This window comes from Hippoglossus stenolepis, chromosome 9 (genome assembly GCF_022539355.2).
Source record: "Hippoglossus stenolepis isolate QCI-W04-F060 chromosome 9, HSTE1.2, whole genome shotgun sequence".
Taxonomy (NCBI): Eukaryota; Metazoa; Chordata; class Actinopteri; order Pleuronectiformes; family Pleuronectidae; genus Hippoglossus; species Hippoglossus stenolepis.
This window is the reverse complement of record NC_061491.1, coordinates 17854498-18102080: the sequence shown is the minus strand read 5'-3', so window position 1 is coordinate 18102080 and position 247583 is coordinate 17854498. Positions and strand designations below refer to the sequence as shown.

Here is a 247583-nt window from a genome sequence, read left to right as displayed (position 1 = left end):
GGAAATTCTGCCCGCCCTGATTTAGTTTGAAAACTCCAGAGCTGGGTTATGGTACGGACGGGGAAAAACTGAGATGTTTGGAAACAATCATGCATTCACCCACATACGCTTTCTGATTGGCTCTTATCAGTCACTTATCAGGGCAAAGTGGTGTTAACACTTACTGACAGTAACAATCAGAGTCCTTGTAGTCGGACTGAAGAGAAATCTCTTTTCCTACTTTTCACCATGTTGTTCCTCGTTTGTATTATTTTCTAGAGTTGCCTTTACTATTCGTGTAGCTCCACTTTCTCATCCTGAGATATTTGTTTACTTTTAGTTTTTTCATGTTTCCGTCTGTCGTATGTTAAAATCATCAACCCCCCAGAAGTTTAGCATGATAACATTTTGCAGGTATTTAGTCATGGATTAAAATGCATATTGATTTTTGACCTCATGATCCAACTAGATTTTGCCAAAGGCCACATCCAGTAACTGTTATACATTTGACTCAGAACCACAAACGTCAACTTGGTAATGTCCCAGCAAATAAACAATCCTCTGGGAACCATGAATGTTTGCACCACTTTGTGCCGATCCATCTTGTAAATGTTTCACTCAATCTCAGACCTGATGGTGGCACTAGAGGAAAAGCTGTGGATAACCAGAGTCATTATGGATTCATGCATCTGCCTCACATTTGCGGCGATCCATCAAAGAGCTGCTGGAGACATTTTAGTGGAGGACCAAAGTTGTGGACCCGCCGACACTGACGTCCCCGGAGTCTGGCTTAAAACATTGAATTAACCAAAGCCTTCCTCCCAGGTTGTTTAAACTTCATAAGAAAGCCTCCCCCACTCCCAACTCTCCCTGTGGCTGTTACTGTAAATACAAACGTGCTGTCAGTTAACTGCTCTGGTTAAAAAAAGGGCTGAAAATTTGGACTGTGGTTTTCCATTCAAAAACCACAAAGCTGCTGAAGTCTCTCCTTTTTCTCTTTTCTCCCCCTCGCGTCTCTCCTTCCCCGTCCATCTCTCATTCCTCCACATTAAAGACACGCTGCTAATTCAGAAAAGGCTCGTCTTCTGCTTTCAAGTCCCGCAGCTCGGCGTCCTGTTTGAGCGACAGGACGGCCAGGAGTGTGTTAAGGCGAGTGTGTGTGGGACTGGGAAGAATCTCTTATCCGTCAGATTTTGTGTGTCACCTTTGACCTACTTATATTTATCGTCCTGTCAGTTTGACTCCTCTCACCTCCGTTCTCACTGCTGTTGTCATGTGACCTTATCCAGGCTATAATTGCCCCACATGCACTGACCTTGTTAAAGTGTCCTCGGTTTTATAATGGCTTTCAGCGCCGGGCCGTGGCGGGTCTAAAGCCAATAGTGGCATTAGCACTAGTCTGTATCTACACCTGAGATCCCAATAGATACAGGGCTAGCCATTACACACTGCTGCTAATCTGTTCTAATAGATTTAGCATTGATCTGTGAGGCTGTAAAGTGTTTAGCAAGGTTCACGGAAGGTCAAAGAAGAGAGCCGCTCCGGTGACTAGGTGGTTAACTGAGCCCATAGTGTTACTTCTCAACATGACCTCATCCTATACGTACGCTCTGCGGCCACCAGTGGCCTAATGTGCTTAAATAAGATCAGACTGAAAAATTCCACAATGTCTGGAGTGTTTGCTCATTTCCTGTTTTATCCGCTGTCTTGTTCTCTTTTATTGTGTTGCTCTCGTAAATGTATACATACATTACATTTCCTTTCCTGCTGTCAACCAAAGTTTGTGTGGATAAAGTTGGACTAAACTTGTCTGATGTCTTGTTGTTTTCCTCTTCAGCCGTTTTTCAGTTGTGAACTTCGTAAAATGTCCAGACAATTGGGTCTGGACTTTCTCCGGACTTTGCCTTTTACTCGTGAACACCGCTGCAGGGGATTGTCTGACAACAACAGGAAACAGTGCATTCAGCTGAGGAGTGGCACCTGGGTCGAGCATGGAGGAGACAGAATGTACAAATTCCACTGTGGAAATCGCAGGTTTTCGTTATCAGCACATCGACACTGGCGTTGGCCCGCTTCGCCAAAAGCTCTCGAATCCCGTTCTCTTTCCCCGTCGACATCTTCATAGCGTCTTCTACGTGTATTGCACATCTTTTAGTTCTTTTGAGTTTTGCGCCTCTTGCTTGTTACGAACATTTTCAAAACAACCATAACAGACACAGACATAATCCTGCTCTGTTCTCACACGGGCACACCAGGACGTTCTCCAGGGTTTTACCAGAGGGCTGACAGGAAAGGTTCTGTTAAATGTTAAGAGCAATTGACTCAGGCATTTGCGTGCTCACATACAGCCCCTCCGGAGTTCAGTCTGTATCTGGAGTTCAGTGCATGTCTGAAAGCAGCTACTGTATAAAATACGTTTTGTTGGCCGGATCCTTTATTATTTACAGCTCATGAATGTGATATAATCTGTTTTCAGACATGGAATATAAAGTAACGACCAATTGTATAAATATTCATCAAGGCTTTTTGTCAGATGTGGCCAGAGTAACATGAACAGAGCCAACATGTATCCATCCGTATGTGGAAGCAGGTAAACAAGAGGAAACTGTATCATTCTGTTCAGTCAGCGAGACTTAAAGATTTTCAGACAAGAGGCTGACATGTGAAGTTACCAACACATTGACATAACAAGGTGCATGAGAGGGGGCTGAAATATGAGTGGAAAGAAAAGCTGCCTCTTGACGTGACAGAAGAAAAACAAAAACTACAACTCATTACAAGAGAAGTGGTACAGGGACAGGACACCCATGTGGTTCCTTCAGCAGAGGTTCAGCCATGTTCCAGACATCCTCCTGAAAGAGGGGATGTGGGTGAAAACGCAAATGTCTGAGTCAGCTGCTCCGAACATTCTCCAGCGTTTTTTCCTACCGACCTGTAAACTGTCTGTAGAATGCTCGTGTGAGTCCACATGAGAATACAGCTGGATAATTGACAGCGTGTGAGCAGGCGTGTTGATTCGAGATTCGAGAGCTTTTGGTGATAAAAGCCGATGGCTAGTGTGAATGTGCTTTAAACAAAAACATGTGATTTCTGTTGAGAAGGTGTCTGACCCGGAAAACCTCCTGTTGCATTCTTCATATGTGAAAGAAAAACTCCAGAAAATGTTTTCCGGAGTTCATGTTTTAGATATTAGTATGTGCAGTATGTGTGTGTGTTTGTGTGTGTGTGTGTGTGTGTGTGTGTGTGTGTGTGTGTGTGTGTGTGTGTGTGTGTGTGTGTGTGTGTGTGTGTGTGTGTGTGTGTGTGTGTGTGTGTGGAGCGATCTGGTATTATAAGCCTCTTTTACATCAGTGTTGAATAACTCGGTTACAGTAAATCTTCTTAGTCCCCTCTCATCGACTGCCTTCATCTGTCTTTATCACTCTGCCTCCTCCTCTATCCTCACACACTTCATCCCTCCTTCATCCCTCTCCTCTTTTTTGCACTGCATCACCCCATCCTTGTCTCTCCCAGAGGCATTCCCCTTTTCCTCACGCTATCTTCACCTCACCCCATACCCAAAATATATACAAAGACTCGTGGACTTGCACACGCTCACCTCGTAATTACTCTAATACCCAAACCACCAGAAAAATAGGATCTTTTGCGGTTCAAAGAAAATTAGGGGGAAGAAAAACCATCTTGTTGGTTCTCGGAGAAAAGACGGAGAGAAGAGGGGTTAAAATTAGGACAAAGAATTCACTTTAATTTCTCAACAGTGGAAATGGATTTTGTTTGGGACGAAAGGGTTGTGGTTTTTCACCGGAATGAATCCAGGAAAACAAATTCTTTATTATTAAGCAAAAGATTTGGTTTTCCAGTTGACTTGGATGAAGTAAAACATTCTCCTTATGCTCCAGCTGATGGTTTTGTGTAAACCATTACCAGCAGATTTTGATCTACAGGTAATGGAAACTATAAAGTATATTGTTATGGAAATGTTTTAAGTCTTCAGGGGAACTTACTTCCTAAACCATTTCCTTCATAATAATATTGTTGTAGTATGTGCAGATAAAAATCTAACTCCAACATCCCTAATGTAACCTGTTGAGGTTCCAAGTCTTGTGGGAGGACCAGAAGTGGATGCCTCTGTCATGAGGCCTCAGACCCTCTTTGTTCTCCTTGCACCTGATTGGCTTTTGACGCAAAGGTCCTTGAAGCGCACATGTTCAAAACCGCTGCTGCCACAACTGAGAGGCATGGTTTTTTTAAATATGCAAGATGTCTATTAGAGGCTCATACTCGATATGTGCACGTGTATCTAGATGTGTGTTTGTGTGTGTGTGTGTGTAGGGGGGGGAGCGGAGTGCACACACCAAAGCCTCTTCTATCTTTATCTGCTCTCTCAATGTGTGTAAGAGCTCAGTTGTGGTTTAACGGTATTAGTGCTTACTTAAGGGGTCGCAAGAGTCTTAGTGTCTAAGCCTGTCTCTTGGATTAGCACGACAGCCGAGGAGCGACTGTGCACGCACATACACACACATACGCATGGACACGCACACGGCTACACACATGCACTCTTCTATTTGCATTTCTTTGTATGCAGTAATCATTGTCATACAAACGGTGTGCAAATTATTGAAACAAGCTGACTTTAACGTCAATATATCTCATAGAAATGTGTGAGTGCTGGTTATAAAACTGCACACACCCCTTAGACACACACACACACTCTCACTTCTATTTGCATTCCCATGACCATAACGAGCCTTTGATTATCACTCGTGGTGGGTATTTCCCTCAAGCCCATTTGCATGGCTGTTAAACAAACTGGGTGTTGGTGTATCAAGAGAGGCATCTTTGTTCCTTTTTTTAGAGCCGTCAATGAACAGCTCCCATTCGCACACAAGTGTCTGATAGTTCTTGGTAAGAAAACGTCTGATGACCATGAATCCACTCCTGGCACCTCCAAGTGGGCAGCCTTGCATTAACATTACACACATATAATGAAATGTGCGCACGGACAGGGTTATGCAGGCATACACACACAAAAAGGCACACACGCACAACAAAGAGAATGCATTTAAACAGGCAATATTGTCTCATATTCTGAGACTGCAGAAGTGGATCAACTCTATCTTTCGCTCTACACTCGACATAAAAGACCTCGTGTTTTTCGTGGCTGGCCGAGTTGGCAGCTACAATTCTGCTTTCTGTTTTATCCTTGTTAAAGTGAGGAGGAAAACGAGAGAAGAGAGCTTCAAAAAGAATAGACAGATCAAACACGCAGATCAAAAAGGCAGATCAAAATACCCCAGCGGTATAAAAGTTTGACTCTCTGTTTTAGACTTTGAACATTCCTAGCTGCTGTGAAACCATGAGATGCTATATGGAATGAAATGAAGTGAACATTGATGTGTACGATGCTACAAAGCAGTCAGAGGACGTTTCCAGACAGAAGGAGAGCCCTGACTTTTGATCTCACATGTTCTCAAGATCTTACACAACGTAGGGCACTTTGGTGAAGGACGCTCTCCTAAACTCTCAAACACCAATGAATGATAATGATAATGAACAGTTCCTGTGTGATCATCAGTCTTATTTCTGAGCTTCACAGGAACTCGTTTCAACTGGAAATCTGCTGCACAGATACCCATGCCCACTTCTGCACTAATAGAGCATATGAGCTGAAGAGTACGACAAAGTACTTCTGATTTATAATGATACAGACAGATGTAAGTACGTGTAAAGCAGTAAACAGGGTCATCTCCTGTACTATTTCCCTCCAGCTTTAACTATACAATATGCATAAATATATTATATAAGGTGCCTCGGACCACGGTCCAGACCAACGGACCAAAATGTAGTCCGAAATGTAATTAGAACCATATATGGTCAAGACCTCTGGGTGTGAAGTGTTTGTGCAAATTAGTTTGTTCATTCCATCTATTACTTATCCTGAAGGTCCTGGAGCAAATCCCAACTGACATGGAGGGAGACTGGGATACACCCTGGACAGGTTGCCAAAAGCAAACAACAATTACACATTCACGCCTACAGGCAATTTAGAGTCTCCTGTTCACCTGAGCTGCATTTCTTTGGAGGGAGTACTTGCAGAAAACCCACTGGGAGAAAATTAAAACTCCAGACAGAAAGGCAATGAGCCGTCTTGCATCTGCTAAAAACGACTTACTGCCTCGTGATTGGAAGTCATGCAGTAATTTTGAGTTCATACTACATGACTGACTGGCGACAGGGGGTCACATCTTTCACCAACCCTCAACTCGTGTGTCTGTACTCCACCTTCACTCCGTCCTTTGCTCTGACTGGCTGTAGTTGTCCCTGATTCGTTCAGATAGGAATCTAGATGGACGAGGTGATGTGTTGGTGAACCTCTTGAATCTTTAAAGAGTTCACACTAAGTGATCTGCAACTGCTGTGGAAAATCGGGCAAAAGGAGTGTGAACCAGGCATTAGTGTCACCTGCATACAGACAAAAAAATAGCAATTAAGTGCTACATTTGATCATTTTGGCCAATATTTGTGTTTAGCAGTTTTGATGCTGACTGACGCTAATGCTGTGGGGATTCTCCCTCACCTGACGCTGCAGCTGAGGGTCACACAGTGGTCTCTCTTTCATCTGCTGACAGGACTGGGGCGTCTCCCTCATCTGTAAGCTATTCTTCATGTCTATTACTGTCTTTACAGCCGGATCGGTCTGATTTATCCTTGTCGACCTACTGTTGCCTTTTAAATCCTCCTGACTGGTTGTGTGTGGCTACACCTTAGAAAAAATGTTATGTAAAAAAAGTGGGTAATGTTTTATAACAGCCTGCATTATTATCTATGACATAGGCTGTATTTATGATCGCACATAAAATCATATATTGGAGAAATAACTTCACCACAATTAACTTTGTATTTTACCATCAGTGTCAGTAGGTGTCTAAAGCTTCTTTCAGACATGCATTGAACTGCGGATAATCTCTGGACATTCTCATGGAAGGGCTGTATGTGAGAACGCAGATGTCCGAGTGAGAGGCTCTGGACTTTTGTGGAGTGTCTCTGGCCAGTCCCCTAGTAAAAACTGTGGAGCATGTCCAAATGAGCCCATGCTGAATTTGTATGTCCTGTCTCTGCATGCTGCACCACCTCTAACCGGAACGTCCTGGAGATTTGTGTGTTGTTGAGGACACAACTGACAGAGGAATTTCCTGCTGCGTTGTTCGGATATTCTCCGGAGGTCATGTCTGATAATGGGGAAGTAACCTCAACACAATTAACATCTTAACTTGCCATTACTGTCAGTAGGAGTCTAAACTAGACTCTGGTAATCATCTCAATTGTGGCCTCTGACAGACTTCATCTCTCACTGCTGACAGGATTTACTGTACCAAATATACTGCGGCAGCGGCAGGGCCCATTTGGACTGCGGGGGCGGCAGGAGTATATCTACTTTACAGCTTTCTTAAGCCCCCAGATGTTTAAGGCCACGTCTGGTCATGACCAAACTTGACAAACTTTGAGCTCATATTCCCCTCAATACACCAGCTTTGACCTGTTCACATCCCGGCTCTTTTCAGGAGACAACGCTGCGTAAACCTCCTGAGCTTCACCATGCAGTGTGTACTGCTGCAGGAGTGTCTACATATTTTAGGCCATTTTAAACTTGTCACAACAGACTCAAAGAGAATGAAATATTTATCCAAATGCTTTTCACGAAAGACGGGAACAAGATGAATATTTACACTCAGATCCAAAACAAGTATTTCTCAGATGAAGGCTGCGGAGCCTGAGGAGACTCTGTTGCATTAAGTTTTAATTCCTTTAAACCCAACACATGCTTAGTCTCTTCCTCGTGCTTTCTTACTTCAGGATTATGATCACATTCTCTCTTTCAATCTGCCAATGCATCTCAGGTTACATCCAGACTAAAACCTTTTAGTTTTTTTAAATGACCACTTTTTTTTAGTTTATGCCTGGTGTCCTCCCTTCAAAATGGAGACTGTTGGAAACTCTAGGCCCTATTTTAACTTGACAACTCCAGGGTTGTGTTTTAGTTTTGGAAAGACACAAACAGAAACACACATTGGGTCTCATCAGTAATGATGTATTCTACCCTGATTTGTCACGTTCCCATCACAAGAACCTTTTCCATAATTAACTAAACGCGTCGGCCTCAATTACCAGTGGCGAATGCAACGTGGATAATGAATTACAAGCGTTGCTAACACTTTACTTTTAGTAACAGTTCCACCTTGTCGCTGACCAATGCAAGGAAATCCTATACGGTTTCTCATTCGTGGTATTTTCTGCCACTAAGCAGTTGTAGCATGTTGCTGAAATATATATTTTGCAGCAGTGGTTCTGAACAGACTTTAAAGCAAATCCTGTCCCATGTGCAGGATTCTGGTGACTGATGGACCAACTGATGAAGAGTTACATCGCATTTCATCGTCACACGCACACCTGACATAACATGGCCCCACCAACAGAACCCCTTGCATTGTTTTGATCTGATGAGGGAAGATGTCGTAGTTTGGTTAAGGTCAGTAAACAAACGCACCTCTCATCATTTAATTCATTCACTCAACCTTTTATTTACACTTAGACCGCTCCGACTGAAGAACAAGACACCTCTTTTACAAGTTTGGGGAAAGACGAATTAAAATAGACCTATTACAAATCATATTCTAAAGATAAATCCCTGATTCATGGTTTTTGTTCCTGCAGCACAATTTTGTCTCCATTACAAATTTGTCCATTTCACTGTCATTGTGGCGTGCATTCAGACAGATTGTCACGGTAATGGTAACCTCAGGGCCTCCTCCTTTGCTCAGAATCGAGCGCAGAATGTGACCACGTGTGGTCTGTGCTAATCGCTGTATAATGGCTGCAGAGTTACATGAGTTCTTTGTTAGAAAACATTTTTCTGTGTTTAAAGTGATTTGTAATGTTTTCTCCACTGTGATGTATACCATAAGCCACGCTCTTCCCACACAATGCTTAGAACTATGTGTGTGTGTGTGTGTGTGTGTGTGTGTGAGTGTGTGTGTGTGTGTGTGTGTGTGTGTGTGTGTGTGTGTGTGTGTGTGTGTGTGTGTGTGTGTTTGTGTCTTGATTAGCCAGCCTTTTTCCCGACCATCTGCTGTAGATCATGGCTCTGACTGCCACTACACATGTTAGGACACACGGAGTAACCGCCAAACCCTCTTTAAAAAAACAACCACATGATCCACACAGTCTTTATTCTCCCCTGACAGTATCTAGTCCTGGTTCAGCTGGTTGTCTTTGTGATCAGAAACACAGACAGACAACATGGTGGCTCTGAGCCAAGGTACACAAGAGACACACACACACACACACACACACACACACACATACATTCACACACACATTCACACGCACACACAATATGCGTTTGCAACTGGCTCATCACTTGTGTTACAAGTCACCCCTGCTGTTCCTATTTGACTTACACTAAAACAGGAAAGCCATAAAATAAAACAAAGGGACAGGGCAGAAGAGAAAAGATCAGTCAATGCACGACATTATAAAGCCGGATAAAACAGAGGAGGAAGAGCAGGTCCGTCCGACCGACAGACTGAAACCCATCTGGACTTGATCTTCTCTGCAGCACCACAGCTCTGCTCCACATGCTGCCTTTGATTCGACTCCACTCACAGCTGGACTTGATAAAACTGGAGGTTTTGTGGTACGTGGGTTCACGTGTGTGTCTATGTGCACGCATGCTTGTCTGTTAGTGTGCGTTTATATGTGTTTGCAAGTTTTTATGTGTGCGTTTTTGCCTCACACTGTGTCACTTCCACATCGTCTAGCTGCAGCCCCCTACACCTACCCACACACACACAAACACATGGCAGCACATGTTTTCACTTTAGGTTTTAATTTCCCTCCTTCTCCCCTTTTCCTTTTCGTCTGTTTAAACAGCCGGCAAGCCGCCCGTAAAAGCCCTGATCTGTTTACATGATAGGCTGCCTGGTGCTAGGCTGTTTAATGCACGGTCATAAATTATACACAAACTCTGCAAACTGGGAATGAACACCATACTGCAGCTTCCACAAACGCCAAAAAACTGTTTCTCATAGCTTCGAACTAAAGAATAATTGGATTCTTGGCTCCTTATTCACCAAAGAAGAGGAAAACTCTTACAATAACAGTGAATAAACATTTCTTATATGTTATGTAGTTATAAATTAGCCAAATATAATTGATTATTTCCTTTTATTGCACTGTAATTAAAAATGAACTCCCTTTACTTCATAGAAATCAAGCTTTTGTCGGAACACACTTCATGGGGCTAGCTTTTTAACTTTAGCATACAAACCTAGAGATCATGAAAACTGAAAAGGTGTGTGATTTGTACATAATCTTGACCTATATCAGGTTAACACAGGACCTAAAAGACGAGAAAATATATCCCTGACATTCAGCAGAGCCAGTTGCTACCTGTTTACATCTAATACTGACCATCTTTTCCAGGTTTGACAATTTACCTGTAAACATTTTTGTAGGAAATCTGTTCACAGATGTTATTTCCATCATGTGTGATTGCTCAGTTTTGGGCGGCGATCACAACAACGCCCTCTGAAGGCCTGAAACCAGAGACTGTGGGGATGAGGTTATGTGCAGAACAACGCAGAGCATGGGAGACTCAGTGGAAATGTGACAGCTGCAATTTACTGTGGGGAGGAGAGGGTTCATACCTGTAGGCTGAGAAGGAAAATAGAACAATGTTGCGGTTGGACCCGAGTCACTGAACTGGAAATTCATGAATAGTTTCATGAGGGGAACAGTTTGTTGAACCTCTACTATAAAAATGGCCGCACGTGATACAGTATGTGACAATTCTCAAAGTGGAGTAGAGAGAAGTCGGCTGTTATGCACATGAGCTCAGTGAACGTTGGTACCAAACACACCCTGGGCGAAATTTGAATGACGTGATCTGATAAGCCTCAAGTGACAAAAAAGGCCACGTTAACTTTATTGTCACAGTACTGTCATATTCAAATAACTGATAAAGATCATTGCTCACAAGGGAAGGAAGACATGATCCCCTGCAGCCACATTAATTCACTTGACACCAGCCGAAGGAAATATGGATTTCCCTGTTTATTATTTTTGATATATTACGAAGGTTCCATTCCAATTTGTTAAAAGCTTATATGGAAAAAGTGGAGCTCAAACATACGAGTGAACAGCACATTTTTGCCTCACAAATTGTAGGTTACATCTGAGGTTCAGAAAATGAAAAAAGTCAAAATCGTACATGTCCATGTAAAGACGGACAACATCAGCTTCCAAAAAGTGAAGCTAAATTATCTTGATTGCCCTCTGGTGGCTGGCTGTACTAAAGGTTATACATCCCGCCGCTTTGTCCACAGATGGGACCTGGACCCAACTAACAGGCCAAAGTACACGTTTCTGTCATTTTGGGTAATAGTTATCACACTGATGCATATCCAAATGCAAATTTTTCCACTAAGCTTGATTTTAAGTTCTTTTTTGATGCTGTAAAAACTTCATGATTGACAGCTGAGACTGACAGACGTATAGTCTGGGTTGTCAATAGAGTGGCGAATGACGTCAAAAGCACAAGATGGCAGAACCTGTATTTTTGATATTTTAGCTTCATTTTCATACAAAGGGAGGAGGTTGAGACGCTTCGTCCATCTCTCTTTGCGCCTTTGTCCTCTGCATGGTTTTAGTCCTTAGTTGAAAGGGGATGTTGCCAAATAGTGACATGTGACATGAGCTCCTTCACGTGTAGGTAACAAATCCAGACCTACATCTGTCTGAGGACCGCGCACACAAAGGAAACCGACCAGTGGCCCAAACTCCCTCAACCAAAGTAGAGAGAGAGTGTCAGACAGGCGGGGCTGATGGTATTCAAATGATGTCCTTGTTTGTCCATTAAAAATAGAAGAGTCATAACAAAACAAAAAAGGCTCCATGGGACAGCTCGGCCTCACGCAAATCATCTGCTGTTGACACACACACCACCTCGTGACCATGAATACACTCTTTAACACCCCTCTCCTGACACACATACGCACACAGAGAGAGAGAGAGTAACTAAAGTATCCAAATGCGCATATATAGACATTCAAATAGCATGCAGCCTCACAAAACACACGTGTTTGCATATGAGCTCACACACAAAGACACACACACACACACCACACCAACGTTCTTCTTGTGGTAAGTGGGATGAGAGCGGGATCACTCCATTTGTTGTCCCACACAAAGCTGCTTGTTAAATCATTATCTGGGAGAGCCTCTTCTCCCCTCTCCAGGCGAGCTGACCTGGTCACAGCTAAAATACCCACTCCTCACCCCCCAAACTCTTTTGTAAACAAAAGCTGGACCATTTGTTTTAGCCACTAAAATCAGAATGAAATGGGACATTTGCAAACCAAATGAGGCTTATACGGCAGGTTCTTGTAGCCCGTCCAGAGCAGAGGCTAATTGTGTGCTTCTCCACTCTGAACAAATGACTGGGAGAGAGAAGGGGGAGACAGAGGGAGAGACTTCTGGGGTGAACGAGGCTATCTGATCACTAAAGCAGAACACTATCACTGCTCAGAACAGAAACACGAGATATATAACGTTTGCTTCTCTATTATCAGATTTGAGAGTTGTGTATGACACACAGCGTGGAAACACACACCTGAAGACCTCCTGGAATACTTTTATTAAGTAGGCCTATATATACATATATATATATATATATATATATATATACATGTGTATATATATGTGTGTGTGTGTGTAAGCCACTAATGGTTATGTTGAAGACTTAATCCTATAATCTTCATCATGTGGTCCGTGGCTGATTGTGGTATGAATGACAATCATATCAACAAAGGCTGATTTCCACAATAAAATGGACACCTTTTCAAAGTTTGTGAATATTACACACTACTCATGGACTTTTCCATCCATTTATTATTTACTCTGCTCATCCTTGTGGGTCACGCTGGGAGCTGCAGCCAATCACAGCTGACATGGACAGGTTGCCAGCGGATCACACAGCCAACATATAGAGACAAACAACCATTCACTTCTACGGTCAATTTAGAGTTTCCAGTTAACCTAAGCCCAATCTGCATGTGTATGGACTGTGGGAGGAAGCCAGAATACCCGGAGAAAAACTCCACTCACAAAGAACAGGGATTCGAACTGGGAAGGTGACGGTGACAGTGCGAACCACAGCACCACCGTGCCTCCCTTCATGGACTTGTCATAGCTGTTACACAGTTTTGCAGTGTCTTATTCGTGTAAAGCTTACCTTGGTGTTTTTGTTGCAAGGATTTTTGGTGTTTCATTCCCAGGCTGGTAGCCATTTTTAAAAAGTGACGTGTGATTGTTCCAACTAATATTGTAGCTTTGTGTCATATAGATCTTTGTTTTAAAGAACATATTTTGAGGTGAGAAGACTGGTGTGTGCCAAGGTGAAGAAAAGATGGTGGGTGCAGTTCAATTATGGGAAATATAACAAACTGAGCAACTTTGAGATGGTGCAAAGCAAAGGCTTCTCTGTGTGGGCGAGGAGGAGATAGATAGTTTTTCACTTTCTTGTTGTGCAGTCCCACAGTGTTGTTATATTTAGAGGAACTTAAAGAATTGTATTAGACTAGTTTAAGGCCTTATGTTCTGTATGTATTTATTTATATTTCCACACAGAGGACTTTGTCTGAACTCAAGTTACAAGTGACTTCATTCTACTACTGTATGTGAAATAGTGTTTATACATTCAGGTGCTGGAGTATCTGCGTAGAACATAGAGATGAATCAGCTGGAAGCAAAGCAAAAAGATGCACAGTCATGATTTATTTTGCATAATGTCAATCAAATTAAAATTATAGACAATGAAGACCCATAATTAAGTGGATACATGCACTAAATGTCACTCATAGGCCACCATCGGCCTTGTTTTTCCACATCTGAAATTGTAAAAATAAATGTGAGAAGTAACTTGTGCCTATGAGCCTCACCACTTCTCAAAAGTTCAGGTCGTGGAAAGTCTCAAACTGTGGGTTCTTCTTTGAGTGGAAATCTACTATATATACTAAAAATATATATATTCACACATGAATATAATAAATATTGCGACTTGCTTATACTACAGGACAATCTGATTGGGTGACAGAGGGGGAAGGTCAAGACAAGTGTTAACAAACACACAGAGAAAGACAAAATGGGATCACATACACACACACACACACACACACACACACACACACACGGTGGTTTCATGTGCATGCCACTGTGACTAACATTACCACCCACTGAATAGCACCTGTGTCCTTGTGTGTGTGTGTGTGTGTGTGTTGTGGTGTTGTGTGTGTGTGTGTGTGTGTGTGTGTGTGTGTGTGTGTGTGTGTGTGTGTGTGTGTGAGAGACCTTGGAAAGAGGTCATGGCTGGTCACAGTCAGAAGTCTCTCATATGGACGGGATCAGCCGCTGCAGAGGTCAGAGGTCGCAGGGTCAGGGGTCGAGCTTTCTATGCAACTCGCAGGTCAGCGTGGAACTGAGGGGCTTTCTATGTGAAGTGAGCGGCGCTTAGACGGGATAAGTGGAGCACAGAGAGGCCTGATTTACGACCCGGTTTCAAGCACCTCGCCAATCATGGCATGGTCACTTTATCACATCTGTTGCTGGTCGGTTACTTGGTATCGCATCAGGTAATTCGCTGCTTAGATTTGTTTGATCTAACCAAAAAATACATGACTGAAAAATCAGGACGACTTAATTGTCATTATTCTGACGATTAATAAGACTTGAGTCGTGCAGTTGTAAAGAATTGAAAGTAGAATAATAAATGCAAACGCCTTTATATCTTATAACAAATAACATGATTCATAATTCATATGATTTAAAGGTGTTTGGCCTTAATTTTAGAGGAGGTTGGGGGCTTCCCTACAGACCTGATGCCCACGCCCCCATGAAAAAAAACATACAGTCTCTCCCTGCTTTGGCTGAGTTAGGGTGAAATATGGAAATTAGAGTCAAATGTATTTCCATCCGTAGTAGTCAGATCCTTATTGTCACATGGGGACAGAATTGATCTAATCAGTTATACAAAACTGCATCAGTTTGAATGCACTAGCTTGTCTCACTATTTCAAGCTCCATTTTGTTCAGATCTGAATGACAATAAATGTTTACTTTTCACTTTGGCCAGAATAAACACACTGATATTAAGCTCTCAACTGAATCTCAACTGAGAGTGTCCATTAAAAGTAGCTTGATTGTTGATTTAAAGAGATATTAATGAAGTATTTGTAAATAAGCAATGTCAATAAAAACAAGTAGTTTGCTAGTATGAACCAGGAACTTGCATAATATGAGCATTAATATATGGGCCTGTGTTTATTATAGTATATTGTACTGCCACCTGGTTAATGATGGACTACACTCAGAGATGAACTGAATTATAGCCTTATGCTACCTCTGGTTATTTGTGTGTTCAGTCTGTCTTTCTTTAACCATAGTGTAATCATCCATAACGTTTTGTATTATCTATGTATTTGGCTGTGATGTAATCAGAAAGTCACTTTATTTCTTATATCTAAAGATGTGTTAGAAGAGACCAGCTTGAACCACGTTTCAGTCTAAAGTCGCTGCTTCTCCAAACCTTTTTCTGTTCATTTTGTCTTCTTCTGTTTGTATTTGTGCACAAAATGAGCATATTGATCTTTTTCTTTCACTTCTCTGCAGCCAACAGCTCGTCTTCTTTTTTTCTACGTGCACTGATGCCCTGGTTGGCGATTCCTTATTTTCAACTGTTTCTATCGGCTTTTATGTGTTGGGATAATAGAGAGATCCGGATTGAGCAGTTCCCTTTTCTTTGTTTGGAGACAGCATTCAAACTATAAACACTAAAAGAAGTTGACGTGACATAAATATATCTATAGTGAAAACATTGCTGATTAATTTCTCACCCTTTTCGACTGAATGTATAGGAACAACTGCTCAAACATGTGGCGGGCGTAGCGTATGACATACACCGTATATAGTGAACAACAAACGAGCAAATTAGTTTTCTTTTTTTTTTGTGGTCTTTTAGGAGAAGTGGAGCACAAAGTGAGTTCAGGTTCTGCTAAATACATGAGCACACTGTATATTATTACATGGAGAGGAGAGGGAGAGAGAGATTTGACTTGATTTGCACTGACACTTGTGAGGAGGGTTCACAGCAGCTACTAAAGGAAGACAGTGTGTCCCTGTGTGTGCGTGTGTTTCTGTGTGTGTGTGTGTGTGTGTCCCTTTGTGTGCGTATGTTTCTCTGTGTGTTTGTGTTTCTGTGTGTGCGTGTGTATTTCTCTCTGCATATGTGTGTCCGCGTGCGTCGGTGCTCAGTGCGCGTGTTCGTGTTCCTCTTTGTGTGCGCGTGTATTTCTGTGTGTGTTCCTCTGTGGGTGTGTGTTTGTGTGTGTGTGTGTGTGCGTGTGTGTGTGTGTGTGTGTCCTCCACCCCAGCCGAACCCACGTTACTTTGACTGACAGCTGAGACTCGCCTCCACCCCCTTCCCTCACCCCGCCCCGCGCGCCTCCTGAGTGGCAGGCTCCCTCAGCCGCGCGCCGATTGGCCAGAACCCGCGTAGCTCAAGCGGGTCAACGGACTGCGGGGGGCGTGGCTCTGAGTGCCCATTGGTCCGCTCGACGCTCCGCATCCTGTCCCCCCACGTGGAGCCGCGGCTCCGATAGGCCGGCCGGCCGCTCTGTGGGCGGGCCCCGCAGCCCCGGTTGGCAGGGGAGCGTGAAACCGCGTGAGAAAGTTTCCATTGAGGAGGAAGACGCCGATCGGCCGCTGCTGCTTGTTGTTGTTGTTGTGATCAAACTCCGGCTTTTATCCCGCTTCTCTCCCGCCTGACGCCTCGCGGACGCCGCTTCGCCTCCACGCACCGGGGACGTGAAGCCGCGTAGTGTTGTTGTTGACGCTTCCGCCCGCCAGCGAGTCAAGTGGGAACTCTCCACTTCGCCGTTAACCCCGCGTGGATGTTGCTGATGCTCCGGCGGAGAGGCGGCCAGTCTACGGCTGTGTGCTGACGGCCCGGCGGCGTGAACTCCCCCATCACCACCACCACCACCCGCCTCGTTTCTTTCTACTTCGGAATACACCGACTCGAAGCCCCGGGGGTGGCTGCGGGCTTCTCTCCTCACCTGGCCCGTGTCGCTGAAGCGGGGGGGGGAGACGCTCGTTGGACGCGGCTGAGCTTCTTTTAGCTGCCTCCGGCTAATGAGCCGTTTCCAGTGTTTTTCCGGCTGATTTGCGGCCGGTGGAGCGGAGGACGGACCGGGAGCGAGGAGCGCGGATTCACATTAAACGCTCCGGAGCCGGAGGAGGGGGAGCTCGCTTTTATTTGAAATCAACTACACTTGCTCCCAACTACGGCGGATGGATCCTTGTCCGTGATCGGGAGTTACCCCCACCCCCTCTCCCCCACACACACACACACACACACACACATCCCCCGGACCCTGTTTGATTCCCCCAGCAGCGTGGTGGTGCTAAGAAGGAAGCGGTTGTATCCTCCCGGAGATAACGATGTTTCCCCAGGGGCGGCACCCGGTAAGGCTCTTCCTGCTCCAGCAGTAGTTACCTGTCTGTCCGCAGCCCGGGAGATAACACTGGCTCTTTTGTCTTTCACCCCGGCTCCCTGTTGTTTTAGTTCGAACAGCCTCCAGGCTTTTAAAGTACACGTTCACACCGAGCGCCCTCTTCTTCTGGGTAGTTGGTCTCTTGCACCTGCACAGATCAGCAGAGTGAGATTAATGCTATTGTTTGTTTTAACAGCTTCCCATAATTCAAATATGACATTTACATGCCAGGCTGAAGAGGATGAAATGCATGTTGCAGGCCACATAATGAGGCACTGTGATGTTAATAATCTCTCCTGTGTTTGTGTGTGTGTGTGTGTCAGACGCCCCACCAGGCTCCAGGCCAGCCCTTCAAGTTCACCATCCCAGAGTCACTGGACCGCATCAAGGAGGAGTTCCAGTTTCTTCAGGCACAGTACCACAGGTGGATAAAACAAACACACATTCACATGGCAGGGCTCCTGTGTTTATGGGGCGCCACTGTGGCCAGTTTTTCCTCATTGTCATCTGCCCTCTAACACCAAACCTCACCCTAACCACAGCCATCCCCTAAACATAATGAACAAAACCCCAACTCTGTCCTCATGCTAACCCATAAACCTGGATTAGGTTCATATACACACCAAAGTGTGCACACATGCGTCAGTGTTAGTGCTCTGCGCTGCGGTAGGTCTAAGTCTCAGTGATGGGTGGGAGCCAGAGGGTGGCGTGTGGGCTCAGGCTTTCATAAATCACTCCTTATTTCCCCCCTGTGTGTGTGTGTGTGCGCGCATGTGTGGTTGTGTGTTGGGAAAAGAGACTTGAATGTGTGTGCGCGGTTGTTGTTTTTTCCTCTGCTCTGTGTGTATGTGTTTTTACTCATTTGTGTTTTCAGGCAGGGTGGACCACAACAGGTGTAAGCTGCCGACCGACAAGCAATTTCTAATTCACATCTTGATTCACACGTGCAGACAGCAGGGTTAAACCCAACATCGTACAGTCAACATGTTTGTCATATATAAACTGGATGAGTAGTCTTCTGCGCTTAACTTTTAATCTCTCGAAGAGACGCTCTGTGTGCCAAACTGTTTCGGTTAGTGTTTGCCATTGTTGTTGCTTTAATCAGTCAGTGAAAACCAAGAGGGATCAGAGGAGAAGACCCGTCTGCCATAACATTTGTGATGTAAATCCGCAATTGAGGTGTTGGTTCGGGTTGTACTAGACTATATTTGCTTTACATGAGAGGTTTCTCTTAAAGTTAATGGCGAATCATGTTTTTCAGTCTCAAGCTGGAGTGTGAGAAGCTGGCTAGTGAGAAGACGGAGATGCAGAGACATTATGTCATGGTGAGAAACCCTACATTCAATTAATTTGCACCACAACATAACTCACAGCACCGCAGCTTGCCCTGAATTGTCCGTGAGGAAAACACAGCGTGCTCAAAGGCTCCATAGGCCTGGAGAATGTCAATCTTCTCAAACTTCTTCAAATGCTGCATTACCTGGGTGAAAGAGGGAGGGGAAAAAACAAACCGCACAACAAGCCGACAGTAACGCCTGCTCTCTGTGCAGCTTCATTACTCAGACAGGCTAATGAAGATGATTAAAGTGTGAGATTAGACTTTGTTTCAACTGTGCGTCGGTGGGAGGCTTGTGCACGATTAGTCAACTAAACAATTAAATGATGTTACAGACACCAGGAGAAATAGTTCACATGGCAAGTACAACACCGGTTAACGGTTGTGTTTAGGATATGACAGATTTGCGCAGCGCTAGCCAGGGATGTCAGAGGTTCTGCGTTTATCAAATTGTCAAAAGAGATTGACAATTTAAATTTAATTTGTCACATAATGAGCCACAGGAGATATAATAACACAATGATTAGATGCACGTAATCAAAAGAAAAGTTGTGGTGCCTACTTTAGCGAGTGTCAAGCTATTTTCACTGGAACAAAGTGAGGTCCAGGAAGATTAGTGTGTCTTTAGAAGAGAATGTCGTGCAGACACATGCATCTTCTTTACCTCAATGGTGATACAGGTGTAAAACCTTTTGATTTGGATGCTGTGTCCATTCAAAGTAGTTTGATTCGATTACTGGTTTTGCCAGTAAAACACCCTCGTTTATAAGATCACACATATTCTCGTTGTTGTTTTTATTTCAAAATCCTTTAATGATCTAACCCTCTTACTCCCCTCTGCCCTCTTAGTACTATGAGATGTCCTATGGCCTCAACATCGAAATGCACAAACAGGTATGTTTGCCTCTCGTCCACTCTCTGCATCTTCCTGTTTGTCTTTCCTCCTCTCTCTTTCCATCTCTCTCTCTCATGGCAAGGTTTTTGATGTATTTGGTGTGTGCGCGTGTTGATTTGTTCTTGTGTGTGCACAAATGCACCTGTGTGTGTGTGTGTGTGTGTGTGTGTGTGTGTGTGTGTGTGTGTGTGTGTGTGTGTGTGTGTGTGTGTGTGTGTGTGTGTGTGTGTGTGTGTGTGTGTGTGTGTGTGTGTGTGTGTGTGTGTGTGTGATCGATGGGGCTCTGTCTCCGTTTCTCCAGTTAGGGCCGGCCGGCTGAGCCCAGAGGCAGGATGAATGGCTCTGTAGATTGATTGGTGCTGTCTAGGAGAGCGACCTGCTTTATTACATTAGAGGGGCAGGGCTGGGGAGGGCAGAGGAATCGATCACGGTGAAGCAGGCGGAGGAGAAGCCATGGAGCTTCCCCCTTTCAGAGGCAAAACGCAACAACGCACACTTAAGCCGGCCAGACGCACAAGTGTGGAAACACAAAACACAGGGCGATAAGGACACTTTGTTGTAATTCCAACACACACACACGCACACGCGAGCGCAAAGCAAAGAATCAGAAGAAATGAAGAAATGTTTGCCAAAGCTTAAGGACATGGGAACATTTCACACATACAGTACACATAGTAATGTACACACAGAGTCAAACATGCTTCTGCATAAGCACATGTTTAAAGGCAAATATACTCACATGTTTAAGTACTGTATGTATGGATAAGGAGGAAAAACTCGCACACACTCCAATGCACACACACGCATTCCCCACAGGAGTGGTGCAGGGCTCAGAGCGTTTACCAGTAATTACCACAGCTATCGACCAGTCAGACCAGAGGAAATTGGAGGTGGATTGGCCCGGCCGCTTCACTGAAGAGCGGGGATGAGCCTCCGACTCTTTCACACTCCCTTCCCTACGGTTTTTTTCTAGTCCTCTCCTTCTCCACTTGTTATTTTTCCCCCTTTTATACCCCAAGTTCTCACCCTTTCTTTCCGCCTTTCTCACTCTCCATTTACAATCATGGGATCTCTTCTTTCTTGAGCTACACCCCCCACTCCCTTGTGTCTTTTTTCTCTTCTTGGCTCTTCTTTCATTTTATGTCCGTGCCGAGCTACTGTTCTTTCATTATGAGGGAGCTGCATCTTTTTCCCATTGTCCACACACACACACACACAAACACTTATGCACTAAAGCTCCAGGGGAGGTCATTAGCTTGGGGCTGCAGTTGTCAGAGCAACAAGCTTCTGTGTGCGGGGGGTACAGGGGATACAGACTAACAACCTACCTCCTGCTGCTGGAAGTATGGCTGTGTGTGTGTGCTTGTAGTGTGACAGTAATACTCCAATTATATGTGGAATGGGAAGCCTGTTTTCTGTTAGCACTTTGTGTCGGCATACATGCATCCTCTCTCTGTATCCTCAACTTTTGTTTACCTGCTCTGAATTATATATCAACTAGATTGTGTTTGATAGAAATTGTCCAACGTTGCTCTCAGAACTGAGATACAGTTTGCTTTTATCTTTATTTTACCTCCTCCAAGTGTCCTTGTCCACTATCTGTAAAAGTGCCTCTCTTGGGGACTGCAGCCTCATTTGTTTGATCCTTGTTAGTTTTGTCAGTCAGCTTAGTAAGATTAGCTCAGCTGACCTGATAGTAGTAAGTCAGACTATTCTCAGACGGCCTAATCAGTTAGCCTTTATACAAGGCTAATTGTAGGCTTACAAATCAGGCTTCTGAGAATGGAAGTGCTGGTATAGTCTGCCTGAAATAGACCTGTATTTTGAGCTTTCTAGGCATGGTTTAAGTTGCGCGTCCTGTTCTAAGATTGAGTTACAGTTTGCAGAAGTCAGCACCTTGTGAACTGGTCAGGCTGCAGGTTTTTATAGGGCTGAAAATGAGGTGATGTATTGTACAAAGGGTGAAGTAACGGGTACATCAGGAGCACATGTGTGGAAATAGTACTGGCTGAAAATACTGGCATTACATATCACATAAACACTGCACAGAAGTCAAAGCGGTTAAATAAAACATCAGAGAAATGGTAAAGCACTGTAAAACAGATGTACACTGGTCTATAGATAGTGCTTTACATTATGCAGCTGTTATAGTCCCAGTGTATCCACATGTGTAAATAAGTATGATCAAATCTTTATTTGACACGTTGTATTGCATGTCTTGTAGAGTCTCACACTCACACACACACACACACACACACACACACACAAACCGCTCTGAAGGCTTATAACCCTTTGATTCCATATTCTCTTTGATTCTTGTAGAGTCAATTATTTATAGTGTTTAGTTTGTTCAGCGTGAAGCTATCCCATCTTTACTTACATCTGTTTGTTACTTCTATCTTTACTCACATTTACATAGCATATTTACTTAACCACCTTTTTTTAATTCTTCTGAGTTGTGTCATGTGAATAATTTGTGTCCTTCCATGTATTTTCTTTTTTTAGTCTCAGTTATTTTATAAGTGAAGCAGTTACTTATTTAGTTCAGGGCTCCTTTTGAGTCGACTAGTACTTAATTTAACTTATCCAGGTATCCAAGTACATAATTGGCTGAGCTGTAGCAGGGTCAGTTGATTGAGTGCGTGTGCCATTCTATGGTTGTGAGGACCAATTTAGGATCCAATCCATCGTCCATCCAGGGACGTCTTGGTCCTCACAACTTTATAGCTGGAGGATTAAGACTTGATTTTTATGTTAGGGTTATAATTAAGTTTAGTTGGCTTTCGGGATGACAATGTCGCTTCCTTTGGTCCAGACTGAAACAGCATAGTAACTACTGGACGGACTGAAGTCAAATTTGGTCTGACATTCATGGTCTCCAGAGGACCTGTCCCCCTGACCTTTCCTTCAATGAGGTTGACATTTGTAGTTTTTGGTGGCATATCTTGACAATTATTGTATGGATTGTTATGAAATATGGGGCAGACACACATTGATCCCTGGACTTCTCATCTGGCGTCGTCATCAAATACCCACATTCCCATCATAGACTTCAGTGTTAAGTAGCAAAAGTTTAAGGTCTGCTAATATTTAGCTCAAAGCACAACTGTGCTGTAGCAAAGTATGTCTTGTGCAATGACGAAAAAGTACTTTATCTTATTATTGTAAAACGGGACGAATTGTATGCAGTTATTTCTGCAGCAGGTGATGTAATAATTTGGTCAGTTAAATCCCCACAGAGTGTTGCTTTGTGTTGAGACACAGCACATGTCTTAATGGCTCTGTGACTGTGTTTTGACCTTGTTTACTTAGTTAAAACGTTTCCATAAGCCCAAGTGTCATCAGTTTTCATCCCATAATAATGTAAGTCATCTTTTTCTAGTTTTTCACTTAAGAACAGTATATATGTCTTTGACGATTCTGGGTGTATCTATTTATGGGTAATGTGTGCATCTGATGAGCCATTACTACGTTTCATGGCTCCTCCAGTTCCCTCTTCACCCTGGCCCCCTTTGTATCAATTTGATTGGATGCTATGTAATATGAGGTCCCTTATCTGATTTAATGCCACTGTGGGGGTATCTGGTTTCAGCCAATTGTAGCCACCTCCGGGGGTTTGGGGGGCAGGCGGATGTGTTGGCATGGATACTGGGTGAGACTAAATGAAGTTAGTAGCTGATGAGATTATGCTGAAGTGCTGATGGGAAGAGGGACAAGAGCCCAGAGAGAGCAAAAAGAAATACAACAGGCAATAGAGAAACTTGAGCTCACACCGATGATGAGAAAGGAAAATCTTGTCGTACCGTGTGTGTCTGTTAGTGATGCTGAAAGAGGTACACACCGCTGTGTAAAGAGAAGTGGATGTGTGTCGTTATATCGTACACTGGTAGGTTTGTGTGTTTGCTGTGGAGATAGCAGTTTCGTGTGTGTGTGTGTGTGTGTGTGTGTGTGTGTGTGTGTGTGTGTGTGTGTGTGTGTGTGTGTGTGTGTGTGTGTGTGTGTGTGTGTGTGTGTGTGTGTGTGTGTGTGTGTGTGTCTGTCTGCTTGTATGACTTTATTGGTGTTACTGCACAGCTGTCTTTTCTAAATGAATGTAATTATGTTATTAAAAATTAAGTCGCTTTCTGTCTCTGTGTGTCTGTTCCTTCACCAGACTGAGATTGCCAAGAGACTAAACACCATCTGTGCACAAGTCATTCCCTTCCTCTCACAGGAGGTAAGTACGTGTGACTTTGAGCTACAGACTGTTCTCCATGCAAACACACTCGCTGCTAGCTTCACTGATAATAAGGCCTCTTACTCTTCGTACTTTTCATTCATGTTTTTTGTTTGTGTGTGTGTGTCTTTGTTTTGCAGCATCAGCAGCAGGTCGTCCAGGCTGTAGAGCGAGCAAAACAGGTGACTATGGCAGAGCTCAATGCTGTCATCGGGGTACGTGGACTGCCAGGTCTTCCACCTACAGTGTGTATACCTCTATTTCATCTTCACTTATATTGACTGTCTCTGTATGTCTTTTTATTTGGTATGAAATATATTTCCTTCATTTATGACATAAAAGAGGCAGTCAACGGGCTTGGGTCGCACAAAGGTTTCACTTAGGTTTCTGTCACGTTGCCTGGGTTATCTATTTGATTTTTTTTTGCTGTACATGCCAGTAATTAAGAAAAGGGTCGGGCCTGAGTCAGGTTCGGACATATAAAACAGAATGTCGGGTTCTGATTGTTTATTTTCCTCTCTGGCTTGGTCGTGTTTGTTCAGATAATTGTGGCCCAACTATTGTCTGTGTGCAGCCATGATAGTCTGTACATCTAGTTTTATTGGAATTTATTTGAATTAGAAATTGAGTTTTGTTAACGGCAGTTCAGATGATGCTAATTCCACTTCCCTTTTAGATTTATGAAGGGACGCATAACAATCAGCCAGCTAATGGTGACTTGTAATCCTTTACCCCTGTTTGTATCATTTATAATTGTGTGTGGACTCCAGGTTGCTAGCATAGATAACATACCTGGGGCAACAACAGATGAGCTACAAGCTAGGCAATTGAAAAATTTTAATTTCTCTGCCTGCATGTAAAACGCTGTTACCAGGTATTTCAACAGATTTCTCATTTCCTCCCTTGCAGACATAAGAGGTACTTGTGGCAATGAGCATTGTCAACATCGACTCTAGTGAAGTGTGTATGTGCTGCAGAGTGTGAAACAGTTTCATCCACTCCTCGCAGACTGTAGTATCTCCTCTTCTAACGTTTAAGTAGCAATAATATAGAGGGAATTTATTATCCTAAAAGCTCCAACATTGGAGTGAATTGATTCAATGGTCTTGAACTATTTAACTCAGGGGGCCATTTAAGACCGGGTATCAAAAACCATCCCAAGTAATGGAGACATAAGAAGTAAGTCAAAGTAATTTTTCAAGCAAATATTCAGATTTCACTTGATAACGTCAGAATCATTCCTAAAACTTTGCAGTAGTACAAATAAGTTTAAACTGAGGCATATCATTTGAAATATAGTGCCCTTTATGGACCAACGGTCTTGAAATCAAAATGTTTTTTGATTGATTGATTGATTGATTGATTGATTGATTGATAGAAATGATCCGTGTCACGGTGACTGAGCAGAGAACAAAGCAGAGGATTCAGCGAGAGGAGTGTGATGAGAGGTGTTTATTGAAAAGAAGTCGTCAGCGTGCGATGAAGGATGGGGCGTGACCAGTTATTCAGACTTGAGCTGACAAGTGATTGGCACCGTAAGAGTGAAAAGAAGTTCGAAAAACAAAAGCACTTGAGCTTTTGGTGGTGACATTTTGGATGTTGGAGGGTGGTTGAGAATACTTGGCTTTAAAGTTGCCATAGAGGAGGCTGGGGGGTAGAGTTTAAGAGAAATGTGATGCTTTCGGGGGGGGGGTCGTTCTTCTGAGCCTAAGCCTTGCAAAGAGCGGCACTGGAGGATAGTGTGGTTAGATTTGAGGAGGGCTTGTTAGTTGGTGTAGACTTAAGGGGACTTCGTGTGGGATGGGGGCGGATTTGGCAGTTGCTGTTTGAGTCTTAATTGCAGGATTTCAGTGTTTGTAAAGGGGGGGTCATGGCGTTGCCCTTACACTACCCTCTTCCCCTCTCCTCCCGTCTCCCACGCCAGCCTGTCATTCACCACGTTTGTGAGTTAAATGAGTGTAATGAAGCATGTTGCCCTTACCACCACACACACACACACACACACACACACACACACACACACACACACACACACACACACACACACACACACACACACACACAGCCCCCCCCCCCCCATCTCACACTAACATCCCATGACAAACCAGACTCTCCTTGCCTCCACCAATGCTTCCCCTCCATTTACTCCCATCAGGGGTCCTGTTTGTGTTTCCGTTTGGGTGTGTGTGTGCCTGCGTCTGTGTGTAGCAGAGCATTCATTTGTGTTTTTCCCAAAAAACAACAGTCAGGTTTAGGATGGTTGAGTGAGGGTGCATGTCTTCCTTGTTTATCCAGACTATGTGTGCGTGTTTGTGTGATCAAGTGTGACATGTGGGTGTGTTTATGTTTGATTGTTTGGCAGACAAGCCATTTCGGGAAATTGTGTGTGTGTGTGTGCGTGCGCAGGCAGTCATGGGGGCTGACGCCAAAAGACTATTTTGTTGTGTTGCTTTCATTCATTGGGGCAGGACTCAGAGCGAAGGATGGATAGAGAGGAAAAGAGAAGGCGGGGGCTGAGAAGAGGGGGAGTGGGTTAGTCAATTAGGTGAGATAAAAGTCGGTTTGACCTTCAGCACTCCTTCCACCCCCGCCGAGTCGCCTCCTGTGCCCCTCCTTCTCCTCTCCTCTCCCTCCTTCCTCCTCCCCTCCCCACGGCGAATCAGTGAGCTTGGATTCCCGCGGCTACTGTCTGAGGAGGCAATAATGATGTTTTGGAACACAAAGGCATTTCACGCTCAGACGAGCGCCTGATTTGGTGTGAAAGAGAGAGCAGGGCTGCCAGCCAAACTCTCTCTCCCTCTCCCTCCCTCACCCTCTTCTCTCCTTCTCTCCTCCCCTTCTCTCCTTAAACCGCCTCACTCTCTCACAAGACCTGACAGTGCAGGCAGCAGCTGGGGCTCTCGGCTCTCTCCCCCCACTCCTCTGTCATTCCTTCTTTTCTTCTCCCACCACATCCTCGGAGCTCTGGGCTGTGATCCCAGCTGTCAGTATTGTTCAGTGTTTGACCTCAGAGGGAGGAGGGTGTGTGTGAGGCAGCGTGTAGGGGGGAGAGGATGTGTTCACTGCCTTGTAGACTGCAGCAGCTTGTTGAGGTGGTGTAAACTCAGACACTGAAGAAACGGTCCCATCTGTTGAAGACTTCAATGGGGCCAGAAGTCTCTTTTGATTGGGTTACAGAGTGCTATTGATTTGTTTTTTACCTATTGATCACTCGGGTCCATTCTCTGCCACTTGGGTTTTGGGAGTCAGGTGTCATTGCTTTGCACATTTCAGGCGGCTGGAGGGTTGGAAACTGCGGTGAACAGCACAGATTTAATGACCGTGATGCTCATGCATTAGTGCAATGTCTACGGAGAGACAGAAGGTCAACTCTTCCTCAGGTGACCGAGGATGTTGATGTAGGGCGTGATCAGCCTTTGTCAGCAACAACAGTCTATTGACAATCACATAGAGAGGGGTGTTATAGTGCATAAACCCCCCTCTCCATTACTAATATGAATACGCATTTGAGAGCTGAGTGGTGCAAAAACCACAGACACTGGTCTATAGAGATGTGGAAAAGCTGATATGGTTAGACAAGCAATTCTTCACCATATTGTGGACAAGTGTCTCGTTCTGAGTGATCACCTTAATCCTGTAATGAAACATTTCTATCCTAATGGGAGGGGTCTCATCCAGCATGACAATACCCTATCCATAGGGCACATGGGATTTCTTAAAGCTTGGCTTGGCAATTCCGTAGAATTACGCACGGTTAAATACGTGCCTCATAAACTCTAAAGCGAATCAACAAACACAAAGTAAACGTCAGTACTGTTCAGGTCCCAATAACTTCTGATTAGTGTCGGCATTTATTGTTAAAGTGTAAAGTGAGCGCAGGTCGGTGGGAGAGCGGAGGGAGGAGACTCTGACTCGATTATGTTCTGTCTCTGCATCGATGCATCGAAAAGCGATTCATTTCACCACCCAACTAACCAACCCCACTACATTAAGTAGTTTGATGACAATGATGAATTAGGTTGGCTGCACATTTCTATTCGTGTTCCAAAGCTAACCTGTTTGTGAATATAAACTGGTCCTTACTGGTCAGCCTGTAAAAGTGCTGTGCCCCGTTTCAGTGAGAATTTACCCATTTATGTTGTGTTTGCTGTACATTTCCAGCTTTAGACTAAAAGCTCCTGAAAAAGGCTGAGCTGTGTATAACAGCATCCCTCAATGTCATTGAATCCTTATTCTTAACTAACCACCTCTTTCTGTTCTTCTTCTCTCTTTGTCAAAGCAGCAGCATCTATCCCATAACCATGGTGGCGCCCCTGTGCCCATGACCCCTCACCCTGCCGGCCTCCACCCCTCTCAGCTGGGTGGCTCGGCTGGCCTCCTGGCTCTGTCAGGGGCACTTGGTGGTCTTCCTCCTCATCTGGCTGGAAAAGACAGTGATAAAAAGCCTCACCTGGCCGGACCAGATTCACACCCCGGAGGACCCGAGCACCTGAGAGGTGAACACACACACACACACACCCGTTTGAATAGATTATCATGTCATTCAACTTGCACTGTGTATCGCTGAGAAATGCCTAATTTTATTCAGTAATGGTAACCAAAATGGTTGGATTTGTTCACTCTCTAAAGTTAGTTTTTTTTGTTATAAATATGATTAAATACACAAGACTACACATTGCTAATTTATTCTCCTTCCCTTCTTTCTCTTTTTTGTCTTCTTCTCTGCTGAACACCAAACCCTGTGACCTCAACCACATGTATGTGTTTCCAACGGCATTAGAGAGAGAGCCTGGAACTGTAAGTACTCCCTGTTTCTGTGGCAATGTTTACTGTTCTCACAAACTGCTCAGTTTACGTGCTCATATTCTCAATAGAGATCATTTGGTTTGGGGGTATTTAATTTTGTTCTTAGATGTACTCTGCTGCAGTTTACTTAAGCTCACCAGTGAGATTAGTCCGTCTCACCTCCGTTGATGGACATCTGCAGGATCATTAAGCTCCCTTCCAATTCCATGGAAAAACAAATTTAAACTACCTTTAATCCATTAAGACCTTGGGTGCCCCTGAAAAGCATTATAAAACCTGAACGATATCTGAAAGCAACCTGCTGAAACTTCTGAAAAACTTCAGAAAAACTTGACATTCTCCCAAACCTGAAGTGGATAGAAACATGAAATAAAAACTATTTGAGAACTTATAAATTTGGCTTGAAATGTAAATCATTACCATTGCCATGCAAACAGATATGACTGGAAATAAATACATTTTCATTTCATTTCAAAATTTTTGATAAATTGAGTTTTTCTAAAGATATTTATAAAGGCAATGAGTTGAAAATGGAAATATCTGAATGTGTTTCATCTGGTCCCAATGGATTTTGATGTTATCATTTGGATTTGTGCTTATGAAATTATCTACCCATGATTATGATAAAAAAAAACACCCCTTAAATCCCCACTATGAAGCTATAAAATAGACAAAGTCCTCTTGGGCCAAACATGAAGTATTTTCTTTAGCATTATGTGTAAAATACAGTTTCTAGAAGGGCACATCTGTCCATATCTCATAATTTCAGGTATATACTTTTGCAGAGGGAGACTCATTTAAAAAAAAAAAAAAATTCAAATATTCAAATTCTTTGCTGCTACAGTGACATGATTTCCCCCCAGATCAATGAAGTTCATGTCACCGTGTTTTATTTTAATCAGCAGTTTTCTTCCACTGTTTCACACTCAAATAGCTTTCATGGTTAAATGTGCATTTTTCAGTGTCAGTGTGTGTGCATGTGTGTGTTTGTGTGCTTAGGGATCTCTCGGGGAGAGCTTTGGCCTGCCTGTTTAGTCCTGCCCCAGATCTGCTCTGAACTGTTAGGTTTCCTTTCTTCTCCAAATGAGCTTTTTAGCGTGGTCACACACATGCACACTCGCACACACATGCGCACGTACACATGCACACATATATTCACATACACAGACATGCACACGCACGCTCCCCCTGCCCGGCCTGCATTGTTGTGCCTATTTAACACCTCAGTGAGCAGATTACCCCCCTCTCCACCCTCTTCCCACCGCCCCTGATCCCGCGCTTAAAGACTCTCATTGTGTTTAATATCGGCACCACTGAGAGGGGAGGGCTTGGGAAAGGGGTGGGGGGTGAGGGAGCAGCAGTCATATGACACTGAGCTTGTGTGTGTGTGTTTGAGAGAAAGACTATGCAGGGGAGGCATGGAGGGGGGAAATTGCTTATGTTTTGCGGGTCAGTGCTCCTGTGCTCAGCTCACTAAAACCTTTCAGTAAAAGAGGAGGTGGGAGGGAGGGTGAGAGGGAGGAAGAGTGGAGGGCGTGAAGGAAGGGGGCCATTGGCAGAATACAGATTTTCACCCCCCCTCCACACTCCTCTCTTTCCCTCTCTCATCTCTCGTTGCCCTTTCTTCTCCTCCACACTCTCACACCCTCCCCTCATCCTCTGTCCTCTAATCTCATCCCCTCCCTTACCCCATTTTTTCTCACCCTCCTCCCAAGCTCCTCCTCTCGTAGCTATTCCTCCTTCATTTACCCTTTCCCCCCTCAAAGCCCACTCCCGTGGTAGATGGTGTGCACGCGCATGTGTGTTTGTGTATGTTGTATGCACATTTCATTGACAGGCTGAGACTATAATGGACTCAACATGAAGCTTTAATCCATTAACAATAGGATCCGTTGGTCAGGAGGCCAGGGGGCAGCTCTCTCTCTCTCTCTGTGTGTGTGTGTGTGTGTGTGTGTGTGTGTGTGTGTGTGTGTGTGTGTGTGTGTGTGTGTGTGTGTGTGTGTGTGTGTGTGTGTGTGTGTGTGTGTGTGTGTGTGTGTGTGTGTGTGTGTGTGTGTGTAGTCTTGGGACACAGAGGGACACATGAGTGTTATGCAAGTAATATACACACACAGTCTGATACACACTTGGTCGTACACACAGGCTTTCACAGTCAATTACACATTGTACACACACACGCACGCACGCACCCACACACACACACGCACACACACACAGCCAGCGCAGCTTGTCAGAGCCAAGAGAGGGAGCACTGATAGATTTTGAGTGCCACTTAATGTAATCATCAACTTCAGAGGTGTTGGTTTGTGTGTGGCTGTGACTGGCTCTGGTCAAGTGAGAAGAGAGGTTGCTGTTTGAGTGTTAGCGCTACTTAATTCATGAGTCTGTGAACTATTAACCTGTTTGCAAGTAAGAGTCTGTTTTTCTAACCTGCTCTGAACATAGCTGAATAGCTTGTGTAATTAGTGGTAGGTGGATTAGACAGTCTAGTGAGCTCATGGAGAATAAACACAAACAACAACAAACCTGAACTGGAAATGGCAAAATTGTCTCATCTCTGCAAATCCCCTTTTCTCTGTCTTTTCCTCTTTGTCCTTCAAACTCCCTCTCCCTCTTTATTCTATTTTCTTTCTACCCTACCTATCTTTCTTCTGTAATCTCTCTTCCTGCTCTCCTGTTCCACTGTGTTCTCTCCTTCTACTCCTCATTGCTGCTTTCATCTGCAGAGTAACTCGCTGCTGCCAGAAAGTCTCCGGAACTCAGATAAGCGACGCAACGGACCAGATTTTTCAAACGACACCAAGAAACGCAAGGTGGAAGACAAGGACTCCAGCCACTATGTAAGAAACTGTTCTGCTGTGAGGAAGCATGCATATTTAGTGTTTGTATCTAAAGCTGCTTTCAGACAGTTCCTCTGTATTTTCTCTGGAGGTGCATGTGTGAACACAAATGTCAGAGTGAGACGCTCCGCAGTTACTGGCCTCCTAGTTTAAAGCCCATGGAAATCCAGGAGAAGTTGATGTGTGAACACAGCAGGGGATCCTCCACTGGATGGGATGGGGTTGATGACGCTTCTAACACGGGACAGACGCAAAAAAAAAAAATCTCCCGGCGAACATCTGTGCCGTGCACGTAGAAGAGTTTGTCATAATAAGAGCGGAGAACGGAGTCGAGGGGCTGTAAACATGATCACGTGATCTCCACAGCAGAGTTAATACGTCACTTCCTGCCTCTGTCTGCCGCACCCGGCTGCTCCACCTCTCGCCTGAATAATGCTGAGGATTTGATGCTGTTGTGAACGCATCAGTGCAAATACCCCCCCGCTGTGTTGTGCATGTGTGAAAGGCAAACTGCTGGTAAACTCCGTGGCCAAATTTCATGTCTGAAATTAGCTATAGTTACACGTGGAATGTTGAGAGTGATGTTTCACTTGGTACTTATACTTGACAATGAACGCATTCAGGTAATTAGGACAAGGACATTTGTGTAAATGTATTATTATATATATTACAAAGTACAGTATAGTAGTAAAATGTATTATTAACTGATAGAAGTAAAGGGAAGGGTGAGAATATTAAATAATGAACTAACCGATGGTCTTACTGTCTTTGCAGGATAGCGATGGTGACAAAAGTGATGATAACTTAGTGGTGGATGTTTCAAATGAGGTCAGTATGTTGTAATGTTTCTATTGTTTGTTAATGGTTGTGATGAGTGTGATGCATGAATTAAATTTACAGACGTTTGTGGAAAATGTGACACTTTAGTCTGGTATTCCACTGACTCCTTGTCCCTCCACCAGGATCCAGCCTCCCCCCGTGTCACTCCTCTCCCCTCACCCAGAGAGAACGGCGTGGATAAAGCACGTCTTCTCAAGAAGGACCCCTGTAGTCCGGCCTCTACTGCTTCATCAGCAAGCTCCTCCTCCCTCAAGTCCAAAGAGATGGCAATGGTAGGGATGAATAAGATTTAAAAACATTAAGTTGTTTCGAGTCGGATAAACATTCAACCTCATTTTTGTATTACCAGTGGACACAAATGTATGAAAATGTAAGACGTGTGATTTACTTTGGCTTTTATCACTATTCTGTTGCAGTGGAGGCAGTATTGTGTTGTGCTCCTTGTACAGATATATTGGTATCTACATATACGATTTCTGATATACGCCCATTTGAAAACGTTTTAATTTCAGTAAAAGGTAGATAGATGGCGTGATTTTAGAAGAGGTGAAAATACATAAAGAGATTAATCTCAAAAAGCGAATATGCTTTGTACCAAATTTGGCTACGAACTCATTTCATTCAGTCTACAAATAGAGTAAGAGCCAACAACCACCGTATATTCATAATAAAAATGAATACTGGCCGATATCAATATCATATTATTTAATCTCTAAAATTTGTTTTGGCATTGACCTCAAATATCCAGTATAGGTCAGTCTTTAATCCCTAGTTAGATATTTCTTGCGTATGTCTGAAGTCTCTCTCTCTCTCTATCTTTGGCAGCGAGATAAAGCAGGCACACCTGGGCTAAAGTCGAGCACACCCACGCCCAGAGGTGACTCCACTCCTGGTCCGAGCACCACACCTGGAATCAGGCCCAGTCTGTCCAAACCCCCCTCCATGGAGATACCACATCCACCTAGTAAGTCCCGTAAAAACGTTTGTAATTGAATGATACGATTGGTTGTGTTATATTAATATGCTTAAGTTTGCCAGAGGGCCTTAAGTTCTGTTTTCTAAACTGCCTCCAGGAAAATGTAACCTCAATCATAGTTTCAATCAGAGATCTTTTTGCTTGTATCCTTAAAAACTTAAGGGATGTTGAAGTTGATGCTGTTTTGGTTATAATTAGTTTTATGTATTAATCTTTCCTTGCCTCTGCTCCTCAGCTGCAGGTTTGCGGACGCCCCTCGCTGTACCAGGTCCATACCCGGGTGCTTTTGGTATGTTGCCCCATGCAGCAGGGATGAATGGGGAGCTGGCAGGGGCTGCGGCCTATGCTGCCGGGCTGCACAACATGTCACCTCAGATGAGCGCTGCCGCCGCGGCCGCTGTGGCAGCGTATGGCCGTTCACCCATGGTGAGTAGAAAAGGCTTATTTATTTTTAGGTGAAGGGACATTTTATATCATAATATCAAATCAAGCCAAGCAGTTAACTATATTTTTCTCTTTTATTGATATAAAAGATGAGTGATATACAATGCATAAAAAAAGTTTCAAGCACACTTTTTAAGTTTTTCTGTTTATCATATTGAATCACAGAAGAGGTCATATGGGAATTTTTGACCCTGATAGGTAAAAATATTGAAGTGAAACTAATAAATCCAAATTCAATTCGATACAGCACAACAGTTTTCATTACCGAAGTTCTCACCACACTTATTACAATATGAAGTACATTCTCCTTTCAGAGGAATTCTAGACTTTACTCTGTGTAGATAAGATCCATCCGATTCTTCAGTTTTTATCCGGCTCTTTTTTGGTGAAAGTTCTCAGACTCTGTGAAGTTTCATGATAAATGTGAGTGAAACAGAACAGAGTGAATTTTCAAGTCACACCTTCAACTTGTTGCCTTCATATGAGTTTTTATTTCAACTGGGACTTCCTCTCTGCCATTCTCCCTGAAGCGCCCGGGCAACAGTTGTATGCACAGTGCTCACAACTCAGCCACGAAACCCCTATAACCTGCTCCAGGCAGATTTTCAGCCAAACTATCCTCTTTCCATTTTCATGACCCTGCTTGGATTTAACACACGTGATCTCCATCCAACATTGCTGCCACAGGGAATTCTTATAAAGTAAATTATGTTTAATCAGACGTCATATTTGACTTATTTAACATTTATTTTACCTTTTTGTTTTATTTGTTGAGCAGTGGAAAAAAAAAATCATAAGTACATCCACTCTAATATAATAGTTTAAAAAAAATAAAACATTCAGAGGTGAATGAGCACTATATTCATATTGTAAAGTGTGGAAATTGTCAATAGTTATTGCTGTATTTCTTGTGTTTGTTTGTTTGTTTGTGTGTGTGTGCGTGTGTGTGTGTGTGAAGAGAGATAGCATTTATCTAGTGTGTAAGCTGTTGGTGTTGCATTGAGTCACCTCATCACTCTTGTCTGTATTTGTATAGTGTTCATTACACTGTTTAAATAGGTTTAGTAGACTCACTGCTGTGTCTGGGCAACACTTAATAGAAACTCAGGTTGTGTACTCAGCAACTGTGTGTGTGTGTGTGTGTGTGTGTGTGTGTGTGTGTGTGTGTGTGTGTGTGTGTGTGTGTGTGTGTGTGTGTGTGTGTGTGTGTGTGTGTGTGTGTGTGTGTGTGTGTGTGTGTGTGTGTGAGCACCACCTCTGTGTGTTTGCTGACTCTTATACTTGTCATCCAGACTGTGAGTGTGTCTGTGCTCATGAGTGTCTGTTTGCTTTGTGCTCACGAGTGTTTCTGCTCTGTTCCACAGGTTAGTATTGACCTGTGTGTGTTTTTTGTCGATGCCCATGGGCATGTGTTTGCACTGCGATCACAACATGTCTGTGTTCTCTCCTCCAGGTTGGGTTTGATCCTCATTCTCACATGAGAGGAATCCCTCCCAGTCTGACCGGAATCCCTGGCGGCAAACCGTGAGTGTGTTTGAGGACCTATTTCCCACATCGTCCTGTGGAACAACTATTTTCCACCTTTGTTTACTTTTTCTCTCGTCATGGCCAACCAACTCTCCTCCTTTTCTACCATCAGTGCCTACTCTTTTCACGTGGCGGCCGATGGACAGATGCAGCCAGTGCCGTTCCCCCCGGATGCTTTGGTCGGCCCGGGCATCCCTCGCCACGCCCGTCAAATCAACACACTGAACCACGGGGAGGTGGTGTGCGCTGTCACCATCAGTAATCCCACAAGACACGTTTACACAGGAGGGAAGGGTTGCGTCAAGGTCTGGGACATTAGTCACCCAGGGAACAAGAGCCCTGTGTCACAGCTCGACTGTCTGGTAAGTGGGCTGGTGAATTTCAATAACTTGTATATTGAAAAATGTTTATCAGGGCATGTGCCAAAGTTTGGGTATTCAGTACATAGTAATCGCCTCCTTTGACTGCCTGCATTTCCGTTAGTAGTTCCTGTTGGATTTTGAGTTTTCTACAGATCATTAGAATTCAGCTTCTTTTCAGTTTCAGTTTTCTAAACCACTTACACAACCAGAAAACAGAATATTTCCAGCTCAATTCCTAACATATGAGTAAGGGGTGCCCAAACTCACCGTGTTAATATTTTTAGTTAGTAATTTGCCAAAAGGTTTGCAGTGTGGTGGTATCTGTATGTGTCTTAAGATTTTAATTCTATTCCATTTAATTCAAAGAGAGAAGAGACTAGACAGATATTTGTGACCTTATAATAATTTTTTTTATGCATTTAGAAAAATGCTATATTTACAAATCTTTTTTTGTGTGCTTACCACATCAGAACCGAGACAACTACATTCGCTCCTGTCGCCTCCTCCCCGATGGGCGAACGCTGATAGTGGGTGGTGAGGCCAGCACTTTGTCCATCTGGGATCTGGCCACACCCACTCCCAGGATCAAGGCAGAGTTAACGTCATCAGCACCGGCGTGCTACGCTCTGGCCATCAGCCCGGACTCGAAGGTCTGCTTCTCCTGCTGCAGTGATGGCAACATCGCAGTCTGGGATTTACACAATCAGACACTTGTTAGGTAAGAGAGACCTCGTGTGTACAATTTGATTGTAGACAGAAAGAATGTTGGAAGAAGATTAAATATAATTAACTATTTGGTGAAGATAAATTTGAAACATTTAGAATTATCCTCCAACCACATGTTAAGCTCAATATTGAACTACGTGATTTATTCAACTCAGCTTAGGCTTGTTTGACCTTTTATGATTACGTATCATAGTTGTATCATAAAGAAGCAGAATATTGAGCCAAAGAGACGCTGCTGATGAGAAATACTGTACGCTCTTCACATTTGATTGTCTGTGATGCATACCAAGTGCCCAGGCAACCTGATTCCCAGTGTCTTTGTGTAAACATTTCTCTCTTTATTTAACCGTGAATGTATCCGTGTATCCTGCAGGCAGTTCCAGGGCCACACAGATGGAGCCAGCTGTATTGACATCTCCAATGATGGCACCAAGCTGTGGACCGGAGGCCTCGATAACACGGTTCGCTCCTGGGATCTGAGAGAGGGGCGGCAGCTGCAGCAGCACGACTTCACATCACAGGTGCACACTCGTACTGGCAAAGAGTGTTTCTTCAACGAAGCCTTAGGGCTAAAAGTAGAATTCCCCCTTGAGCTTGAGTTAATTTTTGTATTTTCCTCGCTCTCCTGCCCAGATCTTCTCTCTTGGCTACTGTCCGACGGGAGAGTGGCTCGCTGTGGGAATGGAGAGCAGCAACGTCGAGGTCCTTCATGTCACCAAACCTGACAAATACCAGCTTCATCTACACGAGAGCTGTGTGCTGTCTCTGCAGTTTGCCTACTGTGGTAAGAAACTGCCTCCATCTCACTTCTTCTCATTTTGTGGTCCATCATAAAACCTTTCTCTTTAGAATTGGTTCTTTAATGTGTTGTGAAAGTTCTATGATGTAACTGTATCTCTGTGGTTTTTTGTTATTTTAACTTTTATCAGAAAGGTCCGTAGAGCCAAGGCTACAAAGGTGTTTTTCGCTGTTTAACCATTTCTCTTTGATTATGTCATTGTCAATCTTTTAACCAGAAATTGCTTTTTCTGTTTGTTTGTGTTTTTCTAACAGGTAAATGGTTTGTGAGCACAGGGAAGGATAACTTACTGAATGCATGGAGAACACCCTATGGAGCCAGCATATTCCAGGTTGGAACAACAGATCACAACTTTCAGAATATATCGATTAATGTGGATGTAGGGGAACAATATGTTGATGTAATCGCACATACGTTAATTTACGTGTCACTGTTTACGTTCACCCCCCAATTATGGCGCTCTGACCATTGCTGATCCCAAAGAATAGGGTTTGTCGTTACAGTGCATTTTCCAAGTTGTAAGCAGTTTATTTATGTGTATAAAGAAGAGTTCTGAAACTAAAAGCTATAGATTTCAATTTATGTTACACTTTCAGTCTGTGTAACCAACCTTTAGCAGCCAAATACACAATCCATTGAAGTCAAACACATGCTGCACTATCTACAATATTAAATTCTGCAGTTTTAATATTAGATTTTGGGTTTTTTTGTCTCAGGAAGAACAAAACAGGAAATAATTGGAGGATATGTAATCTACTCTCAGCCTTAGATAATATATAAAGTTGCCGTCTCTGATGTTTCTTATTCAGCTTCAAAAAGCCACCTTTCCACCAGCGCTGCACTTCATCAATGCACTGATTTGGTGGAAACTGTCATTGTTACATAATTTTCTTCCAAAACAGCATCTTTAATTTAACTTACAGTTTTCAAGACACATTAAAGTTGCAAAGTTCAACATGCCTGCTGTTGGATCATGCAGTGAAATATTGCTTCAGTGTGGTAACACATCCTGCCTCATGTGGTGCATCAGCATGTCTGTGACATGATGATCTAATGTGACAGCCACTGTATCTTATTACCCATCACTGATTTAGAATGAGAGCAGCAGACATAATTCTATTTTCTAAAAACCTGGTTTTCTCTGTGTTTCTCTGCAGTCTAAAGAATCCTCCTCGGTGCTGAGCTGTGACATATCTGTGGACGACAAGTACATTGTCACTGGTTCAGGGGACAAGAAGGCCACTGTTTACGAGGTCATCTACTAAAAATGTGAAAGGAAATCGAGGACATCTGCTCTTTTCCCACACACACTGATTTGTTTCTAGAAATGTTCACATGGAGCCAGAAATCGAAAACAACGGTGATGATCACGTTCCGTTTTTTTCTGTTACATCTGCCGAAGACACACGGAAAGGAGAGAACACGCACACGTGGGTTGTGCCAGTAAACATGACTCCAAATCAGCTGGGAGCTTTTCACTGGAGAAGCTGGATGTTAATGGAAAGAGAGGAACTGTCTGGATGTTCTTGCCTCTGCTGCTTTTTGCTGTGGACTGCACTGGGATCAGATACAGGGACCAAGAGATGAGTGGACTGAAGTGCATCGGTTGGACTGGGACCAGCTCTTCTGGAAAATACTGTACTGGACATCAGATACTAAGACACTTGATTCAGTGTGACGACCGGGGCGGAGACCCCGGAAGAAAAACTCTAGCGGGTTGAATATGTGAACAAACGGCAGAAAGACGGAGCAGGATGTGGACATAACCTTTGAGAGACAAGAGAGGAGAAGCAACAGCAGAATAACATTTTATAGACGGAGAATGCAGAACATGTTTTTGTCTGTTCTCGACAGATATCGCTCACAGCCTGTTTGTCTCTCAGCTTTGACTCTTTGCCCTTAAAAACGTCAGCTCGCTGTTCTGAAACGCCTACACTGTCTGAAAAGTACCTTTTTTTTTTTTTCAGTCTTAACACTAAGTCCAAACCTCACTAACTGCACTGTAACTGTAACTGTCCACCCACACACTCGGTACACACTGTACTTAGGAAATACCCCGACAGAACCTAAACATACGGAAGGCCTTGTTGACTTGTCCATCATCATCATGCTACTTCATACATCAGGCACTGTACATCCTTCTCATGCAATCCAGGATAATTTAAGATCCTTTTTAACAGAGAATAAATATTTACCAAACCCCAAAAAGCTTCTAAAACAGGACAAAATACTGTAAATGTTGTTCTGAAAAAAAGCCAACTGGTTTTCCTCTTTATTTTCTCATCCTTTCTTTATGATTCTATTTAAAGAGCCAATTCGTGAAAATTTGAAGGAAAAAAGTTTCAGAAATTTGATTTATCCTCAAAAACTCAATTGTTTCTTCTGTTTCAACACATGGTTATAACTATTCTCTACTTGTGTTTTCACTCATCATTGGTGGTTAGTACTGTCGCCTCACAGCAAGAAAGATCCAGGTTTCATTCCCAGCTTGAGTTTGCATAATAGAAAAAGGAAACCGCAACATGAGCCTTCATATGTTTTAATGTCTTGGCCCCTCCTCCTTGTTGTTGAACAGCTCTTTCATCAACTAATCAATCAATATTTCAGAGACTCAGTATGGATTATTGGTCGGCTGGAGATTGTTACAGATTTACACATTGATTTTTTTTGTTGCAGTGTAAACATGCCCCTGCTGTTCATTTGAATGCAGTTTCATTTGTCTCTGGTCTCTTTTACAATAAGTTCACTGGTTGAGGTCATGATAAATAGGATGGTGATCTCAAATAGAAGATTTCTCCACTATATTTAAGATTTAAAAACAACCCTTTAGAAAATGTCTTACTGTTGTATATTCACCCTGACCCTGCCTTTGTCACTCTATGAAACACGTGATGTCTTACTGTGTGGAAGGTTAATCATGCTTTGTGAATCGGGACCAACTCAATGTGATTTCATCTCGTTTAGTGGAAATCTGATATGAAGAAGTAAAAACTCCTCTGCGATACATTCACTGAACAATTGGCATTTTGCCAAATACTGTCACTTGTTTGAACGCATTATTGAAACTGGCTAAATTGTATTAAAGAGTAAAAAGTTTTTTTTCTCTTTACAGAGAAGTTTGTGGGATTTGCAAACAGGATTAAATAATTTGTCAGGATCATTAAATCGAGGAGGGTTGCACAGGAGCAGTTGTATTTCAGCTTCAGGAAGGAACCAATCTCAGCCATTTTAATTTCATTATTTCATGATTTTTTTTTTTTCTATTTCTGTCTGTTGAATGTTTGTAAAAATGTATATATGTTTTTTTTTTTCTTACAGGACATGCTTTAGGAATAACAAACTTTTTTGTACGTCTTTTACATGGAGAAGAAACGTCTAATCAGGAGAAATACTAAACGGTCTTAATGCTAGCTAATCTATAATGATTGAAATGTCTAGACAATAAATGTTTTTTTTGTAACTGGAGTGGTTTTCCTGGACTTTCTGGTTGGAACAAGAACACATTAGGATCTAACTGACACAATTGTTTGGATCCATTACAGATAATTGTAATGGGAGCTCAAAGTTTTGAGAATCAGCATCATAAACGGATGATTTAGATTCCAGTTATGAAATAAAAGTTATGGGGGAAGTTAGTCAGTGAAACTTAACACCTCAGTGTCCAGGAGGATAGAGGTTGTCCTCATTTTGTTTGTTTGGATGTTTGAAATAAAATATGCTGATTACTTTGTAAAATCCAAATACATCACTATTCGTTTTTTTTTTAACTTACGTCTGTTATACATTATTGATACTTTCAATTAAAGCCAACAGAGAAAACACATATAGGCGACGTGGGGTCTACTATCTTCAACAGAGTTGAGTTATTCTGATGGATTCAAGAGAAATGAAACTTTGCATACGTGGTCATATCTTTATCAAGCAACATTAATTCTCAACTCAGTTTATTCTGAATATTTTCGCCATATTTATTTAAGTTTCCTACAAAGCCACAGTGGCACAGCCCTGAATCCTCTTTGCTTTTCTCTTAACAACCTTCATCACTTTCATGAGACTGAGTGTGGGGCATCGGTACAAACTTAGGAAAGTTAGACTAAAAGGTTCCAACATTATTTACTAAAGAGGTGGGGAACCTTTTTCATACCAAGGGAGATTTCACTTGTTCTACAAACTAAATGGTCAAACACATCCGGCACTAACCTTTGTAAAGCGATGGTTGGAACTGCTTTTCTTTTGAGAGGCGTCTCATGTCAGATGGTGGTGATGATGATGCTACTCAGCTAAAACAAAACACATCCTAATGACATGTGGCTCGAACAGACTGAAATTCTGAAAATCTAAAATCAGATTTGGGAGTAATTCCATGCACAATAATAAAAAGTTCATGTTCCTGTTTCATCGCAGGCCTGGGGATTTCTTGTGGCGCTCTACAGTGTTTTTTTCAACCTGCTCTGGGGAAGATTTTCGAGACAAAAGGAGAGATTTTTCTCTGGTGCTAGTTGCAACCAGAACACGTTCACACCTATTGACTGTCACGAGAGATCTGGTCACACTGTCTCCTCTTTCAAATCACTGTCAAAAACCCGCTTGTTTTAAATAGTTTCTCTGTGATATAAATGTATTTTTTATTTATATTTCAATTTTGCTCTTACTTTATTTTGTTACTCTTATTTTCTGTTCCCAGCTGACAGTACTTCCTTCCTCATTGAGCACTTGCAGGTCCAAACCACTGTGGTTCGGCCACAAGCGTCTGGCAAGATGGGTGCGAGAATCTAAAGGTGAGGGATGAAGAAGCTGAGCGGTCCACTCAACCAAGCGGGGGTGTTTCAGTCTGCAGCAAAGTGAAGGTACAGCTGTGTAGAGTTGGGTGGATTTTTTTTTTTTTTGCGGTATTGATATGGAGGTATAGATAGTAACAGAACAGAGCAGCTGTTCAAATCGTCTGTGTGTTAAATAACCAAGTCCAATCCCCTGCTTAATACTAACACCCACAACAAACACACTCGCTCTCCCTCTCCCCTGATGTAAACTGTAAATCTGATTAATTAGCCTACTGCGAATGTTCTCTGTCGATCCACGGGTCTCACACACACACACACACACACACACACACACACACACACACACACACACACACACACACACACACACACAGCGTTGTACTGTATGAGGTGATTATATGGCAATTACAGCAGCCACAGTGACAAAATGAAAGCTGATCCTTGGAGAAATTTATTTTTTACAAAATGTCACTCCAAGTTTTGCGTCTATCCAGAGATTTCTGAGCTCCGAATCACGGCGTTCTCCTCTGATCATCGCTGCTGCTGCTGTCTCTCTCTGATACACAGATGGATTATTCCCGCTAAATCTCCCAAATCCCTAATCCTATTTATCTCAATGCCACACAAAAAAGGTGCTCTCTTCCCACTGCTCAGCTTATGTACAGTATGGATGTTAGCCCACGTGCATTTCTACATTTGTGAGGACGTGAGGGACATTTCAGGTTGTTCTCACTTTAGACATTTTCAGTTTGAGGATTCAGATTTCCCTGTAGAGGCATAATATTCATCCATACAGATTATAGATCCAAACAAACACAAAAATAAAAATGAGTGTGTGATAAAGTGTATATTTATGGTATATTGTTATTTTTATATATTTAATAATAATTTGTTCCAAGTGTTCTTTCTCTGCCTGTGTCTGGGACAAACTAAATATTAAAGACTGGCATAAAAATAAGAAAAATATACACTGTAAAAATTGACTTAAAGCAAGGGTTTGTAATCCTGGAAAAGCAAGAAGGAGCCGACTACCCTCTGAAAATATACAACCGAAACATCCCACCCCCTCACATCGGCCCTCTCGTCGAAGCTAGTCCACCAAAACTCGTGAATACACACTTTTCTTGCTTTGTTCTGCAGTGGAAGTCGATTGGTCGTGTAACAGTACTGCCAGGGTCACAGATACAAGCTTTTATCTTTTCAGACAACTTTAACAGGATGTGAAGAGGATTTCAACATGTAAGATTACCGAACGGATTCTGCACATTCATATGAATGAGATCAGAATTTTTAACAAATAATCACAAAATAACTATTAAATGCACCTGTTATAAAGGATTACTGAGGAATATTAATTGCTTGCTTATTTACACATGAAGCAAACATGGAGGAACAGAATTTTTAATTTGGAGTGTATTCATTCTTTTCTTTTCTCTAGTTCAACAGCTCTCCAACTTTGTGAGCTTCGTGGTGTCATTTGTGTTTATTGGAGCCTTTTTTTGCTAAAATTAAAAATACCTCCCTGCAGTGGCAGAAAGAGAATTAAGACTGAACCAAAACAGTAATTTATGGGCTGTAAAATCAAACTAACCGATCCTGCTGAAACACGGCAGAGACATATCATCACTTTTATTAACTGGTTGATTTAAATGTGCAGCTGTATTTACCCCCTTATGTCAAATGGCAGTTCATCAGTCAGAATGAAAGTGTTTAAATTTTCTTCACTGAGTTTGTAGACATCAGTTAAATGGAGCAGAACAGTGGAAGGAAGACAAGCTACAATACCCTCCGATTAGATTGAATTCACAGAAATACGAGACGGGGATAACGAGAGTGCAGCTGCTCCCAGCGTGAATAAAACCAGCCCTTTAAAACCATTACATCCTATTACGCTGTCTTCAGTCCTCCTTCCTCCTCCTCTTTTCCTCTCTCCTCCTTCCTCTCATCCTCCTCCCTGTCTCATTTATGTTTCCCTCCTCCCTCTGTTCCACCTTCCTCCTAAGCCTTTGTCTACTAAGGTGTTTTTTTTTTTCCTTTTCTCTTTTTGTCCCTCCAAGGCCCGAACTCCCTCCTTCCCTCATCTCACTCTTTGTTTTTCACAAGTCAGTTATCTCTCATGTGGTAAACTTTCCTCTCCTCTCCTCTCCTCTATCTCCCCCGAGCTTATTTGCCTTTCTATTCTTTTTTCCACCCATTTTTTCCTCCTAGCCTCCCCAGGTAGTCCACCCTATTTTGCACCTGTGTGTGTGTGTGTGTGGGGTGGGGGTGGGGGGGGTGTGTGTGTGTGTGCTTGCTCTAATGAGCTTAGAGCTGTCTCCCTCCCAAGGTGAGGTGCCACGCTGGGGTGATCAGCACTGCTGGAGCCGCAGGTATCAACCACAAACACCTGCTTGGTTGAGCACCACACACCCGCATACTCACACACACACATACATGCATACACACACACACACACACACACACACACACACACACACACACACACACACACAGAAAGTAATTTCCTCTCATATGCACATGCACACTCACACATAGAAAATAATATCCTCTCCTCTCGTACACATATAAATGCAGAATAAATCTTTACTTTTCTCTCACACACAAACAGTTTACAAACACACACACACACACACACATTAAATACAGTATTCATCTTTCTCTCTCTCTCACTCGCTCACAAACACACACACACACACATACACAGAGCTGACTGCTGCACAAGGCCGATAGCACAACTGTGTCCTGTCAACATGCAGGATAATCAGCTGCTGGGGATTGTGGGTAAGCTGTAATAATCCCTCGCATGGAATATGGAAAGCATCAGAGAGTTATTCAATAGGACAGAGATAAAGGTGTGTGCACGTTTGTGTGTATGTGTGTGTATGTGCGCGCGTGTATGTGTGAGTGACTGAGGCTTTTCCATCTTTAATATGTATCTTCACCTGAAGCTGACTGTCAGTCTGAGTTATTGAAAACACACACACACACACACACACACACACACACACACACACACACACACACACACACACACACACACAGTCTCTGCCGGCAGCTACACATCAGCTCAGCCTCCTCCCAGAGAAGCTGCAGCTGCAGAAACGTTCGCTGCCAGAACAACTTAGTGTTAATTAAGAATTACATCCTGAACAAGCCTCATTTAGTCAGAAGAACACCAGAGAACACTGCGTCACATTTATCTGTCAGGAGGCAAAGACCTACAGCTCACATCTTCATCAAAGCAGCGTCACAGTGTCGCACTCAAATTAAGATTCATCCTAAAGGAAATCTGCCTGTTGTGCCCATTTAATCTGCAAATAACTGCAACGTGCAGAGTTTGTCCCATTTTGATTAAAGGTTTACTCAAGGAAAACAATATTTAACTCTTGGTGAAAGAGGTTTTTAATATAATGTCATTGTTCATAAAGCCTTTCCACAGGCTTGTCAGCAGAAGAAGCTTCTTTCTGCAGAGCTGCCTTTCTGAAAAATAATCCCATTCTCCCTCTGTGTATTATTCAGTTCATCGTGAATACAGTGAAGATGCAGGAGGATTCTTATGAAACTGCACTGGATGATTCATCATCTCATAATCACTTCCTGCTACCCTAACTCACATTTACTGTATGTAGTGCAGGCTATATATACTATACTATATACCATAATGAGATGTTCTCTAATTCAATACTTACTTTTAACAACTGATAAATACAAACTCTGATCCTGGTGGCTGGGACACGTTTGTGTGTGTGTGTGTGTGTGTGTGTGTGTGTGTGTGTGTGTGTGTGTGTGTGTGTGTGTGTGTGTGTGTGTGTGTGTGTGTGTGATTATATATGAACAGCTTTTTGAAGAAGTTCCCACAGGTCTTTTTCACAGGAGACATTTTCAAATGTCACAGTAAGAAAATCCCAGGTGTAAATAAGGAAATCCATGAAATGAAAGCCATCGATAATGTTATGAGGTGATGATGTTAATGCAGATATTTAGCAAAGAAACTTTGAGATTGAGATTTGTATTCCTTCCAATGTGCAGATTTTCTAAATATATGGTGTCTGTGTATTTCTGTGTACATGTAAAACAGAGAAACACAACATATCCGGCTATATACCAGTTTGGTTATGTTTGGTTTGCACTGTTAAGTTTGCACCACATCACTACCTTTCACAGGCATCTGTCTCACCTAATATTATTTGGACCACAGCTTTCTTCTCTAGTATTTGACAGATCTTTGATGTACACTTTAACGCCACCTACTGGGCCGGCATGCTTGTTTGAAAGTTTGTTTTGGTGTTGTTGTCCGGATGGAGATATGTGGAGTCTTTCCTATTGTGACAAGTCAAAATGTCTGCTGCCATGAAGATCTGTTGTAATCCACAGTAGATTTTAGAATCAAAGACAAAGGATCAAAGTCTAAACTGTAGCCTACACAGGTGGCCTGTACCGTTGCATGAGCCTTTACACTTGTGCTCTTGTGTGTCTGTATTGGTGCGGTTTGTCCCCTTCATAGGCCATGTGAACCACAAAGACCAAACCACTGTCTGGCCACTGAGAGACAAAGACACAAGACGTTACAAAGTGGACCAATCACGGTTGTTGCAGTTTGCGTAACATTTGTCGGGAGACGCATGTCGACAAGGAAAGATACTTGGCTTTGCTGCACCCTATCTTTTTATATATCTCTGTCACCTTCGTAAAAGGATTTTCATACACTTGCACTGTTTTTCTATTTTGCGTGTGTGTGTGCGCGGTGAAATCACATTTGTTTTCTTTCCATCTCGTGCATTAACTTCATCTACTGTAGCACACAAGCAACATGAATGTGATTTATGACTCGTGGTTTGTGAGCAGGGCGACAAAACAACCAGTTGTGGTGGAATTGATCAGAAAATTGACGAGCGGTTTTCAGACACACAGCTGCGGGACTGTTTCCCCTCAGGACTGAAATCAACTATTGATCGCCCAATTGATAGCTATAAACTAAGGTCTGCTGATCAGCAACATTGATTGTCTTTACCACGAATCATTCCAACTGTAACACGTGCACACACAAACTATCTCACTGTTAATCCCACATGCTGCATTTGTAGCCGACCTCAGATTGATGAAAAAAGAAAGGAATAAGAAACTTTCTCATCAGTCGTCAGGAGAGGAAGGAAATGAAAACTCCTTTGTCACCCTCTGGGCCTCGCTAATCCCCAGTGTTTATTCTTTTAGCCTTGGCTCTGAGGCTACACACACAGACACACACACACACTGAGAGAAACACAGAACAAAATTTCCATAATTATGCCGGAGGAAGCAGCTAACAGCGGATACAGATCCTAAACAGCGCGGGTCCTCCCCAGTGTCCGGATTTTCAAGGGTTTTAATCAGTTAAATATGTGCGTGGCTACGTGGCTAATCTGTTGGTTAATCTCACTAACACTTTTTATGGGATTGCTCGCTGCGGCAAGGATTAACGCACCACAGATCACAACCTGATTTCCATAATCCTCCTCTTCTGATAAAAAATCTGTTTGTCCCTCATCCTGTCCTTTTGTCAGACGGTGAAACATCAGCATTTATTTCATTTATTTTCGGGGTTTGCGTTACTGTAAAGACGTGAGTCTACGGAGGCAGATAAACACAATGTCTCATAGTCACATGGAAAAACACAAGTTGAAGATGAAGTGTATATAAATCTTTTTACCTAAATATTAAGCAATAATTTGTTTAAAGCAGTAGTTATCTTTGTTGAATACAATTACGGTAAAATAAGAAATTGTCCATTTTGTGCCCTTTAAACGCAGCGTTTTGAATGTATGTTCTGTATGTGCACATGTGGGTCTCTGCAACACATTTGCCAGTGTGATTTTTCTTTTTTTATCTCTTGCTGTCTCTCTCCACTAGCCTCCATTTTCTGCTCCGAGGGTCCGGAGAATCCCCTCATGGGGAGAGAAGCTATGATAAAGTAAGCAGAGGAGGAGTAGGGAGGGAGGGTGAGGGGATGGGGAGAAGGAGAAGAGAGGGGAGAGGATAAGGAGGGGAACTCTGGGGGATGAGGAGAGAGGAGGTGAGGACACTGGAGGCCGAGACAGAGTGAGAATCAGGCTGGGAGTTGAATATGATCAGGGGAGGAAAGACAAAAGAAGCAAATGGAGGGAGGAGGAGGACGAGAAGAGGAAGGAAGGAAGGAGAAGGGAGGAGTGCAGACGGCAGCGGTGGAAATGGGGGTTTAACTGTATTACACTCTGGCAGCTCCATCTCCATCACTTTGCGTGTGAGTGTGTAAGCTCATGTGTTTACTTGAAGACTGTGCATGTGTGTAAGGAAAATGTGTGTGTGTGTGTGTTACTATCACACCCGCGGGGCCTTTACTCTGTCAGTGCTCAGCGATAATCAGCCTCCATCTCGCTCCTGATCCATCTCCGCCTCTATCTCTCCCCTGCCACCATCACTCACTCACCCCCGCCCCCTGTTCGCACCTCCATTTTTCACTCTCGTCTCACTTCGCACACACACATGCACAGATAGTGTAGATTTATGCGTGTGTGTGTGTGTGTGAGTGTGAATTGATTCAGCCTCTGCCCTTTCTAAGCATTCTACAAGCTCCATTGGCCTCTCACTCTCTACTGAGCAGAATCTGTTTCACACTCCACTACTGACGTATACCTTATCACTCCATCTCTCTCTCCCTCGTTCTCACTCTCTCTTCCTCTCTCTTTCTCTGAGGCCTCACACGTCTCTCTCTCTCCTTGCCTTGCCCTCTCTCTGTTTTACTCTTTCAGTTTTGCCTTTATTCTCCCTGATTCGAACTCCTCTTTCTCTCCTCAGTATTGATTAATGCTCCGTTGGGTTGATTGAAAATCGTAAGAGTTTAGGGAATATTGATAACAGGGGGCTTAGCTGTGGGTTTTATGGCTTCCCCGGAGGGATCCTGGATTTTAAAAAGCCTAATTGTTCCACCGAACAGTTCAGTCCTGACTCATCCAGTTTATTGGCCAGATGAGGGGAAGCTGTGGTTTCCATTAAATGGTAATGCAAACATTTCATGTTTCGCTACTTTATATTACTGATTTCTTTTGAAGTATCAGACCACAATCTTTGACCAGCCTCAATCAAGTGCTGTGAATAAATAAACATGACCACTGTTCTGCGGGATGAGCAGATATTAGATGAAAAATGTGGATAATGGAGAGAAAACACGAGAAACATTTAACAAATCCAAAATGCGAAAGAAAACAAAAAATGTTTGGTCATTAACATTTTTTCCACTTGGTAGATAAGTCAATGAACAAGACAACTTTTTTTGAGTTATGCCACAATAAATTAAAAACCCCTCACTGAAAAAGAAAACTATTTACCAATTTAAAAAAATATATTTCAATTGGCAACACAAATTAATTAGGTTTTTCATATTAAACCTATCAATTGTATTAGTATGAGTTAATTAAGTAATTTCTGTGTTGCCAGTGAAAGTATTTTTCTGACTTGGCCCAATGATTTTTTTTTTTGCCTCTGTGAGGAAGTTGATGTTATGGTGATAATAATAAATGTGGTTAAGCTTAATTGACAAAGATATTGACTGCTGGTTGGAGATGGGGAATGAATGCAAGTCTCTCGAGTTTAAGGCCATTATTTTGTCGATCTATTTAACCACCCTGACCTCCTCCGACTTAACTACATCCATAATTTTCAAACTAAAACCATCTCAGTCCACATGAGGGTTTCGGCTCTGTATCACTTCTAATCCTCGTCCATACTAACACACCTGAAAACACATATCACGTGTAACCCTGTACACAAGAAGCATTTGGTTGTTGGTACACATGAGCCAGTTGTATCGTTGTAAAATGCACACTTTAACTTTACAACAACTGTTGCAATGTTTGTGATTGATTATCCGTGTTGCGTTCTTCACCGGTGGCCGAGGCTGATGCCGTCATCGTTTCCAAACATCTCCATTTGTCCCCGTCCGGACTAAAATGCTTCCATCGGAGTTTTCAAACTAAAACGGAGTCAGCAGCGTTTCCAAACTTCTCTGTTTCAGCAGCTGTAAAGTAGTGTGGACGCCTGGTGCATCTGTAGCAGAGTTGATGCGAAAACATGGCAGTGTGGATGTTGCCTTAGTGGCTCTGTAATAAACATCACTTGACTTCAAACTTTGCTCACGTCTGAAACACTACAGAAACCACAGGGATTCACCACTTCAATGTAAACATGTCGCTTGAAGCCATGTGTTGAAAACACTGATGCTGATACTTAACAGTAAACTGATGCTGATACTTAACAGTAAACTGTAGCTGCTTGTGCAAAGATTGTGTCTTTACATTTCATTGGTTAAGGAGGCATTTTAGGATTTCATGTCTACAAACATTCACGATAATTAGACTATTTGAGCTTTGGTTTTGTTCTGGTGCTGCTGTCAGGTTAGCACTGCCTCTGAATGAAGGTGGTTCGCGTGCATCTCTAATTTCCTCCGGCGAGGCCGCGAGATGTGCTGTGAATCACAGCTCGGCGAGGAGATAATTACTGTTTCCTCCTCACCTCTCTTCCTCTCTCCTCTCCACCTCCTCCTTCCTTCCCTCCCTCCCTCCACTCTTCCTTTTTTTTCTCCACTGCTCTTCCTCTCCAGCTGAGTGATTACCCCTCATTAAAAATCAGAATAAAACATTGTTAGCGCAGATCGTTAGGGCGCTCTCTCCCGCCTCCCTCTCACCCGCTACTCGTCGTTAGCACTCAGCGCGGGCACTAAACGAGCGGCCTTTGAGGAATGTTATTCTAATTCCAATTAGCTCTCCAGGCCTGGAGCCGAGCCAAGTCCCTGAGAAAAATACTAAAGCTACGGGCACGCGCGAACCAATGAGAGGCAAACAAGGCCATACACACACACACGCACGCACACACATACACACACACTTGCTTGAAACAAAACACACACATGCATAAATACACTGATGTGATGTGCACACTAATTTTCAAGAGACCACACTCACGCACAGACTCACACACTCAAGTGACACACACTGAATACTCTCAGAATAGCAGTGGCTAATGGCTTTGGCAGCACTCTCACAGGGACCTGAAGAGCAATTAGGCTCCAAACTACACATTGTAAATCCCCCCTGATTACCGTGTGTGTGTGTGTGTGTGTGTGTGTGTGTGTGTGTGTGTGTGTGTGTGTGTGTGTGTGTGTGTTAGCGTTGTTTATCTGCCACCAATTACCTTGCCCCTGCCACAACAGATGCACACTGGATAAATGGAATCTATAAACATATATGTGCACACACTCACTAACACACATACACACGCACGGAAACTGAGGCATTCAATGCATGCACTCAGGTAAATGTGCACAGTCATAAAGTAAGCAGGACACACAGACACACACACACTATCTCTCTCTCTCTCTCTCACACACACACACACACACGCACACGCACACACACACACACACACACACACACACACACACACACACACACACACACACACACACAGAGTAGCTGTCTTATCAGTTTATGTTGGTGTGACTGGAGGATTTAGTCACATGACCTGCAAGACAGAAGCAACCAGGCGCCAAAACTAATTTCCACCTTCAAAGACTCCCTTATCTCCTCAGACGCTGTGTGTATACATATGTGTGTGTGTGTGTGCAGATGTGTGTTTGCCTGCATTTGTGTGTATGAGAGTGTGTGTGTGGTTGATGATCTGATGTCCTCTGACAGAAAGACTCGCAGCAAATCATGTATCTCTGTCTCATCTGCATCAGCTACACACACACACACACACACACACACACACACAGATGTAGAGAGACAGACAGATAGATGGGTGGATCAAGACACACACACATACACACAGCAGTGCGTGGGGAGCCGGAGACACAGATAGGGCAAGTGAAGGATGTGAAGCGTGGCGAGAGATGGAGGGAGAGATGGATTGAAAGGGGGGGGGGGAGAGGCACAAAGAGAAGAGCCGCAATCTGATTCACTGTCATATTTCTCTCAAACGACAGATAAAGAGAATCTGACAAAGCCAAAGTTCAGGAGATGGAAAAAAGAAAAAAGAAGAAGAAGACAACAATCTGTATTCCAACAGCTCGCGTGTCACAGGGGCCTGCGAGGCGGCCGCGCTCGTCCAAACCTGTGAAGGGAAAAATATCAAAGGTGAGCGCGAGGAGAGGAACAGCACACCTGGAGGTACGAGGCTTTCCAGCGACAGCAGCAGCAGCAGCAGCAGCGGCCGCGTGTTGTATATTTCATGGTTGCTCTTTTGAAGTTGTCCCCGCATTTTCCAGCGGCTCTTCAAAGGTCAGACTGCAACCGTGTTTCATCATCCCGCCCCCGCCGCCCCCCCTCGTACACGCCACGACTTCCTCCATCTCCTCTCACTGATGTTTCACTCATGTCGTATTCTCTCTGTTTCTCTCTCTCCCTCTGTATCGAATCGAGTGGAAATCGGACTGAAATCAAACCCGACTGGGTTTAATGTGTTGGTGTGTGTTGCTCAAAAGAGAGAGAGAGAGAGAGAGAGAGAGAGAGGTGCAGGGCCTCGACCTACATGATGAGCAACAAATCAAACCAGAGATCAGAGGAGAGTGTAATGTGTGTGTGTGTGTGTGTGTACAGGCGAGAAGGAATCATATGTTGTTTGAAGTCAGACGCTTTCTACACAGCATGTAAATGCCCTTGTTCAGTTGTTCTCATGGTCTTGATTGTCTATTAGAAATAATTGACGTCAAAATCGCTGTAGAATGTAAAATAGCTGCAAATGAGCTCATTAATTATCAGGTGAGTCCGAGCAGTGACTCAATCATGAGATGTAATTGTCCTGCTAATGATACACACAAAGTCAGGAGGTGACTGTCTGTATACTGTATGTGTGTGTGTGTGTGTGTGTGCAGGATGTTCTGTGTGTGTGGGACCTGCTGTGTGTCCTTGTCTCTACGTGTGTGTGTGTGTGTGTCTGTGTGTGGGTCCAACCATGTGTTCATGTGTGTCCTTGTCTCTACGTGTGTGTGCGTGTGTGTGTGTGCTTGTGCTTGTGCGTGTGTGCAATTTGTTGTCCACATCATATCCATTAGCATCCCCCTGACCTGGAGCTGTTCCAACCAATCAGATTTTAGCGTGCTGTCAGCAGGTGTCGTCAGCTCGCCGTGAGATTTATCAAAGTGACAGAGCGCACCGCACAGCACAAGAGCAGCATTTATCCCCCCCCCCCATCCGCTCTCTGTTCTCTCGCTCTCTGCACCACACACACACACACAAACACACACTCACATTCACACGCACACACACTTAGGCACACACTGCTTGCCCACCCTGAACCCTAATCTTAATCTACTCTGTTTACATTTTATCTTAACAATGCATCACTTTTGTTACATTTACCCACGACGTCTCCACTACTCTGACGTTTTCAAGCCCTTAAACCAGAGACTTTGGGAAAACTGACGCCCCTGTTTTAGTTTGAAAAGTGCTGCAGTTCAGAAACTGTCATGCACACACACCCGTGTTCGATTCCACAGTATTTCTTCTCGGTCAGGACGTATCCTTCACCTTCATCCAACTCCTATCATGTGACCCTTTTCTTTAACAACATGGGTATTGCTTTACAAGAACTGCTGCCCCCAACCGACCTGCCCGCTCCTCCACACACCAGCTACCAGCGTGTGCTCACCGTGATCATCCCTCTTTATAACAGAATGTACCCTCCACCCTCACCCCTCTGTCTGTGTCTGCATCAGGGTCCAGATCTTACCAAACCTGAACAAAACTTATAAAAATAAAAGGGGCATCACTCTGCACAATGATTACTTTTAGTAGTTTAACTTTTAAGAGAGTATTCTTCTTCTATAATATCGTGAGTAAAGCATCTGAACACTTCCTCCACCACTGGCAGTTACTAGTTGGTACAATTTAGTCATAATTGATATAATAAAGTCAGTTAAAACAGGGACTGTAGTTGCCTCTCTAAAATCTTGGTTGATGTTTTTTTTTGACAGAATTGACAATAAAATGTAACTTGAAACTTCCTTTAACTGTGATTCTGAACATCTGCAGTGCAGACAAAACTTTTATGAGTGTATAATAAATGTGGCACTCAATCATATAAAAGCTCATAACTACAAGCTCAGCATATAGATGCACTGATGAAAAGATGATGTGACCGTGATCGTGACTTTTCTACTCAATGTAATACGTCACAATTCTTTAACTACGACCTCCGCCTGTATCTGTGGCGTGTGAACGGCCTCAAACAGCTTTTCTCTTTGCTCCATTGCTCACAAAACGTTCTGACATTGTTAGATTCCCCCCCTCAGGACAGTCCTCACACTGATAACACACATCCACACCACAGACCACGCCACCCATGACCTCTGACCTCTCACTGTGCCACGACCCCATCATGATGATGTACAGCAAGCTCATCATCTCCATGGTAACATGAACTAGTTGCACAAAGCATTGCCACAGGGGAGTGTGTGTGTGTGTGGGTCTGTTTTTGTGCATTTGTGTGTGGGATGAGGCTCAATAAGTGGAGGGGGAAGGGACTGGACACACACACACACACACACACACACACTCTAATAGGGATCTCCATCTGTCTATGTAAATCAATCCTGACCTTTGCTGAACTCTGGCTGTGCAGTTTGACAGTTAATCACTTGATAAGTGTGCTATGTGTGCCAGTGTGTGTGCGCGTGTGTGCGTGCGTGTAGTCATTCTGTGCGTGTGTGTATGTCTGTCTGCATGCATGGATGTGTGTGTGTGTGTAAGCTATTGTTTCTTGTTTGGTGTAATTGAGTACAGAAAAACAGCAGGCCACCAAACCACCAGACAAGATGGCAGTAGCACAGTGTGTGTGTATGTGTGTGTGTGTGTCTGTGTGTGAGAGACAGAGAGAGAGAGAGAATGTCTGTGTTATGTTTGCTTGTGAAATCATTATAAGAATACAACAAAATATGTTATGTAATGTAAATACTGTACTTGAGTTAAAGCTGTATTTACACATATGTTCATATCTACAACATACTGTATGCTTCTGTATCTATGTTGTTTGTGATCAACTCGATGGCAGCTGCTCCAAACCAAATGTAGGTTACGTTGCTGTGTGAACCACATGTCGATATCAGATGCTGTCGAGTGTGATGAGGCTCATCAATATGTCAATGCAGCTTCTAGACGAGATCTCTATATTGTTGTGTGGGCAGGGAGAGGTCATTATGTCAGTGGGTGCCTGCATCATGTGCAGACACACACACACACACACACACACACACACACACACACACACACACACACACACATAGGCACGTGTCAATGGACTGCCTGTGGATTTAATAGATAAATGTAAATGCACACAATCAGTTTTTTTAAACGCTGTGACATAGATAATCCACATAAAATCAAATTCTGAGCAGTTAGAGAGTTGTGTTTAAATTCCAGAGGGGATTGTCGCCTCAGAGAGGAATACTAATGTATGGTCTAAAGGTGATTCAGTTTACACACACACACACACACACATGCATAGGAGTTCTCAGGTTAACCTAATCAAACTAATCTGTCAGATTAACACACATTATAAAATGGTCACTAATCCCTGTCCGTCCTTCTACTGAGCAAACTGAGCCGTCGCTGAGATAAACACAGGAGCTGCAGCTCCTCTGACATCAGACTACAGCACATAAAGTCTATATATTATAACGATGTTTTGGTTGAGTAGTACATTGATCCTAAACATGAAGACAAATGTGGCTGTCTCCTAACATGGATTTATTTTGAAACTATTTGACTTCATCTGCAACATCGTACCAGCATTTCTCACGTATTTCTTTCTATAGAATCATGACATAAAAAAATAAAAAATAAAATGTACTGGTTACAATATTTTGGCAGATTCAAACCTGCAAACTTGTCCATCTATAATTTTATATCATTATCTCTCTCTGGATAAGTCCTCAAACATTTTGGCCAATTCAACATTAAATACTCTTTGTATGTTTTGTATGTGATATAGCCTCAACATGTGGTATAATGAACTAAACTAAGCTAAGCTTAACTTGTTGTTTTGCCATCTCCAGTTACTTTACAGCATTTTATTTAAAGTTGAGTTTAGGCAGGATTCAATTTAAACAATAGAACAATTAACATAAATGCTATTTAAATTCTAATAATGTGATACCCTTAATGTGTCAAAGTTAAATAACAGCATTAAATACTTTTTAAAATCCTACAGCACTACATATTACTACATATAACAGGCAAGGTACAACAAGCCAATCTTTTATTATAGGAGGCTGCTGCCCTCTTGCCTGCAGAAGTGGAACAGCAGTGTTGTTATAATGTGTAATAACATGAACGGGGAGACTGGAAAACTTATGTTTTCATTGTCCAGCAATGGTCTGTGTGCTTAAAGAGCTATATATCATCTCAGCCCTCCCCACAAGAGAAACCTAACGCGCACACACACACACACACACACACACACACACACACACACACACACACACACACACACACACACACACACACACACACACACACACACACAGCAGATAGCATGTGCCAGAAAACCAGACATTTCTGGCATATGATATTGCTGTGTGTGTTTGTCTGTGTGTGTGTGTGTGTGTGTGTTGTGTGTGTGTGTGTGTGTGTGTGTGTGTGTGTGTTTGTTTGGCCGGGCACTTGCGTGTGTCTGACATGGAGGTGGATTTATACAGACAGTCTGCCATCCCAGATGTCATCAGAGTGACCAGTGGTCCCATTGTCTGACCTCTGACCTTTCCAGATGGTGACACCCTACTCCTCCACACTCCCTCAATCATACACCCCTCCCACTGTGTGTGTGCGTGTGTGTGTGTGTGTGTGTGTGTGTGTGTGTGTGTGTGTGTGTGTGTGCGTGTGTGTGTGTGTGTTTACGGGTCTGTTTAAATTTTAAAAACTGACTGATGAGGTTTGAATTTTGTGCCACAAGGGTTAAATTAATTAGAACTTACACTTAAATTCTTATTTCAAAATGTTTGCAAATCTTTTCCTCTCCACTTTCAAATCAAAACATCTTACATTAATAGAACTCTGCAACAATTAAACTTATATTCAAGAATAAATTAAGCATCAAAAGTTGACTGTATCAGTTGCTTTATGTGATGCACAATGAATGTAATGCACTTTATAAAAACCCAAACCTAAAGCAGAGTCAAAGTCAAACCTATGAACAGCCTTGGAGAAGACAAAAAAATGCTAACCCTATATTATATTATTATTATATTATACCAAATACACATTTTATTTTTTAAATTAAACTTAAACCTGAACGGATTAAAATAACCTATAGTTCCAGAAAATACTACAAATTCAGCTTTACCAGCTTGAACATGTCTATGTTTTTGTCTGCGGAGCATCAACACAATGAAGAATTTCAATTTACAGGAAGGTTTATGCCCTTCTACCTTTCCTGAAACTGCAGATGTGAAACAGAGCAGAGAACTTGGTCTCTCTACTCTAATATATTCATTACTGTCATTAACCTCTCTGCTACACAGTTCCATTATCTAATTATCCCCCTGTTACCACACACACACACACACACACACACACACACACACACACAAATCTCAGCTGCTACCCACCCACTCCTCTACCCCGACCCCACCTCCACTACCCCACATGTTGTTTGACAAATGAGTGGTCTCGCCTCATCAAGCACATGACAATGTAAACAGATGGGAGGTGGAGACAAGGACTGTGCCAACTCTAAACACACACACACACACACACGCACACACACACACACACACACACACACACACACACACACACACACACACACACACACACACACACACACACACACACACACACACACACACACACACACAAACACACGTGTGTTGTCTCACCAACAGTGGACTGTCAGATTTAAGATTTTTATCAGAAAAGTTTTTTAATTGTTGTTATAAAATGTCACACACACACACACACACGTTTGTACTTCTATCTTAGTGAGGACACTCATTGGCATAATGCATTCCCTAGCCCCTTACCCTAACCCTAACCATCCAAACTAAATGCCTAAAACTAACCCTAACCGCGACCCTAACCCTAAACCTAATTCTAACACTAACCCTAAAACCAAGTCTCAACCCCCAAACAGTCCATTAAAGTGGGGTCAGAAAGTAAGGACCGGCCAAAATGTCCTCACTCCTTAGGTTGTAGCAGCATTGGACTAGTGGTAGAAAAGATGGACGTTCGAGACCACGGACTGACAAAAACATACCTGGATATGGACCAGACCTGGATCTGTCCAAGAAGACTCTCCCTACCCCACTGTCTAAGTGCCCCTGAGCAAGGGGCACTTAGACACCTTACTCCCCCAACATCTGCTCCCTGGGCGCCGTCCATGGCTGTCCACTGCTCTGTGTGTTCACTGTGTGTGTTGTATGCTGCTGTGTTCACATGGATAGGTCAAAAGCAGAGGATAAATTTCCCCCATTTGCATGTAGTGTGTCTGTGCATGTGTGTGGGACCAATAAAGGAATCTGGAATCTATTCCAATGGCTGAAACTGGTCCTCACAAAAATAGCTGTAGAAGAGCTAACACACACACACACACACACACACACACACACACACACACACACACACACACACACACACACACTGTGTAAAATCTCTACCATACGTTTCAGTTATTCAAACATCTTTGTTCAGAGCCTTTGTGAGGGAGACAGACAGACAGACAGACAGATCAACAGACAGAGCAAGCGAATCGATTCATTAGCTACTACAATAATATACCTGAATGTCTGGTGAACCATTTGTGGTTGATTTTCTTTGAGGATAATGTGTGTTTCATATTTTGAGAAGGATGAAGATGGAATAAAAAAAGATATCTTTAGTTCCGCTGGATAAACCTTTATTTGATTTTAAAAGAACAATCTGATTATCAAATCGAATTTAATTTGTATAACCAATATTCACAAATCACAAACTCTTGTGTCATAGAGTTTAACAATCTGTAATAACCCTGAAAGTGTTATCGCAGTGTAAAGCTAAATTAGTGGTGTCCTCACAGATTGAGCAAAGAGGACGTTACCTGATTTAACTTTACTATGTTTACTTTCAGAGTGTAATGTTCTGCTGAAAGTCTGTGATGACAGATTTTTACCTTAATAAGAAATTTAGATTCAGTAATAAATGTTGTCTGCTTGCCATTGGCCATAGGATTTCTAAATACAAGTATTTATTTGAGTTAGCTTCCCCTCCATCACAAATGTTTTCACCAAATTTATTTAAATGAATCTATTTATTAAGTTTTTAACGTTCTGTTCATCTGGGTGATATTAGTCTTGTGATGTTGTGGCATTCACACTACATTTATATTGAGAAACAAAGACACAAAGAAACCTTATTTTCAAAGGAATAACTGCACGGTTGAACTAATTATGACCTTTAGCAAAGACATTTAAAGAAGAAGTTTAGTTTGTGTGGAAATAAATAGCTAAGAGACATGTTCCCTTCCATGACTGTGAGCCATGTGGTTTCTAAAGGGTTCAGAAATCCTCACATGACCAATCACTGTGTGAAGGAGCTCGTCAGGGTTGAAAAGTTACGAATCATTTCACTTTTTCTTAAACTGACGTGCACACTACTACATATACTCTATGTATCTGCAATATATACACCCATCAATGTCACATAAATGTGTAACATCTCACAGATGACCACACTAATATTTTTCAGCTGCTTTACAGAGTAAGGACAACGAAATACAAATAAAATCTTTCCACCAAATCAAATCAAAATCTCAACTTCAGATTAACATCTTTTTTTTTTGCTTAAAAATGCAATAAATTAAGTTGAAAGAATAAAAATTGTGTGACAGTGGCGCCCTCGAATACGCCTGTCAGATAAAGAGAGGGATTTCAGATGGGGTTTGAGAATCCAACAAGCCTTTCATTGGTACGTATTGAAACCTCCGTTCCTACTGCCCCTCAGCAGCCTGATAATGTGGCATTATTTTTATTATCAAGGAAAAAGAACAAGACAGACTCTATTACATCAGTAGTGCCACTTTACTAAGCTCATGTGCACACATTTAAACAGAATGACAGACATCTAGTGGATCAGAGTCTGCCACCTTTCATTTACACTTACCTATTTAATTCTAACTCATACCAGATGATTAAATGATAAAATGACAGCAGTTATTTTTAGCATTCATGCAAATTGAGAATGACGTGCGATATGTTCAGGTTGAAAAATATAAAATCTGTAACACAGCATCATCCTCAGCAGGAGGTCAAATGAAAAGAAAGATAACACTGTGGGTAATATAATAAAAATGATTTGTCGGCACATTAGCATGAAGTCTCATACGATCACACACTGCATCTTATACAGTAAAGAACATTTATTTCCTTAAAGCAACACCATGTAACTTTTACTGAGCAACAGCGCCCTCTGCAGCCACACATGATGATGATGAAGTCACATTAAAAAAGGCCTGTTCGGGGATGTTTTTACCTGTCAGACATTTTTCTTTCTGCATAAAAGCTTTAAACATTGATACACGTTTCCATCTATATTAGACACTGTCATTTCTCAAGAATTTTGTAAATATTGACTTGACATATGACATCTATTGCACTTCTGTCCGTCCCGGGAGAGGGACCCCTCACATAACTCTCCCTGAGGTTGTTTTTTTGGTAGTTTTTCCGCACTCTGGTCGAGGGTTCAGGGCAGAGGACGTCACACCTTTTACAGTTTATCAAACCCTATGAGGCTAGTGGTGATTTGTGAATATGGGCTATAGAGATAAAACTTGATTTGAGTGAATTAAACTGAAATACAACTGAATGGTGGAAATTCCTCATTATCCCCAGATTCCTGAATCAGAGAAGCGGCTGCTGTAGCAAATACACAAAACTCTGTTTAGAATTCTTAGTATTTTAAGTTTTTTCTCTGAATACTGGACATAAACATAAACATGGTTCTTCTAAGTTCTCCAAGTCTTTTTAACTGATCTACAATTCGGCATTAGCTGTTACACACCTCACGCAGGAGATCGTACCTGCTCACCAAAGTGAGTGTCACCATTCTCCATGTTACAAATTTGTCAGTGTGACAGGTTTTAAAGATGCTATTTTAAAGTCAAAATAAAGTTGCATAGTGTTGCTTTAAGTTCCTTACACACTTCTCTGTCTCTCCATGTCGCCAGTCAATGCAGTTCACTTGCAGTAATATCTGGGAGGTGCAAACTACAAACATCAGTTTCATTTGAGGCAAACAACATTTTGTAGATGTCACTTTAAACCAGCACTTACACTGATGATGGAGGCAGATACACCCTGGACCAGTCACCAGGCCATCACAGGGCCAAACATCCATTTACATTCACATTCGATTTAGAGTCGCAAGTTCATCTAACCGACATGTCTTCACCCTGTAGGAGGGAAACCAGTGTCCCCACAGGAAAACCCTGGCAGCCACAGGAGGAACACTTATGACTTCACTTACACAGCCGTCTTTCTCTTCTCATGATCTGCAGGGATTATTTTCACAACGTGCCAGAACCAGGCAGAGCTGATTGTGCAAACCATATCACACAGGAGGGAAGAAATTGTGCTAATAAGTGTGATAGCATAATAAAAAACAAACATTACATGGTAAAATATGGAACAGTTAGGAATTCATGCTGTGGCTGAAACAAAACTCCTCTTACATAACCCTGAATAACAGACACAAACATCTAAAATGAATGTGAAGTTGTGGATATTCTGCTGTGATCCACTTTTCTCTCTTGATCCATTATAACATTAAGTAGTTGTGGTTACTGAGGGTGATGATTTGTTCCTGTTGCAGAGATCACGTCTCATTTCGGTTTTGTCAGGTTTCTGCATTTGTTTTCCTTCTCGAGTTCACATTAAGTCAGACTCGCAGGTCCAGAAATGAGGAGTCTGATCAGGTGCAACAGGAGAAGTTTGGTTTCTTCCGGGGAGCGTCCAAGCTGGGCAGCGACTGATAGTGACTCTTTCGATTTAAGGATGCCTGTTCTTTTACCTGCCTGTGGGGGGGGGGCAGAGAAAAAGAAAAAGTGAAATCAAAGTAAAAGTTCAATAAAACTAATCACTCATCAACCACCTGATCTTATTACAGCTACAGTAACAGGTTTCCGGTGGGAAGATGCTACAGTTGACAGGCCTCAAGCCACGGACAGATTATCATGACGACGCCACAGACCCCGACCCACTCACTCAAATAGTACACGTTCACTTCCTGTGCCTGAGGACAACCTAAAACCAAACATCAAACTTGAGATATCAGGTTCACAAGGCAATTTCTCTATTTGTGAGCCCAAAGCGACTGTGACCTTTGACCTTTGGCCACCAGACAAAAGGAGTCCAACTGAACATTTGAACCAAACCTGAATTCCCTCGAGGTGTTATTGAGATATCATGAATTGGGCGGATGGACAAACCAAACTGATTATTTCTTGGAAACATCCACTTCTGTGTTTGGTTCATACGTATCAGACGGAAACAGATGGTACATCTCACCTGGCCAGATGCAGCACGGCCTCCAGGATGTTGGAGCCATCTTTGGCGCTAGTTTCACAGAACAGAGTGTTGTATGTCTGGTGGGTAAAGACAGAAAATCAATAATCCATAATCAATCTGTTTATTTTACTGCTGATCCTAGTTAGTTACAGGTTATGACTTGGAAATGAAACGAAGATGACAGTGGATGTTTACCATGGCCAGTTTTTCTCCGTAGCTGGTGGGAACACAGTTAACTTCATATTCTCTGAGATCACACTTATTACCCACGAGCATGATGGGAATGTCCTCCATACTCACGTCCTGCTAAGCATCAGAAAAACAGAAAAACTAGTTAAACATAAAGAAATGAAAAAAAATATATATGTTGCTGGACGGTGAATTTATGAATGTATGTGCTGGGTAAGATCAAATAAAAAATGTAATATTAGTTAATTGTTTACATAGTGCTTTGTATCAGACAACACATAACAGATTTTCACAGGCTACAAAATACAACATGCAGGAATTTTTTAAACATGCCCACAATAAAACAGCAGAACACAATCTGTGCATGCTTCACACTCAACACTTACACATCTGCTGCATGTGAGAAGAGGGAAACAAGCAAGAACGTTGGTAACGTTGGTATTAAAATGAACGTGTGACAACATGTTAACATAAAGTATCTTAAAAATAAGACAAACGCTGCTGTTACAGAAGGTGGATAAATTCCACCTTCACTTGAATCTGCAGACGTCAAACACTGTGATAGTTAGTTTGTCAGTTGGTTTCCTCAGAGCACCTTTATTACCTCGATCATGTCCACCCACTCTCTCACATTCAGGAAGCTCTTTTCACAGGTGATGTCGTACAGCAGCAACACGCCGTCCGCCCGCCGGAAATAAGACTTTGCAATACTGCGAAACCTGAGGTGAGGGGAGACAACAGTTCAACATACAAATATATACACATATACACACACCGTTGATTTTTTAACTTGTGATGGCAGAATAATTTAAGTTTTTTGTGATAAGATAAATACAAAATTTGTTTCGTCTTACTTTTTAGTGCAGCCTGACCGATATTAGGGAATAAAACATTTCCGATATTGGCTGTTGTACAAATGAAACAATATTTCAATGATTCCTAGGATGTCGTTATCATATCTTAATGACAAAGATTAAGTAATTGAGGTTTTTATTTGAGTCTTTTAATATATTAAACAAATATATCAACAAATGTACTTACGTATAATAGTAATTAGATTAATTTGTTTAAAAAAAAAACACACACAGTTTAACCATAAATTATATCATCAATAATTATAAATAGATATCAAATACAACCAAATATAGCCTGTTGAACTTGAATTAAGAAAATATTTTTTGCTCATGTAAAATGTAAACGTAAATGCACAGCTTTTCTACAATGTTTATTCTGTAAAATCATTGATTTTATTTCGACAAACATCAACGCTGATAGCAATATGTCTGTGAAGGACGTCGGCTGATTTTGTCGACGAACCAGTAAATCGGTCAGGCTCTACCCATTTGGAAGCTTGCATATCTCCTAATAAGCTTTTGTACATATATAATAATACATATATATCAAGCAAAACAATATAACACACCTTTCCTGTCCTGCAGTGTCCCATAGTTGTAGTAAAACAGGCTCTCCATCTACAACAAGTGTCTTGATCTGAAAGTCCACCCCTGAACACACAAAAAGTCAAAATAAAACATATCACACTGCGAAACTAATACAACTAAGGAAACATCACATTTTACAAAGTCACACAATAGTCAAGGGCTTATTTAAACTATAACCTTCACAGGAATCTGACCATTAACTACTGGCTGGTTAACTATTAATCTGTCAGCTGCCACTTCCTCCAGGCTTTTATTCCTTGGAGAATATTATTTGCCTGAAATCGAAGAGGAGAGAACAAGACAATAAAGCCAGTCATGACTAAAAGAAAGTTTTGTTTCATCCGACTCACCCAGAGTTGCGCTGGAGTTAAGTTTGAATTCGTTCTTGCAGAGACGCAGCAGGAAGCTGGACTTTCCCACGGCAGCATCTCCGGCCAACACGATCCTGAAGGCTTTCTCTGAGGTCCTGTAGCCCTGGTCAACGCTGCCCGAGTCCTTCTGCAGAGGGGACAGAGCGATAACATGAATCTGCACAATTACTTTGGCTTTGACCACTTTACAATTTCTACTTGTCTTATTTGCATGTCTCTTTGTCATCAGCCACATTCGGCGATGTTGAGGGTCTTATGTCTCATTGCTTTTTATCTTCTCTTAGAAACCCTCCCTTCTTTCTTGTCTCTCTTACCTGAACACTGATGGCGGTGAGGGCTTTCCGTGTAGTCGGTGGCGGGGTATTAATCTCACCAACGGGTTCAGGCAGCTTCCAGTCCAACACTGAGCTGCTGTCCGACCCGATTGCTGATTCACCGTCTTGTGTGTCTGCAGGCTGGGATGGAGAAACAGAGGCAGACGTTAGCATTACACCGAAGAAAAGAAATTCTCCATTCTCCGGGAAACCAACGGAAATGTTGAAACCATGTTAAAGAACGTGCAAATTGTATGGGTTCTTCTTTTTGTCATGCCCCACCCTTCCACAAAATTTCATGGAAATTTGTTACGTTTTCTTTTTTTTCTTTTTCGCGCAATCCTGCTAATGACCAAAGAAACGCAGATGAAGAAATAACCGCCATCCACAGCTGTGTGTCTGTGTTTGACCTTCTTCTCGTCTCACCTCAGTGTCAGACGTTTCTCCCATCATGCTGTCATTGTTGTCGTCCTCCACCTTCTTCTCCTCTCTCTCCTCCTCCTCCTCCTCCTCCTCTTGACCCTTGACCTCCTGCTCAGAGTCGTAGCCTCCGTGCGAGCCTCTGAGCGTCGACAGGCCGCTGTCCATGTAGACCTCGGGCAGGCTGTCCTCCTCACACTCACTGCTGTCCCTGCGCTTCAGGCCTGGGTCGCACATGGCCAAGGCCAGCGTGTCACAGCTGGGCCGCCGCCCGTACAGAGGGAAGTCGTCCATACGCTGACCGAACCTGAGGAGGAGACCAGGAAAATAAATAAAAACCTCCATAGTCTAATTCTGCATCCTCTAGAACAAAATGGAGGTAAGAAAAGTAGAGCCTACAAACTATTACTATTATTACCCAGAGGAACCAGGACATTGTTTCTGCAATAGCGTTTTTATTTACATATTTATTTTTCTGGTAGTCCAAATAAATAAATACTAATACAAAACTCTAATATTACAGTTTAATACTTATTTTTATATTATACATTTTCACATTTTTGATTGCTGTATAAACAGACAGGTGTGTTCGGGAGAAAAAAGCCTTAAATTCCAAGCAAAGCATCTTGATTCAATACATTTTACACTGGACATGCAAATGGCTCAAACTTGATACACCCAGTCTGAAATAAACACCCTGAACAATGCAAACACGTATATCATCCTTAATCCCTAAACACTTACAGTTAAAATTCTGCTCTTGAAACAACTGAAATGGTATTTAAAAGATAAACCGTAACTGTGATCCAGACTCTGTCCAATAGAAACAAATTGATTGTTCAGAAAATATAAAAGTTCATCATTGTGTATCAATACACTACTTGCATACAATGAGTAGAAGATTGGCGCACTGACCTCTCCATTAATGCATATGGGGACGTGTAGCAGATGCTTTTACTTCTGCTTCTCTCCTTAATTTCTGCACCGTTAACAGACTGAAACACATGATATATATAGAATATAATGTTTCATTACTTTCTGAAACTGACACATATTCATACTGTGATTGTTTTCATGAATATTGTAACACTACATGCTTTTTTCATTTCAAACACATCTGCTGGTCCAATTAATTAGTTTTTTTGGGTTGAAATTGTGTAAATAGGTTTAAGCATCAAAGCAAAAAGTCAGTTTTTCTTATTGCAAAAAATAAATGGCGTCTATAAACCCAAAGTAGGAAATAACTTCAGCCTCTTTTAATTTGTAAACTAGACTATTTTTTTTTTATTAACTGTGCAGCTTTACCCTTGATGTCCTCTCCAGAGCTGTTCTCAGGCCATCGTTACTGTCATGGAGCTTCCTGTTGGCGTTTCTATACACACACACGCACACGCACACACACACACACACACACACACACACACACACACACACACACACACACACACACACACACACACACACAGCGAGAGAGAAAGACAGAGAATATTTATTTTACTTACTAAGTGTGTATGTGTGTGTGTGTGTGTGTGTGTGTGTGTCTGTGTATGTGTCTGTGTGTGTGTGTTTCTTCCTGACTTACTGCAGAATCTCGATCTGATTCTCCAGGATGTCACGCTCATCGGCAAAAGTTTTCATGAGCTCCTCGTCTCTGCATCATAAATAACAATTGTTAGAATTTATACATTTGAAATGGTAAATACAAATGAAAAAAATATACACAATATGCAACAGTTGTGTGTGTGTGTGTGTGTGTGTGTGTGTGATGAGGAGGCCTGAGCAGGGGGAGTGTAACTCTGCTGCGTCTGTTGCTAAGTAACGCTTCTGAAGAAGTTATTGTGTGTGTGAAGCCGCTCCAGGATATCCTGTTTCAGCTGTGACAAAGTGAACCCCCCCACACACACACACACACACACTCCCCCAGTGGAGACACTGAGGTCCTCACTTGTTTTTGTCCAAGTCTCTGACATCTGTCATCAGGGGTTGATAAGGGGCCAGATGGATAAACTTGATTACTCTAAAACAAATGTCGGCCTATTCCTGACTAGAAACAAGCTTGAAATGCAAGATGAGGCTTTAGGAGGTTTCCATGTGTGATGGAGAGCAGAGAGACAATATTATTCTCAACTTCAGAATTAACAAATGAGATTTAAAAAAGGTGGAGAAAACCGTCTCTACCACTTCCATGTCATCAGTAATTCCAGGTTTAGAATTTTTAAATATTTTCCTGAAGTATTAGTGTGTGCGTTTGTGTTTGCAAGAGAGAACGGGAGATGACGTCAAGTCTTGTGCAAAAAAACCATTTCCTTCTGGTGGCAAAACATCAAAAATATATCCCCTCATGTATGACCACGAGAGCTCTAGAAGAATCTGACAAATAGAATATGATGCTGATGTCGGTCAGAAAGGACTGCAACTTGCGACTAGAGATTCAAGATAAATCCAGTTGAATACCCCAAACGAGAAGGGCGCTCGAGAGCAAGTGCTCTAACACCATATTACAAATAATGAAATAAAAATCAATTCACTGTTCAGAGCTCATGCTTTGATCGGTTAACTCTGTCTTCAGCGTGTCCATGTCACTGTGTAGACAGGCCACTTTGGTCTGAGATCTCATCAGGTCCTGCTTTAAATGCTGGTTCTCCTGCAGACACAAAGACAAGAGGAGAGAGAGGTGGAAAGTGAGAAATATGACACGTGTGTGAAGCTACAAGCAGAGACGTGAGACAAAGATCCTTCTGGCACGTTAAACAAATGTTATGCAATGACAGACGCAGTCTCACCATTGTCAGCTCACTGATCTTCTTCTTCAAAGCTGGACTCTCGTCTTTCACAGTGATGGTCTTGTACTTATCTTCGATCTGATGGTTCACATATTATAGATTCTGGTCATAAAAAGCCTACAAACTAGGGATGGCCAATATTACAATATCAATAATTATCAAAATATTATATTTCACTTATAACAATATTACAAAGATTCAATATGTATTGATATATTGATTGTAGATGTATGTATTGTGTAAACACAGTGAGGAGTAGATATAACACATAATTGGTTGACCTCAGATATTTAAAATGTTTCTCTCATTTGTTTATAAACTGTCACTCGTATGGTTCTTCCTTTTGATTTGAAGAATAACAAGATCCTGTTTGGTTTTGTATTTTCAATTTAAACCAAAAAACGAAGTTATGTGATAAACTCAAAGCAGAAGTGCACTTTAAAAAAGTCAAAATAAAAGCAGAGTGGATAGAATCTATAAAAACCTCATGTTATGCAAACACAGGATCAATACTAAGCTTGAACACAAAGTGTTCAAATAATAATCAATTATAATTAATTTTATAATTCTTTCACTTTGGCTGCTGCCTCTTTAGCTTCGTGCACTAATGCAGATCACAGCTCGTGTTTTAATCTTTGGAAACAAGTGAGGGTTATTTGCTCAAGTTGATGTTTGTGTTTTCAAGAGGTCAAAAGATTACATTAGTTCACCTTCTCGTGAATGCAGTCAGTCAGTGTTAATGAGAAATGACTCAATGTTCCACTGTTTAGCGGTTTCATATATGTTCAGTACAAATAACTCTTCAGGGCCTGTTTGTGTTTAATTGAGTCGAAGGCGAGTGTCTCTTCTTTGTTGTGAGTCCACATGTCACTGGGACAGTTAAACAGCACACCATCAGTTTTCAAGACATTGATCTGACTGTAACTCTGTGTAGCAAAATGAACTGATCTCCAGAAGAGGCAGTTTTACAAAATAGATTGATAGGAAAATGAATACAAATATTTTAACATGTGAATATAACATTACTCCCACACATACAGGCTATTGCTAATGCTGATTCGTATAATATAAATATACAACACTGCTCAATATTTAAACATACAATGAATGGGTTGTAAATACGACTGCAGGAGTCTGTATAGACCGACTGAGTTGATGGTTTGTCACAGAGAGATATTTACCATCTGCATCCTCTGGATCTTACACTGCAGCTCACACACTTCAGTCTCGAAACTTCTCCGTAACTCGTTCAGTTCGCTCTCTCCTCGCTTCTTCTCCTACACAAACACACACAACCAGCACAAAAACATGGCTGCATTAAAATAACACGTTGTGATATTCTCTTATTAAAGTGTGCATACTGTGAATGTGTGTGTGTGTGTGTGTGTTTGTAAGTGTGCTTCTATTTTTGCGAGAACAAGTTTTAACTAATAGACAATCGTGATGTGTTCACTAATGTGTTTGATCTAAATTTTATGAATTGTTTTCTTCACCCTGGAATGGGCTCTTTATATTTAAATACTTTATATTTACAGCAGGAGCGGGTCCTCTCTACGGAGGCCGCCATGTTGTTTACAGTAGCCCAAACTGGACAAACTAAACACCTTTTGAGTTTTTATGACAACTGAAGGTTTCCACAGGTTCTCTTTCATGTTGAGAAGGAGAGGGTGAGGAGAGGGGCATTTAGCTGCAACATGCAACTTCACCACTAGATGTCACTGAATTCTAAACACTGAGCCTTTAAGACTTGGTGTTAATGCTATGGTTAGAATTCAGTTTATGTTCAGGGTAAGGGACTAGGGAATGCAATATGTTAACATGTGTCCTCACTAAGGACACATGTTAACATAATGACTCATTAATCTGTTCTTATTTTAGGGCAGATTTTGAAAAATGGACGAAGGCCGCTGGTTGATTGATAAGTGTATCAGCAACCGTCTGCGTCCAGTTTCCAAAAATAGATTCCTGTGATGTAGGTGTTGGAACGCGGCAACATGGCTGTGTGCACATTACAGTGTGAGAGAAACAGGTGAGTGCCCTCTAATCATGTGTACTTCTCTTACAAAGCAAACAGCAGCTCCTGAGTCAGTTGAGTACACTTACATAAGTTCAAGTTAAAAGCACAAAGATTTTCTCAGAAAGCAGTTCACAGATTACACTTTTCACACACACACACACACACACACACACACACACACACACACACACACACACACACACACACACACACACACACACACACACACACACACACACACTGCCCCACTCTTATCATGACAACGATGTGTTTACAGTACAGTCTTATTATTGGAGACCAGCACTTCTGTTTGTCTACTGTGTAATACACAGGATGGGATGTACAGATCTGCAGGTGTGTCCATGTGGATCAGTAATGTGATATTCATGCTTGTTTGACATGAGGGAAGAGCTGAATAAACACGCCCTGCTTATCTCTTGGCCTGCACATGCTCCACAGACAGAAACCCATCATATCCACTGACCTGCAATATTGAAACGAAATCACAGAGCCATGTTTATGCATGCGTTTGAATTTGAGAGGATGTGATGAGTCTGTCCCACCTGCTCCCGTGTTTTTCTCTCCGCAGCGTGAATGCGTTGGTCCATCTCCTCCTCCATCTCACTGAGCTGCATCGACGCCTGGTCCTGCGCTCTGCAAAACAACACGAGATAAACGTCAGTGTATACGCCAGCAGCCTGCATCCCTCCATCATCTAATATGTACAGGTACTGGGTTGTCCTCTTAATGGTCACAAGGCACTTGAAGCCGGTGTGGAGTCGCCAAATTTACCCAACCAGCAAGTTTTTGGACTGTAGGAGAAATTCTGAACCGAACAGCATTTATTTCTCATTCATCATGTAACTTCTCACCGCTTGATGGCGAGGGCCAGGTTCTCCATCTCAGAGTTTTGCTGTTTGATCTCTTTGGTGAAGTTCAGGATGACTGTCTCGAACTGAGGAATCATTCTGGGCTCCGTCAGGCTGATGTTCTGGTACAACGTCGCTGCCTGTTCATGTCTGAAATAAAAACAGGATTTCACATTGTCTGCTGTGATGAAATACTGACACGTCCACTCTCTCTTCAGCTTTGTCACTTGGTGGATGGAAGGTGACGGGTTGAGTTTTTTTTGTTTTCCTCAAAATTCAAATGCTTCTCCAGCAAATCACACACCATACTTTATTCACATGGCCAAACACTGTGTCTAGCAGGAGCCCAAAGTGTTTGGTGATGTGTCCTGGAGAAGAGATGTTGACTGGAATAAATCTCACTCTGACCTGTACCCTATGTGTGTGTAAACTTGTTTTTAATAACTCTTTGTGACCTTTTCCAGCATAAACACTACCTTGTGAGGACCAGTAGATCCCATGGCAACCAAAGCTCTGTCCTAATGAGGCTAAATATCCTTTCTGAGCTCCTGGTTAAGGTTAGTTGAGATGTGAAAACAACCAAATTTAAACTGACTGTATCCTAATGTCTGTGGTCTTTTGAGTTGTGATTATTTGAAGCTGAAACGATTAAAGTCTTGGAGTGTAATTATTGGAACCAGTCAAAAATAAGAGCATGCTCTCCATATACAGCGAGACTCTCAGCAGTCAAACCAGGAACGTTTCCTCTTATACTGCCTGAAGAACCAACAGGGGGTTCACCTTATAAATCATTAAAAAGACATGACACCACCATTCAGACAAGCACAAGTAAATCATTTTAAGAAACTATTCTAATTTCAAAAGTCCAGTTATAACACACAAGTGTGTTTGCTGTTGCCTCTGGACTCATTTTATATCTCAGTCAAATACATAAAAATGTAACTTGTATAGTTTCCATCAGTGACAGAACATGTAGATCCCATAAAGACGCGCCAGTGAGAAACTAAACCTCACTTAACCACACAGTTTAGTTTAGTATGCGTCTCTTTGATGTCATTACAGTGATAAAAGTGTTCTGCGTCACAGCTCAATCATATTAGTGTACAGTGAGTGAGTGTGTGTGTGTGTGTGTGTGTGTGTGTGTGTGTGTGTGTGTGCGTGAGTGTGTTTGCCTTCCAACAGGACGGACCGGCTGTAATACTGAGCATATAGACACTGCTGCCTCTCTGTCAATAACTCACGGCACCACACAGCTTGCTGCAGCGTCCTTCACTCTGACACATAAACTTGATGTAAACACAGGAAGTTGTGCTGAGGTGGTTGATGTCGTCTAACGCTGCTGAAAACACCCGTTTGCTGCCCAATAATCTCAAAACTTTAAGCAATTACATACTTTTGCTGGCACCAAATAAAGACTTATTTATATACACAGGTTTTCGGTTCTCTTTCTGACCCCAGTGCGACCATGTCTTGTTTGTCTGTGTTTGCTATTTACATTTGGTACACAACTCCCTGTCTTGTGTACAGTGTTATCACCAAACATTTTGACTATGCGGAATAAAAAATAAAATAAATGCTGTTTTCAAAGGAGCTCCCAAAATCATTATTTGTTGAACATTTAAAACAAATATGACATGACCAGTGCGAAGGAGTCCTGTTTTCAGTGAACACTTACACAGTAGTTTTAGTCACTGCTTCAGTCAGCTGACAGACTGAATATTGATCAACAAAATACACTCATTACTTCGGCCGTAATCATTATGAAGTTATGGGTTCGGACCCTAATCGATTGATTTGCTCATGATTCCTCCTTCTCGCTCACAAAATATTCTTTCATCCACTGAAAAACAGACACTGTGTCTTGTGTGCTATATTGTCCATGTTGTCGTCGCTCAGCTGACTGTTGTGGCAGTGACTCAGACTCTTAAGGAATAAGAGGGTGTATTTAGCAGACGGTACCACTGTGACCATCGATGTTCCGATGTCACAGCACAGCGGCGCGAGGAAGAGTCCCATGTCAGGCCCGGGGCCAAAAACATACACAAAAAGATGATATATGAAAACATTCACAAATAAATAACAATATAAAGACATATGCTTACACAGGTTGGCCAGAGACATAACATTTTACCAGTTGAAGTATTTTGACAATACTGCTAACTCGATATGGGAGTCTTCATGACGATACAAACATCTGCAGCTAAGAGCAAACATGATTTTCAGTCTTTCTCGAAAAGATGCTGAACATGTCTACGCCCAAGCAGATGTGCAAGAGCTTCGCCAAAATAAAGGAGTCAAACATTTTAATGAGAAACTAACTGACCAAACAATGCAGCTATTAAATCAGGACAATTCTTTAGTGCTTTCAATAAATTACACTTTCTGATATTTGCTTCTTCAGACACATTTTTGGTCAGATTGAGGTTCGATGTCTGGCTCTGTCCAAGGATCTCTACTTGACCACATGACAAGAGAAGTGAGCCTCCACTGAAAGGTTATGTCAGAAATGTAACTGTAAATAGAATAAAAATCAAAAATCTGATAAGAATGACTAATTTGAAAGGATGATGGATTAGATGAATTACAGACGCATGAGGCTCATTTAACAGACGCTAAGCTATTTATATGAGTTCCAGTGGATATTGATTCTGTCATACTGACAGTCAGTTGGTCTTTTCATGGCAGACAAACTCAAGCTCTTAACCGAGACATTGCAAAGTGATGATACTCAAAACTGTGAAAAGTAGGGCAGACCTAGTGTGTGTTAAAAACTAATATCATACTAATAAGCTGGGGTAGGCTTTGTTAAGTTGTAGAAAGTTGGAAAGAAGAAGGAAAGCTACTGTTTTAAATTAATTTCAATTTAGAAATAAACCCTGTTTTCCCTCTGAGGTTTGTTGTTGTCCATTTCTCATTGGTTTTCATTTTGCATGCACTTAACCTTTAAAACAGATATCACGAACATGGACCTGTTCCAGGAAAAAGTGTGTAATGTCCACTGGGGCCTTCCACCTGGTCAGAAGGTCCAGGTCCACATTCAGATAGAAACACTTTCCCTTGCATCTTGGTGAGTTCGCCAGTGACCAGTTATTTAAAGTATTGTGGTTCTTCAACCCTGCCTGGCAAACTCTGTGATCCCATGTGTGAGGCACATGTTCAAACTGCTCTGCTTTGGTGAGAGCCACCATCAAATCCCTTGGCGTGTACAGGTGGATGTATTCTTGTTTGTTTCCAGCTGGAGTCCACAAACAAAGACTTGGAGAGCGAGCTGCTCCTGTGTTGTAGCACTAAAGGTGTGGTACTCACTCTGTGTGAAAACCACTCTCCAAGCCTTTCTCCCTGTTTTCTCTGGTGTCATGAGAAACACGACAGAACCACTGCTGTGCTGCTCACTCAATGGCTGACCAGTGGAAAAGCTCCTCTTGATTAACGGTTTGTAAAATGATGTAAAATGTCCATGACACTTTCCCATAAAAGGCCTTTTTAAATCAACAACACAGTTTAGGGATATAGAAAATAGACTGAAGCAGAAACTCCTCTTGGTTTAAATGCTATAGTGATAGAACATTTTCTAACTAGTAATATAATTAATGAACAATCATTTAACATGTTTCAACTTGCTCCCCCTCACATATACTGAAGAGGAAGAGATACACCTGAGTCAACATGAGAAGGTATTTATCTTTGGGATATAATGATTCCTGTAGGGGGAAAAGGACTAAAGACAAACACATGAACAAGCCACAGTTCACTTTCTTTCTCTGACACCAAGGAACAGCATGTAGTGCTGGACGATACGGCCCAAAATTATATCACGATAAAAATGTTCATATCCCTCGATATCGATAAGTGTCGCGATAAATGTCTCATTATTTTTTTTTTTAAGTTTAAAGACTGACTTTCGCTCCTGGGTGAAGGTTTTTTAAACTTTTCTTTATGAGAACAACAAACACCCCAAACACTTTTTTAAATCTGAGGCAGATAAACTATCTGTTCTCCTCAATGTCTTCCATGTAAATATATAGCACTTTTGTTTTATTGCTATTGATGACAAATATATTTGGATAATTACTGATATTGTCTTATTGCCCAGCCATGGTGACTGTTACTCAAACATTGATATAAGCTCTGACCCTTTCCCACAGGTACCTGTTGGCTTTTTACTTTCTTTACGTGAAGCCTTATTTGTGAATTTCCCTGTGGAGATAACTGAAGTGTCACCATCATTGCTCCAACGCATTCAAATCACCCTGCACATTTCCATAATGCCTCTAACACCCACTGGCCCCAAGCTGCCCGCGGCCGTGCGCCCTCACCTGGGGATGAACTTGGCCTGCTCGCCCAGCCGCTCCTCGAAGTTCTCCCAGGCGTCGGACATGTCCCCTCCGTCCGACTCCATGTCTTCCCCGTAGCGGTCGTGGAAGCCGCTGATGAACTCCAGCAGGGTGACGGTGCCGTCGTTGTCCACGTCCAACTTGTCGAAGATGCGGTCGGCCTCGGCGGCGGACACCTGCAGCTCCGCACAGATGGTGAGAAACTCGTTCCTCTCGATGCGGCCCGAGTTGTCCACGTCGTAGGCGTTAAAGAGGGCGCGCAGCCGGTCACGCTCCTCCGCGCTCATACCATTGATGGAGGGCTGGCTGCGGGGAGGAGAAGGCGGTGCAATGGGTTAAGGTGACGAGGAAACCCAGAGGAGAAAGTGTGTTATTCTCCCGATCTGCCGGACTTAACCAAACACGTCGATACAGGTGCGTAAAAACATCTTTAGGTAAAAGTCAATCCGGTTCAAAATGTGAAAATGCTCAGGACATGTTCTGCTCCCGTTGAAGAAATAAGTTTCCAGTTTGTTTCAGCAGCGAAGAAACGAACAGCTGCTCTGTCTGACTCAGGTACAGCAGCTACCTGTGTGTGTGTGTGTGTGTGTGTGTGTGTGTGTGTGTGTGTGTGTGTGTGTGTGTGTGTGTGTGTGTGTGTGTGTGTGTGTGTGCCTCAGAATAATAGGTCTGGGCTTGAGGCCAAATGAAAGGGCTCTCATTGAAGTGAAAGGCTGACACCCTGTCATGGATTGACTGGACTTTATAAACCAGAGAACCACAGATCATCAACCTGTGTAATCCTACAACCTGTAATATACAGAAGGTTTTATACACACACACACCCACACATACACACACCCTGTACATGCACTATGTTTTGCACCTTTCAAACAAGTCAAGTGTAATTCAAAGTGCTTTGCAAGTGATTGGCAAAACACAAGATGTTAAAAATGACAGTTAAGATATAAAAAAACAATGCTAAGATTTTACTAAAACAAAATCGAATAAGATAAATAATAATGGGGCCATGAAAAACACATCTGTTGAGCAAGCGTTAAAATGTTAATAATGAATTTGGACAATTGACATAATAAATATACATTTTCCTTCAAAACAGTAAATACCAGTTTCCTCTGAGATTCTTCTTCCATGTTTTGAACAACATTCTCAGTGCTCATATGAAAGGGAACTTGTATTAATTTTCTTTTTTTCTAACAATGTTGTTTTGAGAACGAGAAAACCTTTTAATGTACATTTTCTGAATTCATAAATCAGAACCCTGCAGGCCAAACCATTCAATGTGATGTATCCTTTTTATGTATGTTTAAATTGGCGTGTATGACTATTGACAAACGTGTGCACACATACTGACACACAATGTTACATTTGCTCTTTGTTCTATGTGTAAATTGATACAGAGAAGTTGTTTTAACTCATTTACTGTCTAAAATGTTTAGTTTAGTTTGGTTTAGTTTAGTTTACAGGTGCCATGTACATGTATACATATATAAAACATCATGCAAAATATACACAGACACAGTCTCCATGTTTGAAAATGGTTCCAAATGTCAATAATCACATGACTGATTTGTCTTGAGCCATGTGAGTTAAGTGTTTTTAAAAATCCACAACATCACCTGCAGGCCAAAACAAGTGCAATATTTGACAATGTCTGTATGAAAATACAATATACTGAATATTCTGTTTGAACCTGCGATCCCTTCTCACCCTGAAGCATCAATTTACCTGGATTTACTGTCAAAGAATGAAAAATGCTGATGTTTTTAGTTTTGCAGGACTGTTTTTCAGCCTGACTCTCTGCTGACACTTCCATGGCATATGTTACCAAACTGGGTCACTTTTTTATTTGTAAATAATGTTTTCATCAGAAAATGAAATTGACATCACACTTACTGGATGGGACTTTCAAAGTGACACATTTCAGTTTAGGTTAAGGTCATGTTGACGCATTAAATGGTCAAAGAAACGTGGTGATTTATTTCAGGGATCTTCAGGGGTATCAGATAAAACACTTCCTTAATACACCTTTTTAGAGATATTGTGACCTAAAACTCATTTACTTTTCTTTTTTCTTTATTGAGCTCATGAATAGAAAAAAAACAACAACAAGGAAATCCTGAAGACAAACACTTTCAAAGTGATTCATCCCTTTTACCTTCACTTTCATTTACATGTTTATGACAGTTCTCTCACCTGGATATGATCTGCTCCTTGTTATTTGAAAATGAGTGTTTCTCCTCTTCTTCACTGTCCTCCTCCTCTTCCTCCTCCTGGTTTCGTTCTTTGAAGCCGCTGATGAACTCCTCCAAAGTCACTGTTCCGTCCTTGTCGACGTCCAGGCGGGTGAATATGTTTTCTGCCTCCTGGGACGGGACGTGAAGCTCCTTGCAAATGGTGAAGAATTCATCTTTCTCAATGCATCCTGAGTAATCCACATCGTAGGTGTGAAAGAGCGAAGTCAGACGAGTTTTTTCCTCTTCACTCATGCCTTTTGTTGATGAGGCCATATTGTTGCTTTTTAATATCAAGGAGCAGCTACAACAGATAGTTGATAGAAGTGTAATAAAAAATCTGACCAGGCCTTTTGAATTTTAACCGTAAAGACATTTACTTTAACGTTATATTTCTTTCATTTGAGGATCAGGTTTAAATCCAGTTGTTTGGTGGCAGCAGGTAAAACATTTTGCTCCGTGTCTACAAAAATCCCATCGTTGAAAAGAAAAAAGATTTGTCTCAACGCCTCTGCCACTTCACTTTTATATCCTCGCCTCCTCCTCTTATCTCACTCCTTTTTTGTGACTCTTGTACACTCCTGACAACAACAAAAACAAAAATCAGTTCCCTCAAACATGGTGTGGCAAACGCTGTTAATCCATGACTGGCTTCAAAGGGCAAATTCCCTCCGAGCAGAGAGATAACAGCCAGGCCGGGCTCTTCCCGAGTTACAAGCACCTAAAATAACTTTTTGTTTCTAAATAACAAAAATAAATCTAGAATATCATCACATAAGAAAAGATTTTATTCAATCATTTTTTCGTATTTGTGGATTCTCGAATTTGAGTCGAGGCAAATATAACAAGTTATTGAGCCTGATCAAAACTAGAAAAAGTGAAGTAGTAGAAAGGCTTTGAAAGAGTCAACACATCTGACATCTATCTACAAACACACAAAGTCAATCCCATGCAGACACATTCACACTGATTTGATTAATATCTGAACATAAGTAATAATCCTCCTTGAGAGGATTATCAGCACATCTCATGTATCCCCTGATACCACAAGAATAAATGCAAAATATGTCAAACTGATATATGCTCCTTTGTTTTTATTCTGCTGGATTTTTTCCAGTTTTTTCTAGTTAATTTTGCTCTTTGATATGTTTGTCCGTCCCGTTGTGTGCAGATGTTTGTGTGTGAGTCACGACAGAGGGTAAACTTTAACTATGGCGTTAACTTCTCTGATCTCTCTCTCACTGGGGAGATGTGCACAGCCGTAGAGATGTAGCAACCTCAGCCTAAAGAGAGAAAAACACAGAAACAACAAGTGGTGTAGTGTTGCTGCATGATATGTTGCTGTGCTTTGACGTCACTGGAATGAATCTTACTTGTATGTTGGGTTATAGTCATTTCTTGGTTTCATGCCGGTTAAAGTCCTCAGCATGTATCACTCGTACATTCCAAAGGTTTTTACAATATCATTATAGTGTAAGTATAAATGGGACACAGCCATTTATCTACTGGGCCTTGACAAACAGAATATCCAGACAGCTAAATTAATTTGTGAATGGCTTAAGACATTTTAGTAGCAACACTTTGTGTCTTTAATTACTTTTTTTTAGCACAATTAGCAAAAAGTGTAAAAGAGCAAATTGTAGATCTTAAATTGACCCTTCATAGACACTTTGTAGTCAGATCTCAGAGAAATGAATTCAGACAAGTACTGATGGAAATTATGTGCAGTTGTGTGTTCACCTCCTGCTGCGTCTGCAGAGCTTCAGGATCTTCTCTGAGGTGATGTGGCAGAAGCTGAGTTTGACAGTTTGGAGGTGTTTACTGCAGTAATTTGCCAACAGAGTAACCCTGTGTTACACACACACACACACACACACACACACCATTATCATTTTTATTGCTGATATCAGACGTTGCAACACACAGCTTAAATTGTAAAAATGGTTTTGGTCACCCTGGGACTTTTGCACACGGCAAGTCACACACAATCATGTACCCACATGAAACTATACCACAGCTCAGTGTGTCACTTTCCTACCCTCTGTTCCCTGCACCAGTGGAGCTGAGGTCCAGCTGCTGAAGCCGTCGACATCCCAGAGTCAGAGACTGAACTCCTGCATCGGTCACTGCCTTACAGCCACTCACATCCAGGGATCTGACACACGCACACGCACACACACACACACACACACACACACACACACACACACGCACGCACACACACGCACACACACACACACACACACACACCACACACACACACACGCACGCACGCACACACAGAAAGTTTAGGTGAGACAAAACTAGATTCATGTTAGTTTATGTCTTGTGGGAATGAAGGCAAACTATCTCAGTGTATTTACATTACTATTCCTGTGTGTGTGTGTGTGTGTGTGTGTATACCTAATGCATGGTGTATATTTGCTGATGTTGTGCAGTGTCAGGTCCGTGACTCCAGGACAAGAACTGAGGGTCAAACTCTCAAGTTCGACATAGTTTTGAAGCAAAGTGGCCACTGTGACATCAGTGACCTGTGACAGTTAAAAACAAACAAATGCAGCACATTGGTTTAAATTCACAGATAAAATATTCATGGCAAACAGCTTATTTTGTTAAATCTCACACTCACTGCCTGTAGACCAGTGAGATTAAGGGAAATGAGACATTTGAGCTGTGATGCCATCACTGTGAGACTGTGTGTGTTGACTTTAGGCACCTGTCCGACGTTAAGATGCTTTAGACCAGGACACATCTGGAACACAGAAAGGGAAAAACTACATGGAAAACATACTGAGACAAACTAGGATAGTGTACATTTATTGAGAACAGATACAGACATGATTTGAAAGCACTGCGCAAGGAATCAATCTAAATATGCTGATTACTTAAGTACTGTACCTCATATATTGTCTGTAGACAGGACGCAGTGAGGAACTGACAGCCAAACACCTCCAGCCTGCACAGACTAATGTGAAAACACAGTTACAAACAGATCTATGCCCGTTATTATTAAATCTGGGTGGATTTATCCACTAAAACCTGCAGCTAAGGATGAGATCTGGCTCTAATATTAAGAAAATTAAGTCAATCAATCATCAATCAAATTTTAGAGTAAGGAAAAACTACTAACAAAAAACCTTTTAACAGGGTAAAAAGATCGTAGAAACCTTAGAGAGAGCCACATGTGAGGGATCCCTCTCCCAGGACGGACAGAAGTCCTAGTTATTAACCATGTACTGTAAAATCTGGATTTTAAAGTTATGAAATATGAATCACATGTATCTCACCACCACTACGTATTAGATAGCACACAGATGTGGGTCACTTCAGACAATGATGCAGCACTTCTGGTCTTCTTGTGACAAAATGGATGTGAGCCTGAAGTTTCCCACTCATTAATAGCAAATATGGCCCAAATATCCCCAAACAAATGTGGGCCACCTTTAGGCAAGGTGTAATCTGGATGTGAACCTAAACTGGCCCAAGAGGTAAATGGTGAATATGGCCCAAATACCACAAAACAAATGCAGGCCTGGTTGACATGCGGTGTTGCTATGGCTTACTTTTGGCCCAGATCTGGCAAACAAGAGCGCACCGCTGGGTCAAAACATTTCCTTTTTGGGATGAAGGAACTTGTCGCATGGGTACACGTATAAAGGCATGCTCATTCATAAATGCAAACGCCCTGTCTGATCCATCTTGGTATCCACATAAGCCAACAGCATAGTTATACGAACAAAATGAATAGAGTATATGAATAAATGTAGACATGCTTATACACTTATATAAATACAGTGTGGCTGAAGGCGTTCTGACCTCTCTCTGTGTCTCATGACAAGTTTCTTGAGTGGGTCATCAGTGACATGGCAGCCGTTCAGGACAACTGATTTTAGTCTCAACCTACAGGAGGGATAAATGAAGCATTAACACTAATCACCATCATTTCACTTTATTTGTTCATGTATATTTGTCATGTGTGTGTATGTGATTATCTGTGTGTGTGTGTTTATATATGTATGTGTGTGTGTGTGTAACTGACCCTGCCCGGCCGTCACTCAGAGCTTTGACTCCCATATCTGTTGCTCCACTCCAGCTCATGTCCACACTAGTCACATGGTCACACAGCTGACCAATCTGAGGCAGTATCTGGTCACCATGGAGACCAGGACCAGTACAACTTGTGACCTTGACATCCTGTAATCAACAAACAGCAACATAGATTTAATGCAGCGTGATTCCAGCAGGTAATGGAGACGCAGAGTGCAGATCACATTCATGAAAAGATCCAATCAAGTCCTCTTTATCTCAGAAAGTGCATGAAAAGTGTATGACCAGGGGCCTCTAGGCATAGACATAAAGAGGGGACCTCTTATATACAAGTAATTCACCCAGACTGAATGAGACGTGTTTCTTTGTGGTCCTTTGCATCTCTATTTCTTAGTTGCCGTTTGTCGTCATTTTGCAATTTTACTGTACTTTTGTGTTGTTTTGTGTTGACTTGTGGCCAACTTTAGTTTGACGCTGGTTGTTTTGCATCTCCGTGAGTCTCTGTGGAATCGGTCTGTGTATTTTCATAGTTGTTTGATTGAATAATCCACAGAGAAATCACTTCAAACAGAGACACCCTGAAGGGCCTCTCACCTCACACTCCTTCAGTAATCCTTCCATAAAAGTTTCAAATATACTTATTGTTGACAATGTTATATCTTTTAGAGGATATGTGGCAAAGGATGTAACAGTGGTGACTCACTTCACTCCGGTAACATCACGTGTTGGGTGGACACTGACAGCAGGCAGACGGATTCAGGATGTGAGGTCAATAATTTTACAGTGTCAACAAGGAAGGATAATGTCTCATTGGCAGATGACAAGTAACTCATTTAAAAACAAAAATGTTTTCTCTTTCTATTAAATTGATTTTCTGCCTAACACACAGACAGCACGGTGGCTTATTGATTAGGATGATCTGATATTTCACCTTGACGTGTAAAATCATGGGATGTGAATAACAAGAATCCTTCACCAGACTTTCACCCCTGCTCATCTGACCCACCATGTCTGCTTTGAGTGTTTTTTCTTTTCTTACCTCCAGATGATTCTTACACAGAGTGAAAAACATCTGGAGCCCATAGGAGGTGACGGACGGGCTGCTGCAGCTGTACAGACTCAGGCTGCGAGGACGACGTTTGGCCCAAAACAGCAACCGCTGCTCGGTCAGTGTAGAGTTTTCAATCCTCAGATGTTTCCCTTCAGGAGCAGAGAGAGGAAGCAAAACGTATATATTTCATGTTCAGTGTATGAGCTTGTTTGAGTGATTCACGATGTTGCCTCTGAACTACAGCGTGTGTTTGAGGACATGTGATGGTGCAGATCTTGGTTATCTTACTGTATATTTGTCCAGGGAGTGGTACGGTATTTGCTTACGTCATAAGAACAAACCATGTGCTGTTACTTTGAAAAGGTCAGGTCATCCCACTGACCTTAGTCATTACCTCAAATTATTTACGTGAACCTTAAAAAGCCAAACTGCAAATTCCCCTCACACGTCTCGTCACGTATGTATTATTTAATATACACAAGACAAATTATCATGATTGTTATTTAAATTGCTACCAACTTGTCTAATGTTCTTTGTGGTCGGCTTTGTGTGACTTCTGTGCATGAAAACATCTGCAGTTGTTGTACCTTAAAAAATGCCACTTTATGGGGGTTTTGCATAATTTCTTTGTCTCTCATATACAGAAAGAAGAGGAAATAATACTAAAAAAAGAAAGTAATGTATCATCAGTCCATAAGAATTTGTGGAACAGAGAATTAATTGTAAGTATCGTCTTGTTCTTTTAATGATGTAGTTCTTGATTAAATTGATTTGAGGTGTGTCCATCTCCGATTTATAAAATCATTTGTATGAATAATATAACATCCTTATCAATGCATTTCACTCAAAACGTTGAAACATGTCTTATCCTGTCTTATGTTATTATTATCCTGATAGTAAGTTGTTTGTCCAATTGTCTCTATAATTATATAGTTTAAATCTGTCCATCCAAAACACTCTGGAGTTTGTGTGTGTTTATTGTCGCTCTGCGCTGCGTTAACATTGTTTTGAGAATGCTTGTTTTTTTTTGCAGTTGTTGTCGTCTGTCCGTAACCTTCGTGCTATAGCTTGAATGCTTTCAGAACATGCAGCCAAAGGAAGGCTGAGCATTTGTGAGTTTGGCAGAAATGTAGATTAACATGTTGTTGCATGTTCAGCCTAAACAAATCCCCTGGTTCAAGTGAGACGTGTGTGTCTCTGCAGGGAGCTGACTCACAGAGTGTGTGATCAGTAGCCAGTGTGAGCAGGCGACTGCAGACCTGCGTCACTCTGCACAGATCAGTGTGAGGCAGCAGAGACAGGACGGACAGCCACACCTCATCAGGCAGACGCAGCCAGCGGTCACACGCAGGGACAGCTGCCGGCTGACAGGTGTAACAGAAAACACAACTACGATGAAAAATGATTGTGACACAAAATCATCGGTTAAAGCTCCTTTTTCTCCACAAACTGCAAAAGCAGGAAAGCAGAGGCAGCAAATCGTTTAAAACATTGTCAGTTACAGATGTGACTTTTCTCGCTGTAGCCTCTTCCACAATGTATTTTCTACATCGTACGATTCAAGTAAATGTGATCACATTGTTTGTAGGTTTATAATAGAATAAAGAAATATTTCTTACAGTGTGTTTATAGTCAGTGTTGCTCCCGTGGGCAGCTGTGTCTGTAAAGGAAACAAAGAGTTATCTATTCATATTATTTAGGTTATCAAAATCAATTGTTCTTCATAGTTCACACTGCAATTACGCAGCTCAACAACAACAAAGGAGAAAACCAAAGTAAGGACACATCAACTTTTGGTTAATCTTAAAAAAATTGTACTCCTGTTACTATTTTACAACTCTAACAAACTCTTTTAAACTCATGACTGGCTGCTAAATTGATATCTGATAAGGTGTGAAATGAATTGACATTTAGCCAATCATATGACCTGTTGTTGACTTGTACTGTTTCTTTTTAGTTTTTTTACATTTCGTAATGTTTTCATGTCTGTGATTTTATTGTTCGACTTACCTGAGGCCGGGGATGTCGGTCTGGTGTCATCATTGTGACGTGTAGGTTCCAGGCCTGTGGGAGTATCCCTGTAAGGCGATGCGTGTTTCATGCCGTCCTCTGGTGTGTGTCTCTTTGTGTGCGTTTGTGCGTTTGGCCTTTTTGTGCGTTGGATTGCTGCTACTGACTGAGGTCTGGAGAAAGAGGATGAGGTTTATTGTGACACACCGGTATTTATCACAGAAATATTTAGTCGGGCATTAAAGGTCATTTTGAAGGAACCATGCTTTTATTTTGAAAAAAATAAATAATCTGTCAAAAATCAGTGTTTAAATTGTTTACTGGTATTAGCTTTTTTATGTATTTTTTTTAACAAATCTCCAAAACTCAAAAACACAAAATAGCTGAATGAATTCAGATTATAATTTCCAAAATTCTGGCAAATACAATTTATTTTTCTGCATAAAAATCCATAAATGTACTTTTATCATTCTTCAATTTTATTAAATTTCTTTAATCAAACCTTGGCAATTTCCCCCCATTTGTGAGTGAAGACAGGGACATGCTTGACTTCTCATTAAACCTCTGTGGACCTCGACCTCCAGTTGTCTTCTTTTGACCTTTGACATCACTTTGGTGACATTTCAGGCCTGGATGTAGTTCAGTCCTTTTTGGCTGTAAAACTGACGATAGACAGAGAGAGAAACAGACAAACACACATTGAATATATACATGAACATATTCAAATAATCAGAATGTGGATGAAATCATATCCATCATGAACTTGCTGTAGAGCAGTCGTTCCCAATCTTTTTACTTTATGATGCCTTGAACTAGAGAATGTCTTCTTGTAATCGTCACATGTTACATCATCCTTCTGTTTTATTTAAATTAATTTTACAGGATTAGGATCCAGTTTTTCATCCAAAAGATAAGTAAAAAGAAAAAGAAAAAATGATATAATTATAATAATAATAACACTTTGGTTTAATGATGGAGGGGTGGTGCAGATTGGGAACAACTACTCTGGACAATAGTTTACATTAGATTAGGGTTTGCCTTCATAAATGATTTTTACTACCTGAATTAGCAGGAGGTGCAGCTCTCTCCTCTCCTGTTGAGTCCTCTACGTGTGCGTTAACAGGCTTATCGATGGAGGTTTTGGCTCCTGCAGGCCTCTTCATGAAATCACCATGTTTGTTGCAGTAAACAGAGCTCGTCCGACCCAAACATCTGTTTTTCCTTAGAGTCAGATTGTCGCGGTGTTTGGTTTCCTCGTGTTTAGTAAGTGTCGCCCTCCTACATCTACCGCTTTTGGTCCTCTCCTTGTTTTTATAGAGGTCGTCTGTTTTTGTTGTTGCTTCACTAAAGTATTTTGCAACCTCAGGATTTGTGGTTGAGGAGTTGAGCTTAGAGCGAGATGGAGGTCGGGCTGGTGCTGCAGTTTCTTCACACGTCTTCTTCCCTCGTGCAGGTGAATCTGCGAAACATCCCGCTTCAATACTTGGTCTCAATCTGAGGCGATGCAGTCGGTCCACACAATGCTGGTACTGCTCATACACAGTTAAATCTGAGGGTGTTTTCAAGTGACAGGGAATCTCACTGTGGCTCATTTTATCATTTGCAAACTCTAGAAAAGCTAAATAGGTTCCTTGGTTTTTGTTTCCATCCATTTCCTCCAACCCAGCACCCCTTTTCTCCTCCTCCCCTTCCACCATCTCTTCAACCTGTTTCTTCACTTCCTTTTGATTGTCTGACATGTCTCCTTCCTGAGCTCCATTTATTTTATAACTTACATCTTCAGAGTCACATTTTGATGACACTGTTCTCTTTTTACAAATGACATTGCTCCGGCATGATGTGGATCCTTCGATCGAACAAGTTGCAGATGTAAGCGTCTGATTCTTGCTGCTGTCAGATACGTGTGTTTGGTGTCTTTGATTAGATATGTTCAGTCTGTTTGTTGTGCAGTAGCTTTGGCTGGGACTTTGTTTATTGATGCTGTGCTGTCGCTTCATACTTTTGATATTTTCAGTTTCTCTGTTCTCAGGCCAAGTTACGTCATCTCTCCTGGAGAAGGGAACGTCGGGCTCGTCTTGTAAAGGAGATTTAAATCCACAGAGAAATTTACATTTTTCCCGATTCTCATAACTTGTTGCTCCCCCGCCATCAAATACCTCAGTTTCCCTCTTCTCCTCATCCTTCTCAGTTGCCAAAATCAAACTGTCAGCTCTGCAGAGTTCTCGGTGAAGCTCTGATCCGCTGCTGAGGAACCTGTGAGCCCAGTCCAACACGTGCCGCAGCTTCTTCTGTTCACTGAGGAGAGAACAACAGAGGTTCGGCTCCTGGTTGATGTTCTGCCGACAGTTCCCAGCATCCTCCAGGTGTTCAGACCCAGCACGTGCTTCTCTTGTGGTCTGATGACTCTCCATAGTTGGATTTGCTGCTTGAAAAGTTGATTATGTATTATGTTTTTCAGGTTTATCCACAGGTATATCTCAGCGTCAGACACACAAACAACCATGTAGGCTTTACTTTCTTCTTTCTCCACCTTCCTGTTCTAACAAAAGAAGCAAAACCACTAATTAGACTTATAATCACGATGCCATTCTTCATCTCTACAGAGTCGGATTCAGTCTGTTTATGCCACAGAAGCAACAGACGCTGTTTAAGAAAATAAATATTCACTCTTACCCTGAAGATTCCCTGTCGTCTCTGTACATTAGCACAGAGTAAAAGAGAAGTCAAGTCCACTTGAGGTCTTCAGGCAAATACATCAACTCCTTAAGTAATATTTTCTCATTTATAAAAGAATAGACAGTCGACAGTGAAGGTTTGAACACATTTCCTATGTCCCTGAAATCTTTAGTCGCTCACACAAACATCACCATAGAGACAGAGATACAAAATGCAGTAACTCTTCTTCACCATGTGGGGGTGGCAAAGCTTTGAGAAGGTTTGGGGAAAATCTGAAATGTGAGCGGTTCATACTTGTTTTATTACTGAGTGAGAATTGAATAATTATCGCTGCCTCGTATGAAGGAGTTGAATTAGAATAAATTATAGAATTATTATACGAATGTGAACTATGTGAGCATTGTAAGTCTTCGAGTGTGTGAATTATTTTCATAACCTAAGGGACGAACACAAGATATTTTCATAGTTACAAAAACTTTATACATGTGCAAATTATATCCGTTCATAAAGTTTTCACAATATATGTCTACAGCAGCAAAACTTTATCACACAATCACAAACTTATTTCATATGATATGACATTGAATTATGATGCAAATTCATCATTTTGCTCGTTAAAATTATTAAACATTTCTTTGGAAATGTGTTACTTTTCCGATTGAAAGCAAAACTTTTGTTTTTGTAATTATATGTTGACACTGAAATGTTGTTATAATCTGATTTTGCTGCTTGGGTTCACATTGACATTGAGAACGTTTGGTTGGTTTATTATTGCATGAATGTCTGGTTGAATCTGTCTGGTGGTTTCAGGTGTGTTCAAGGCATGTTGGAGATTTTAAATCCTTGTAAAACTATAATTGTTGGATTTTATTCCTGCTGGCACCAAAAAAACTAAAATGCATTGTGCTATATGCCGAGAAAGAAGAAAAAGCTGCCTCCTCACTGCAGTGACATGTAGGAAAATCATAAAAAACAAAGTTATATTGAGTAATGTAAAATAATTTACCCATCAGGCGCCATATTTCAATATATATTCATTAGGGAGCTTTATTGAGGCAGTATTAACATATAAAACAATTCATGTTTTCTTTTATAACATACAAACATTCAAAATTTTCACTTCACAAAATTCATAAGGCTTGGTTGTCCCAGAAGAGAGAGGGTCATTACTTAGGGATTTTTTTTGTCCTTTTTCTGATTCTTTTAAAATTAAATGTCCCAGAGTTTGTTATTAAAAGAGACTGGGTGACAAAAACAAAACAAAACAAAACAAAAAAAACAATCAGACAAAACAATCAGTTTTCGACAAACAATCCAAAACAACAAAGTGACCGTGCAAGAGAATCTGCTACTGTACATGCCCACACAACACTGAAATTATATGATAAACAACAGTTTATTTTTCTCATATGCCATGTGATGTCTCATACATTTGCATATAGTTGACCTGAGTTCAAATATTTAAAATCTTAAATAAATTAAATAAAAGCAGTATTCGTGTGCTAGTTCCAACAGTTGGATTCCAGGTGTTGGTACAACAGTTATATTTTTCTTAATAATTAAAGGTAGATAATTAAATTTAAGGTTTGTAAATACTTGACTCATGTCAGGAACTTGTGATTTTGGATTAAGTAATACCTCGGGTGTGACATCAACTGATGTGTGATCTTGATGACGTTTTTTTTTTTTTAAATCACAGTTTTATGTGCGTACAGGCAATAAAAGTCGTACTGTCGGTCCGTCTATATGCTGTTTGTAAAACACAGGAAGTAGTTCAGTAGCTCAAAACGAGAGCTAAATCTCAAAGGGGGAAATTCCCTTTGAACTCATAAAGGCTACGACTGATAAATGAGCTACAAACTAATATAATGCTACAGTCTCATCGAGCCAGAGATCTGATTTATCAGGCCCATACTCTGTTTTTTTGCAATGAGTTGAGGTGTAGTTTCACTTTCCATTCACTCTGTTGGGTGTTTTTAAAACATCTTTTCAGTAATGGAACATCTAAACACTTCATTCATTTAATAGCATGCTCGGTTAGCAATGAGGTTAGCATTAGCCTTTAGCATCTGGCCTTCATAAGCGACAGACACAGCAAAAGCACAATGAAGCTAACTCATGAAAATTGCAAAAATAATGTTTTCCCAGCAGCCATCAAGAAGTCTTCCTTTTTATATTGAATTATTTAACTCAGACGGAGTTTGTTTTAAGCTAACAGATTTAGCCACTTGAAAAATATAGTTACTGATGCCCAAAGGACACAGCATTACGTATTTTGGTTTTTAAAGGCAGGGACAAAACCTGTCAGGTCCCTTCTACTTAATTTTGACTGAGATAAATTGTGCGTTCATGTGATGTCAAAATATTCAGAAATATTAGTTCCCAACTGGGAAATTTCCTGTGAACGCCACCTCAAGTTGATAATAAAGTGTAAATTTGGTGACAATTTTTCCACACGAGTTACTGAGTTGCCTATGTCATCACTTAGCAACCGATTCAAATTTTTTTCAGCTCTATACGCTTCTAAACTGAACTTGTTTGATGCTAAACTTTTGTCACTTGCAAACTGAATGTCCATTTCTCAAAATAACATCAATAACACCATACTTTTTTAGCCAAAACAGATGCTTCATATTCATGCCTGTCCCCTGATTCTGTGTCCTTGCTCTTATTATGCAAATTTTGTAAAGAGCTGTGAAGGCGTTGTTTAAAACACATGTTTTTTCTGACTTCAAAGCACAGGAACACATCACAAATCGGGGCCTTCTGAGGAGCATGTTCACGTATAGAACTGCCTTTCATGTCTCAAACTCGTCTTCCCTTCCTCCTGTTGCTAAAAACACAGAGAAACATGCGTTCCTCTAAGATGGTCGAGACAGCCAAGCCTAATACTAGATTGCTTTACACAGAGGAGTCACACAGAGGGAAGAAAGAAAGCAAGTCTTTACCCACACTGTTTTTTTTTCTGTTGCCACAACTATAAAGACAGTATTTACAGATGAGGGCATGCAATTTGCAATGAGAGGTCAGCAGAAGATCCAAGTGAGATTCCCAGGTTAGTTCGAGGAGGACGATGTACAGAACACATTTCATTTTTTATGAATCTACAATAAATTACTTGAGCATTTGGATGCTGACAGACAGAATGACGGTTCATGATGATATCCCCCTGTTGTCACAGGATGGTGGTGATCATTTTACAGAGCATCAGCCTCATCCACCAGTGAAGCTGCTTTTTTTTTGTTTTTATTATTTTTGTTAAATCTCAGAGTCTGTGGCGTTAAATGCAAACATCATAGTGGTTTGGCCCTTTGCTTGGTTCCAGCATCAGAACTCAGTGCATGTCCTGTAGTAAGAAAAATAAATGTCTTGTTCCAAATAAGCGTGTTTCCATCATTACTGCATATTTTTCCATATGCATAAAGCTGGTTGATGCATAAAGTCTACAGATTTACATGACAACACGGCCGATGATATGAGGCAGCGGCATTGGAGAGAATATAATGAGAGGGCTTTGATGGTTACGTGCATTGCGGCGGCCTCTGTAGCAGCCGACAAACAAAGAGTATGAAGTGATTTCTGAAAATAAACTTTAAAACATTGAACCAATTCTATATATGAGTCTGAATACTGTGGGAGAGCAATGACCCAACTGCAGTTGCTGGCTCTCAACAGTTCAGACTTACTTGGTGATGTTTTTATCAGACTGACATGGATGCATACATGCTGCAGTGAAATGAGGCTACAACACCGACGGTCTGCAGCCGTGTTAATGTCGGGCTTCAGACTTGGTATAATACAGTATTTGGATATTCATAACAGTGAGACGTGTATGCATGTTTATGTATAAACTATATGGTTTATGCTGTGATTAGATGCATTGTTTTTGTTTTTCTTTATATATTAGTTTTTTTTTTAAACATAAACTGCTAATGCCCTTTCCTGAGAAGTTGATCCACACCAAACTCTATTTTTATCAGACCCTTTTTTCTTCACTTCACAACAAATGTTTTCGTTTAATCTGAAAAGGATTTCTGATCACATTACCTCCTATGTTCTCTTCTCCACTCAGAGACGCTAAGCTGACACACACTGTCTGTTATGGCTGTGAGTTCCCAGGATGCAGGGGTCTGATGATGAGTCGAGTCATAAGGTTACTTTGCTTAGGTCTTGGTTTTGTATACTGTGAGCTCACCTTTGTGTACAGACTACACAAATCTATATACCATATGAAAATGACCCATTTCCACACAGATCACGAATCCCTATGATCAAGTCACAATTTACAGATAATTCCTCCTTTCTGCACCTTTTTTCAGTCAGTGGCGGGAAACATAATATCATCACGGTGCTCATTCATACATCTGTCCCATTAGACTAATGATTGGATAAATGGATTAGGGTTAGGGTTGGGGGTCAAAGGTCAAGGTCCTGGTGGCCTCACTAAACATGTTTTTGTGTCTCCTGAACACGATCTCTTAAGTTTGCCTTTGAGGAGTTGCCTTAAATTTTAACCAGTTGTCACTTGAGTCTGGTACAAACATAGATATTTTCATCTTGGGAACCTCAGTCATATCAGCAGTGAATGTCCATACACATAAACACAGCATTATACTGTATATACTTCCTCTATAAGCACCTTCCCTTCCTATAACTCCTGATAACTCTGCCTCGTTGGTCACTGACATTAAAAAGGAAAATACACTTTCTCTGTCGAAACATATAAACGGTTGCAGTTGTTTCAATGATAAACACAGGATAAAAAGCAGATCTTCTCCAGTGAGTTAAGTACCTGTAACTGTACCTGTTCAACATTTACTCCATCAGAAACATGGCTTGGATGACACCTCAAATGTCCCATCATGTGTCCTACCTCTTCAAACAAAGCTCCCAAAGACAACACATCATCAAACAAATGACCTCAAACTCAAAATTGTGGTTAAATTCATCATTCAGTGACTTTTTCTCAGAATGTAACTTTTTCCTCCCTTTGAATCTCTTCATACGTTTTATGTCAAACTCTATAAAACCACGTTGAAAGATGCACGATTAGCTTTAATTAATGAGCTAACATTTAGTTCAGAAGACATTTTCAACAAAACACACTTATTTTTTTTTCAATCATCACAAACGGACTGGATTTTCTCTCGTGCCACCCTCCTGTTCCCCCGAAATGACATCACGTAATCTGAAACAGTTGTAATCTGTGTTCGGTGTAAAAGATTTGTGCTATAGCCTCTGTAGGAAAAACCCAGGGTGCTACTGAGTCAACAAACATTGACCGTAGTCTGAAAAAATAGCTTAAATTTCTCAACACCCCCATAAACCTCAATAAATTAGCTTTTTTTTAGTCATCTTTTGTAAACTCTTAATTTCAAAATAAGCTCAAAGTAGATCCTCTGACTGAAAAATTCCTGAAAGATCTGGATCACATAAAAATGTACAAAACATTTAAAAACAACTTATTTAAGATTGGTATTAATCATCAATATTCTGCTTTGTTTTAAATATATATATTATATAATGTACCTCTGACGGTGGCTATGGTTGCATCCAGTGACAGATCAATAACCTCTCTTGCTCGCTCTCTGTTCCCACCCACTCCGTCATGACTGACAGGCTCTGTGACCAATCAGGCGCTCTGCTCTGAGGACCAGAACCAATCAGAACGGTTTGTGATATTTACCAAAAATGTCTCTTGCATCAATTTGTCAGCATCAGGAGTGAACAGACCATTCAATCTTCGAGTAAAACCCAAACCAACTGACTTTTCCTCTTGTTGTGACATTTTCTCTGTTCACGACCTCCCTCTTTTTAAAATTCATTCATCTCTCACTTCCACAAGTTCTTCCTTGAGCACTAACAGTATTTATTTATCTCATCACTGCCAAGTGTCCATCTTAACAAGTAATTGGATCCTGTGATTGAAATCTTATCTCTCTTTTCTGTAAGACAGTAATTAGCCTATGCTGCCAAAGAGGTGAAACACATCAATGTTTCCATGTAATCCAATCAGAAAGAATCCAATAGGGCTACTTCATTACTGTCAATGTTTCCATATGAGGCCCCTTTTCAAATAAAATATCAAACTATAATTTTGTGGAGTCGTCATCGGTGATGTATTCCACCTGCTCCTAAAATAAATTGGATGGTTGAAATCATTTCACACCATTGGCAGACTTGTGTTTCATGAGGCACCAGTTGTTAAGACTGAAAATAAGATTAAATTCAAAGTTAAGACAGACATTTGGGCGTGTTTGATTCCCCCACAGTGACTTCTCACTTTCCTTCTCATTCTGTTTCTCTTCCTCCTCAGTCTGACCACAGGTTCTCCATGGCCATGCTGATCTTACACAGGATCCAGCGCCGGAACGGGCAGTAATACTCGTAGTGAAACTGCTCGAACTCCGGCGTCTGGCGGATCTCGTGGAGGAACGACACGTCGATGTCAGACTCCAGCAGTAGCAGCAGTGTGGGCACAGTAACCAGCAGGACGCCCATTACCACGGCAACGAAGCGGGCCACGCTCAGCACACAGGCATTGACTCTCTCGTTGGACGAGAGCAGGCGCAGGCTGCTGGTCAGGACGCCTCCCATCCGACTCCTCGCAGCCAGCCGGGTGCGCTCGTAGGCCCGGTCTCGCTCCCTCTCGGCCTCCAGCTGGGCCTGGATGTCAGGGTCAGCATGCAGCTCCCTCAGCATCCTGGCGGGGCTCTGGACCGGGGAGGAGAAGAGCAGGTCGACGCTTCCCTGGCTGTCGTCTACAGGGGTGGGCAGCATGCTGGCACAGGGGCTGGAGAGGAAACATTTTCAAATAATTAATAAAGACATTATCATATTAATTATTTAGGAAGTAGGAATGAACAAGGCCCTGAAAGAATACGATTGTTGAGCGTTGTTATGAATAAACTATGTACCTGTAGACAAGCTCAGAGATGGTGAGGGGGCCACTGGACTCGTCGTCTTCCTGCACGTCATCTTCAGCTTTGGGCGTCTGAGGTCGGAGATTGGAGGTTTCCATGGAAACACGGGGAGGCTGCAGGTCATTGCTCAAAGCAGAGTTTCCTCCTTCGGTCCCTTGTTGCTCTGTGACTGTGGATACGGCTGAAGGTTTGAGAGGAGACAAGGGAACAGAGTCCTTCACAGCAGCAACACCTGGTGAGGGAGGAAGACGAGAGAAAGAAGGAGGAAAATATGTTTTACATGAGGCTGTAAACTGGCTTAAACACTTACACTGAATTAAAAGGTTTCCTGTGTATTTATAGATTTATAGATTGAATACACGGTATGACACGGTATGAAAAGTTATAAAGTAAATAATACTTCTGTCATGAAAAAAAAGGACAAGAGAGGTATATGCCAATAGCAATGTCCCAGTTTCATGTGTGATACATACATACACACTTGGAATCAATGTTGGTGGTTCACTACCTAATAATTTTACAGTACATAAGAAATTCCCATTTTATTTCTTTCCTATTAAACAATATGTAAAAGTTTGAATCAAAGATGATCAATTTAACTTTTTTCAGTGTGGAGAATTTAGTGATATCTAGTGGTGAAGTTGCATGTTGCAGATGATTAGAACCTTTGGAAACCTTCAGTTGTCATAAAAACTCAAAGGGTGTTTAGTTTGTCCAGTTATTTAAACATAAAAGTATCATTCTAGGGTAAAGAAAACCACAATTTGTACAATTTAGATGAAACACACTAGTGAAAACACAAGGAATATTTTATATTACATTTCTGCTGATAGATCCCTTTCAGCACAATCTTACACACCTTTAAATCATAAAAATTAACAAGTGTTCAGTAAAATGTTTTTTTCTCATGAAAAAATAGAAAATTAAAATTTTTCTACAACCTTCACAAAGCTGTCGCACATTATTAACACTCACTTGATTTTTTTAGTAATTTCTTGAATGTTGCCAGGACCAGTGAGGGACAACAGTGTCCATGTGCACAGTGCGAACATTTTGTATATGCATGTCAGTAATATATCCTCAATATGTTTTATAGAAAACTGTCACAATTGCTGTTGCAGTTTAGTTGTATAGAAACATTATTTCAAGAAGACAAGGATGAACAGCTATCAAGGACCACTTTCTGTTGTTTTATGCTGCAGTTGAACCAACACAGCCACATGATGGCGCTCTTCTACTTGTTAAGGACCCACAGATAACACTGGCATGAAGAATGAAACATGAATAATCTGTTTTTTCTGTGTAAACACTCAACCCTCACGCTGAGGTACAGACTTATGGATGTTTCTTAGACATCATTGACTCCTCAATGCGCACAAGGAATCTGAAAATGTGTGTGTGTGTGTAAATGGTTTAATGGTCTGTATTTATAAAGCACTTTTCTAGTCTTGATGACCACTCAAAGCACTTACCAGTACAGTTTATTGCCATTCACCCATTCACACACACATTCATACAGTGCATCTATGGGCAGCACTTTTTCTATGAGGGGCAATTCAGTATCTTGCCCAAGCACACGTCTGCATGCAGATGGGGAAGACTGGGATCGAACTGCCGTCCTTCTGGCTCTACTCCCACAGCCAGTGTTTTTGTGTGTGTGTGTGTGTGTGTGTGTGTGTGTGTGTGTGTGTGTGTGTGTGTGTGTGTGTGTGTGTGTGTGTGTGTGTGTGTGTGTGTGTGTGTGTGTGTGTGTGTGTGTGTGTGTGTGAAGGTTAAAAATAAAACCAGCTGTCTTCCTGCTATAGATTAAGTAGGAGCTGGGGCTAAATGTCCACTGACGTATGACTCAGCTTGTCGACACCTCTCTTATCTTGTGATCACACACACACACACACACACACACACACACACACACACACACACACACACACACACACACACACACACACACACACACACACACACACACACACACACACGGCAACACAGCAAGACAAAGACGTTGTTAATATTCAACATACGTATTCCTATGCATAGAGTGTAGACTCTATGCCAGGTGAAGATACCATAGGGTATATGCATAATAATAAATCTATTGCTATTGCCTTAACATGCATGAACTAAAATAGCCGTACTCTTTCGAACTAAATTGAAAATGACAACAACATTTACTGGCAACAAAACAACAAGTGTTTGACCTAATTTAAATATCAAAGAAAGTGACAAAGGTGTTTGACACAATCACAAAGCTCTTTGACTTATTTTAGCAATAGAGAAATCAAGGTCAAACAGACGAATCAGTTACCATGGCAACTGATTCAAACACAAGTTGAGAGAAATGAAAAAAGAACAAGTAGGGGAAAGTAAAAATGAAGAACCCAAGGAGCGAGCGGTGACAGCTACCATGGCAACAGAGTCAGCAAAAAGCCAAAGAAGTGAGTGGACTCCTGGAGAGAAAGAGGGAGGTATTAAAGTTGAGAAAGAAGGTGCAGGTGAAAAATGAGAGGAGCAAGATAAACAGAAGAGAAGAGGGTGAAAGGAGAATCTGGATTTAACAATCTTAAGTAAAATATTGCAGCAGACTTGGGCCGCAACTGTCTGAATTTATCATAATTTATCTTCTCACAGTTGCACAAAAGTGAACTTGAATAAAATACAGATTTATTAAAGGGGACATAGCATGCCCATTTTACCACAAGTTGATATGGTTCCTTGGGGTCTTAATGAAATGTCTGTAACATACTTTGGTCAAAATACCACAAGGATCATTTAAAACAGCACCCTTTTTACCCTGTCTAAAACAGCCCTCCACAGAGCGACCTGTTTTGAGTGCCTGTTCCTTTAAATGCTAATGAGCCAGCTCCCCCCTCCCCCCTCTCCCCCCATGATTTTAAACGATATAAATTACATATTTTATATGATATAAATTATCAAATATGCATCCCATACTTTGTATTCCCCTTGTTGTCCTGGAGTTTTAATTTTCCCAATCACATAATTAAATGTCCCCCTCTGCCCATCCACTACAAGCACACAAGCAGACAGACAGAGAGAGAAAGAGAGGGGTGGGGGGGGGGCTATGAAGACCATCATTTACCCCCGAACCCCGACATTCAACGGGTACAACAACAAGCGGAGAAAGCAGAATCGCGGGCTGACCTTATATAAGTCTATGGGGCTGACCAGCGCGGAGAAATGCTCGTCCCGTGTGAACAGCCAGGCGGCTGCGCGCTTGAAGCGGTGCTGCGCTGCCTCGCAGCTGCGCTTCGCGTCGGTGTACCCGGCGTAACTACTGTAACCGGCGTAACTACTGTAACCGGCGTAACTACTGTACCCGGCGTAACTACTGTAACCCGGCATACAGTAGAGCTGAACACTGCGGAAGTCTTCCACACAGCTGGCAGTGTGGAAGACCGCTGCGGCAGCGCAGCGCCGTTCTCCAGCGCGCAGCCGCCTGGCTGTTCACATGGGACAGCATTTCTCCGCGCTGGTCAGCCCCATAGACTGTATATATAAGGTCAGCCCGCGATTCTGCTTTCTCCGCTTGTTGTTGTACCCGTTGAATGTCGGGTTCAAGGTTGACTGGCGCTGAACACTGCGGAAGTCCTCCACACTGGGCTGTGTGGCGCTGACACAAATTCCAGCTCACGCACGGGAGAGCGAGCGGTCACTCCCGAGCAGCTGCTGCAGCCTCCCAGTCCCAACGATCCAGACAAATGCCACATGTGAGTGAATCGCGGGCTGACCAGCGGAGAAATGCTCGTCCCGTGTGAACAGCCCGGCTGCGTGCTTGGGAACGGCGCTGCGCTGCCTCGCTGCCTCCGGTGTAAACCCGGCGTAGCGAGTGTGGGGGACGGGAGCCTCGCAGACCATGTAGCCTCGCAGACTTCCAGTTCCTTGTTACGAAACAATACCCAGGAAGCGCAATCGAGTCGCTCAAGCATGACGTTTCTGACTTAGAGGAACTATAACAAAACGCGCGAGTGTTTTTTCCCCAGAGTTTTTGGGTTGGTAGACATGCCAGATACCCACATTAACCTGTAGAAGCACTAACAAAGTGGAATTTGCATGCTATGTCCCCTTTAAATGGAAATCATACAAATCAAGGGGGATTTCACCTGGATCTCAAGTCGCCCACAAAATGATGCGCCCCTGCTTGATTATGGCACACAGAATGAAAGATGATGATATGTATGGTGTGCAAGTGATCTGTGATAATTCAAAGATAATCCACCCTGAACTGACCTGCAATTTAAAAGCAAATGTATGAGGCGGATGAAAATGTTTTGATATATTCTATTTGCCCTTTTAATCAGAATGTGGTGGGAAAATAATCATAACTTGCACCATAGTTACTTTGCTCTTTTCCCATGTATATTCAACTGTCTGCTTTCTGTCCTGTCACTTCAGATACAAGCCTCTCCTTAGAGATGATTCACACTACAAAGCACAATCTCTGCATGGGCACAATTCACACACGCGCAGACGCACACTCATGCACACACAGAATCTGGGTTTTCCCCTGTTATGCAAGTGTTGACAGACCTATTTATCTTTGCCATGCTACCTCATCATGAACACCCAGACACCTACAAAGGATATTTATATTTGAACGACTGAGCAAGCGTGCGAGAATAGTCATCTTTTTATTCTTTTATTTTTAAACCCTGTCTTTTTGTTTCTTTTCAGCACCTTGTCTTATTTTGTTTCTAACCACTTTTCCTCCGCTGTATTGATAAGTGCCATAATATTAAATGACATTGTGTAATCCATGTTAAGGCGGATTTTGAATAACTAAGATGTCTCACTGTAACTGCAGACTTTAATCTCTTATGCAGACCTCTTACTACAATAGAAAACCCTCCTGAATGTGGCCTCCCTGCACAGTGTCAAGTGAGGGAACAGGATCAGCTGTGAAGCATCACTCTTAAACCTGATGAAGATTCAGTGTCAGACTCAAGGACACTTCAGCAGGGTGGCGACGAGGGGACTGTAAAACGAGGCCAGTCAGTGAAGAACCATCCTCTTGATGTCTACATATTTCCAAAAACTATAATTCAAATTCCAGTACTAGATGTGCAGTTACCAACTCTAAATCATCACTGATGTTAAATTAAAACTACAAGAGAATATGATGAATTACTTTAGTCTTAAATTTCCCTTTGTAAAATTGGCCCAAGGATTAATTGTAGTTTAAAATGTTTGTGTTCGATTATAAGCAAGATAAAGCAAAACTGATGGAAGGATGCTGAATGGGTCAGGGAAGAATCTCTTAAATTCTGGTGTGGATCCGGATCAATGGACACATCCAGGATATTTTATTTTGTAATAATTTTCTTTAACATTGCGACTTGCAAGATGGGATGTTTTTCTCAAGGAACAATTCATGGATCTAAATGGGAAACCATCAGGCATATTGAGGGAACTGATATCTATGAGTATATTCAGCTTGATTGAACTTAAGGGGACTGCTGGTCCTGGGTGGAGGTTTGTGCTCTACTCTGTACCACTCTAATTCTCTTCTTTGATGCTCCATTCAAACTCAAACGTCCCAGATCTACCAATAAAATACTTTGAAGACCTCACAATCCTTCAGTCTGTTGTTTCACTATAAATCTATTGGCCACCTCTCTCTTTAATACATCCAGGAATCATAGCATCTGTGAGAACTGTGTTATACTGTAGAGTACTGTACAGTGGTTAGTTATATTGGTGATATCTGTGGCCTACACACACACACACACACACACACACACACACACTGGAGAGGTCTCTGGACAGTCTCAGTGGATGTTTGACAGATTACACTTACAGCTTGCACCAGTCGGTTGCCATAACAGAACATCTACTGGGCTGAATGAGCTCACAATTTTAAACTGCATTTACTTTGAGAAATACATGTTCAATGCTGCATCACTCAAGGAAGTCCAGTGTTCATGTGTTATGTGTGTGAGCAACTAAAATAATCCTCTGTACCAATGTAGTTGAGCAAACTGCAGAAAAGATGCAGTATTTGTCCATAAATGACTTTATACTGTCTATCTTGATGTATTTCTGCCTTGCATCTTACTCTGTTCCAGTGTGTTTCTCTGACATCCCGTGCAGGTTCCGCTGATACGTCCCGTGTGCCCCACGAGTCGTACATAAACATCCCGTGCCGTGTGATTGGCTATACGAAGATGCAGGCTACGCCGCGTTGTTATCTTCACCTGGCACCTCAAGGCCTCTGCCACCACAATCGATGAGGCCTGCTCCTCTGCAGCCTCCCCTGGATGAAATACTTCAAGAGGCCCGGCCTGTTCCTCCTCCATCTCCTCACGCTCGAGTCCCTCAGAGGTCACATCCAGCCCGAGCCCCCCTACCCTGCCCTGGATCCCACAGCTACAATCGTCCCCTATGTTGGACTCCAAACTGCCCTGCATGAGGCCGCCTCCAGCATCACTTCTGTTTCTGTGCTCGAGAAGCTCCATCGTTCAGTCCGAGGAGAAAACTTGGACCAGCTGTCTGCGGCAAGACCCCCACACCCTGAATGACCGGGCTGCCAGCTGAGCTCTGAGGCTGGGAAGGGTATGAACACACGCACACACACACATGCACTCTGAGAGAGATGGTGAGAGATGGACACCAGACACACTCTCTCTCTCTCTCTCTCTCTCTGACGAACAGACATGGCGGGCCCTCAAATGAATGTCAGTGATTTAACAAAGAGTGGAGGGGCATTAGAGGAGGATCAGATCCAAAGCTGCAGTTTCTATATATAACCAGGTGGTCCTGGCTGCAGAGGGGCAGCTAATCTAACTCTGATTACAGAGGCACAGGCCCGGGACGGGATGGGGATCACTTGCTTTTCCTCCTCGCGACTCTGTCTTTATCTTCGTCTTCCATCCTATCGGACAAACTTATTTCTCTTTCATTCTATAAAGACAAAATTCTTCAATTCACATACAACAAAGTTAACTTGTGATCACAGAGAGACGAGTGTGGACTGTGATAGGACGGAATCACAAAATAAACGGCCCAAGTGTTTTTTTAGGTGATGGTAGGAATGTGGACGATGTCCAATGTGAGACCTGAACACAAGTTTGATCCCTGTGTGTGTGTGTGTGTGTGTGTGTGTGTGTGTGTGTGTGTGTGTGTGTGTGTGTGTGTGTGTGTGTGTGTGTGTGTGTGTGTGTGTGTGTGTGTGTGTGTGTGTGTGTGTGTGTGTGTGTGTAGGTTAGATAGGAAAGGGACAGGCTGTACAAACAGAACAAGGTCAGCATAAACCTTGGGTCAGCTTCCTGTTTCCCCTCTAATGGCTGAGATTAGTGCTCTGAATATAGACGGGGGATCCTCAACCATCTTGAGAACACTTTATCCCAAAGTCCTTGCACCACCCTTCCTGCATCAGTCAGTGTTTGACTTTATGCCGTTGTCTCGTCCGTCCCCCTCTACAGGCAAAAACACTCACTGGTACTAAAGGCCATATTAGACGGCGGGGTGTAAGTGATTCTATAGATGATAACAACATACATTTTTGAATAATCTTTCTTAAAAGCTTTCAAGGAGATGAACTCAACTGTACACACAAAACGTGATGGATGCATTTGTGTAAAAAAATTAAAAGAAGAGCTTCAGAAAGAAGTTTAAATCCTACATTTTATCATCTGGCAAATGAGAGGTGAATGTGCTTCTTAGACTTTTGGTATTTTCTAAAATAATAAACAACTAAAATATGATCTATTTAACTAAGTAGCGTACAACCTAGAGTTGCAGGAAATGCGATGACATTTTCAAATTGAATCTGGTGTCATTACTCAGCCTGGATCCTGTCCGTGGTGCATGAGGCCCTTCATAAGATGACTAGCTCCTGCCCCGCGCAAGCTAACTGAGACAGCCGATACACTCAGTGCTGCAGCTCTTTGACCCAGAGTCAAGACTGGATTTATTTTTCTTTAAATGGGATAAAGGGAGACAGAGAAAAGACGGAGAGAGCGAGACAGAGAGAGGGAAAGTGAAGGGGGTGGCCATAAATTCTGCCAGAAAAGGCGTGAGAAAAGAGGTCCATCAACAGTTTGAGGAGAGCGATGGCAAAACGGCATGACATGTGTGAAGGTCTGACTAGCACAGTCCGGGGTGGATGTGTGAGAATGGAGAGAGGTGAGGCATGAGGGTGAAGGATGGAGTGAAGGAGAGGGGAAGGGGTTAGGTAAGAGGAGAGGAAGGACTCCGTATAGGTGAAAGACAAAGGGACATGTCAAAATGGAAGGGAGAGAGGAGACGACAGTGGAGAACAGGCTTTTTAAAAGTGGAGATAAAGTTCATTTTACACAATAAGTAATAAATTATATCTATTATTAGTGACAGAGCCCTTTCCACCTGCCCCCAACTTAACCAGAGACTGCACGGATCTGTCTACCTTCAAAAATGAGTCAAAACCCACTTGTTCAGATTCGTATGATGATGATAAGGAGTATCTTATATTAACAGTTGTTTAAATTTCTCTATCTCTTTTTAAAAACACATGTAAAATATTATTATTATTATTATTATTATTATTATTATTATTATTATTATTATTATTATCATCAGCCAAAGTCTAGATGATGAACATTTTACTGAGTTGAAAGTTTTACAAGGTTTTACAAGCAGTGGCCACAGGCGACTCTCACTCAGTGATGTGTGGCTCAGGGGAGAATCTTAAAACACTACTCAGGTCTTGTAAAAGCACAGCGACTTTTCTTTATGCTTTGGGGTAAACATTGATTTTGAGATTAAATGATCCTATAAATATAATTTAACATCAGTCAAAAAGGTGGTAAAAGATCCCTCCTCCTCCTCTCTGTGTGGTTGATTTTCTGTCAGTAATTTTATAACTTCCTGACGGACATATCTTACTTTAGCTTTGAAAACTTTATTCACTGTATGTGTTTTTCCCCCCGCTATATTCTGATACTGATTCTTTTGGTGGATTAACACAAGTGAAAGCACAATTGTTAATAAGTACAGTTCATTATTCAAATAAACTTTTCTTGTCCTTTTACCACCTCTATTTAAAAATGCAGTTTCTTTTTGTAGCTCGACATCTCCTCTGTGATACGACCTTACATAAAGTCACCCACAATTCCTCCTGTTATTTTTTGCCGCACACACAATCCTCCCTTCTGTGTGTCCTTACATTTAGAGGCAGTGGCGAACAACCTTCCTGGCCTTTGTTCATTCTCCCAGCCCCACACTCCGCTTTCTCCTCTTTCATATTCTCTCCATTTATTTCCCCTCTCCTCTCTCCATTCACTGTCTTGGGTAACCTCACCGTCTGCTCTTCTCTTCCTGCTTTCTGCTGTTCAACAGGATTTATACTTCAATCAGATAATAGGTCACGGTGTCAGGCATAATAACGGCGGAGAAAAAGCAACAGAGAATTACAATAACATGCAAAAAATGTTCTGTGAGTATCTCATGTTCAACATATATCTGCTGTGGGAAGTTGGAGTCCTGAGGGAAAAAACCTTAAAATACCGACTATTCTGTGCTGCGTCACTGGGTTTCTCCTGGAACGTTGCAGCCAAGTCACCTCCAAGAGAAAATAAACATCTCTTCCTCTCTTTCTGTCCTCAGCTGATAGAACACTGACACACCATCAGCAACTACACTCATTATGCAATTCACCACAGCGGCCACATCCTGAACTCGGCTTCTGGTACTAATGCTTCATTTTGCAGCTTCAAAATATCAAAACTAACAATATTATGGAACAATATTCATAGGTAGTCAATACAATATTTGCTTAATTATATGTAAAATGTTGTGAATTGTTAAACTGCTACACTTAATTGATTATTCTTATCAGTTGCTGGGGTAACCTAAAGTTTAACAGTTTTGTGCTCATCTAAACTTATCTAAATCTAAAAAAAAATTAATTTTGTTCACTGACCAACATATGATTCAGTTATAAATGGAGGATAAATCAATGATAAATCAATGTTTACTTGGAGCTTTACTTTCACACACACACAAATATTTTAAACCAAATTACACGCATAGTTCTTTCCTGAAAACATTTAAGGAAGCTCTTCAAGAAATATTTAAATAACGTGACAATATAATATGATAACAAATAATAAAAGGCGTTATTGGTGTGCTTTATATGATGAAAATTAAAATATTTATCACATGAAAATAAAAGAAATATGACTGTATTGTGTGCTCTTGTGCAGTTGCACTGTTTAACATCCAAACTGTGTCATGCGAATGTAATTACATTACTTCATACAAATTTCCTGAGGGGATAATAGTCCCTTAGTGCAAAAAAAGTTAAATTAATTCTAAATGTTGTGATAAAAGATAAAGATAAATATGTGACAAAGCACTAAAATGACGCTAAAATTTGAAAAAAAGGAGGTGATGTGTGATTATACATTTACACACATTCATACACAAATTGAACACACAGAGTTAAATTGTAGTGGATGTTCTTGATTTTCACTTTTATGATGCAACCACCGACTGATGCAACCACTGAATGTTCACAAACGCAAATTCAACGGAAAACTAACAAACAAATGCTTGTGTGCGCACACATCTGCACACGAGGGCGTAAACAGAGACAGACTGCTCGGAGCCGGACAAACACAGTAACTCCTAATCGACTTTTCCTTAATGAAAACACAATCTGGGTCTGTGGCTCTGTTTCCCTGATGTCACACAGTTGATCTTCCTCTGTAACACACACTCATTATCAGACAAAGGCACACACGGACATGGTGGTATCCTGGGAGAGGATCATGGAAAGGGTATTTTTAGCATGCTGTGATTGGTGTCTCCAGGGAGACAAGACTGATGGAGGGATGGGAACATCAGCTGCTCAATTAACGCTCTCTGTCTGAGCGCCGTGCATGTGCTTCTTCCTACACAAGGGAGACCACATGAGACTTCCCAAAGGTCTGTAGCAGGGGGGTGTGGGTGTGTGTCGGCTTGTGTGTGTGTGTGTGTGTGTGTGTGTGTGTGTGTGTGTGTGTGTGTGTGTGTGTGTGTCTGTTTGTAGAGTAAGCAATATCTTACCATTGTCTGTGGCTGTCTCTTCGTATTCGTTAGGGGAGGGCAGTGCAGGTACCAGAGGTTCCATGTTCATGATGAGGTTTTTATGGCTCAATGAGTTAAAACTTCGACTCTGACCAAACTGGGCTCTGAAAACACAAACATCATTAACACTGACTCCAGTTGTTGCCAATTTCAACCTTTCATTGCAAACTCCAGCTCAATAAAGGGAAGATAATGTTTAAGCAACCCCGCAGCTCTGTGTGTGTGAGAGATTTGCATCTTACCTGCGGACCTCAGGCGGCTCTCTCTTAATCTTAGAACTAGCTTCAATCACCTCTTTGGCAACTCTTCCACTAAAAGGAAAGAATGAGAATTAATGTGTTTTGCAAGGTCACAGTGACCTTGACCCTTGACCAGCAAGTTCTAATTAGTTAATTTGTGAGTCCTATTAAGAATTTTTACCAAATTTGAAGAAACTCCCTCGAGATATTGTGTTCACAAGGTTAAAAAGAAGTGCTTTCTGAGGTTATGGCGACCTTGACCTTTGACCTTCGACCACCAAAATCTTTTGTATTTTTTTTGTATCTTGTCAGGTTTTACAAGATACAAAAAATACATTAACGAACATGAAGCAACTAACACAACAAACAACAAAGTCAATAAAAGAAACAATCGCCTCTTGTCTTAACTCTAACAGGCCTACTTTTGGTTCATGGGCTGTAGACAGGTTGAAAAGGTTTCTAACAGTGTGTATTTAAATGTGCTGGCATTCTTAACGATATTTTGAAATTTCATACAAAATTCCCATTTTATTTGTTTTTGTTCTATCTGTCTCAGCAATTATAAACTCTGAACGTCGGAGACAAGTGTGTCGAAGAGAATTTGGGCAACAGATAAGGGCAGTGGTTGCAGTCTGAAAAGAATAACATGGGATTTGGTATTGGTTTTGCTGTTGTTCATAATGAGAACGATCTGTTTCTACTGCGCGGGCGGGCTCCGGTCAGCGGCGCCATCAGTCTGATTGTTCAAGCAGCCGTGTTCTTGCTCATTAGCGTGTTGGCGGTGAGGTCGATGTTTGGGTCATAATTTAAGAGGGTGAAACGAAACCTCTGGGGGTCGTTGACTTTCTTAGACTTTATGGAAAGATGGACAACCTGTGTCCACTTCCTCCCATCGTCCAAAATCATCATCAATCATGACGTTTTACCCCATTTTTATAGCATCGATAACTAATTAAAAGCAAACTTATCGGAAACCAGAACACAACTCACTCAAATGACAGAAACCATCTTTTTCAAAAAAAATATATTTAACTATTTAACTACTGCAGCCAGCCACCAGGGGGTGATCAATATAATTAGGCTCCACTTTTTGGGAGTTGTATTCTCTATATACAGTCTATGGTTTATACTGTGTCTCCCTCTGCTGTCATTTGTTAAATTCCAGCCTAACTTTCTCTCATGCCATACCTCTTTTTATTTCTTTCTTTCTTTTCTAACTCTCTTCACATACATGTATTACTTTCTTTAAACTGTCAGATTTCTGACTCACCTGTATCTGAACCTACTTCCTTTGAAGAAAATGTTGCTGCTGGAAACTGTCTTTATCTGACTCGACTTTGCACACCTGTCAGAGAGAGGGAGGAAGAAACAAAAAGAAAAGAGTTTCACGATCACAAATAGCACAACACTTCTCAACTTCATCTTTCAGGTTATGCAGCAACAGTGACTTTCATTGGACAGAGTAGCTTCTTTGAAGACAGACGAGGAAGGTATTCAAATTGAAAAGTTTATGCTGTAGGTCAAACCTTCATATTTTATTCAGGATCATTTATGAGATATATAAGATATGGTGCCAGAAAACCAGGCCTTTTACAAATGAGTGTACACACACACACACACACACACACACACACACACACACACACACACACACACACACACACACACACACACACACAGCTTTGCTTAGTGTGTGTGAGAGAAACAACGAAGCAGTATGTTGTCCAAGCTCTGCTTGGCTTCCATTTACAAACTCTATTCACTCTAATTTGATTATAGGGCTCCGATGCTTGTCTGACATCCGAGACGACATTCACTCCTCCTCTGTCCGCCTCTCAGAGACACATGAGCTGCTGTCGTTAAGAGGTCGACATCCAGGGTTATACAGGCAGAGGCTGTTATCACAAGACTTTTATTACTTCATCAATATGTCTTCCTCTTGTAAGATCGTGTAAGATTTTTAACGTTCATATATTTCAAAGAGATGATCAAAGAGGAAATTGGTCCATTTCCATAGATGAAATACGATTCAGCAAAAGTAAAATCGAATGGACAAAACTTTCAAAACAAATCATACACAAATCATATTAAAAAATAAGAAATAGTGAACAGTGTCTATGAAACAATGGTTTGGGAAAAATATATAATATATAGAAAGGGTGAGGTGACCCTTTGTGGTGATGTATCTGTCTGGGGAAGGAACAGAATCAAGAGGAAATCATAAAGTAATCTCCAGATCATGTCAGCACGACTTCTCCCCATTAAATCTGACTTCATCTGACTCCACATCTTCTTCACACCTCATTCTCACTTCTGACCAGGGTGGATGTTTCCTTGCTCCATTATTTTCCTCCCTTTGTCACCTCACACAACTTCTCATCTGCTGTTTACAAGATGAAAAACCCACATTGAATGCCAGCTTTTAAGCCAATGTGAATGGGAAGTCCTTAAAATGCCCACAAAAAATGTAAATGTAAAGATCTACTACAAATGAGCAAACTCCATATTTTAATGAGAATCATGTGATATGATGGTCAGCTCCAAATCACCAATGATTATTTTCTCAGCTGTTTTCAAGACTTATTTTTAGGTGAAACATTGTGTTCACTGCAGAGATGTGATGCACATAATGTTCTTTGAGTCCTGAGGCCACATGCTCACAGTTATGGTCACCTTGAAAACTGGGCCGTACAGGTAGTGGTCTGATCCTTCACTGCATGCAGATAGTACAAGTTAAAATTTCAGCAATGATGGTTAGAAAAGGACGAATGTTTTAGGTCTTCTTCTTCTTGGAATTTGCATTTTGCAACTACACGAGCATTGTGATTGTGACTCTGAGACCTTACACCAAGAGCAATAAACTGAACTCACTAAACCATGACCGAGGAAAAGCAGTTCAGGGTCATTATCTTGGCTCCCAACCTTGTATTCCCCGTGGCTACAGACTAAAGTAGAGTTTTATCTCCATCCTCACACTCTCACCACCACCCCGAGCTTGCTTCCATTCCTGAAGCAGCAGCAGTGTCATAGTATCTGCAGATCAGAGCGATGGCCTCGCAGCAATCAGCTGCTTCCCAGTGAAGGACAACATCATGTTGTTTCAGTGCCACAGAGTGTCAGTGAAATGTGTTTAAAAGAGTAATAACGGATAAAGGAGGAACACGAAAGAGAGCAAACTAAACCTAACCCAGCGAAACACATTCAAAATAAATACATTTGAATAGATCAGTGCCATTTTATATAATATGTGACAATTTATTAAAATGTCTGAAAACAACAAGACCTATGTCACATATTTTGTTGACGTATTTCATCCAAATGTTTCCAACAATGTTCAAACCCAGATTTTATTCAAGGTAAAGAGACTTTTAATTCCGGTCACCATTTAATAGCATCATGTCCATTTTACCATTGGCTTTACGTGTAAGGATGGAAACACACACTGTTAGCCAGTTAGCCTGTTAGCCTGTTAGCCAGTTGTGTGTTTCTTTCTTCCGCTGTTTGTATTGGTCAATGATGGATCATGATTATCCATTGCAGTTTTTACTGAGCGTTCTACCACCACAGCTCTCCCAGGGAAGCGCAAATGCCCAATGGCAACCAAGCAACACAAGAACACAACTCCCATGATCCCACACTGCTTCACAGAGTCATCAAACTAGGTCTTTTGTTATTGTTTTGATTGAGAGACTGCTCGTGGCCAACGTTACATATTGTATGTTGAAATATTTATAATGTTTGGTAGAGGGGATATCTTGAGGTGGAATAATTGCGGACCAGCTCCCAGTTTCCCATGAATGTGTGCGTGCGTGTGTGTAAACTCACTTGTAAAAGGCCTGGTTCTCCGCCCCACACTTCCATAAGTGCTTACACGCTGCAGGGGTCGAGGTGTGAAATGTCAACACCAGTTTCTTCTGCACAGAAAAGGACAAAGACACAGAGAGAGGGAGAGACAGGAAATAAAGTTAGGGAGGGAAATGAGATTACCAAAAGACGTGTGCATGAGAACGAGAGCAGTGCGGAACATGATGAGAGGGAGCTGAGCAAAATGCTGACCCACAGACCCAAAGCCATAAGCTTAGAAAGATGTCCAGACAGATATAGTGAGCGTTCAGCAGTAAAATGGCCTGCGAGCAGTTCACAGGTCCGTATGGATTAGGAGGGGGAGGAGGGATATGTTCCTGTAAATGTCTAGTTTCCAGTCCTGTGAGTCTGGTAATATGATCCCAGATCGATGCTGTTCGGCAACGAGGAGGAGGAGGCGAGCGAGAGGAAGAGATCAGTAACACGGGAGCAAGATACTGTAAAACAACCCGACTACACCTTATTCGCCATTTTCAAAAGGACAGGGAATTTGAATTTTGAAGTTGTTAAGAAAACCTCACCATTCAGTTCACAGATGACCCGTTCCTAAACCCTCTCAGTCAGCTGTATTGCTCAGCCCCCTCAGTGTCATACATCACTCATATAAGTTGTGTGGGTTGTGGTTTACACACATGTGCTGCAGTGGCCATGTGTGTTTGGTCACAGGCATGTGAGAGTACCAGAAACTCTGTGTTCAAATATCATCAACAAATTGTCTCTCGTCCCACTTTGGCTGCACAAACAAAGACATGATTCTAATGATGGTGCTATGATGCTATACTCTAAAAATATATATCAACATGTACTATATTATTATTCAGGGGTAACGAGCATTTAAAGAAATACAAATTATGCATCTAAATTGGCAGCTATTCAGCAGCTGATCTTCAATCACCTGATATAAAAAAAACCATTATACTTTATATTCTAATTAAAGAAACAGAGCCTGGATAAAATGATAAAATAGATAAACTGCTGACTCATCAGTGTTGCAGTAACAGAGCCATTAAAAAGCTGCCATCAGCTCAAAGTGGGACAGTCAAGTTAATGTGTTCCAGAGGTTTGGGTGAAGAGTGAAATCATGCAAGTGACCTGTGACACGATGGAACAGACAACACAACAGTAAACGATTAAGAACCTATGATGCTCTGAGAAATCTTCCCAGAAATGATGTGAATCTCTTAAACAAGACATTTATACACATAACACAACACAAAGTAATGGAATCACTGCGGTTTTCTCATGGACAGAGACATAGATTATGCATCATAATCTCACATAATCTATAGTTCAATGATACAAGAGCTGTGGAGATGATTTTAATATGGTTGCTGGGAAGGGGTGGATGTAGGACTTCTCTAAATGGTATCTGTTTCTAGTTTGACCAATCAGGTTTGTGCAGGATTTGGTTGATGCAGGCAAACAGTCCGTATGAAGCAGAACACATTGACTGAAATGCATCAGTTATCAGCTTAAATTTATCAGTATTGATAAACTGTAAATAGAGATTGGCCAAAATGTAGTCTGGAATTAAAACACCTACAAAAAGTATTGTTGTTTGTTCGTGTCATAAAATAAAATAGTCAGGCTTCGAACTCAACGAGTCTTGGCCTGAATATCTGATGTCTCCATAGGAAGACCCAAGCTATTGGCTGTTGCCCCCCAGAGGCTGAATCGTAGTCACATTGAGGGACTACTGATGGGACAGGGGGACTTCATGGGGACGTCAGGGGTCAAACAGAGCTCAACTGGGGCAGTGCCTCTCTTGCCCGGCCTCTGGCCCATGCTGCAGGGAATAGCTAAACAGGAGTGCGATACCAATCATCATTTTAGAAAAAAGAACGTATTGTTTTTATGATTCAAAATAGCTGCAAAGACGAGCTAAATAGCTGCAAATGATTGGATGAACTGAGAAAAATGTTGAAGACAAATATTGTACAAAATGAAATGAAACAAAACAACACACAATAATGAAATGATGATGAAACGACAGTGACACATGAGAACGTTTCCTCCAGCTACACGGAGGAGGTGAGGTTAGGGCAGGACTGCAGGGAGAGGCTTCAAATTAAGGATTGAAGTATGACTGTTATTACTTGTGTTTTACTCACCAGTGATGACTATGTTTACACACAGAGAGAAGAGACAGAAACACAAAGATAAAACTGCATCTTCAGCCATTCATGAGTTGCCACACAGACAAACAGGCAGACGCACGGACAAGTTAAGCGGAGATGAGAGAGCTGCTTTAAGCTTCTGTAATGAAGAGAAGAGTCATGAGATCGATTGGCTGATCGGATGATTGGCTGATCAGATGATTGGCTGATCAGATGATTGATTGGCTGATTGGTAGATTAAAGAGCAAACTGGCAGAACTATTTTCAAGTATTTTTAGGTTTTACACACATATATGAGGCATGATACATCTTAATAGCTGCTCAGAATCTACCACAGTTCCAGACTGGATGACAAACATAGACATGAAACATGTGTCCCAAATACAAGACACCTGCTCTTAACACGTTTGTTTTCCTGTGTCCAGGAGAAATTTAAATTTAAAAACCTGTTAATAGACGTTAACACATGGTTCTAGTGGAGGAATCTCTTATTTGGGCCACAGCTGACACACAGTGTGAGTTATGAGGAGGTTAGTCGTAACACACCCACCATCCTGTTACAGTGAATCCTGCCTGTTAAGGAGATCTGAAACAGCGACACACATACACAGTGTGTGTGATGGCGGACCAGATTACAGGGACAAACAGTAACAGTTTCATAGCACGTTTTCCTGAGGATGAAACATCACACGCATTAAGAGAGGGGGGGAAAGAAAAGGAAGGATGTCACTAACACAAAACTGGATCCAAATGAAAACAGACTGTTTGATTCAAAGTCATGGTCTTTCAGATGAAGTCCACAGATGTTAAAGTTCAGGTTCTAACAGGTCAGTACGATGATGATGATGATGATGACGACATCAGTTCAAGAAAACACAATTCATCATTATGACGGTGGAAACTACACAACACATTGTGTTTGTTTGTTTATCCCTTCACATGCAGGAGGACACAACACTCACCTCTTTCTGGATCCCTATGACGTAAAAAGTTTTTCCTTCAAACTTCAGCTTGCTGACGTCCACCCTGCGAAGACCCAAAACTTCATTAATTAAGAAATATCCACAAAACCAGGGTTAAGAGTTGGATAAATGATAAACACGAATTTGAAAGCTACGATTAAAAGTGGTGGAGCGTGATTATTGTTCATGTGGCAAAGTCGAGTGTCCATCACAAACAGCACTTCGAAGAGGGAACATGACTATTTAAATGTTTACATCTGCACCTATTAACAGTGAGGTATCAGCACATTTACTAAAGCTCTGCACTCAAGTACAAATTTGGGTGCTTGTACTTTATTTACACTTTGCTTATTTTCCATTTTACTCGATTTATTCTTCCTATTATTTATTCTATAGATGTAAATTTTATTTTTTGCAATCCACTAGAATTATTTCATAGCTTTTGTTGAAAGCTTTTCATCAATTTATTTTATAAAACAAAATTCAGCGTGAAACAGATGCCACCTTGTCAAGCTGACAATGTAATGCCCACAGACATAAACACGTCAGTGAAACAATCTACTAACAACATTTATAACATTACAGTTCTCCAAAGGGGGTAACACTACATTACAAGTACTTCAATTTTACTTTGAGTAACTATTTGGTCCTGTGTACGTTTGCTTAAGAAAAATAGTGAGTTACCGGAAGTATTGTTACTTTATCTTTAGTAAAGGATTTAAATACTTTTACCACCACCACCATTACAAAATAGTGGCTAAAACATGTATGTTGAGATTTTTGATATATGTTGTATGAGTTTACTGAACTGATTTATTAATCATGCAAGAGAACACGTTTCTGCAATGACAAGTAAAGTCAAATATCATCACTTTAATTCCACCTCATACATACTATTCTAGTGCCAGTTGAAATAAAGTGATGATAATATGTAACTATTTGCTTTGATACAGGCAACACATTTAATTTCCGTGCTAATGTGTTTACATTTCAGACTTATGCAACATTTGTACCATTTGAGGAGGTGGATCCTCTTGTTTCCCTGGAACACCACAAACCCTGTGGCTGTGAACCCGAGAAACGCTGTAGACCCTGTAAAGTCCTAAAAACACACCCACACACACACACACACACACACACACACACACACACACACACACACACACAAACACAGCGTGAGAGGCAGCAAATGGTATTATGGGACACAGGTGGGGTTTAACAGCAGGGGAGCAAGTGGGCCGTCAACAATCTCCATGGTAATAGTCCCTACACAAAATCACCTGTTTGTTTCAAACTCCAAACCCATAATTTGCTGTAAATAGCATCAAGATCAAGGTGCAGAACAAACAGCACATGAGATTCAGTTTGACATAATGATAATAAATGAAACAACAACTCCAGAGTAAGAGAACAAACATCTGTAGATCTCCCTTCTTTTCTCTCTATCTCTCTGTAAATCCCTCGTCCTCATCGTCCCAGATCTGCATGTTCCTGATACTACAGCTCCAGCAAAAATATCCGTATTAAAAACAGCTCCACTGACGAGAGTGTAGCAGATAACAGGGATCCTCTTCAGCAGAGTGAATTTAAATATCGTTTTAATCTGCTTAGCTTGCTCAGATAAGTCTGTTCATGAGAGTCAGTGTCTATTTCACTCTGACTGAGGGAAACTATTAAATATTAGTTTCCCTTTTTTTTTGGGATTGAATCTGTTCCATCTGTCGAAATAGTGCAACAGAAAGTATAAAAAAGGACAAGTAAGGTGAAGTGTCCAATGAACGTCAGTACCAACAGTGGAGCTTAACTCTACAGATCTCCTGTGTTAACACTGTGAAGATGGAGTCAGTGACATTGACTTGTGTCGGCTATGGTTTTCTCTGACCAATCAATAATATTGATTCCTGAAAGTGATTTGTTTTCTGTGCTGATTGCTTTTGTTTACCAGGATAATGTTTGGCAGTTGTCAGTGCTAACTAGAGGATTCGGGTCATTGACCTTCCTGCATCATGCTCTTCTTACGTGACCTCTCAGTTTTGCAGAAAAGCTTCTGTCAGTAAAGTTGATCATGTTCATATTCGTAAGTTCAATATGCAAATGAAGAGCAAACAAGCAAAGGGTAAAGAGGACAGGTGACTTTATGTGTGTTGTTGTCAAACTCTGCACTGGAGCTAGAATTTTCCACACAACTGCACAAACAACGATGGTGAATATTTGCACATGTAAACAAATGGCTACAATTTAAAATACACTTTCAATCAATACAATTATATTTTGTTCACTATTGGCTCTCAGAGTACATTTTTTGAAAAATAGGTGTAGATTTGCTCATCCTGTACATTTCCATTATGATATTATTACAGTCACAGTAACTATAATAAACCGTAATACTACTAACTACAACCACAAGTTTTACTATCGCATGATGAGAGCTCCAGTTACTTTATCTAAATATAAATTACATTATAATATGATAAAGTTATACTGTACATACTGCATATACAGAGAGGAGGACAATTCACATTTGGGTGAGTTACTGAGATATGAAGAAAAATAATGTCCAAAATCAAGGAAGAGGTTTGCGGATCTGCTCTTTAATCGGAGAAACCATGTCAATACCAATAGTGGACAGTCCTGCCTAACGTTACCTTGCATGGGTGAGGGTCCACTCCATACGTCTCCAGGCTGTGAGCCCTTTGGAGCATGTTCAACTCTGCAAACGCAGCACACTGGCCCCTGAAACAAAGGAGAGGGAAACAAAGGTTCATTTATGAATGACCACATTGACACTGTTAGTGTACGTCTCTCTATGTGTGCTGCTGTGTAAACCCTCCAGTATGCTAATGATTTTATATTGATTTAATTGATCTGTTCTAGAGTTGGCATGACACAAAAACCACAGTTATAGTCTACTGATGATCTTTCATACAATAGCAGCACAAACTAAGGAAGAGCCGTGAAAGAGAAGTAGATCAATCAGATTCTGGAACCCAAACGAGAAGTTTTCACTTATATGAATATATATATATAACAATACGTATATAATATTTCCATGGATTGAGTCAGTTTTGTTGGGCTATATTTTTTTTGCCTACATTTGGAAAAATTAAGTAAGTAGAATTTGCTGGTATCAGTTTCTGTTTGCAATGTGCCAATAAAAGTACTGATCAAATAACAATGTGATGATTCTCAGGCGAGTTCTGAACTTTTTCCGCCTTAATATGGGGATTTTTGGATGATTACTTGCAGTGTACATCTGAAATAATGACATCTTCTGAAAGTCTCACTGAATCTAAAAATATGTGCACCATATCTGTGTGCCTACATTAATTGCCTCCATTGCAAATCTAAGACATCTCTACCACTGCTGCTGCTGCTGCTGCTGCTGCAATTGCTCATGTTGATAAGTGGGCCAAGCTAAATAACTATCTTCCATTTCCATTTGAAATCACAGAATGTCCCTGCACCTTCCCTAAAGTTTGAAAAACTCAAATTTATAGGCAAAGTTTTTGCTTGTTGAAATCACTCTTCAAAAAGTAACTCGCCAAAAAACTGTTTTCAGCCCTCAGTGAAAACGAAGCAGCCGAGTTGTGCAGAACACCCACCAATCAAATGAAACAAATGTCTGTTTGTGTTTCTGAGAAAGAAACATCAACAACTGTCCTCTAATGATTTCTCAGTGTCCATTTAAACCTGAATGCATGGCCTCCATGGTGGGGACACATGAAAATAAGATGTAGATAAAGTGAGAGACAAGCACAATGTGTCTGAGAGGGATATTGTTGTTGTTTACAGAAGATATTTATATTTAACTAATTAAAGTCATAACATTTGGCCAGGCGTGTGTTGATGCTTTCATTAGAGTAAGTGCTGCAGCTGAGTGATATACGCTGCTACTCCTATAGACGTATAAATACACATTTAAAGTGCAAACACATAATCGGCAAATATGCACAGAGAGGAAAAGGATAAATCCATTGAAATAACTTATTCACCGTGTAAATAAAATTCATACATCCGTTTGTATATCACCTGAGGGTCACTCTCTGCAGCTCAATGCTAATCTACACGGTGTTAATCCTGTCAGTGGGGCCCATCGGGGGGGCAGGCGGAGGGCACTTAGCATCGTCTTCCTCTGTGATGTGGGAAACGACGCATTCGTCTTTGATGTTTTATAATCGCTGTGAGTGTGACGGTCACAAACTTCACATCATCACTCATGAGCTGCAGCGATGGTGGAAATAACCACAAACAAACTAACGGGGTTCATGTGTTCTGCATACTATGAGATCCTATGACCTTGGATCTTAAATAAGTCAATTTTAACATGTTTTTATCATTTTTTAACTCAGCCTTTTTTTTTGTAGTGTATTTTTTAGTCAACAGCCAAGGTTCAGACGAGGCCCTGCAACGTGAATAAATAGATAAATCGATTTCGGGGATTATAACAGATAAATAGGGTTTATAGACGTGTACAGTGTCATGGTAGTTTTCACGTGACCTCAACGATATGCATGCTTCAGCTCATATTTTACTCTATCCATCATGCAAGGTTGATTTCCATCAGAATTCAAATTTCTCAATTTAAATCCCGTATTATAAGCGAGCCAAACCAGGCGTAAAATAAATAATTCATGCTCATTCATTTGCAAATTCATTTCAGTGTTTATTTACTTTCGGCTGAATCTAAAGTGAGACACCCTCTGCATTGCGATGGCGCACAAATCACACAATTTTGTCTCAGTGACAGAAAGCACTTTACTGAGTGCAGATTAGAAAATTGTCTCCGCAGCCTGTTTTTTAAAGCACAGATCACAGGAACGAGCATCCACGCCTGTCACAGATATCAAACAGTAAACTGATAACAAAGACGCCGCTCCAGGCAACACACAACCCCACCACACACACACTCACAGACACACACACACACAGACACACACACTTACCTGAGCTCATTCTTATGTATTTCCATAATCTTCCTCTCCAGTTTGAGGGATTGTTTAGGGAACAGTTTGAAGTCACTGATGTAATCTGACGGGTGCTCCTCCGGGTCGTAATCCCCAAGTTCAGCTGAAAGAAGAGGGTGAGACAATGTCAAACTATTTCTTTAACATATAAATTAATTTAGGCTTAAATAGATGGTTTTTCCACAGAATATACTCATAAGCAGCTGAACCAGATAACCCTAACAGATAAATATTTTCCTCTCCGAATCAAGTCCTAATTTCTCTCTTAAATCCGCTCTTAATTACTAATCATAATAGAGGTTAAATCAAAAACTTGCCTTGAGTTTAATTAAACATTAAAACTAATCCTCAATTAATTCTCCAGCTCCATAATCAACACCCTGACAAAATGGGACAGGGACCTGCCCTTGTTCAACAGAATTAGCCAATGTTACACCGCTGTCACACCCAGGGTCGAGATAACTCTCTGGGGATATGAACCAATCAGAGCGCAGTTCGGCGATATGTGTATCAGCCACACGGGCTCATTTATATGATCCAGCTCAGTTAATTCCTTGCTTAATCCATGTGAAAGCAGGTGGCTCAGCGCTGTGACTCAACATGAAACTGGCGCCGCCAATTGAACACAAATCCTTACACACACACATCTCGCTGTGTTATTAAATGTAGGATCATGTAGGAACTGGTCTGGTGACTTGTCAATGTCTCACCCTGTATGATGCAGGCTCCCAGATATGCAGCTTCAGCAAAAGGACAAAGGAGGCGCCCATGGTAGATGTCTCTCTTCAACTGGAGGTACAGGAGATACCTGGACACACACACACACCCACAAACACACATATAGTACCACTTATTTGCTGTAAAATGTCTGCAATGCTGTAATAGTTGAAGAAGCATTAGTGGTGGTGAAATATGTACAAAATGTTTTTGGGGATATATCTCATTTGTTTTCCTTACTGCATCAAAATATGCATTCAATATTTAATTTGTAACATTATCCATAATTACATAATGATAGATACAGTTAACTCAAATTATTAACGAGAAGTGTTGTGTCATCATCAGGATATTGTGACATTAAATATTTCCACAGTCCTCGATAGCATTATCATTCGTTGCTGAGTATTGCCATGGAAACAGCTACCGTATAACAGAGACTGGTACTGTAGTTACTATGGAAACCGACTCAACGAAGGCTAGTTTAGGCATGCTGCTGACATGCTAATTTGTCTCGCATTACCGAGGAGGCAAGAAACGACTACGGTGCTGAAATCGTAGACATGTGTTGCCATGGATACAGATGAGTTTCCAGATGAGACGGCGTCTGCGAGTCGACTGACTCATTAAAGTTGTTTTTGAACTTGAGTAAGGGAAGCAGCAAGGGGATGAGCATGAAAGACTGAACAGAGCAAAAAGCCTGCTGCAGCTGAAACAGTTTTATTGTGGTTGTAGTCGCATGTAGTTTTTTAAAATTGGCCTTTAAAAAGACAGGATGTAGCGAACCGTGTCAGTTGTGAAAGTTTGTCCCTTTCTATTTTCTTCTTTGTCATATGCTGAACCCCCTCCTCTCTTTCCTCTCACCTTGTGTTTCCTTTCCCGAACTTTTGCTTCGATTCTTAAAGGATGTTTTGCGCACGTCTTGTTTTATGCATCACTCTGCCCTTTGTATAACTTCACTGAGTTGTCTTGAGTTGTAAATACAGTATAGACCGAATCTGATCAAATTTAGTATCCATCCCTTTTCATCATACTTTCTCGCTCTTATCCTTTGTTGCACCCTCTCTCTTTCTGCTTCTCCCACTCTGTGCTTGTTCCCAGTCTCATGTATGAGGTTGTGCTGTAAACTGGGATCACTGCAGGTTACGTCCCTGCAGAACGTGTTTACAGCTGGGCTAAAGGTCACTATTGTCTACACCATACCATCCTCAGGAAGTTTTATACAACCTTAATGCCAGACAAACATGGACCTTGGATTTAGTTCAATGCTGACAAGTCTTGTTTTCTGCATTATCTGTGTGGTATAGTTAGAACATTAACTGTAAGCATGCACTGAGACAGTCTGTCTCCTTTATGAACGTCTGCTTCTTGACATACACAGTACAACAGTGCACTGACAGCATTGACACAGACTTGATGCTGAATCACCTATGGATGTAATTCCAATACTGTTATTTTTACCTCAGCCGAGGATGCTGTGTTTTCTATACATTGTTTCATTTGTTTCAGTACAATCACAGAAAAGCAACAGATGGATTTCCACAAAACTTTCCAGAACCATGAATGTTTTTTTTCCTTAACATTGCGAGATAATGTATTTTTCAACATTTTCACAATTTTCCTAAAGAATGAAGCATTGGTCCTGATGAAAAGAATCAGGAATATTAAAAGAACTGATATATAAAAGTGTGTGATATTTGGTGCTGAGTGCAATTCATTGCCTTTTTGACTATTGGAGAAATATCACTCCTTAATACTGAGAACTCTGACTACAGTTCCTTCTAAACTCTCCAAACTCAGCTCAAGAGGAATTTCTATGTCTCATCAGTAGAAGTCAGAAGTGTAATGGTGTTCCTTAAAGACTTTGAAATAAACCCTAATGAACAAAAGTGGACACGAGGGAGAAACATAACAATACAGTCATTTCAAAGTGTTGAAATGCAGGAGCAGGAGAATGAAACATTTAGAGATGCATGGCAGAAATTGAAGGAGGCCTCAGAAAAAGATGGAAACTGAGAAAACAGAGGAACAAAGAGCAAAGATTTACACTAATGACCTTGATGATCAAAACCTCCTTTAAGTAAAAAAATGTTTAAAGGACAGGAAGGTGTGGAGAGACGATCTGAGGGAGGAGAGGGAGCTGTGGTGACAGGGGAGGAAGATGGAGGACAGAGAGGTATACCAGCAGATGGGAGGGAGGAGATACTGCAGGGAGGAAATTAAGGAGAGACAGAGGGCGGAAAAGGATGGAAGAGAGAGAGGAAGAAAGAAGAGAAGTGAGTGATGGTGATCGATAGGGAGAAGAAGAGATGTTGAGACATGACAGCTCAGATGGGACAGAGAGGAGTCCTGCTGAGTGAGCATCTCTAATTATCACTGTGGTGTGTTTGTGTGTGTTTGTGTGTGTGTGTGTGTGTGTGTGTGTGTGTGTGTGTGTACGTGCATGAGTGTGAGCTCCCAGTTATTCCACAAGTTAGATGACGAATTTATTTAAAAATAAGTGTTTTAATGACATCTACCAAACAACAGTTGTTTTAATAAAGCAAACTGTTGAGAAGAGGTGTAAAGACAGTTAGCAGTTATTTAAAGTCGTACCGCTGACTACACATTATAACTTAACTATTGGATGGCTGAAAGCACATGTTGCCAAACTCACAGCACCGGCTGAGTTCAAACAGATTGAACTAGAACGGTGCTTGGAGAGCTCATACCTCCACCTATCTCACCATGCTAAAGAAAGTGAAAAAAACACAATCCTGGATCTGCACATTTATCCGGATCCACTTCTTCCTTGGGTCATGAAACCACATTTTGAGCAGTTTTTGCAGAATCCTGCCAACTATCAAACAAACAAATGGGGATGAATCTCCTTGGCAGAGGTGAAAACATCGTGTTCCTGGATGTGTTGGGAAGGAACCTGTCTAATGTTCTGCAGAGACTCACAAAGGCTCAAAGTTAAATGAGGTTTCTTACTGGCTGAAACACTTTCTGGCAACAAAAGTACTTGTTTAGGTTCTTGAAAGGTTTGGGTTAAAATAGAACCGTTCACAATGTTAAGCACATGCAAAGTCTTTGTGGCAGGAAGCCACGTGCCAGTCTGCCACCGTCACAGACAGCAGCAGCTGAGCATCACTGGAAGCTGGCAGCTGAGCTGAGACCACCACTCTGTATAACTTAAGTTACACAATACTTACACGTGGACAAAGTTGGTCTCATGTTATCCTATCTCCGTCAGATCACAGAGGAGCTCCACGGCTTTTAGTCCACAATTCTCTCATTATTAACAGATGCCTGAACATCTTTTCTTCTTTCATTATATAATTTTATAGTTTTAGTATCGATAATTATTATTTATCAATATTATTTATTTTATTTTATGTTGTTTTACTAAAATGTTAGTGTTGATTGTATATTTTTTGTTGTTGTCTTTTCTATTATTGATTTTTAACATTCTTTGTTTCATCAATCACCTGTAAAGACTCTCAATTGTATTTGACTTGCTTGAAAAGTGCTACATAAATAAAGTTAGATTGACTGATTGATCTGCTCATATCTCACCAAAACTACACAGCAGCAGGAGAGAATTCCTGAATTTCAGATATCATTTTTGACTTTCGCGTGCCACCCTAAGATTTTCACCGACCGCATGCGAACAAGAAGAGAGAGAGAGATTTGTTGTTCTTCTGCATCACGTCATAAACCATCAATTATCTGTGTTAGTTTATACCTGGTAAGCTCCTCCTTGATCTTCATGGGCTCGTGGGGATAAAACTTCATCCGGAAGCACATGGTGTACGGCTGCTGAGCTGCTGGAGACAAGAGAGACACAAGTATGAGAGGAAGAGTAGAAGGAGAGGACAGTGAGTAAAGTTTAGTAATTTGCAGAAGTGAAACATGTGGGAACGTCGAGATAAATGAGGAGGGGAACCAGAGGCAAAATAAATGGATTGAAGTTGGAGAGGAGAAAGAAAAAGAAGAGGAGAGATAAATGAATGTGAAGAGGAGAAGAAGGGGAGCAGAACCACGACGATTATATACAACTGAAGAGAAAATAGGGTGGACATGAAAAAAAAAAACACTTTAAGTCACTGAGACTGATTTGTCATTTGATAATTACAGTAATTAGTCATCACTCACACACACATACACACACACACGCACACACACACACACTTGAAATGGGCCCTGTGCCTTTCCCTTTGATCTTAGGCTTAAAGCATTTCATTGTGTGTGTGTGTGTGTGTGTGTGTGTGTGTGTGTGTGTGTGTGTGTGTGTGTGTGTGTGTGTGTGTGTGTGTGGGTGCATGTGTGTCTGTGTATGGGGGTGCAAGATGATTTGAACAGTAGCACAACACATACTTACACTATACATGCACGCATGCATACACAAAGCAAAAAAATAACACAGTTGTCTCTCTCTCTTTCTACACACACACACACACACACACACACACACACACACACACACACACACACACACACACACACACACACACGGTAACATGCAAACAGCAGTGAACACATGATGTAAATAATGTTCATATTTAAGTAGAGTGTATAAAGCTAAATGCTACAGGGGATATTTGATATAGGGGATATATGATTCTATAAACTTTCCTCCCAAGAAAATTTACAATGTTATATATTTTTTTCAAATACCTGTACAATCAATTTTTAACATCCATTTGTTAGAAAGGAAAATATCAAGACTGAAATGTTTTCATTCTACTTCTGGCGGCGTCAGAAGATTCTGTAATTCCCGGAGAGGCACTTTACACTATGTGTTGATCATATTCATACATGAAACGGACTAGATAGTTTTATAAATGTCTCCATAGACTTGTATTTGCAAATCTGTTTTAAGTCTCTTTTTATAACAAGTGGGGGTCTTTGGGGAAATCTACCAGAAACCCAATGGATTATTGAACATATATAATACTAAGTTTGTATTTACTGTACTCATGGCATGTATATGTGGGCTATTTTGAGTATAAACACAGGGATAGCATATTGTCAAAGGAGATGCTAAAAGTAGACGCAAAGTCATCTGATGGTGACAACGACTGTAAAGAGGACATTAAGGACCAACTGAGCCAAAGAGACAGAGAAGCAGGAAACAGGGACATGGAAGAAGAAGGAGGAAGGAAGAGTGAGTATCGTCTGACACAGGAGCAGAAATCTTTACAGGGTGCCCTCGCCACTCGGTCTTTAATAGCAGCAAACCTCTGCGGTATTATAGAGCGATGAAAAACAGCACTCGTCTACATAATACATGTTGAGCAATATGAAAGATGCAGTCCTCCCACCCGCTCCCAAAGAACTTCAGCTGCTGATTTGCTCCGGCTTAAGGGACCAAGATGCTTTTTCTGAAAACATTTTGGGAGAAAGTGAATTGGCACAATAGTATCCACACACACACACACGCGCACACACACACACACACACACACACACACACACACACACACACACACACACACACACACACACACACACACACACACACACACACACACGAATGTGACGTAAGCTGGGGCACACAAATCCAAAATAAAACACCAGCCACATCCTAATTTGAGATAAACCCTGCCACGGGGTGAAGCGATGTTTCAGTACGACTCCATTCCCCTCTCTCATCTCTTTTTCTTTCTTTCACTTTGTGTCAGTCTCTCTCATCTCAGACTGTCTCTCATGTCAACCCTCTTTTCTCCCCAAATCTGACGTTTCTTCTTCAGCCACATTATCTGTCAGCGCCTGCTCTCTGAATCCCCCTCCTCCTCCACGTCCTCATCATCATTCTTTTCTCTTCCATCTCCATCTCGGCCTCCCCGCCGCCCCGTCCTCTCGCATACATTCAGATCAAGCAGAATTCAGCGCTAATAGCTCCTTTATTAATTTACAACAGGGCAGAGAGATCAGGGCAGTCATTAGAAGGGTGAGTGAACTTCAGACAGAGGCATGAAGAGAGTGAGGGAGGAGAGGAGATGGGACAGAGGGGAAGATGATTGCAGACCGAGAAACATAACGGGAGGAAGGAAGAAAGGAAAAATGTGCTTACAAAATATTTAAAGTTCTAAGTAATACATTTTGCTCTTGGTTTTAGGCCCGTTTATATTTGCTGGTCACACCGAGTAATTTTGCAGCTTAGGATAGAAAAGTTTTATTTCTACAACTATTTAAAACCAACGACAGTAAAAAATAACTGTTAGAATGAAACCTTGCAGCAATCTTTCTTTTTGCGAAGAAAAATAGAAAATACTTTTAGTTCACCTTTGTCAAGGCTGAATTTTTTCTTTGCTTACGTGTGCAAAAAGTGCTATAAAGCAACATTAGATTTATCCTCCATTGTCCCCCAAGTCTCCAAGAAAAGAAATAAACATTTGCTTCCAGAACAAAGTGTAGCTCATAATTCAATGCAACAGGATTTTGTTTTGCCATCCGTCCATTCCATCCATCTCTCTGGAATGTCTGTACGTGCCTTGTATCTTGAGAACCGTTCATCTTATCGGCTCCACACTTCACACTCGGCATGTGTATTATTAAAGGCCTGAAGAAGTGCATTGTTGAATTTGTCGCGATTTGAACACGTGATACGTTCAACATTAATAAACTTTGAATAAGCAGGCGACCGGCGCTGTGTATCAGTGGCGCCTGGGACTCATCAGCGTAAGTGACGCTCATGACAACAGCGTGTTCAGCTCTTTGCGCAGCAGCTGTGGCTTCAGGGTTCTGTGGACTTATTAGGGCGGGTCACTTTTACAGTTTCAGAAAGAAAGCTCCAACCAGTGTTATCACAGAACCAAGCAAACAGGCAGGTTTAGAACGGGCACTGGAAACTACACTGAGACGAGATGCAAGATGACACCGGGTTCAGTTCCCAAAACCCAGCTGAAATAAAGAAGCAACACTGGAGAAGAGTACAAATTTAAAATTAAATTATAACATAAAGTCTGTATCCTGTCATTGTAGATGGCCATTAAAACTTCAGTACACATTATGTCACTGGTATAGGATCAAGGTCTGGAGTAAATTTCCCTCCAATGCTACCGTGAAACAGCACATCCAGTTAAAGCAGCCTGTTAACCTGTTTTGTTAATTTCATTTCTTTTTGGCAAACTTGTTCCTCACACAGTTTGTTGTGTTTTGTCACTGTGTCTGTCTTCATTGTGTCTCCGTTTGTCTCCCTGTCCGGCTCTATCACTGCTCATGGTAAATGGTAATGGAGTATGTGCCCTGTGGAAATAGTGAAATGGGTGAAACATGCAAAGGAGTAAATTTCCTATGTGTCCTTATCATGAAAACACAGAGACCCAATTTCACAACAACGTGAACACACACACACACGCATGCACACACAGACACTGATGCACAGAAAACAGAGAAAAACCAAGAGGAACAGAAAGGACACTTACACTTCATCTGCCTCACCACAGGCTTATTGGGCTCCAGCCAGTGCTAAGAGAGAGAGAGAGAGAGAGAGAGAGAGAGAGAGAGAGAGAGACATTTAGACCTAAGAGGAGTTCAGTTAGCATAAATACGGGACAATTTCAATAAGTTCCGATGAACTTGTGCATTTCCCTGATCAGAAATCTCTTTGTGTTTCTGATGAATAATTGAATGACACATTTAAACTCAGCCGTGTGCAGCAACAGCACATTACAGACGATAGTACAGTCACATCAGAAAATAGCATGTCTTCAAATGCATCATGGGATATACAAGTATTTCCCTTATCTCATTATACATACGTCAGGATTTGACTGTGGTGAGTGAGCTGGATGGTTTTTACATCTGCGCTCATAAAACATAAATATAACACTTCTGTTTTCTTTACTGCACATGTATTTGAATTTATTTTGTGTTCTAAAACCTCTTGCTGATATTTGCTCAGTTTATTCTCATTTTGCTCTTTAAACACAGCGACAGTCGAGGAGCATCTGGTTCCTCCTGCGTGTGGGATGTTTGAAATATGAAGAACGATCTTGTTGTTATTTGTCACTTGAACTTGTAAGAAAATGTACTCACTGCCTCCTGACTAATATCCAACATTACCGAAATGCTTTTGCAGAGGTACAACAGCCTGGAGGAATGTTAGAAAACACACAGAGCTGAGGGGGGAAGCTGCTCTCGCTGGTCTGGAAGATGGGAAACGCTTCTGCTCAATTTCATATTTCCTTTGACTGAAATATTTCATGAACCCCCAGTTCAAACAACACTTAATTATATTTCTCTTCCTTGAAGATAAAATAGGATTGGAGTAATCCAGTCCCAGGGTTGAAATAGTTATCACCTCCACCAAGGAGGTTATGTGTTGGTTTGTGTGTTTGTGAGCAAGATTACACAAAAATTGAACTGAATTTTAGAGGACTATTGGGCCTTGGTGGATGTGGGCTGAGTGCTACTGAGTGTCGTTCTATTTCAATTGTTTGATAAATGAAATGAAAAGAAAGTCATCTGTCAGCAGTTTGGTTAATTGTTAAATTGACTCTTTAATTAACAAAACAATTGCCGATTCCAGTCTCTAAAATACATGTATTTGTCTCTGTTTTGAATAATTTTAACTTTCTATGTTGGACCGAACTGAAAAAAAAAAGCTATATGGAGAGTGTGAGATCTTCTTTCACTTTCTGCCTAATATGGTATTCTTCAGATGACACATCAATACATAAAAATAGCTATAAAGTGACAGATCAATCGTGATGATAATAGAGCTTCACTGCCTTTGTGTGCTGCCTGTGTGTGATAGTTACCCTCTGTTTCTCGGGGTCCACATATCGAATTCCAAAGTAGTCTTTCTCGAGCAGGTTGTAATGGTTACACACATGGTCCAACAGGAACTGGCCTTTGGTGTCTCTCTGGAAAGAAATCAAACACATGGAGTACATCAATGCAGGAAGTTATTTCAGGTCATTTCAGTCAGGTACTTGCATCTCATACCATCAGCATCACAGAGAACAAGTCCCTCTTGGGTTATAGTTCTGTGTATCAGGGTAAAACAGAATGTTAAGAAATATAGTACATCAGCAACTTTCAGGTCTTTATGTAATGATATATATCAGCGCTGGTCATATTCTAGACTCAGCCTCCTCATGCCAGCAAATACAGTGTGTGTGCAGTTCGTGAAGCCAGTGCAGACACAGAGGGATCAATAATCACTTTGCCTTTATTGCCTGTTCCTCAGTCAATATCCACTCATCACACACAGATTCACACAAAGATCCTCGTTCACTTCACACAAAATAACACGTTAGCATGTCTGTAGGCCATGATTAAGATGTGTGCTTAATTTAATGAAACAAACACCTTCATACGTACACAACTTGTCAGTATTCATCAGATTTTCATTTCGTTAGGGACCGGCCAATATGGATTGGGGAGCTACCGGTATAAGAGTAAAAATAAATTGCAATGATTCCTAAGATGTTATTATCAAACCGTTATGACAAAGAAATGTAACTGAATCTCAATCACTAAATTAATCATTCAAACAAACTAAAATACACATGAAAACTAACACAATGGTCTTTAAAAGAAAATAAACAAAAATGCAGAAGTTTCCTGCATGGCTTGTTCTGGAAAAGAAAAACGTATTTCATTGGCGTATTTTGCAATTACAAACATAAACACCTATACCGATATATCTGTGAAAGGCTCATTATTGGCAAGCCAATAAATTAGTGTGTGTGTATGGGGGGGGGGCTCTATAACCTGCTGATGGAGGTGGATTCTGTGCTCAGTTGAGCAGGACTGATTGATTCAATAGGAAATCGTCCGTTTGCCCTTGTTGTGATTTACTCCCCACAGGGGACATACATAAATGCTATCTCATGCATGCACGCACACTCACACACACACACACGCAACGCACACGCACACGCACGCACACGCACACGCACGCGCACACGCACACACACACACACACACACACACACACACACACAAAATGTTGTTTTATCATGACTGGTTGACATACTATAAACTGCAGGAGACACCTGTGCTGATATTTCTATTGAATGTGAACAGTTTACACACATTCACTTCTTTCCTCTAACACCTCACTCTTCCCTGTAGAGTTGAAAATGGAAAGAGAATGAGATGGAGACGCTCCCAGCATCTCTGTTGTCTTCTCTTTTGTCAATTGGACTCAGTGTCAGCAGTGGTTGGTATGTTTTTTTTCCTCAGCAAGCAAGATAAGGACATTAGCTGTGTCCGCTAATTGTGTGTGCAGACATTAGCAGCTGATATGCACCAGTGAGTGAGCACTCCTGCCTGGATAAGCAGCTTGCTCAACTAAGGGAATCTCAGATGGACACTATGTTTATTTTCTTATTGATCTTCATGAAGGTTCAGTATTTACAGCAAAAGAGGGGATTTTAACATCTCAAGTGAAACAGAGCTCTGGAGAAAGATGAGGAAGATCTTTTCTCTCACATTCTGTCGCATCACATTGATTTCCCACCACGTCTTTTCAGTCCACTGCCTTTCACACACTGTTACTGCTCCGTTCATTCACAAATTCATCACATCTGGCCGGTCATCTTTCTGCCAGATATTCCTTGAAACAATTCGTCCCTGGATGCTGCTCATTGAAATCATGCCTTCACGCATATATAGCATTTATTTTGTCAAAAAAAAACATGCTTGCTTTAACTCAAAACCAAACACGCAAAAGAGAATTTGCAATAGCGCACAGAACAGTAACTGCAAGTGGAAAGACATTTTCATGAGCAAGCATTTCTGCTTCGGCGGATACTGTTCTGTGCACTGGCACAGTACAAGTGCCACTTCCAAGTATTCTGAGACTTAATAAACACCACACATGCCTTTCAAAGCTGCCATTGTGCAGCTCACACCTCCACCATCTTCAGGATGTTTGGAGAGATTCATCTGAGACTTTCCATCACCTGCCGTAGACACCACCAACAGCATCTGGACTTCCTGTTTAATGAAGATGCAACTGATACCACTCTCAATAAATGTTCTTTATTTCTGAACTCTTAAAGCTAATCAGTTTATGTTGAATAGAACAGAAAATTAAATTTTACAAAATGTGTTGCTTTGAGGCAGAGAAATCCTGCAATAATTATAGTATGTACCCTGAAGTATGAGTCACACAACCCCTTTATTTTATTGCTCATTAAAAACTCTGTAGTGACTGCAGTGTGATGCCGATTCTGAAATCAGCATCGTTAAATGACCCTGTTTAGTTGATCAAATCTCACAACACATCTCGTGTCCAGTTGTCTTATCATATCTTACACAAACATGAATTCCTGTGCAAACCCATTTAGCGAACACTGCAATCTCTCATCCAGGCAACCTTTGAAATAAATGTCTCGGTGACTCGCGTTCCGTTTCTCGGTAAACAATCTGTCATATGCAGAAATTGCTGTAAACCTTAGGTGTCGATAGAAGAGCCAAACAAAAGCAAGGCTATTTTCTGTAAATGTCACAGCCACGTTTCAAAAACAGCACAGTGAGGAGAAACAGTGGTGAACGTAGCAGCTGCTTTATGTGACACACCAACCAAAGCAGAGAAGACACAGTAACATACATTCACAACCGACACACTATTGTAAAGTAAATTCAGGTCAATGCAAGAAGAATTAAAAATAAAACATGTGCCATGTACAGAATACACAGGGGTTCACAGGCTGATCACACACTACACTGCCCACATTATCATATCAATATTTAAACAATCCTGGTTGTTCTTCCTCTTTGACTGTTCGACACAAAAAGGACTCCACTGTTACGGCAAGCTGTAATCGTAATGTTTTCAGCGTTTGGGTGTAAAATAATGTGATTACTTTTGGTAATGTATTACAATTTGAAATGTTGATGCTGCCATGATCGTCATAACGACAACAACCCATAAACGTACCATGCTAGCTGTCCTTGAAATGCTAAATGGAAGTTCACTAAAAAATAAACACAATACGATGACTGCACAGTTCAACAACCGGACTGGACCATAGACTGTAAACATGGACGACATGAACCCCCCCCTGAAAGTGAAGCCAAAGCATGCTGATCGCCACCTGGTATAGCTGGCTGCAAATGTGGGTAATAAATCCCACCTACTCAATGTTAGTGGGTGGGACATGGCCAAATACATTTTCTTTTGTCATTTTAGGTCGTTCTTAACACACTGATGATTGTCCAGGTTTTCCTCTCTATCCTATATGTTTGGTGTTGATTGGTTATTTAATTCTATAAAAACGGGGGAAAACATCATGATGAACTGTTCAGGCGTGTGTATCAGACCTCGCTACTGCGGCTCCATCCCCTGATCAACCTGCGCAGACTCTGGCTCCAAATGCAAAAGATGGCAGCGTTCGTATCTGTAATATTTTTGCTAAATTTCTGGATAGTGGGAGGAAGTGGAGACACTTTTAAAATATTGACTGAAGTGGAGACTGGGGGCAGCTTATATTCCAGTGCTGGATATAAATGTTGGTGTTCGGGCAAAGATGTTCTCATCTTGGGCCGACAGAGAACATTGAAAGTCTGTAGGTGACATACGTGGCTGTGTTGGACTTCAACTGTGAGCATATGGCTCTTTCTTGGTAGGCAGCACAGCCTACCACTGGGGACCTGGTACAAATCGAATAGATTAGGAAAAACCCTGTAAGTAATGTAGCTTTTAACTTTTGTTGCTGAGTAATAAGTAATATACTTATACTCTGTGTGTGTGTGTGTGTGTGTGTGTGTGTGTGTGTGTGTGTGTGTGTGTGTGTGTGTGTGTGTGTGTGTACGAGGTGGGTGGAAAATCAGTCTCTGTCTGTGGAAGCTGCACATCTCCATCAGCATGTGTGTCTGTCTACATGTCTTTAGGATTTTCCGCTGATCCATGACAACAGTGTTCCTAAGCTGATGGATCCGAGGAGTAAACAGACAGGAACATGTACAGAGGGAGGAGAAAAGTAGAAGAACACAGAAGGAAAACAGCCACGTTTCTGGCCGGATCATCAAACAACACCTTTCCTCTGTCTGGTTCTCAGGGCAGACGCTCGCCGGGAGGAGAGAGACGAGCTGATGCCAAGAGCGAAGAGAGAACAGACCAGACAGAGAGTGATCTAGGGCCAAACATGCCGAGAGGCTGAGAGAGGGAGAGTCGGCTGAGACAGAGCTAAAAAAAGAGAGAGATTGAATGAGAGACTGAGACCAGTGAGGAGGAGAGGAAGAGACAGAGTGAGTGAAGAAGAGAGATGTAAAGAGTCTATGTCATGTCCAACAAGGGCTGAATACATATTTCATATATCCAAAGGCTGAGCATTAAAAATTAACCCAGTCATCCTGTCTCTACATGATCTCACCTAATGACGGCAAAGTGCTCTTCTCTGTGCTCCGCTTCAACACACAGACACATGCACACACTTTAAATAGAGCCTCAGTGTGGAGTGTACTCAGTTTAGCAGGAGCAAAGTGCACTTTGACGTGTGTGTGTGTGCGTTTGCGTAAGTCTATACATGCTTGGCCATTTGTTCTCGATAAAGCAATCTCCTTAGAGCCGGCCGAGACCAGACGCAGAGTCGCAGACCAACCAAAGAAAAAAAGAAATAGAAAACCATGCTGAGCATGAAAAACACACATTACACAGAAATAACACAGTTAATTATTTATTTCTACTGAAGTCGTGGAAAAATGTCAAACTCAGTGAATTCAAGTAAAGTTTGCCCACATTTAACAGCTGGTGTGTTTGATTCGGCCCAAAACAACTAACTGAACCAACTGTGCAGACATTAGCTGTAAGCTAACTCACAGCACAGCAGCATAGCCCATGTAGTGACCCAGATCTGCCTCTAGAAATTACACATGTACATTTATACAACTAAAGAGCAACAGTGAAGACATTTAGAGGGGAAACAATGCTGAATATGACATAGTGATTAAATATTGTTAATTAACTTATTGAGCAAATTGTTTTATTTATTGTTCTAAGTTGTACTGATTATTTAATCAGTAAAACGATCATTGACAATGTATTTATTTTTTCACCAAAATATCAGATCTTTCCGTCGAGTTTTCATTCATCGTAACTTCAAACACCCGCTGCCTCTCAAACCCGCCTTCTGTTCCGTCTGAACACACTCCTACAAATTCCTATGCAAAATGCCACATCCTTGCTTGTTTTGCAAGAAAAATGCAGATGCATTATTATGTATTTAAAATGAGAAATTGTGTGAAATAATTCTGGAAAACAAGGTAAGAAAAACGAATTGATCCACTCAAAGTGCATTACAGTACAAGTCGCATTGATCCATTCATGCACACATTAACACAACACAGTAATATTGGGTTCAGTATCTCAACAACACTTTGGTGTCCTTTGGAGGTGCCAGGGATCAAACCACCAACCTTCTGTTTAGTGGATGACCCTCTCTACCTCCTGACCCATTATATACATTATGTAATTTCCAGCTAGCATTTTTGATTATGAAATGAATTTACAATTTTTGAAGCCAAATCATTTATCCACTGACACTTGAAGGTAATAACGTTTTTAGAGCTGTGTCCTTAAGAACACAACAACTCACAAACTACCTGATAATTAAATACTCATTGTTGTGCTTGTACGACTTGTTCTCACTCCTGACCCACAATCACCAACGTCTCATGACTTGACGCCCACTATGAGTCAAGCACTAGGACCCTGCGTGCCCTGGCCCACTTAAACACCGTTTGTTGTTTAATTAATATGCACGCCAGCTCAATTATGACTGGCTCCTATCGACTTTGATGTGATTCATTTCATGTGTAATTGGCTGAAACGTTGAGAGGAAAAGGAGTGTTAAATTCCTGTGAGCCCCCTGTGAAGAAGCCAACACACTTTCTGTTCATGCAGGGATGGAGAGAAAACAGGGAAGTATGGAGTCATAGGAGGGCCAAAAATATCCACATCTGTAAAAGAAGAGGACAATAAAATAATATGTATAAGCAATTCAATTGTTAATGTATTTGTTGTATTATTTCTGTATACATTGATTGATATACTTTTTTAAAAAATGTAGCTTAATACCAGCACACTCCAACCAATCAGCTGCTAGCCTTCCTGCAAAAGTAACAGGAAGTAAACGTGACATGTGTATGTGTAGAGTGAAGGTGGTAGCAGTTTCTAAAAGCAGCTTAAAGGTAAAGGTAAGCAGTGTGGTGCCTTTTTTTCTCCATGCCATGAAAGATTATATGGCTGAGTTAAATTGTGGACTACCTGCTTATTCATTCTTTTATTTATTCATATCATAACGCCACATGTATTGTCTTTTATTTTACATATGTCTCCATGTCATGCGACTCCATGAACTCCATAGTAAATAGAGTAGTTGGACTTAAGAGATTTATGATCAGCCCCTCTTTACCGCGACACAAACCAATTTAAAAGCCTGGAGGCTGCAGTTAAGACAAACGCTACATTCACAGCTTTTCTATGTTGCCACTGTTGCTGCTCTTTAGGGAAATGGAGATTTAAGATGCTTGTGGACTAACTTGCCAATTTATTTGCCAATTAGGAAGAGTGTGTTAGCAGACATAGCCGTCCTATTATCAACAGTGCCAATATTTCTAGAGCCAGTTTGTGTTTACCACCCGAAAGTTGAGCCCTCGAGCCAACAAACGGATTGATCCAGAGGCTTGACCAGGATGCGAGAGAGACAAATCAATGTGCTGGACATCGATTGGCTGGCTGTGGGAAAAGCAATGCATAGGATCAAAGAGGAGGAGGAGATCTAAGTGAAAAAGCTCTTTTCTGTCTTTTTCGTATAGGAATTTGTTCTTCTTTTTAAAACATATTAACCCTCTATCCAGTTTTCATTTTTCATTTTGCCTTAAGGAGCTTTATGTTTAGAAAAAACTGTGTGATTTAACCAGATGTATATTCTGGCTTGTTCCAGCTTTTTATTGACAATTTTGTTTACAGAAATACTCATACCCAAGAGTTATTCTATGGCAGAAAGTTATTTGCCAAATATAGAAAATACATTTTCAGTAATATTGTAAACATTTCAAAAGATTTTAGTCTGACATATTTGGTATGTTTGGAAGCTCAAACACATGACAGACTCACCGGTGGGTCGTTGTTTTAAAAGGCATGCAGGGAAAGCTCAAATTAAATATCTAAAAACTGATTATTAAAGTAAGCTAAAGACTTAAGATGCTAATGATTCTCAGAGGGTAAAAGGTTGGACGAGAGAAGCACATTTTGTCTATGAACTGAATTATGGATCATTTCTAATTTCAATCGACGAGAGAAACCTTTTCATTAAAAAAATGCTTGACCTCACCACCACCATCACCATCCCTCTTTTTAATATCCTCCCATCATCACGCCATCTATCGGCACATGTTTGATTATTAAATCCATGCTGTCTCTGTATTATATATGAAGACGAAGATTCAGCAGTGAAGAAACAAGGCGGGATGTCATATATCAGAATGAAACCCATCACAGCTCCAGTAAGTATTGATCTCATGCGTGTATTAGGTTCAACCTCTTTAACCACTGACCCACAACAATAATGGACCTTCACCTGGAGACTTTGCACATGGAAGGATTTTCCGTATCCTCAGTTTACCATAGCCAGAAAAAGAGAATAAGAAGACATTCTAAACACAATCCTTGTGTTTTCAATTGTTCTCAAATTCTAGAAACGAACTACTGGGTGGATTACCATGAAATTCTGTTTAGACATTCCTGCTCCGAAGAGGATAAATCTTAATAACTTTGGTGGTCTCCTGCCTTCTTCCTCAGCACCAACATGAGTTTCATATTTGTGGTTTTTATTCAAATTTGATGGATTAAATTTGCCATGGAACTGGGCAAGGACATCTAGTTCCCCTGAGGATGAATAATAGCTTTGATGATCCTTTGACTTTTCTTCTGGTGCCACCAGCTCAAATATGTGTGCGGTACTTTGGTTAAATATCTAAATACATGTAAAAATCCCATCAGCCTCAGGTGTACTACTAATTTTAATGATACTTATTAAATGTTAGCATACCAACATGCTAAACTAAGATGATGAACACGGTAAATGTTAGATTTGCTGAATATCAGCACGTTAGCATTGTCATGGTCAATAGGCTAGCATGTCGATGTTAGCATTTAACATCCTTATAAAGCTAATACACTTTTTATAAATAACATACTAATACATTTTATATTTTCAGTCTGTTTTGTTGTTCTTGTGCCTGTTAGTTATAGCTAACATATGCTATGCTAACAGGTGACTATACTTCTTTCCTTGTTTTAGTTTACATGGGATTAAATTCAAACAGATGATGTCCTTCTGGATTTAAGAAACACTGGTCCACTGTGACATAGTGTTTTACACGATTGTGTTATAAATACTCACTCCTAATCTTATCATTTGAATTATTAAGTGGATAATCCCTCCAATCCCTGTGAGCGACATTATAACTGTGACTGTGACCTTGTCCCAGTGTGGAAGGGGACACGTCAATTACCGTATCATCACCTTTACTGCTGCACACACGCTCACATGCACGCGGGCACATGCGCACAATGCACTAATCATCACACGTGGTGTAAAACATTTCCTATGCATCTATACGCACAGCTCATGTTCACGGCCGGGCACACAGCCTAATAAGCCCAGAGGTGGAGCCGTAAATCATCAATATATGGACCAGAACCACTTTCTATTATAAAGGATCGTCATCCCTCCCACTCTGTGTGGAGCTGGTCACTAACTCAGGATGATAGGAGAGTAAAAGTGAGATGATGGTGGCATGACGCTGCGGCTGCATTGCTGACGTTATGAGTGTGTGCTTGTGGAGGCTGCATTAAAGCAGCTGTCTTATCTGTGCACCGCAGGATGTTATAAAAATAAAATATGAGTGTGAGTCAGTGTGTGTGAATCGAGGCGAGTGTGTGTCTGGGTTTGTTTGTGTATTTGCATGTTTCTGGCACAAATCAGTGTTTCTCTGTCTGCATGGGTTTGCTTCTCTCTATTTCAGTAACAGTATAATGCCATAAGCAGTGGTAATGCGGCACGACTCATAATGATGTATTCACACAAACATCAGCTTCACATGGCATCACTAATCTACACCCTTCTCTTGATCTATCTATCTTCAAAATGCATATATACATAAATAAATATAAGAAGATCAACACAGATGTCATTGAACTGGTGTTTGAACTACACCAAAAATGTCTGGTTCCAATAGCTTTTCCAAAATCAGAAACGTTTGCTCGCCGCAAACACATTCATACATATGGTAATTTTACCTCCGCCAAGGCCCAACAGCCTCCACATTTAAACACACAAGATCTGGATTTCTATTTGGATCTGCAACAACTACACACATTCATAAATAGCAGTCCCCTGAACATGCCTGATTCATGAATAAATCTCTGAGAAATAAGCAAAAATGTTGGAATGCACTCCAAACATTTTTTGGAGTGCATTCCAACATTTTTGGAAATTGGTTCAGTAGTTTTTGCGTAATCCTGCAAAATAACAAACAAACGCTGATGAAAGCATCAACTCTTTGGCGGAGGTAACTTCAAGATTAACAAGCTTGTCATATTTGTGCTTTAAAATATTTTAGACGTGTGTTTGCAGTAGTTATCACCCAACCTGGTGGCCATGAGTGAGAAGTGTGTCCTTTAAATGGACAATCTGATGCTGAAGTGTCCTTGAGCAAGACAATGAATATCAATCAGGCCCACGTTTGACCTCTGAACCGTCTGAGAATTTCCCCAACTTATTCTCTCTTATCTGCTGTTAGCACTTATCTCCCTCCTGGTTTGCTCTTTCCTCTTCTCTCTACCTTGTCTTCACCTTTCTCAAAATCCACCTGCTCTGTTTGTCTCATTTCAAACGTTTCATGTTCAAATCTGCTTGATCAGTTTTCTTCTCCTCGGCCGCTCCGCTTCATTTACCCTCCTCTTTCCTCCCCACACCCTCTTGATTTTTTGCCACCATCCTCACAGCTCGTGCATTGCGACCCACCAAGTCATTTATTTCATCTGATCAACCATCTCTCTTTCTTTCTCCCCCTCCCTCACCCTTTTCTTTTGATGTTTCCGTCCCCTCCTCCTCTCTATCCTGCCACCTCAATGCCTCGGCCTCCTCACAGTTGCGAGCAAAAATCTAAAAAAGGGATTATTTCTTTAGTCATCTTCGGAGGAGCATCAAAGAGGCACCAAGTGGCATAAGAATAGAAAACTGACACTATTTATAACTTGTTACAAAGATTGCCAACCACACAAAGCAATAGCACTGCACACATGCACACAGCTAATACAGCCACAAAGTGAAAGAGCAGCTTCACCTCTGCTGCACAGTCACACCTCTCCTTGACCGAGTGTAAAGGCAGCTGCAGTGACAAACAACACCGGCGTCCACATGCATCTTTAAAGAGTCTGTATTGGAGATGTATTGATCCTGCACAAGAATAGAAACAGTGCAGTCAGCAGGATTCATTTCAAGCTTTCAAAAGTTCAGGTTGTTGCAAGTTATTTTGGTGCCGAGCAGAAATTCCACGTGTGGTTATTTAATGTCCGTAATTGTAGAACTTTGGCTCAGCGGCCACTTATAAATCTTTTAATGCAAGCTAACCACGGCTTCCCCTCCATCCAAACACACACATATACATGTGTACACACATATATACACACTCATGGAGCAGCGCATCGCTGACAGCTGACTGATGTCGGCCTCATGAAGAAAAGTGATCTCCCTTAATTATACATGATGTGTCACAGAGAAGGAGGAGGATGAGAGAGGGAGAGAGAGATAGAGGGGAGGGAGAAGATATAGATGAGAAGATGTAAAAATAGAGAGTGAGAAAAGGTGTAAATATGAAGCTGAAAGTGGAGCAGAGAATAAGTGGGGGTGAAAGAAAGAGCAGTAGAGCGGGGAATAGGGACGATAAGCGCTCGGAGGAGAGGAGAGAGGGAGAGAGGAGGAGGACGGAGGGGAGGATGAGAGGAGAAGAAGAGGAGGATAAGGGGGAGAGGGGCTGAAAGCAGAGGTGGTCACGATGTATTGATCTTGACACGTATGTCCTGCAGCAGGTCTGACTTAACATTACCAATGAACATGAGAGCAGCAGGCTGGATACACTCAGCCCCCGGCCCTGGACACACACAGGTACAAACAAACACACACACACACACACACACACACACACCCACACACACACACACACACACACACACACACACACACACACACACACACACACACACACACACACACACACACACACACACCACCTGTCTCATATTCTGCTGTGAAGTTATTCTTAGTACTAAACGTAAAAGTGATTACGCTCTACTTGAGGCAGCCTGTCTCTTTCTAGGACCTAAAATTATCTTCTCAAAAACAACATTATCCATTTCAATTTATAAAGAAAACACACCCAGCTCTCTCTCATACACACACATGTACATTCCCACAAACTCACTTTCTCCCAACTCCACTCTATTGATATGAAACCCAGTCAAATTAAATAATAAAGCATATTCTGGAAAAAAGATGTGCTGTGTTTACAGTCATTTTTATTTTAGTTTAAAGTAATGACGTTTTGTAAATGTTCTTTTTGAGCAAAAGCGTGGTGATAATGTTGTTTTTTATAGCTGATATCTCTGGTCAGCATATGACTGATTAATGAGCTGTATGTGAGGAAACAGCTTCAGATGTCAGGATAACACAAAATGATTGATGGATGAAGCATGATGTGCTGGAGTGTTTTAATTTAGTTTTTTTTTTATGTTTGCAACTCGCTGTGTGATTTTCACCATGTCAAAATGTGACCACAAAAACTTTCTCTCATGAAACAAACTCCCTGAAAGGAACTATTTTGAACTGCACTGCAAAGCAACTTTACCTTTCATTTATAATCTATTTTATTCTTAATGTCATATTATTATCCTGATGTCATTTGTGTCTTATGAAAAGATACAACTTTATTGTTTAAAGGTGCAGAACAAATAAACTTTCCTTGTTATTTTTTTGCAGTTGCCGTAACGTGAGTTATTATAGAATGACCATTCCCATCATTCCTAGCACAGTTTTGGAAGTAAAATTGCTTTCTTTATTGCTGTGGAAATATCCACAACTATCGTGTTTCTCAAAGAGATATTTTAAAGTCTTTATTCATTCAGGATAATCCATGCAGCACCAAACATCGTGCCCCAGAGGAACCTGGCTAATGCACCCATGTTTTATGCAAAGTCGAGAACTGACAGCTTAGAGTAAGGTTAAAGGAAATAAGGGCACTCGCAGACCCACTTAAAGCAACATCTTCAGTTGTTACTCATTGGCTCACAAATGCAATTCAAGAATGATGATTGTTTATGATGGCGTTCAGTCTTTGGCATCACCCTGACCTATATATTCTGAACAGAGCAGCAGAGCAGACACAACAGGAGACAGACACATAGCGACACTGAAGACAGAAAAACCGAGCAGATAAAGTGAGAGGTGGAACTTCTCTGTACAGCGGCGAGAGGAGGAGTGGTGTTGTCGAGCTGCACAAGTGTAGCATGAGGAGCACAGGATGTCATGAAATATGTAGGAGGGAGCAACTCAGCACCGGAACACAAAGCCATTAAAGAAAGCCCCTGGAAAATGCAGTCAGCTAGAAATATAACTGTCCATTTCCTTATCGCACTCAGATACACAGACACACAACTAAAAGCCCACACACCTTCATATTCACAAGCTTGCAATAGTGTGTCTCACTTAAATGTCCTCGGACGTGTGTACACAGAGTTGAACACACTTTCGTGCTCTCGGAGAGGCGAGCATGCAGGTAGACACGCCTGCGAGCACTGAAACACACAGAAACAGTAGCAACCTCTCCTCTCCCTTCCCCCCTTTACTTTCCTCGCTGTGCACTTAATGGTGTTTGGTAAATCATTGATTGGGCCCATGTAGGAGATCGGCGTGACAGTTAGTCCGACATGCACGAGGGTGATCGCTCTTTCAGGGTGGGACAACACGGCCGCGGCGGCTGACAACTTGTTTTGAAGGCGGCTCAGGAGGAGACGAGGTGCGGCCCGGAGCTGCGTTCACTCAGCGCTGCTTCGTAACTGTGTTCGACTCGCCGTGTCGTCGACAAGCTGGTGCTTTGGAGGATTTGGTGCATTGCTGGAGATGTAAAGGCATAAAATAATGACAAGTCTTACTGCATAGAACTGCACATTTGTATGCACCGTCCTTAATTAAACATGTGAGTGTGAGTTATGGGAACAGTCTTTGGCAGATTTACAGGATTTTACTTTTACATCTCTGGCAGCAGCTGCACCTTCGGGCTGGAGGGGCCCGGGATCCAGACATGATGCACACTGCAGGCCCACAGGATCTCATTTGTTTGTGCAAAGTAAAGAAACTCATGTTTCCCTTTGTTCCTTTGTTGAGGCAGCCGAAAACGGTTTCAATATCACATCTCAAATAAGTCAATAAAGCCAGGAGTCCTTCCGAATGGATTTGTTTCACGTCCGTTTTCATTACCTGTCTGGATGGACTTAGGTTTTAGGGTGGGGACTAAAGTTAACCCCAGCAGCAAAGATCCAACACTTCACGTCTACGGTTAATTTTGCCAGGATAATTATCAGAAAACCCCAGAGCAGAGCTGCAGTTCTGGGAAATGAAATCAAGAAAATGACATCAAAAGAAAGGGGTGAGGGAGGGGGAGAAAGAAAGAGAGATGGTTGAAAACAACTTCTCTTTCAGTAAGATTGGGCTGGATTATAAAACAGAGATGGAAAATGTCCGGAACATTGGGCCCTGACATTTTCAGGAAGTTTGCCTTTCACATGTGGAGAACGCAGCAGGAGTTTGTCCGAGTCAGACACGTTCACTCCAGTCGGGAGAGGGGTGGGGCCTGGGTGGAGCATGCAGGTAGCAGGACACGGTGTAGAACTGCAACTTGTTTGAGAATTTCAGCATCTGTCCTTATCGCCAGAAGCTCTGGAATCACTTCGACAACTTTTCCGTCGTCTTCTTCGTGTATGCCACCTCCTCCTCCAGTTGCCATTGTGTGTTAGAAATATCATCAACACTCTTGTTTGCTCACTGGGAAATTTTGCTGCTCTAATCGAAAATGTTCTCCCTCAGAGATTTTGCAGGAAAAGCTGCGGAAAATGTCCGAAGCAACTTTTAATGACAAGTCATAAAAAGAAATACAATACAATAAAAAAGTGCTGGAGCTAACTGAGTGATTTTGAATGAAAGAAAAGATCGACAAGGTATTATAAATCTCATATGACCCTTTTGTCTTCCCCCATTTATAAGAACTAGTATAATTTTGTTATGCTGATGTAAGAACACCAGACGTATTAACTAATGAGCACTATTTGTCAACAAATATAATTTATACTACAAAGACATTTTATTTCTTTAACTAACACTGTGTTTTACTAAATGCTCATTCATCATCTACTTATTCACCAGCCTCCACTTACAGACACAAACAGGAGTTATAGTTGTTGACAAGTTCATTAATAAACACGTATGTCTACGTTATAGTCTGATATAAGGCGTAAATAATTTATATATTCTGCGTATTAATACTAAAAGAGGATTTGAAGTGTGTTTGCAGTTTGCGTCTTGTCTTCATGTAAAACCTTGGTGTTTCCAAGTCGTCTGCTTTTAGAGAGTCTATCAGAACAGCCCGGTCTAAGCTGCAGCCACTTACCAGCTGAGTGCTACAGTACAGGGATGGGTCTATTGGCTTCAGTGCAGGGGAACTGGAATCAGAAGATTTAAGATGATGTGGTGGAAACAACACGTATCATCCCCTCTCCCTTCAGACACACACACACAGCTTCACATGATCAATAACCCGAGCAGAAGAGCTCTCTGCCCCTGTCACCAGCTCTGTTATCAGCCACCACACCCATGCAGCTCCATCACCGCCTCAAACTTCATCCTGAGTCAACTTCATCCGCCTGGTCTCAGCACTGATGCAGGGATTTCTGTTGCATATGATCCCCCCCACCCACCCTCCTCCTCTGCACAATACAGGCAGTGCATGTAGCCAAGCATGCGACCTCTCCCGTAAATCACAGCAGCATGGAAACTGCTGTCGTTGTGTGGAACAAAAGGCTGAATCGGTGTGTGAGGATGCAGGAATGGTGCAGCCTTTTACGTGGAGAATAGAATTCACCCGCATGGAAACGGATCCTCTGCGTCCACGTGATTGTTACTTGAAGTAATCACACAATGCACGAGCTGGGTGAGGGTCGTCTCACCTGGATGCTGCAGGAGATCTCGGAGTCGTCCAGGAGCCGGATCGTGCACAGGACCTCCTGGTCCAGGGAGCGGATGCTGGGGCTGCGGAACCGAAGCATTTTCATCCTTGTGTCGGTTCAGTTTCAGCTCCTCATGTCAGCGGGTCCACACGCACACGCACGGACGGACGGACGGGGGACTCGCGCATGCATGCACGCGCACACGCATGTATGTGCCTCTCAGTCGAGGTCTTGTCACCCTCTCTTGCGGCGCCCTTGGATGTGGATGGAGAGATGGATGGGCAGATAGGAGGATGGATGGATGCAACAGCGAGAGGAGGAGGAGCAGGAGGAGGAGGGAGAGCTCGCATCCGACTCCTGGCTGCACACTGATGGATCTACAGGAGGGAGGATGGCTTTTCCTCCCCTCTCTCACCCCTCCCTCTTCTCTCTCTATTATCCCTCTCTCACCCCCACTTAATTTTCTCTCCTTCCAAATTCCTACATAAACCTTCACATCGCAGTTGTATGATCCCACACGTGTCACCTGATCATCTGATGGCGAATGAAATTCACCCTCCCTGTAGAATTTGAAATATGTTTCAACTTTATGTTTTCATAGTTCGGAAAAATAAATGATTCACTTACTCATTTTATGGGACATTTGTTGATTAAGTGTTTTCCCCCCAGATTTTTCATTTTAAAGTCTCTTAATCAAATAGACTTAATTATCATTGATAAGATAAGTTTATATTTATGATTTATTTCTAATTTATACAGTGCCTTTCGTGCAAAGGTGCAAAGCAAAGTGTTTAACAATACAGTTCAAATTTCACAATAAAATAAAAAATATGAAATAAGATGGATTAAGAAAATGCTAAGATAAACGATTGGTGTTAAGATGCCTTGTAAAAGTGTTAATATATGAATTATGTGTTATCACATGGGTGGAAGAAAACATGACGTTGTATTCATCTGATTTAAGTCAACTTGTGCATTTTACATGTGACTTTATGTAAATATCTGTGGGGGGCTACCTATAGGATTGGGAAAAGTAGAAATCATCAAATCTATTTATATTTATTTTGTATTATTTATTTTATACTACGGTGATCAACCATGTTATTAATACACACAAACTGTTGTGGTTTAAAAATAAGATATTTTTTTATTTTAATCAGATTATTGGTTTACAGCACAATAATGATTAAATGTAATTTAGCTGCAGTGTAACGATCTGATCTGAATTTGTCATCGAACCAAACACAGCGCGGCCCCTTTAACCGTAGCTGACGTGCGTCCTACGTCATCACGCACATCAATAAAAACAACCCGCGGCCATGAGGAGTCATATGATTCTCAAGGTAGGAGACGAGTTTAGTTTGATTAAACCTGAATTAAATGAGCTGTTCTTCCGCCAGTCAGTGAATACAACAGATATAATGTCTGTGATCGTCTCATGAGTAATAACATGTAGTCAGTGGCGTCTATTCTACACCTGCTCAGGGTTTTCCTATGAACGACCCAATGCATTTCCTCAGTTCTTCTTCCTTAGTATCTGCAGCAGTAGCGGTGGAATGAATGTATGTATTCTGCGAGCGGACGCTTCCAGGATATTTTCCTTTCCAAGTTTAAGCTTCCGGTTGTGGACGTATTGCACCGTTATGTTAGGATAACGGTGCAGGTGTAAGTGTTCATGAGGCAAATACCAAAATACCACTGGGTTGAAATCCAAGTAAAAGTCCCAAAGCACAAAACAATACTATCAATATGTATTATCAAAAGTTCTCATGCAGATAATTCAACATTTCATATTATTTATTGTTTTAACTTATTTTTTGTATTATTGTTTAATGTTTCACTTGGTAAAGGTGGAGCTCGTTTAAATTTTAGGCTGCTTTATATAGGATCCTTGGGTAGCTTGTGAACTTTTACTGTAGAATTTGATCTGAATTTCAACCAAACACAACAGTGAAATCCTACTTTTATATGAATGCATGTGTATAGATAATACAATGATGTAATATGTGACATAATTCTCACTTGGGTCCATTTTCTTCAGTGACTTCTTTTGCTTTTAATCTTTTTTTAAAAGATGTATATTATATACATTTTTTTTACAATGTGGTAACATCACATGAGCACTGTTATTATTTCTGCATATACAGTATCTCTGTGATTCTGATGTTTCGATGTTGACATGTATAAGATTTGTTGATCATTCAGGCAAGTTTATGCCCAAAATTATTAAGGTATTTTTCTTTTTTCTTTATCCAGTTCAGGACAGAAGATCCACAGACAGGATGATCTACATCATAATGGGAGTCTCAGGCTGTGGAAAGTATGAATACATATGTTGATACATGAGGAGAAAGAAACGTAGAAGCTCTGGAGAAAGTAAATTGGATATTACTTAACTTTCTGTGACACAGGTGGTTATGAACTATTAATGTCACTTAACGTAACTGAACACACTTTCACAGTATCTGTTACAAGGTCACTTACATAGGGATGTAACTCAATGCCAAAAATACTAAAGTAGGGCTGCAACTAACTTAGTTTCATTATCTAAATTTCTTTTTCAATATATAAGTTATTTATTTAGTCAATAAAATGTCAGAAACATCATCATTTCCTCCTTAAATCGCTTGTTTTGTTTAATCAAACAACCAAAACCCAAGTATTTTCAAATTAATATCACATGAGAAATAAAAGAAGAAAATCACCACAAGTAAGAAGGTGAAACCATGTGTATTGTTAATGATGACTTACCAAATTAATTGAGTTGTAAAATGGTTGTATGTCTGCAACATTTCAGCTCTGGCTTAAAGCAGTAACGATGTCAGTTTTTGGTATTTATTCCCTTGGTGTATCATGCCTGTAAAATAACAAGCAGTATTTCTATTTGTCCATCCATATGTGTGTAATGATTTTGTTTTTGAAGCAGAACTTCATGAAACTTGCGTTTATCCTGGAGTGAAGTGGTGCCTTTTGATAATTCTTCTTGAAATTTAAATGGATTCTGTATTTCCATGGCAACAAGTTTGACTTGTCCAATTGGAGAAAAGACTGTACTCAAAACTTTTCACCAATAAGCAACAGAAAGACTCGCACACAGCGTTCTGTTTACAGGGAATATGGATATGAGGGGATTAACTTGTTATCTCTGGCACCGAATTACAGGATTACTCAACACTCTACACCTGCTCACTAAATAAATAAATGCTAAATAAACACCATATACTGGAGTGACCATAAGATCCTGTTGGAAGCTCTCAGGCTGTAGAGTAAGAAGATTATTTGCTTTAAACACGTCTTGTATCACTGAGGGAAATAGTGCTACCTTAGATAACTGTGACAGCCCTAATCTGATGATGATCAGTGGGTGCACAGGTTCAATTATTCCACTCTATCACTTATGTCTTGTTCTTTTCTTACGCAGAAGCAGCTTTGGGGCTCACCTTTCAGAAAAGGTAACTCTATACACACTCATACTCATACTCCTCCATTCACGCTCGTGCACACACATGACTTGATACTCCTCTGTGTGTGTTTCCTTCCATCAGCTGGGCTGGACACTGCATGAAGGGGATGATTTCCACCCACAGGAGAACGTTGAGAAGATGGCTCAGGGGGAGCCGCTCACAGACGAGGTCAGTAAAGGTGCGTGTGTGTGTGTGTGTCAGGAGTGCTGTGCTGCTCGTCTTCTGTCATGAGTTAATTATTCTGTCAAACCTGCAGAAAACTCAACAAGTAACTGGAGCAACAGATAAGCTCTTTTCAAACACGCACTGATGTCACAACAGAAGCGAAATTGAAAAACAAAGAATATTTAATATCTCAGGATCAAAAAGAGTCGCCATGCGTGTAGAAGACACAGTTGAAGCTGTTAAATTGGACAAGATACAAGAGCGTTTTGTCGGTAAGGGACGACATCATTGTCGATGTGCTGTAAACAAAAAAACAGTGATCTCCACAACGGAATTTATACGTCATGTCCTGCCTCCTGCATGGCTCCACCCAGGCGCCAACCCCTCGTCTGAATGTCCCAGAGATTTTCCTGTCATTGTGAACTCGTCTGACTTGAAGAATCTCCTGCTGCGTTCTTCATATGTGAAAGGCAATAATGTCCAGGCCCAATTTTCAGGACATTTTACAGAGCTCATGTCTGAAAACGTCTTTAATGGACACAGCCACGAGGGAAACACCGAATATCAGAGCTGACGATTCAAAATTGTATTCTTCACTTATTTTCATTTGTTTGATTATTTGTTTAATATTCATTCTTCCTCTGTCAACGCTGACTCTCACTATCAGCACACAGCTGCCCACACAACCAATGAAAACCTCCCACTCAGAAACCTGCTCCGATCAGCTGGGAGTAACCCCGGGACCCGCTCTGTCTGACGCTCTGGCGTATTCAAAGAAAACTTCAGCAGCTGAAGCAGAGAGGTAGAGTCAGGATCACTGTCAGCCTGTGTCTTTCATGCCAGGATCAGAGTTGGCAGGTTGATGCTGGCGTAAGTGAGCAGGACATGAGTTTGCTCAGATGTCAGGATGTAAGAGACCGTGATTCCTCTCATTCCACTTCAGCTCTTCCTGTTAAAGGCTGTGGGAAATTAATGGAGTCCAGCTCTGTTGTAACCGGATTAGGACTAATTCCGCTTCTGATAGCAGCGTAATCACAGATGTCTTTGTGCTGCAGACTGCTCGATCTCAGTTTGATTCCCTGATTAGCACTTTGAAAGTCTCTCTGATTTGAGTCCATTCAACAGGAAATATTGGAAACTAATAATAATAATAAAATAATCCAACCCACTAAGACCACGTCTTTCGGACTGCTCACTGCTACTATGCTTGTAGTTATTTTTTTGCATATTATAATGACTCAGAGGTGCAACACCTCCTTATAGATTTTGAGAACACAGGACATGAGAAGAGAGAGAGAGATGAGGAATGACGTGCAACTTTGATTCTCATACCGGAGATGGTGGAATACGCAGTTGGCACTTTAACCTCCTAGGGACACCTCTTTCAAAAATGTTGAGAATGGTTTTGACATCTGATGGTTAAAAAGCTCGTACTGGTTGCTTCCTGAACCTCCCACAATACAAGAGTGGTTAGATATAATAAATGTTTCCTTGGACAACGATAAATCTAACAAGAAAAAGAAACATCTATTAAAAAGTACACTATTCCAATGTGCTGTTTAATGCAACTCACTCCTGTCTAATATCTGAATATCTATAATATTTATGCTACAATCTTGTTGAACGCTGTTTACAATATTAATAAATCCATTCATGTTGTCTCTTCAGGACAGATTTCCTTGGCTCCTGCGACTACATGAAGTGATTCAAACGTAAGAATATGTGTTTATACATCCACTCACAGTATTTGCTGCATATTTTTAAAAAAAACGTTCACACACACACCCTCAGATAGAAAACAGCAGATACTTTTTCCTATCAGGAATGTAGTAGAGGATGAGTTCAGAGAGAGGGAGCTGAGGAGCGAGGTGAGGATACGCAGGCGTGAAATTGTTGGAGAAGATCAAAAATATCAAAGATGGTTTAGAAAATTGAGATGAAAACCAGAGAGCGAGGGGAGGAAATTTGGGCGAGTAAAGACAGATTAAGTGAGTGAGAGTGTGGAGAAGAGGTGACGGAGGAGTGGAAAGTGTGCCATCGCTTTCTTAAAAACGATGCGGCGACATCAAAGACCTGCTTTTCCGTCACTCTTCTACTCAGTCACACATATTCTCCTCTTTTCTTGTGTCCCTCGTTTTCTTCCCACCTCCTTGAGCTGTTTGTGACCATAGTTCACGTTACGTCTAGTTTCCCCAGTGCTGTTTTTAACATTCTCCTTCTAATCCTTTTAGTTCAGTGTTCATACGTGTGTATGTGTGTTTTCACTGCAGAGAAAGATGCTCAGGCTCCGATGCTTTAGTGACGTGCTCCGCCCTGAAGCGTCTCTACAGGCAGATCCTGCTGCACGGCTCCAGAGCCCTCGACCAAGACATCCTGCCTCCCGTCGCTCCTGATGTCTTTTTCCTCTTCCTACATGGGGACTACGGTCTCATTCACCAGAGGATGGTGGCCCGCAGGGGACATTACATGAAAGCCGACCTGCTGCGCTCCCAGTTTGATGCTTTAGAGCCTCCGCTGGATGAAGAGAATGTGTTGTCTCTGGACATCAGCAGGAGCGTTACTGATCTAGGCGCGGAGGTCGAGCAGCACATTATCGGCCTCAAGTCGTCACCAGTGGTGCTGTAATCAACACAGACAGACAGAGAGGCCGTCATCATCAATCATCAATCATCATCATCATCGTCATCGTCATCAGGTGTTCTGTTGGTCGGTCAGTTCGTCTGCCACTTTGGTCCAGACTGAAACATTTGATCCGCTATTGGATGGAATTCCATGAAATTCTATACAAACATTCATGGTGCCAACAGGATGAAGCGTATTGACAATGGTAATTCTCAGATGTTTCCTCTAGTGTTCCTCTTCCTCTCAACAGTTTTTCTCAACAGTTTTTATATCATTTTATAGTCTGTCAAAGCAACTTTCATCCTCTGACATCAAATGCCAACCAATCTAACAGTACAATCTTCAGGCAGAATAGAACAGGGTGGAATGATTAAAGGGGGTTAGATTGAACAGCTTCCTGCTAGACATCACTGTGAGGCCGGTTTGACTCTTCTCACAACATCATGTAGTTTCCATATGTACGGTCACATCAGGTCAGAGCTTATTGATCCCCGTTTTAAAAAGTGACCATTAGCACAATGTCCTCTCTCTCTCTCTCACACACACACACACACACACACACGTCCCTCCACTCAGCACTGCAGAGCTGTTTTTGTTGGTGTGACTCATCTTCAAACCTCAACTCGAATATTTTAGGAGCTTCTAATCCAGAAAACCCCCCTTGGCTACTCTCGTATCTCACACATCCAGACGAACCGCCGCACATACACACACTGCAACACACACACACACCACTGGAGATTAAAACCCCCTCAACAGACGCACACAGGTTGTCAAGTGGATCACACACACACATATCTGATGTTGTAGTATGCGTCTTGTGTGTCAGTTACTCCACAAGGTCTCCGAGAGCGAGGACACAAAGGCAGGAATCGAATAAACCGAGAGCAGTCCTCACACTACCACACACATCTTATTATAATTATTATATTGTCACCAGTGAATATGACTTAATACTTGTGTTGTTAGTTTTAATGAATTAACCACATCACAGTTATGTAAAGTAAATTGTAGTAATTATAAACTGCACCCTTTACACAGCCATAGATGAGATTTGTTTCAGATTAAAACTATTATGTTTTGTAGCTTCATAATTCCAACCATATAAATCAAAACTACTATTACTGAAGTCCAGTGCCCCCTGGTGCTTCAAGTAATAAAGTTCAAGCTTCAATAGAAAATCATGGTCAAATACATATTTAAAGTGTCTGATTTGAGGGGTTTTCATTGAAGGGCATATAATAATTTATAATATACTAGTCATAATTTATCAGTGTTTTATAAATGACTTTATTTTTATCAATCAAGATGGCAGACGTGTTGGTTTTCGACTCCATTGTCTTTAGCGAGACTGTCGGGTGATGCTGTTGATCTTTACACCAACTCTGGATACAACATTATGTTTTTAAGTGAGGATTTCTTCCTTTTCTCTGTTTTATATGAATAGAAGTGGATCATCAGCTGGCTGTTAGATTAACAGTCGAGTTATAGCCACATGGGGAGCTGTGATAGACATTTTATAGACTCATGTTTGTTTTTTTACAGATTAATAAACAATATAAAATCATAAAAAACTGTACTGCACTGCAAACTGCATATTTGCATGGTGAGAAAAAATTATTGTGTTGACAGATTCAAAAAGAGAAGTTAAAAAAGACAACAAAGTAACAAAGTTCAACACTTTTTACTGATTGTCTATCAGATCCACAGATGGGGGGGGGGTATGCTGCTCAGTTTAATAAATGAAAAAGAACCCAAAATAAACTCAGTCCATATGACACACTGAACGTGAATTTCAGCTCAGTTTAGGAAAAGAACATTTTAACCCCAGACATTGACACTGGTCACTGTCTAGAAAGATGTTAGGCAAAGAGGGTTTTTAAGAAATGACTCACCTAAGCAAAGGAAATAATTTTTCATTTTTCTCATATCCATTTTTCTTGCCTTGTTTTCTCCAGAGAGTGTTGAGAGGATAAGTTGAGCAAATCTGAGTTTCTGTGTCTGTGCCGCCTCAAGATAAACATTGACATTCGAGCACAGAGTCAAGCTTTTCCATTTTGAACACATCTTTCAAGCTTTTGCCTTTGGAGACAAACTTGATGAATCGTCTGCTGCATGTGGCCACTGCACAGCCTGTAGTGAACAAGATAGAAGAGAAGAAAAGCAGCAACAACAGACGATGCTCCTGGTTCAGTCTGTTGACTGAGACTGAGAGTGAATCCTCCATCAGCGTTCCAGGACATCGGACTTCCTCTGGGTGTTCAAAGATTTCATTAGACTCTGTCCAGGTGGCAAGATGAAAAGAGGCTTGAGCGTCATAGTGTGTCTGCACAGAGATTAATATTACATGAACTACCTCTGAATATTTATGCAACTGCTACAAGACTTAAGTGTGTGATGATTTAAGTAGCTGTACTGATCTGCACCAGTGCATGTCACTGACAGGGTTAAAGTGATTGTATCCTTGTTTTCACTCTATATAAACCTACAGTGTTGAGTCTGGAAGGACACAAATTGTAAGTCTTATCATAACAACTCAATAAAGTCTGTTGTTATTTGTATTATGTAATTTATATTCATGTATATAGCCCAAAATCACAAACTTGTCTCATGGGGCTTTTCAATCTGGTCAGTAAGCTGCACCCCCCCATCCTAGACTGTTAATAGTAGAGCAGTGTGACTTTTATACCAGGACTGACTATACAGCAGTTTACTACTGCAGACAGGTTAGTATGGGAAGTTAAGGAATGAATAAAACTATGGCTAAGAATTACAGGAATATAAATATGGCTTGAATGTTACATTTTTGCAAAGCAGTTTTTTAAATGTTGTTACCTGTAGGTTTATCATTATGTTTGAGTGACGGTGCTTATGTGAAGATGTCAGAACATGTGTATACCCTGAATCCACAGTGGGGTCCACACAGATCAATGTGCGTGCATGTGTGTGTTTGAGTGCGTGTCAGAGCCCGATCAGATGTTGTATGGCCGTGCTGAGGTCTCCTCCTGTGCTGATGAGGGCCTGAAGGTTCGCCTGTCTGTCTTTGAAGCCCATCGAGCTCAGGTGCTCCAGCTCCTCTTGGAGCTCAGCCTCCTCACGATGGCCCTGACAGGATGAGACAGGAGAGTTGTTACAATTGTGATCATTACAGTAACATGATCGCAGAGAAAAAATAGCAAAGAGATGTTGTGCCTCTGGGAGTGAGAACATACTTTCAAATTTGAACACTTCACCTGTGTCTCTTCTTATCTGCTTTTCTGAAGATGATGCAGTCTATTTAGTTGATCTGAATCTTCATAAGAAATGGGTCTTTAGTATATTTAGTGGATTTTATTTGACCACTATCAACAAATGCTTGTAGAAACCATAGATAACTATACTAACTTCTGTTCTGGTTATCTAACCCACAGATGGAAGGAGGAAAATGTAGCTTCGCTGAACTCTATGGGTGGAAATGTGTGAATCTCATGAACACCTGAACATAGCAAACATCACAGCTGGATGTGGCCAGATGTGGTAAAAGCATGTTGTCACCACTAGCTGTGGGTACAAGGGGGACTAATAAACTGGATGCAGTTAAATCTATAAGTGCGGTACTCTTTTTGTAGATGCATGTTCAAATTTGTACTTCACTAAACCACCGTAAGCTCAATATGACGGAAATGTTGTATCATAAACAGCACTTCCCTATTGTGATAATAATAATAAGAAAGCCCTGTGTAGTAAAGAGGAGTTTCCAGTGGGCTTTTGGCATCAAAATGCAATTTACTGGTGATCAGTTCAAATCAATTACAGAAGCAGACAACAAGGTTATAAAGAAATGAGGTACCCCATTATCAGCCAGTGCCTGCAGCATCTGTTGCACAAACGTCTGCTGCTGCTCTGTCACCGTGGCAACCGGAGGACAATTTCCTGAGTGGCTGTTCAGGAAAGAGTTGGATTCGAGCTCAGGGGCAACATCAACCCTGGCTCCAGTGTTTCCGAGTCCAGCCCTGCAGGAAGATATGCAGCGTCACCCAAGTTTTATTTCAAAAAAATAAATAAAAACGTTTTATAAAATACAAATGTTTACCCAGAAAATAAACCACCAGAAAAAAAGATCTCTTTAGTTTGAGGTGAACCGTCTGTTATGTACATACTGTTCTGTTCTGTGTATAAAGACAGACGATACATCTCCGTCCTGCCACTATCCGGAAATGAAGCTAAAATATCCTGGGTATGAACGCTGCGATATTGAAGTCCAGATGACACATGTTCTCGACCAATCTGAAGTTAGTCTCAGCTGTCAATCATGATGTTTCACCCTGTTTTTATAGTGTCAAACAACTAATTAAAACCAAAATGACTTGGAAAAATAAATAAAGTGTGATAAGAACGACCTAAAATGACAGAAACAATTTTTGACAAAACTTTTTACTTGGCCCATGTCTCATCTTTTAACATGGAGGAGGCAGAGTTTATGAACTACACTGCTGATCAAGACGCTTTGGCATGTCATCCATCTTTATATACAGTCTATGGTTTTAACTCACGCAGGTATGAGGGCGGGAGCCTCTGCAGCCAGAGTTTGTAGTCCCTGCTGGATCTGTAGCAGAGCCTCCATGGCTCTGGGGTTCAACATGGCCGACAGCAGCTCCGGACTCTGCATCTGCACATAACGGACAACTGTGAGCAATGGAGACTGTGCAGGGATTTCTCTACAGCAGATTACAACTCTGACAACTGTTTCTGAACAAGTGATTATTCAGTTTTTACAAGGGCATTTAAAACAGATGTGTTGTTAGTCAACGGTCAAAGCCTCAAATACGCCGTATTCATATCATCATATGCGTCCGAGATGGCAGAGGAGTAGAGAGAATAAACAAACCTGTTGCAGGAAGAGAGGGAGCTGCTGTCTCATCTGCTGCTGCAGCTCAGGATTCCCAGAGAACAAAGGGTGGCTCAGCAGCATCTGAAAGAGAAATTATCAGGATATGTTAACAAGAAGTGAAGGTGGCGGGATTGCAGCCCAGTTTCAAATCTCTGCATAGCGCCCTAAGGGATTGTTCAGCAAGTCAGATGCTGATAAATAGCAAAACCTAAAAAAACTTGCATGGCACTTAACATAAATTAAGTTCACTAGATCTGGATTTTTGATTGGACCTGCACCAAATTACGCAGATTCATTCACATTCACAACATTTTTTTGTCAAGATCCATGAATTATTCCCTGAGAATTCAACAAAAATGTGGGAAAACACCCTAAAGAAAATCCACTGATCCACACCCCAATTTAATGCTTCCTTCCACCAATTTTGGCAGCAATCCATCCAGTAGTTTCTGGAGACAGAGGTAAAAACCTAACCTCAATTGGCGGAGGTAATACGTTACATATTAATTATATTGAAATATACATTTATAATATATTAATACGTAATGCCCGCTCTATAATAAACTGTGTTACATGTCAGACTCACCTGTGCAGCCAGATCCGGGTTTTGGCCGAGGCAGTTCAGAAGACTGCTGACGTACGGCCCAGAGAGAAGGCTCTCCATCAGACCAGGACTGGCCGTGATCTCCTCCAGCAGGGACTGCATGCCTGAGGCCGTGGATTAAAAAATAAATGAATAAAAGCAGAAAGAAATGTATATAAGTGATTATAGTTTAGCTGACTGAAAACGATGATCTGTGTACAACACCTTTATACAGGTATGTTGTTATTGTAGATTTGCTGGATTGGTTTTGTAAAAAGATACAGACATGAATACAGGAAGGAACTACTGATTCTATAGCTGAAGCATGTGGCTGTGTATTTTCCTGCCTGCAGTGACAGTGCTCTGAGGGTTTGGGTCAGCTGTGGGTGTGGCAGTCAGGTCTCTGAGAGGATCTGTGGACTGACTGGAGAACAACGGTCTCTGGTTTCTTTCTCCTTTGGGGGCCTGTTGTTTCCCAGATGAGATAGTCTCCACTTGGGGTCCTCCTGTCTGGAAAAGAGAGAGAGAGAACATGTACAGAAAACTCAACAGCAGGTTAAATACATGAAAAAAAGATAATTCAAGAAAAGCATTATTTTAAGAGTTCTACCTGTGATAGATTGAGATCATGTTCCTGTATTTCTGCTTCAGTCTTCAGGAGGCCATCAGAGTCCCCATTGATGGGTTCAGGGTTGTCTCGCTCTGATTTCAACTCGTCCATTGCGCGGTCTTCATTACACATCACTTCCTCTATCATGTCAGGGTTTCTGACCAGCTCCAGCACCTGGAAATGGAAGGAGGAGCAAGAAGATATTGGACTCATGGATCTGAGAAATCGTTTCAGAAGGAATAATTACAGTATGGTCAAGTATCAGTGAAATTAAAATGGCCTTTTTCCTTTTTAACCAGAAGGCAATTTGTAAATGGTCAAAAATAACTCTCCAATGTATGTACGGCTTTTCACGAAACACCTTTTGCAAATCCTGAACCATACGTCGATTTTTATGTTTTTTAGTAAAAATTCAAATTACTTAATGGAAACGTGCAATTGTGTAGTGATTTCTCTCCATCCTGCACCATTTTATTGTAGAAAATCTTCGGCTATCAAAGTGATAGAAGTAGTAGAAGTAGTAGCTTGGCAAAGGGATGCATTCTTTCATGCACACTGTATAAAACCAACCCTGACACTCAACAAATTAGTACTTAATACCCACCTCTGTGATGATGTCTGTGTTGTTGAGCATGTCTCCCACCTCTGGATTTGTCTCTAGGAGATTCTGGATTTGAGGATTGGACAGAATGAGCTGTCTGGTTATCTGGGGGCTGGAAGTAGAGAGTATGCTCTGCACCAAAGGGCTGCCCAGGACACGACGCATCATCTCTGGGTTATCCAACAGCTGCTTCTCCATCTGGTGCTGGAGTGCAGGGAAGAAGCCAGACTCGCCTGTTGCCAGGCCAAGACTGTCCACTGTGGGACCAAGATCAAATCAAAAGAGCAGGAGTATGTAAATACCATAATACACTGGAGTATGATCTTAGTACCTCACAGCAGCAGTGTGAGCCCAGATAGAGAGGAGCGATGAAGACTGAGAGTTGAGGGGAGTTCGTGTGGTCTGCGGTTCTTACCCAGGCAGAGGGGAGAGATGGGAGATGGTGTCAGGTTGTCATGATCAGGGTCGAGAACGTCTGTGAGCTCTTGGTTGATCGTCTCCAAGGACAGATCAGCGGCAGCAGAGGAACACTGAGGCCTGACAAGAAATAACTGAGCCTGATTAGCACGTGTTAATCTTATGTCTGGCTTATGAAATTTGCATAGATCATTTAGATTTTTGATACTGATAGTATAGTATCAGATTAATTTAGTTTCAGATAATGTAATGATACTAAAACAGTGGCAAAAATAAAAGTATATTTTACTCCAGAAAATGTGTCTGATGCCACTTAACAGAAATGTTTTTTAAAAAATACTTTGATGCAGGTCTGTATGTAACAGAAGCAGTGACAGATTGGATTTGGCAGTGATATTACGGAAACAAAACAATGTCCCTCTGATTAATAGTTTTGATCAAAAGTAATAAGCATTGACCAAAATGGGGGACATTGGGGGACATTTTCTGTATTTTAAAAATGCAGATGACCTTTTAAACTCACCGTCCTCACTGTTTTCAGGACACAGCCTTCAAGTTTTGTAGAGTTTACACTTTACTGAAGAGAAAATGCATTTGTGTGTATGATGAAGTTAAGCGGGTCATCCACGTCTCAGAAGGTCGGTGGTTTGGTTCAATCCCAGTCTCCCAGTGAATGACAAAACTGTACAAAGCATTTACTCATGTTGTTGGGACCTAAATCCTGTCACAGTATGAGGACAAGTCTCCATAATGTTAATCATTACATTTTAAGGTGAAGACATGTTTTAAGGTTATTAGGTTGGGTTTAGGTGACAGTTAGGGTCAGGAGAGTAGTGGTAGGAAATCAATGTAAGTCAATGTCCTCTGAAGTGATGGAGGCACAACTCTCTCTCTCTCTCTGTGTGTGTGTGTTTGTGCTCTTGTACAGCTATCTTTGTAAGGACCGGTTTGAGTCTACAACCTACGGAGTGAGGACATTTTGGGAAAGTGAGGACATTTTGGCCGTTCCTCACTTTGTGACCCCCCCCTTCAATGGACTCTTTGGGGGTTAAGACTTGGTTTAAGGGTTAGGGTTAGAATTAGGCTGTGTGTGTGTGTGTGTGTGTGTGTGTGTGTGTACCTTCGGATCATGCAGAGGCTGACAGCATCACTCTTCCCTTTAAGGTGACTCAGGATCTGAGACTCTGTGAGGACTCGGCCGGAGTGGATCAGCAGGAGCTGCTCTGCTGAGGCCCCCGCCTTATCCGAGAGATCATGCTTCAGCTGTACACACACAAAACACAACAATAAGATAGCATTGGTAGCCGACTGAGAGCGTTTAAATCAGAGTGCAATCTATTGAACATTTTAGAAGAGAGGAGAGTGGCTATACCTCCACCAAGGCCCAAAAGTCCCCTTAAACCACATTCACTAGAGCCTGATTTTTATTTGGATATGCACCAAATTTTATACAAATATGAGTCCCCTAAACATGAGATTTTTTTCCATCAAGATCCCTCAATTATCCTCAAAGAAAATATAAAAAGCCGGACAATGTTTAAGAGGTAAGTCATTCTTTGATCTGCCCCCATAGGTTCAGATCCAGTCCAATATTGAATATCATAAAAAAAATAGCTGCGTAATCCTGACAAACACACAAACACACGCCGGTGATGTAAGCAACCATCTTTACGCACAAGTGTTTACGCAGCGCTGGTTCTGTGACCCACCTGTCTGACGGTGCAGTCGCATGGGACCGTGAAGTCTCTGCTCTCACTGACACTTTTAACGGCAACGTGGATCATGTCGGTGCTGCTCTGACATCCACCCGATGCTCCCAGCTCATCCCTCACAGACATCTCTCAGTCCGGGCTGACGATGGAGATGAACGGACCTGCAGCGCACAGTCCCGGGGCCGTGGAGGAGGAGGAGGAAGAAGAGGAGGAGCGCGTCTGCCCCGTGACTCTGCAGAAAGTTGTGGGGAGGTTTGCCAGCTACTGTGCAGGGAGGTGTTTATAAACCTAAATATTATGGTGACGTGCTACTTATAATTTACAGATCTTTACACTTAGATGTAGTTATCTCACTATGTATCCTAATCATATTTAAATAAATAGTAGCCCACAAATTAATCGGCAATTCTTAAGACAATGTATTTAACCTAAAAACAACTCCCTACAAATGAGTTCATATTTTAAACTTGAAAAATAAGTCAATATTCTGTTTATTTTACTTTACGATAATTAGGTATTTATCAGTTTGATCATAAATTCTAGCGTTTGTTGTTTATTTTAGTTCCAGTGTAAGCTATTTGTGAATTCACTTTTTTTTTTTTAAGAAATACAATTTGGTTTAGCACTGTTGCATTTTGGGCACACTTTTCTAAAATCTTGACATTGAAAACAAAATATGAATAAAAAAAAAAACAGGAATTTTTTTCACTGAAAAAGTATTTTATTTACTTAACAGTGAGAAAAAAACACAAATAAAAACATAAACTTACCATCTGTCATGTTGGCATTGAAACCCAAACAAAGGTCAGGCACACAGCTTTCAACAACACTCGATATGTAATGGCAGTCTCACACCTGCAGAGGGAAGCACTGTAGGTGCAAAGCCACCATTTCAGCACAACCTTTAAAAACTTAAGTCACTTTTAAAAGATTCTTTAATTCTTGTTCAGCTGTGTAATACATCCTGGAGTGTGTTTGTAAATAAGGGGGCATGCATTATATGCTGACACAGAGTTCAAGCTAAAAAAAAAAAAACAACCAAAATTATTACAGAACTCTTATTATGATCAGCAATGTTTTTCTTCATTTGTTCATCTGTTTGATTTTATTATTCAGGTCTTTTCTTTTGGAGCCTTCATAGATCCATTTCGGCTCCTTTTCTCCCCTTTTTGTTTCCCTGCCAACCACAGAGGAAGAGAAAGAATAGCATTACTTAAAAGTATGAGAAAGTATTTTACACAAGTGTGTGCTTTTACTATTGAGCACCCACGTTGTTTAAAATGTAAAGGCACTGCAACCACCTGAGCGCCCACGGGTGAGTTGGTCTTTAAATCAGGTGTCGTCAAATACACTGTTGTTATCTCGAGTCAACAGAAAGCAACTGTGCAACTGACAAACAAAAACCTGGTCTGAAATGGCACTGAATTTAAACTGGGATTTTAAGGCCAACTTATAAAGATGGTAACATGCACTCAGATAGGCAGGTGCACAGTGTGTATACTCTGCTTATCACACACACAGATCTGAACAGGAAATGGTTCTGTGATTTACACACTTATAAATAACCCTTTTGAATTGTGCACCTGGTGCAGCAACATTTGATTCCACCATTTCGATAGCAAAAGTGAATATGGACACATCCTAAATGCTCCTGAATCTGTGTGCTTAGATTATTAAAATAAAGCCTTGATTCTCCCTGGTTTTGGTTACATTTAATTTCCACACACGACTGAAGAAACCATTAAATTAGACAGTGAGTGATTTTCTGTGCTCTCACCTGATGTTTCGGTTGTTCTGACTGCAGACCTTTGATTTTAGATCTTTCTTGCTCGAGGGCGCCGTGCAGTAATGATACCTAAAAATAACAATTATTAATATTCACATAAATGTGCAAATATCTGACTGGGACATATTCCTCTCTTCATTTTATCTCATGATAACACACCTGTGATGACAGTTCTTCTTTTATGTGTAGTAGCTCCTCTACCTGTAGAAGGATTTCTGCTTTATCTTTCACTGAGGGAGAGATATTAGAAAGATCATTAAAAGAAGTTTAAGTCAGTCAGACCACATTGATTATTCATTGAGAAAGAACAGAAGTGGAAAGACAGAGAAGGAAGGAGGAAGGAGGAAGGGAGGAAGGAAGGAAGGAAGGAAGGAAGGAAGGAAATCTAGTGACATTCAACTCACTCTCTCCCTGCTGGAGCATTTTAAGCAGCTGGGAATTTCTTGCCTTCACTTCTTTGTATTTCACCTGCAGAGTTGAGAAGGAGAAAATACACATTTTTGTTGCCTTTAAAGAGTTTTTTGCCACAACAGAAAAGCAGGTTTATAATACAGATGTGCTTTAAGAAGTAAGTTTGAACTTGTTGATGCATTTTTATCACTACTGGTCTCTGGCCGTGTGGGAGCGTCCCACAGGGTTGTGCTTGGGTGTGGGCTTTTCTTGCTGCTTTAGAACAGAAAAGTAACCAAAAAGAGACTTTGCTTGCCAACACTCCTCCCTTTCTTATTTACTTTCTACCACGCTCAGCCACCGATGTTATCTGTCTCCAGGTATTTTTACCCTATCTTTGTTCAAGCGCGTGGTGTTTCAGTTCCAGAGCAGGACTTATTGATTTCTCAGTCAGATTTTGTTATGCTCTCACTCAAAGGTTGCGCTTGCACTGGAATATACCCTGCTTGTGCTTAGATTTCCTGCACTCCATCTTTAACTCTACTCCTCATGGGCACGCTGCTTCTGTTCGCGTGAAACAACTGAGCTTGGAATTTCTTCTTCTGCTCTCAGATCTTTTCTTCTGCCCCTCCATTTTGATCAGAACCCAACTTTGAATCATGACAAATCCTGCATAATGCACCTTCGAAACACATACTGTATGTACTGCGATGTAACTTTCTATTGAAATTAGCTGGTCTGTATTTATATTTCCATATTTATAACACCATGGGTACAGTTCTAATTTGCCAAAGAAATTACAGAATGAGTAACTGCTCATGACTGCTGACCTCCCACTGTGAGATTGTCTTTTTTAGCTTATCGATTTCCTGGTCTTTCTTCTCCAGGTCGTACTTCAGCTGCTCTGCCCGGGGGTCCTGACAGGAATGACGGGGAGAAAAAGAACAAATCGAGACAATTTTATAAAAATTTTAATTTTCCACAAACAGCCGAGTAAGGAAAACCCAACGATACTTGAATGATGTTGCATTTACTCAAACACTGCAAAATGTGCACACATATCTTTTAGTCAGCTGTGTGGACGTCAAAAACAAATAAACACAGGAGTATTTGTTGTCTGTCCACTCACCGGTTCGTGTTCTGTGGATGTGTTGACTTCTTGTCCCTGATTGCTAGTGTATTGCTCGCGTCTTTTTTCCTGTTGGATAATCCGACTGACGTCATCTTCCAGTTTATTAAAAAATCTCTCATCCTGCCCGTTTCCTAGAGCCAGGTTAGCTGCTTTGGCGTCCTGGATGGGAATATAGTCAGTGTTTCAAGTTGATTGCCACATCACATACAGTATTCAACCCGGAATAAAACCGTGTAAATATTCTTTATAGGTAGTTGCTGTATAGTTATACTTTGCATATTTTTGCTCACCTCTTTCTTACTTGGATGTTCTGCAAAGAGACAAAATACAATGATATTACTATTATCTAACACACGTAATACAGTTTCTTCAGTCCTACAGAGAAAACAGTCATTGATTGTAGCTCAACAGGCCCCAGGAACACAATCTGCAGCACACAAGCTCCTAGTTTCACAGCTTTTGAGAGTGGAGAATAGGTTTCTCTCACCTGCAGTGCCTTCAGCCTGGAAGTCCTGCAGAGAAACTGTCTTTTTCTCTTTTGCCTGCTGATTTTTCTTTTTGTCCTTCTTCCCTCCGCTCTCTTTTCCTCCCCGTGACTTTGGCGAGGACGTGTTTGTGTTGTCCTGCAGAATGAAAGCACATCAATGGACTTAAGCTAAGTACAGGTTTTTAGATTATAATTACTTTTGTAAATGCTGCTGTAAATGACTTTTGGTCTTGCACCTTCGGATATTTTGCCTTGATGTGCACACATTTAGTTTCTCTCGTATAGAAAGATAGTTCCCTGACTGTTTCTTGAATAGCTATGACCTTACTGATAAGGTAGATGGTTCATCGTCTGTCTCATGGATAGCTTTGACCTTACTGATAAAGTGGACAGCCATAACAAACAGACAGCCTCTCTGTGTCTCTCTCATTGGGACAGAGGTCATTGGGATCTACAGAGTAAGTCTGTGCCATGTGAGGACATTTTGGGTTTAAATACACCCTGCAGAGGACAGCCTCCAGTTCAAGGAGGCATTACACAGTGTGAACTTGTATTGCTCAACTCTTCTCTCCTCAATGCTTCGAGCATCAATAAAGTGCTTCTGCTTTAAACTTGCGAGTTTCCCGATCATTCTTCCAGCAGCTTACTAGATTTTTTTCCATTATGATTGGCCCTCAGAAACAGGATCTCCACAAAGCAGGACTTAGTAAGTGGATATTTAAAGTTTCTCTTTGCTTTTATATACTAGTGTGTGTATGCAACCAAGGTACCTGTTTGTGTTGTTCGTATTCCAGTTTACTGAGAATCAAAGCCTTTTCCAAGTCTGCCTCATAAAGTTCAGTGGTTATCTGGGAGAGTGAAGGAAAACACTCGAATAAGAACACACGATTGAGGAAGATCTGCCTGCAATGCAGTTATATCCAGGAAAGATAAAATACAAGTTTTCAGTAAAGAACAGGAGAAGGGCTTAGAGTTTAGTAAATGGATCTAAAATCAATAAATTGGTTTGAAGAATATCCTGCTCCTGGCTCATACTGCTGCACACACTCCTCTACTGCTGACGTCCAAAAATAATGTTGCCTCTCAGTGGTTCTTTGGTTATCCTGACTGACTAACACATTTATTATGGGAGTAGTAGTTCTGTCTTACCTGCTCATCCCTCTGCTTCCACTGCTGCCATCCACCTGAGGGTATAGTGTGGTCGCCGGATTCAGTGCTGAGGAGCTCGCTGGCGATTCCTGACAGTGTCATACATGGAGGCGGGCCAGAGGACTTCTGAGGAATCTTCTTGAACGCCAGATTACGTAACTGAAAGATAGAAGGATAAGACTTAATTCAAACACTGACCTAATATGACATTATTGCTCTGTTATGAACTACGACTCTGTTCAGTTGATGGCTTTTGAAGCCGTCTGCATGTGTGTGTATAAACAGCAGCAGAGTTAGACCCTTCACCGGGTGTTGTAATATGAACGTCAGCATCTAGACCGCCAAAATAAAATAGATGAAGAAATTAGTGGTGACACAGGTATCATGTTTTCGTCAATGCTGATCGGAGCCAGAGCCAATAAAACCCCATGTCTACTGCAGAGTAATTTGACCCAAGAGTGAATTACGATTTTATCCATTCTCATCTGTATTTTCAGTTTGGCAGCAACTTACACAAAATGTCAGTGCTTGTTATTCAATATCTTGTTGTATCAATTCATCAGTGGGTGTTTGGTCAATAAAATGTGAAACATACTGAAATGAGTGACGTGGTTTTCAGACCAACAGTCTGAAACTCTTATTTCAATCACAATGTAAACATTAAGATAAGCAAATCCTCACGTGCTGAAACTGGTTAATATTTGGTCCCATTCAATTATCTGACTGATGCAAATGCAAACAGTCGCTTCAGTTAAAAAAGAGTATTATGGGTGTTTTTGCTAACTGAAGGCTTTTGTAAGAGAACATTTCATGTCTTATCGAGGAGTAATAAACCTGAATAAAAATGCTGCTTGTGTTCATGTTATGAAATAATGCCAGCACCTGTACTAAACAGCTGAGGGGAAAACACAAATGCTGACATCTCCCTCTGCGGTTTCATTTCAAGTGAAGTGAAACAACAGGAACAGAATCATGTCTGTCACACGCTGACGTCATGTGTGATGCCGTGACACAGCACAGACACACTAATGGAGCTGAGGTTCATCAGATGCTTTTGTCACTCACCTCGTTCGCTTCACTCTGCTGCTGCTCCTTCCTCTTCTTCTTCTTGTCTTTCTTCTTGTCGTTGGCCTGAGCCGCTTTCCCCCCGGATGCTCCTGCCTTCCCTTGCCGGGGCTTCCCGGAGGAGTCCCGTCCGCCTTTGGTGCCAGTCTTCCCCGGCTCGGATGTGTCGGAGTCCGAATCCGAGTCAATCTGGAGCAGGGCGAAACGGGAGGCCGTGGTGGGGACGGTGATCATGGCAGACGATGTCATAGCTGAAGTGGAAACTGGTGATAGAAGATAAGAAATCAGTGAAGACGAGTTGTAAAACATCAAGTTAGCTCCCCGGTGCCGTCTCTTAACAATGTGTCGTCAGCAGCTTCAGTTAGAGCAGCAGATCGTGTGGGAAACAAAAGAGGCGTGATGTGGATACGCGAATCAAGAGTTGTGAAGTGGACTGATGCTAACAGTGTAGTGTCAGGCGCAGCTAGCATCGTGAGTTAACCTAGCTAACTATCAAAGGGGCTTAGCCGGTTGTGTTAGCTTCTGAACAAGTACAAAAGTAGACCTGGCTGCCGGTCAAAAACACGAACGTGGGTTCCCGTTCACATTCGGTATCTGTCACACGCGCTGGGTTGTTTTTAAAATGCGGGTACTCACATTAAAGTTGCTGAAGAGTACTTTCACCTGTTCGTGACGGAACTGGCTTTAAACCGATGCTTTGCTTTCAGCGACGGTCTGACTACAGGAGCCCGGAGGAGCCAAAAAGGATTAAAAAAAAAAAAGGGGCTGGGATTCTGATTGGTGGGACCAGATTTGACTGACAGAAGGTCGCCCAATCAGAGTGTGTGTAGAATCTGCCGTTTAACAGACATTTATTCAGTCAGTTAAACCTGTTATACTGTAGAAAAACGTTGAAACCCACTTTTAGCGTGTGTTTGTTCGCTTTTTTTGAAAAATAAAGCACGCCGAATTATTTGTCGGTGTTTTATGTTTGCTTTGAACTATAACATGTAACTAAAATGTATGCGTAAAATACACTTACATTGAAGAAAACTTAAAAATAGGATCATTCTCAGGCAAGATCCGCAATGTATTATGTATTATTTCTAAATATTATATATGCATATTAATTGGCATCTGAGCTCAAGATGTCCCTGGAAAGAATAGCTCATGATGAATCTAAAAATACCTGTAAAAATGTTGATAATAAATAACTTCATGTTGTTTGTTAGGGCATTTCCCTGCACCGGCCCTTTCTCTCCATTTGAAAACATCTAGGATGTACTTTACTTAACTATGTAAATTCTTCCATTGTACTCTAAGAGTACAAAAACAAGCTTAAGTTGTAACAACCTGTACAAATTAATTTACACTCCTAAACTTAATGAAACAGTAGCCCCACAAAACCATTTACCACAACTTTAAAGCTACTCAGAATTAGTGTTTTTTAAGGTAAATAATTGATTTATTTAGTATCATATACTTTAAAGTATATATGTGTTAACTGTAATGTAAAATGTATCAAAGGTAAAACAAAATACACAGATTGTGACTCTCTACCCTATATGAAATTACTCTACTGTTTATACTGGAACAATTTGAAAGCTTTACATTTGCTCCTGGTTGAGGGTGAACCACTTTATACAGATGGGTGGTTTATTGCAGTGGTTACCAAACAAGGGGCTGGGTCCTTTTTTAAGAAACACAAGGTAAATCCAAGTGCTCATTCACATGGAATGAAGATTTCTGCAACACACATTTGAATCAATTCTCTGCTTCATAAGTTTAATATGTTTTACTGCAATAGAGCCACACATACAATAAATAATTCACACAGCTGACAATGTAAAGTGTAGCTAAAGGTACATAGTCCACACAGACAGTAAAAATCAAGTGCATAAGAAACACATTACTGTTGTAGGGCAGTAAACATGCTGTATTAGAGGCCGCTTTAAGTGCTAATCAGTGCTTTGGATTACAGGTGGACAACATAGCCATTCTCCTCATAAGGGGTTAGGGGTTAGGGGAAACATTACATAGAGATTTAACAATATTTAACAACATGTTGAAGATGTTTTCTCTGAAAGATCTGGGCATCCATGGACAGGTCCTACGCCAGACCATAAAATAAACATTGCATACTGCAGAACGCTGCAGCCAATGGCTCTGGATCAGGAGGAAAGATCCCAAATGGGCCCCCGGATGATAAGTACATGCACCCAGGTCTGATCAACCTGCGGTGGGCCTGCCTTAGAAGAGGGTGTCTTGTGATTAAAAGGCCAAAACACCTGATGACACTAAGGTACACAACTGAAGATATGTCCCCAACATCTGCTGGTGGTCACTAACATCAGATAACATCTACTGGCAGTAGGCATTAATTAGTGCGGCAGAGCATAAATTACGTATTCTCCATCTTGTCCTATGTTCAGAAAGAGAAAGTGTTTAGTTCAAAAAGACATAGAGCTAATGGTGTCTCATCTACTGAGCCACATGGCTTTCATAGTACTGCCATACAAACCAGTTGCCAGTCAGATTTACCTTCTGACGTACTGTCAAGTTCAGCCTGTATCATCAATTACAAGCCACACAAAATTTGATGGCGCTAAGGCTAAGGTGCACAGGTATGTCCCTAACATCCGCTGGGGACCACTAACACCTGCTAACATCTACTGGTAGTTGGTAACCTAAATTGTGCAGATGACCTTCAAACGTACAAGGGATATTTAACATCTGGTCCTATATTGTCAATAATGAACAGTGGTTGTAAAGGGAGTGTAATCAGTTCAGTCAGAGGCGTTGGTGATAACTATAAGGTGAGCTACTGTTTTATGACTATAGACAAGATTATCAGAAGGTTGCAGTGTTGTCTGCAGGTCTGGCCACTTCTAAGGAGTCCCCCAGTACTGCCTCTGAGATAGTCTCCACAGCAGACTGTCGCCTGCTTGTGGCAGAACCAGATATCTGCAGGTCAGCTGGGAATATCTGTCTCAGGTCCCTGCGATTCAAACGAACTGGTGTCATCTCAAACCTTTCCTCACATTCACTAGCCACACATCTGTGTGTTTGTATGTGGTTGTCATCAGGCATGTGGTGCTCAGGTTTTTGTGAGGGCTGAACGTCAGGGTTTGGGCCGCCACTGAAATGCTCTTTGAGGTTCTTTTTGAGCTGCCGACAGGAGCTTTTGTAGTAAAATAGTTCATTCTCCACATGCTGCAGTCTGTCTTGGAGAGCCTGTTGTTTTGCTTCATCCTCTACACACACACAGAAAAAAACAATTATGAAACAACATTTCTTCACAAATATCATGGCAAGGCAAATTAACTTATATGGCAGCATTCAGCCATAGAGTAATTCAAAGTGCTGTACAGTGGCATATTTCCTCACTTTGAAGTTCCTGCAGGAGTAGTTGGATGTTTTTCTGGTAATCTATGTGCAGCTGTATGAGCCTGCGGTCTGCATCCAGGGCCAGATACTGCATGGTGGTCTTCATCTTCTTCATTGTCCACTCTTGTTCATCAGCATCAAGCTCCAGCTCTTTACAACGTATAAGCAAATGGCGCTCTGTCTCACGGAGACAAACAACCTGAAGAGGATGGCAATGGTGGGAGAGAGTGAGACAACACAGCAGAGGAACATATTATTACACAGTGTAATAACAAAGACACTGGCTGACCCTTTTGAAACCTGCAGAGAAAAAACAAGGACAATAGTAATAGTTGATAAAATGATATCAGAAGAAAGATGGAGGGCTGAGAGGGGAGCATTAGGGAGGCAGAGGGGTGCAATTGAATTAACATTACAAATACAGTTCTGCTGTATTTCTGACTCATATTTTACTCACATCACATCACATGGAGAGAAAGCAATGGTATATAAATAACAGTGTGAGAGAAAATCTCAATTGGAATAAAAAAAAGAAGTCAGCACTCAGGTTGAGTGCTGACTTTCACTTGTAGAATCAAATTTAATTTTAAAGGAAATAATGAAAACAGTATAAAGGAAGCTTGTTGGCTTTGTATGTAGAGCTGAGGGTCTCTTATTTTACCTTGTTGAAATATTTGACGAGCAGCTCCAAAGCCTCAGGCGGCGAGAGCTGCTTCAGCTTCCTGCTGACACCACAGAGCTGAGCAGGTTCAGTGTTTTGTGACTGAGAGGACGATGAGTCGGTGATGGACAGTTTCTTCTGTATGTCCCGGATGAAGTCGTTTTTAAACTCCAGAGCTGCATCCAGAGCTTCAATAGCTTCCTCCAGCTGGAACAGGGAATGGTTCTCCTATATAAGGAGAAACAAAATATCAAAGTGCACACTGATATTTAGTATAGTTTTATGTTCCAAAACCTTTGAAATCTATCGATCATATCCATCAGATTATTTTTAATACGTCAGATATGTTTTCTTTGTTTCTGACCGTCACAGTAAGTCCTCCGTTTTCCGTCAGCTGTGCCTCCAGAGCGTCTTTCCTCTTTCGAAGCCTTTCTCTCTCCTTCTCCAGTTCCTCTGTGGTGACTCCTGTAGTCCGCCTTGTATTGCTACTGCTCCGCAGGTTCTCCTCCACAGACTCCAACTGCACAGACACACGCAGCAGGTTCTGACTCAGAGCCTGAAAAGTTAAAGATAAAGAAAACCTTCCAGATACCAATGATTGATAAACAGACATGTGGGTGAATTATGTTCAAAACCTTTACACATACTAACCTTGCTGGTATGCAGCTTCTTGACCTCCAAATGTTTTTTCTGTTGCAGACAGGTCTCTCTGCGCTGGACCACCTCCTCTCTACTCCTCAGCTCCTCCTGCAGCTCCTGCAGCTCTGCCTGCTCCTGAAGCACCAGCTCCTCATGCTGCTCCAACCAACTGCTGCGATGTGTCTACAGCGAGGACGAGGACGTGTGGAGTGTGAGGAGGGTTAGAAAGAGCCAAAAGAGGAGGAGGGAGACAACACAAAAAATTCAGAAGATAGAACAAGTGACATAGTGAGGAGAGTTTGTACACAAAAGAAAAATGCATTTCTGAAGTGAAAAACTAAAAAATCTAACTTTAAAAATGTATTCTGCTTCTATATCAAACAGTTACGTCTTTTTGTTTGACCTTTCCCGCAAACAAACACTCAAATCTCTTCTGTCAATCACTTTCAGTGTGGATAAATCATTGTCTCTCCAGAATATTTACTACCTTAACTGGCTGTGGAATAGATACTAGAGTGATCACATATAAAACATAAAAAAACAAATTCTGGAATTTGTTAATTTTTGTCCCATCAACTAAAAAAGTTTGAAAAGTTTGTATCAACAAAACTTGCATAGAGCTTTACACAAGACTTTTCCTGTTGCATCAACTAGACATGTTTGATGTTACTTTTTAAAAAGTGTGCAACTAACCCCACTCGGTCCAGGCTCTGTGTTGTTGTCAGCCGTCTGTCTCTGCTGCCCGAGGCTGGTCTGAATCTGTTCCCTCTGCAGACTCGTGTGTTGCAGGCTGCGATACACCTCTGATCGGACCTGCCGGCTGTGCATTGAAAGTTTTGCCAGTATGCCAGCTTCTCTGCCGTCTTGACTCTGTCTGACACATCTCTCCACTGCTTGGATCTCTTTGTCTGTCAGGACGAAAATCACAACTTTATAGAGAAGATTCAAATAAATACACTGCCAGAGGTAGATTGTCCTCAGAGTTTATCTGAGACTTCAAATGCCTTTTTCCTCCCTCATTGAGACCGTGGTTGACGGTTTATACTTTTCTAAACGCTCTGAAGCACAATCAAATCACGTGAAGGGCTCAACTGCTCCGAATGACATGTAGAGAAAATCCACAGACACAGGAATATACAGTAATGACGGCACCACACCCGTTTTGTCCAGCTCTTTGATGAGCTCCAATCCCATGACCATGGTGACTGACAGATCTTGGATCCTTCTCTGAGTTACACCGGCTCTCAGTCCACCCTTCCTCACATGGCTTTGTTTGGCAAGGTCTGCCTCAGTCCCTGTGAAGAAATTGTAACTTATTATAAAAAGCTAAACAGCTTCTTAGATATAAAATTCTAATTAAAACAGGACAAGGAAACAAAAGACTGTGAAATGAAGTCAGATACAAGTTAAGTGCACCTGTGACTCGCTGAGACTGTTGTACTAATGGATTCCTGTTCATCTTCGAGTGGGTCCATGTTCGGTTTAAATAACGCCTTAAGAAACAGAAATAAAAACTTCAGAATCAAAGATTATTGATTATTGACAGCGTACCTGCAGTACACAAGGAAACAGGATTGTAGGGGAAATACTGTTACACCTTAAAAATGTATGATACTGCGCATCCTTTGAGAGTTGCAGTCGCAGTGATTCTACTACTTCAAGAGGTGTAAAATTCAGTGTTTGTATGATTTGTGAGGGGTCAACTGAGGTGCAGCAGCTAAAGTGACATAGACAATGTTGACCTTGTCTGAACAGGCAGGTGACTGACAGCACAAAACACTGTCATCCTTGACGCCAAAATTGTAGAGTGCAACTGCACCCCCCCTCCCTCCCACGGTGCTTACACACACTGCTTTACAGAGCAAGAGCATGTGAAAAACAAATGTTATCACACCGTTTCATTCAACAGGAATTGGATAATTGAGTAACTATTTGTGCAGAAATTTAACAGAAACTTTGTGATTCACAGGCCATTACTAGAATTGTATTTGTTGCAGTCCATCACTGGTGTCTTGACACAGGAAGAACCAGAATTCTTATTTTATACAAACACTCACCTAAATGCCATTTTGCCCACACAGTCGTCTTCCTCCTCTTCCTCCTCCTGCTTCTCTTGAACGCTATCTTTGCTCTCTGCCTGTTTAATGAATGGACAGCGCACCTCATCCTTTTCCTCAAGCTCAGCCAGGAGGAGGTGTCCACGTATCTTAAAGGAGGCCATCACCCTCTCCAGGGAATAGGCTTGGGTACTGGAGTGACTCTACAAATACATGCATTCAGACAGAAACATGCACAACAGAGCCATGAGCGACAGAGTGTGTGGCTGCACACGTTAATGTATGTCGTAACACTTTGTGTCAACATGCACAAACACCTACAGAATACAGCAGTGCAGCTATACCTACCATCCTGGGAGGGACGCAGTGGGGCTTCTTGCCGCGAAGGCGATCGATGACAATCTGCTGGTCCACCAGTTGTTCAGTCTGAAAACATTCATACACACACATGCATTGTCACTTTGGAACTTTTATTTGCAGTGTCCTTCTCTACTCACCAGGTAAATCGGACTTCTCACCTGTAAACGATTACGCTCCTTTTCTTCCTCTAAGTCCTGCAGGCAGGTTTTACTCTCGTGAAGAAGTTTCTCAACATCGTTTTGTGCATGTCTCAGTTCTGCATCTTTCTGCTCCAGTAGCTGCTTCGTTATGTTGAGAGCTCCCTAAAGGTAAGAGAGAGAGAAATATGACTTTTTTTTAACCTAGATTAATGAATAGTTTATAATTGATTACAGCCCTCTTCAATTTTAAGTCAGGATTGTTTGGCCATATATCTTACTGCTCTACTGCGTCTACTGCATTTGTTCACATTATCTCATCTAATGGCCGTGTGATATTTCTTTTTTTACTTTTATATCATTACCTGGCATCCTTGGAGATCTTGTCTGAGTTTTAATATTCGAACATGGTCTGCCTGGTCTCCAGCCCCCTCTGAATGTCTAACCTCATCATTGATGGGATGTGCGTTAGCGACGACTGCCAGTCTCTCCTGCCAATCCTGCAGCCGCTGCCCGAAAGATTGTCTGGAGATGTCTGTGAGCAGAGCTGCAGCCTCCTGTGTTAGGAGGCGGTATGGGTTCATCTTGTGATCTTGCTCAGACAACCTCATCTGGCTTGACTTTTTGATGCTCTCCTCCTCAGCAGCTCTTCCATCTGCCCTCTGCATCTCAATCTCTCGCTCCTTCTCCTTCAGCAGCTCTCTCAGTGTCTGAACTTCATACTCCAGCTCCCCTCGTCGAGCCTCGCCAGGGTCCCAGTTTGTAGGACATAATTTAACATCAGTGTGAGTGGATGTGGCTATCGGACAGTTGCGGATGTGACGAGCCTTGGCTGCGAACTGCAAAACACCCACAGTCTCAGCTACACTGTGGTGAGAGGGGCTCACACATGCCACCATCACTGTATGGGCAGTGCCTCCCATCGAATCCTGGAGGAGACGGGTGATCTTGGCGTCACGGTATGGTATGTGTGTGCTGTTGCCGTTGTTACCATTGCGATTTCGAGAACGGTAAGCCAGGGCACGGATAACGTTTCCCAGCGCGAGCAGGCCCCTGTTGATATGAGCAGACTCTTTGAGCTGTGAGCCCCGGTTGCCTGTTTTTTGAGCACGTTCTGAGCCGGCCAGGTCGACCAGACAGAGTTTGGAGGAGCAGGAAGACTTGAAGGAGGGATTGTTGTTGGGGAAACCTTTGACGACCTGAAGGGTGAGGATGGTGTGAGAGCGACTGGAGTGCTCATTCATCCCTGTGGTGTTGATGTGGCGCAGAACATTACCCGCCTCTACAACAGAGAGTAGCTCCTCTGCTGAGGTGACGACTATTTCTTTGGCTCCCACCACCACTGGAAACACATAGAACCACACAGTGATTATTTGTAATGCTTTTACACATTACTCTCCCCCAAAATAAAATAAAAAATAAATTCATATTTGTTCACAATTGTCAAAAAGATGTTTTCATTACCTGCGTTTCCCTTGTCGTTCTCCCTGATAAAAAGCTCTTTGTCAGTGTTATGAGACTCCAGCAGGTCTTGCAGCTCCTCCATGTACAGCTCCAAATATGTGACGCGCACCGTTGTCTCAACTCCATCACTGTTCTTCTTCTCCCCCAACAACGAGAACATATTCTCGGCCACACGGTCAATGATTCCTCCTTCCTCACCTGACAGAGGTTATAGAAAGAAGAGACAGTAATAAAGTACACGTTGCCAGAGTGAAATGTTTGTCAGATACATTCTGGGTAAAATCTCTCCTGTGAGTTTAAGTTGAATTTGAGATATTTTAAGACGTCTTTTTAACACCACACAGATTAACTTGTATATATGTTTTAATGTAATACTACCAAAAGTATGAAATCTATCAACAAAAACCAATAGGGATAAAAAAAGGATTTTATACGTTTAGTTCATTAATGTTATGGAAGAAATTATAATTCTCTCTCTTTAACTATCACTCCAACAGCAAATCTAATTCAATAATGATTAAACCTAATCTGGATAAGAAGTAGAAATTGGATGTTTGAATGGGATAACCACTAAACTAACTTAGAATAACTAATTATATTATTTAAGGTCAGAGGAAGAAAGAAAACTCATAATTGAAATAAATGTGTACGTATTCAAGCTTAGAGGGTTGCTTTGCACATACAGTAACGATGCGATCCTCCAGTTTATCTTTAAACAGTAATGAAACACTGCAATATCTGCAGTTCAGTCAGACGACTCACGTTTGAATGTTTACTGCGACAGTAGAACAGGTTAGTGTTTGGAGTCTTGGCTCAGACTGAATCACTCTGCCAGATATGATTACATAGATATGATGGGAGTGATGAGCAAATACTTGTAACCCCGTCGGAGCCTACAGGTGGATGCTGGGTAGGTGGAGGGGCTGAAGCAACTGGCAGCAATGCTGACGCAGCAGCATTATTGTGGAGAGTGAGGTATGTCACATGATGTATGTCACATGATTGGAGTTGGCTGCCCGAACTACTGAATGTCGGTTCTTACAGACACTGTGATGACACCACAGGAGCAGTGTGGAGGTATTAACATTTTTTTTTATACATTTGAAGAAGTGGTCTCCATTTACTTCAATTGTGTTGGATTTGGCTGCAACACTGAGACTCCAAAAGCGTTTTGTGGACTCAAACCCTTCACCCACCCCTCCATCGACATAATGGTGAATATATATAATGAGTGAAATTTCATTTTTGGGTGAACTATCCCTTTAAGTGTTAATGCAATTAAGTTGAAAATAAAGGTATTAACTAATTATTAGAGGTTTCTCCTTCTCTCTCCTAATGTGTCATGTCAATTGTGTTACTCATGTCAACTGTGACTTTGTCTGTCAACTGTGTTTTATTTGATTTTTGTCTCATAAATCTTTGAAATGTTGGCTAAACTGTAATAAAAATGACGGGGGGCATTTCTACAGATGGAAGTCTTACATAAGGATGTTGAATAACTCAAAATTCAGTGTAATGTGGCTTTATGTTGAAAAAGCTGTATCATTGTTGACAGCATCTCACGTTATCTGTTATCCTGACTTTCAAATCAGTTTGACAAACAACTTCAAACTCCTGGTGAATAAACTCAATACCTTTCAAACACATCTTTTTTTTATATCAAATGTGAAGTCCTTCATTCTATGACACAACTTCTGTCCATAACACGGTTGACAAAATAATGACTTGAAGGTTTATTTTCATTAACATTTTTAAAAACTCGTTAGAGCTTAAGCTTGGCAAATAATTATTTTAGCAGAATATAGGGGTATATTATGGGAACAACTATATTATTTAGCAAAGAAGCAAACTGATTTCTTTACTTTTGGGTTGATATGAAATGTAATCACCGAATGACTGATGTTGAGGAGCTTCTCAGTAAAACCTACCCAGGTTCCCTCCTCCGAACGTGTACGTCTTCCCTGAGCCGGTTTGTCCAAAGCAGAACACAGTGGCGTTATCGCCCCGGAGCAGGGTCTCGACCAGCGGCTGGACACAGGAGTTGTACACCTCATCCTGGGTGGCCGTGGGCCCGAACGCGTGGTCGAAGGAGAAGAGTCGGTCGGAGCCGACCATTACCTGAGTGGAGTCCGGTACTATCCGCACACATACCTTGTGGTTCTGGATGAGTTCATGGGGAAGCAGCGGCCGGACACGCAGCGCCACCTTGACACACACCTCGGTCATGATGCTGAATTGAAGGCACGGGGGAGAAGCAACGGTAAAGAAGGTAAGTAAGTAAATCAGTCTCATCAGATTTTGACATTTTAAAGCCTTTGAATTTCCAGCACTGAATTTTTTTTACATTGGAATTATGCATTCATCATTCAGTATTTTTTGCCACTGAATTTCAGTCTTCAAATTTTTCACTTTTATTTTTCAATGTTCACAAATTCTGTTGCAAAATTTCAGATCAAACATCTGGTATACCAGGGAAAAGCAATCGATTGTCTCACGTCCAACCAAACCTCCGGCCAATCAGGTTATGTGACGTCCTGTGTTGCTTGCAACGTGCTTTGTTGGAACTGTGTCGGTCGAAGGAGTAGGTAAAATACCCTGTCTAAAGATGACAACTCTGGCTGAGTGTATTCACTGATTGTGTATTTCATGTTAAAACGGATTGTGGTCATATTGCAAAGTTTGCTATATGTGTCCCCATAGGAGGTGCGTATGCTTAACGATGATTCATCTACAGCGGGTTACTCAAAGAATAAGAGAAACCTGTGCATGTTTATTTCTCTGTGTTGTAGTCTTTCATTTTTGTCAATATAAACTTTTAGCAAGGATTAGAAAAAATAAAGTTATGATAAGGGATTCGAACCTCTGGTCTCAACAAAACAAGCGCACAGTAAGATTGACGACAATGGGTCAAAAGTGACCCAGCAGTGAATACAGTTCATCATTCAGTATTTCAGGTATTCCCCATTTGTTTGTTTTTGATCTTCACAAATCCTTATTTCAATTTTTCCTTTGTTACTTTTGGAATAAAAATCATTTTTTGTATCATTACCCTTCTAATGCACAACATCGGTAAAAAATGACCTGTATTCATTTCCTGTGTTAATTCATGCATGGCTGAGTGTTTATTTGCTATATTTTTAAAATAAATGTATTTTATCATTTAATATTCCAAGTGTTCGTTAAATATCTTGTTTTTGATTAACACAAATAATTATTTTCCTTTTTCCTTTCTTACTTTATAAACAAACTGAAATTTTGTATTTCTACATCACTTTTACACACATGGGTCAAAAACGACACTTCGGAACACCTACCATACATTTCACAAGGCTGTTTTTGCACATCGGATGCATGTAAATCTTATTTTACACACTGTTCCTAGTGAGAAAGAGAAAAATGTACCACACTAAGTAGCTGTTAGCTAGCTAGTTTCTTTTCTGGCTAGCTAACCATAGATAGATCAACTAAATAAAACTCGAAATATAAAAGTATGTACTTAATAGACTGATTGATATACATTTGAAAATATGCTTTTGATTTTCTTTATCCAGAGTATTAGTATGGCTGGTCCCCATCATTTCAGACTCACGGCATAAGTGGTCAAAAAGATGCTGTAGGAAGAACAGGATGAGGAGTCAGAAATCTCTGTTGCTGAGGACCTAGACTTTGTTCCACATGATCAAGCTGGAAGTTCTGGTTGTTTCTTGGAATCCAGCTCGGCTAAATGAAGAAGGCTCCATTGATGACATAGAAGACTCAAGTCTTCTAAGTCATCAAAAAGCCTTTGATGACATAAAAGATAGATAGATAGTTCTTGAACTTACGGTAGTCTTATTTTAACCTGCACTGCTTTTGCCGTCTTTACGGTAGTAAATCCTGGCAGCACACGGTGGAGTTTACATCACTGAAAAAGAGAAAGTGGGAACAAAGAAAAGGTGTTAAAGCTGTTTAGTTGTTGATATTTGTTCAGATTGTTTATATGCGAAATGTAGTTGTATATTAAGAAAAAATAAGAAACGGGGAAACTCAAACTACATCTTTTTATTTATTTTTTCTAAAATTAAGCACTTTATTTTAAGATGCCTTTTTCAAAAGCTTTATTATTTTATTATTAGAGTACCATCCAGCTCAGTGTGAAAATCAATAATATTCATTGTTGAAATACTATTGAATTGTACTTCCAGTCAGTTTGTGACTTTATACAGACATTGATACAACTACTAGGGTACTTCAATATTATTTTTTAATAGACTGCTAAACTTGAATTTACACAGTGTTTTGATATTCCTCCAGAAATGAACTTTTATTTTACTTGTTTATTTATTTATTTTACTGTTTTTCATTTATTCGGTTGTTAGACAGCTTAATGTAGATTGATATATTGATTTTATTTGAATGGAACAAGCTCTTGCGCTAATGCCTTGCAGTGCACACTTTGTTTTCTGTAAGATTTGTTTGTATTTAAGAGAAGATGATTAAATAAATATAAATTACACAAGGTTTTAAAAGTGGTTAGATTAATCTTAAAAGTGGTTAGATTAATCAATAAAAAAATAATCCATAAGTGCAGCCCTAATAGATAGATAGATAGATAGATAGATAGATAGATAGATAGATAGATAGATAGATAGATAGATAGATAGATAGATGTACTTTATTGATCCCAATCTGGGAAATTATTGTATCACAGCATGTCAAAGAAATTGGGCAAAAATAAATTTCACATAGAGCAAAAAACAAATGCTAAATACAAAAGAGACAAGCGAGCAAAATTGCAGGATTTGTTTTAAACATGACTATAACATGTGCAGTAAAAAATGAATATGAATATAATATGTGCAATAGTGGATAGCAACTATAAGAGGTGAGAAGTTGTACAGTCTTATTGCTGTGGGCAGGAAAGATTTCCTGTATCTGTCTTTGCGACAGCGGAGCTGAACCAGTCTCTTAGAGAAAGTGCTCTCATCAGCTCATCAGTTACCAACAGTACTCACTGGAATCGCGACTGCTATTTTGCAGAGTCTGCAGAGCTCAAAAAACACTTTGTATGGCTCAATGAACAGTACCAGCTCTACTTTACTAGAGGTTCTCTGCATACCGGTCTGTATTTTGCTTTCTAAGATTCGGCTGAACTGACGGAGTTCATGCCTCAAGTCCTCAGCATTTGAATCATACAATCGAGCAAATGAAAACACAGCTGTCTCTTTCAGAAATACATCACTATTGGGGTTTAGAGCTTGGATGCTATTCATTACGTCACAGTTTGTCTTTGAAAACCGCCTCTTAAGCTCATTGAGCATCTGATCAATGAGCTGTATGAAACCTGTCTTTATCTGATTCTGACTCTCTGTCCAACAGTAGTCAGTACAGTGTTAACCAGGTTTAGAGCTTAGCCTTTTTTGTCGTTTTGCAGCTGGCTGTGTTGCTTTATCGCGCTGCTCAGAAATGTTCTACACCTCATCCCACAAGTTATCAAAGAATGACTCCTTCCTGAAGTCATTCAATGTTTGAACTAAAGCATCAACTAAGTCAACAGCTTTTGGAAAGTCAAGTGATGAAGACTGTAGCATAAGAGAGAGAAGTTTTGTTTCTCCAAACACTTTATGGGGGTAACAAGATGCACAATGAAGTCAAGATCTACCTGTGACAGCAGACCTGGAGCCTCAATACATCTTTCACCATTCCGCTCTTGGGCTATATCTTGCAGTACTCGCTTAAGGGCAGGCAATCTCTCCATACTGTTGTCCACTAGGTGGAGGGGAGGGTGCTCGTGGTTGACCATGATGGATAACAGTTTGTTCTAAGCCCTCCTCTCCACCACCACTTTAAAAGAGTCTGGTTTGCAGCCAATGACGGAGCCAGCCATCTTAATCAGCTTGTTAAGTCTGTTGCTGTCACCGGTGTTGATTTTAGTAGTTGAATATATATACTTTTGAAATTGTGTACATTGAAAAATAAAATTGAAAAATACTTACATTTACTTGCATAGATAATGGAGTTTTATGAGAAAGAAGCTGATCGATGATAAGGACGGTTTGTCAACTGAACTGTTTGTCGGTTGCCCGGGAAACCGCCACCACCACAGAGCTGCAGTGGACGAGAGCAGAGGAGGCGTTCAAGAGCGTCGAAGAAGGAGGAACTCGTGGGCCGTGAACGCGACAGCGCCGTCTTCTGGAAGGGCTGCCTTATTATTATGTTACAAACTGTTTCCTCTAATCAATGTTGTAAATACGTTATTTTAACATTTTGTGATTCTATTTTTCTGATTCACCGTGATATATGTACTTTAACCTATACTTCAATACAAAATACACAAAATGTTTCACTATCCAGTACAAATCTCTGCAATGATTTAGATATATATATTATATATCAGTTCCATCCCACCTGAGGTAATACAGTTGCCTTTTCCTGATATATTTATTGTAAACTGTTGCTTCCCTTCTTGCCTTCTCTTCCTGTCCACCTGCCCAAATGCTGGATGCTTCCATATGATTTGAGTTATTAAAAAAAAATTTAAGATTTTGAGGAAATTAAATTTCAGACTTGTAAAATCAAGTGACTACACATTCTGGCTGCTTTTAGTTAGTACAAATAATGTATTTCTTCTTAACATTGAAAGTATTTCTGTTTGACCATTCCAAACAACTATAATCAAAGGTACATTTTACTAGATTTAATATAATCTGGTAAATGTATAAAATATATGATATAAATCTTTTTTAAATTAAAATAGTTTTCAGGAGCTGCCCTGTGGATTTCTTGCTTTAGGTGGACGATGCAGAAATATGATCCGCAGAAATGTAGCTATATTGCAACACTTCTGTAAAGGAAGTAAAAAAAACATATTTCATCAAAATGTTTTATTTTCACTGTTAGTATTGGTTCAAATTGCAGCAGATTTACAGTATGCACATTGAGATCACTTGTTAGAAAATGTTCCATCTCATTAACAGTAAACATTTGAATTGACTGTAAATGGACAACGGTGATACGACCCACACAGACAAACAAGTCACATTAAAACGTCCCACCTGTTTCCATTACAGATTGAGAGAAGCTCATTCGTATGTATCTCTGGCACAGGAACATGCTTGGCTTTATCCCAGGGAGAGGCACCAGTGCCAAGGCTGCACACTGAGGAAGTGCAGCCTCCTGTATGTGCGGCTGCCAGACAGCTCATCAGTAGTAAATACAGCGTGTGCGGTGTATGGGAATGTGGGCCATCTCTTTATGATGCTGTTTGGCAGTGCTTTCCAAACAAGGGGCCAGGTAAGAGACACAAGGTGAATCCAAGTGCTCATTCATGTGGAATGAAGAGTTCTGCAACACACATTTGAAACAATTATCTGCTTTATAAGTTTAATAGACTCTCTCAACCGTTGGGCCCCGGCCCATTTGTGGGTCGTGAGCGCCCTCTACTGGGCCGTGAAATGTTTTCAATTTGATACGAGTGGGCCGCGACGACCGCATACGTCATCAGTTTGAGACGCCCAGTGACAGGTGAGCTAATGCTAACCGCTAGACTGTAGTATTTGGAATTATGGAAAAGTTCTTCAAGCGGAAAAACAACGACAGTAACGCTACTAATCCACCAAAAAACGTGAAATTTGTACGTAGGTATAAATTAGGCGTTCCCTATGACTTCCGGGAGGGCTCGCACTAACGTGATTTCGTCATACGTAAGCTGTTACACGTGCACCTGGGCGGTCCAATCACGCCGTACCTATGATTACGCGGCACATCGTTGTCACAGTCATGGCTAACGGGAGCAACTCGATCGCGTCGCTAAAAGAAAAACCGTTCAGTCGTCGTAGCGATGAGGATAAATTGGCAACCAAAGAATTAGGACTACACAGACCGAATTTAAACATCAAGCAAGCATCTACAAAAGGAGGGAGATGTTATAAGCGGGGGTTTCCCCGGAGCTGGTAGGACCGGGAAACATGGTTAACAGGATGAGAACTAGCTAACGCCTTGTTTTGCTACCTGTCTTCTATTTCACCCCGACGGCAGCAGGGACACAGCGTGGACAACTACTGGCGTCATCTGCCAGAGGAGGTAAGAAAAACACGAGACATCAAAGATGCACATGGACAGTGATTGTGTGGGACGTGACTGCGCTCATATCTTTCCATTAGTTGAATTGAAACAAAATGTTTGATTCATTCCACATTGTCAGCCCCAGTTCCACTGCTCTTTATAAATAGAAGGCAATGCCAACATTAATTTCTTTGTTTAATAACACAGCTAGCTACAAAATAAATGTTCTTGATTTGCTGAACCTTAAATAAAATGTTATCTGATGACTCACTTATTTTATCAATGGCAAAACAGGTCTCTCTTCATATTCAAAGGTACCGATGGATGACATTTTATCTGTTGACCACAGTGGATTTTTCAGTCATTTTAGAGCCAAATTAATTTTGGCTCTTTGATGACCTGTCTACAAAATGACTAGAGTATGTATCCTGAGGAACAATCCTTGTCTTGTGGTTACTGGTGGTATTGCTATGTGAGGTGACCAGAAAAACACATTTTATGCAAATGTACGTAATTCAATGAGACAATGTCTAGCTGAGTTTATTTACCCATTAAACCGGTAACCTTACCCATCATCGCAACAATTGCGCCCCCCTGAGAAATTTGGCAGGAGCCACCACTGCAGTCGACTACTTCAAAAGAAAAGAAAATGGACTACAAACACAGAAAAGGTCTATCGTCTCTTTGACAACAAACCCAAAATGTGCATTGAAAGACAGCTACTTGGTCGCGAGACGTGTGGCACAGACTAAGAAAGCCTTCACGATAGCGGAGGAATTGGTGCTACCTGCCGCTGTGGATATGTGCCACGAGATAATCGGGGAGTCAGCCGCGAAGAAGCTGCAGACAGTCCCGCTGTCAAACGACACAGTGAGTCTGCGAATTTTAGAAATGACCTCGGACATACAGTGCCAGGTTGTGGAAAGAATTAAAGGCAGCCCAATTTTTTCTTTACAACTAGATGAGTCCACCGATGTCAGTAGTGCCGCATTACTGTTGGTTTTTGTTCGCTATCGTTGGGAACCAGTTTTTTTATGTATACATTGTATTCGATGGCTTTCTGTAAAACAGGGAATGGCTTTGTTGTAGATATTTAATACAATTAAGATATAACAAAGACTAGAATCAATTAGCCAAAAAACAATTAGGGTTCAATAGTTTCCTCCAGCTGGAACAGGGAATGGCTCTCCTATATGAAGGACAAACAAAAATCAAAGTGCACACTGATATTTAGTTTAGTTTTAATTTACCAAACCTGTGAAATCTATAGATCATATCAATCAGCCTTTTTTTATTACGTCAGTTAAGACGTAATAATTAATATTACTGGACAGTAGAACCTCTAGCTGGTGTGCACATTCAAACACGGATCCAAGAGCCATTTAACCATTTATTAGAGGTGAGGTTGATGAAGGGTAGGAAGGATGGTATAATGGAGGATTTCCGTTCAATGAACAAAACACAACTCTTATCTTTCCATGCCAAAACAATAAATACAAAAGTGCAAACGGTCGCTTACATATTAATGCATCCTCTAGGTTAAGAAGTAATACTCTCCGCCCACTCCCAGTCTCATAGAATAGACATTTGGCCTTGAGATTCTTGAACAGATGTTTTCTATGTTCCTGACCGTCACAGTAAGTCCTCTGTTCTCCGTCAGCTGTGCCTCCAGAGCGTCCTGCTCTAATGGCCGTGTGATGTTTCTTTTTTAATGTTTATATCATTACCTGGCATCCATGGAGATCTTGTCCGAGCTCTTAGTCTGCCTCAGTGTGAGTAGATGTGGCTGTCGGACAGTTGCGGATGCGACGAGCCTTAGCTGCACGCTGCAAAACACCCACAGTCTCATCTACACTGTGGTGAGAGGGGCTCACACATGCCACCATCAATGTATGGGCAGTGCCTCCCAGTGAATCCTGGAGGAGACGGGTGATCTTGGAATCACGGTATGGTATGTGTGTGCTGTTGCAGTTGTTACGAGCACGGTCAGCCAGGACACGGATAACGTTTCCCAGTGCGAGCAGGCCCCTGTTGATATGAGCAGACTCTTTGTGCTGTGAGCCCTTGTTCCCTTTTCGAGCACGCTCCGAGCCGGCCAGGTCGACCAGACAGAGTTTGGAGGAGCAGGAAGACTTTAAGGAGGGATTGCTGTTGGGGAAACCTTTGACGACCTGAAGGGTGAGGATGGTGTGAGAGCGACTGGAGTGCTCATTCATCCCTGTGATGTTGATGTGGCGCAGAACATTACCCACCTCTACAATGGAGAGTAGCTCCTCTGCTGAGGTGACGACTATTTCTTTGGCTCCCACCACCACTGGAAACACATAGAACCACACAGTGATTATTTGTAATGCTTTTACACATTACTTTCCCCCAAAATAATGTTATTCTATCATTTAATGTTATTCAGCTTATCAATACCGTGATTTTGACTGATCACATATATTGACTTCTGCAGTTCCACTGATCAACGAGCTCTGCAGATGTAACCAGGGTTATCGCTTGGGTTTGGAGTCTATGAATCTACAATGGAAATCCTGTGTTACAATGTAGGGGTATGGAGTTTAACATCTCTAGTAACTTATTCTCCTATTTACAACATTAAACTAACAAAAGTGGAGAGAGCAAAGAAAGTGCGTACCTGCCGAGAGAGTCCAGAGCAAAGAGGAAGTACAATCGCGGAATCGCGAGTAATAGCGCTTTCAGAATAAAACGCTCGCTCTAACTCCGGCACTACTCCTCGCCATCCCACCTCCCAAGAAGACACTCAACACAATACCCAACCTTCTCATGTACACAACTATAAAAGAACAGAATGATGGAAACTCAACAAAAAGAAACAAACAAAAACCCTGTGACACCGGAAGTGGCGATCCGCCTCCAATAAATGTCAATATAGCGCAACAACAATATACCCCTACTACACATGGCAATTCATTTTCGAAAAACTGAATGCTACATTATGTTGGTCTCTGATTTATGAATTAATCTTAAAGTTGTGTCTTGCATGTCCAGCCAACCTTATGGAGGTTCAGTGATCTTTTTCTGAAGTACACTCGGTACATTATTAAAAAAGAAAGGAAAACAAGTGACATAATGGACAACTCTGGAGCAACTAATGACTGAATGGCATGTCCTTCAACAGGATTGGTTGAAACAAATAGATGCAGGGTGGATGAAAGGACAAAATCCACACAGATAACATGTAGCCATACTATTAAAATGTTGTGAGCTTGTTCTCTCACATGTAAACATGTAAAAATAAATTAATTTGTTAACAATTGTCAAAAAGATGTTATTACCTGTGTTTCCCTTGTCGTTCTTACTGATAAAAAGCTCTTTGTCAGTGTTATGAGACTCCAGCAGGTCTTGCAGCTCCTCCATGTACAGCTCCAAATATGTGACACGCACTGTTGTCTCAACTCCATCACTGTTCTTCTTCTCCCCCAACAACGAGAACACATTCTCGGCCACACGGTCAATGATTCCTCCCTTCTCACCTGAGAGGTTTTAGAAAGAAGAGACAGTAATAAAGTACACGTTGCCAGAGTGAAATGGAAAAAATCATTCTTTTCTCTCTTTAACTATCACTCCAACAGCAACTCTATTTAAATAGTGATTAAACCTAATCTGGATAAGAAGTAGAAATTGGATGGTTGAATGGGATAACCACTTAAAATAATTAATTACATTAATTTAAGGTCAGAGGAAGGAATAAAACTCATAATTGAAATAAATGTGTACATATTCAAGCCTAAAGGGTTGCTTTGCACATACAGTAACGATGTGATACTCCAGTTTTTCTAATCTTTAAACAGTAATGATTTTTGGCTCAGACTAAATCACTTCCCCAGATATGATTACATAGATATGATGGGAGTGATGAGCAAATACTTGTAACCCTGTCGGAGCCTACAGGTGGATGCTGGGGTGGTGGAGGGGCTGAAGCAACTGGCAGCAATGCTGACGCAACAGCGCAAGCAAAGGTAGTGATGGGAAATTGTCTCTGCTTAAATAAACCGCCTAATAAGGTGGGTATGTATTATAGATTATTGTGGAGAGTGAGGTATGTCACATGATTGGAGTAGCGCAGCTTCAGTTGGCTGCCTGAACTAGCTCGCAAGCGTAGCCCCAATTTGTCACGATGGCAGCGGCAGTAACTATTTTAAAAACTCCTAAGACCTTAAGCTTTAAGGGGTATATTATGGGAACAACTATATTATTTAGCAAAGAAGCAAACTGATTTCTTTACCTTTTGGTTGATATGAAATGTAATCACAGAATGACTGATGTTGAGGAGCTTCTCAGTAAAACCTACCCAGGTTCCCTCCTCCGAACGTGTACGTCTTTCCTGAGCCGGTTTGTCCAAAGCAGAACACAGTGGCGTTATCGCCCCGGAGCAGGGTCTCGACCAGCGGCTGGACGCAGGAGTTGTACACCTCATCCTGGGTGGCCGTGGGCCCGAACGCGTGGTCGAAGGAGAAGAGTCGGTCGGAGCCGACCATTACCTGAGTGGAGTCCGGTACTATCCGCACACATACCTTGTGGTTCTGGAGGACTTCTAGGGGAAGCAGCGGCCGGACACGCAGCGCCACCTTGACACACACCTCGCTCATGATGCTGAAGTGAAGGCACGGGGGAGAAGCAACGGTAAAGTAATTAAGTAAGTAAATCAGTGTCATCCGATTTTAACATTTTAAAGCCTTTGAATTTCTAGCACTGAATTCTTTTACATTGGAATTATGTGTTTGTATTTTTTACCATTGAATTTCAGTCTTCAAATTTTCAACAAGTATTTTTCACTTATTTTTCAATGTTCACAAATTCAGAATCAAAAATACAAGTTTTAAAAATTCTAAGTATATATATTAAACTACTAAAATCCACACCGGTGACAGCAACAGACTTAACAAGCTGATTAAGAAGGCTGGCTCCGTCATTGGCTGCAAACCAGACTCTTTTAATTATTAATAATAATAATTTTTCCTTCGTCACTTTTTGAATAAAACTTTTTTTGTATCATTACCCTTCTAATCCACAACATGGGTCAAAAATGATTCATACAGTATGTATTCACTACAGAACACCTACCATACATTTAACAAGGCTGTTTTTGCACATCGGATGCATGCAAGTCTTATTTTACATACCATTACTAGTGAGAAAGAGAAAAATGTACAACACTAAGTAGCTGTTAGCTAGCTAGTTTTTTTTCTGGCTAGCTAACCATAGATAGATCAACTAAATAAAACTCGAAATATAACAGTAAATACTTAATAGACTGATTGGTACGCATTTGAAAATGCTTTATATTTTCTTTATCCAGAGTATTAGTATGGCTGGTCCCCATCATTTCAGACTCACGGCTTAAGTGGTCAAAAAGATGCTGTAGGAAGAACAGGATGAGGAGTCAGAAATCTCTGTTGCTGAGGACCTAGACTTTGTTCCACAGGACCAAGCTGGAAGTTCTGGTTGTTTTTTGGAATCCAGCTCGGCTAAATGAAGAAGGCTCCATTGATGACATAGAAGATTCATCTTCCCAGTCATCAAAGGAGCCTTTTTAGTGACATCGATAGAATTTGAAGACTGAAATTCAGTGGCAAAAATATGACTGCATAATTTCAATGTAAAAAAAATTCAGTGCTAGAAATTCAAAGGCTTCAAAAGGTCAAAATCTGATGTGACTGATTTACTTGCATAGATAATGGAGTTTTCTCAGAAAGAAGCTGATCGATGATAACAATGATTTTTCAACTGAAGTGCTTGTCGGTTGCCCAGGAAACCGCCGCTGCAGTGGACAGGGGGGAGGCGGCCAAGAGCTGTATAGAAGGAGGAACTAGTGGTTCGCGAACGCAACAGCGCCCTCTTCTGGAAGGGCTGCCTTATTATTTTGTTACAAACTGTTTCCTCTAATCAATGTTGTAAATACTGATATTTTGCTGATGTTCTCAGTTACACGTGGCATTTATTGCACTTATTTTCGTCCTGGGAGAGGGATCCTTCACATGTGGCTCTCTCTGATGGTTTCTATGTCTGTTTCCCTTGTTAATAGGGTTTTTTCTCACTCTTGTTGAGGGTTAAGGGCAGAGGATGTCGCACCTTGTTAAACCCTATGACACAATTCTGATTTGTGAATATGGGCTTGTTAGAATGACCATTAGTGGCTGGATGATACAGTAGAAAATGAGCAAGAAAGGATGGTAAGGTGTAACAATCAACGTGAAGATTTATTTAATTTTTTTTAGCAGCAAGGACAAAAATGACAGCAACCAAAAGTGATCCACGCAGCCACAAAATGATGGTAAACTGGTGCCTTAAATACTATGCCACTGGTTAACCTCATTGGAATCTACCATTCCCAGGCGTTCCTTATTTCTCAGTATCTGCTAGATTTTTAGACACAATTTTATAAAGCACTTGAAACATCCTATTTACAATTAATATACTCTAATGCAGTATATTAACCCCAAAACTATATCCCCACATTCAAATAAAATAAATATAAATATACACCAACTATAGAGCCCCCCCTTGCCTATCCTCCCACTTGGTCCCTCCTGGAACGTTTATCTGGTGTTCGTTCCCCACGGGACTTATTTGGATGTAACACCCTGGAGCCAACAGAGGAAACATTTTAAAGCCTTTGAATTTCTAGCACTGAATTCTTTTACATTGGAATTATGTGTTTGTATTTTTTACCATTGAATTTCAGTCTTCAAATTTTCAACAAGTATTTTTCACTTATTTTTCAATGTTCACAAATTCAGAATCAAAAATACAAGTTTTAAAAATTCTAAGTATATATATTAAACTACTAAAATCCACACTGGTGACAGCAACAGACTTAACAAGCTGAGGAGTGTTTACGCACTTTATATATATATATGTTTCTATAACCGTCGTTGTCGGATACTTATCTAACTCCCTCCTATATTCAAAGTTGAAAAAGTTCTGTGCAAATCCTGCCAATAAAGTGCCAATACTGTTATGAAAGTGTGAAGTGCTGTTATTTATGTGCATAGTTACAATATTTGTTAAAGTGCAATTAATACAGAACCCCAATTGTGCAATATTTACAAGGCATACGCCTACAGCTACTAGTAATGAATTCCCCTTCATTACAGGGCTTTACAAATAACATTTGATTGATTGATTTATTATTAAAACAAGTTACATTCACATGAGCATTTAGAAATAAAGGCTGCAGATGAATACATCTAACTTAGCAGTACGTACATATACATATATAGTAAAGTAATGATAGCTTATTCAATTTCACATTTTGTTACGCTGTTCATACATTTTAATTGATTTATTAAAAAATAATACTTTTATTTGTACATTTTGTGATTCTAAATTTCTGATTCACTGTGCTATATGAACTTTAGCCTATACTTCAATACACAAAATTATTCACTGCTATGATTTTTCCTAAAAACACCTATCTCATTTTATTACAATATTCATGCAAAGGTAGACATATATCATATCAGCTCAATCCCGCCAACACTGTTAGTATTGGTTCAAATTGCAGCAGATTTACAGTATGCACATTGAGATCACTTGTTAGAAAATGTTCCATGTCATTAACAGTAAACATTTTCATTGACTGTAAATGGACAACGGTGATACGACCCACACAGACAAACAAGCTACATTAAAACTTCCCACCTGTTTCCATTACAGATTGAGAGAAGCTCATTCGTATGTATATCTGGCACAGGAACATGCTTGGCTTTATCCCAGGGAGAGGCACCAGTGCCAAGGCTGCACACTGAGGAAGTGCAGCCTCCTGTATGTGCGGCTGCCAGACAGCTCATCAGTAGTAAATACAGCGTGTGCGGTGTATGGGAATGTGGGCCATCTCTTTATGATGCTGTTTGGCGTAAGGCCACAGGTAGAAGTCTATGATTGCGGAGTTGATGCTACATGTCTGTCCGTCTCGCTCCTGCACCAGTTTGCAAAGTTGATCTTTGATCAGCTCCACGGACCAAATCGAACAACCTCGGATCTCTACCTCCCTCCTGTCCCCTGAACACAGCAGCTCGCCTGAAAGAAGAGCCAGAGGGATTATATTGTACTATTTCATAATTATCTTCTACATGCACAAACACTCCTGTTCTGTCTCACCTTTCTTCAGCATCTGCATCAGCGTGTCAGAGTAACGTAGCACTCCAAGGTAGACGAGAGCCTGCGGGACCCTGTAGTCTGCAAACATGGTGAGCCAGTCCATGTTGATGATGTCTCCTTCTCCTCTGGCCTCCATGACACCCCAGAAGTCTGCCACCAGGATCTGGGCTCGCTTGTACAGTGAGATTCTCTTGCACTACAACACACAGGGCAATAAGGATCATACCTCTGTTTATTTGTTCTTAAACCATTGTTGTTTATTACCAGACAGATGTTCTTACACAAAGATAATATATCGGTAACAATGTGTGCGCTCATACTATAATTAGCTCCTTCACTGACTGTATTTAGTATAAAGAGAGAATTTGAAATATTGCCATATTGTCTTTGGCCAGAAGGTGGAACTCTTACATCAACATACATCATCTCCAAATCCATACGTTTATCTCAGATCACATACACTTCCTATATTCTTTCAAGATGTTTATACATGTTTTGTTTTTGTAAGATTCCACAAAAACAACCAAACTAATTTCCATGAAACTTGGTGGAAGGATGTGGGATGGGTCAGGGAGGAGCACAATACATTTTTTACTTTCATTAACATTGTAGGATAGGGTGTTTTTTTTTTTTTTAAACCTTCCTTGATTTCAGAGAATAATTCATTGATCTTGATTTTTAAAAAACAGGAACATTTAGGAACTGATATGTTAAAGTGCTGGCGGAGGTAAACGCTACAGAGTGACTTTATAGTTAGACTTTGTATTTAAAGTGTCACAATGGTACAGTACATTTATTAAATGTGTAAAAAAAAATTCTTAAATCCTCAAAGAAAATTTTCCCAAATGTACTTGGCCACATATCCACCCTGAGATTAGGATTATTTTTAGCACATGGGATGAATGTTTTGTCTGTGATGTGGATGACACACTAAGTCAACAAGACCAAAAGTTCTGAAAACATGAACATAGTATTTGCAGTAAATATTGCAACATAACTCTGACCTCGTATGTAGCTTCATCCTTGTAGGAAGGAATCTTCTGCACAATAAGCTCAACCATCTTGCGGGCGTCATTCCCGGCTTGGCTGATAAAACTGCGGAAACTTCCGCCATGTTCCAGCAACACGAGGCCGCCTTCAGTCAGCACCTAGGTAGACACAGTCAGTTCACATTTGACAACAATGAAGAGAAGGAGAGTAACATGCACACTTACACTTGTTGAGGTAGTTGTGTGACACTGATAGAGAACACACAGTGGAATAAATACATGAGTGAAAATATCATCTATCTCGTGAAAATCTGTCCAAAAACATTTTAAAAAATCGAATAATTTAGGATTAAATTATTCAATCTGGGATGAACATAAAAATCCATGTGTACACAGCTGCCACATGAATACAGCAGGACATGAGACAATACGATCTCAGACACTTAACATACCCTGCAGGAATTTGACATTGCGTTCGTTTCCTATTGATTAGAGGGATGAGATGATGCATCCTGTTTTTCTCACCACATCTGTTTTTCTCTCGGCTGAAAATAACTGCTTTAGCTTTGTGCAGTGTAAATTAAAGAGACAGCTGTGCGTTCAGAGCCGTCACGTGTTGTTTTTGTGCCGTTTTTAAACGGAAAGTAGAAAAAGCAAAGCACGACGTCAGACATCATCTTCATCACGGCACTGAAGATGAAACAAACGGAGATGCCAGAGGAAGGTTACTGAAGTGATGTGTGGATGAAGCGTATCCTTACATCCCCAGTTTCCTGGTGTTTGTGGGACATTATGGTGATAATGCTCAAACCTTGTGGCGGGCTTGCAGCATCGGCATGGGCGTTTCATTGTCCGATCGAAGGATGTGTCCGAGCTCCTCCACGCTCATCTGGGAGAAGTACTTTGGATCGGTGATGTGTATACCTGCAGACAGAGGACAAGAGAAACCTCTGGGTGGATTTATCTTTAGATAGGAACCAGTGGAGAGGAAGCTGCTAAGTTATGAAGTTATAGTGTGCTGTAAAAACATACAACTCCACAGTAACCATTTCTCTCGCAAAGGACATAATTTGCTCTGATCTCATGCTGCTGTCGAACCCTCCAGATCCCCCTCCCCTGTAACAAAGCAACCTGTGCTATTCTGGGAGAGTCTCTTGTAATTATAAAGGCCACAGCTACCACACATTGAGAGCCCTGTTCCATATGAGACATAATTGATTCATATCCGGAGTCATTCCCGCTCATTATGACTGATGCACGGGCACACGCAGAGCTACAAGCGATTTCCAAGCAGTCCAGGTTCAAGGAAAGGGCGTGTGCACAACAAGTGGCTACAGCAGCGCCAAACAACAGCAAAGAGGGTAGATAATCGAAGAGAGACATCAGAGGAGGTTTGAGTATACGTCCCTTTTTTTCCAGAGACAAAGCTTCTGTCAAAGAGGATAAATCAGCTTGTGAAAAAGGGTAAAGATGTCGTGTTTCACAGAGAATGGTCCTGCCTTTTCTTCATCACTCTGACATCTCTATCTCCCAGCATGTTTGTTTATTCCATGAGGAGAAGCTGCTTTCTTCTCTGTGAAGTTTTCTTGAAAAGTTGCTCCACAAATGTTAGAAGCAGCTACGATGCATCACCACAACTCCAATACTCTGCTCTGCCATGTGTACCGAATAAACCAAAGTAAATCAAAAATAATGATGCACGTTATTCATAGACAGGTCATCTCATCCTTTGAGAAATTATACATTTTTAAAAAATGTCTCCATTCTATCTATGCAAAGCATTTTAAGACCCATGGATCAATCCAACAGATGTTGACACAAAACTGGTCCAAGCTCCAAAGTGTTTTCCACACAAGAGCTACAACTCAAGGCCTTAGATTTCTATCACACAGGCAGGGCAAAGAAAAATCCTTACATTTCTACCATGCTTCTGTAACTTCAGTATTTTTAGTCTTTTTTTGATTTTTATTCTGCCTCTAGTGTTTCCTCATAGGAATTGGAGGAGCCATTTGGATGGGGGGGGTTGTCTTGGAGTGGAGCGGGCAGCTCCTTATGGGCACTTGTACAAGTCCTGTAGATTGGTGGCATAGTGTTTCATCAGTTCCTCAGTTTCTGTTTTTACTGATTGTTTCTTATTTCTGGGTGCTCTGTTAAACCATTGCTTTATGTGTACGAGTGTGTGTGTGTTTGTACTTGGGGTGTTCCTATATGTGAAAGGCAAACTCATGTCAGAACCCAAGCTTCTGGAGTTTATGTCTAAAAACAGATATTTTCAAAAGAGACGGGGGCTATGACTAATCTAAAAGGGTTGAAGAACACTAACCTGTGTCTGTTAAGGAGCTAACCTAAATGAAATTCTGCCATGACTGCACCTTTGTCCAGGAACAAGCTACATTCTGTGTGTCCTCCCATCCTTCATTCAGTGATTTGTTAAACACGCTCTCACCTTCGTCCATGGCTCTGAGGATGGCAGCACAAAGTGTCATGTAGCCTGTGTACGTGGTCCCTTTATGTGTCACCTCACACTGCTGAGTTTCTTCATCTGGCCAGAAGGAGAAGTTCATGGTGTCGACAACAAACACCCAGTTTAAGGCCTGAAGAGTTAAAGCAAAAAGGTTATTAAGTGAGAGACATGAAGACTATTGTGTAAAAAGACACAATAAATGCACTTTAATGCAACGGTTCATCTGCTTTGCTTTGTGTTGATGATGCTCATTAATTATCCTCTTAAGGATTTTTTACCCCATCACTATGAAATTCTTGAACACTTTTCACCAAATAGGAGTCACCGATATTGACCAGGCTTGACATTTGTTTTAACCAGTGGATAAACAGTTGTGAAATGCCGATTTACACTGTTTGTAATAAATTAATGACGTCAATATTGATTAATCTGCTTGTTTTTTAAAGATCATAAATCTGTAAAAAATGGCACAATGTTGTAAAGCCACATGTGACCTCTTCAGATCTCTTGATTTTTCTGGCCAGCTTTCTGAAACCCCAACATACCTATATAAGATGTATAGATATACATCAATCAGAAAAGTAGCAAATTAGAATTTTCTGTTGACCGATGAATCGACTGACTGTTGTATGATCTACTTTTAAATGTCATAAGAAACACTAAATCATCTCGATGAAAGATATCTGCAACGGGATGCTACAGGCTAAGTGAGACAATAAACTATCAGAAACCAACTGAAGCTTGAGTTTGTGTTTTGCTTTCTTTCTTTTCCATATTTGCATTCATTCATGGATTCTCTGTCCTCCCTCTCCATGCCTGAGCCTCGAGGTTTATCACCAACCGAAACCCACTCGACTGAACATCATTGAATCATTTCTTCTGAATCCTTTTCATTGAACACACACATACAGTACATGTAGTTTGTTTTTCACTAATTATGTGTGAAGTGAAAACTTATCGAGCGCTCCGGGAGGCTCCACTTGTTGACAAACTCCCCTGGTCAGAAGACGGTGCCGGGGCCAGTGGATTCCCCATTGTCCAGCCACTGGCAGTCAGAGCGTCACTGTGTCGGAGAGAGTAGAGCATCTCTGCCGCCTTCTGCACCCCCTCCTCCTCCACGAACACGTCCTGACTCCGCTCTGCCACGAACCGGCCGGACTCACGAGGAAGAAGAGGCGTCTCCATGACGGATACTGTGTGAAGCAAAGGAATCAAGTACTGTACCAGGGTATAGATCTGTTTGTACTTGTAATCCACCAAATGTCAGAGGGGAAACTCTTTTGAAAAACAAATGGGGGAATAAAAGCAGCCAGAACTTTACCTGAGCCAATTACTAAAATGTATTTCATATTCGTGCATCACTAATCATAGTGATATGAAATGAAATTCTTACATACTTTTAATTATATACAGTTTTAAATAATAATATATTTTATTTATATAGCACTTTTCAAGCATAAGCCCTTCGTGCTTCCGAAACAAAAGAGATTGAAATAAAAAATAAAAAACCATGAAACCCCCCTTTTAGGACGTACACGTTTTGGAACAGGACAGCATATATATCGACAGCACTTTGTATCACCCATACATAAATGAAAATATGTGCAAGTAAAATAAAGTAAAAGAATTGAATGGTTGAATTAAAGATAATAGTTCAGATTATTATAAAAGAATCTCATATGGGGTGAATATGTACTGTAGTGGTATAAAATTATGTAAAATCTCATGAATACAAAATGATGAAACAAATACTATTCACATAGATACAATGAATTAAAAACAACATAGTAAAATACAAGAATAGAGCCATCCTAATATTAGACTGTAGGTGTTAGTGAAATAAATGAATCATCACTGTCTCTCGGGATTTTTACGACACTATTCCGCACTTTGTGTGACTGAATGAAGCCCACGTTCTCCCTCTTCATGTGATCAGTCACGTGATTCACTCTTCATGTTCGGTTTTGGATGATTTATCTTTTCCTGAGAGGATCAGTGTTGACTGCGGGTCAGTGTGAAGCCTGCTGGCGTCACACGTTTCCTTTCTACGAACGGAACGATCAAAGTGCACCAACAGCAGAACATCGACACCACAACACAAACTACATCATCATCAGCTTCAACACTGGGAATCTACCAACCAGCTTTTCATTCTTTAACTTCCTGTTCAGCGACACAGTGTTGATTTGATCTTTATTTCATGATTGGATATTACTTACCAAAGAGCAGATGAAGTCTCGTGCTGCTTCGTGCTTCCAACTACCTGGGTTCCCGCTGTCGACCAATCAGAGCATCCGCTGTGCAAGCGTCACAGGGTTACTGACCAATCAGAGGAAGCCAAGGGAGGAAACCAGAAGAACGATTTCCGTTTTGAATACGCAAAATAAACTGTTTATTATTCTATATAGTGTTATGTCTTCTAAACCAAAATTACTTGATATCAGATGTTTTATAGTTGTTAAATAGATCCAGTGTAAATTTACCTTCTACAGGGAAACTGTAAAAGTTTCATTATTCCTAATCAGTAATGCAGAACTGAAATTCTTAATCAGTTATTCTCCGAATACAAAATTAAGTAGCAACAATATCATTGTTTGTGTTAAAGTCGTTTTAAACTTTTATTAAATTAAATGTTCATAGTGTCAGCAGCTCAAATATTTCTATATCCTGGTTTCTCAGTTTTATTTCACCATCTTTAAACATCATTGGTCGTCAGCTCCACTGATTAAAGGAACAATTCTCGGTTGCAGCCTAACACATCTATGGTCGTATAATACGATGTTGCCAGAGGTTAATCACAAACTACACTAAACCAATCTGAAACAACTCAACCTCAATATAAATTATCACGATTAATACTTGCATTTTTTATTTTTTTAAAGTTAGTTGAGTCAACAAGAATCCATGGTTTTCATAATGTAATGAGTCAACAGATAACAGACAAAAACATGAGGAAGATTTGTGTAACTTTTGAGGTAAAAATGCTCAACATTTGCTGATTCCAGCTTCTTCTATGTGAAGATTTGTTGATTTTTTTGTCTTTATAATTATTCTAATATCTTTGGGTTTTGTACAAACACAATTCACAGCCATCACCTTGGGCTCTAGAAATCTGTGGACTACTTTAGACAAAAGGAGGCATTTCTGTTACTGTGAATAGGTCTGAGAGTGTAAGATGAACTGATCTCAATGATCAGCGTTCTTATGTTTTGAAAAGGCTACAAGTATTTTCAGGAAGCTGTTATCTCAGTTCATAATGTTATTAATAAATGGCAGCCAACAGGAATCAACCTTCAGGATGATTAAGCAGATCAGACTGCTCAAATATGACCTTCACAGAAGAATCATTAGAAAAAGACCTTAACTGCGTCCTCACCACAAAACAGCTTCAGACGGTTGCAAAGGATCAAACAACCCTGATACATTCCGGTAAAAGGAAGTTGAAATAGAATTGTTGGCTACAATTAACACAGGTATGCAAAGAACACTCGCAACTTTTCAGCACAAGGATGAATGGCTAACGCTTTAGGCTTGGGTTGCAGGCAGCTGCACAGGGAACATGTCACCATTTGAGGAAAGAATTAAATCAATTAAATACCAACAACATCTGGCCAGCAACACAGTAAATAGGTGAACATCCCTCAAACAAGAATTGAAAAGCTTAACTGGTTGAAATATTTAGTCTGTGACTCTTGCTAAAGGGGCTGTTACCAAGTACTGACCATATAGTGTGCCAACATTGTTTCCGCATTTGTTATTTTGAGAGAAAAATAAATAGATGGAAACGAATCCCAATTTAAATTATTAAAGAAATAAATGTCTCTTACCTATTTAGCATTAAATTTGGGGCAAAAACATTTTCATGCCAAGAAATCTACCAATTAATTAAAAAAAAATTGTTTAGATTTGAATTTAACATGTACAAAACAGCAGCTGGACTGTCACCAAAACAATCTATCACTTTTATCTATAATACTATCAGTGCAAAGAAAAATTATTCACCTACAAGGATTTAGGGGAGAAAAATCGTAAATAAAGACTGGTTCAGTAAAAAGTGGTATCTTTATTCATTTTACAATTTGAGAGAGTGAAGTCTACAGCATGGAGCGCAAACAAGTATAGAGCACAGGAAACTGCAGGGACAAAGTATTAAAGTTCAATATCATTTGTCAAATCAATAATCTCTAGCTACACGTTTCCATTTGTGGAGGATAATTCATTTTTATTTCACTACACAACTACCAAGAATATCCTTAAAAATGATCCACTGTCCAGGACCTGGTGTGTACAGGAGTCCCAACTTAAACATCCCAAAAAAAAAATAATCTTAAGGGTAAAATTTACACATCTCTTAAAAAAAAGAAAAGAAAAGAAGAAACCTCAATATGTAAAGAAACGTAGCTTACATTCTGCAAGTTGCACAGAGTGGTATTATGGTACAACTGTGTGTAAAGGGACCGATGTAAAAAAACAAACAGAAAACACACCAACCCATACATGCCAAGAAGCACGTGCACACACACACACAAAACACACACAGAGGACAGATTTTTTAACTGAACACACAAACAGGTCATAAAAAACAAAACCATCCCAAAATAAAAAGGTTATGTTTATTTTCTGAGAGACTGAAGAATAATTTGACAGATGCGAGTGTTAGAAACAAAAGCAAGAGAATCCGATAAGCTATTGGACTACACTCTTAAAAATGCAGAACATCTACATTTTATTTTATGCACAGGAATGTTGGACATCAAAAAAAGAAAGAAAGAAAAATACAAAAATAAAAATCAAATGATCCAGAATACTAGTCTGAAGGGGGCAGAAAGGTTGGGGTGTGTCTGAGTCTTCTTCAATCTGAGTCTCCTGGGTTTACAGCAAATGACCAGAGTACTGCTTCACACTGAAATAAAAATATAAAATGGAAAAATAAATGAAAATTCCCAGCAGAAAACTGCAATTGACAAGTCAATGACAGAGTAAATATATAGCTAAGCAACTGTGGGAGGAGGAAGACTAAAGTGGAAAAGGATGAGGAGGCAGAGCAGGAAGACAGACAGACCGAAAGATAGAAAGAAGAAAAGCAACATGTGACATCAGCGGGGGAGGTGAGGGAGGTGGAGAGGAGGAGAAGAAGGGGGGGGGGGGTGGTTAGCCCTTGTGTCCAAGCGGGAGCAGCAGACTGAGGGGGGAGGAGAGGAAGGAAGGAAGAGGGAAGCAGGGCTGGTTACCATGGCAACACTACACTACTCATGAGACAGCGGCGGCAGGTCTACAGATGCATTAGCATTCGGGCTAAGCCCAGATAGCATCAACGAGGAAGTATTGTGCATTATACGTGCCTACTGGTTGCCAAGGAGACAGAAGAGGAGAAGCCTGTGCTATTTGGCAGACTGTGATTTGTTGTCAGTTGATCTAACTAAAAACAACAAAATCACTAGTCTTCCACACAGCAGCAGCCAGGGGAAGAGTCAGTCCACTCCCTGCTTCACAGTGAAATGGCTTAGATGGAAAATAGACACTGCAGTTTTTCTTTTCTTTTCTATCAATCATATTCAGTGGACAAATGTGACAGTCAATGAAACATGTCAATCACACGTCCCTTTTTTTTTTATTAATCTTACGCAGTGGGCACTAACTAAATTTGCCTCCTCCGTCAGAGCCATTTCATGTAAGAGGAAGGTTTGAACGAGTTTCAGGTTGCATGGGGAAGAAAGGAAGGGGGTTAGTTAAGAAGAGACAGCAGGCAACAGAAATGCATAACCCAACCAAAGGTGGGTTATGCACTAGTATCAGGATGCAATTTCAGAAGATCAGTCATGCATTTACAATCTTAATTAAATCTACAATCTATGCATGTGTGGTTGAGTCGAGTGAAATAGAAAAATAAGGCAAGAATCTTATTTTTATGATGCTAAGAAGGTTTGACGCTAAGAAGACTAACCTGATGAGATAAAAAGGTTCAACTACAACAAGGTGGCTGAATCAAGATTTTCTACATCCAATATCAATGCCATTGTAATTCAGTTAGTCCAGGTCAGGACTTGCCTGTTCTGTAGAAGGTACTGGGCATTCTGGATCTGATCCTGGGTGCCAACGATGGTGATGATGCGGTCCTCTGAACCTTCCAGAGGTTCGTCAATCTTGATGGAGGCTCCAGACTCGTGGCGGATCTGTTTGATCCGCTGGCCTCCCTTACCAATGATGGAGCCGGCCAGCTGTTGGTGGACGAGAGAATAGGGAGCTTGTTGTTGGATTTTGCAGACGAGCAAAAAAAGTGAACACACAGCGTTGACGTTTTTAAAAATCTATTAAAAAAAATAGCCATTTATATGATCACATCCATCGAATGCCTTTCAGTCAATTCTGTTCTACCTCGCTCGATTTGACAGAATCTGTGGTAAAAAGCATTTTAAGATTAAAAACACAGCTGAACAACTGCAAACAAAGAAGCTTCATGAGCTCAAGTGGAGTCTGCAGCTTCATTAAAATGTGTCCTGCTGACTTCATATGGCTGCAATGATTTAATGACCTGAAGGAGAAGCTTGTCATACAGTGTAAAGCAGCTGTGGAGAGATCGTCAAGTCAATCAATCATAGCACTTTATCAATCAATGTTATTGCTTTAACCACATTTTAACTCTATATTTTTATGTTGCAAGTTATTAATAACTTGAACATTGTGATCACAGTCTTTTCTCCGTCTCTTATACAGCAGAAGCTGCAGGTCCACTTATGCCCCGGCTGTCAATCATCTACATCACTGAGCATATGAAGAGCTACAACACATCTTTCTGTCTCCAGACTATAATTTATGATCCATTAGACCAGGGTACAAAGACAGTATAGACATATGAAGGGTGCTATAATGTTTAAGTTCACTGATAAGATCTAAATGATGCATAATATGTGTGCATGCATGTGTGTGTGTGAGAGAGGTAAGAGAGAGCTTGTGTTTTGTAGGTCTGGTTGGTTCAGGTGGTTGATTAACACATTTTTTAAGAGCCAGGTGGTGCAGATTGACTATCATAAAAGGTCGGGTGGGTATGTGTAATAAAACCTCTTGACCCGCACAACACTACAGCCTGCTGGTGTTTAACCAATAGGAAAGCAGAGTAACTCATAAAAAGCTTCAGCCCATTTCCACAGTTTTGTGAGGATTAGGAGGATCTGACCTCTTAGCACTGCCAAAGTGGCAATACTCTTTCAAAGCAGCTTCATCTTTTTTAGATATTAAGTCATGTTTGTCTGAGAAGAAACTCTCAGAAACAGCCACCTAAACATCAACTTATGCAGCATTCATGTACTTTGAAAAGATAAGAAGCAGAACCGTTTAACTGAAAATTAAACAGTGCCATTTGCTGATGCCTGATTCGATGACATGTGATTGTTGATATCAATAACCTATAAAGGTTGTTGTTAACAGTGGTTTGGGTGTAGAAATCAAACAACCCGTTCACACACTGAAGGCACAGCCATCAATTACAGGTTCAATGTCTTGGGCACACGCAGGAATCAAACCACCAACCGTTTTGCTAAATGGATGACCCACTCTACATCCTGAGCCACAGGCACCACGTATGACTAAATGTCATTCATATAAGGCTGGTGAGGGTGTCCACATGACATCATATATGGCGATGTTGGACTTAACGAAGTCTGACGGAATCCCATTTATGTCATGAGGGTGTAGTGACGGAAGAACGTCTTTCTTTGGTGTGTTATGTTGCTGTCAGTTACTCACATCCTTAGGGATCGTCACTTGTGTGGTGATGACAGAACCACCCATGTCACTATAGGAGCCACGTCCACCTGATGGGCGGGGAGACATGTAGACCAACACATAAGCAGGGGAGAAGAGGGGGCCAGCAACACAAGGACCAGAAGTAGAGCACCGAAAATCAATACTTGGCTTTACACATTATGACACGTGGCTGAACAAATTCTTCTGGTCACACTTGTCAACTAAGTGTAGAGACTCACCTGACTGATAGCTATCCCAGGAAGAACTGTTGTCTAATGTACAAGAAAGAAAGAAATAAGAAACACTGACAAGTTATTTCTATAAACACATGTAAAAAACAAGAAGCAATGCTACATACACAATGTGGCTTTCACATGTTGAAAAGACCAAAAAATGTTTCATATCAGCTTCAACGTTTGTGTTTAACAGAGATATTTTAAGTAAATGTCATTCCACTAGTGTCATTAAAAAGCACAATGTTGTAGCAGAACACCTTCATGTTAGCCTCAATGTCCCATGAGCCAGTTTGTCACAAAACATCACAACAAATCAAAATCACATCCATATAATGACATAAATACCAAGAGGCTGAGGACTTACCGTATCCTCCTCCACTCTGTAAAAAACAGAAACACAGACAGGTTATGCACAGTATGGACCATTCTTTTCATCATTCTACAGATCCCAAGTGAATTGACGGAGGGTTGCAAGAATAAACGTATGGATGATGCAGCAGCCTCTTCCATGGAGTAGACTCAACTAAAAGCCACCCAGTTCTCATCCATAAACCAGACTCCTCCTCCTCATCCTTCCCTCCCTCCATCCCCCCTTCCCGTCTCTCCTTGCATCTCCATCAGCCCCCATTTTCACCTGCTATTCAGCTGCTGCTGTCGCCAGGGCAACAGGCAATTCAAAAAGCTGTTGCTGAGCAACAGCAGGCAGTATCCTGCCAGCTCTCAGAGAGGGAGAGAGGGAGCGAGAGAGAGCGACCTTCCAATCTGTCAACAAAGCGTTATTATTGCCTAGCAACCAACCAAGGCCACCCCCAATCCCCCCCAACATCCTCCCTCTCTTTACAGGAAACACAGGCTGGCCGTGAAAAGTACACAGTAAGAGAGCAATTACAGCTGATTATTATGGGGTTTCTTCGGCTGTGGTGATTATGGTTATTTGGTGGGACAGCTCACACCACGCCAAAACTAACATGGCTGCATGGCCAGGTCTCAGATGAGTGTGTGCACATGATGTGCACATGAATGACCAGCTATGTTTGTACTGTCAATAAAACACCATTATCATGACAACACAATAGACAATCACAGCATATTGTCTAGTGCAATGACCAACCACAATGCTAGACTGCGGACGCTGGCAACCAATGAGATGCTAGTACCAGAGCTTGATGCATTTAGGAAAGGGTCACTAACCATGCTATCGCTATAGCGATCCGGTCTGCTTCTTCTGTCACTGGTGATGAAAGAGTGCCATACAGGCAGGGAGATGGTTGGAGGGGGGGAGACAGAAAGAGGATAAAAGAGAAAACGAGAGGGAGATGGGGGGGTGGAGAGAAATAGAAAATTCTTAGAAAAAATGCTTGACAATATTCCAAAGAAAATTTCTGGTCTAGGTCAAACTGCACACACATGCTGAGCAAGATTACAGTATAAACACATTTCCTCTCAGCCATCTTCCCACACAGTAACAGGAACAGCTCTGACAGTGTTATGGTGAGAGGAGTGACAGGTGGTGGTGATGATCAGAGCTGCTGCTTTTTTTCTCCTCAAAACTCAAATAGAGGAATCAGCTCAAGAAATGGATTGCGTTTTACTTGGTTCTCTTAATATATCGAACATACATGCATGTATGTTAATGTCATATCACTCAATGTTAACCATGGTTCATTACATATACTATTCAAGAATAAAATATATTTTGATTGGCTTAGAGGGTTTCTTCAGACAATATCAGCCATATGTATATCAGTTTGATTTCCATTATGCACACAGCTGACAGCTGGGACATGACAGCGTTCAGATTTTGAGGTGCAGACATTCATAATGTAGTATAATCTGAACAGAAACACATTTGTCAGGGTAATAAATTGTCTAATTCACTGCTTCTTCTGAAAGCATGCTGTTTTGCAGTAAATTTAAGTTATCAGCACATGACCCTCATACACACCACCACAAATGAATTCTCTCAACCTGGAAAATACTGGGAGTGTATCGGAGATTTAGGTAGGTTACAAACAGAAGAGGTCATACATTACTGCAGTTCCCTTTAAGTGGAGTGCTAACAGGTAGGTTGGGGAGCAGGGTAAGGGATATATGCAGGCTAGGGCATTACAGGCAAACAGGCTAGAGAGAAATGGTTGTTTGCAAGGCAGCAATTAGTATCAAGGGTTAAGGATATGACAGGATGGCAAAGGTTTAGAAAGAGTCATTTTCTCATGAGCTATGAGAAGAAGTGGATAATCAGGCACATTCGAAAACTGCAACGATAAAGACGTAAGGAAAGGAAACAGAGGATGTGTAGGGATACCTCAACAAATACATATGAATGTTTATCCACCATGGTTACATTCTTGTCACATTTGTGTATGGAGGATATGCTGAACACCTGTCAGCACTAGTAAATGATTTACTCCTCACAAAGACCAAAGGGTAAAATGCTTCTCTACAGGAAGCCCCAATCAATGGTAATAATGACGAAATCTTTGTTTCACTAAATCAGAGCAACTATAATGTGACAAGTTCGGGTACTAAAAAAAAATTACAGAATATTTGAATGTCAAAGTATCCCTGTTAAAAGATTAGTTAGGAAGTTTAGGCAGAGGTTTGGGGACAGAAACTTACGTTGACCTGTCATCTGAGCCACGGTACGATTCATAGTAACGATCATCTCTGTGGGCAAGATGGCGATGGGGAAAAAAAGACACAAACACACCAAGACATACAGTGATGAGCACATACAATAAGTGGAATGATGAAGATGAATACAAAAATTTATAGAGGTGTGACCCTGGATTGCATGCACAACACTGGGCTGAGTCCTATGAATTACACATGAAAAAATGGCTAGCAAATCTTTGATCAGAATTCCTGCAAATCGAAAATGAGCAGCTGAACGTGATCTCCAAAAGAGAAACTCTGAACAGTGCCAATGTCTGAAATATCAAACACTTAAAAGTTTGGAGTAACAGGACTCTCAACTTCAAACTGATAAGGATCATGCAGTCATTTGACACTGTTTTGGTCAGTAAAGCAACTTACCGTACAAGATTGTATCTATATTACTCATTAACAGTATGACGGGTGTAATTTTTAGGAAAAAGGTTTTAACATAAATACAAAAACTATATTGAGTGGCTACACCTTATGAAATGACTTGTTTGGGTATGAAAGAAATAAATAAGCAGGAGAGCGATAGAAAAAGAGGGCAACACGCTGCATTTCGTTTATTTCCATCTCTTACCCTCCTCTGTGTGGGTGTCCCATGGGCATGCTGCGTGCACGGCTGCTCCCCCTGCTGACTCTACTGGGGTGAGGTGGTGGAGGAGGACCTCGACGGGGGCTCATCTCATCGTATTCCCGGCGGGAAGGAGGCAGGGGTCCGCGTGCCCCTCTGCTAGAGGGCATTCGGTCGAATCCACGGTCTCCTGCACTAGACCTGCCCCCACGCATGGGAAACCCTCCCATAAGCCTACGACCGCCGCCCCTCTCTTCAAACATCATGGTGAATCCACCATATTCATAGGTTTCGTCGTAAAAGTTGGGGTCATATGGCTGTGCACGGCCCTTTATGGGAGCCTAGGGAAGGAGGACAGAGGGGAATATATTGACAATTTGTAATGCATGGTGCACACTGTAAGAACACAGTGTGCAGAGAATAAATGTAAATCTACTAGCAACAATATGTGGAGAAAAACAAACTCGCCGAAGAGGCATAAAATATTCGGATGCATTATCGTTTTGCTATTTTCAGTGTCTTGCACTAAGCTAGATTAAAAATGATTTAATTAACGGACTCAATACATTCATTCTCCCTTCTGTCTTCAATGTCTAAAGAGTAGTACATAACAAAAAGCCTCATTTGCGCTTTGCAAGATTCTTACATCAGCGATGAGCTCCAGCATCGTCTTGATACACTCCACCACTCTCTCTGTTTTACCACCAACCAGCACCACCCGGTCTGTGGACTGAGGACAACACTCCTGGAACAGCTTGATGCTGGTTTTGGTGTTCTGGAAACACACAGGAACAGGTTCACGTGAGCAGGCCAGGAAAGAGACAAGGCTTAAATTTATATAAAACAGTAGCTGATTCTACCTAGAAAATTTTTTATAAAAAGATTATTATTAACTTAGTACATTTCACACTTCATTTTAATAGCATGTCCACATCTTTGGTGTATATCAAGGCTTCAATGACAGAGGATTGATCCAGGAGAAAATTGATTAACACACTAAATATAAAAGGAGTGACATGACAACTGTCATTAATTTGGCAGCACACAAGGCTGTCAGAGAATGCATGTTGTACATTACTTGCATTTCAATCCATAAACTGCATTTCAACTAATTTAACTGTAAAAGAAAACAATAGATTCTCTTGTATTCACATACCTCCCGCAGCTCCTTGATCTTGGCTCCCTTCACCCCAATGATCGAGCCAGCAAGGCTTTGGTGAATCAGCAGACGTAGCTCACAGTCAAAATCCATTCCATTGTACTGCTGGTACTGACAGGGACATTTGGCTCGTTAATAATATGATTCAATCTATGTAGCTCTCAGAAATAATGCCTTGTTTACAAAAATACAGCAAACAATAAATCTATTTTGTGTGCTGAAAGTGACATTTACAGACAATTTGGTGACAATTGTAAACATTGATATGAACAGAAAGACAATAAGTTCGGTGCGCACCTCCTCCAGCGTTGGGATAATTTTGAGCATGATTTCGCCAACTGTCTCGATGTCGGCACTGATGCTCAGGATGCTTCATATTTCAGCCATCAGTGACAAGCACAGCCACACAGAGGGAGGGGTTCAGGGTGCCAACAAGGCATCCAGGGGAGGGGAGGAAACAAAATTTTAGATCAGAGAATTTATGATGTCCCCCTCTTTTGCCATTGAAAAACTGTCAAACCCCATTTAACCAACTCTCCCGAGACTAACACACTTAAATAAACTGCTGATGTCCATTTTTGATATTAACATGCTAGGTAATTCAACACTGTTATTGGAAAAAGGCAGGTACTTAAACAATACAAGAAAGAAAAGTATTTTGCCCAGAGAAAGGAAGAAAGAAGACAAAATAAAAAAAAGGGACCCAAAGAAAAGTGACTGCATTTGGTGACCACTGAAGGGGCAAGACGGGGAGGTGAAGTCTGAGGAAGATCTGGCAGCAATAAGCACCAATGGTGCCAAAGAGAACTCTACAGTCCTAAAGCAGTTTGGCGGATGCACACCACAAAGAGCGACTACCCAAAAAAAAAGAGCTAAACAATGTGCTCAACACAAGATTCTTATCAGGAAAGATGAGAGCGAAATAAACTTTTCTGGTTCATATCATTCGCCAAAGGCCCTGTGTTAATTTTTATTTTGGACTACTTTGATGCTTAATTTAGCCAAGAAATTGAAGTATTTTGTTGTCTGCATCCACCTAGTGAGCTAATAAAATATAATGAATTACTGATCAAGAGAACTTAAGCACAGTTTGTTCAAGGAAGCAGAATGGTAGACAGCTGAGGAAGAGTGGCAGATTACACCATGGAAAATGAAGTTTGCCACCGGTGGAGTTGATGTTTTTAAAAAAGGGATTGGAAAAGCGACAAACATAAAAACCAAAAAATACATGAGTGAGTGGGACAGAGGGAGGTAATCTGTACTTTCAATAGCTCCAGCAGTCGATAAACGAGTTCAGATGAAGAAAGAGACAGGAAAGGAAACAAACACGACACTTGAATCCTAGCTTGCCTTTTTGCATTTCAGAATGGAACGAGAGTCTGAGTCTATCAATGAGGACAACACAAGGAAAGGATGGACTGAGAAGCAGGTGAGCTTATGAAATGGACGAGAACAAACACCAGTTTATCCACTCTGAGGGGGGAGGGAGGTGAAAACGCGAAAGATAAAGAGGATAGATAATCATCAATGAAAATAAAATTAAAATAAAGACATTGCACAGATTATTTCAAAGGTTTACAAAGACAGCGGCAGATTGTGGAATAAATCCTGAAAAAAACCACCCTACTTTTCAATATTGACGTAATTTAAAAAAACTGCATATAAAAAGGATGTTGACATTACTTTAACAGGCTCAACAGGCAGATTTGGACATGAACGTATTTAGGCATTTTGACTTAGGCTAATACACTGTGAGGACAGGTAGGTTAAAATACAGTGACTTGACAGAGGCAGGATGACTATTATTCATTTCTTCTTGTTTGTTTGACCTGTAGTCAGGCAGTGAGAGGGAGGAGCTTAGGGACATACCGCTCAGGCCCACTGCTGTCTGGGACTGACACACTGGCATTGTACTGGGCGTGGAATGGGCAGGGGCCAGGGCCATTCGAGCACAGATGTCAATCAAGTAAGGCGCCCATTTAGGGACAGGGCACGATTATGGGCCAACCAGGGTGTCAGGTGGGCGGGCGCAGGAGGGGCCATCCAGAACATGGGCAACAGAGGAGGAAGTGGGCAAAAAGTCAACAGTAAAATAATAAACAAGGGAGAGGGAAGAGGAATACATTTTAATATACAGGCTCTACACTGTTCAAATGTGAATTTTAATTTGTTTCTCTCAGAGATTTGTTTGTCAAAGAGAGAAAAGGACAAAATGTGACATTTGAAAATTGGCAATGGCATATTAAAAGCATAAAGACTTCAAAGTTGGGGAATAGACCAGAGACAGTGAGAGAGAGGGGTAGAACAAAATGTGGAGGGCTACAAAAAGAGGCAATGGTACTAAATGAATTAAGAACTGGGTACCTTTCCTAAACACTTCTAAAAAAGAAATATTAGCTGGCCCTGCAGTTGACGTCAAACACTCCACTGTGCCCATAGATTTCAATTAACGAGAGCATCAGTGTTGCCACAACAGGACTGCTATAATAAATTATCATTATAGAGGAACAAATGGACATTAAATTGAACTTAAGTGCCTAGGTCCAGTTTAGCTGAGGCAATCACATGATGTTCATGTGATAAGAAAATCATAAAACCAACTCAAAGGGTTTGTCAGAAGGCTAATATCATCACAGGCATCGGCTAACCACATCCCCTGTTTACACAGAAGAAACGATGCCAACGTAAGTTTTCGTCTCAGGGTAAATGTTTGTTAAAAAATAAACTCTTGTCCTATCATGAAGGCTGGGCAGGGTTGAGAGGCTGAACACCATTGCAGGGTAAAAACATAAATAAACACAAAATAAAAGGTTTTATTAAAAAAGATGTACTCACGTCTGTACGCAGGGCTTTGATGTTTTTGCCACCCTTTCCGATTACAGCTCCCGCATTCTGAGAATACAGAGCATACTTACAAAAACTGAACATAAAAAAAAGATTTACAGACAAGGTGTTGGAGCATATTATGACTAAGGTCAGGAAAAGCACAATGACTATATATACACATATATTTATATGAAACCCTAATAAAAGGAAGATTTTTTTTGTTTCAAAAAGAGATGTGATCAGGGCAACAATTAGAAAACCTTCAAAAAATAAATAAACATGAGGGGCAGAAAGAAAAACAGTCTTAAGCCATGTGCAGACGACAGAGACAAAAATACAAATAATTGCACAGGGAGTTAAACATGAATCATTAAATGAAAGGGAGCTGATTTACTTTGCTCTGCAGGAGGATGCGCAGCTCAACCATCTCCTCTGAGTTCCTAGAGCGCTTGAATGATTTCTGATCATCTGCATCCTCAGCAGGGCGCTTACCTGGTAGAAGGAGATAAAGACACACACTGACAACCCTGCATACACAGCTTACCACAAGATAAATGTAATCAGAGAGCAGTGAACCATAGTCTCACAGATTTACATATTTTTAGACTGTTATGTTGAAAGCGAAATCTACACAGATCACAGCATGCAAAACTAGGGAGGACAGTGAGTATATACACTGGTTCTTTCCTTATGTTTTCCAAATATTTTAACTCTAAGTCATAGTTAACTTGCTCTAGTTTCAAAAATCAGTGCTGAAAACGATCAAATACAGAAATTTGTTCATTACAAGACACACGTGTAAAAGGTTTGTATACAGACGCAAAAACATGAAGATGATTTATACCATTGGTCTCTGTGTTGCCAAATGAAGAATCGTCGAGCTGCTCATTTTCTGAGTCCATGGTCTTCTCGTGGTGGGAGAGATGGGGTGGGCACCTCGGTCCGGGGAACAGGCGGCAGCAGTTAGAGAGATGCAGAAAAGTGGCCCCTGTGAGCTCTGGTAGTCTGTCAACATAGTAAGAAGAGGAGAGGGAGAAATTAGACAATAAAGTCTGTGTGTGCTGGAGATCCGGTTAATCAAGAACTCGAGTTGAAATGGAGAAGAAAAACTGGCGGAACAACTGCACTCGTCGATATTTATTGCGGGGACAAGGGCGTGTTGATAGGCGGAACTAAACAAGGGAGGACCAAACAGCAGCTGGGACCTGCCAAGGAGGGAGAGGCAGCTAAAACACTGAGATCTCATACGGTAGCTTGATGGCGAAGTTCGACACGCATCGATTCTGACCGATTTCTATGTTTTGGAAGAACACATGACCGATTTCTATGTTTTGTATGCGGGTGATTGAAAACGTAACTTAACAGTGTAGCTGTTTACCCAAATAAACAATTATCGTGATATTATTATTAGATATGATAAAGTGACATTAACGGGGTCCATTGGTATATTATGTTTATTGCAAGAGCAACTGTAGCCACCCTTTCGTCAAGCGACGAGTCCTGACCGAAACACATTGACGTTAGATAACAAGCCAATACTAAACGGCTGCAGCCATTTTATCTGGGGGTAAATGTTTCAACTTGTTGATTTGAATCACTGTACAGTTTAGCAACTGATATAACCAGTCGTACTTATGCCCGTTACGAACGTTAGCTAGCTCCACTTGTGGCTAACTCGGCGGAAGTCTTTCACTGTGGCTAGTGCTAGCTACCCGGCCAGCTAACTAGCCTGGAGGGAAATGCGTTAGCTCCGAGCGTCACCGTATGGATTTGTAACAACAATTCCATTAATTGTAGATCCTGGGTTTAGTGAGGCAGGTATGTTTTTACGTACATCACAAGGCACCGTAGCGCATCACTCATCTAAAGCAAGCGGGTTGATAAAAATCTTACCGATCGATTTCTAAGATAACCAGCTTTAGCCAGTTAAGCTAGCAGCTAGCTAATTTCGCCATGTTGCTATAATTCCAGTTGAGCACCAGCGGGGCTAGCCAGGCCAGCTAATTAGCCACCGTCGCAGCGGACACAGACTAAATAACAAAGTGACTCCTAAAGACTTGATTCTTATACCGTATCAGTTCACGTCTGCTGTATTAAACTCTGTGGCGCAGACAAAAAGGGCGAAACATCGACAAGAACACAAACCTGCGGCGCAAGACCTCGCTCGTTCCCTTCCTTCTCTACCGAACCGGGAAGTGGACTAGTCGATCTTAAGCGCGCTGATTGGTTGAGGAGACAGCAAATCAAGCACGGAGAGTCACGATTGGCTAGAACAGACGTCAATCACGTGGGCGGAGGCGTTTTCATTCCTCTTTTCCGGTTATAGTTAGTTCGTGTAAATTACTGTGGATATTCAAGTTATTCTTGTTTACAGGGTGTCGTCTACAAAACCATTGTTCATGTGGGTTTCTGAGAACTTGTAGACGTTTCACAGTTTCATTTCAAGGAGCTGTAATAGGTTACTGAAGCTTAGGTGGTCGCAAACGGACACAATGCTAAGGTGCTGTTGCATGAGCATAAAGCTAAGTTAGGTCAGTCAACTTTGGCGCCTGGGCTGCTTCCCACAACACTTGATGCCTCCATGGTCGTCAGGTAACCTTCACAACAACTTGCATGCTATCAATCCAAACCAGTAAACGTCACTGGTATCACATTTACATGTTCTGCAAGGTAATCAAATAATCCCATTCACAATATCTCTGTAAGAACAAGAGCAGTGGATAAGATCAACACAGAAAATACACAAATGGATACTGTGCCACTAAGTTGGTGATGCTATAATACGTATTTACAGATGTATGTGTCCCACTCTTGTCTTTCCTTTGACAGGAACATCAGGCAGCTAGAACCGCACACATCCTTTCTTTTTTATTTAAAAAAAACTGTATTTATCTTCAATACATTAGGGGTGAGAGGTGTTTTCTCCCCCAGAGAGAGGTGATTTCTCCCTTAGTGTCAACATTTTTTAATTTGGGAAGAATTCCTCCCTAATATTTCTATATTTTTCTACATTTTGTTAAGATGTTTTCGCTATCCCTGCCTGCAGTCATCACTCAGTCTCTCCTTCTCTCCTCCACAGTATCCAGACGTGACCCTCTGCAGTGACACAGGGCTTAGCCATGCTGATATGACGACAACAAAATAACAGAATGTAATTCTCCTGTGGACTCTATCAAGCTGTCAAGTGGTTTCAGAGATTCAGAGAGAAGATGAACCCTTAACATAGAAACCCCACCTAAATCCGCCAGAGATTACAGGGTGCTGTGCATTGAATTAAATTATCTTTTGACCACTTCAATATACTACACAGTTTTCCTTGTTTACATTAAAGTTACAAATGGGAACACAGACTAAAACTGGTATCAGTTATATTGTTATTCCAAGTGAAGACATAAATGCAATTTATCAAAATTAACCAAAGTCAGTAATCACCTTTTTGGCTACATCTTCAAAATAACTACTGACAAGTACAGTTCCCTAGAAATAACAGAAAGTGCCCTAAATCGAATCAACACAAAGGAAGAAGATGGCCCCTGAGATCCAGACCGTGGTACGTACGACCCAAGACTGGCTGAAGGCCTCCCGGCATGTCCAGGTGCCCTTTGCGTGGCTGGAGGCCTGCGTGGAGTGGCTACAGGAAGAGGCAGGAGGCGCTGGTCGTCTGTCGCAGCAGCAAATTAACCAACAGGTACGCAGGATTTCAGATTATTTGACTGTGCAGTCGTAAATGTAAAAGTATCACACTCCTCACAATACATGTTAACTCAAAAGTTCAGTCACCAGCTGTCTCTGTAGCTTTCCTCCTCATGGTCGTCCTCAGGAGGTTGCGTTTGCTCAGTTGTCATGGAGATAACTTGGTTATTATGATGTGACTTAAGTCTAAACTGTTGGTCACAAGTGCCTCTATATGGAGGGATAATGATTACCTCCTTCGTAGTTCAAAAAATGGTCTGAGCCATTGACTGACCACTGGTTGATGACCTTTGACCCCTCATCAATCGATGCTGTGACTGATATTGGTTCACAGGCAGCTGATGAGTGTTTCCGCTGCTTAACCAGTCTCTTGTCTAAGGTTCTTGCCTTTTCACCTGCAGTAGCAGAAATTTTATACATTTTCCAATTTGGTGCTTTTCTTTTAAATCATTCAAACACCAATATCTTTGCAAATGTCAGCATGGGCTTCCAGGACTTGTGATAAGTAACTTTTAAAATGTTCGATATTTCATAACTAAACAAATAATGAGAAAAATAATCCACAAATTAATTGACAATAAAATAACTGCTCCAAACATCAGCTGCATGGCTGTTATTTATTATTTTCCTTTTAGGGGTGATCTTGCCTTTAGGGTGTACCACTCTAAGGAGTAACCTAGACAGACACAATAGATGATTTGTGTGTCTTTCTTTCTTGTATGGAAGGCAATGCTCATGCTTATTATTACTCAGCATGATTTAAATAGTAGTTTTATTAATGCTCCCAAAACGCCAAGCAACCTCGAAAGACGTGATTCAAACTGTGGGGCCCAGTCTTTAAATACTGTCGAGCCCTACAGTACAGATTTGCAGCTCACAGAAAGAACAACTCATTGAACCTTGGAGCCGATGAGCAACAAAAGCCCAAGACCACACACATCTCTACTACTATCAGCCGAGAATAAGAAGATCATGCCACAGTGGGCTAAATTGGGCAATTAAAGGAGTGAAAGATCACCTCCTGGTCCGACAGATTCTGGTTTCTGTTGCAACACGCTGATAGCAGGGCACATTTTTTTTCTTCGTGTAAACAGCATGAATCCATCTTGCCTTGTGTCAGCTGTACCAGCTGGTGGTGGCGTCATGTGGGTTGCGTTTTCTTGCATTGACGCATCATTTGTACGCCACAGTGTACCTAAATATTGTTGATGAACAGCTGTGTCCCTCCATGGTCAAAGTCTTCACATTTTTTCCAAGTAGAAACTAGAGGAGAGGAGGATAATGCTCTCATCTCTCAAGGCCCGTGTTATCTCCTGATGGTTCCAGGAACATGATAGTGTCAGCTCATTCAAGTGACCTCACACTTTGGATGATGTAAATGTTCATATCACAAATAAAAGACCACGATCTGCAGGGACTTATCCCACTGCTGAGTTTCTACACCTCAAAATCCCTGTTACAATTCTCTTTGGTGATTAATTTCATCAAAGAATGTGAACTTTTCTGATAGCAAATTTACATCTGACCCACAGTGTAGCTAACTGTGGCTGGAGTGGATCTATTGAGGAAACTTATTTTCCGTTTGATCCATGTCATTCAAGAATTGAATAGTGAATACACACTCAAGGAACTATAAAGGATAGAAATATGTACAAGTTAAACAAAATATAAATATTAAAGCACATATATGACATTAAATTGCATGAATAGACTTTGTTTTATTGCACAGTTATATTGGTTCAAAACCTGGTTGAGATATTCTCGGTGCATGTGCTCTACTGGGAGCTTCGCTGATTGTTCAGTCTGACGGCAGCAGGAAGGAATGACCTGCGATACCTCTCCTTCACTTTGGCTGTCATTCAAGTGGAAGTAACTAATTCTACGTGTCATGAAACAGGTCTCACATTCGAAATTAAACTTGATGTGAATGACAGAATTTCCATCTTGCTAAGACCTCGCATGTCGCCTGATGTGTAATTTTAGGCGCTGGATCAGTGGCTGATGACAGACCTGAGGGACCTGGACTACCCTGCTCTCCCTGAAGGACTCGCTGGGGCCCAGAAGACCGAACTCAGTGGCACCTACTGTGTCCAGGTACGGGCTCGTTGATCGTATATCACATGTTATTTGTTTCATCTCAGGTTTTATCTCTGGCCGTTGACCAGTAGAACTGCTTCCCTCAAGATCCGGAACAGTCCCTTTCTACATCAGGTCTATCAATAATTATAGATTTAAAGTATCTTTTTGATGCCTTGTAATGCCAATCATTATTTATCTGTATCAATGTCTTTTACTGTGTTTTTCTCTTCTACAAAGTCTTTTTCTTGCATTGTGCATCTTATCCTTTGCGTCGCCTTCTTTTGCCATGATTGTAATGCACTTTGGCTCAACTACTGTTTTTTTTAAAGTGCAATATAAATGAATCTGACTTAACTCGAAAATGATAAATTAGTCAAAATTGGCTTTGAAAGATTATTTTGACCAGATACTGTAACAGCCAACAAACACGTATGAACAGTTGTGGAGAACAATATATGAGCAAAATTGTGTAACCGTAAAGTGCACAATGAACCAACATGGAGACATCAGTTTGTAATGCTCTCCTTGCAGTTTGTGTGTCAGTTATATCTGTTGTGTGTTGTATCTTCAAAATATTTGGTTCAAGGCAATTTTTTGCTCCAGATATTTTCTCTTCCCTTTTCCATGATTGGTGTGTTCTTTTGTGTGATACAGATTATATATTCCAATAAGCCAATTATAGACAAAATCACATAGCAGGCTGTTGTAGCAAAATCCAGGCTGCTGAGCGGTCCATGGAAAAGCGATGATTAGAGGACAGTCAGAAGCCATGTTATAACAAAGCACTTCTGGATTCCAGTTCTCCTTTAGATGGGAAATAGAAAAACTCAGCTGGAAACCTTGAGACAGAGTACTGTAATTAAATGTTCTGAACGTACAACAATGGGAGGGTATCTGTGGGGGTCTAAAAAAATTGGGAAAGGCTAAAATGAGATAGGCCTTAAAAATTCTTAAATAGTTTGACATTTTAAGTATTATGTCTTTGGTCCATTTAGTTAGGTCTTAATTATGTCAATGATAAATTAATACAAATTCTCTTGGAAAGTGTGAGTAATTCGGGGATGATAGTCCTTCATATCTGTCGTATTGATCCAGGTCTCAAGTTTAATTAAAAAAGTCTTACATTTAAATTGTTGAAACCTGCAGAAACCCTGGTTATTCTGTAATAAGAGTAATACATTCAAATAATTACTAGATATTTAGGACGTAAATGTTCCAGGGAAATTATGGCTGTCACAGATCCCATTCTGTTTTTAGGTGGATTCTTTGCTGGATGTCAGTCAGCCTGCGTACATTCAGCTGCAGAAGTTGCGGGGCACGGACTGTGGCAACGATGAGGTGTCTGCCGTCACACAGGCCACACAGAGGTCCTGGGAAGCCAGACCGACCCGGATGCTACTACTGCAGGTCAGACACACTTATGAAAGAGAGAAGATGTTCAGAAAAAAATATTGAACTTGAATTTAACACCTGCATTAAGCTTAAAGAAATCAGGGATTAGGTATAATTTCTCAACCTCTCCACGAAGAGAATCTGAACGTTGTGATGAAAGGAAAACATGAACTTCTCAGCCTTAAAACCCCAATTTCATTAGAAAAAATGTATTATGGCTAATTATCTATAATTAGCATGTCTGTGTGCATATTTTGAACTGGTCAATAAAACATTGTTCGAGGCTCTTTGCACTTGCAGAGATGTTTTTTTCTCCCACGACTAACAACAGCAGAACGATTTTCAGCATTTCACAGTTTGTTGCCAGAGTAATCGTGATTACCAGGTTTCCTTTGTGGTGGAAAGCTCTTCTTCTCAAAGTCGGAGCTGTATTATTATTTTTTATAGAAAAGTTTGTGATCACAGTTTCTGCCAAAACTTTGTGACATTATGAATTAACTAGTCTTGACAACAGTGAAGTGATATCATAAATACAATATTAAACTTTTATTATACTCATCTACAACCAGGCCTTGTCTTTATGTTTGGTTTGTTAGAATAATGAAGACATCTGCTTCTCTTCCTCACTGAATCACAGTGGACAGGTCCAAGCAGTGAGAATATATGAAAGAGTAAATTGCTAGAATATGAGAAACAGATCGAATTTTCATCTTAAGTAACACACTTGTCTGCTGTATGGTTTCTCAAGAATAGTGCTGGTGTTGCTTAGAAACGTTGCGTTGTTGTTGTTTTTTTTGTTTTGTCTGACCATTTTGAGTCACAGTCCTACGAGTCATGAGATGCACGGCAGATGAAGTCACTGCCGAAGGTAATAAAGAGACTGGTTATAAAGTAGATGTGTTTAGGTACGTTTTGACCAGCTTTGCATTTTGAAAACTCCAAGCCAGCCAAAATAAAACACCCAGTCGAGGTCATACTGCAGCCAAACAACCTGCACCATGACTTGCATATACACTGTTACTGTAGCTGCAGGTACATTGCAAATAACTGCTTTCTAAACTTTCAGAATTTAGAAATAATGTCAAACTTTGAAACATATTGCAAATTAAATGATTTGAGTATTTTCAGTTTCTTTCCTGGTCACATGTGCTGTGTCTTTGTGTATTTACAGGTGACAGATGGAGTCCAGAGCTTGGAGGCTATGGAGTATCAGCCAATCCCTGCACTCAGCGCCGCACTCAGGTAAAGAATAAATCTACAAAACACTTGTAGTGTCTCTTTGCTGCTAATAAGGTAAAAAAATAAAATAAAAACATCTTCCTAAAGTGTTTGGGTGAAGATGTGATGAAATCTACATTTTAGTTAATAAACATGCAACTGTAATTTCAAAGGCAGCACAAGGATTTTCTCACTATGGCTAGATACTGTATTTCCCAGACCTGGTGCAAAGCTGCAGTTGCAGGGACGGATGGTGTGCAGACTCGGGATGCTGCTGCTGGGGCCGTCCAACGTCAAAGTCCTGGGTGGTGAGGTGGAGGACTTAGTGGACCGGAATAAGCAGGTAAACCTATTGTGTCATAAAACGATTGTTAACTCTCTGTGTTTGTGTGTGTGTGTGTTTTTTTTCTTGTTTTTCTTTCTGAATATTAACTGGAACTAATCACATTATGAGTGTACAACAGTTTGAGTAGCATATTTCTGTACAACTGTGACAGGGCCAGGTGCTGTGTCGGACACTGGGTCTTCCTGAGGAGCAGCAGCAGGAGCAAGAAGAGGCTCCACTAGCACCACAACAAGGTAAACTCATCACAGCTCATGAAGAATGGAAATCAGTTCAATGAATTCAATGGAAGATGATGTGGCACACAGGTCACTGAGGGTTTGGAATATGTGACACAGGGCTCCCACAGGTCCTTGAACTCCTTGAGAGTTTGTGAATTTGAGAAAATAAATCACGGTCTGGAAAGTCTGTAAAAACTGAAAGTGCCCGGATTTCTATATTTCATGCAGAAACAGAAACTTTAAAACTCTTTTGATATTTGTCTTACTTAACAATTATAAATAGATGCTACTGCCTACATGTGTCTCCTGCTGTCTGGCACTCAACTCCAAAACAAGTGTCTCTTAAACAATTTATTGTGTTGCTCTACTGTCAGAGAAGGTAATAGAGCTCGTAGTCTGTTGTCACTGTAACACAACAGAATTGTTCACACAACTCTTTACTGTCGGCTTCTATAAAGCCTGCTAGTTCCCATTATTAACAAAATATATGTGTTGTAACAGAAACAGTTGATTAGCATCTGAAACTATGCCTTTACCTCGAGAGTCCTTGAATTTGATGTTGCAGAAGGCGAGGGCACCCTGATAACACCACCACAGCCTTGTTTACAAAACTGAAACAACCCATATTTATAGTTGAAGACCGTCATGATGCTGAGTCTCCTTTGGTTTTCTTTTCAGTTGACGACGAAATGGAAGACCTGGAGCTGGACGACGCAGCGTTGTTGGCCAGTCTTGAGGCCCAGGAGGAGGTGCCGAGGATCGAGGTCGGGCCTGATAGTGGCTACGGGACACAGAGTGAGACCTCCACTCAGTTCTCCAGAAGCTCCTTCGTCGGGAGCTTTGTCTCCGCAGCCTCATCCAGGTGGGATGTGAAAATATGATGTCGTCAGGGAAAAAATATCTTGACATTTAGACTTTTAGCATAATGTTTGTTTTCAGAAAAAATATCACCGCTCCTGTTCAGATACTTTAGGAAGAATTAAGCACTTTCATTTAGAGCCCGTGTAAAAGGTAATTTTATTTAATGTTTGTTAATTTTTAATGATACTAATATTACTGCACGAATACTTTCATAGAGATGGTGAACTGCTGAAAGAGGAGAAGCAGCAGAGCAGCATCAATCTATCTCATTTAAAGTGGAGCCCTTACTCCTGGGCTTCAATACATTTCTCTGTCTGTCCAAGTTGATAATCACAATTTTCTATTACTGCAAACTTTGATTAGAATAAACGCAGTTCACTAATTATCGGATAAAATTCAGAACCAGCTGCCTGGTGACGAGTTATTTTAAATTTACCAACTTCAGGCTGCAATCAAAGATAAGACTCAGCAGTTTAGAAAGATATCTGACATATCTACATTGGTAACAGCTCTGTGAAAATGTTCTTGATTGTCATGGGTTTAAAAGTCACATTTTAATCCCTTTATCCTGCGTTAACCCTGGAACAGTGAGCCTAGTAATAATGTTCAATGGTTTAAAAGCTTTGTTAACTCAGTTGGGCATTATTGGCTGGTGTCTTCCAGAAGTGAGGCCTCCATCCATTCCTACAGAGGTGGTTTGACCCAGAGTAGCAGAGGTGGTCCAGTCCAAGGTCAGCTCCTCGAACAAGAGGATCCTGAACTCTTACCCTCCGACCATGAGAATCAACCAGAGGTCCGAGCTCACAGCATCGCAGAAGAAGACTTTCCAGATGAAGACTTTGACGATCTTCCCCTGGATGAGTTGGACAGTGTCGTTTTTCAGGAAACTACAATTGTTAGTGCACAGTCTGACATTAGTCACAGAAACACACCGCAAAATAACAGCAGAACAACAGGAAATCCTCCGAGTTTGGACAGTACCACAAAACCTCAAACTGCACGGATTGAGCAGCGCACATCAAACTGCTTGGGGTCCCAGTTTGGTTCTGGCAAGTTCAGATCCATCACACAGAAAAGAGACTATGAAAGCTGCAATAAAGGAGAGTTTGTGGGGAATGATGTGAATAATGTTATGGGTGAGGACATGGACTGCTTTCTTGAAGAGGAAGAAATCTATGAAGTTCAACCTGGGAGGACTGGAGGGCCAAATCAGCTCCCTGAGCAACAAGGACTTGGAAGAGAGAGAAACTCTGAAAGAAAATCAGCTCAAAAAGATCCACAGAGTGACGGCACAGTCCCCGCTCTCACTCTCACCTCGCCACCTTTCACGTACTTGTGCCTGCTAGAAGACCTGAACACCACAGCACACCCCCACACCACAGAGATCCGCGTCAAAGCTTTCATCGTGACCCTCTTGGGGAAATTGAGCAGCAGCAACGGCGGTTGGAGCGTCTGCGCCTCGATATCTGACGGGACCGGTTACCTGGACGTGGAGCTGTCCGATAACGTTTTAACCGGCCTGCTGGGTTTCTCCGTTGCGGAGAAGGCGTCTCTGAAGCGCGACCCGGCCCGAAGGGGTGAGCTCGACGCAGGGATGAGGAGATGTCAGGAGGGGCTGGTGGACATGTGCTGTGTTATGACCATAGTGGTCCAACCAGAGGGAAGGAAAGCTGTGGTTACTAAGGCAGAGCAGGTCAGTGAGAAGGTACGGCAGGAGCTGGAGCAGAGGGCGAGAGGCGGGAGGAAATAAACGGAGGAGAGGTTCAGGGGAAGTTAAAGAAAATTAGATAGAAAGTCAATTGCTCTTGATTAGAGATGAGAAATATAACACAGCACATCGGTACTGCCTGAAAGATTTCCCCCTCAGAAATGAAACTGAGGTATTTTTTGGGATTGGTGATCTATCTGCCCTTCTGCTTCAGATTTAGAGAGCAGAATGTGTGAACTGGATGTCTGGTGATCACCAAGTGGTGTGTCGCAATGCCTCCCATCTGCTATATGTGAATGTGACATTCTGTCAATAGAGGATTTCATTCATCTATTCAAAGAGCTATTTCCTGCTCAACATGCGAGTCATTGCCAGGCAAAGTAATCAGACTAAAGATGGAACATTTTATCTATAGGATACGTGTCAATGATGGGTTGTTCAAATATTAATTCCCAAAATGTATGTGACATTTCAAACTATGCGAAGATAAGAGTGAGACATTTGAGATGAGGAATGAAGGGTAAAAAAAATCATTCTCTGATTGTTGTAATGAATTTCCAGCCTTTGCATTCGTTCAGCACATCCATTACTTCTGGCTGGAAAACTGATCAAATATCCAAGGGCAGCGTGGGTCTTTAATAAACTCTCCCAGGGGAGAATGAGAGGAAATTAAGGTAAAGGAGAGGCCATCATCTTCGATTATTTCTCCTCATTATTGAGCCTCATTTATGTTTTTGTCTTTGATGAGCACATTTACCACAGATGTGACGTTTATGCCTGTATTTACTGTATATTGAAATAAAATTGTTCTGGAGGTTTTACCATTTTCTTTCCTACTCTTTACTGACTAATGAGACGTGTGTGTGAAGCGGGAGCTCGCTGCTAATTTCACATCTCCGTTTCTCCTCGTCAAGTGAGTATTGTATTGAATTAGATGGATAACCAGACAAACCAGAGCACTGCACCAATCCACTGTGTTTCATTTGGTTTTTAATAGTTTTATCAAATGCACCTTTGGGAAATGCTCTGTTTAAGCACACATAATAGTAATTAAAAGCAGTATAAGCTATTCCTTTGCCTCTGTGATCAATCTTTAAGATAAAACTAGATAAAAATCTTTACTGCATACATGTTTCTTGTCAGTATTAATTAGATGACAGTCTCGTACCACGGTGTGATAAAGAGCAGAACGCAGGCTAATAAAGGTACCATGGGACATGTATGCTGGGGTGAACGTGTGCCCGTGCAGATGTATGTTATTGTCTTGCCACTGTGCGCACTTCTATTCAGGTAGCCGGTCTCATTTGATTAAGGTATAATCAGATTGAACATCTAAATCAGGACCCTGCTATGAATGTCGATAGGCTATTATGTGCTAATGAGGCTGGATAAAATGGAGGGGGGGGGGCAGCCTGTAAGAGGGGTACAATTTGAATAAGCATTGGGCGATAGAGTAAATGAAATAAGTGGGAGTGCGCTCTCAGCGTGAAGTGATGCTGCAGTCCAACCTCCCTATATACAGTACATACGCATGGCAGCGATAATGAGACTGACAGGTGTGGCTATATGAGTGTCCAGCTCACTGTGACTGTAGAACTATAACAAAATACACTTGCTAAAGCTTTTTTTACTTAGATTTCATGTTGATATTTGGACAGGTTGAAACGTAAGGGAGAGAATTAGATTAATGTATTCATGAATGTTAAATACAACTCTGTGATATAGGCCTATGAAAATGAGCACGAGGTTGGCACTCAGTAGAGCACATAGCTTCTGCCCAACAGGCCTTAAAGTCAATCAAGCTGCACACACTTATAGATATCAGTCCCCTAAATATGCCTGATTTTTTTCATCAAGAGTCGTATTTCTTGGGAGACCATTGAAAATGTAAAAAAAAAGCCTTGTCTCGCTATATTAAAGAAAGAGATCTAATAAATTCCTGGACCCTTTAACCTTATCAATGCAAAACCTTTCTTCCTCGGCCCGTGTCCCATCCTTTCACCAAGTTTCAAGAAAATCGGTTCTGTAGTTTTTGTGTAAACCTGCTAACAAACAGGCAAATAGCAAAGAAAAAAACATCCTTGGCGGGGGTAATTGATTTAAAGTAAAAGAAAAGTATTTATTTGCTGATGAAGTAATGGTATGAAGAAAAAACTCCACAGCAACCTTTTCTCTACCGCTGTTGTCATGGTCAAGAAGGATCTTTAATGCTTGACTTCTAAGCCTCCATAAGGAGTCATTAAATTGCTCAGAAACCATGAACAAACTGGGCAAACTCCAAATGCTGCTGGTGATGATGATGGTCTTGTGATATGAGCGTAATCTTAAAATCAGCAACTATAGAACCCTGTGGTGTCATGGAGGGGTCGATCACCATCACCACACAGGAGACCACTGACAAGATCAATGGGTGGAAGAGCAAAGAAAACGATATATTTAAAGATTAAATGTCAGATAAAGTGCTACTCAAGGGAGAATATTTCCATTTAGTGCTGACTTTTACTTCCACTTCATTTCACAGGGGAAAATTTGACTTTTAGTTACTATTTACTTTGCAGATTCTGAGTTTAAGTTTAAAGCCTGTGAGCTTTTATAAAATGTAAAAATTAACCCCACCTTAAAAAGGATACAAAATTCAAACGCGTCTTAACTGTGACATGATATCAATAATAAAATCATCCAACAATATTATATTTTATAACAAACCTAAATGGGCCTTTACTGTGTGGCTTGAAGACTTATAGGCCTACTATGTCTGTCCCTGTATACAACATACATATCCTTCATTTATGTTCATGTATACTGAAATGTCGTGTTTAAGTTCCAATCACAAGTGTGAAGACAAAACGAATACCCAGGACACAAGACGAACATTTACAGTAGGAGTTCTTTCCTCAGAGATTTTATAGGAACTTTATCTGAAGCTTATGACCTTCATCATTTCCTCCTAAATGTACGACATGTGCACAGTGGGTCCGGCGTTCATTGGACTGCATTGTGAGGAAATTACAATTTTTGAGTCTGAGTTTGTCATGCAGTGGCACATAATAAATGACATATTTCAGAAGCAGCATGAGAAAGTGCTCGACCGCCCTAATAGCTTTCCATTTGCAATATTATTTCCTCGATTATGTTAGTGTTCCACTTCTGTCTCAGTCTGGAGCTGTAGCAGGGGATAAAAATACGCTTTTTCATTCCCCCGTGAGTTTGGATGTACCTTTCCAAATTGCACATAGCAGGCGAGTGGAGGCTGACACTGAGACAGGAGGGACAGAGCGCACACATGGGAGAGAGAGCACTGTTCTAATTTCTCTAATGCTCTTATACAGCTGCACTGTACCTCTTTGGTCATTCCAAATATCAATGTAAAAAGTACATCAGCAATCCTAATACTCCTCCTGCTGCAGCAGCTGTAATTTTCTTTGCCCTATTATATTTAGTAATGAAAAATCCACTTAGACAGCTCAACCTCTCTTTTAGGCCTCCATCAAAATGAGCAAATGGTTTCTCTTCATGGCAAAAACATACCTCTTTGTGTGTGTGTCTGTGTGCGCTCGTGTGCGCCTGCCCGAGGCTTGAGAATGTGAGTCATTAAAGGAATAGAAAATTATGAGGAAATTGGACTTAGGTAACAATAAAGTACTTTCATACTTTGTTTTGGTTCATCTGGATGGATGGAGGGGATGGTTATTGTGGTTTGAAAAGCATTGAAGACAGGGCCCATTTTGCACTCATGAAGGTTTTTAATCTCAACTGACAAAAGTTTTTGGTGCCATGGGAACGGTATGTTAAAGACCATTAACGTGTCAACATATAGATTTACAATAGATAAGGCAAATGTACGATTCATTATTTGAATATTGTTATGATAACATTATCAGCATTAACTCGAAACCAGTTGGTTTTGTGGAATTATAATTATGTGGCCATGTTTTTATTATATGTTATAAAACTGCTGACTTAAAACAGTAAAAGCAACGTAATGCAAAGTAAGGTTTTTTTATACACAGTACATAAACACAGTAAAGACCACTTGCACACACACACACACACACACACACACACACACACACACACTCACACACAAGAAAAAGGTACAAAATGATTGTCCAAAAAGAAACGAAGTGAACAAAACCATTGTAAAAGCTTTCACTATTTTGCTTAAGTAATAGAACACAAGTATTTGCATAATCATATACTAGATGTACAAAAGTAAAAGTTCTCATTATGCAGAATTATCCACTTCAGAACAATATGACATAGTTATTATTATTACATAATTGGATTATAACTTCTGATGAATTATGTATAGGCATCACTCTTGTTACAGCTGGTAAAGGTGGGGCTAATTTATATAGTGTACTGCTGGACAGCTTCATCTACAATAACTCATAATCAATATGCCAATTAGGTTTTTATTAATAGTTTGAATATGCAATCGTGAGTAACCCCAAAAAATAAATGTTGTAGAGTAAAAGTAAAAACGAAAGGAGTGCATTAATGAATACAGGTAGCATAAAATAAATAATACTCAAAGTACCCTGAATATGTATTAGGAAATATATTACTATTATATTATATTACTTCCTGCCTCTGCAGATTGAATGAATCTTCCTGGCTGAACTGAGAGTAGTTGGCTTTAGCTCTTCAGTGAGAGCGTCGTCATTATTAGTGATTTGAGGAAAACATGTTGAGCGAGTTGATTACAGACATGACAGCTCCCCAAAAGTCAAAGAGCCTTGATTACTACCTGGTGGTTGGTTGCAGTACAGGTCATAAATCCTGCATCCTCAATGTTACTTGATGGGACCTGGCAAAATACACATCAAATTTTATTTTAGGTAGTTCTTATCACACTGATGTATTTTCAAGTGTTACTTTTCTGGAAAGTTTGGTTTTAATTACTTAATAATACAAAATAAAACATCATGATTGACAGCTGAGACCGACTCATGATTGGTTGAGCATGTGTATAGACGGGACCTCGCTACCACAGCACCATTCCCTGATCGCTACTATACTCAGAAGATGGCGGTGTTCGTATCCAGGATATTTTGGACTCATTCCTGAATAATGGGAGGACCAGAACCAGAGTAGTTTCAAACTTCCACTTTACATTTCTTGTGTAAAATTGTAAAACACAAACAATACACCTTTGTAATGAGTCAAGGGTGATGGGTTTTCAGACATATACAAAACATACACGTAAAAAATATTTTTGGATACCCGTCAATATAATGTTTAACCAAATTTTTTCCTGTGATGGAAAATCCAGAAATAAAGCTATGAATATGAAGCGTGAGATATAAAATAGACCATAATGATGAAATCTTGCAATTAAGGAGAATCAATTAATCTTGTGTCTGACCTCCTGCTGATAACTCAGGTCAGGTGAATGATGATTAACTCGACTTAATGGGAGAGCCTATTAAAGCTCGGGGAGGCAACTCTGAAAGAGTGCAGACAAACGATTGACAGGCCCACAATACATCTGGCCTCTCTCTTCATCCTACTCAAAGTCGCTGGCAAGTCATTACTACCATTTGAATACAAGCAGGAAGTACTTGAGAAGCAGGACTTGAAGGAAAAGTAGCATATAAAGAGATGAATGAGTGATTTTGCTGTGACAAGGAAGAGAATGGTTCGCCCCCCCCTCGGCCTTTCTTTCTCCACAGAAATGAGGCGGTGTGACAATCTGGCCATTAGGAAGGTAATTTGACAAGCTGTGCAGAGTGCTTTAGCTGCTCCTTTACACCTCTTGAACATCACGCGCCTTGTTCTGTACCCCTGCTTAATATTAAGAAAATACGCAGGCTGGAGACGGGTACGGAGGACGCCAAATGACTGTCAGTGTATCAAACGCATGTTCTGTTCAGGTCAACGTGGCTCCTTGAACTCAGGGACACACGCATTGCACGACATTGAGTTGGTCAATCAGATGTCAACCCCCACACTGTCGCTGTGTGTGTCCCTGTTGTTCACAGAGGAAATCACTGTAGAGGATCTTGGTGGGAGCTTGTCACATGTTTAGGATGAGGCATCACAGCTGTATATGTTGCTAGTTATTGTATGCTCTGTGTACCTGTCTGTGTTTGAGTGTGTGTGTGTGTGTGTGTGTGTGTGTGTGTGTGTGTGTGTGTGTGTGTGTGTGTGTGTGTGTGTGTGTGTGTGTGTGTGTGTGTGTGTGTGTGTGTGTTTATTGGCAGCACCAATGTCTTTAATTCATGAGGCAGGATATGAAATGAAAGGTCACCATGAGGAAACCATTGGGATAAGAAGGAATTAAGGGGAAATAAGCTCCACCAGTAGAAAGTAGGAAGTATGTATTTTAAACTGAGAAAGGGAAAATAAGGATCCTGAATGGTTGAGATTCTATACAGGAAAAAAGGGTTAGTGTTTCACTGAGAGGTTTGTTTGTTTGAGGATGAACATTTACCATCACAACTACAGGTTTGACGTCAACCTAAACTTAACTCTGACCAGAACCCTAAAACCCAGTCAGGCCCTTGGAGGCATCAGAAAGTGAGGACTGGCCAACATCTGTCTTCATTTTACCAAGCCTACGTTTGCGCAGCTACCCTTGTGAGGACCCTGCATTGACAACCATTCATCGTGGACACCCCAAACAATACTTTATTCCTAACTGTAACCATGGCTACTTCATGCCTAACCCTAACCTCTACCTATCCACAATTCACTGCTTACACCAAACCTTAGCCAGGAGCTCAGAAATTGTGTTTTTTTATGTTGTTTTAATGACTGGGCTGTGGTCCAGACAAGGTTTGTGTTTCTACTTGAAAAGGTCCCAAAGAGGAAACAAACACCAGAAGCGCGCTCACATGCACACACACAACTTTCATATCATATTATATCATATATCATTGACGTACTTCTCATTCATTGATATAATGCAATAAATGCCTAACTCCAATCTACCTTAACACAAAGTCTTAACCCTGAAGCAGGCCTCAGAAAGTGAGGAATCACCGACATCTCCAAAGGTCGGAAACTCAAACCGGTCCTGATAATGTGCAGCCACACTAATGTACACATACAAACACAACTTAATAAGCTGTTGCATTTAGGGAGGAGCAGGGTTATGTTGCTTTTAGAAAAATTATACCAACAATCAAAATTAGTCATTCATTTATGCACACTCACACACACACACACGACAAACAAGTCTTGGATGTCCATGGGGACATTATCATGTCTTATTAATGGACCTGATCAGAAATGGTCCAGCTGGCTACTGCCTGTTGCTCCTCCATTAGAATGCATTATCACACTCTTGCAAATGTCTTACCCTCGAACCATGTTTGTTTTTCTATTGACATCAGCGCTGACTAATTGTATTTGATTGAGTTCCCCATAATGTCAACAAATTTAAATCTTGTATCTAGTGAATCATTTATTCAGGTTCAAAACGAGGAATAGTGGTGAGGCATTTTTTTTTCTTCGGCTCCTGTTTACTTTAAATCAACTCGAAACTCAGAGGATGAAAGGGAATAATTGTAGTTCCTGCCTGGTAGGTTCAAACACATGTTCAGTGTCGGTTTGTACCAGCCTGGACTAAAATAAAAACATCATGCATCAGCGCTGTCTGTTGTAGTAGATTAATACTCTGCAAACCTCTGATTACTATAAACAGATGTAACTTTACAGTCTCTACATTTAATTTGCAGCTCTCTCATCATCATCACCTCCCCCAATGATGCATTTCATGTTGAATCCCTCGGCTTTCATGCTACTCAATTCAATCATCTGTTACTGAAGAAAAGCGAGATGCCTCTCAGTCTGAAATCCAATTTGATGAGCCTAAAAGTGAACGAGGGAAGGGGGAATGTGGAGCGGAATGACGAGTGGGAAGGAGGAAATTAGAAAGGATACAACATGGATGAACGGAGGAGGCGAGGGGGAAGTTGAGGGTGCGGACAAAGCTGAGAAGAGGCTGAGCGACACAGGAGGACGAGAAATTTGTGAGACAAACAACTACTGTTTGTATTGTATGTCTTATGTCTAGAGCTGAATATCTTCTTACCATTTCCTGTTATTTACTGTATGTATTTGCTTTAAAACTGTTCGACTGGAAGACTTAACTTGAAGTTTCAAATTATTTATGACAAAAATAACTCCAAACACCATATATTTGAATAAACTGGACAATGTTCCCAGGGGACTGTTTCACAAACTTAGACTTTGCATTATTTCTCACTCATAATCAAATAATTTTTATCTTTTGAAAATTAACAGGTTAGCTCTTCACTATTTTAGGTAATGCAAATCCACCTTATTACACTGCTCATATCCTCACCAGCAGCCTTATGGAAACAATTTGCAACAACTTTAGACAACCTGAGATTTTTTTTTTAAGAGATTGAAGCAATCAAAAAATGTATAAATACAATTGGTAACTTAACATCTCAGCAAAGCACAGGTTCAGCGCATCCATCGGGTTCACAATGGCTGTGTATTTCTATGCCCTAAAAAAAACTTGCCCTGCACATTGGCAGCAAACCAGAAGTCATGAGGAATGTTTTCTTTTTTTCATTTGGTGGCTCTGTTCAACAGGTGTCAGCATGAAAATATGGCTCTTAGTTAAGAGAAAATATCCCAAATCATTAGATGAGAGGATGAATTATTAAAACTATTTTATCAGAAAGCATCACAATCAGTGGGTGATTTGTAGGGGTATGAGGGGGGGATACCATCCACTTTAAACCAAAATGAATCCCCCTTAATAACCTGTCAATTCTGCCTTTCTCCCAGAGTGCTATGTGTGCAGATGGAGACTGTGTGTGTGCAGGTGAGCATCCTACAGTGCTGCTAACTAAATGCATGATCCACAGAATATTTTTAAAAGTTAAAATCCAAAGACATCGAAAAGAACAGGAGGACAGTGCTCTGTGTGTCTCTCTCTCTCCCACACAAACACACTGGCCGTCTGTCACGGTCCGATTTTCATTAATTAATTAGAGATATTTTACAATTGACAAATAGTCTGTTGCTTTGGTTGTCTTTTGTTAGTAAGGTTAAAAAAGAACTACTGACTGGATTGCGCTGAGAACCTGGTGGAATTTTGATCTTGATGGAAAAATAAATTTGGCATTTTAAGGGAACACTATCAACGTGTATGTGCTGTGGATCCAAATGAAAATCTGGAACTAGCAGATTGTGGTTTCAGAAGGCGACTGATGGGCCTTGGCTTGGATACATGTGCTCTGCTGACTTCCACTCTCGTTTGCTTGTGGCCATTTGAATGCGTATCGTCTTAAGATGTGGCGCGCTGAGCTCTCAGGGCCACCGTACCTTCTCCTTCAAAATAGCTTTCTCGTTCACTGAAGCTCATCTAACAGTTTTATATTTAGATTTCCATATGCAGTCATTTATTGGGCGGTGGAGCTCAGATGCACAGCGAGCTGGAGAAAATTTCAGGCTGAGCTTATGAAACCTGTTCTGGCCCTTGAAACAGGCCTGATGCACAGTTTAGTTTACAGAGGCCGACCCCACCCCCCACTCCCTTGTCGCAAGAAGGTCCTAATGCACACTCAAGGACCATCCACGCGCTCTCTGCTGCCTCAGTCACCATGGAGATTTGTCTAATTCAGCAAATGATAGGGTTGAATAAGTACACATTCAGTCGAGCATCAACAGCAGCAGAACATGTAAACACTTGGATGCCTGGAACAACGGACGGCATGAAATAGAAAGAGCTGACATGGTGCTTTGATATGCTTTTAAAATCCACATCCTTCCCCTACACTCAAAAAAATGGGATAAAAAAAGACATCTTTTGGTGGCTGTGTGTGGAGGGGCTCTAAATGGGATCTGAATTGAAGCAAAGATGGACAGAAGGTCTGAGGGAGGGATGGCACAAATGTAAAGCTGGAATAGAATTAAAGAATTAAGAAGCACTTGATATTCTTCGGGCCCCCGAGGCCATTAGGGGAGCGGCATGCTCTCCAAATTAGAGTAATGAGGAGTTTGGTACCCAGCTAGCTACGTTAAAAAAAGGACAGAAAGAAGAAAGAAGGGAGGGAGCGAGGGAGGGGTGTGGGATCAAGACAGAAAACACGTGGTTCTATGAGAGAGAGCAAAAAATCTCCAACTTTCAACGGCAAGTATCTAATTGCTCTATAGGTTCAGGAGCAGTTGTCGGATGTGTTTGTCTGCAGAATACATGTGGAACACTCAAGACACTGGGGGGGGTAAACAGAGCGGTGAGAAGAAGGAGTGGGGAAGGAAGTGATAAGAGAAAAACAGAATGAGCGAGTGAATGAAAGAGGGAGAGACAGGAAAAGAGAGAGAGAGAGAGAGAGAGAGAGAGAGAGAGAGAGAGAGAGAGAGAGAGAGAGAGACCTGTGAATCACACTCTCCTGTCTCATCCCAGCATGTGTCCATCTATGTCCAAGCCAGACCCCCTGCCTGGACTCCTGGGAATCTGTGTGTTTGTGTGTGTGTGTGTGTGTGTGTGTGTGTGTGTGTGTGTGTGTGTGTGTGTGTGTGTGTGTGTGTGTGGTGCAGGTATTTCTCATGTTGTGGGGACCTAAATCTGTTTCAACAACAACCCCAAGTCCCCATAACGTTGACAATTTTTTTAAAGGTGAAGACATGTTTTAGGGTTAGGTTTAGGTTATGTTATGGTTAGGTTATGTTTAGTTTAACATTAAGGTGAGGGTTAGATTGAGGTTAAGATTTAGGTTAGATTTAGGATAAGGATAAATATAAGGATTAGGATTAGGATTAGGATTAGGTTAAGGTTAAGGTTAGGCTAGGTTAGGTTAGGTTAAGTTGATGGTTAGGTTAGATTTAGGTTTAGGTTAAGGATAGGGTTACGGTTAAGGTTAAGGTTAAGGTTAAGGTTAAGGGTTAGGGTTAGGGTTAGGGTTATTTAGATTTAGATTTAGATTTCAGGTTTAGGTTTAGATTAGGGTTAAGGTTAGGTTTAGGTTAAGGTTAGGTAAGTAATAACGTTGGTTAGGGTTAGAGTAAGTCTACAATACATCAATGTAATGTCCCCTGAAGTCATGGAGACCTGACTTGTTTGTTTGTGTGTGAGAGATTGACAGAGAAAGAGTGTGCACTGGTCAACAATTGTGTGTTTCAGTGTGTGTGTGTGTGTGTGTGTGTGTGTGTGTGTGTGTGTGTGTGTGTGTGTGTGTGTGTGTGTGTGAGAGAGAGAGAGCTCTCCCAGCAGGGGGTAAAGCTCATGGGATGAAGGACACATGCAGCTAAACACAAATGTAGTCATAAAAGAGTGGCTCGACCGAGGCTTTTTCTAAGAAGCTGTCACAAACAAGCGTTTCTGAGCGGCTGCATTATTTCCCAGAACAAACAGGGCAGAAGACACACTCTTGATTTCTGAATCGCCTACACTGCTGAATGCAACTTGATCCGATCGGTTAAACGGGCTCCAGTTTCACCCCTTCTCTCAGAGCGGAGAGAGATTTTCTTTAAAGTCTAAACAGTTAGACAGACTACATGGCCGGTCTAATTCAAAGGAGAGGTGTCTGAGAGAAACAGTGTAGCTCATAGCTCATATGAGGGGGGATGCAGAACATATACACAGACTCTATATACTCACAGCAAATTCTAAATCAAAATATACTGATTCAGTTAGAGAAATAGCAAGAAACAAAAAGCTTTCTTGCTAAGATTTCGATGAGAAGATTGATCCCACTCTCATGTCTGTGTGCTAAATATGAAGCTATCAAACTGACTGGAGAAAGAAGGAAATAAGTAGTCTTGCTCTTTGCAGTGAAAACAAAAACACATCAAAGCCAATAATTTACATATAAGATGTTGTTTTAAATCTTTACAAAAACTGAAGAGCGAAAACAGAAATCAGCTGCAGAACCACATGCTAGGAAACCAGTTGTCAAAAACTGTAGATAAAGCTGGACGACATGACAGCTACACAAAAAAGTGAAGTGTTTTGATCGCCCCCTAGTGGCTGACTGCTGGCTGTAGATCATAAACCTAGCCTTCACCTTGTTAATGGATGGGCAGTAACATTTTCTTACAGTGGTTTCTGTCATCTTAGTTAGTTATTTTTACACTGATGTTTGTTCAAGTGTTATGTTTTTGTGATTAAGTCTGGTTTTAATTTGTCTTTTGATGTTATAAAAGTGAGGAGAAACATCATGATTGACAGCTGAGACTGACTCAGCTAGGTCAAGTGTTTGGACCTCGATACCGCGGCTCCATCCACTGATGGTTACTGCGCAGACTCTGGGTCCAAATGGCGTCATTGGTGCAAAATGGCAGTGTTCGTCTGTCTTTATATACAGTCAACGGTCTCAGCAGGTTTGAGCCATAGACGACTGTATATAAAGCCAAGAAATAGTCCGGAGCATAACTGCTCATAAAATGCCTTAATTGTCTTTTTCATACATTTAACACTCAGCGAGAAAAAGGTGATATATCAACAATTTATTTTGGTTGGTTCCTTTGATTTTGACATTTTGAACTGCATCATCACAAGATAGAACAGCATGAGTTAATATTTGTTTCCAAGTCAGTAGGAAGCATTGGGCTTATAAAGTGGGGACAAGAGCAAAGAAGGTAACTCAAACATCTCAGGTATCAGCCTGTCCAATAAAGAAATGAAAAAATAAACAAGTTATTTTTGGAATCTTGGAGTCGACATGTAGCATCTTAATTTCCCTGGACGCTCCACTTTACTCCCCCAGTCTGAAGACAAACATTAGGTAAATTAGAAGCAAATTACAGGTAGGAGTGAAATGAGAGTGTGAATGTGTAAGAGGACATAGGCCAAAACAATATATAAAAAAAGGACCATATTACAAAATGAATGTCTTCCAGTTAGCAGCACTGGTGTTTCCAAAATAATATAGAAATAATAAATATTTAAATTGGCGTGTTCTCATACACATATTGGACAACACATGGTGGTTGTTGCCTGTGCAACGATAATACTGCATTAATGGCACACAATGCGGGTTTTGACATGTCTTGGCTCACAGATTTCACCTCTTCCTTCTGTCTCCTCTGTCTCTGGCATCTCTCCTAGAAGAACTCTCAGTTATCCTCAGAGGATGGTGTTTGAAGACTGAGGTGCACGACCGTGGGCTTTCCCCAGCTACGTTCCAGAGCCTCACGTACAGTATATTGTTTGGTTGTTGTGATGAGGCCTCAAAAAAGCTTCTTATACCTGAGCTGTAAGAAACCTTCGATATATTATTGAACCACTGGTGCGATTGCTGGCTGGTGAACAGGAGAGGTTCCTGTGGGGGAAGAACTCTGCTGGGGAAAGGTTCCTGTGGCGGTTGCTATGGAGGCCAAGAAGAGTGTGTGTTAGTGTGTGTGTTAGTGTGTGTGTTAATGTGTGTGTGTGTGTGTGTGTGTGTGTGTGTGTGTGTGTGTGTGTGTGTGTGTGTGTGTGTGTGTGTGTGTGTGTGTGTGTGTGTGTGTGTGTGTGAGCGTGTGTGTGTGTGTGTGTATTCAAACATACATGTATGTGCGATCCTGGGAAAGGAAGTGTAGTCATCGGATGAATGGACCAGTGCCTGAAATGTGTAATAATTGTAATCTCCCCCACTAGGAACACCACAAGTGTATAAATGTTACATAAAACACCCACCGTTTAATGAAAATTATAATTATATATTTATGTTCAGATACACTTTGTGGACAAAGTCTTGGAATCTCATAACAATCAGATTAATTTAACTATATTTTTAAATACCAGAACACAACAGGATATTGCTGTTTGTGTATAGAGACGTTTTCATGGAAATAAGATTCATTGCCCTGTTATAATAATATATATGTTACAATAATATTTAATATTTCACCAGCTTCAAATTTTTTGATAACTTCAGTGAAAAAGACCCAAAACAAAATGGTATTGTACACTACCTTAAATTCCTTACAGAATATAAATTTTCTTCACGTTTAACTTGTAAAAAATAATCTCTGCTTAAATCTCTGCACAACTAAAATTGATCTTTTTTCACCATTGTTTTTTCTTTTCAACAGTATAAAGCAAAAAGTATATTTAAATTTGTGGGCTAATATAATGAATTATCTAATCCCATGTTTAAGTTAATTTCTATCATTAAACTGTTTCTGTATTAGGTATTGATGATTAATTTTAAGCATTATCATTACATTAGCAAATGGGAATGTGAAATTGAAAATACATGAAAAGCACAAAGTCACAACACTCCATAATTATATCATTTCCACGTTTTTGTAGTTTATTTAAATTAAAACACTCCTAATAAACAGTCACCTCCTTGTGCCTCTGTGTAAATCATATTAATCAGACTTACTTTGTGATGAGAAACCTGCTTCACCACCATTTACAGCAATTAATGAACCACAGCGTCTATTGTCATGCGCACATTTTTCAGGGATTCTTCATTTTAATTTGTCCGCCTGTGCCAAGACACGTCCTTATAATTATCTGTCAATGAGCAATTAAAGCATCCATTAGGGTTGGTTAGGCAGGAGAACAGTGATTAGGCACGGTAGTCACATAAATGTTTGTGTATATTGTCAATAAAATGATTATCTACTGTATTAAAGGTTTATCATTATAATTACAATAACTCACCGGCAACAATTAGACAGTAAGTGGCTCTGAGTCAAATCACATTAGAAGAACAAGACACAGCAGTTTTTTTCATACTGTATCACACATACATACAGTTCTGTAAAAAGAACACTGTAGAGCTACTATCTATCTATCTATCTATCTATCTATCTATCTATCTATCTATCTATCTATCTATCTATCTATCTATAATCATCACCTCCACCTTCATCCCTTCTTTTTTCCATGCTCTTACCATCTCTCCTTTTCTAATCATTGTTCTCTAAGTGCCTCTTTGAATCCTTCCAAACCCCAGTTTCAATTAGCCTGTATTCTCCTTTTTCTTCATCCACCTCCATAAGCTTCCTTCATTCCTCCCTCCCTCCTTTCCTCCCTCCTCTTTCTTTGTTTGCTCTCTGGAGTGCTGGTGGATGACAACTTCATCTCCATCACTCAGTTTCTCTGTCCTCCTCTTCATCTCCCTCTTCTTCTGTTGGAGTGGTGCTACATGACAATCCAATATTCAACGATCTCAGCCTCCTGACACTCATCCACTTCTTCTCTGTGTTTCTGTTTTCCATCCGTCCCACTCTCCGTCCTCATATCCGTCTTTGTTTTTTCTCCTCTTCATATATATATATATTTATGTGTGTGTGTGTGTGAGTGAGTGTGTTTGTGTAAAAGTATTCTCTATAGTATACATACTGCACATATAGATATACATACATACATACAGTATAATAAAACACAGCTATATAAATATAATTTCACAATCATTATCCAACTAGTGCTTGACAGTAAACCCTTATGATCAACTTTGAATTTTCGTGAAAAAATACTCAGTTTTATTTAGATTATTTTATTTATTATTATTATTATTGTTTCTTTTCTCTCTGTCAAAGGCAAATTTTAGACTGAGGTAAATATTTGATATAGACAGACATCCAATGAGTCCAAACAGATTATACCAATTTTTCTTTTATTTCTATTATATCTATATTATTTTTAATTAGTGTATTTAATAGGGGAAATATACAAATGAACTTTTTCACAGTATGCACAGTACAGGTTCATTTGGAAAGATATTCAAGAGTAAAAACATTACAAAAGATACAAAATTTTTTATTCATACTTGTAATACCTTCCTTTGCCATGATTGTAAAGCACTTTGGTTTAACACTTTAATGTGCTATATAAATAAATCTGACTTGACTTAATGAGAATATATAAAATTCAAAGGAGTATGTGAATAAGAATTTGATGTGCGGAGCAAATTGGACTGATGTACCAAATAGCATCATTTTACTATAATAACATAAAACCTTAAAAACCTAAAAAGATACTAAATCCTGTAGATTGTTGTAAGTCCAAACGAATTAACCTTTGTCTTTCTTATCTTACACAGAAAGACACTCAAATAATAACTTTCAGTCGACATGTTTTCAGGACATGCTTTTTCTTTGCGACGCTGAAGAACTAGAAAATGAGCTCAACATATTTGATTTCTTTTTTTAAAAGAGGGGAACACATGGTAACACGGAACCTAAAAATGCCCTATGTGACAGCATCTGATGGGTGAGTCTAATGTTCCCTCTCTGTGGGTGTGTGAATTTCACACATAGGAACACACCTCCTGCCCACCGAGAAGGGAGCCATCTGACCTTTTGCTTGTGGTGGATTTAATGAACAGACTGTCATTTGCCGTCTCCGTGACTGCGCTCTCATCTCACACATGCAGATGTTGAAAGTGCACAGCTCGATGGCCTCCACTTTGTTCAGCAGGAAATCAGAGCCTGAACTTTCTGTTAGTATTCATGAGCCACCTACTTCCCAGAATGACTGACCTGCTCTATGGTGGCCTGAAGAAGCATCTAGGCTCTGGTATGTTTAGGGTAAAACTGACATCCAGTGGCCAAGTAACACACTGCATTTGCTAGTTTCTGTGATACTCGAGGAGAAGGCAAGGAAAAGTGAAGCTTTCTGTTTTTCTATTTAACATAGTTACAGATATTTGGTGAAATGAGTCCAGCAAAGCTTTTGTTCCACACAATGTTAGAAGGGTGGTCAACAAAAGCAGTGGCGGAGGAAGAACCTCCAACGCTTTAAGATAACTAAGAAAGCTTTTTTATTAAGCTGCAATATCACAGTACAGTCAGAAATCCAGAATTTTATTTACAACAATCCATGCATTGAAATGTCACTTTAATTTTACAATTGGTAAAGATGAAACTGATTTAAATTGCTATACATACTGCTGGGTGGGTTGTGAGCCGACTGCTGTAAATTAAATCAAGTCAATCTACAATAATCTATCGTAAATTATTTGTTGATTACATTCTACAGGCCTTTTGTTAATCTGAATTTGCAAAGTAACATAAGTTATCTGAAAAATGTCATAGTGTTTTATCATCTTCCGAACTACAGTGGCAGAAACATAAAAGGGCAGAAAGTGGAAAAACTCAAGTAAAGTACAAGTATCTCATTGGAACTTTATAGAAAATGCATTTTAAACTGTACAGTTCACCTAACATTTTTTTGTACAGTTTTTGTCGACAGTGATTCAAAACACAGAGCTGCAGTTGAAGTGTGTCGGGGGTGTGAGTGAGCAGCAGCCTCGCAGACTGCCCTGACTGAATCCTTCTCCGACCGTCACGTTCCATGGTTCAAACACCATCACACTGCAAATACACACACACAGACACACACACAGACACACACACACACACACACACACACACACACACACACACACACACACACACACACACACACACACACACACACACACACACACACACACACACACACACACACACACACACACACACACACATGCACACATACAAAGTTGTATAGATCAGTTATAGGCTATGAAAGACTACTTCTGTTGGTTGTGTAAAATCCAAGACACTTCTTTTTTGTTCTTTGATTTATTCGGGTTAGGTTCCGAGGTTCTATTTGACCACTTCTGGGAAATGAATGAGGGAAATCCCCCCCCCAAAAAAAATCCTAATCAAATAATATGAATGTCAAAAACTGCAGACTTATCATGGTACAGAAATGTATCAGCTTATGCAAAATTGTAGCTTTTGATGTGTGTGTGTGTGAATCTTAAAAAAGCACAAATCTAGAAACAAGATGACATGAATTTGTTTGATATTTGACGACTCTCCGGATATTGTTAGTGTGACAATAAAAGATTATTAATGGTCAGTAAGAATACTAATCTTAATAGTAAACCATGCGTTATGTTTGTGGTTATAAATGTTAATGAATAGTTTTTGATTTTGGTCAAGACGTCCTTCAGCTCTTCCCCACAATACAAGTGGTTTAACACTTCACTGGGGAGCAAGTGTCAAAGTCTTTCCTAATAATGACCTAAACCTTATCTATAAACTGTGTATAAATGGTACCTTATCAAAAAGATCATGTTGGGAGTAAATAGACAGCATAAGAGCAAAAATATGGAAACTTGGAATCAGTTATTCCAAAGGTATTAACATAAGACAGACGCAAACATCAATTTGATACAGTAATACAGATTTAAAACACACACACACACACACACACACACACACACACACACACACACACACACACACACACACACACACACACACACACACACACACACCTGTTATACAGCAGTGTGCAGCAGGTGACCAGTTGGGTGCTGCTGGTCACATTGGCGTTGTTGAACTCTGTGCTCAGGAACTGGGCACACTGGACATCAGGGATGTACAAGATACCTAAAAAAAAACATGCAGTGCAATGTCATCATACAAATAAAGTGAGAGGTTTTATATTGTGTAACTCTGAACAAGAAATGCTGTAACATTTCTCCATGGTTTTCATTACTTGCCCCGAATGATGTGTTTGCAATCCTACGTTAGAAGTTTAATAGTCCCTGACTTTCATCTTAAAATGAATGGTGAACTTTACCAAAGGGAATAGAAAATATTAGGTAATATGGACCTAATAAGGAAATATTTAACTATAGTTCAAGTTCAATGCAAAGATGGATTATAAATAGGCCTGTGGGGCCAGAGTCTCCGTTCAAAACAGTTAAAATGTTTCAAGGAGCAATTTAAATCAGTTTAAGAGCAGAGTAGTTCTGCTTTAAGAAACGCGAACCTGCATCTCTTTGCTGGCTTCCTATAATAATTTGGACAGTGTGCTGTAATATTAATATGTGAAGAGTGTTGGTGTGGATCTACTCAGGATTTCTTCTGCTTTATCTTCAAAAAGAAACACAAAATGATAATCAAGAGATGCAAAACGCATTGTCATGCTCCTTATACTAAAGTCTGTAATGGCATCAACATAATTCCCATGGGATGAATTAAGTGTACCTCTACATATGAAAAACAATTGTTATAAGTTGGCTACAGTGACGGTGTGTGATTTTCTAACAGCAGACAGTATCAATACATGGATGCAGTAGATAACAGTTCAGGCACAGCAGTCACCTGCAATACAAGCTGTCATCAAACAGGAGACGCTGCCTGCAATGAGAGATCTGAGGCCACAGGAGGAGATGTCAGACCGTCGATCAGGAGCGAGAGCCGCTGGAAAATGTTAAAAATCCATAATGCACAAACCAGACTTTTACAGCTACAGAAATGTAACAGTAATGTGACGAGAAGCTGTTTAACTAGAAACTATATTTTACAGCGTTAATGATCTGGTGGAGGCTTCTGTAAAAGGTGTGTTTCAGCGCCACCCGACTCTTTGCATCTACATAATCACTGACAATCACATGAGCCAGCCAGAAAATCAAAGACACGTTTAAGTTTTCATCCTTCACATTTCTGTTTGTGGCAGAGATTGTATTTGGTGCAGTTTTTAGAGTAAAATGTTGAATTAATGTTCTTAAGATTACATTTTTTTATATATTTCACAACATGCTACATTAACCAGGAACTTTGTGACCTTTGAGTTTGGTGTTGATAACTAGTCTTGCTAACGGCTCAGAGGCATCACTCACACATCGCTCCAATCGTCATCCCCAGTGAAGCAAAGTTGGAAAATCCACACAAAGCGTAGGTTGCGATGGTTTCAGAGTGGACCTAGATAAGGAAACATTATTCATGGAAATTGTTATGTAATACATAATATCTAAACAGGCTGTGTCATATGTAGCTGTTAAACATGTTAAAGCAGACATTCATTTACTGCCATACACATTTCCGATCTTGTCCATTTTTAATCCATTTTGAACTAAACTTGAAAAGTGTCCAGTTCTCTTTTTCTTTAAATTTCTTCTGATGTAATTGACGGATACAAACTGCATGCATGTAGATGCAAAAAAGACTTAAGCTGCTTTCGGACACTGACTGAAGTGCAGACATTTTTCCTGGTTGGGGTGCATGTGAGAACGCAAATGTAAGAGTTAGTTACTCCGGACATTTTTCAGAACTTGTCCTGTCAGCCCCCTAGTCAAATGTTCGGTAAATGTCCAAGTGAGCCCATGTGAAAATGTCTAAAGACGACAATGATAATCAGAAAGTACGAATATTTCGCAAGATGAGTGAGACTTACAGAAATATACTGCTTCACGTCATTCACATATTCTGGCCCTCCTGCCTTCCGCCTCTTGATTAACTCCGACAAGTTCTGATAGGCCACAAACTCGTTGAGGAAAGTCTTTATGCCGAGCAGCTCGGCAACAATGAAACTGTCCTCCCAGGAGACGCCCATCATGAATGAGAGAGGCATGAACACATAAGAGCAGATAAGCTAAAGATGGGATACAAAGAGATAAAAGGGAGCGTGAGTTGACAGGTGAGTCGATGTTTAACTTTATAAACACAGCATGAATGTTAATGGGGGGGTGTGTCTGTGTGTGGTCGGGGCCTTCACCGCAAAGCTGAGCTCCGGACAATCAAACATCCCGCCCAGCCAGGAGAGGATGGCGTTCAAGAAGGCCAGCAGTGCCATGAAGGAAATGAGGTTGACAACAATGCTAGCCACGACACTGACAGCACAACATGCACCTTGGGAGGCCGCCTCCAACACGTTCTTACTCTCTCTGAGGAGACACATGGAAACGTTATATGACCCTCAATCCTCTAATACTACAGTGTCATCAGCGTACTGGTGGTGTTGGGTTGATGACATTTGACAAATTGGAGTCGGCGCCTCAGTTTTAAAGAAGTTCAGCTTAGGTCAGTGTGAAAGTTTCTTCTGTCCCTGATGAATTGACATCTGCACATCGGCTCTGCACCTATAGTATATCAATTTAGGTAAGACTGGGTTTGTAGTTGGGTCTTTTCAGGTAAAAATTCTATGGTCGCTGCACCTAACAATTTTAAATAGTTATACCTGACTTGTCTAGAATGTTGTTTTTCGGAGTCAGTCAGTTTTTTTTTAAGTCTGTGTCTCCCTGGCATCTCCTACCCTTCGTGCAGTTTGAGGTCATGGTCACTGATGGCAGCTCGCGTCTCTGTTTCAGGCCAGAACGTCTTGGCGATGGCGAGCGAGGCTGGAGCGGACATCAGTGATGCTGTCAACAAGTGTGATGCCTCAATCTCAAAAGAGAGGCACATACAGGATTACATCATTTCTGAATTCAAACTTTCACTTCCTGACAGAGATTTGGCCTTTGTAAACTCTTAGTTTTTTGCGTCTATTATGTCTTAAAACTTTAACCAAATTATCCCCTCATGTCTTTGGACCTGGAATATAAAATTGTCAGGCAATATTTTAAACAGGAATCATATATAAAGTTATTTTCACTTATATAATCCAATTTATTATTCACTGAAATTTGGGATATCTTCCTGCTTAAACTACACTTTAAAGTGTATTGCTCGCTTTCCCCTTAGGGTCATTTTATTAATGGCCTTTCATTTTAAGATATTTAGAATCTTTATGAATAAATTACATACAACGTATTCTTTTAAATATTGACTTAACTCTGCAATCGTTATCACCTCACCCATCTACATATTCCACACTCATATTCCTCACCCCGAAGGAGATAAAGGCTCCTAAAATGCTACCGGAGATGCTGGCAAAACCTCCCGTCATCACAGCGTGGAGCTCGGAGAGAGTTAGCTCACTGATGTAAGGTTTAATCAGGAGGGATGTCTCTATCTGGAAGAGATAGACGCAGGATTAATTTGATATTAGTGGATTGAGTTGTATTAATTAATATACAATAAATATATCATTGAATGTTTGTTTGTTAGCATGATTTTTTTTCCTATCTTTATTCAAGAGTGTGGTCTTTCAGTTTAAGTGGAGGACTTGATTTCATGTTCAGACTTTTGAATGCTCTCACTTAAAACTATGTGCTCCCACTCAAAAGACTTAAAGCTAACACGCACACAGCAAAGCCGGATGGATTTCATTTGTAATCACTACACCTGTCATTCTATTGATTGGGGAGTTTTTAAATCCAAGAACCAAAGAAATAAATCTGAGAGCAGAGGAGAGATCTGAGAGAAGATGTTTCACGTGTGCACAGAAGCAGCGTGAGCACAAGGAGAAGACGTGGAGTTGCAGCGCAGCAAATCCAAGCACAAGCAGGGTATATTTGAATGCAAGCGCATGATATCGAGTGAGAGCATTACAAAATCTGAACATGAAATCAATACGTCCTGTTCTCAAACTGAAAGACCACGCTCTTGAATAAAGATCGGGGGGAAAAAAGCATAGGTTTGTTGCTTTTGTTTATTGTTTAAACTGTTGTTACCTGTCCCAAGAATATATTTCCTGCTGCTGCCATTGATTCTGTTGGAGACGTTCCCATGACGACTTGCATTATAAATCCAAGCTGGGGGAAAAATCAATATGGCAAAGAACGTCAAAGGAAAATAATAGAAGTGTTCGAAATGTTGATATAAAGTATGCTAATAAAAAATCAGTCATTGTTTCATTATGCTCCAATTTCTAATCATCTTTTATCTTTGATTCCTGACTCTGTATTGCTTATTTTGAATGAGGATTTAAAGATAAATGATTGAAAGCAACTGATCTGACTTGAAATGTTTCTTTCCATCCGTGCACTTGAACTTTCCTTACCTTGCAAATGAACCATTGCATGAAGCCGATAGAGTAGAGGATGGAGATGACAGAGCTTAAAAACACCACGATAGGCATCACCTGGAGAGAGCCCACAATCCTTATCATCACCATTACCCTCATCATTATCTCTATGTACGATTTTAAGTAATATTTAGGTATTATAGGCAAAACATGACATACAAATTAAGACTTAGACATTCCAATATATTTAATTCTAACAATATACAGATTTGCAATTGTTTTGATTCTTCTTTTACACTTTAGTACAGTGGGTCATCATAATTAAATTTTTATTATTTTGATTACTACTATTGCAACTTGAGGTAAGGGAGGAACGGCATGTTTACATGCTCAAAAACACATTCCAAATACTCCAAATTTTTTCCAAATACGTGTCATGACAGTACCGTGTCATGACACGGTACTGATATCAACATGTGTTTTTCTTGTTGCTGTTATTTTACTGTTGCATCATTCGCATGCACCATGTCGGAGTGTGTCATACCTGGAAGACAAAGAAGTGGTCTTTGTAACTGTCGCCGAACACAAATTGAGACCCAACATCTGTGAAGGCCATAAAAGTCTGTGTGGAGAATATTTAGACTTGTCAGTTACAGAAACAGAAACGTTAGGAGCAATTGATTGTTCACAGAACATGCAAATCTTCCATCACTTATACTTTAACATTTAAGTAGAGCTGCAGCAGGAATGTTGAGTTATAAATCTTGAGGAGAGCTGGAAGCAGCTGCCAATCCCTTTACAGGACCAACATATAGAGACAATCAACCATTCAGTCTAACCTTCACACCTATGGGCAATTTAGAGTCTCTAACTAACCTCGTGTGCACATCTTTGGACTGTGGGAGGAAGCTGGAGCCACAACAACAAAGGGAGAACGTACAAACTCCAAAGGCCCTGGTTGACTGACAAATTCATACCTAGAACCTTTCAGATCGTCTTTTGTGTGTGTTTGTGTGTGTGTGTGTGTGTGTGTGTGTGTGTGTGTGTGTGTGTGTGTGTGTGTGTGTGTGTGTGTGTGTGTGTGTGTGTGTGTGTGTGTTTTTTCACATACTTCAGCTTGTTTTCCAAGCCATTCCAGTGCGTGCAAGCCAAATGTGGTCCTGAGAGTCAGCAGACCGGCGACAAACTGTAGTCCAATCCCAGAGAGCAAAGTTTGCGGAGACCACTTCAACACACACGTACAATACATGATTATAAATTAATTTGTTGGCACTTGTGTGTGAGTGTGTGTGTGTGTGTGTGTGCACGTTGAAGCTTTCATTCGGGTCCCTTACCCTGAATGGATGTTTTGAGAACAGCGCGATTAAGAAGATGAAGAGCAGCAAACCAAAGAAAGACACAAACTGTCTGGTGCCCCGCTGGGCTGTGTCCAGTGCAAGCCAGCACACAACTGCCACCAGTACTGACATATATATAAACCTGGAGCGAGAGAGAGAGAGACAGAGGAGAGAGATGAACAGATGATGACATATCTGTACCTCTGTAACATGTGTGATCTATCAGTAAGAAGAATGTTATAAAGAATTCATAGGATGACAAAAATCCCCAATCCCTCTCTTCGATAAGAAAATGTTTTTAAATACTCAACTGGTACTTTGCTTAGAAGATGATTAGACAGTTTATAGGAATGACCTTTAGCATCTTGTTCTATTATTTTTAGCCCCTTCAGCTTTTTTTTTTTTTTATACAATTTTTAGTCATGTATTAACTGAAGAGGAAGGAGACACAAGTTGTAAACATAACAATGGTGGCAAACCTGACAAACCTGGTTGTTTTTAACTTGTGTGGCTCAGGCCACCAAACAAATTAAGTTAGTAGCTCTTGATATTCAAGTACACATGTTCCCCATGAACTACTTTCTCATTAGTACACATGTTAGTAGCATATTGTCCTGTTATTAACAATTACTGCTTATCGATGGAAGTTTATGAAATTGTTGTGTATCAGTTACAATCAGTTTGAGCCTTATACTCCAAGAATATATTCATTCTCTATTATTACCACTTAATTAATATACTTTATTCCTACGTAAAAACCCAAAACTACATGTGGTAATAACGTGAATAGGCCTATATTCCTTATTCTACTCTGACATCTTGAATGATTCTGTTCTTCAGTGATGGTCTGAAAAGTAACGGAGGTCTACGATGAGCTGTTTTTCAGGGGGAGAAACTTCCATGTAGATGATTTTATTTGTGTCGGACAGAAGACAAAGTTCTTCATTTACCTTGTCATTTACCTCACTAGCGAACAAACTAACCAACTAACGGACGATATGAAAAAAGAACAGTATCTGTCAGTCGTCACACCAGAGTAGGGAACCTGAAACAGAATTTCTCTTTTCTCACCATCTGATCCAGAACCAGTTCCTACTTAGAAGGTCTCTGATAGGACAGAGCTGCTCCCACACCCAGTCGCCATAGCGTTCCATCATCCAATCCCAGACCAGAAAGAACACAGTTACCAAGGAGAGGACCAGAAGCCCAACTGCCCGGTTGAAGTTCAGAACGCATGCCGCTATCACCATGGCAACAAAGCCTGAAATAAATTTAGAATTAATGTGAAATATGTCCCACAGTGCTGACAACATTTTAAACCTATTTAATTAAAATTATTCTAATCTCCTCATGTACGTGCTGTGTCATATCCTCCTCTCTGAGGGGGTGAGTTAATGTTAGATTTAACATTACTGACCTGCCACAGAGAGCTAATGCACAACTGAAACCTAACTCATTCATCGACAAGTAATACAATCTTTTACAAAATAATTAGAATCAAAATATAAGTAAAAGTTCTCATGCAAAAACACATCATTACATTTCAGAACAAAGTTTGTAACATTCGCGGATCATTGTGATTGTTGTATTCTTGTACATATCACTTTAATGTTGCAACTGGTAAAAGGTGGTGCTAATTTTCACTATTCTATATACTTTCCTGGGAAACATAAAAAAGAGCATTTTCACGTTTCCATTCCTTCATTTCAGTTCTTTTTTTATGTTTTGTTTTCTTGTCTTAAAGGTTCAGTGTGTAGAATTTAGTGACATCTAGTGGTGAAGTTGCATGTTGCAAATGAATATCCCTCACCTCACCCTCCCCTTCCAAATGTGAAAGAGAACCTGTGGTAGCCTTCAGTTGTTTAAAACCTGTTTAGTTTGTGCAACTGTAAAAACATGGCGGCCTTCGTAGAGAGGACCCGCTCCAGATGTAAATATGAAGTATTTAAATATAAAGGACCCATTCTAGGGATATAGAAAAACAATAATTCGTACAATTTAGATACTAACATCACTAGGATTATTCCATATTCAATTTCTGCCTATAGATCCCTTTTACCTAAATCTTACACACTGGACGTTTAAGTCTTCAGGTGTGTTTTTATTCACAAACCTGCAGAAGAATGCAGCTGTAGCAGCAGCTTCTCCTGACAGTTAAAATGAGTTTTTCATTCATTCCTTTTAAAATATTACATGAAGAAAAAACTTGAACGTCCGTTATGGGTAAATGCTAAAGGGTCAACAGGGTAATTACTGATACTTGAGGTCATAAGTAGCAGAACATGTAAATATTCAAGTAAAGTCTTGTCTTTGTGTTTCCAGAGGACAATAAACTGACTTACACTGTGGTAACACACAACTGAATTACATTAAAGTTATCAATTGTTAGCTTAAGGTTGAGTAAACTTAATTCATTTGAAAAAAATGTAAGTATGTAAAAAAAATTCTTCATTTCAGTGTACATTCATTTCCTGGAAACCATAACCACTACCTGCCTAAATGTAAACTTGAAAGATGTCTTTGCCTTAAAATTACTTTCATTATGCGGACAAGCTTTTTGTACAGAAAAAGACGACAAGTTCCCATAATGTGACTGTGTAACCTGGTTCCCTAACCTGAGTACTACCTACACTCACACACACACACACAAACACACACATGCTCCGAGGCATAGATCTTTTAGGATGTCGGTCCACTCAAACAGCCCCTTACTAGCGTCATGCAGCGTCAACGTCTTAAAGGAAGACTGACAATTTTTGTCAATATACTTGACATATACTTGAGAGTTGTTTTTTTGATTCAATGTTGGTTCAAAATCAAAAAGTATCAAACAAAGAAAATGTAGAGAACAGTAAAGATGAGGGACTCTCTTGTGATTCAACCTTAAGAACTACGTTTCAGTTTGATTTCCGGCCTCTTTTTAAACACACTGTTAGCATGCAGAGACCCACAGACCCAGTGACCCAACACCCATTTAGTGTCTTCAGTTACAGTTTAACAGAAGCTAACAAAGATAATTAACCTGCTGCTAAAACCAGGCGTATAAACAGGTGGATCTGGTCTCTGTGTTCTGCCAAAAAGCCCTGGACTGCCTCCATTTTCTTCTCCAGCAAGCTGAACACACACAAAAAAAGAAAGATAAGGAGGTAGATAAGGAGAAAGGACATAAATGTAACATCAAAGGGATGAGTGAGAGCTGGCAATTCAGAAGACACCGAGGGAATCTGACATGAAGAGATATTGAATGTTTGTGTGTTTGAGAAAAAACAACCAAAAAGAAAGAACGCAACCTTTTCTCCCGTTCTTCAGTCGTTTTCTGTACATCCTCTGCAGTCTCCGCAGCGCTGTTCAGATCAATGTATATCTGCTCCTGCTCCTTTTACACACACACACACAAACAACAACACACAGCCCCCCCCCCACACACACAAGGGTCTTAAGGGTGAGAACTAATAGACATTAAACAAATAACATATATTTATTTACTATTATTTACTTAGCTATAGTCCAACAGTTTTTTGTTTGGAGGAGAGCTTATTTTCTTGTGCACACGTACATATATCACATATATAACAAGCAAACATGTTAGTCAGGAAATTCCACTACTGTTCTGATGATGTGAAAGTGAGCTTGTTTTGTGCTTACTGCACCCCCATGTATGCAGCCCCATTATGGGGCAGCTACAAAAAGGAGACCCTGCGCAAACTTCAGGTAGCATACAATGACTGTCTGAGGATACTGCTGAAAAGGCCCAGGTGTAGCAGTGCTAGTAAGCTCTTTTGTGACTCAGGGCTAAGCACTTTACAGGCTCTCTTGAGGAACCTGATGTTTAAGTTTATGTCTCGACTTGATGAGTCACAAAACTGTATTATAATGATGCTCACAAGCCCCAGGTGCAGCTCGGTCAGATATCAATCATATCTGTGGAAACATTGGTATGGGTGCCTTTTAAGACTCTCATGAATAAGAGTATGTTTGTATGTGTTTATGTATCTATTTTCTTTTTTCTTTATGGTGTATGTCTTGCTATTGGGGCTATTGAGCCTGTAATAAAGTTTTATATATATATCAAACCTTACTTTACCTGTTTGGCAAAAAACACTGTGCAGCTGTTTGAATACGCGTCTGAAACTTGATCCTCAAAACTTTGTCATTCATTTGAATCTCCTGGTATAAACCTTGGATGTTCTTGGTGAGGCCAGCTAATGGTCTGATTCAGTAAAAAGCCAGTAGAGTTGGAGTTATAGTAAATATAGAAACAAAGAGATGATAGATTAACTTTAGGATACTGTTGAAACCGACTGCAGGAGTTCTTTTAAAGGTTATTAATCAAGAATAGCTTTAGAGATAAGTGTGGGCTCAAAAGGTCTGCCTACCTCTGACTTAAAGGCCTTGTTGTTGATTCCTCTTTTCCTCTTCTCTATAATGTTCAGCTCCATCCTCTTACTGCTTTGTCTGACACTGGGAGACTTTTTCCACACCTGTACTGTTGTTCTCCCCTCCCATTGTCCCTCCCTCGCTGACTCTGTCACACACACAGGTATCCTTCTCAGGACTTTGCATTGACTTCCATTCATTGTGGACCGCCTAAGCAAAGCCTTAGCCCTTATCAACCTGACGACAGTTCACATCAAAATTATGTTTTTTCCAGACCGGGCTTCATTACATTACATTACATTTCATTTAGCTGACGCTTTTATCCAAAGCGACTTACAATAAGTACATTCAACCATGAGGGTACAAACCCAGAACAACAAGAATCGAGAAAGTACAATTTCTTCAAAAAAGCTAAACTACAAGGTGCTATAAGTAAGTGCCAATTAAGTGCTACTAAATTGTTAGTTTACAAATGTTATTCAAGGTATAGTCGGACTTCAGCTTCTATGAGGACTACTGTGGTAACACACACACACACACACACACACACACACACACACACACACACACACACACACACACACACACACACACACACACACACACACACACACACACACACACACACACAAATGTACGTGTATAGTATCATTCAGGGGTTTTTCGGTTGAAAACAGGAATAAACACTGTCACAGAAATTCTAGAAAATCTGACCAAATACCAATCAGCATCACATG

General features: G+C 41.0%; 14 protein-coding genes across 32 annotated transcripts; 3 read left to right on the top strand and 11 right to left on the bottom strand.

Annotated features, from left to right (window-relative positions):
- Positions 1-16768: 16768 nt before the first annotated feature.
- Positions 16769-40816, top strand: LOC118115196 (transducin-like enhancer protein 1). Of its 4 annotated transcripts, none has more exons than XM_035166206.2 (20): positions 16769-17555; positions 17908-18008; positions 18846-18909; positions 19770-19814; positions 23969-24031; positions 24172-24246; positions 28314-28527; positions 28812-28828; positions 31564-31677; positions 32452-32505; positions 32640-32789; positions 33343-33481; positions 33729-33919; positions 35391-35461; positions 35577-35826; positions 36297-36544; positions 36926-37073; positions 37186-37336; positions 37606-37682; positions 38509-40816. In XM_035166206.2, the coding sequence occupies exons 1-20, from the start codon at positions 17532-17534 to the stop codon at positions 38614-38616; spliced, it is 2304 nt and encodes a 767-aa protein (XP_035022097.1). In that variant the 5' UTR covers positions 16769-17531; the 3' UTR covers positions 38617-40816. The 4 variants fall into 4 exon arrangements, with proteins under 4 accessions (XP_035022097.1, XP_035022099.1, XP_035022098.1 ...); XM_035166208.2 differs by having other exon boundaries at positions 16770-17555; positions 24172-24213; XM_035166207.2 differs by having other exon boundaries at positions 16770-17555; positions 24172-24213; positions 28311-28527.
- Positions 40817-60121: 19305 nt separating this feature from the next.
- rasef (RAS and EF-hand domain containing) lies at positions 60122-78245 on the bottom strand. The gene is made up of 18 exons (XM_035166987.2): positions 77610-78245; positions 75396-75719; positions 71083-71229; positions 70774-70864; positions 69375-69470; positions 68194-68271; positions 67939-68054; positions 66993-67061; positions 66716-66782; positions 66326-66405; positions 65417-65717; positions 64991-65131; positions 64656-64803; positions 64287-64368; positions 63468-63582; positions 62870-62980; positions 62675-62751; positions 60122-62181 (listed from the first exon to the last, which is right to left on the bottom strand). The coding sequence occupies exons 1-18, from the start codon at positions 77921-77923 to the stop codon at positions 62079-62081; spliced, it is 2460 nt and encodes an 819-aa protein (XP_035022878.2). The 5' UTR covers positions 77924-78245; the 3' UTR covers positions 60122-62078.
- Positions 78246-78511: 266 nt separating this feature from the next.
- LOC118115672 (F-box/LRR-repeat protein 2) lies at positions 78512-82935 on the bottom strand. The gene is made up of 9 exons (XM_035166986.2): positions 82734-82935; positions 81687-81841; positions 81464-81547; positions 80546-80612; positions 80277-80399; positions 80051-80178; positions 79686-79802; positions 79388-79495; positions 78512-78930 (listed from the first exon to the last, which is right to left on the bottom strand). The coding sequence occupies exons 1-9, from the start codon at positions 82764-82766 to the stop codon at positions 78834-78836; spliced, it is 912 nt and encodes a 303-aa protein (XP_035022877.2). The 5' UTR covers positions 82767-82935; the 3' UTR covers positions 78512-78833.
- Positions 82936-84304: 1369 nt separating this feature from the next.
- LOC124852385 lies at positions 84305-87280 on the bottom strand. Its single transcript, XM_047341269.1, has 4 exons — positions 85816-87280; positions 85258-85417; positions 84756-84928; positions 84305-84405 (listed from the first exon to the last, which is right to left on the bottom strand). Exons 1-4 carry the CDS (start codon positions 87164-87166, stop codon positions 84305-84307), a joined length of 1785 nt encoding a protein of 594 aa, XP_047197225.1. The 5' UTR covers positions 87167-87280.
- A 4563-nt stretch (positions 87281-91843) lies between these two features.
- frmd3 (FERM domain containing 3) lies at positions 91844-142862 on the bottom strand. Of its 4 annotated transcripts, none has more exons than XM_035166936.2 (16): positions 142507-142862; positions 127028-127132; positions 125690-125732; positions 122006-122087; positions 118272-118369; positions 117541-117664; positions 115243-115330; positions 113611-113699; positions 112598-112661; positions 111630-111638; positions 109480-109568; positions 106925-106999; positions 105658-105726; positions 105395-105519; positions 94349-94586; positions 91844-94224 (listed from the first exon to the last, which is right to left on the bottom strand). In XM_035166936.2, exons 1-16 carry the CDS (start codon positions 142609-142611, stop codon positions 93744-93746), a joined length of 1884 nt encoding a protein of 627 aa, XP_035022827.1. In that variant the 5' UTR covers positions 142612-142862; the 3' UTR covers positions 91844-93743. The 4 variants fall into 4 exon arrangements, with proteins under 4 accessions (XP_035022827.1, XP_035022828.1, XP_035022829.1 ...); XM_035166937.2 differs by having other exon boundaries at positions 122006-122084; XM_035166938.2 differs by lacking the exon at positions 111630-111638.
- A 941-nt stretch (positions 142863-143803) lies between these two features.
- On the top strand, positions 143804-151318 carry LOC118115513 (probable gluconokinase). 7 transcript variants are annotated; one of them, XM_035166709.2, is made up of 6 exons: positions 143804-143849; positions 144763-144826; positions 145928-145958; positions 146052-146138; positions 147804-147847; positions 148406-151318. In XM_035166709.2, the coding sequence occupies exons 2-6, from the start codon at positions 144789-144791 to the stop codon at positions 148758-148760; spliced, it is 555 nt and encodes a 184-aa protein (XP_035022600.1). In that variant the 5' UTR covers positions 143804-143849; positions 144763-144788; the 3' UTR covers positions 148761-151318. The 7 variants fall into 7 exon arrangements, with proteins under 7 accessions (XP_035022600.1, XP_035022603.1, XP_035022602.1 ...); XM_035166712.2 differs by having other exon boundaries at positions 143807-143849; positions 146052-146148; XM_035166711.2 differs by having other exon boundaries at positions 143811-143849; positions 144763-144836.
- On the bottom strand, positions 146300-157790 carry LOC118115512 (ubiquilin-1). Of its 2 annotated transcripts, XR_004697572.2 has the most exons (12): positions 157548-157790; positions 156959-157101; positions 155837-155958; positions 155425-155678; positions 154821-154994; positions 154558-154720; positions 154214-154335; positions 153625-153708; positions 153290-153405; positions 152587-152749; positions 150653-151862; positions 146300-148754 (listed from the first exon to the last, which is right to left on the bottom strand). XR_004697572.2 is itself a non-coding variant. In XM_035166707.2 (11 exons), exons 1-11 carry the CDS (start codon positions 157674-157676, stop codon positions 151719-151721), a joined length of 1614 nt encoding a protein of 537 aa, XP_035022598.2. In that variant the 5' UTR covers positions 157677-157790; the 3' UTR covers positions 150423-151718. The 2 variants fall into 2 exon arrangements, 1 of the variants encoding a protein (XP_035022598.2); XM_035166707.2 differs by lacking the exon at positions 146300-148754 and having other exon boundaries at positions 150423-151862.
- Positions 157791-158249: 459 nt separating this feature from the next.
- On the bottom strand, positions 158250-164349 carry gkap1 (G kinase anchoring protein 1). Of its 2 annotated transcripts, XM_035166786.2 has the most exons (12): positions 164196-164349; positions 163560-163822; positions 162495-162653; positions 162116-162193; positions 161346-161481; positions 161149-161168; positions 160856-161017; positions 160557-160643; positions 159741-159804; positions 159496-159566; positions 159328-159405; positions 158250-158727 (listed from the first exon to the last, which is right to left on the bottom strand). In XM_035166786.2, exons 2-12 carry the CDS (start codon positions 163806-163808, stop codon positions 158686-158688), a joined length of 1146 nt encoding a protein of 381 aa, XP_035022677.1. In that variant the 5' UTR covers positions 163809-163822; positions 164196-164349; the 3' UTR covers positions 158250-158685. The 2 variants fall into 2 exon arrangements, with proteins under 2 accessions (XP_035022677.1, XP_035022678.1); XM_035166787.2 differs by lacking the exon at positions 162116-162193.
- Positions 164350-165296: 947 nt separating this feature from the next.
- Positions 165297-174469, bottom strand: LOC118115540 (kinesin-like protein KIF27). Its single transcript, XM_035166754.2, has 14 exons — positions 174172-174469; positions 172244-172441; positions 171145-172121; positions 170801-170944; positions 170631-170708; positions 170283-170485; positions 169642-169718; positions 169383-169520; positions 168919-169133; positions 168238-168408; positions 167951-168142; positions 167587-167814; positions 166926-167124; positions 165297-166792 (listed from the first exon to the last, which is right to left on the bottom strand). Exons 1-14 carry the CDS (start codon positions 174467-174469, stop codon positions 166389-166391), a joined length of 3522 nt encoding a protein of 1173 aa, XP_035022645.2. The 3' UTR covers positions 165297-166388.
- Positions 174470-179245: 4776 nt separating this feature from the next.
- On the bottom strand, positions 179246-194196 carry c9h9orf64 (chromosome 9 C9orf64 homolog). Of its 2 annotated transcripts, XM_035166757.2 has the most exons (8): positions 194089-194196; positions 192866-193062; positions 191852-191999; positions 190217-190329; positions 189421-189564; positions 188417-188612; positions 188151-188335; positions 179246-179470 (listed from the first exon to the last, which is right to left on the bottom strand). In XM_035166757.2, exons 2-8 carry the CDS (start codon positions 193052-193054, stop codon positions 179426-179428), a joined length of 1020 nt encoding a protein of 339 aa, XP_035022648.1. In that variant the 5' UTR covers positions 193055-193062; positions 194089-194196; the 3' UTR covers positions 179246-179425. The 2 variants fall into 2 exon arrangements, with proteins under 2 accessions (XP_035022648.1, XP_035022647.1); XM_035166756.2 differs by lacking the exon at positions 179246-179470 and having other exon boundaries at positions 187427-188335.
- Positions 181701-184902, bottom strand: LOC118115541 (kinesin-like protein KIF27). The gene is made up of 3 exons (XM_035166755.2): positions 184605-184902; positions 183589-183786; positions 181701-182600 (listed from the first exon to the last, which is right to left on the bottom strand). The coding sequence occupies exons 1-3, from the start codon at positions 184900-184902 to the stop codon at positions 182044-182046; spliced, it is 1053 nt and encodes a 350-aa protein (XP_035022646.2). The 3' UTR covers positions 181701-182043.
- A 1716-nt stretch (positions 194197-195912) lies between the features above and the next one.
- hnrnpk (heterogeneous nuclear ribonucleoprotein K) lies at positions 195913-209315 on the bottom strand. 3 transcript variants are annotated; one of them, XM_035165424.2, is made up of 16 exons: positions 209211-209315; positions 207910-208070; positions 207460-207557; positions 207075-207131; positions 206109-206152; positions 204537-204609; positions 204237-204350; positions 203727-203855; positions 203087-203421; positions 202468-202515; positions 201040-201079; positions 200213-200228; positions 199852-199884; positions 199613-199680; positions 197918-198087; positions 195913-196772 (listed from the first exon to the last, which is right to left on the bottom strand). In XM_035165424.2, exons 2-16 carry the CDS (start codon positions 207965-207967, stop codon positions 196742-196744), a joined length of 1314 nt encoding a protein of 437 aa, XP_035021315.2. In that variant the 5' UTR covers positions 207968-208070; positions 209211-209315; the 3' UTR covers positions 195913-196741. The 3 variants fall into 3 exon arrangements, with proteins under 3 accessions (XP_035021315.2, XP_047197035.1, XP_047197036.1); XM_047341079.1 differs by having other exon boundaries at positions 204237-204344; XM_047341080.1 differs by lacking the exon at positions 202468-202515.
- Positions 208664-219401, top strand: rmi1 (RMI1, RecQ mediated genome instability 1, homolog (S. cerevisiae)). Of its 2 annotated transcripts, none has more exons than XM_035165423.2 (9): positions 208664-208883; positions 210145-210753; positions 212742-212852; positions 214095-214244; positions 215401-215471; positions 215667-215790; positions 215945-216026; positions 216690-216873; positions 217536-219401. In XM_035165423.2, exons 2-9 carry the CDS (start codon positions 210592-210594, stop codon positions 218620-218622), a joined length of 1971 nt encoding a protein of 656 aa, XP_035021314.2. In that variant the 5' UTR covers positions 208664-208883; positions 210145-210591; the 3' UTR covers positions 218623-219401. The 2 variants fall into 2 exon arrangements, with proteins under 2 accessions (XP_035021314.2, XP_035021312.2); XM_035165421.2 differs by lacking the exon at positions 208664-208883 and adding an exon at positions 208935-209657.
- Positions 219402-235700: 16299 nt separating this feature from the next.
- Positions 235701-246975, bottom strand: LOC118115201 (solute carrier family 28 member 3-like). Its single transcript, XM_047341268.1, has 16 exons — positions 246917-246975; positions 245492-245583; positions 243541-243730; positions 242467-242611; positions 242244-242357; positions 241677-241754; positions 241169-241249; positions 240840-240920; positions 240113-240238; positions 239540-239670; positions 239003-239171; positions 238682-238879; positions 238128-238209; positions 237610-237708; positions 236775-236889; positions 235701-235818 (listed from the first exon to the last, which is right to left on the bottom strand). The coding sequence occupies exons 1-16, from the start codon at positions 246973-246975 to the stop codon at positions 235701-235703; spliced, it is 1878 nt and encodes a 625-aa protein (XP_047197224.1).
- Between the last annotated feature and the right edge of the window lie 608 nt (positions 246976-247583).

What these genes read in the sequence shown, in the direction of transcription:
- LOC118115672 (XM_035166986.2), bottom strand. Translation starts at nt 82,766, where the DNA reads ATGTTTTTCACTCTGTGTAAGAATCATCTGGAG. An exon ending in CTGAGTGACGGCCGGGCAGG is followed by an intron (nt 81,548 to 81,686) that starts GTCAGTTACACA and finishes TCCCTCCTGTAG; the next exon opens with GTTGAGACTAAAATCAGTTG. An exon ending in AAATATACACCATGCATTAG is followed by an intron (nt 79,803 to 80,050) that starts GTATACACACAC and finishes TGCGTGTGTCAG; the next exon opens with ATCCCTGGATGTGAGTGGCT.
- LOC118115512 (XM_035166707.2), bottom strand. Translation starts at nt 157,676, where the DNA reads ATGTCTGTGAGGGATGAGCTGGGAGCATCGGGTGGATGTCAGAGCAGC. An exon ending in TCAGAGCACTGTCACTGCAG is followed by an intron (nt 154,336 to 154,557) that starts GCAGGAAAATAC and finishes CCACGGCCTCAG; the next exon opens with GCATGCAGTCCCTGCTGGAG. An exon ending in TCCCTCTCTTCCTGCAACAG is followed by an intron (nt 153,406 to 153,624) that starts GTTTGTTTATTC and finishes CGTTATGTGCAG; the next exon opens with ATGCAGAGTCCGGAGCTGCT.
- rasef (XM_035166987.2), bottom strand. Translation starts at nt 77,923, where the DNA reads ATGGCCTCATCAACAAAAGGCATGAGTGAAGAGGAAAAAACTCGTCTG. An exon ending in AGATCCAGAGGATGCAGATG is followed by an intron (nt 68,272 to 69,374) that starts GTAAATATCTCT and finishes GTGAACCATCAG; the next exon opens with ATCGAAGATAAGTACAAGAC. An exon ending in GAGAAACGTCTGACACTGAG is followed by an intron (nt 65,132 to 65,416) that starts GTGAGACGAGAA and finishes TCTCCATCCCAG; the next exon opens with CCTGCAGACACACAAGACGG.
- frmd3 (XM_035166936.2), bottom strand. Translation starts at nt 142,611, where the DNA reads ATGAAAATGCTTCGGTTCCGCAGCCCCAGCATCCGCTCCCTGGACCAG. An exon ending in TGGACCCTCACCCATGCAAG is followed by an intron (nt 113,700 to 115,242) that starts GTAACGTTAGGC and finishes GTGTGTTTTTAG; the next exon opens with GACTTTACAGGGTCTACAGC. An exon ending in GAGAACCAGGCCTTTTACAA is followed by an intron (nt 107,000 to 109,479) that starts GTGAGTTTACAC and finishes TCTCTCTGACAG; the next exon opens with GTGTGCAAAGTCGAGTCAGA.
- rmi1 (XM_035165423.2), top strand. Translation starts at nt 210,592, where the DNA reads ATGGCCCCTGAGATCCAGACCGTGGTACGTACGACCCAAGACTGGCTG. An exon ending in CCCGGATGCTACTACTGCAG is followed by an intron (nt 214,245 to 215,400) that starts GTCAGACACACT and finishes GTGTATTTACAG; the next exon opens with GTGACAGATGGAGTCCAGAG. An exon ending in TAGTGGACCGGAATAAGCAG is followed by an intron (nt 215,791 to 215,944) that starts GTAAACCTATTG and finishes CAACTGTGACAG; the next exon opens with GGCCAGGTGCTGTGTCGGAC.
- c9h9orf64 (XM_035166757.2), bottom strand. Translation starts at nt 193,054, where the DNA reads ATGGAGACGCCTCTTCTTCCTCGTGAGTCCGGCCGGTTCGTGGCAGAG. An exon ending in AGGATGAAGCTACATACGAG is followed by an intron (nt 188,613 to 189,420) that starts GTCAGAGTTATG and finishes TGTGTGTTGTAG; the next exon opens with TGCAAGAGAATCTCACTGTA. An exon ending in GATGCAGATGCTGAAGAAAG is followed by an intron (nt 188,336 to 188,416) that starts GTGAGACAGAAC and finishes CTCTTCTTTCAG; the next exon opens with GCGAGCTGCTGTGTTCAGGG.
- gkap1 (XM_035166786.2), bottom strand. Translation starts at nt 163,808, where the DNA reads ATGACATCGTCTGCCATGATCACCGTCCCCACCACGGCCTCCCGTTTC. An exon ending in AGCAGAGTGAAGCGAACGAG is followed by an intron (nt 162,654 to 163,559) that starts GTGAGTGACAAA and finishes TCTATCTTTCAG; the next exon opens with TTACGTAATCTGGCGTTCAA. An exon ending in CAGAACAACCGAAACATCAG is followed by an intron (nt 158,728 to 159,327) that starts GTGAGAGCACAG and finishes TGTGGTTGGCAG; the next exon opens with GGAAACAAAAAGGGGAGAAA.
- LOC124852385 (XM_047341269.1), bottom strand. Translation starts at nt 87,166, where the DNA reads ATGGAGAGTCATCAGACCACAAGAGAAGCACGTGCTGGGTCTGAACAC. An exon ending in AATGGGGGGAAATTGCCAAG is followed by an intron (nt 84,929 to 85,257) that starts GTTTGATTAAAG and finishes CTCTTTCTCCAG; the next exon opens with ACCTCAGTCAGTAGCAGCAA. An exon ending in ACCGACATCCCCGGCCTCAG is followed by an intron (nt 84,406 to 84,755) that starts GTAAGTCGAACA and finishes TTTCCTTTACAG; the next exon opens with ACACAGCTGCCCACGGGAGC.
- LOC118115201 (XM_047341268.1), bottom strand. Translation starts at nt 246,975, where the DNA reads ATGGGAGGGGAGAACAACAGTACAGGTGTGGAAAAAGTCTCCCAGTGT. An exon ending in AACTGGTTCTGGATCAGATG is followed by an intron (nt 242,612 to 243,540) that starts GTGAGAAAAGAG and finishes CTCTCGCTCCAG; the next exon opens with GTTTATATATATGTCAGTAC. An exon ending in GAAATATATTCTTGGGACAG is followed by an intron (nt 240,239 to 240,839) that starts GTAACAACAGTT and finishes TATCTCTTCCAG; the next exon opens with ATAGAGACATCCCTCCTGAT.
- LOC118115513 (XM_035166709.2), top strand. Translation starts at nt 144,789, where the DNA reads ATGATCTACATCATAATGGGAGTCTCAGGCTGTGGAAA. An exon ending in GGGCTCACCTTTCAGAAAAG is followed by an intron (nt 145,959 to 146,051) that starts GTAACTCTATAC and finishes TCCTTCCATCAG; the next exon opens with CTGGGCTGGACACTGCATGA. An exon ending in GGGAGCCGCTCACAGACGAG is followed by an intron (nt 146,139 to 147,803) that starts GTCAGTAAAGGT and finishes TTGTCTCTTCAG; the next exon opens with GACAGATTTCCTTGGCTCCT.
- LOC118115540 (XM_035166754.2), bottom strand. Translation starts at nt 174,469, where the DNA reads ATGACCGAGGTGTGTGTCAAGGTGGCGCTGCGTGTCCGGCCGCTGCTT. An exon ending in AAGATCTCCAAGGATGCCAG is followed by an intron (nt 170,945 to 171,144) that starts GTAATGATATAA and finishes TCTTACCTTTAG; the next exon opens with GGAGCTCTCAACATAACGAA. An exon ending in ACTCCTGCAGGAACTTCAAA is followed by an intron (nt 166,793 to 166,925) that starts GTGAGGAAATAT and finishes GTGTGTGTGTAG; the next exon opens with AGGATGAAGCAAAACAACAG.
- hnrnpk (XM_035165424.2), bottom strand. Translation starts at nt 207,967, where the DNA reads ATGGACTCAGAAAATGAGCAGCTCGACGATTCTTCATTTGGCAACACA. An exon ending in GACAGCAGTGGGCCTGAGCG is followed by an intron (nt 204,610 to 206,108) that starts GTATGTCCCTAA and finishes TGAAATATGAAG; the next exon opens with CATCCTGAGCATCAGTGCCG. An exon ending in CAGTACCTTCTACAGAACAG is followed by an intron (nt 196,773 to 197,917) that starts GCAAGTCCTGAC and finishes TTTTTATTTCAG; the next exon opens with TGTGAAGCAGTACTCTGGTC.
- LOC118115196 (XM_035166205.2), top strand. Translation starts at nt 17,532, where the DNA reads ATGTTTCCCCAGGGGCGGCACCCG. An exon ending in TGGTGGATGTTTCAAATGAG is followed by an intron (nt 32,506 to 32,639) that starts GTCAGTATGTTG and finishes TCCCTCCACCAG; the next exon opens with GATCCAGCCTCCCCCCGTGT. An exon ending in GGAGATACCACATCCACCTA is followed by an intron (nt 33,482 to 33,728) that starts GTAAGTCCCGTA and finishes TCTGCTCCTCAG; the next exon opens with CTGCAGGTTTGCGGACGCCC.
- LOC118115541 (XM_035166755.2), bottom strand. Translation starts at nt 184,902, where the DNA reads ATGAGCGAGGTGTGTGTCAAGGTGGCGCTGCGTGTCCGGCCGCTGCTT. An exon ending in GTTCGGAGGAGGGAACCTGG is followed by an intron (nt 183,787 to 184,604) that starts GTAGGTTTTACT and finishes AAAACCTCTCAG; the next exon opens with GTGAGAAGGGAGGAATCATT. An exon ending in GAACGACAAGGGAAACACAG is followed by an intron (nt 182,601 to 183,588) that starts GTAATAACATCT and finishes ATGTGTTTCCAG; the next exon opens with TGGTGGTGGGAGCCAAAGAA.